Source organism: Calidris pugnax, unplaced genomic scaffold, assembly GCF_001431845.1.
Source record: "Calidris pugnax isolate Ruff unplaced genomic scaffold, ASM143184v1 scaffold103, whole genome shotgun sequence".
In the NCBI taxonomy this organism is placed as follows: Eukaryota; Metazoa; Chordata; class Aves; order Charadriiformes; family Scolopacidae; genus Calidris; species Calidris pugnax.
In genome coordinates, this window is record NW_015090990.1 from 21,017,175 (window position 1) to 21,272,166 (window position 254,992).

A 254,992-nucleotide genomic window follows, 5' to 3' on the forward strand; every position below is an offset into this window, starting at 1 on the left:
CTTGAGACCTGGAGCTTCATCCTTTTTGTTCATTCAGTCAAGACTCACTTTTCACCATAATCCTGGGGGTACTCTGTATAAAACAAAAATAGATGGTATTACTTTGCAGCTGTAAAATCAACAATTCTGTAGTCTCTTTCATATGGAGAATGTCTTTTGACGTTACTTCAAAATGTTAGCCTTCTGGCTCATCCCTTCACTACACAGATGTAAAACAAAAATATCTTTTTCTGCCATCCTAGGTGCACACATCCAAGGTGGATCTGTCTATGGTCTTTGCATATGTTTAAAGTTCACATAGAAAAGTATGTGCATGTACATGTTACTAAAATATTGAGTTGTACATTTATTCATGGCCATGCGCACTGCATTTCATTGGAGTTATTATTAAGGTGTCAAGTCTATCAGCAGCCAATCAGGTTTTGATTAAGAGCTGATGCACCCCTTGAAAAATAGGAATAGAAAGGTCTGCAAAGGGCAGGTTTTCCTTACAGAACAGCAGTGTGAAATAAAACATTTTTCCCAAGATTACTATTTGCCTTCTTAGGAAATGAAGATATGAAAGCTGCTGGGGTGCACTCCATACAAGGTGCATCCGTGGCAAAAATGGGATGTGTGTAGAGAGGTGAAGCAAGCTTATAATTGCTAGGCTATTAGCCTAGTAAAGATCCAACTGCCTTTTGGCTCTTGTGATTGACTTGTGGACGGGAGAGCAGAGGGCTGTGCTCTGGGTGTTTATCTGCAGTAACAAGCAGCAGAATTAGTCCTCTGCGTTGGCTGTAGTCCTGCTGTCCTGACAGCAGCTGGCACACACAGTGTAATCAATTTTGCATCTTTCACAACTTCTGGATTCAATTTAGAAAATAAATATGAAAATGATCCACATTTCCCCAAGAGATGAAGACTGAAATAAACTGTTATTATTAAGCAACTTGAATAATAAATAAGAGAAAATGCATTTGTTCAAATATAGCATAACTCTGTGCATGCCACTATTTACTCTGCATCTAATGCAGAGGTAGCCCGAATACTGTTTGTTCATCCTTCTCTTACTCTTCAATGCAGAAGGGCTTCCTCTAGGAGATCCTTTTGTCTGTTATTTCATTTTGTCTCTAAAGATGAAGGGTCCTTTTCAAATCGTAGAGTGGCTTAACTCATTGAGCTGTTCTGGCTGGGGTGCTCTATCTCTCTTAGTCTTGGTCCCTAATGATTTTGCAGTTTCAGGGGAAAGTAATTCTCTGATTTACGGGCATCTGGAGCCACTGCTTTTTGGTAGCCCTGAAGGGTAGACTGGGAAGAGGTATTTTCATCTCTCTGCCCTACCATTATCTTGTTATGCAGCAATATTTGCTACTTATAAATATCACAGGGAGACTGACAGCTACCACATCTTCCATCCCAGGCTTCTGTTCACTGTAAGGACTAATTCATAAGACCAGGCATGTATTTGGTGTATTGGCAGCCAGAGTAATCCAGTCTGTTAGCAGTTACATTTTCTACTGTGATACTGCCTCGATCCTGCTTCACGATGCCACGGCACTGCTGTGTTGGTTTTCAGTAGTACTGCACCCCTGGGACTGCCTGCCAGGGCTGAGCCTTGTCTCAGGCTGTTACCGTAAATTTTTATTCCAGGAAACATTGCTCTATGCTCTAGCTACTTCTTGTCAAGGTCATACATCTTATTTCCTACTTGAAGGTTTAAACAATAGCTCTAGTGTTGATCTGGGGGGAAGAACTACTGTAGCTGCTGTGCTGGCATTCAGATCTTGTCTGACTGCATTGTTGCTGGGTCTTTTTTAGTGCCCTTTTGTTGTCTGACCACATTATGTCCCATCTCACACCTGGTTGACATGATTTATTTTTTTTTGTTTTGTAGTAAAGCAAACCTTCAGTGACCGTAGTACAGAGACATCATTTATCTAAATAGAAATCACGAAATTCCATAACTCTTGTGTGGCTTTTTAAAAGACAACTATGCAGCCTGGCTTTATCAAATTAGCCTGCCTAGAACTGTGTTTTCACCCTGAGTCCTTTATGTAAAATAGATATTATTGATGCTTCATTTCTTGTGTGCAATACATGTAATGTGATATTCTGTTAATAAGATTTAGGTGATCTTTGTAGAATATTCCCTTTTATGTCCTTGAGCTTAATAAGGATTCTTCTCTGAAGTATCTAATGTGACAGAATGCTTAATTCAAGTGACTCATGCAGTTTGTGCCTCAGTTTCCCATATTGCTACCTTTTAAGTGTTAATAAATATAGGCTGTGCATCTATATTGTCCAATTACTGGTTCATTTACTCAATTCACTTAGATTGACACAGCAATGCCTGTGTCACAACAACAAATATTGATTCCCAAGTTAAAAAACTTTTTTTCAACTGTAGTCTGTAATGTTACATGTTTTCAAAATAGTCTGATCCGCTTTTAAGGCAGAGCCAAGACTTTATGCAGACTAACACAAGAAGACTTTTAGCAAGGTTTTTAAGTAATGCTTTTTGTCCCTGCTACCTCATTTGCACCCACAGGAGTAGTGTCATTGTCACAGCTCCAACAAAGAAGGAAATGCAAATCAATCGTTTTAAATTATTTCTGGCAATGCAAACATGCCAGGAAGTAATTGTGCCAGTTACAGCCTTTGCTGGAATGTCACCATAAGAGAAAGGACCAATAGTTTCTTGGTGGCACTTCAGAATACAAATACGCTTTCCCCTGTCCCAGTTACAAGCTTATGGAACAGTATTTTAAGTTACTTAAGTAATTGTTAACTCAGTTGCTAGGAGATGGAACGTGTTAGATCACACCAAAAAATCTCTTTAATGATATTCAAAGAGACTATGGAAAAAAACCTTACGAGTAAATTTTCATCAAGAGGACTGGCAGAGATTTAAGCCAGTTCCAGAGTGTATTGACCATCCGGTCAATGAAAAGCAACAGTTCCTGTTAAAGGGATGTTATGAAGATTCCAGAATAACCTGTATTAGTGTAGCAGACCTATTTACGTTGAGGAATTTGTTTTGGTTTTGGCTCAAATCAAAGTAAGCTTAAAACCTATTTTTCTGTGGAAGTTACTGCCTTTGTAAAAGGTTTTGTACTTAGTTGTAGACCAGAGGTAAAGGTACAGTTGCAACCAGTTGAACCTTTATTAGCTTTATGGTCCATGGGATTTCATCAGTTACAGTAAAGCATTTTATGGTAAATTCATAAAGGCCTCACTGACCTCAGTGAGAATGTGTTTCACATCCTGTCTTTAGAGTGTGTGTCCTCTTTGACGAGAGTGAAGAAGAATGATCAAATCCAAGACCAACTGTAGCGCATTGTTTTCTATGCTCTCCCTGTTAAACAAATAAAAACATTTTTTTGGTCTAAAGGACTGTTAATTTGGCACTACTTGAAGTCTAGAATTAATATTAATTATGTCGTGTAAATATAGGTAGCTCCACTGAAATCAGTTAAGTAATTGTGAAACAAATGTGAATTGAAGCCTTTATTTTGAATAAATATTAATCAGTGTTTACATTTCTTGAAATGTTGAATTAATATTAATTCTCAGACTTCTTCAAGAGGCATTATAAACCAATAAAATACAATGCTATTGTTGAATTGTATTTGAACCATGCTGTAAGGAATGGAAATGTACAAGATTCCTTGTATTTAGAAAATGTTTTTACATCAGTGTTTTTTAATTAGGATGTATATATTCCAGTGCTTATGGCTCCAAATTAGACTTCAGTGATTTCTAATGATAGAATAGTTCTGTCAAACACATGCTGAATTAGAATTGTTTGAATTAGTATTATTATAGGCTGTAAGGTTATAGATTCTAGCACTGTCAATCTATTCAATACATTCCTATACATTTTGAATCAAGCCTGAGTTTAGCTTTGGCTACCAAAATCCTTTTAAAAATCCATGATGACTTGCACAAATCCGTCATATATTAAGAAAACTACTATTGTTATTAGTTATTCTCACTGAACCCTGAATCTGAGATGATAAAAATGAAATTCACTCATATATTTCTCTCTCCAGAAATTCATGTATGCTTTCCATTTCAGTTGAAACTGAAATGTCACAAAGTTGGACACTGTTAAACTTAGAAATTCCAATAATTTGCTCTAGAATAAAATACATTTATGCAACTGGGATTATACTTCTGCAGAATACAATGCAGGTATTCTGCCTTGTTTTCAGGAACAGCATTAGGCTGTAATTGCTAAGCTTTCTTATTGCTTCACCAGCTTTTCCTTTTCAACATGGACAGATCTTTCAAGACTGGAAAAAGTAGTTTCTGTTCCTATGCATATTATTTATCTCGACTCCAAGCCTAAAGTGCAAGAAAAGAGTTTCCAATTACCTAAGTGGAAAATTTGACTATTCATAACTGCTATGAATAAGTGTAGCAACAGCTCTTTTTGTTTAGCACTCTGGTGGAGAAGTGTATAGAGTTATGATGTTGCTTTAGGTATAAAGTCTGCACTTTCACGATTTAAATAGGCTAGATAAAAACATTCAATTATGCACTGCATGTATGCACAGCATTAGTATGTTATTCTTGTTAGCCAGCACTGCGTAAATGAAATTGCTCCTTCAATCTAATATTTTGGTTTTATGGTTATTAATATCACCATTCACTGTGTGTTCCCTTAGCTATGATAATAGGAATACGACTGCTATGAAGAGGATACTATTCAAAATGCAATACCCTTAAGTCCCAGTAAAAATGCTCTTTACAGTAAGCAAAGAATAACAGTAATGGAAAACTGCTACAAGAGGTATTTAATTGTACAAAATACTCTTAACGGGGTTAAGGCTGTGTTCAGAACAAAGACAAAAGCTTCTTTTAGCTTGAGCTAGAGGGAGCAGGTAAGCAACCTGATACATAGCAGTCAGGGAGGAGGGAGAGAGCATATGCGTTTTGCTTATCTACTAGAAGGGCTAAAAATTGCAGGACCCTACTCAGACTGTCCATCTTGACACCTCCTCCCTCAGCGGTGCCAAGTCTGATCATGATGCTGCCTCGCTCCCAGGTTCTGATGTTTGCCTGTACTTTGAAAGGAGCCTTATCTCAGTTCTGCAGCTGATAGAACGCTCCTTGAAGTCATTGATCTGTTTCTTTTGAATTCAGTGGACACCAGATTGGGATCATAAAGAAAGAAGATTAAATAATTAAAAATAGTCTGATGATAAATGAGAATCCCCAGTCTCTGGATTATTGAGGGCTCGATGAATCAGTGGGCAAACTGCAATAGAACTCAGTGCATGTTATTTCTCTTCTCGCTTTCTGGTTGGAACCAGTTTATTACCTAGACATTCAGCTTTTGACATTATGAAATGTAGTCAGTTGACTACATTTGAAGGGAGGCTCAGATTTAATTTTTTTACTGGAGCCTGTCTTTGTGACCTGGATCAAGCATTTCAAATTTTGCTTCAGTTTTTCTGTCTGCAGAATAATGAAATACTTTGCTAGCATATTCTTCTTGTGGTTATCCTAGAAACTGTTGTAGGGCTGAAAGCCTGGACCCTTTTCTAAGTAACAGGGGGCCTACAGGGGTAGGCACTTGGTAGCTTTCATAAAGTGAGTGATCAGTCTAAACAGTCTGTTATTTCAGAGGAGAAAGCATCAGTGGAGAAACAGTAGTAGATAAAAAGAGAGAATACATCTGGTGCAAACTGAATTCCAAATGAAATGTTTTCCAATGAGGTTATTTTAGGTGCTTGGAAAAAAAATAAAAAAACGAAGTTTGCCACAGGTGCCAAAAGAATGAAAAACTCTGGACACAGACTCTGACTGATGTGATAAAAAAAAAAAAAATTATGAAACGTGTGTCTACAGAATTCATTAGCTTTAAATGTCTGCAGTGGCAAATTTCACACAGGCAACATTAAAAATAAATTGTAACTCAGCTCTGAAAGCCCTTAAAACTAAAAAGGAATTCTTTGATCTAAAAGACCATTTTTCCCTAAGCATGTAGGGAATGGCAAGCAACTGGGTGTCTCTTTGAAAGAAAAAAAAAAAAAGTTATTTTTTAAATTGCAAGTTAACAGGAGAAGGAAATTGACTGCCATGGACAAATGTGTACTTTCCAATGCATCATGTTATTTTTATCAGGTTTGCAGACTTTAATATACAACACGGCAGAAAGTTGAAAACTATTCCTCTCCTGAACATTCTGTTAGAGAAATTGATATCAGACTAAAAGCAGAACACTGGATTTTTGCCACAGTTACCATCTGAACATATTCTAAAATTGTTAACATGTATTTGATTTGGAATGCCTTTTTTTTTTTTTTTCTTTCTTTCCTCTCAGTATTTAATGTGGCTTTCCCTGATTTTGGCTGTTGCTTCAGATAATAGCTCTTAGCTTCTAAGCTGATTAAAAAAAAAAAAACAACTGTCCGTCATTTCCTTCACTTGGAGCTCTAATGTGGGACATAGTTTTTTGCCATAAAGCCATAGCATAGAATAAAGCTGTGACAGGAATTTGGAAGAATTTACATTTAACAACTGTAAACTAACACTGTAAAACTAAACTGCAAAATCTTCTCCTGGACTATAGCCAATTTATCCTGTGTTTTCTAGCTGAAGAGCTTGTATGACTTTATATTCTGTAGACCTGCATACATAAGATTTACAGTACTTTAGTCTGTTATATAGGTAATACTTTCCATTCATAAGTTATTGGCTAAAAGTGTTTGTTTTTCAAGGTTTACAAAAGCAAATAAGGAGAGGTTACTAATGCGTACTATGTGAAGTGTATTTGAATAAGACAAGGGAAAAAAGAATTAAATGTTTTCCAGCTGCAAACATGTTGTGAGGTCTTATATTCTTCACTTAATCTGACATGTTTATGTATGTACATACAACCTACCAAAAAATGGAAATATAGAATATGTGATACCATTAGGAAGAAACATTAATTAAAGCAAGTAAAATTGAAGGTATGTAACAGGAATTGTTCATGCCAGCAAACCAAAAATAAAACCAGACAATTCTTTAAAAAAAAAAAAGTCTTGGAAGCATAATGGTTTTGTCTGCTTTCATAACAGGGAATAAAGAAAACCTACGTTGACAAAAAATCAAATTATTTGGATAAATCTTGGTTATTAAGGGTCATTGGACACTTTCAACTGTGCCTCAAGGCGACAAAGGAAAGCATGATTCGTGTGTAAAAATATAACTCCATAAAATTTTTTTACAGAATCCTTTGCTCTAACCACCCATTTGAAAAAATGTGATATTCTCTGAAAAGGGGAAAAAATATGATTTACTTTATGGGGTTTTTTGATAGGGCTTTTATAAATGCATTAGTTAATAAATTATGATACGAGTTCTGAAGTCAGTTTTTGTACATTAAGATGTTACTGTATATGTGGCATATTTGAGAAAGGCACACAGAAATGGCTCAGAGGCTGAATTATGTGACCTGATATGGTACATCTTGGCATATATTTGAAGAAAAATATTTTACATGTCTATTTATTTAAAGAGAAATTATGGCTGTTCTTTGAGTTCTTAAGAGAAATCAAGCCTGAAAGCTTTTGGCTTTCAGTCTGTATCTCAAGTGGTCTTAATAAAGAGGAACAGTGAGTATGATAATTCTGTAAGAGAGCAATCTCCTGTGGCAATTTTCTGTTGAGTCACTTATGAGATATAATATTATCTCCACAGTCATGGGGGTGGGGATGAAAGAGAATTCCAACTGTTTACTATTTCCTGCCTTTTGAAAGCTCGATAATTATATTTTGAATACCTGAGATGGAGAATGGCAGTCCAGGGCTACTTCTGACAGCTAGACGTGGAGTCTACAGGCATTAACAGCTGACATTTTTTCCTTTGACATTCATTTTTAGGGCTAACATAAATCTTCCAAAATGCCAAATGCAATTAAAAATTTAATTCTGTTTATACTTGCTGTCTATGTTGAGTATGGGAGTAGTTGAGATTACTGGCAAAGGCTGGGGATATTTAAAGTGCCAAGAACAGCTGGTGAACACTGAAGAAAGTGGAAAAGGTTAACACTGGTGGTCTCAAAGGTCCACTAAGTATCAGAGGACTAGGGCCTGCTGCAGTGGGAGGAGGACTGGGTTCTGCTCTGTCAAAGAAGCAGATGGAGTCAGCAGGAGCATGTGTGAGTCGCGTGAATGGGAAGCTGTGGAGGAGTTTTCAGAATGTCCTGAACCCTTTCGACACTGTGTTGTTAATCCAGAAGCCAGTTTATCACTAGTTAAAGTGTATCTTAATAAAGAGAGCAGAAAAGAACCTGTACAGGACTACCAAGATGTTCACTTTTTGCTTAGTGACATGCCTTGCAAAAAAATTGTGTAGCAAGTTTGTTTATCTTTGGAAGTTCATGTCAGGGGTGAACAAAGTGAAATTCATTCAATTTTTTTGAGTCAAAGAGTAAGTATAAATAAGAAATCAGTAAACTGTATATACTAATGTTTGACTCGGCATTCGGAGGGAAACTCGGATAATAAATCCCATGGTGTGGGATACCAATAATATATTGGGATGGCTTAATTCAAAATTATCCTGGCACCAGTTTTTTTAACTATGTGTGTTTCTGTATCATGCAAGTAGTATTCCTTTAGAATACAAGTTGGATTAGTGTCTGCTATTCAGATTAATTATCATATTACCATGATTACTATTGGACTGACTTTCCATGGTATTTTCTCACTGAAAAATTTTAATAGTATAGCCGGATTTTAGTCCAGATCTACCAGTCACATTCTTGAACCTTTGAAGGAACGTGATAATAGCATTGTTCTGAAGTGGTTACAAGAAACGGACTGGTTCAATTATCTTTTAGAAGGACTAAAAACTAATTTAAACATATTCTTAGTAGAACAAGCAGAATTTTCAGAATTCCAAATTGCAGGTGTCTTTAAGTGTCAGTGCAAGGAAGGACAAATCCCCCTGCAAATGCCTGCCTTCCACACAGAATCCTAAACTGAGTCTTCACCATGTAGTGTCTTAGACACCTGGATCTGTCTCTAGCTCTGCAATTCAGTGGGGTAAGGCTGTGTAAGGTTATTTAGCGCTCTGGGTATTCTTATTGCTTGTCTTTTGCATTGAAAATTTGAAGGATTTGCCTCAGCTGCATATTCAGACCCCTGTCTGTCTACACTATGACCCAATTTCCCTGAAGTGGTCATGAAACACAAGCGGGTCTAGGTAGTCTGATCATTTTGCATCCCTTTACTTTGTTACAGATGTCAGAAATGACCAGGCAGGGATGCTCAGTCTCTTCCTGCATGATGGAAGACTTTTCAGACTTAAATGAAATTGCAACAGGACACAATCTTGTTCCTTTGCAAAGCATGCAGTGTAAGCTCACACTGTGCTGTTGGTTAGGTGAATGTGTATTCATCTTGGGTCTTCCCTGGCTTGCAAGGTGCATAAAATTTCTCTATGAATCATGGTTCAGAGTTTTCTCTATTTTGAAGCTTAATACTTGAGAAAAGGTACAAACTATTGGAAAGAGTTTCTGTTACTTCAAGTGAAAGCTATTAACTTGCATATGATTTACTAGGACCAAAGTGCAGTTAAGTAATAATGTATTTTAATGTGCATTATTACATGTCCAAATGCTTTTAGAACAAATACTATGGCTATCTTAATAAGAAACAATTGGTTTACCATGATGACTTCTTAATTATTAATATCAGGAATTTATTAAATGAATACTAAGGTTTTGAGATATCTGAGGAGTTTAGATATGTTCTTGTCATGTTATAGAGAACTTTGTATATGTACACCACTTCTCTGGCATCCATTGAAAGCTGAAATTTGAAGCCATCTGCAAAACCACTGTATTAGTTGTCAAACAATGATGAAGCAGAAACTACAATTTCAGTAGTCTATAAAGCTTTAAATGATAGTCTTCTGTTCAGTAATAAATGTTGACAGTGTTTTGTGATGCAAGTTAGTATGTCTAAAAAGAGATGAAGATACCCTCAAGGATGACCTTGCAAATACCTGTCATCTAGACGTAGATGAAACTGGAATTTTCCTCTTATTTATTGCTGGTATTTCCACACCCTACAAAAGTAATTTTCAGTTATTCAAAAGTCTTCAATGTATAGGTTGGGACTAGAATTTGATGTCAGATATGATTAAAGTCATAAACTTTCTACAAGTGGGAACCAGAAGAAGCAATTTTTGTTTTTAGAAAGTGTCATCTCTCTGAATTAGTGTGGCTTTTTTATGTGTAACCTGAAGGGCTGTGGAGAGGCAGGACTGAAAGGTGGGAGAGGATATTGTGTCATAAAAAACTGTGTGGTTCGGATACAAAGTTGTGTCTTAGCAGTGGCAGGTGATTTTTCAGGAAAAGGTTTTTTGCCCTGTTTTCTCATAGCTCCATACACATGACTATGCTAGTCTAGTCTGAAATTTTATTTCAGTCTAAGCACAGATGAATTTTAAACCCAATTTAAGCTACAGTTATTTCAGTCTAAGATTATTTGTTTTAAACAAAGACATTTAGCAAAAAAACCTTCTGTGTATTAAAACTGTAACACAACCAACCATCCACCTTATAAAAGAGATTTTTTTAAAGTATAAATTTAAGTCCAAATTATGAATTATTCTTAACTTTCTTAAACCTATACCAAAACACTGATGGAGTCATCAAATACTGAATTCCAAGAGAGGTATCTAACAATACCAGAAATCTAGTCTGGCATAAAAAAAGCTTGTAGTATACAAACAGTGATTTTATCATACCTATGATTTACCACAAACTGTTTTTGATGATGATGACTAACTTTCAAAGAAAGCAGCCTTGAATTCCTCCTTTAATGTGATTATACAATTAAATCTATCTCACAAATGTGTTGCCCTATAGATCACTTCCAACCTAGCAATAATATTTTTGCTTTCGTGGGAATAAATTAGGTGAAGTCTTAAGGCTTTTTCTATTCATTCATTCTTTCTTTCTGTCTTGGTTTTTATCATAAGATTTTGAATGAAAAAAAATGTCTATATGCCACTGTAGAAAATCCTCGAACTTCAAATATAAATACTGAACAATGTACAACTAAGCTAACCCTATGGTATCTTATTCAGTTTAGAGACTCTCTTAGATTTTCAGTAATATTTGTCTGCTATTTTTTCCTGTCTCTCCCCATAACATATTCATTTCTTAATACAGGACTGAAGTAAGCATCGTAAGGTACAGATGGCTGGTATATGACTAACAGTATTTAATAACACTTGTGAGAATGACAGAATGTTGACTGAAAATATTTCTGTGCACTGGAACTGCAGTGAAATTGCTGTGCAGAGAAAATTCCTGTTGAAAGGAAATGCTGCTCAAGGAAATAGAGTAACTTATTTCATTCATTAGGGTCACTAGGAAAATTAGCTACAGCTTTTCCTTCAGACTGATACAAACAACTACATTAAATGCAGAAGGGTGGTGACAGAACAAAGAAGTGATTTGAAATATTATTTCTGTGGAAGCCTGTGTCAATATTCTATGCAGGTGAAATGATCTGAGTGTCCCATGATGAATGCTTAGCTGTAATAAATACAATCAGTCTTTCACATCAGCCAGTCTTTTATGTATGTCTGCACATCTGTATCTTTCTTCCTGAGTCATTCCAATTCTTCTGAAAGTCAGCAAGGAAACTAAAATATCATACCCTGTTAACTGAACAATTCTAAATACAGGTGCTTGAACCTGACTGGTTAACTGCACACTCACACTTTTTCTCTCAGATCACTACCATTTTAATGCAGAACAGGAATCCACTCTTAAAGCTTTCTAAAACTCAGTATGTCAAAATGGAAGCTATAATGTCTCCAGAAGGTAACAGATGCACTATGGCCAGTGGCTACAGAAGCATTGCCACTTCCACTTAGCCTCCCTTGGCTCCCTCTTCTACACAATTGTACCTCAGCCCAGCAGAACTGTATTACAGCTCAGAGTGTTTAATAGTCCTAAGATCACACCAAAGTCAGTGTTTGAGTCTGTCCTGGTTTCCAATTCGCTGCTGGAATGAGGGAGCCACATGATTGCACTTGCAATGACAGTGCTGTGATATGTATGGGCATTTACTGCTCATCAGCATCAGGGATGAGGCCATCAGCCTCCCTCACAGGAGCCATCAAGCAGTCAGTTGATAGCAATAGCTTTCAGTGGTAATTGACCAAGGCTAGAACATAAGTCTTCCATCTCTAAACTAGCTTACTGATAAGTAGTCCTTAAAAAAGGCTGCTAAACTAGTCTCCCATTTTATTCTTTAAATAAAATTAAAATAAAAGTAATTCTTACCCAGGCCATATCAGTTTGGTTCTATGGATTTTATGTGTTCGTATCTGTTGCAAGTCATTACATATAATCTTTTTTCCTGCTTTCTTTATCTCAAAATCTGTTTTTTCTAGTTGGATGATATATAGAAAGGCTATAGATCTTTATTAAATATAAAATCCCACTTTAATGTCCTTCTCTTATATTGTTAGGTACAGATTGCATAGCCATGATTTGCTATATCAGAATTTATGGAAAAATGAAATATAGCCTCAAAAGCTATCTTCCTTAAATTGATGAAATGGCTTTCCAGTGAGAAACCATCACCTGCAAATGAAGATATAAAATAGAATCATAGAATCATAGAATTGTCTAGGTTGGAAGGGACCTTTCAGATCATCTAGTCCAACCATCATCCTAACACTGATAAAAACTATGTTTAAACCACGTCTCTAAGCATTATGTCTACCTGTCTTTTAAATACCTCCAGGGATGGTGCCTCAGCCACTTCCCTGGCCAGCCCATTCCAATGCTTAATAACCCTTTCAGTGTAAAGATTTTTCCTAATATCCCATCTGAACCTCCCCTGGTGCAACTTGAGGCCATTTCCTCTTGTCCTATTGCCTCTGTCTTGGGAGAAGAGACTGACCTCTGAACATGTTGTACTGGTGGTATAATGTAGTCAATTGCTAGTGTCTGTACGAAAGTTTTCAGAACATGCTCTGCGAATATTTTTTTTCATAGAAAGTTGGCGAAATTCCGCGATTAGTTTTCCTATTCTGTTGGAAGGTTATAAACTAGATGTGATCAGAATATTTCTTTATTTAAACACTTAAATCTAATTCAAAATCCATCCAGATTTAAGAGATCTCAGCCGGCTGACATTAAGGCATTTTAATGTCTAACAGATAAGAAGAGCAAACTTACCTAATGTCTGTCTTGATACACCCTATAGTGTACACCAAGCACCTGTAGAAGTGTTTAGATGGTGGCAGGTTTTGCATTAATGTAAAAAAATTGTGCAGCTAACATTGTGTTATCTAGGCAGCAGCAGCAAACAGTGCAAAAAGCTGCTTACGGAACAGGGAAGCACAGGGGTGTACTCTTTCCTGAATGTCTCCCCAGCATTCTACAAATCGGGTCATTCCCCACCCCCCCTCCAAAAAAAAAAAATTCTCTTTTTAAGTCCTAGGTAGATTTTACTTATATCAATATTTATTCTTATTTTCTAAAGCCACGTAGACTTCACAACATTTTGTAGCACAAGTTTCAAATTCTGTATATTTGCCTTATAAAAAAGTTACTTCTTTCCTTTATTTTAAATTTTGTAATTAAACATTTTATATTCTTTTAGGTTTTAATAACCCAGAAAAAGGTGAGCATTAGTTCTTACTTCTATGCTTTTTGTGTGCTAGTGTACAGTGAGTCTATTTTTTTGTTTTACACTCATGAAGTGTAATTTCATGAATGCAGAGTATCATTGATGACTAATAAGATATTACCTAACTAAGGATTAAGATTTGCACCTTTAACTTTCCTGCTATTAGGTACAGAAAATGACAATTGTGCTTTCAGCCTCAACAGCAGTTTAGGGTTGCCTGAAACAGATTGATTTACATAATAACCCTATGCATTTGGAAGCATTGATAACGTGGACTTTTATCTACTGGAAGCATTCACTTAGCATTTTCCTGCTTTCCCTCCAGCTAAACAAGAGTCAAGACAGTTTCACTTACTATTTTAACAGGACCAGCATTTTATCCACATCTGCTGCTGTGTAGTCCTTGATAGCACACTGACACAGATCACTTTTGTAGGATAATCGCAGTTCAAGTATAGAAGATGTCATTGCCCAAAAATTATTAAATTTTTTTATCTGAAATAGAAAATGACAAGTCAAAGATTTTGGTACATGAAATAGGACCGTCTGATACATGATAAACGTTTGCCATATATACTACATCCAATAGTGTGTCTGTAAGTAGGTACATATGAGCACTTTGGGGTCTGAATGATATGAGTAAGAAGCTGGTGTCAAGGCTTTCTGTTCTATATGTAATACAGAAAGCAAAACTTGGAGACAAGGAGCCACACAGCCTTTGGAAATGTAGAAAACGGATTTGATCCTGTGCAACTAAGCTACCTTTTTAGTTATTTTTATACTGCAGAAGTGAGACAGAAAAGAATCAATCAGGAATGTTTCATGTGATGGAAATATCAAACAGCACGGTACCCTATTTTTGCATGATTTCGCTTTCCTTGTTGTATTTGGTAATGAAGAGAAAAAAGTGGCTGAATCCACATCTTGGAGGCATTCTGTTAGCAAAGTTAGAAAAATTACTGTAATGAGTGCTATCGAAAGGATATGATGAGATGATGATATGCTAACATGTGCTACTGAGTTATCTGTCTAAAATAAAAGTGTCAGAAGGAAAACACACCTTAACCCATAATTCCCAAGATAATTTTGTTCACTGCAATTTATACTGCACGAGAAAACACAACAGAAACTTATAACGCAATGCACCCTTAACAGTTTTTGTATAATGCTTTTTTTTACAGATTGATTTTGTTTCAAAAGCATGTATTTTTTGAAATAAGTATGGTGAACAGAAATAAAGTATGAAAGACTTCAGGGATTCATAATGGGATATTGAATGAATATTTTAGTGCTGCTTCATAGATGTGGATGTTGTGCCCACTAGTAATGTTTCAATGTGATGTGACAGCTGTCTGGTTGCTTATGTGAATTCTCTTGCTGAAGAATTTAGCTTTACTTGTGTTTTTTATCTCCTGGATATGTCTTTGCCTGTGGGGTGCAGGTGGAGTGATTTTCTTTCTTGATCTCACATATTTAATAAGAAACAGAAAACCACCAACACTAGGGATTGGGAGACTTACTCAAAGTTGAGTTCTGTAAGTTGGTCTTTAGGACAGTCTTACAAAAATGGACAGTTTCATCTCTGATTCTCTTGGACTAAGGACTGAGTTCTGTCCAGGGCTTCACCTCAAAAAGAGCTCTTAAACTACTCAGCTACTGGGTAAAAACAGTAACTGGTGACACTCCTGATTCTGAAAACCAAACCTTGATTATTTTTTTTTCACCTAAAACAATTCAAAGAAAATAATTTCAAGCTCTGTCCGTTCTTTCTAATTATTATTCACTCTGTTACCTCTTCAGTTGGTTGGAGCACAGTCTTCTTTCTATTTGTTCTGAAAGATAAGTGTCCTCCTCCTTGAACTGTTCCATTGTTAGAAATGGAATTGTGTGGAATCAATTCTTTTTCAACTAATGAATTACAATCAGTTCCTGTCCTATGAACTGTAGAGTTATTTTACCTAGCAAAGCAATTTTTCAGCTGCATTTAGCTACCCTGAATTCAGTCAGAATAGAAAGTCATACTAGATATAGAAAGTCATACTACCAATTGGTGCCCAAGAGCTCTCTCTTAAGATTGGGTTTGAATACTCACTCCAAACCAGGCAATAGCTACTTAAGTTTCAGGTAAGTTACTGGATTTGGCACAGATGCTCAAGTTCCTTCAACAGACAGTAACCTGGCAACTCAAACTGAGATTCCTGAAATTGATAGTCAGTTTTGAAAGTATTCCTTCACTTTTCTTTGTACCAGTTTCCTCAGTGAAGAAGCAGCATTGAAACATGTACTAAAGTTCTGTGCCGGAGTCTGTTAGTAACTCTGTAAATCTTCTCTCAGGAAGTTACTTAGAATACTGGCCAGGTCACTTAAGGAAATGTTTTCAATCATGGAATTGACATCCATTTTTTTGGATAATGAGCTTAATAGGCACTTGGCATCTCTACTATTGTCTAGTCATAAAAGCATTTTATACTGTCACTGGTTTCAGTTCAATTTAGGATTGAACTGTTGCCATTTAGATTATATTATGACATTTACAGAATCAAAGCACACCCATTGAATGGTCCTCAACACCTCGATGAGCAGGACTCAGAATTAAATATTTGACTGTCATATAAATCTTGTTTCATCTATTCTGCTGGTGTGTGTGAGCCAGACAAGAAGCAACCCTTACAGAATTAATCAGAGTGAGTAATCTTTGAGCTCTTTGATGGAGAGGTTCTGAAGTTAGTATCAACATAACTGAATCAACTAAGTCAAATATTCCATTGATTTTAATGCTTATATGTATACCACTGCAAACTTAGACTTTGATTTGATTAGCTTTCTAACTAATCTGCCTACTAATCTATACATTTCCTGCCTGTCACTGTATTACATTAATATTTGTTATTGTTTTCTTCTCACATATAGGCTTCTAATATGGGGAGGTCACGTACTCCTGACCTTTCTGATTTACAGAACAATTTTTGAAGAGCTCGCAGAATTGTGTAGTTGCATTTTTATCTTCATCTGTCGATGCTTGAAAGCACCTAAAAAAGTAACTAAACTATGAAATAGTGCTGGCTGCTGCCAGGAATATGTGATGGGGACTTCAGAAGGACAGAGAGTGAACAGTGTCTCAGGATCAATGGTGTAATTTCAAATGAAGTCAGAATATTTCCCTCTTATTTTCATATCAGATCAATTACAGTGACATACTTCTGTCTGTTGATTGCAGTGAACACTGGTTCATCTTTTATTTAGCTACAAAATGAGGGGCATATTAAAAAAAAAACAAAAACAAACACAAAACACCAACATGAATTGGAAGCAGTACCCCAGTTAAATTGATGATTTACTTCAGACACTTAGAGGTATAATTGAGCCTTCCCTAGATGCAGACAATAGCAAGTTAAGTGTTAGCATTTTTCAACTGAATTTGTACTATTATGCCAATGGTTGATATGTATGGAGAGCTGCTTTTGTCATTATCACTGTTCTAATAGCCTTTAAGGGAGATAAACTGCTAAACAAACCTGGTATCAATAAACAGCCTGTAGGAATTTCTTCATTAACGTTGTTTCCTTTTTGGACAGCAGATATGTTATCGGTAGGAGTTTAAAATCCCATTTTATAAAGGTCTTGGTCTTACTCTGAAACTTTTTTAGAAAAAAAAAATCTTATTTCTCTGGCATTACTACTTTATGTGCTTTAGGATATGATTAAACTAATGCATCCAATTCATTTCACCTTAAATACCCCATTGTGTCGGATGCATAGAAGCAATGAACTGTGCTCTAGGCCACTTATAGGATTCTTTTTTCTGGAACATAGTCAAAGCTCTGACTTTTCTAAATAGCATAGAGTGTTCAGAGAGGTCTTTGGTGAATGTTTTAATATATTCATACAGTTCCTATTTTAAACATAGATGGTGTGTGTTCAGCAGGATAATGGTGAAGCGAGTAAGGAATAGTCACTATTCTGACCTTCACTGCTCCTGTTATGAGCAATTATTGTATTTTATGCTTTTATTGCTGGTTTTGCATATGTATCGTCCTTTGTACAAGCAAGCAAAATGTACTGTCATTTAGTAGAATAAAATTCCTGGTGCTTTTCTCTCTTGCTGTCCTTTAGAGATCAGCTGTGCTGAGACTTGGACTTCTTTTTTTTTGTATGTTGAGAGAGATGTTGTCTTTTTTTTGCTTTACAGATTTTGGAATTTTTCTGGATATTGCTTGAGCATACCAGGGAAGCTAGGTTTCTCTTTTTCCTCATGTATAATAAGTGTAGCTGAGAGTCAGGGTGGGAACTGTGAATGCATCTTAATTTTAATATTTAGTTATATAATGATTTAATTTTAAAAAATGACTAGAGAAACTCCTTAAATTTATCTCTTTTGAAAGATTTGTGAATAACTTGTGTGATATTTGGACTGTTAAAATAGGATTTTTGGGTGGCCTCATGAGATTGTGTCAAACGAAGTTTTATGTTGCGTTTGTTTGTGGTATTATCTCAGCCCTTGAAAATATAGAAACCTTTGCTTTCTTTTTAAGATTTTAAGTTTTGTTGTTTGTTTTATATTTCCAAGGCTGAATCTCTTTCTGCCTGGGATGGACAAAAAAAATAGGTCAGCCTTTTATTAATCTTCAATTTTGATCACTCTGATCTCATTTCACTTGATATCATTCTGCTTCTTTATTTTCCCCTATTTTACTTTTTCCTAACTTCATAAAGCAACAAAAACAAATTGACAACCATACTATTGTGTGATGGTGCTATACAGAAGGGACTTGTAGTTTTTTGGGATGTAACCAGCTTTTAATTCTCATCTTTTTAATTATAAGCTTGGGGCACTGACATATTGCATCATAAGCGGTCAAAATACCACTATAATATGGCTATCAATAATTGGAAAATACAGTGAATACATTTCTGAAGGATAAAAATCATAGCATAAAGGAAGTCAAATACATGCCTATCCTGAACGTGACTGCTTCTGGTTAACATAAACATACAACTACCATGCTTTTAACTGTTCTGAAAACAAAGGTTATGTAAAACACTTGAACTCTGTTAAATGCAATGATTCATCCTTGTTAGGGGTATGCTCATATACAACAAACACTGTATGTTGTTCTGACAAAATGGAGGAAAATTTATAACAATTACTCTGTCTTCTTAATGTCAGGAATCAAATATGTTTCTGCACAGTAAATCAAAGGATGATAGAGAAACTGATTGAAGTTGTGGTCTCACAAGTCAATGACAAAGTGCCATTCATTTTTAGAAGTCTAGGTATGTGGATGACAGGGTTTTGCCTCTCCCTCCAGCCAGAGATATGTGAATCTAGATTCTTGACTGGAAAGAATCTACAGCATGTAGATTCTCCCCATGTTTCCATAAAGTCTTTTCTTCAAGCACCTTGATGCCTTTGATCATTGTCATGCCTTACATTGATCAATGCAAGAAATATAAGGATAACAACGAGGAACACAGCAAGGGCAAAGATGATTTGCAGTTAATCTTGTACAGCAACAGAATGTTGAAATACATAAATGAATCCTGGCTTAATTTTAAAATAGTTTCAGGCTTCTCATCTTAAAAAAAAAAAAAAAAAAAATCTCTAATTCACTATTTATTTCTGTAAACCTTTTTTCTATATTGAGGAATTCCCCAGGCTAGGTCTGTTTTGTGAGCCCTTTCTTTCAGCTTAGCTGGATGTGTCTTGGTGGTGTTTCATTGAATGAGTCATTGATTCAATTAGGGTTAAAGCTAATTCCTCTTAGCTCCTGTTTTGCCCTTTCTGTTATAGTCTTCATGGGTTACTGCAGGAATACAGAGTGGCAATGCAGTTTGTGAACTGGAACCATAAAGAAAAATGAAAGAAACCTAACTTGAATTAACTTCTAAATAAACAAAACTCTTCAACAATTAAAATTACTTTAAAAATTTAGTACATTTTGGTTTGTGAAAATAGGTGGAAGCGCAAAATAAAGTAGATTCTCCTTCTTTAGAACTACATCAGTCCTTCTTGTATCTTTGTAATCACATTGTGTGGAAGCTATTGCATGTGTGAGGATAAATCCTTAGCTGCCGTGTCATCAGGTTCCCAGCACTGACATGGAATGGGGTTTGTGAGTACTAAGAACTGCATGTATAAAGTGCTGGTACTCCTGTGCCTATGCTGGAGGACTAACATAAACTTTTATGTGCTATATGTGGTATTACAATGAGAAAAATTACTGTTGATATTTTATGATTTCTGTCTATATGAGTCATGGTGGTATCTTGAAGAGGTTTTATTTTATCTTGTTTGAAATTTACTTACTGTGCAGGGAAGCCACACAAGCTTTTCCTCTCTATGTGCATTTCCTCATAAATTTCTATGAAATAGGAGAAAATATATCTAGATCTCTGCTAATACAGTAGTTTTGGGGTTTTGTGGGGTTTTGGTGTTTTTTTTTTTTATTGTGTTGTTGTTTTTTATTTTATTTCATTTTAATCTAAATAGCAGTGTGGGGAATAATAAAATATGAGATCTATCTTCAAATAGTTCTGGAGTCCCAGGTGACTGAAAATGAAAAAAAAAATGAGAAATTGGAAAGGGTCCATTTCTAAAGTTCTTAATACTGTGGTTAATATCTTATAACGATATTATATATGAATCTGTAGTTTTGAGAAAGATGTTAAAGTAATTTTTTCATAAGCTTTCCAATTCTTAAAGGATTTCACTCTAGACAAGACATTAACAACTGAAGGTCCCAGTCCAGAACCATAATCAAAACAAATCTGTTAACCAGGTTTTAGTTACACAGTAGTATGCAGTACTCAATCCTTGATGAAGCAATCAGAGGATTGTTAGTGTCAAGATGTGATTTGTGGCTTAAGGGAGTAATATCCCTAGGAAGACCTAATTTCTGTGGTTTTAAAATCAGAAGCAGAAACATAAATTAATGAGGAAGCATGCTTGGCTCATCCAGCTAACCTAAATTCCCAAAGGTGAAATCTCCCTGTAGAAGAAAGCTTAGAAACAAAAGAATCAACCAATTAGACTTGAATTGGTTAATTTGGAGAGGCTGATGAGCGTATCAATTTAGCTTTTAAACTGGCTAGGAAAAAGATGGATGCTTCTTGGTGCTAGCTGAGAGTTAGTGAAACGAAAAATGCAATGGTTATGCAAGTCCTACTAAAAAAGAAAGATCAGAAAAATCAAAAGGCTTTTGTCTACTGCAAGAAAGGGATGAGAATGAGAATCATACGCAAGCCTGCTCTTGGGGCCTGTTTGAGAGCTTGAGGTTTGAATGTGCCCTCTTGAATGAGAGGCCCATAAGTGGGGAAGGAGGCTGTATGAAAATATGAAAATAATAAACTCTTAAACTTGAAAATAAGAGAAATATGAAAGAGAAAGATTAAAAACTTCTTGCTTTATTTCTGTCATCTGCTTTCATTTCTGACTTGCCTTAGTGAAAAAGATGAGGAAGTACAATAGGAGAAGTAAAAAACACTAAGTCTTATTAATTTCCTCTCTTCAGAAACAAAGTAAAGAATGCTAGGTTGGGATTAGGTGGACTGAGTTAACAATTTGTATTGTTCGGTTGTTTTTGGCAATTGAGGCATCGCTTGGAAAAACCTATTCTCTCTTTTTATAAACATCAGTTCTGGAGTGAAGGAACCGTTTTTCCTTTGATACATTTGAATCAGACTTGTCATGTGGTCCCTAAGCATCATGGGAAATTTTAAATATTGGCTGTTATTTAAAAATAAAAAAATGAAGCTTAAATCAAGATCCTAAACCTGGACCCAATCAATCAAGAGCCCCCTGGACTCAAATGAAAGGATTTCACTATCTCCAGTAGTATCTGGATCAGATTTGGTTCTCACTGAAGAAATATAAAATCTCCCAGCCATATAATTTGCTCAGTTACCAGCGATTTATTTACCTGTTCTTAAGGTCAGTTGCGTTCAGACAGCCAGGTATTGTAAATATTCATGCTGGAATAAATTTGTGCGGGGTTATTTAGTCCAAATGGTCCTTGTAGTTGAAAAGGCTTTGGTAAATTTTTGGTAGGTACTGTAGAAAGAGATAGACTGTTCTAAATATTTGATTTATTTGGATTCTTGACCTTGCTGACTTTCTCTGTGGCTTGCATTGTCTTTGGGTATTGAAGTAAATATAACTGATTCTCCAAAGAGTTGTGCAATTTAGCTTTTGTCACCCATGAAAAAGGCACCAGCTGTTACTGGGATCCCGAGTTTCCCATCTCTGCTTTGGACTTGTCTTCTTCCAGCATAGTTATTAAACTTTGGGTATAGCGATAAAAACTTCTTTTTTTAAGTCAGTGACACTTTGCATAATGTTCTTATTTTGCAGTTTAAAAGACTATATAAAACTGCTAAATGGACAGTACATCAGAGCCTGTTAGAAGCTGTAAAGGAATGGCTACTTTTTTAGGCAAGATAATAGCAAGATTAGCATATTTATAAACACAAAACTTTAGTGGACAGGTTTTTGTCCTCAGTTATAGCCCTGGAATAACTTTATTCCTCTGTTATTAAAAACTGAAAAAAAAATTACTGAAATTCACAAATAGAGCAGACCTTACCTGCCTTAGGAAGCCTAATGTTCACTCTTAGAGTGACTGTTTCATAAAGCACATTCATGTTTCCATCCTAGGTTATTAAAAACAATGCCACTGAGGTATTCTTATGTGTCTCCTTTAAAATGTTTATAACTGTCACTGACTTCATAAAACCCAAAATACCCTGAAGGCTTGAAAGCCTATATTACTTTACCCACTTAGCACAATTTTTCATTAGCAAATTATTGCAGGTTAGAAATCTGTGCAGTTCTTTTGCATTTTTAAAAAGTTGGTCTAGAAAACATGTCATATATACTTATATGACTTAGTAAAGTTACTGAGATTACTTTATTCACTCATGTTCCAGAAATAGATTTTCAGGAAAGCAGTTACCGTTTATTGCTTTAATTAGCAACATAAGCAGAGATAATGAAATGATTCTCTCTTGTCAATTCCTAAATCTTTTCTATGGCTTTCATGAAAGAATAGATTTTGCTGAATCTTACTTGGGCAAACTTTTCAGAAAAACAGAAAAATTTGCAATGTTTTCATTCAGCGGGGGAAAAATCTGCACTTTGGGTGGGCAAAATAACTTGGTTAAATGGTAAAATTTTTAAATAAATGAGATTATTTCAATTTGTGATGCTTGATGGAAAAAACCCTTCCTTTTTATTGTTTTCAGTTAAATAAGTATTATGGACAGATAAAAGAAATCAGAGTAAAAAAGAAAAGAAAAAGTAAAGCCACTAAAGCCACTTCTCAAGTGCTTTCATTTCATAAAAAGAATGAGGAAATCACTAGGAGACTTACCCATGGATGCCCAGTGCTTATCAATGTCATTTCCATTGATCATGATAGCAAAGATATTGGCAGTTTCGTTACTTCCTGAAGTCAGTGGATATGGTCTTTCAGACTCGCAGGACCTGCTGGAAAATATTCATCCCCTTGAACCTTAACAGGACTCCTTCAAGCAAAACTGTTGTTATGGTTTATGCTGACAGTTTGCACAGTTTATCTCAGGTAGTAATTGATTCTTTATTCCCAATGAAGCATTAACCGTAGTGTGTGGATTCTCATGCTGACTGATAGATTGAAGCTGTAAAAAGGGAAAAAAAATAGCAAAAGGCTCCCCATCAGTCACCTCCTATCTGGATAGTAACCACCAGCTATCTGTTTTTTTTCCTAAGTTACCCATCTTAAATTCAATGAAAAAAACTCCAATGAAAATGAAAAAAAAAAAAGGCTAAATTTACCCTCTGTGTGTATGACTGCAGGAGAAAAATGATATTACAAACTAATGCATAGCTTTCAAATTTTTTGTGTCAATTTTTCAATATTTTTAAGAGCCTGCCAAAAGTTTGTTAACTCTCACTCACAATTTTTAATTCTATATACATGTGTGTATATATTTGTGTGTATCTTGCAGGTTTATAATCTAGAGATAGCAAATTGAAGACTTCACAGATGAAGTCTGAACTATTAACTAAATATGCAAGTATTAGATTACTTTGTTCTATGTAGTAGTTTACTTTACAGCAGTTAACAATAGTTGCTTGTTCCAATCTCCTTTTGTATTTTTCAATGTTGTGAAAAATGCTCTGGGACACTGAATATTTTATGACTCAAGTAATAAAAAGGGTAAACTGTGGTCAGCACATCTCTGTGGATGATGAATCTCAGCAGCAATTTAGCTTCTCCAATTTGGCTGTTTATACAAGTAAGGTGTTTATGCCCTATTTTGCTGCCTATTTGGGTAAGATTTGAGTCGTATGCTGTTGTACCAGCTTGTTATCCAGGCTTCTAAGCCCAAATCTTAGTCACTAGTAGCAATCTGAACTACTGTCAGGTAGAGCTTAAGAAATACCTTTCAGTGCTACTCTGTATTTTCTTCTTTAAAAATAAATTAAAAAATTCTTAAATTCCTCTGAGTTTCCTTAACAGAAGGGTAAAAAAATAGAGAAAAGGTTAAGTATTTCTTTGACAGCATAAAGGAGAATAAACTCAAACTCAGGGTTCTGGGAATAGATAGCAATTTTTTCACAAAAATGGCCAGTGAATCGGGTACTAATGTACCTGCAAACACTTATAAAACTGCTGTTAGTACCCAACTTTATCCTGTCACTTTGTCAGCATCACTCCTGTAGCAAGACAAAATATCTGCTGAAAGAATGATAATTTGGCAACTCCTCTTTTGCATTATCTCAGCAGATTACTGCCTTAAGGGACAGACTGCACAAAAAATCAGAATACTGCAATTTGATGTTGGACTATGAAAATTCAGGAGCATGAGAAGAGATTAAAAAGCTAAAAATGCAGCACTCTGAAGTCAGTGTACTCATAATATGCTTCCTATTTCTTACCAGAAATTGACTTAAAAATAAATTAACCTTATTTCAAACTCTATTTCTAATTATTAATTGCATTGAAAATCTTTCCAGATGGGTGGCTAAATGTGAATTCCCTGTTTGTTCATAATGAAGCTTTCATTTTGTCTCGTGTTTCCAAATCTAAGTACTAGTGATTTCCTGTCTCATTGAGAGGAAAATAGCCAGTAATCGATGTAACCGTGCTGTTTGGAAGTATTTTATTTAAAAGCAAAAAGAAAATATGAAACTAGAAAAAGGTAGCTTATCTTCTGTCAAAAATGTAAATGCAAGAGGAGAAGGAACAACATATATATACACGATTTGTTTCTATGTAAAATATGCATATATTACATATGCATAACGTAGCGAACTTGTGATTTCCATAGTTCTTTATAGAGAAAAAATATTGTCTGAAATGTCCTTTAAAATTCCAACTGCTTTTTTACTGAAAAGTGGAGTCCTGGAAAGTTTTTACTTAGCTAGATGTTTACTACTGCCATTATGATAATTTATTTTCACAGAAAAGGTAATTTGCATGACAAGTCATATGTGAAACTCATTCCTGTTTAGCTACTTCAAGCCAAAATGTAACAAATTAAAGTTCAAAAGGGAATAAAGGATAAAACAAATGTGTTCTCTGTTGAGGCTTATTAGAGTAACCTTATTACTCCAAGAAGGATAGAAAAAATAAAAATTATTTCATTTCTATTAGGAAAATTCCTTCAATTTCACCTGAGAAGCATGGTATTGGTTGTTCACCTCTGCATCGCTAGGCATCTAAACGCATTAAAGTAGTTTAAAAAATTTTACAATAGAAATTTAAGCTTTCACTAGACATACCTCATGATACGTTACAAATTATTCATTTTATTCTCCATGTGTTTTTCTGTACTTGCCAGATTTTTATCTCTTGTGATGGAAAAAAGGTCAATATTTTCAGTGAAATGTAGCAATAAAAAACATTCTTTACTATGCAAAGAGTTAAATCTCAAGTGGTTTTCTCATCAGCATAATGTATGTTTTCTACCCTACTGTTCTTTGGACGATGTAATGGCAACTCATAGAGGTGTAGTCTGCATGTGTGCTTTTATAATTTCTCCTGACAATAGAAGAGATTAAAGATATGTTTCAAATTTTCTCTAGTTTTAATCTAATTAGTCTCAAATGTAGGATTGAATATCTGCATTGTACAGACACAAACAAGCACAATTAAATTGCAGAGCTTAACCAGTTACCACCTGTCAGCTGAGCTACTCTAACTGAATATATGCATGTTTTTTTTTGAACCTTCATTGACTGAGTGTTCTTCAGCTCACCCTTTAAACAAGCTAAGCCTGTACAGTTACGAACCTCTGCTGTGTCTTACAAATGGCAATTTCCTATGCACTATCTGTGCTAGTCTACTCACACTGTTTCAGTGGATATGCTTTTTAAGACAGCTTTTGTAATGTACGGATTTGTTATGGAAAAAAAAAATAGTTCAAAGAGCAGTAGATAAGGTCTTAATTTCATAATAAAGTCTATTAACAGTTTTGCATTTTCTCATACCTCTCTTTTTCTAGTGTATTAATATAAAAAGCATTAAATGATCTTTTAAATGATCTTTTGGGCTGAATGAGCTATTTATTTACCTACTGCTATTCAGGTTTCTGTTGCCTATGGAATCTTCAGATTCCTTTCAGAAGCTTTCTGAAGTCAGAAAGCTTCCACTTTTGACTTCTCTTTCAGCAAAACAATAAGGATGAAAGGGCTGCATGATTCTACCAAAGTCTTCATGTTCAATACAATTCCCACCTGAACATCAGCCTGTGTCACTCACTTTTCAATATTGTTTATATTTTGGGATATTTTGCACTTTGTTATGATCAAAATCATCAGAAATTCAGGCTAAGAAAGACCCTGAGTATTGACTGCTGAAACCCATTGCTCACATTATTAATTACTGATCATTTGAGTGTCTCTTCCTCACTTAGTCGAAAGTCAAGCAATTTCGCTTAGAGAACTTTTGTTGGTGGCTTTGTGTGGGAATGCTGACACAGTGCCCACATAGTCCTGTTTGTCTCCACTGAGATGCTGAGCCTACTCCACACTTGCCCACTTCTCATTTTGCATTATCTATGGATACTTTTCTGTTCCAGCACAAAGTTGAGCTGATTGCTTCACCTTAGCTCTTCCTTCCCTCTGCTGCGTTGTCAAAAAGTGTTTTTAGCAAGCTTGTTTAACTTTGCACTAGGAGGAGTTGCATAGGCAATTGAAGAGGTTGCTTTTTTCTATCTTACAGTGTTAGTTGCCACTGACAGCTGAGATGCAGAACTAGACTTTGTTCAAAGTTCAATGTCAAAGGAGCAGGAGTCAGGAGGATCAAGGAAGAGCTCTGGATTGGAGCTAACATCAGTACAATTGCTCACCACAGAGTCTGTCAGGTAAAACATCTATTTTACGTGTGTCTGAGTTTAAGAGAACACTATTGTACAAATCAAGAGTAGTATGTAGGTTATCAATTATTAAGATAACAAGATAAGCATATTAAAACTGTAAACAGAAGAAATATCCATTATTTTGTAATGATGTTGTAATATTTTTTACATATGCTTTTTTTTTTTCTTACCAAAGCTGCCACATAAATCATTGAGTTTTGGAATAGGTAGTAAAATTGCTACTGAGGTCTATTGCATGGGTGCATGAATACTCATGGGCTCGATAACGCTTTTACAGAACTTGCTTTTCAACACAAGGAAAGAATTGACAGGAAGGTGGTTTTTTTACTTAACAAGGATTATTAATAGGATTTGATGTCTCTGATGGTGAATAGTGCAGATGTAAATTATTTATTTAGCTTATGACATTCGTTCTGAAATCAGAGAAATCCAGCCTGAGCCACATCAACTCAGACTCACATGTTCCCATCATATTTGTCATTTAATTATGTAGCTTTTTATTCAGCTTGTCAGCAACATTATTTATCTAAGCAAACCTCAAAGATCAGTATGTATGTTCTAGTATGCCTAAAGCTAAAGCATGGTGTGAGTTGAAAGTATCTGTTGACTTCTGTGAGCAGTAAAAACATATTCTGGTATTCAGCAAAGCATGTCACATCACCTTAGAGATGCAGGTTCTGTACTTTCATGATCTGATACCGATTTCTTCTGCCTTAACTTTCTTCAACTCTGTCTGCACCTAAGATCATATTTGGGAATTGTTAAAATATGTTAAAATATTAAGCCAGGTGCAGCTGGCACCTGGAACAGACACTGCGTGAAATGTATCGGAAAAGTATTAGACAGGTCAGAAAGTGAGAAAAGAATTTTATAGAAGCATAGAGTTGGTCTCTTACAGGCTAACAGGTGATGTTAAGTAGTGCTGTGTCTCTTTCAGTCCTTTAGTCCTTGTTTGGTTTTCAGTCATCCTTTATTTTCCGGTCTTTTTTCACCACACTCCACCCTGCTGATCCATTTAACCTTTTCCAGGCTTTTATTGTTGCTCTGTCAGTGTTGGTCTCTCTAGGATGACTAAGCCCTCCTTATCCTAGCACCTTGCATAACTTAATTGGAAGACTGATGCAGCAGCAGATGGGCAGAGTAAGTTCACATAAATTGCACAAAGTAATTACCTCATAGCTAGAAGTAGGAAATTGTTATCTGACAGTTATCAACTTGGACACTTCAAAGTAATGGTACAAAGCTTCTTCAGTGTGTTTTGCATAAGATAAAAGGATTATGTTTTGATTATATTAGCCTTTACTAACTGCGAGGAATTGCTTAGTTTTCTTCATTTTCAAACTGGTAAATCAGTGGAGTAATGCAAGTGTTTGCTTTTGGGGCAGGGATGGGAAAGCAAGGGAGATTACCCACAAAATCTTACTGGCTTCAGGTAACAACATCTCCCACCATTTATAAAAAACTTTGGTGCTGTTGTAGATGTGCAATGATATTTATATTTATTCAAAAGCAGTTCTGCTGTTATTGCTAAATGCCAGAAAGATTTGTAACATTTGGGACATGATAGTCAAACCGACCAATCAAACGTACGTAACAAGAAAAGGCAAGAGAACTGAGGTGTCTATAGTCTATTACAGGGAAATCTCAGTAAAGGTTTTGCAGGAATTCTGTATAGCTGAGAAGTCTTGAAACTTACAGCCAACTTTTCACAGATTTAAAAAGAATTGGTCTTGATAAGGCTTCTTGTGAGAATGTGATCTAGATTTACATGTGGGCAATTCAAAATTACAAAGGTGGGATATAGGATCCTCTTTTTTTCAGATTTTTTTATGTGATCCCATTATACTTAACAGGAATCTTGCTCTTGCGTGTAATAGAAGGAATTCACAATTGTGATGGAATTTGAGTCACATTCAAGCTTGTGGCTAATTTTAGTCTATATTTCAGGACCTCCCAGAGTTTTTGAGGGAAAAAAAAAAAGAGTGATATATAATTTTGGCTCTCTTAATGTTTCAGTTTGTGGAGGTTTTTTTACATTTCAGATGTGGATAGGCGTGTGTAGGCTGTACATAAAGAACTTCTGATGTAGAATGAGATATTTTAGTCCTTTGATACCAAGTCAGATGATCGACAAATTTGGAGCTACTTCCATGATCACAATAACAAGTCTAGAGGGAACAGTGAAACTATTTAAATTGCAGTGAGACTTTTAGAATATGTATGGTTTTTTCCATTGAGTATGAAAATCTCTGTTTTCTGTGTTTCATCTCATATTGGTCATTCTGTATACTGAACAGGATTTCTATTTCAACTTCTAGAGCCTAGGTTAAGAAGTACGCCACAGCTGTCCATAAATGATTTCATTTGGACTTGTATAGGTTTGGTTGCGAAGAATGGAATTTGCATTGGAAAGAACAGAAAAGTACTGAAGAGAACTGCCTACTTGGTTAGGTTTATTTACGCTGATCCCTTAGGAGGTTTCCTACTTTCTTAGCCAAATTCATTTTGTCAGAGGTCTATGCACTGACCCTATTCTGTCTTAAGTCTGGTTTAGAACTTCAGTGAGCTTTCCTCCAGGTTTATACTGTCTTTGCTTTGCTGACATAGAGCAATAGTCTAATCCAAATGTCTCACATAGTCTAAATCAAGGGTTCTTTTATCCTTGTTATTTTTCCAAGATCTAATGATTTTTCACATAAAATAGTTTCAAAACAAGTGTTGTTGTGTTTAAGAGATTAAGAACACAGACAAGGCAAGGCTTATCCTTTCCAGAATATGATTGATTGTATGCAGCTATGATTCTCTGACCACTCTGCAAAAGTAATTTGGAACGAAAAGTATCTGAGCAGTGTGTGTTTACTAACTTACTGCTTGTGTAGAGACTCCTAGGAAAATTCCTTTCACAGAAACAAGTATTACTTGAGTGAATGTAACTTGTAGTGTTCGTCGGCCCAAGAGAATGTCTATTATAAATAAAGGCTAAAAAACGTAATTTTGCTTTATTGTGAATAAATATCTTTTCATCCTTTTAAAATCTTTTATGTTAATGGAACACTTCAGAAAACTTGATGTAAAAAAGCTCCTCTCTGCATGTCGTGAGCACAACGTTTTAGTCTGAAAGAAATTTTGAAGGCAAAAGGAACTTAATCTAGATATTAGTAGAACAAGTTTGATTTTTTCTTTATTCCAAAGAAAGTTAAATAGTTTACGACCTGCAATCGGTTCATAATTTTTGAGATTTTGAAGTATCCTACTTCGCTTTGTAAAAAAAAAAAAACTTAAGCCTTTTAAAGTTGTCAGCTGAAAGACATGTCTAGGTCTCAAAATAAACTGATTAAACAAGATCATGTGATCTGTGGTTCTGTTTGACTAGACCTTGTGCATTGTGAACTTCAGGAAATAGATCTAGATTTTGTGGATCTATTTTATTTTGTTGTATAAGTATATGCTGTTTGACCAAAAGATTATAATCTGGTCTGAAAAAGCTTTCCCATTCTCATCCTGAGAATTTTTGTGGGAGATTCCATTACATCAGGTGTGCTGGGTTTGTAGACTGAGGCAAGAAGGTGGCATTGAGTGTTAAATGAGAGAGTGGCATAATGTGAGGGACACCTGAGAACAGCTGGATGAGTTTGAGGAAATAGCCAGTTGTGAGGTTTGCCACAAGCAGTGGGAGGAAAAGCATCCAGCTAAACAATAAAAGTCTAATAATGAAAGATATTTGCATACTACACTTACCTATTGCACAGTAAAGATGTAAAATGTTGTGTAATTGCTATGATTTATGAATGCATTCATATAATTTTGTAATAGCTCTAGTATTTTTTGGTAACTACCAATATATTTTTAAATGCATTGTTGGCAAAGCTGTTTTAGTCAACCAACTGCTTCTAAATTTATATAATTTTTGACTCATTATTTTAGCATGCACTTTAGAGTTTTCTGCATATAAAAAGCTTGTAATTTCTTTTAAATGGGACCCTGAGGAATTCAAGCCCAGTAATAAGATTATTTAATGGCTTACTGAGTTGCTAACACACACTGTTTTATAGCTAGCTTTTGAAAGTAGTACATGATTTGCCTTCTCCTTTGCATTACAGTTGTTTTCTTTTGTGGGACTCAAGGTTTAATAACCAGGGCTACGATCAGGATGTCTTCTGCCATCAGAAAATGGAAGTTCTTCAAGCAGGATAAAATGTTTAGTCTGCATAGACTAACTGGACTTGCTTTACACTGTTTTCTTGATGGAATCTAACAGATTTGAAATGTGCCATCTTTTTCTCAAGCCCAGCAGGTTTAGCTTGGCCTCATGTGCTGCTGTGGCAGCTGGAGAGTTTGCTCTGAATTTCCCAACAGCTTCATGACAAATTTGCTCTAATCAAAACTTTGGTCACAGCACAAAGGAAAGATCCAACTCTTTAGTAGCTTGTTTACCGCTGCATTAAAATTAAATAGAAGTAAATTTAATAACAAAATATTTTGAAATGAAGAAATTGAAGCAAAATAATATTTCTGTTTTCAACACTAGCAATATTGACATAAGTCTGATGAACACATTTGCCAGGTGTTTCTGGTAACTTTTGTTTTCATATTTATTTTTGGTAACTCTGGTAACTCATTTTTGTGACATTTTAAATCTTGTTTTTTCCTCTGTAATATTTACTGGAAAATGTGGCCTTGTATTTCTAATTTTAATATCATTCCTTACTCATCCTGTCGTAGAGAAGAACTCTCTCTTCCCTGACAGTTCTTCTGTCAGGGAGAATTTATACACACTTTCATTTTTCTCTTGAAAAATAGATTGATGTTGACTAAAACCAATTTACAAATTAATTCTTTGTTCTGTGATTTAGTTTTTTCTGGGGAGAAAGGATGGCAGTGAGTGAACAAAAGCTTACTATCTCATGTTGGATGGTTGGTTTTAAAGGGATCTTAACCTAGAGATTCAAAGGGAATCACGGTATGTGTAACTCTAAAAGGTACATTGGAATTAAGGTTTGGCTTTTAGCTTGACAATATACAATAGGCTTATCAGAATTGAATTCAGGGAAAAAATCCAGAAGCCTATGATCTCTCCTTCTAAATGTTTTAAATTATGAGCTCTATTTCTTTTTACATAAAGGTTGAATTAGGAAAATAATTGAGTATAGATGGAAAACTAGATTTTGACCATAAATCAAGGTTTTGGTTTTGTTGGTTTTTTTTTCTTTTTTGTTCCTCCCCCTCTGTTCAAGACACTGAATATTCAACTACATCTGGTACATGATGCTTTGATTGCTCACTTTCAAAATAGGTTAAAAAGAGTGTTGGGGACAATGCCATGTGAAATGTATTCCTAATTATTTGTGAAATGTAGAAACCATTAGAAAACTCAGCCTAACTTGGCAGCTAGCATGTTAGAGCAAAGGAACAATGCTAAGAAATATTTGAAGTATACATTCTCTTGTTTGAATATTTATTGTCTTAATTCTCAATCTGGTTCACAAAACCAAGGAAGGTTTTTGGGTTGATAGGCATGGCAGATGTAGGGAGATCTCTTCAGCAGCTGTACGCCATTATAAGTTGATAATTCTAGGCAGATTAGTCTAAAGGAACAAAAGGGCTATGAAGTGCTAATTACACTTAAGGGCACCTGCTCACACTCTCAAATAACTTCAGTATGGTCCCATTTATGCAATGACTCTGTTTCTATCATTTCAGTTGCTGCTATGCAAGTGTAGCAAAATAGTGTCAGATAATGTTTGATTGCTATTTAATGCTATCTGACATGATGTCACCTGACATGATCACCTTTAGGCAAATGAGAATTTTCACTGTTGCTCTTAGCTTCAAAATAAGAATTCATCTTGTGTATGTGTTGTCCCTGCCAACTTCCCTCTTTAATCTGAGTTAATAGTCCCTTCATATATAGCACAGTAACCATTCCCTTTCAGAGGCATTGAAGATATAGCCAAAAGTTAATGCATCTAAATTACCTAATAATAATTTTTCTGTGTATAAAATGACCTTACTGAAGTGGGATGAGTAACAAGCCTACTTTACATTGTAAGCTCAACCCCAATTGCTTGCATAGTGCCCAGCGGAGGGCATGCCACCTCAGGATAGGGTCAAAAGGGGCTGGTATCTGACCAGAGAAGGCTCCTTGGAGCTACCTGTCCAAGGATACAGAGGGGTTTGAAAGTCAGTGCCCCTCTGAGATTTCAGGTCCTCTCTAGTGTGAAGAAAACAGCCTCCACCTCCTGCAAGATAGCCTTACTTTGAAGGCTGATATCCTTTCTTCCAAAGAAGGAATTCTTGAACTTTTGAGGAGCTTTTGAAGAAGATGATATTGGAGGAAGAGCAGTACATTCAGAATTAAAACACTGTTCCAAAAGGGAGACCTGGGTCCTATGCCTGGTAGTGGTGGTCAAGCCAATACCTTTTGGCCTCTGGGGAGTGTGCTAACCACAAAGGTATAAGCGTTCTGCCTCGGTGCTGAGCTGGGATAAAGAAGGTGCTGTTTGCTCTCTTTATGCATTTATACCTTAGGAACACTTGTCCCATATATATTACTTTATAAATCGCTTGAAAAATAGGCTGAAGCTAGCCTGAAGGCACTTGGCAGAGCCTTAGCTTCATAATAAATTATTTTTAAGAAAAGATATGATATTGCAGTGATTTCAATAACTGTCAGTGAGGGGACAGCATTGTGACACAGAGCCTTTCAAACTCTTGAGAAAACTGCTTCACCCTACGGAAATACCGCTGTCGGGTTCCTGATGGCTTTCTGCACTGTGGAGGGATTTGCAGGCAGCTCTCTGGGGCTGAACACCTTTCCTGCCTCTGCTAGTGTGAGGAAAAGCTTTCCTTACTCACAGTTATCATGTTCAGATCAGCGTGATGATACTGGGAGCCTCTGGTACACGTGACTTCGCTAGTGTTCACTGATGAAATGGTGGAGAAAATGGTCAGCTTGCAGGTGGGCGGTCTCCAAGCACTCACTGCTCTCAGTTACTGGGATTGATTTGTCTAGGAAGACAAGAAACAGTATACAGAGCTTTCTTTGGAGCATTTTGATACTATTTTTGCAGCAGTCCTTCAACTCTTATGTATTTCAGGGTCAAGAACATTTAGGTTGTGGCTTTGTGGACAGAGGGCTCTTTGGCTTTTGTTTGTACAATGGTTATTATAAAATGAGGAAAAGCACTAGCCATTTTGGAGCTTCAGACTCACTTTATAAATGGAGCTGTGAATAATTAGAGGTTTATAAATGGTTTCTCAAGAAAAACAATTGTCAGAAGAATAATTGTAGGGAGGAGTGGTAGAATATTCAAGTGCACGTTTTTCATTTCTTTAGAAGTTATGATTAATAGACTTAGCCCACAGAATCTTTTAAATCTGTTCCTGGCCTGCAAAAAGCATGAAGCATCAGTGTTGTCTGAAGCTATTTGAATTATGAGAACTGAACTTTGCATTTTACAAGACAAATGAACTTTACTTTTAAAATTGATTTCAGTCTGATCTTGTTCTTATGTTTAGCCACTGACTGCAGTGTCAAGGAAATTGGATATAGTGTTTGCTTCTAGAGTGACACAATGAATTTAGTAGAATTAGGTAGAAATATGATTGGATGTTTCAGTATTATTCACAAACTTATAACTCCTGGTCTTTTTCTCCTCCTTTTTCCCCTTGATTGGTATCCTGAGCAGTTTCCGTTGACACTAGCCAGAAAGTTGATTTTCAATTGCCTCTTTTCCCCTTAATGATTTGCTATTGATAGATAAAAATGAAAGAACGATCTTTTTAACTTTTTTTTTATTTCTACCTCTTGCAGAAACACTCAATGGATTTGATTTAAACTCTGAAAAAAGTAGCTTTAGGCCAAAAATTTCTGTTCAACCATGAAGTATAGTTTATATAAAGTCAATATACAGTATAAGCTCACATACAAGCTGAGTAGGAACTTATTTCTCTTCATTAAAATCAAAATACTGTGTTTATAGTCTTATATTTGATTCAGAGACTTAATTTATTTCCTGGTGAAATTGCAGGGATGTGGCAACTATTTGCAATTTCTTATCCATCTCTGTAATATTCAGAGCTATATCAAAGTAATTAAAAATAAATATGTATCTTAGGCTCAAGTGCTGGTATGAATACCTGAGAGCACGCACCCATTCAAAGTGAAAAACAGGTGATTAAAAAATATTCTTTACACCAAATTACCGCTTATCTTGTACTAGTGTCAGTTTCAGAAATCTTATTATTTCTATAAACTTCAGTAAGTATGTGGAGCTACCAGAAAGTATTCATCACTTGCTCTGTACACAGATATTTTCCTCATCGCTCAGAAGAAAAACAGTTCCAATAACTGGTAGCCCTTTATTCTCAGCTGCAGAAAACCTAAAATATTGTAAGCTGGATACCTGATTGATATCCCTCTATAGTTTCTTGATTTTTGTGAAATAAACGTGCCCTTTGGGAAACGTGCTGTATGCTTAATGGATTTGGAAACCATTATGAATTGCAGCTTCTCTAAATGCATTCAGGTTAGAGTGGTCCCATATCCAGCTATTTCTAGTTGAAAGAGTTTACATAAATCTTTTCTCAGTTTTGGTTTCCAAGCATTGCCTCTTTATGTCATTCCCTCAAAGCCCATGTGAGTTAAGAATTCTGAAAAGAAAACAAATCATTAGAAATGGGTAAAAAACATAACTTCCACTCCCAAGCTCATAAATTATGTTCTTCCCCATCTCCCTCCAGGATCACTTCTCTTATAGGCCTGATTTTCTGTTTTCATTTTGGCTGTTTTATTCCTTGTGCTCTAGTTCGTGTGGTTTGCTGACCAAACTGACCCCCAAACCATTCTGAACGACATTGCCAACTCGCACAAAAATGCTGGGACCCAATTACCTCAAAGATCAGCACTTCTCCCTAGTTGGTGCAGAGCCCCCAGGGCTCAGCAGGCAAGTTCTCTGGCTGTGCAAACACAGTCAGGAAAAGGGGCAGGGAAAGTCAAGGAGAGGAGAAAACTGAGCCTCTGTCCTCGTCTGTGTCCAAGGAAAAACAAAACAGTTACTGACTTTGGTACTGCCCTACTGGTCACACCTCTTGTTCCCTTTACACCAAGTTTTCCAACAATTTCCCAAAACCCAAATGTTGGTCTTCCTGCATTATTTAGAGTCAACACGCTGCTCTTTTTAGCACAGCAGAATCAGAACCAGGTGTAATTTCTGGCTACCACAATACATACTTAGTCCCTAGAAAAAAACATATAGAAAATCATAAACTGGTAAAGGAAGTCTCTCTCCTGGCTCAGAGAGACATTCACAACTAAGACACTGTAACATTCTTCACTCTCTGCCCCCTTGTCCTGGTCCAGGGAAGCTGAGCCACTGCTTTCAATTTTTTCTGCTTTTTATTTACTTTTTTCCTACTTAAATATTTTGTTAATGCTTTGCAATGCTGGTTGAATTCTTCTCTATTCCCTAAGTTGTTTTGGTACACAGCTTGAAAACTACTGCTTACCCCAACTGTTTGCACGGTGGGAGCAGAGTATCTGCCCTGGGGCTAGCTGTGTTCATCTGTCATGGACCTCTGAGTTCATGAAAAGGAAAATGCCCTTGAACATAATCTATGTAGGGAACACCCACATCAAGAATAGGAAAGAAATCTGGAGGAAAACCAAAGCAATTTATCCTGGTGGTTACTGTTGTTTATGTCAAATACATGAGTCTATGAGCTGTTTAGTAGTGCCTGTTGTATGATGAACACGTATTCTAAGAGTTTCCTTTTCAGTGTCTTGCTCTTTGGAGCAGAAAACATTTATTTGTTCTCCCTGTAAAATAGTCTTATACAGTACATATGTAATGTATTACATCCAGTAATACATATTTTAAGTTTTTCTTTATATAGCATTCTTAATACAAATCAAAGACAGGTAAGACATCAGTAGATTAATTTTTATTTTTTTTTAATGGGAATTGTTCTGCTTCATAGTTTTTTTGATTTGGAGAAACTTAGAAATTGTAACTGATTCTTTTCCTGATGTATCTGAAGAAAGAATTTATTTTGAGGGGAGTGCTCTCAAGCTAGCAGCACCATATTCCCCACCACTTGAAAATGTTGACGGTGTTCTGCTATGAGGAAAATTAAGTGCAATTGCCCACTTTGAGGCTTAAGAAATACTACAAGTGAGATTTGACACCTACAGTGGCAGATGTATTTAGGATAGTACTTAGAACTTTGGATAAAAAGAAAAAAGGAAACCTATGATTTTATCAAGAGTTGGATAAAACTCCACTGAAGTCAACAAAATTTTTTCTATATAACTCACTGGGACAACAAGGTCAGGCCTTCACAGAAGCACTTCAATTTCTTGCATGCCAAGAAAAGCTCAGAGGGACCTTGTTCTGCTCAGTTAGACTTAACAGGTAATGACTAGCTTTCTTGTTTTGTAGCCAGATGTTTGCAGCAGGCATGTACTAGAGAAATTTAGTATTGTGGTGGGATATAAAAGTTGCTGTGTAGCACATGATCCATTCCAGTATGTCAGTGCTTTCCTTAATATGCATAGATATAATTGATAATCTGGTATTTTTGACATGGTAGGTTAGAGATCAAATATGTCTTCTGGCCTTGCAGAATATGCCCACAATAAAGTGAGGGAAACTACAGGGTCAGGGCCGTGGGGAGTCCTCTGTAGAGAAGTTGCTGAGAAACTGGTTTGTTAGCTAGGTGAGAGAAAGCAATGGACCAGCAAGTGCTAGAAGCAAAGTAAAAGCACTGCAGGCTATAGTACTAAAATGCTTCCTATTGCTTGAAAAGCACCTGTACCTACCTAATGCTCATGACATAAAATACTTGCAAGGATGGTTTTCTTAGAAAAGAAGACTTGATATTTGTATAGATAATTTAATACTGAGATCAGTTCTGACATCAGTTGGTGTTGGTTTTCCTCTCTTCATACAAGCAGTTTTCTTTTATCTATTGTTGAAAAGCAAAATGCTGGTTTGGGGGATTCAATTAATGTTGGCAGTAAAAGCTCACCATATGGCAAACTTGTCCACTGAATCACAGTTTTCATTCCCTGCTACAGTACTTATGACAGGTATTTTAAAAATTCAGTATTATGCTATTATTTTTTCTGGACAGCATTTTATTTTATTGTCTTTGTAGTTTAAAAGAAAAGCTGTGCTGTGGATTTGTCTTAAAATTAATGAAAAGTCTAATTTTTTGACAACACAGTAGTAGGAATTCTTCCACAAGCTGCAAAGCAGTCTCTGACCTTGCTCATTTCAGTACTAGTTAATGGTACTAGTTTTACAATTCTAAACTTAATGTGTAATAAGCAGCAAAGAACCGAGATGTTTATAAATAAGTAGATCTAAGACAACTGGTTCCTCAGTCTGGAAGAAAATGAGCATAGAAGACTCTTGAAAATTATCTATCCTTGAAGAACATATTTTTCACAGGAGGGAGTTTTTGTGCTCTAGAGACATAAAAGATATTTTAGAGCTTTTATTAGGAAAAAATCTTGCAATAAATAAGCCTTCTATGTATACTAAATTATTTCAAAACTGTTTACACATAAGTAAATCATTGTGGATGCACCACTTGTTTCAAATCTCCTTGATGGAAGTCTTGATATCTTGAGGCCTAAATTCCCTCTGTTTGCTGCAACTGTATCGTTCACAGGGAAGTCTAATGGTGACGAAAACCTAACATTTTATTTAAAGAAGCCAACATGCAGTCAACACAAAGAAGATGACAGAACCTTAACACGGCAGAGCAGCTTGCACTTCATTAGTAACATGCAGAGAAATATTCACTATAGTATGGGTCCTTAATTTAACAGAATAGTGTTCCCAGACATTAAGTTAAAAAGGAGTGCTTTATTGACTGTAAAGCTCAGTGTCTGTATCTTAAGAGTATAAATCTATGATTATTTTTTTATTTTTATATCACTTGTCTCTCTTTTTATCTTTATCACTTCTGAGATATTTATGGCTTTATGCATCCCTCTGAAATTAGGAATATATATTTAGAAAGTCTGTGCTAGGTTTGAAATGAAATATCAACACTTTATAGAAACTAGGAATAGGTACTTTATGTAAAAGTGAGAAATTCCAGGAAAAAAGCCTAAATGATTTGGTTCTAGATCATATCAAGACAGATGTCAAATATGGCAGTTAATCAAAACAAAAATGTCAGTAAAGCAGATACATGGATAGAACTTAAATCACAGTGGGCTCTCACATTTTCTCTCTGCCAGTTGGAAAACTGTCTTCTCTGATTCTCATTTCTTCTATACCTTCTTGTTTGGAAAAAAAAAAAAAGCCACTCTTCATTGAAATAATATAACTGAAAACAATATTTCAGTAAAGTCTTGGGACAATGGAACTGGATGGATTATACAAAATGGCAAATACAGGAAAGAGGAAGGAGCTGTAATTACTTACGTAAACTATGTTCAGGTCTGAGTCCTTGGCTGGTGATGTTATGACCTTGCCTTATATTGAAGTCTTTGAATATGCTTTCTGTAATTGGAAAAAACCCCATAACTTTAGAAAAAGCTACACTTTACAAATCATTATACACTATAGGGAGAAGAAAGCACAAAGCATAATCTGCTGTTATTCAATGTTTTTCAGTTAAACTTCCACTTACAGGGTTAACTCATCATTGCAGCCTGAATCCCTAAATTTATAATGTCTTTGGGGGTGGTGCAGAATTGGATGATAAACAGAATTCGGGGTGTTTCTTTTGGCAGCTGCCTATTTTCATCTTGAAATCTTTTCAAGTGAGTGTTTGATTGTTCTGCTTCTGATCTTGAATCTAAAGCCAAGTAATAGAGTAGTCATATATAAGATTTGCAATAGTTGTGTCCAAACATTTTTATATCAAGTAATATTCATGTTAATATTGTTCATTTATACATTGAGGCTTTATTAGGAGGTTTGTATGAATCAATTCTTGCTGAAGCATTTTTCAGATTAATGTTGAGGAGATGTGCATCTTATTTCAAAGATGAAATAGCAGAAACGAAATGATTACACAGAATAGAGGAAAGATGCAAAATTTTTTAAAGGCTGAAATGAAAACCTTTTGTTTCCACAGAAATATGATAGTGGTTAGACTACAGCAATCTAGAAAGCAAGTACTGTTGGACTATAAGAAACAAATGAAACTGGAAAAAACCACAGAATGTAGAACTGATAATGAAATAATTATGCAGAGTTTCAGTGTAAATTTAGCATACAAGAGTATCAGTCAAACGTTTAGCAGTGTAATGTGTGCTTAAACAGAAAAAAAAATGCAGACAGCAACACAATAATAAACCAACACACTGATCCATGTTATGCTTGTAAGCACTAATTAAATTGGTGTGAACAGCCTACTTGGGTATCATTATGTACTAAATCATGAATTTGTCTTGTTGAGATAACATGCTTTCTAGATACAACAGACTCTAAAAAAGGCTGTGATTCTTCTGTTGGGAGAAAATAAAATTCTCAAGGAGCCTCAGATTCAAACCACTATTCTTAATTGGTGAGTCTGAAACCAAATAGAAGTGAAAGACTATCATTGAATAATTAAAAGTTTACCTGGAAGTGTAAGGATAGAATTAATGAAGACAAATTATATTCCTTTGTTTTAGAAGCTACCTGGGCAGGAATGCTGTAGAATAAGGGATAGATAAAGGAATGAGATGAGTGGAGGTTATCTGAAATAACCAAGAGATTTCAGCACAGGTCTCAAAAGACAGTACCAACCTTTGTCCTCTGGATTAGCAGAAATTGACTAAACATTCGAAGCACCATGCTGGGTTTTAAATTCTCCAACCAAGAGAATCCACGGCCAACAGGGACTCTGAGCTCTTGGTTCCAACCTCCTAATTTGTGTAATTTAAAATAGGTATCTAAGTTGAATGATATGATTATCTAGTTATGTTTCTCCTTCTGTTTTGCCAGAATCTTCTTGAAACAATAGCTACTTCTCATTGAGTCAGGAATTTTATAATAATCTCAGGTTTGCATTTTTGTGTGTGATTTTCTTATGATTTTATGCAAGGATATATAAGTAGGTAGGAAATTATTTTTAATTTCCAAGTTTATTTTCTTTAAAGAAAGATCTGTATGAATTTTTGAGGAACTCTGCAGGACGGGAGTGTCAGTACGATTATGACATTGAAGCATGAGCTAACTTAAATAAAATGGAAGATAATTTTTTTTAAGTAGACTTGTGAAATTGGATTAGACTGATTTCCCTTTTTTGACTGGTGAAACACACCAATTTTATCAGAGAATGCAAATAGTAAGATAAGCTGCAGGAAAAGATTTACGTGATTAGCATGACTTCCTCAATTTAAAAGACAATGGTATGAACCACTTGTATGTCTCTTGTGATATCTCTCCTGATAAACTTCTGACAAGCACGACACAATGTGAGTGCCAATGTTGTATGTGAGCTGTTATGTACAACAGAGCTCCAAGAGCTCTACCTTAAACCACTCAGGAGTAGATTTGCTCATGTAAAAGTTAATGAAAATCATATGCATGGGGATTTGGGTATGACTTGGCAAAGGGTTATGCATCCATCCATCAGGGATCTTTAATAAAATTGTGATCAATTTCAGCGGAAATTAACAAAGCTAGAGGGTACACTTTTTTGCATTTCCTAGTTTTTCCTCAAGATTTGAAATGTGGCAGGGTAACATTGCTGAGAGAGCCTCTGAATGCATAGCTCCTGAAGTCTGAAGATTCTCCTAGAAAGCAAAAGGCGGAAATACAGACATACACAGCTCAGAGAATTTAATTTTGCATGTCCCCAGCCTGTAGTGAAATTAGGAAAGAATCAAAAGCAAAAACAAACAAAAAATCCCCCACAAAAAAAACTAAAAAAAATCTGGATGTAAAACTATACCGCAAAAATGTAAAGCTTTCATTCAACCATTATTGAGTAAAATACAGCCAAGAAAGAATTAGATATCCTTTTAATATGAGAATGTTAGAGGACAAACACCAGCCCTCAAAAAAATTTATTCTTTCCCAATAGAATAGACTGACTCATGCTTGTTTGAGCAGTATGGAAGTCATTAATCACTAACACCCTGTTAGGAAAGACGGTTTTACTGCCCAACTTAACACAAGGAAAATAAAGTGCCATGGTGGCAGAGGGCACTAATCTCTTCCTCAAGCACTAATTCCAAAACCACAAGACCAATTATTTTCACTAGGTACCAAAACTTTGGGGTTGATAATCCTTGTTATAGTCTATACTTAATACCTATGCAATAAATGCATTCATTTTTTTTCATGGTGGTGTTGCTCCTTAGCAAGATCCTGCAACTAAACAAAATTGAAAGTATATTTCTGCTGAAATTTAAGCCTAAATGTTTATTAAATTTTATCTGTCCTGCATTTGTTTAGTGTAAATCCTAGAGAAGCTTTAGAGATGTTTAAATAGAATTCCATCTTCCAGGCATTTTCCTATAAAATAGTGGTATGTATTCCTGCTGCTCTCTTGATGGTCTCATCTCGTGTGTATGGTTGGACTCGATGATCTCAAAGGTCCCTTCCAACCACAAAGATTCTGTGAATAGACATGGTTTAAAAAATACAAAAATCTTCCCAAAATGTCTGATAAAAGAGTATTTCAGTAGAACCATTGCCAAAAGCAGACACTAAGGCTATCAACTGTGAAATGAAAATTAGAAAGTCACTGGACATTGATTTGAATTAACTCATAATGACCTGGTTTATGTTTCTGGTCTCTGGAAAGATGATTAAAACATAAAAACAACTTTCTGTGAAGGACATCGGACTATTAATGAACTAGTCATCTGAACATGAGCAGTAAATGTCTTTTATGTCCCCTGAAAATAATTGTGAATGAATGATGATGAAAAGACTGGAAGAGTCTGCAAAGGGAATGCTTCAATTTCAGAGGGAAGCACAGTGGCATAACAAAATGAAAAAGCTTTTGCAGTTTTTAAAAGTGTAACAATTATAAACACAAGAGAGAAAGCAGCATATGGTATTGTGGATTATACGATCTTGGTGCTTCTGCAAACTAACTGAAGGTCAGGGTATAGGAGAAAAGCAAGGAAATTCAGTATTTTTCCATCTGAAGTGTCTTGGGTGCCCCATATAAACAGTTGTGTTGTCAGTGGAGCTCTAACAGTTTGTATGTACTGAAGATCTGTTTTGCAATTCTGCTTGGCAGAACATTATTCTTTGAAAATACATTGTAGGAAATGAAATGTAAACCTGAAAATGGTTCTGCACTCCTGGAAATACCCTCAAGATTTAAAAAGGAAGCTGATGTTTATTTATGGGCTGCCCCATTGCATTTCTTTAGTTTTATTATCTTTGCTTTTTTTTTTTTTTAGTTTAGTGAAAAAAAACCTACCTGAATGTAATCACAATTTAACTTCAAGGGTAAAATGTCTAAATTGGATTCCCTTTTTTCCATAGTATTCTAGCTTTCACATGATAATGAAGAAATGCAAATGCAACAGTAGAGAATTCAAATGTTGAAATAAATATATAATACTGATGATTTAGTTGGTTTCAGGGTTAGTTGCTTAGAAGCATTATCAGGTGTATTTGTAGGTTCTACTTGAGGTATATTATCCGATTTGTTCTTCAAAAGAATTCATGAAATCAGATTTCATATAGACCATATCTAAGTATTTTTGAAGTCCATAGGACTGCTTAATTCTGGGTTAATTTAGGGGATTTTAACGTAGTTTTTTTCAGGTTTTGGATAAAATCAGTACATTCCACACAAAAAAACCCCCACCCAAATTAAAAAAAAAATGCTAAAAAACCTGTTAAAAGGCTTTTTTTTTTTTTTTTTTTTTAAATCCATTCTATTGTGAAGAAAAGGTGTTAGAGGATCTGAGCTGTATTCTGTTGTAAAGACAAAAATAACAGCGTTTTTAAAAAGGGCAAACTTTGTTTTATAGGATTTTTGCATTTAGATATTTGGTATTGAATGTGCTGTTGCTAGGCAGGTCTTTATTTGAGAAAAGAAATGTTTGAAACTTATAGCCCCAAACTCTCTAATGACCCCTGCTAATTATAATATTGATTTAACACCTTTGTCGTTCTACTGTTGTTCTATTCATGAATTTTATGGTGGAAGCAAGTCTTCAGTGTAAATCTGCCCTTGACTGGCAGCCCTTCATCATTTATTCTTTGTGTCTGTTTATTGGAGCAGAATAAGAATATGAATAGTAAAGGACAGGAGTTCTAGCCGTTTTAGGATATGGTCTTGTCTATCCAATAGGCTGGAGTCAGGTAGGTTTGTTTAACACTTTATATAAACATCATATTAAAGGGACATCTTTTCAGTACGTGGGACCTGAAAATCCTTAGTTAGCAACAACAGCTGCATACTGCTGCTGCACATGCACCATACCCCTGAAGACCTTCTGAAAAATTGCATCTAGCTCACCCCTTCCTGGGATCATGGTGTCTTTGCAGGTCTAAATAATGTTTTGGGGTTTAGTTGTTATAAAAAGTACCAGGTTTAAAGTGACAGAGAACTTCAAATAGCAGGGAAGTTCTTATCTCCAACTTAATGAGGTCTTTGCACCCAATATGCTCTTTGCACTCAGAGGTAGAATGGAGGGGAATAGGCAATTCGTAAGTGAAGAGGTGGTACGTAACAAACATTCAAAATGTGCATTTCGAATGTTTTTATTGAGGGGATATTTCTCATGCTTTGCTTCTCTGGGTTCAGATTGTGGCTCAGGATGTCTAGCAGAGATTGACAAATTCAGTTTACAAAAGGTAGATGTGACTTAACCGTACCTAAACTCAGTTAGCCATCTTAAACTGCTGATGTGCATTAAATGAACTAAACTAGAAAGATTTTTGCATTGTTGTGGTGCTCTTATGTTTTCCACTGCATACCTCATCTGTGGATGTTGTCAGATTGATGAGCAAATAAATTATATGCAAGTAATTTTGATTTTTTTCTACCTAAATAGTACATAAAGTGTCTGTAGAGGCTAAGATATCTAAGACAGTGCTTTGTGAATATCTGTCCTAAGAATGAGAAAAGACTTTTGTTTTCCAAGTTTGTTTCTGTTGTGCAAACCTCCTGGAAAAGCACACTCCTCTCCAAATAAATGCAAAAATTACAAATATATACATTATCAATATTAGAAGATACATGAAAATATAAAAATTTATATTTGTGTACCAATACATAGTAAGGATGATTTTGTACAGTGGGGCATGAGATTCTCAGCATGCCACTCTAAAAATAAATTTTTTAAAAGTCCTATTGGAAAAAAAATTCTCAAAACACAGAAAATTCTTAAGGAGACCATACAAAAAGAAGAGTTTTGAAGGGAAATCTCCCTCTTGCCTACTGTGGCTTTTCAGGGCATTTCTCTTTCTACAGTTTTGTGCTCTGTTTAGCAACTTTTAAATTGCTTCCCAGATTACAGCAAACCTTTGAATCCTTTCGGAGTCCCTAGGAAGAATATCCCTGCCTCTCACTCTTCTCAAAATTTCTGGAATTAGCTTGTGCTGCTGTAGGGACCTTGAAGTTTGCTGTTAGGTGCTGCCTCCATGTAGTATTCTCAGGGATGGGCCTGACTGAGCTGAGCGCAGTAACTAGCAGGTACCCAGCCCAGTCTTGGACCGAAACAAAAAATGTAATGTACAACACAGGGAAAATAACACTGATATTCGGTAACCAAAGAGAAAATCTTTATAAAGTCATTATCGGTTTGGGCCACAATCTTCAGGTCAGAAATACTGTGGTATGACTTTAAATGACTTGGATGAAGTCAGCATTGATACACATGAAATACAGCATCCTGGAATCTTGTGGAATGTCTCTCATGGATTAATGCATGGAATATAATGTATTTCCATAGATTTCTGAGACATTCTATGAAATTAATTGCAAACTTCTCTGAAGAATAGAAGCTAAATGAAAATGTAGGGATATTGTGGAAAGGCTAAAAAGAACAATAAATTCCAGAAACTTTTATCACAGACTGCATATGGATGATATTTCCATATATAAGCATTACTGCAAAGTTCTGCAGAGTTTATCTAATCTGAGGCTCACTTGAACATTTGCTGGTTTTTGAGGCTTCTTTTAAAATACGTAAGATCTCAGAAATTATATCTTGCATTCAAGACGAGACAACGATGCATTTGTTTCTGATAAAATTCAAGGGAATTTTCTTGCTGACACAATCTCTGTACAGGTTCTGGCTGAAACTAACAAGTCAGTGGGAAAGATGGGCTGAACAGGTGCAGGGTATTTAAGAGCCGTGAGGAGGTAGGCAGGGGGCCTGCCAATGTTGCAGGCATTTTGCCTAGTTGATGTCTCGTTCTTAATAATGGCCAAAAAGCGTAGGAAGATTCTGATTTCTCAAAGTTGAAATTTGCAACAGTTGAAAGATCTATGCTGTATAATTCCCCACTTCTCTTTTTGTTGATCTCTTTCTCTCTTGAAAGATAATAGAATAGTAACAAGTTTAACTCTGTTTCTAATCATTTTTGCTTTCAGATGCTCATTTAGGAATACAAGATTGCAAAATAATAAGAAGCAAGTGCTATTGTAGATACATCTTTGATTGTTTGTATCTTATTTCCCATGATATTAACTCCTCAATAAAGGCACCTCTGTTTGCATCTCGAGTTAGGAAGTATTATTATGACAAAAATCTAAACAGGAGACAAAACCCTCACAACGTACGTTAGAGAGAAGTATCTAAGAAAGGTATATACAGGTTTCTGTATTAGTACAGTGACAGGGGTGGCAGGAGAGAGGAGGGAGGAAGCAGTATTGCACTTCGGTTTGAGTCAAGTAGAATTAACAGTTCCTAGGAGGTCACTGTGCAACATGATGGTCCTTTAAAGAACTTCGCAGAATCCTCCTGTATTTATTCATATGATATTTATTTATTTACTTGCTTGCAAAAGCTTCTTTAGGTAATCTCCTTGGATATTTATTTTAAAAACTTATGGGCAATATTTTCTTTGTTTACTTCTGCAGAGTTGCATATGAGTCACAAGCTTAATGTTAAAAATAGCAATAATAAGAAAAAAAACTCAACCTTTTGCCCTGCCATGCTGGTCAGTATGTTTTACTTGGGCAAAACTGGAATAAATTCTGAAGATCAGCTATGAAATGATAGCCTAGGACATAAAGGTCCTTGCAGTAAAACCTAAATTCAGTAAAATCTAAATTTTCCTCACAAAACTTTTCTTACTTGCAGAGCTGCTTACAGTGAAATATCTTGTGCCTTCTAACTGATTTTGTCTTGGGAATCTAATCAAGCAACGAACCCATTAAAGAGACCATCAGTTCAAACTGAAAAATGACCTTCTATGCAGAAGCTAAGGCTGGTTCAATTTTAATAAAAACTCCCTGTCACAGTCAAATAACTGCAAGATATTTGGAGGGAGCAAAATACAGGATTTCAGCCAGTAAAACAGTTGGCTGCAGCATCAGATGCAAGGTACTTCAGAATTTTTGGCCCCTCACAAGGGAAGGGGAGAAGCGCTACTTCAGTATGAAATAACAAAGATGTAATTTTGGAGAATGATTAGAACTGGTAATACTCCTGATCTGCTTAGTGGACTACTCCATTATTTAGATCATGATAAAAAGTAGAGTTTTCTCATTTTACATCCAGTAGATCCCTTGCCTCTACATCTTTATTCTCTTTCAAGTGGCAGGAGGTGCTGTTTGTCTTCCTTAAAGGAGACCTCAGCTACACAGCTCCTGCACAAGCATTCTTGTTTGGTAAAAGAGAATTTTTCTATTTAATGTAATAAAAGAAAACAATTCCTCTGGAAGATTAAGAAACACTTTTTTCATCTTAGCTTAGTGCAATGCACTGTCTTTATCCTGATGCAGGGAAAAAGGGGAGTTTTTCAGTCTGAAGGTATTATTTTTGCTACCACAGTGTGGAAAAAACGGTACACAACCATTTATGCTTATCTCTTGATAAATTCCTGTCCGTGTAAGTTGCTATTTTTTTTTCAGAAGTCAGGTTAAATGCATAGAATTTATGACAGGAGTTGTAAAAATGTAAATCACCAAATCAAAACTCCGTTGTTAGTGTTATAATTATTTTTATTATTTATTATCTTATCATTTTGTTTTATATTTTTTACTTATAATTATGATTATTTTAACAACTTCCTACTTAGCAAAGTTAATTTCTGCTGCCTTATATCTAAAGGAAAGACAGGCAACAAAGAAAGAAGATATATTACAATGTTGATTGCTGCAGTGGTTTGTTTTTCTGTTTGTTTGGGTTTTTTAATCACTGCAGTTCAGAGAAAACAGCTTCTAAGGGTTTCTTACAGCAACTTTAACGTAAGCAATGTTTTGCTACAAAGTGAAAAAAGTAAGATAAATCATGTTTGTAAAACTAGAAAATATTATTTAATAAAAGCAGCAATTTTTCTCAAAACAATTTTTGTTACTGAACCTGCCAAATGTACCCCAGAGTTGTTAACTGAGCACTGGATGTTTTATACCTCTCTATTCATTCAAAAATATGTCACCTGAATTATGATATTTTTTTTTTGTAATGGCTGATATGATAGCGTCATTCTTTTATTTTTGTTTTGCTATTATTTCAGGGAGTGCACCTTTTTTTTTTTTTTTTTCTAAAATAATTAAAATATTCAGTCAATAAACTGATTGGCAACTGTTATGAGTGACGCTTAGCAAATACGTGTAGTGAGAGCATAACATTGATAGTAACACATTGGGGAAGGGACCCCTAATGGAAATATTGCAACACTAAATGGAAAAATTACCATCCCAGAAAGGATATTAAGAAAAAAACAAGAAGTCTATAGAGAAATATATATCTGTCCAGAAAGCTGTATCTTAAAGGTGAGCAACTATCAGATTTAAGCAATAATTGTCTAAAAACAAACACAATTATATTTTAGGAGGGAAATCAAAAGTGATAAAAATGGTCTTGTAGTCATAAGATAAAATGGTGTCTTCATGCTTTGGTGATTAAGGATGAGATAGGAGCCGATCAAGATATTGCTCCTGAGCTAAAGGAACACATTGACTCAGTTTTCAAAAAGGGTGATAACAGGGAGCATGAGGATAGAGACAGGACAACTACTGGAAATGGAAATAACCATATCTGAAGAAAACGGAAATTAATTCAGTCATAATAGGGATGAAGGGGAGATAGACAATTTCCATTCTATGGAAATGAATTCTATGCAATGAAACTACTCTTTGAAAAAGTATATTAATAAATCTGTCAAACTGGGTGTAGTATTAGATAATGAGTAGCTAATGAATATACCAAGTTAGGAAACTATTGATCTGTTGTTTTAACTTATAAACTTCTAAGACTATAACAAATATTCCAAGAAAAAAATAAATGAAAGACTTTGAGGTAGGGGATAAAAAGAGGATTACTAAAGGCTGGTCATCCAAGACTACATTTATTGTAGATTGGATAGAAAAATAAAAATATGAAACTCATGCCAAGAAGGTTGACCTGCATTTTCCAGCTGAGATTGACTCTTACGCCTAATATCATCTGCATATAAATTTGTAGAAAAAATGTAATGACCTAAGTAATGCATTCTCCTTCAGGCAATTACTTCTATGTCTTATAAACTATTTTAGACTAAAAAAGAAATACGGAATTAATATACGTACACTTACATCTTATGTCTTGCAACTGTAGAACATAACTTAGTTCTACATTTTACCACTGTAAATGTTTAATTATTAAATTAATTATAATTTTTTTTTCAGGCCTAACATATTTTTCCTTAATCTCCACAGAGAAAACAGCAGTTCTGACAGCTGTCCTTGGGTAGAAATATCTGCAATTATTAATTGCTGTAATATGTATACGTTTTTGGATCCCCATATCAATTCAGAACATCTAAAAGAGAACTAGTTTGCTGGGGATTTTTAGAGCAAATGTATTACAAAACATACAAAAGCTATTTACTATTTTGTCAATAAAGGCAGTTTCACTTCCAAAGGGAGTGAACACTTCCAAATTAACACACGTGTAATACAGAATCAAGAGCAAGTCAGTCACAGCCCTTTAAAACTGACCGCAGCTAACTGTACTGAATGCAAAAGCTGACTTTGCTGTATGCAATATGTTTTAATAATGTATTTTTCCATTTGTTTCTCTCATTTTATGATTAAATCTCACGCTTATTCTGTGTAGGAGCTTTTCTTTTCTAGAGAAAGAGGAAAACAAGGGAATGCCCTTTTCCTGAATAAATTGCTGTTTTTATATACTCATAGCTTACAAACACTGATTTTCCTTTAGTTAGACGTTACAGCTTTGTAGTTCTAAACAGACTTTTGTCTGTTTTTCTCAGAATTCTATTTTTCTCAGAAATTAAGAATTTTCTATCTAGAACAAATTGAATGTTTTTTTAGCTGTCATCCTACACAATTCTTTGCTTATGGATTTTGAAACTGTCCAAGTTCTCTGACTTAAATGGTATTTTGACATATACGTTGTCATACTTTGACATATATCATATTAAATGTATGGAGAGTGCTATGTCTCCCACACATTAATACCTCCCTCAGGTTCTGAAGCAGACCTCATTCCAGAACTGTTCATTTAACCATATTTGCTTTGAGCTGTCGCTTATTTATCTAAGAGGCTTAAATATGTGCCACTGCAGTGAAATATTTTCAGTCGTCCTTAGAGTGCATCCGTCATTATAATCTGGCCTTCCAAAGATGTCTTATTTTATTTCTAATTATGCACAGTGGTGATACAGTTCAAAGACAACCTAAATCTTGAAACCATAAAACTTCTTCTGTGAGCATTTTGCTGCACAATGCAAAACGCGGATTGTGATGGGGACACCACTTGGCCATAGCAGATTAATGATATTCTATTATTGCTTTAGAACTAGCAATTTACTAAAAGGTGGGCTCAGAAGGCTATAACTCAGATACGGTAGAACTAAATATTTAATTCCAATGAATAGTTTATGCTAGCTGCAGAGCAGTGTTTGTCAAGTAGACTCATTGCAGAACAGAACTGCCAGACACTTCCAGTATATTCACAGATTTGTATTCATTTCAGCTTTCTACAAAATTTTTATTACCCTTCAGCACCTGCTGTTTTTCAAATAAAAATTTGTTAAGTAACTCATGTACTCCTAAACACCGTCTTTCTCTCTGTTCTTCCTCCTCCACAATTGCACGACTTCTCACTTTTTTTTTAATGTAATGTTTTATGTAATTTATAAGTTATGGATGTGATCTCACATGTGTGTTAGGGAGAGTCAAGCTGAAGTGGCTATAAAAAATTGTCGTTGCAGCTGTTTGTTTTCTTGTTGTTGGTATTTAATCTAGTGAAGCCTAATGTGAAAAAATCCACAAATTAAATTAAAAATATACGACAATAAGTGCTGTATCATCACTTTCTAGTTCAGAGAGGTACATAAATATTCAATCATCCGGTTTTGTTCCCTTTAAATTGCTATCATGCATTACTGTTTTATTAATGACTGCAGTTATTTAAATTTGAAAAGTCAGGTTCATGATTGATAGAAGGAATGGTAACCTCAAGAAAAAAATCAATATATGAACAAGATTATACAATCACAGTATACCAACATCCTGATGAAAATGAAATGGCAGATGGTAGTTGTGTTGATTAGCAGTGTTCACAAACCATGACTGCAGAATGTGTGTGAAAAGGATGAAGAAGCCATCCACAAGGCAGATGACCAAACAATTAAAAAATGTTTTGTGTGTTTCTTTCATTCTGAAAGAAACCCAATTTAACACTGGACTGATTTCTGCTGAACAGAGGGGGATCAAGTGAGAAACAGATTATCTTTTGTTCTGTAACATTTGTACACAGAGGGACGTCTAACCAGCATCACAAGGTTGTTGCAGTTATCTTGATGGAAAGTAGCGCTCTTAAGCCATGTATTCACTCAGTCCTTTACATAGGATTAGTATTCTCAGTGTCTGAACAGCAGAAGGGTATAAACATAGAATCATAGAATGGGACTTGAGAGATCACTGAGTTCCACCCCCCTGCCATGGGCAGGGACACCTCCCACTAGACCAGGTTGCTGAAAGCCCCATCCAGCCTGGTCTTGAACACCTCCAGGGATGGCATATCCGTGTAACTCCACAGATTTTAGGGAATCCAAGTATATTTCCATCAGGCTCATACAGAAATCATAAGATAAGCTCCTGAGTTTTCTGTTTATTTGCCACAGTCCTCATGGCAAAACCACTTTTAGTGGAAACTGTAGTGAAATAGCTCAAATACCTGTATTGTTTTTCTGCAAGCTATTAGAATGAGGAAAAATTATTAAATCTATAAATGTTAATACATGTAGTATTTATATTCTTTTTGAATAATATAATATGAAAATTGAACAAATCAGTAAATGCAGTTGCCTGTTCAACTAACACGGAAAGGTGAAGAGACGTAGCTGCCGCACTTGTCAGGAGCTATTAGCCTTTGCAGAGAGACTACGGCACCTATATAATTTGTTATGCATCTAGTTTTAAAAAAATAGGCTGAACAGATAAAGATTTATCTTCTTACTATGGGGAAAAATGGCTGCATTGTTCTTATATTTGTTTTGCTTGTTGCGTTTATTACAGTTGAATATAAAAAAGGCAATACGCTGAGGGCAGGGAGTGGGTTGTAAGTTCCCTAGTACACAGCATTCAAATTCATCCATGCCATAGACAGCATGTTAGGCTTTGTGTAGGCAGATTTTTTTTTTGGTTTGTGGCTTTATAGAATTAAAAGCTATTCCATTTTCTAATACTATTTAGACACAGCTTTCTGAGCTATATGCAAGCTTTAGTACGGGTACTCAAAAGAGACCGACTATACGGAATTGAAGTAGGAGAATCTGAGCTTGGTTTGTTACAAAATATTAAAGAAAAATAGCTCACTTAAGAACTCACATATTGTTATACTGGCTTTTTCCTGAATTTGTCATGGGTCAATAGCACATAAAGTCTTTGCTATCATACGCATGTTCCAAGCGTGACAACTTCGATCTAACAGGGTCGTATGTGGAATTATGAATCAGTCCCCAAACACCTTCAATTTAAAATGCTGAAGTCAACTTTCAATTTAAGCAATATACTAATTTTTTAGTAGTTAGAATTTGAAAAAAGAAATAACATGATACAGTCCAACAAGGTACTGTACATCCCAAATAGAAGTACATTAAAAAGAAAATGTGAATAAAGACAATGTGATGAATTGTTTAGATCCCTGAGTTCCATCCACAACTGTGTGGGTTAGGTGGCATTTTTTATTTTTTTTTTTTCTGATTCGGCTACTGATTCCTGTGGTGTAAAGTGTGAATTTAGTTACAGTTTTTCTCAAATGGATCAGCATGAATCACCAGCCGGACTAAATTAACACTTATAGCAGAAATGCTCCAATTATCTATTATGTGAGCTAAATATTTAATAATATTATCTGTCAGTAAAAGAATGGTGTATCCTTACAGTGAATTAGATGAAGAAAAATTAATGTATGGGATGTTGAATTACCAAGTACTTTCACAGATATAGCTTTGTTTCATAGCATCATATCTGAGCACACAGGGAAAACAATTACTTTTTAAGAAAGTATAAATAAATTGGTAAGTCGTAGTACATTGAGGATATCAGGTATATTAATTTGCTGGAATAAATGTCTATATGCTTATTTCCTTCCTTGTACCAGAATTATCAGTAAGTAACATCTTAATGTCCCTTTAAAAAGACACTGAGAAAAGGAAACTGATAATTCTTTTCTTAGAAGCAGATAAGAATTTCCAAGATTGTCAACAAAGGGATTTAATGATCTGATTCACTGGTCCTGTGCTTATACCAATTACAGGAAAAATGTCATGTGTTGAGCACCACTGAAAATCGGTCAATAAGCAACTAAGTTGTGAAAGCATTAAGCCTTACTTGGGCACTTTTTGTTTCAAATGTGTTCTTTGTGTTGTATATGTGAGAAAACATCAAAACCATGAAGTGGGAATGGTTATATGAAAGGCTGCAGATCTTAAATGTAGTACAACTCAGTTTAAACTTTTACTTTACCTTGCCTAATGAATATTAAAATATCACAGAATTTTTTTTTTTTAATCATGCCTTGTGGAGCTAGAATGCATCTTTTAACAAAAGAAAATCACTCTGACCTGTTTTGCTAATACAGTTTTGCTGTTTTCTTGCTATTGCTCAGCTATGAAAGCATCCAAACTACTTTAAGTTATTAATAAAGTTACTATCTTCCAGGCTTGGTAATAAAACCTGAGATATAGTGCACTTTTGGAAAGTATCACACAGGGTGGAGATTCTATAATAACTCTATAGTTATCCCCCACTAGGTGTTTTCCAGTTCTCCAAGGTATCGCATAATGAACAGGACGAGTGGAATGGACACATGCAGTCAGGTAGCACAAAAAGTGGCTCTTGGGAGCCACCTTTCAGGGAACAAATTTTGGTTTTGTTTTTTTTTAAGGTGCCAAATGATTGGTTTTCAAATAGTTTTGTTCCCGCCCACTCCCAGTTTGTCTAGGAATGTACTGGAGGTTTCCTATTTAGGGTAGGAGGATATCCCCCACAGTGTCCCTTTAGCTGTCACGTAGCATTTGACATGAAGGCACAGTTCAAGGTTTGCCTGAGATTCAAACTCTGAACAAACTGGAGCTGTTGTTTTTGCGCTGGGCTTGTATCTGACCCAGCTTTCTCTTCCTTGCTGAATTTATCTGATTGTTGTGTCGGAATGTGGCCATAATGTAGTTAGACTAATTGAAAAATTTGGACAATTAGTTTTGTTTACAGCACAGCAATACTGCGCCGTAAAAAGCAGAATCTTTCCTTTGGTATTGCACCGAGTTCCCAGCAAAGAGCACGATCTATGATTTTGTAGCAAGGTTGGATGTCTAAACAAAAGTGATGGACTGTATAGGCAATCCTTCCAAGGAATATCTCTTCTGCAGTCCAAAGTGGGCTGTAAGTACAGATTCAGACACTTTTATTCAGAAGAATTATTAGCTTGTTTCTTGAGTATAGCTATTTGTTTGGAATGTGACTGGACATACATTAAATGTGACACGTAGTAACATATGTGAGTTTTGTGTCCCTGCTGTTTTTTAACAGGCATGAGAGGCTCAGTTATGGGAGAGGTAGTAAAGTAAGAGCTGTGCATTATTCCATTCTGAGGCACTTCCGATTCAGTGCGATGACAAGAATGTTAAATTAAATTCTCCTCTCATTTTCAGCTTTCTAAACTGCTTGAGAAACCTCAGATATTGTTCAGAAAATTGGGATTCAGCAGATAAGGAACTAGTACAGCAGAGTAACGTGCCAGCAGTTCATTCAAAAATAAGGTTGGGACAGAGGGTTTTATTATTATTAAGGTATTTACCCGCAAGATTTTTCTTAGCTCCCAAAATTGCAGAAAAGGGGCTTATGTTTAAGTTCATCTATGAACAAAAAGGTCAGTTTTGTGTGCTTTATTTACAAATAGTCTCATCTCCCACTTGAAGTTTGGTGAATAATTCCCTTATTTTTTATTGTGCCCTCTTCATGTTTGTAAAAAAAGCTATGTGGATACACTGTGATTTATCTGGAAAACTGCATGGAATACAAACCCAGTATTCCGATTTGAAAGGATGCCTTTTAAACTAATGAGTATATTTGTGAATTAGCTCAGATTGACTTTACAGTATCTAGCACAGTTAACCACAGAATTTCCAAGAACTATATTGCACCAGTGTCACAAAGTGTAGTTGTACACAGGCATCTAAAATTTCCAAAACAGACACAAACTCTTCCATATGCTTTTGCCCTATAGCAAAAAAAACTTTCAACCTCGATTAAAAGCATGTGACTCCTACAACTTCTGGGAAACCTACTAACACGTATCTGGGAGAAAAATCTACTCTTTAAAACTAAAGAAAGAAGAAAAAATTGCAAAGTATTTTGAAAGCTTAAGTGCAGCAATATATCATCCAACTTGCCTGCACGGTCCTGTTTTGTGAGGAAAGTGAGAAAAAAATAGACCAATATAAACAGAAAGATTGGAATTCTCATCTATTTCATGCAGAAAGATTGTAGAATCATTTCCAAAAGTGATGTGGGCATAATCCTGTCTATCTTTTGCTGCCAAATAAACTGAGAGACTTACTTCAGTGAGAAATTTGCTTGCACACATCACAGGGCTAAATCTGCAATGTGCAGATTTAGCAACAGGGCTAAATGTGCAATCACATAATTTTAGAATAAATATCCGATTTTAATATTTATATATAGATGGTTAAAGTTATGTGTTTTTCAGAATTTATGCAAAATAAAATGGGGTATTTTTCTGATTAACTTTAAAGGTCAACAATGAAAATAATCACAAAGCTTATGGCATTAAAAAAAAATCAGTGTTTTTGCACAGGACTGGTGTTTTGGGGCTCAGAGGGACACACCAGCAGAGATTCTGGCATTCGTACTTGTGTATATGTTTTGTTGTTACTTTTAAAACCTATGCCTCCTCTGTACAACTATGTTTTCCAGTTTAGATACTTGCAGGCGAACAACTGTGAGAAACCAACATAACATAACATAAGACATAACAATAACAAAGGCTAAGACAATGCTTTTTGTTATCATAAACCATCTTTTTAAAATCATAAATTGTCTTTGTTATCATAAATGGTATTATATGCTTCAAATAGTGTGTTTTCTGTGCATAAGTATTTGCATATCTTATATAGGTCAAAAATGCAAATTATTTTTATTTTATCATTTTGTTTAAGTTTGAATTCATGTGCAAATCCTAATCTCAGAAACCTGTGTATGTGCTTAGGCCAGACTTGGACATGTACTCTCACTAGCTTCATGGGAAAAATTCAGTTTGAAAGTGAGAGCTGGCTCACACACCAGGCCTTGCCCTTCAGACAGACAGTGTGAACACAACCTTTTGTAACCTCCTGAAAAGGCTGTTTTCACAATCACAGGAAAGAATAAAGACAGCACATTGGAGTATTTTTGTTATATTTTTCTTGTCCAACTCCCACATTAGTCAACAGGAATTTTCCCTTGTGAATTGATTTTTTTTCACTTTTTTTTCCTTTTGGATTTGCTTTCTTAACTGTGTAAGTACTGCTTTCTGACTCTGGACATAGAAGATGTTTTATTTCTTGTTTTAACTCTGGTATCATTTTCGGATAACTGGAATGAATGCTATACATGCCTAGGTTAAACAAATACAGTTAAGGATATCACAGACGAATGCATTTTCAGAAATAATATAAATTGATTGGGAAAACAGTAGCTGTGTTGATACATGGGTAAATTTGCTGTATTCGTACTGTATTATTATAGCCACCAGTCTGTCTTGTTCCCTGCTCTTTCTGAGTATTTCTCAGGAGTCTGACCTATTCCAGTAATAGAAATTTGTCTGTTGTTGAGGAGTGTTTTGACGAGGAAAATGTGGGAGTTTTTATATGTTCTGTCAGCAGTTCAAACTAATGTCTCTTTGTAACAGAAGGAATTTAAATATTTAAAAGTTTTGCAGCTCTTATGTCAGAGAAGAATCAAGTTTCCCCCAAAATAGCACAGACTATAGGCAAACTTATAGAGTGAAACTGTGGCTGCCTTAAAACCAATAAGCCAAGCTGCAAAATGGAGAAGAATTGCATGGTTGCAGTGACGAGCCAGTTCAGTGCAGTGTTTCAGTGCCTGTAGGCACGTGTGCTGCAGGTGAAGCCAACTTCTCAAGGCTTTACTCAGGCTTCCAGATTTTTAATTCTATACCGCTTTTCCTAGAAGCCCAGGACAATGCGAACAGTTTGCACACACTAATCCATAAAAACACTAGTATAAAATACTTTTCTGAGCTGCCAAAATGACACATACATGTTTTCACCAGAATCTATGCCAGCTATGCTGTTGTTCTGGGCCTCTGCTGAAGAGCAGCTCCTGGTCTCCCTGACTGTGCCAAAAAAAGTGTTACCAAGTGCTTTATTTGCAGTGCTAGAATTTAATCTTTATGGTCTGTCAGCAGTATTGTTCAGTCTTGCTGTACACAACGTATGTTCCTTTTACAAAGCGTCTGTAAATGCTTTCCTACAGATTCTCATCCCCTGTTGTGAAAGCTGTCTTTCAGGTTTCTGATTATGTTACTTTTACATCTTTCATTAAAGTTGAGTGATTGCTGTAATCCATTTTTGTAATCTGGTGGGTTTTTGCTGGAGCCAAACCCCAGATTTTTCCTGTCTGCCCTCTTTGCAGATTGTTCTCCGGCTAGTATAATAATAGTCAATGTTTTTTCCCAGTTTTTTAAAAGGGCACACTTTAGCTTGGTACATCCATTCCGTTCTTATTTGTTTCTGTTTACACAAAATCAATTTTTTTTCTTTGTTCAGCTTTAAAATAGGCCTAGTCTACCTTGTTAGAGAAACTGCTTAAAGGTGAACTCAGGTTTCTGTATTAGTTCACCATATTCTGCCTGTATTATTTATTTCTCTATAGAGCCCCATGTGGTGTTGGTAAACACCATATTTTCTTTCCTCAATCTGTTTTGATGCCAGGCCCATTGCTGGAGTTATATTCAGTGGAATGACAAGGAAATGTTAGTTTCGCTTAAAGTTTTTTTCAGTTTCTCTCTCTCACCTTAAAGTCTGAACTGGTGTTGGGATCACCCTAACAAAAGACTGTTCTAGGAGTGCTGTTGCAGCTCTGTGTCCAAGCCATCAGCCAAGGTATTGCCTTAGGCCACTGCTGTGCTAATGTGGTTACCTGGCTTCATCTCGCATAGCTCATATGCAATTACTTGTGATTTACCTGTAATTCAACATGGAGCTGTACCTGCTGAAGTCACTACTCAGGCTTTGTGCCGCAGCATCAGCTTAAGGCTGGAAGGTGCATTTTAGGAACTTGTGAGGAAATAAGAGGTATATCTTATTACCGTAATAGAAAAAATGTTTTTTAAAAAAATTTTGGGCCACCAGTCCATTATGCTAGTCTCTGACTTTTTGTTAGTAATTGGGGAAATTTGTACTTGTCTGATTTTAGTGCACGTAATGCAGTCGTGATTCAGGGTATTGGTTCAATAGCATTATTCAAAATCGGAAACTTCAGAAAAGGCTAAAGAAATAAAGTGAAATGTAATTACTCTGCATCTAATCAGTTGTGCAGTTCTGTATAAACGGTACCAAAACAAAGAATGGAATGAGTATCTCCTTACCTATGGAGGGCATTCTGCAGACATCTGCAAAACAACCCAAGTATCAGCATGTAAAATTTGCAAAACCAGAAAGACAACAAATAGGGTGGAGGTATCATCCCACAAGTAAAATGAAAGATTACTGTAGTTATTTAAAAATATATCAAAATATTTAAATAAAATTATTTACTTTTGCCTTCATACATATTTTTTAATAACCATTTGTTTCTTGGCCTGTGTTCTCAGCTGGTGGTACTCTTTCTATTTTTACTTTGTTCTGCTTATAGTAACTGGGTTTGGGGGTGTGTGTATCTGGAGAGCTATTACGGGAGAATTGCTTTCCTTGGCATGAAAAAATCACAAGTTGACAGGAACGGCTCTCTTGCTTCTGCACAGAATATGATGCTGATGCAGGAGAAGAGGTTCTTGAATTTCAACAATTTCTAGGGAGATTTTTAACTCTTCTTAAGAGGTCAGCACTAACTACCAGAGTCTGAACTACTCTGTGGAGAATGGAAAAGTGACGTATTGGTTTTTCAGTCCTCCTGTCCCCTGCCAAGGGCTCTTTGGCAGAATCCGAGGAAAAGATGCCCTCTTAATTTTCTTGGATCACAGTGCAGTCATTCTTTAGGGATGGCATCTTCAGGCTTATCCATTGTTATAAACTTTGAACATGTGGCTATTGTTATTTATGGTTGATGTTTCTTACGACTTTTACACAGATTATTATTGCCTAATTATAATATTTGCAGTTCAGTGCTCTCAAAAAATGGGTGCGGAGTTAAAAATGAATTTATGTACCTTAGTGAATCTCTCAGCTGTTTTAAAATTTCAGGTTTTTCTTTTGTTTTTATAAACAGCTGTTTGAGTTGAAATGAGAATATCTGAAGAAAAATAAAGCCAGTACATGACAGACTTTTATCATAAAGCTTTCAGAGTCCAGCTGGCTGAGACAGGACACAAAAGCAATTTCCCTCTTGGGAGACTGAAACTTAATTCATAAGGGCTATGCTGACTGTAGTTCTGCTTCTTTATGAGCTGGTCCTCATCAATCACAATGTTAGCAATCCAAGCTGTGCATGTAGTATATTAACCTATTTTCAATCCTCTTTCACTAATCTTTTACCATGCTATCTAAATGCATAAAATGGGTATTAAGTAACATATATTATAATTCTCAAGCTGAATCCTTACACATATGTGAATATATCCAAAGTAAAACTAACTTCTTAGTTATGTCCTGAATAAAGATGCTGATGTGTTAAATCATACTTCTGACACCATGCCAGAAAATACATTATTTTTGAAAAGAATTAGAGAACAAGTTTGTTTCCATTTCCTACACCATAACACAGGAAGAGACAGCTAGCATCTCCCTTTTGAGAGCACTGTCTGATTGCATTGGCATCTGAGCACACCAGATGTCCTTTTGGATACCCAGTGGCAATAAAAGGGAGATACTCACCTACTTTGAAATACAAAAAGTGAAAAATAGGTCTCCCAAGTAGACAGTTTCAGTGTCTTTGAAAATATTTCTGTATATCACAGACCTTTGAAATTTTTTTGTGTCTTTTGGTATAAGAGACCCCTTAGGGTGGTTCGTCCAAAAGACTTCTACCACCTCTCCTGCCAGTGAAATATGATTTAAGATGAAGATAAATTATTACAATAGCATTTGAAGCCAAGCTGCTTCTCTCTTTCATGGAAAGCCTTCCTATTCATCAAGTATGCAACTGTGTATGCAGTGCTATAAACAACTTTAGCAGAATTATCTGCCTAGAACTAGATATAACTCTAAGCTATTCTGTGAAGTAGATTTAAGACTCAAAAGTATATATAAGCCAGTCAGACATCGAAATGGCAAAACTGTACATGGGCCTGAGCTATATGGATCTCCTAATGTCTCCTGAAGCTGCCATTTCACATTGGATCTGTATTTTTTAAAGTTGCAGGAGCCTTAAATTGGAGATTACTTTCAGCTCCTTGCAAGCCTCTCTTTCACTGTGTGACTCAGATTTTACTTGTCTCTCTCCCTTACTTGCACAGATTAATCTCTGACAAAAAGACTGAAAAACATGAGAAACTTTCCCTTTTCTTCTAGTAAACATGACAAAATTCCTCTCCTACCAAGAACGGCTGAGATTACCTGAAACTTGAAGGAGCTTTACCCTTCCTCAGTACAGCACCACTGTTGGGAGCTGCTGAAGGAAATGGTATTCTTTACAAACTGCAAACCTCTTTTCCCATTATCACAGACAGCAAAGCTTGGCTTACAGAAATGAGCTGTGACATGAGGTAACCTCAGCAATGAATTACTGGAAGTTTTTTTCATCAATGAATTTCTGTAAGTTTTCCTTTATGTATTGCATGGACAAGGTCATGCCTGTAGAGGGATGAATAAGCAGAAATACAGTGGAACAGCACCCACGGATTTAAATTAAAATTTAAATTAATTTAATCCATACTACCAAGATGGATTAGTCCGGATAGCATATGCACTTTTTTTTTTTTTTTTTTAGTAACAGAAGGATGAGAAGGTGAATAGGAAACTCCTCTTACTTTCCTTTCAGATTCAAAAAGCAAGGCACAAAATGAAACTAGATAACGGTAGATCCAAAACAAATGAAGTTTGGTGGTCCTTAACAAGATGGGCCCACACTGTTCAGGTCATCCCAGGTCATTAGCCTGCAGAAGCCCATCTTTTTTTTGGAAATACTGTTGAGCTATTGGGACTCCTCATCTAGTATGCCTGTTCTTCTCTGTGACAATCTTCAAAGAAAATTTCATTATAAATTATAAGCCCCTTTGTGGCTTAAAACCTGATGTCAAAGGCACACTTTCTTCCTATTTTTGTTTTCAAAGTATAATTTTATATGAGGTTGATCAATTCCAGTTTCTAAGTAACTGACACTTAATTTCTTTTGTGTCTTCTGCACAAGGACCAATAGAGCGTTCAGCGCTGATAAATGTACTGCTTTGGACATAGGGTGTTCTGAAATTTTGAGCTATATGCAGTATTTTAGACAGCTTGATTTTTAATAACCACATTCTGCACAGGAGAGATGTGTAGTTGATTTTGAAATAATCCATTTTAAAGGAAAAGATGATATAGCTGCAAAGAAGGAAATTGTAGAATGCATGGAAGTAATCATAATTTCATTGATTTGGTAAGTTCTTTGAAGGAAGGGAAGGTATTCTGTGGGTTTTTTATATTTTAGTTAGAATAATAAGAGAGACCAAGATCCATCCTTTCTCTTGAGTCTTCTGCCAGGTGTTGAGTATTGTGGTACCAGTCAAGTTAACCCTTTCCCAGATAGCCAATGACAGCCTTTTGTCTGTGTGTGCATTCATTCTTTCTGAGTTATTGAAGTGGACATCTGGGAGCAGTGAGTCAGAATTTGCTTGAACTGCAGAGTTGGCAGCTCTCGTAAGAGATTATCTGTAAGTGTCCCGGAAGCTAAGGTATTTGAAAAATGTTCAAATTAGGGAGGTATCAATGCTCCCAAAAGACATCTGCCCTAGTAGTACCCAAACATGTAATGGTTCCTATTCAGAAAGGTACTACCTGACTCCACAAAAATCTACTGTGTAGTAGCATGGCTGTAGTAGTAGTGCCGCTGCCAAACATCTTAAGTGAACACTATGAACAATGTGTCTTAGGTGTGCTATACAGCTTGTGTAATTAAACTGTGAAGGCCCAGGTGTATTCATGGAAGAAAAACGTGCATCAAAAGGTGCTGACTGTAAAGACACCAACTCTGACTGAGAATGAACCAAAGTTTTTTGAAGGCAGGAAATGTATTTTGATGCCTCTGGTATCAAAAATGTCATTGATGATATCATAGATGGTGTCATGGTTTTGGCTGGGGTGGGGTTGGCTTTCTTGCTAGCAGCTGGTGTAGTGCTATGTTTTGGATTTGGCATGAGAACAGTGTTAGTGGTGCACTAATGTTTTCGGTTGCTGCTAAGTAGTAAAAGCCTCCTCTGCTCCTCACACCACCCTGCCAATGAGTAATCTGGGAATGCATGAAAAGTTGCGAGGAGAGACAAGGAAGACGAAGGAAGGGGGGGGATGTTTGGAGTTACAGAATTTTGTCTTCCCAAGTAGCCTTTACACATGATGGAGCCCTGCTCTTCTGGAGATGGCTGAACACGCGCCTGCTGATGGGAAGCAGTGAACTAATTCCTTGTTTTGCTTTGCTTGCATGCATGGCTTTTGCTTTATTTATTAAACTCTTTATCTCAACCCACGAGTTCTCTCACTTTTACTGTTCTGTTTCTCTTCCTCATCCTGCCACAGGGGGGGAAAGCATCAAGCGGCTGCATGATCCTAGTTGCTGGCTGGGTTAAAACCATGACAGATGGGTATCATATCACAGATGAATACTATTCCAAAAAGCACATTAAATACTTTACTGTAGTAGGACTGAGTTTTGTTTTTCATTTTCCTACTTTTCATTATAAATGAAGAATTTTACATGACAGGTTTTTATATCACATTATCATGTCTGTGGCAGGTAGTGATCTCACTTGTGCAACTCACTACACAAGCGGTGGACTCAAGTCCATTCTTCACCAGTCTAATCTGACTTGTGTTTTGTGATAAAGTCATACTCACTTTCTCTGCTATATATTCTTAATGTGAAAGTTTCATCTCCTTGATAGGTGGCTTTTTATCACATTTTTTTCTAAAATCTGCTGTGTAGAGTGATACAGTTTGATCACAATTTTATCACTGCTTATGTCAGTGAAGACTATTTTCGTTGATAAGCCTTCTTCAAACAGAGCAAGACCTCTAATCTTATTTGCTAATGCAGTGTTTCATACACACCATCAGTTAAATGTCTTTTTTTCCAGTTATCCATGAGCTATCAAATATATATGCATAGATGCTCCTCCAAAGCTTGAATCACACTCGTTCAAAATCCTCACTGTTCCATAAACATTTAGCAGGGATAGGTGAATTTGCAGCAAGTCTTTAAAACAATCCTTTGCTTTTATTAATTCATAATATGATTATTTTTTTGTCACCAATCTTTGTTTAGTTGTTGTCCTCTCACCCAAATTTTAGGTATATTTCATAATGTTTAAGGTAAAAGTAAATGAAAAGAAAGCATAATTAAGCATGGCAAATGTTACACATTCAGCAGAGAAATGAAGGTAGGAAATTTTACAGCAGAAGAAATTTTACATAGAACAAGTGTAAATAACATGTGTAGACTAATACCCAGCAGTTTTTGATATGGTAAACTGTATTGTAGTATTTGTATCACAACTTAAAAACCTAAGAGACTTTCTATATAATGCTTTCCAGATAGTATTCCAAATACCAATAAAGAGTTTGGAAAGCTAAGTAAGTTTAAAGACAATGTTAATGAAGTAGTTATTGAGCACAGAACTGATAGCTGATACCTGCTGTTGAAAGGAGTATTTTTAGTCAAGATCAGTGTTTTCTGTTTTGTAGTCTCCTACAAAAATAAGGAGCTAAAATGATCAAATAGAGGAGGAGACCATACGTTTAGTTCAACTACAGGAGGTTCCATGATCTTTTTTATGGAGAGACAGTGTAAGTTATACCTAACCAAATTTAAAAGGGATCCAGCAAATCCTGGAAATACAGAGATTAGTTTATTGTGTGTATGAGTGCATGATTTGGAAGTTGAATATAGACCTTAGAATCACTTAGTAGTTGTACATGCAATTGTAAAGCAATAGAAAAAATTATGCTAAGGTCCAGAGCTAAATGTCCTTTTCAAGAGTCACCTAACATTTAAAGTTCTATACCCTCGATTGAAACAACAAGACGGTTATCATCCCACCGGATTAATGTCTTTGGCAGGTACCTTCACATCAGAGTCACTGTTGAAGTAGGCCAAAAAAAAGTGAACTTCTGCCTTGTTCTGTAGTGATTGAGATTTTGCTTGATCTTCATGCAAAATAAAGAAAAAAAGTAGTAGATCTTAAACTTGATGCCAATGATGCTGATATAAAATTTAAATTATTCAGATTCAGACCTTGGCTACCACACATTTTCTATGTGATTTTAGGCAAGATGTTTAACTCTATAATATAACTAAACTAATCCTCATAGTTCTGTCTCACTGACTTCAATGGATTTTGGATCAGAAGAATATCGTCAGCTGGTCTACTTTAGAGCAGCTTCACTCTAATAAAAACAGTCTTCATCATGTGAGCAGATGGCTGGTTTTGTGTTAGTTACCCTGCACTGGGGCAATGATAAAAATACATCCCTTGCTTTGAAGAGGCAGTAAAATCCAGCAACGTATAAATGCATCTGAAAATAGGAGAGTCTACGTGCATTCACCTTTCCTTTTCCTTTTTTCTTCTTTGGATGCAAATTTGAGAATATGTCTGTGAGAAATTATCCATTAAAGTTGCTTTCTAATATTTTACGGCAGAATTCTAATTTAAAAAATCTTTCCTAAATGAAAGTGCTCTTTTCTTACACCTCTGGTGATGTGGAAATTGGAGTTGGTTTATGTGCTTTCTCATCCCTTCAGCATTTTAGTTACACAAGAGCTAATTTGTGTGGAAATGAGAGAATTGATATTCTAGCCAGCTCATTAGGTGCAATTAAAAGAAAACTATCCCTCAGGGTCAATGAAAACCACTACCGGAGAAATAATCATTCATGTTAGAGGGCTCTCTTCTCTTAAGTATAGTAATGTTGTATTGGCCTGTATTCTTCATACACTTCTTGTAGTTCTATTCGAAACAACACACAATGAAAGAACACTCACTTTCTTGAAAATCTGAATCTAGCTTTCTGTCCTTTCTTTTTAATAGGACCTGTCTACCACAGAGCGGAAGCCTACACTTAAAAAGTTTATTTTCAAGTGTCACTTAAGTAGCTTTGTAATTCAACATGTTTTATATTTTACTTTTAGTGTGAGTTTCTATGATAGAGAACAGAACATTAGAGAGTATAGTATAATGGCTGGATGAAGTTAATGTCTGTGTATACTTACACTGAAATGGAAAATTCTGTAGTATAGATAGTATTACAAAATATCTAATGTAATGATGCTTAAAGTCATTTATCTGAAATGATTCCTCAAAATAAAACTATGCTGAGATTAATTCTTTTGAGACCTGTAGCTCTCTTGCCTATCTTCAAGCCCAGGAGAATTTTGAAGCAGGCAAAGTACAGAGGAAGAGCTATGTATTTCTGGGTATGCAGATAGATCTACTTCATCCATCCCTGAAGCTCTGACGTGTGCCACAAAAGCCTATTTATTTCTTGTTTTTTATGAGTTATTTAAAAACAGAACAAACTTATTTTCATCATTATATTGAATATAGGCTTGTTTCTTATGTTACGCTATCAAGTGTTTTGTCCAGTTTCTATTAAATGGGCTGCAGCCATTTCCTCAGAGAGAGTATTTAGAATTTAGCAGACCTTACTGTTAGTAAAACATCCTAAATATTTTGTTTGGTCTGTTTCACCCTACTGCTTCTAAACTTGTCCTCTTAGGTCTTTGTCAGTGATGTCTATTGCTCTTTGGAAAAAGACATTTTTTGTCCTTTTTGGTTTTTTTAATCATAAAGCGCATGCTTCTATCTTAAAATTCTTCCTTCCTTCATGTTGGAATCCAGCATTCCACAGAAGAATGACAGGTAACTTTACATAACTGAAAATAATTGCTGTGATATGTTAAATACTGAAGTATAATTACTATCTGAAAGCTACAAAACCCCTACTTGATCACTTGCTTCTTTGCAACAAAAGACCTACTCTTTCCAGAACAGCCAGATGACTTAATTTGGTGAATAATAAAGAAAAACATTTGTAAATGACAGATTTCTTTTTTTTCCCTATTGATCAAAGTTGCAATTACTGGAGCAATTAACTTTTGATCTCCATTAGAGTGCAAGTGAAACCAACAAAAGTTAAAAATTACATGGTGTTATTTTATTTGCAATGAAATGGACTAGTAGTAGCTGCCAAAAAGAATTGTGCTCTGTTACACATACAGAAATTATTCTGTCCTTTAGAAATGTATGGATGACAAGCACAGAAAATAGTAACATAATAGCATGAGAGGGGATACTATTTCTGGTGTTCATCTATTAAAACTGAACCGATTGGTCTTCAGATGATGAAGTTTTTATTCAGGTAAATCAGTTAACAGAATTTTACACAACTTGTGTATTGTCAAATTTGACATCAGTTTGCATTAATCAGTATCACTGTGCAAAAGCTAAGCTAAAGGATGAATATTTTATAAGGCCAAATATGTATTGTACACATGTGCTACATAAGTTTACAATAGATTTATCTAGATAAGTAGCTGTAAAGGAGCAGCATATTTAAAACCAGAATCTTTTACCCTATGTTATCATAGACAAAGTTATTTAAATTTAATATCCAAGTTATGCTAGGGGGCATGAGGTTTAGTTTCATTGGCTCAAGCTGTCACAGATTTTCTCCTAAATCTAACCTTGGGGTATCCTAGAAACACTCAAGAAATGAGAAAAAACTCTGCATGCTCAGGGTAAATACGAATTATGTTCATTTGCCTTTTGTTGCCATCAAAAATAGAAATTCCTTTTTTCGACTTGTTGAATATATAGCCCTCTAGAGTAATATACTAATATAGCCCACTGTAGGATCTTTTAGGCTCCTGAATCGTCTCATTCTGGCAGCAAATAAAGTTTTAAATAATCTTATCCTAATTCTTTGCTTAAATCTAGACACATTTCCATATTCCTGGTCTTACGGTAAGGCATTTCTAAATTATTCTTGCTCTCCTCATTAAAAATTTCTGCTAATTTGCGGTTACCATTTAACTATAGATAATTCATATTCATTTGTTCTTGTGCCAGCGATGTCCATTAGCATAAGTATCTTAAATAGCTCTAATTCAGGGATTTTCAGAATGAGGAAGAAATAACAGCAGAATGCCTCATTCTGCCTCTTACATTGTAATTGATAGACAAAGAGCCACAATATTAACAACCTTTCCTCGTGACATGATATCCAACAGGACTGTCTGTTATTGTTAACCTATGCATTAAAATGTTAAACTTCAGCTAATAGGATGCAAAAAAAAAAAAAAAAGCTAAATGTAATTTTTTGTTTTAAGAGCTAGGAAAATAGTTTTTGAGCCAAACATCTTTTATTGCCTCCCAGCACCTGGGGAAATTTCCTAGTTAAAGTACATGGAAATATAAATTTCTGTCTGATTATCACATATAACTTACTTAGAAATACAATGTTGGGAACATCTCTGATACATTGATCACTGTTTGTACACCTTATCTATAACTCCAGTGAATCTCATAGTGAAATTAACAAAAGTTTAGCACCTCATTATAAGGTTATATATAAAGGTCAAGATAGGAAGTGAGGATGGTGATATTAAAATTAAAGTAGAGAATGTATTTACATAGACAAAATAATTATTGAGACTGGAATGTGGTAGTGCATGCTGGATCACTGAACTGGTTTACCTTTTGAAGTGTTTTTCTAAAATTCCATTATTTTAATTTTTTTTAACCACGTTCAGTCCACATCACAGACACAAGCTCATTATTTTGGCCCAATAAGACATTAGTCAGAAACAAGAACAGGTGACCGAGACAAATGAGAGGGGGAACTGAATTCACTAAATTTATTTTTGTTCTCTGAAGTAAAATTATTACAGTACTAGAATGTAAGTTGGAGGCTTTATAGCTTGAGAACTCAGACTCTATCACATTAGGAGACCTTGTAGTCTTAAACAGATAAGAATGAGAAAGAGGGAAAAAGATGGGTTAAAAGCAGCAATAAAAGTGAAAGCAATTCAGCCACAATCATTCAATAAACTAGTGGCAAAACGGGGGATATAAGTCTCACAACCACTAATGAGCCATTCATTAAACGAAACTGTGTTTCAATTTATTTGTTTTAAATAAAACTCAAACCTGAGCTATTTGTTGCTGTCAAACGTGCCCATGTTAATTTCCAACATTATTTTGGTTGAATTGCCTCAGCTTTATCTCTAAGTAGTTTATGAAATGAATACTGTGCTTCCCAAATAGAAATACTCAAATAAACTAAAATACACATTCCTTGAGCTACTGCTGTTGGTAAATAAAGGGATTGGAGGGAAGGGGGGAGAATTAAATACTGTATAAGGTCTTTGAATTGAAATTACTCCATAATTGCTTAAATCTTTCTTGAGACATTTACTTCTATGAAAGAAATCGCTAGATACCTAAATACTGAGAAATGGTTTCAATACAAGAAAACAAACTTTAAAAATAATTATTATGTTTTAGTAACCAGGATGCTTAACTGTAAAATTTCTTACTATATACTTGATTAACCATTTTGCCATCTATATATCTGTTCCTGTACTGCTAAGCATTGTATATTATAGTAAAACAACAATGAAAAACAAACAGGAGAATAATAGTAGTAAGGAGATGATGTATTTATATGGGATTCTGTATATTTTCTTTCTGTGATACTTTGTGCCTATCTACTATTATGTACTATCAGGATTAGCACTATTAACATTTTATGAAGTCTTCAGTTCTCAAGAGATTAATGAACAAATATCTAGGGAAAATGCTGAAACAGACCAAGGGAAATTAATCTGGAAAGTAATGCTGAAGAGATAGCGTATTTCTTCAACAGTGTTTTGATTTGCTGTGTTATTGCTAGTTAAAGAATTCTACCGCTTTTATGTAATGATAGGTCAATGGGAGAACAGGTTTATTAATTGAGGCATAAAAGATCAGGGCAAGAAAAAAAAGGTAACATATTTGGTTTTTTTGTGACTTCCAAGTGACTGTTTCAGTAGTAACTACTTTTTCCTCTCATAGTCTGAAAAGGTTTCACAAAGATAAATCATATTAATCTTTATATAACCTTTCCATGCATCCACTCCTTAACTGATGCTGTGGCATAACATTGAATAATATGAATTTTTTGGTGACGTGAAGGGACTGTAGCTATGGATAAAGCACTGCCAAAATGTTTCATGTGAACCTGGTATTTGTCTTTGTGTGGAATAATTGTATGTTGAATAAACGCAGTTACAGGGCAAATAATGGTCTATAAATGAATGATTTTCTGACAATTTCAAAATGAAAAAGGTAGAAAATTTAGTGACTTGAGAGAGGAGTTGTTTGTGCATGCTCCCAGTTTTCAACAATGTGGTTTTTGTCAAAGTAAAGTTGTTGTCCTAAAGACACTCATTAAATACTGATAGATAATTTAGAAGAACTCTGGCTTGAACTGATTTTGTGAAACATGGATACTTGAGAAGAAACTCTGAAAAAGGAGAAAGTTCATGTTTTGGATTTTTCTTCTCATGCAGTAGTATCACTTGTGGCCTGTTAAAATACACTCTGCGTGGCAATAAATATTTGGTTAACCTGATTTTTTCTCCGCATTGATCTAAAAATGTGTATAATTTTAATCTGTCTGGCTACTTCTACTTAGTATGAAGTAAGGTCTCATTTGAATTTTGAATCAGTTCACAAGAAGTCAATCTGCTTTTACTATCTGTCCCATAAGAATAACACACTGAAGTTTTTATCTTTTCTACTATTCATTATGAATAGCAAATTTAGAAACAAGTGGTTCTTTATTATTTATAATTACTATAAATATTATTTGTGTACCAGAGATTCACTGTGTAGGACATAATTTTATTTTATTTCTTTCTTGCCCTTACTTTGGTTATATTTTTGTCCTCTTATCAAAACAGTTCAATTGTAAGTGGAGAAGAGTCCCAGATATTGCAAGCCCTGTTGTAAGAGAACTTGCTGTGCTATAATATAGTAGTACTTGACCTTCCTATACATAGCACAAGTTGGGAGCAAAGCGATAGCAAGAACCACAAATTATTGGCCTTTCTCCTTTTTTTTTTTTGTTTCTTTTTTATTAATTCATCAATCTCCATAAAGAGAAATGTTCTGTTAGTGCTGTATTAAGGTCAAATTACTTAAAAGCAGAGACTCTCTAGTTTGAATCACTGTTTTGTTTCTGTTTTGAATTAGTCTTTGCCAAGAAAGATAGGGAATAGGTGGTTATGTCAATGGAAAACACTAATATACTACAATAGAATACAGTACTTTTGTTCCTCAGTTCCTGTGCCAGGATCAGTGATTGCTGATACTGTCAAGAAGCCTATGAAAATATTTGCCCTGGAAAGAGGTTAAGAGTGAGAAAATATTAATGTGAATTTTAGGCAGGGAAGAAGCTACAGAAATAACAAAAATGAAGACTTAATAGAACAGAAGCATTGTCTTATGAATTATTCCGTTTCTGTAGCTTACTTCCACAAACCTTTGTCTTGGTTTCATCTGGGATAGAGTTAATTTTCTTCCTAGTAGCTGCTGTGTTTTGGATTAAGTATGAGAATAATGTTGCTAACACATATTGTTTCAGTTGTTGCTGGGTAACGCTTGAGTTAAGTCAAGGATTTTTTCAGCTTCCCACAGAAGCTGGGAGGGAGCACAGAAAGCACAAGCTGGCCAAAGGAACGGCATAGATGTCATGCTCAGTATATAAATGGGGGTTTGCTGGGGGGCAGGACTCCACGATTATTGCTCAGGGATGGGTTGGGTAATTGGTTATTGGGTGCCAAGCAATTGTATTGCATCACTTTCATCACTTTTTTTTTTTTTTAAAGTATTATTTTACCATTATTGCTATTATAATTTTCTCTTCCATTACTGCCCTATTAAAAACTATCTTTATCTCAACCCATGAGGTGGGTTGGTTTTTTTTCGTTTTCCTCACTCTTTTCCTTATCCAGGGGTACGGGTGAGTGGGTGGGGGTGTGGTGGGAGGGAGTAAACAGCTTCATGGTCCTAGTTGCCAGCTGGGGTTAGTCCACGACAACCTTAACTTAATAACATGCCATTCTTCTCTTCCCCCCTGCCCTCAATTTTAGTTCCATTATAGAACACAGATGTATGGTCTAAGAAACACGTAGAAAATTCATACATAGATATATTTCCTTCCTTATTTGGCCTGACTCTCATGTAATGCTTTTTATCACGCTGTATTAAGGTCAAATTACTTAAAAGCAGAGACTCTCTAGTTTGAATCACTGTTTTGTTTCTGTTTTGAATTAGTCTTTGCCAAGAAAGATAGGGAATAGGTGGTTATGTCAATGGAAAACACTAATATACTACAATAGAATACAGTACTTTTGTTCCTCAGTTCCTGTGCCAGGATCAGTGATTGCTGATACTGTCAAGAAGCCTATGAAAATATTTGCCCTGGAAAGAGGTTAAGAGTGAGAAAATATTAATGTGAATTTTAGGCAGGGAAGAAGCTACAGAAATAACAAAAATGAAGACTTAATAGAACAGAAGCATTGTCTTATGAATTATTCCGTTTCTGTAGCTTACTTCCACAAACCTTTGTCTTGGTTTCATCTGGGATAGAGTTAATTTTCTTCCTAGTAGCTGCTGTGTTTTGGATTAAGTATGAGAATAATGTTGCTAACACATATTGTTTCAGTTGTTGCTGGGTAACGCTTGAGTTAAGTCAAGGATTTTTTCAGCTTCCCACAGAAGCTGGGAGGGAGCACAGAAAGCACAAGCTGGCCAAAGGAACGGCATAGATGTCATGCTCAGTATATAAATGGGGGTTTGCTGGGGGGCAGGACTCCACGATTATTGCTCAGGGATGGGTTGGGTAATTGGTTATTGGGTGCCAAGCAATTGTATTGCATCACTTTCATCACTTTTTTTTTTTTTTAAAGTATTATTTTACCATTATTGCTATTATAATTTTCTCTTCCATTACTGCCCTATTAAAAACTATCTTTATCTCAACCCATGAGGTGGGTTGGTTTTTTTTCGTTTTCCTCACTCTTTTCCTTATCCAGGGGTACGGGTGAGTGGGTGGGGGTGTGGTGGGAGGGAGTAAACAGCTTCATGGTCCTAGTTGCCAGCTGGGGTTAGTCCACGACAACCTTAACTTAATAACATGCCATTCTTCTCTTCCCCCCTGCCCTCAATTTTAGTTCCATTATAGAACACAGATGTATGGTCTAAGAAACACGTAGAAAATTCATACATAGATATATTTCCTTCCTTATTTGGCCTGACTCTCATGTAATGCTTTTTATCACTCTTTTTTACTCTTTCCACTTTTTGCTCCATATTACTATGGTCCCTTCTAGGTGTATATATGCTGGATAAAATTTAATAAACAATACAGTATTTTGTGTTTATTAAAAGCATTTAAATCAGTACATGATTAATTGAAATTCTCAATGCTATGAACGGTACAAAAAATATTCATTAACATGCACTACTATTAACAGCAGCATGTTTGCCTTCTAAACCCTAATATAAATCCCTTGACAAAAGGCAGAATTTCAGCAACAGTGATAGTATCTCTTGTAAGTTTAGAGATAAAATAGGTAATGTACTGCAGTCTAGGCAGAATTTAGTTTGTACCAGATAAGCTATTTTTCACGAAGTTGATCTAGCCATTTGTCCTAGTTTCAAATGATTTACTTCAAATGTCTATCAGTAAAAAACAATCACTTTCAACAATGAGTTTCTCACACAGCATTTTCCCCACCAAATAAATCCAAAGCCATATTAATTTGTACTTATTATTGTACACTTTTCTGTTAATGTCAGAAAGTTAGTTAAGTATTTTAAGTTTTGCTAGCATTATGGTATATGAAAAGTGGTTCAAAAAATGTAATCTAACAGACTATAATTTCATCTTTAATTAAAACTCTATAGAAGATACTTTTTTTCGGTAGTATACTGATGCACAATCTATTATGCAAATGCTCTTAAGAAGTATCATCATCAGGTGCTCTTAGTTCCAGATGATTTCAAAGGGTCTTACATGAAACCAACAAACATCTGAAAATCACCTCTTACTAGCCAGCAGAACAAAAGGGATTGCTGAATTGGCATGGGCTATGTTGGAAATGAATAGATCATTCGCCTTGCACTTTTCTTGACTTAATGGACACCTCAAGACAAAAGATAAATCTTGTCTTTACTCCGTTAGCTAGGCTTTAATTTCTTACAAAGGATAGTCTGAAGCAGTTTCTTTACTGTATATACACCCTATGTGTTCACATGGGGTATGTAATATTAACTAATCTGCAATAACTGCGGTAATTAGTTGCTTGACCTCCTACAGGCGGTTTAAACTGGCAGAGTTACTGAGTATCAGAGATTGCATAATGGCAGGCAGTGCCTTCTCTGTGGGGGTGATTTCAGTAAGAACTGATAAGGACAAGATAGCTGATGGGATGAACCCTTAAAAGGTGGTCTCATTCAATCTGAGCATAACTAATTAAGTAAAGCAAAATTGAAGGGCAAAAATTGAGGTCTATGTTAATGAAGCAATTGTTTATCTCAAGCACTTGTGCTATGAAAAACTGATTTCTGGGGAGATTATTTGGTAGATAATTCTGTAACAACTATAATTTTATCCTTTATATAACTAGTCTAAATATAGCAGAGACTAATCATGACTAAATGGCTATCAATAGCTCCTGTTAAATGAATTGGGCAAGAATGAGTACCGTGAAAATTGTGTGGTTCTCCCCCTCCACCTTCATCATAGACAGAGGAGTTCTATTCCTTAAGACTGCTGATCTATCATTTTTAGTATCATTTTCATTGCTGTTTCAAAACATAATACGAAAATAGAGAGTTCTATCTCTTCCCTCTTGTAGGTTGTATTTATCACAAAATTAGATGGCATTGTTTCTATAGCATGTACTATGTAATTTGATAATAATATTAACTCATGTTTCCCACAGTGAAATGAAGGGATGCACAAGCATTCGCTTCTAACGGAGTGAATTCTCAGAGTGAAAGCAGTAATATTCAAACATGCTGAGAAGGAAGATGAAAGAGATCATTTGTATTTATTATTCTTCATGTGTAATCAATCAAAACTTGCAAAGGCAGCGAAAGTTGCTACCTTGGTGTCAGTTTCATGTAATTGGGAAATGCTTGGTGAGTGAAGAAAGATACAAACATTCCCCATTATACTGTAATCAAACTGTTGTGATGGTGAGCTCTACACAAATGGAAGAGGATAAATAGATCAAAAATGTGTTTTATCCCGGACTTTTTCCATGTGGCATTATTAGTATTCAATTAGTAAATAGCCCTTTCATTTTAATACTAGCAGAATTCTTTTACCTTTGTTTCCACAATAGTTTTTCTAGAAAGATATTAACATTAAGCATATTTAAACATTATGAAGCTACATAGATTTTCAGCTTTGGAAAAATGTGTGTGCTGCTTGAGTTTAGTGGGTTTTTATACAGTTTGTCACTGTCTTAATATATAAGGGAAACAGAACCGTTACGCTCCAGCTCAAAATGCTGGAGGCTAATGCATACAACTTTGCTGTCTCTATAGACTGCCTAGGGATTCATTATACAGCGTGCAAGATACCCACTAGTTCTTAAGAAGTAGATGTGAACATGTTAAGAATAAGGGAATCAAACATGCAACTGGAGAAATGGAAGAGCTGGCAACTCCCTTGCTACTGCAGAGGTCATTACAAGTCTTCCATGCATTTCCTTGTACTCTATTAGATGTGCAAAAAAATGAACAGGAGGCTTCTGCTAGGTGTAAACCCAGGTTGCTAATATCATTTTCAGTAAACAGTTGCCCAGAGTGAAAATACTTACATTATGCCCCTGGCTTACTGACCTATGGCGGTGTGGCTGCCTGTCATGGTTTCGGCTGGGATAGAGCTGACTTTTTTGCTGGCAGCTGGTGTGGTGCTGTGTTTTGGATTTGGGATGGGAGTGGGGGTGATGATTATTGCTAAGCAGTCGAGGCCTTTTCTGCTCCTCATACTGCCCCGCCAGTGAGTAGGCTGCACAAAAAGTTGGGAGCTGATACAGCCAGGGCAGCTGATCCCAACTGACCAAAGGGTTATTCCATACCATATAATGTCATGCTCAGTATATAAAGCTGGGGGAAGAAAAAGAAATGGAGGGGACATTTGGAGTTATGGCATTTTATCTTCCCAAGTAACCGTAATGCATGATGGAGTCCTGCTTTCCTGGAGATGGCTGAACACCTGCCTGCCCATGGGAAGCAGTGAATGAATTCCCTGGTTTGCTTTTTCTGATTCTTCTCCCCATCCCAGTGCAGGGGGAAAGTGAGTGAGTGGCAGCATGATCCTAATTGCTGGTTGGGGTTAAACCACGACACCGCCCTTTACACTCTTGCTCCTCAAAGTCTGTGATTCTTCAAGGGCTCACAAATACCATCAGGAAAAGGGAGTGAACACACCCTGAGTAAGATTATCTAAAGAAAATAAATGAATAAGGCTTTAGACCTCAAATGTGTACTTTGCATAGACAAAAATAACATGGATTTTTCTGTTTATTCAGATGTTCAGACAGTATTTAGTACTGGGACTAACATGAATTGATGAATTTTGCCATGTTCTTCACAGCTTGAGTTATGGGAGGTGACACGGCTGAGAGTTACACTTTTTTTTATGTGGCATAGAAGCTTTATGAAGAATGGCATAATATATTTCAGTCACATCTCTATAATACGATTGTAAACAAATTTTCGTTAAGAATATATTCCCTGTGAGGAAAATCTGTATAGACTCCATCAGGGGAGGGTTACTGATTATTGCTAGAGCTGAAATAGAGTAGCAAATATGTTAAATAAATCAGGAATCCATTATACCTGCTTTTTGGTATCCTGTACAGCTTTTTGCCTTGGTATGATTGCTCCACCGCTGCCAACAGGGTCAAGACCTACCTGGGCTCCTTGAGACATGTTGTGCTGCAGCCGGGATGACCATCCATCCCATCCTGTGAGCTGGAGCCTCCCGCTGCGGGGAGGTCTGAGGAGCAGGCTGCACCCTCCCTGCGGAGCCTCCCGCTGCGGGGAGGTCACTCCTGCCCTGGCCTTTCAGAGGCATGGACAGAGGTCTGAGGAGCAGGCTGCACCCTCCCTGTAGTCAGGGCTAGGGCCCCAGCTCTTTGGGTGGTCTTTTGCCACTGTGATTCACTGCCTGGCTGTTGAGAATCATTCCTGTTGCTCTGGGGGAAGGCAGAACTCACTGACCCCCTCCACCTGGTCACTGACCTGCCTATAAGGAGGGTCCAGGTCTTTGCAGCTTCCTGCCTGACTGGCAGCCTGCTTGGTGTTAGCACCCCTTAAATCTGGTCAAAGGAGCCTTTTCTGCCCTCTGGGACTAGGGTTGCCCTGTGAATTAGGGACTGTCCTGTGCCCTGGGGTCCCGACACACTAATGCTGAGCCAGTGCAGAGCAAGCCCCCTGTAAGCAGAGCTGAAACATCTTCTGCCCCTGCTTTTCCAACTCAGCTGAACGTGCCCAGAGCACCAGACTTAACGCCACCTTGAATTCTGCAGCCACAGCTCTCATCAAGGCAGCTGGGCAGCTTCCCCCCATGGAGGTTAGGTCATTATAAGCAGTGGCTAGTGAGTTAAGCAAAGGGATCCCAGTTCCAGAGTATTTTGGAGTGGCTGGGAGGACATTACCTTTATTACCTTGATCCAGGCAACATCACTGCAGACACGTCTCAAGCTTCTGCTCTCCCTGCCTCCAGTCTTTGGGCTAGTAGAAGTGATGACCCTGTAAGGAAGGTGAGAGTTTTATGGGGATTGTTCATATTACTGAGATTTCACACTGCTTACAGGGTAGGCAATGGGTTCTAGGGAGCCCAGTGTCCCCCTCCAGTGAGGACAGTGACATTCACCCTCCTTACAGGGTTGTCACTCTCCCCAGGCAGCACCAGGAGCAAAAAAGCAAAGGACCAAAATCAGGCCAAGACCCCAGCCCTGATTACAGGGGGGTCACCTGGCTTAAAGGCAGGCAGGTCATCAATGGGGCCAGTCACACTCTTATGTGACTTGTGCCCTGATTATGGGCTGGTCCCCATGCCCTGAGTGCCATTCTCTTTTCTTCTTACTTTGGCTCTGCTCTCTTACATTTTTTCTTTCAGTCTCAGCCTTATATTTTTTTCTTGTTCTGTAAGGATACAAAATAATTTAAAAATTTTAAGTTGGAAGCTTAAGGCTTACTTTCTAAATTTTTTAGAAATTACTGCTTTTGTGAGTATAATTCAAAATTCTTGTTCCCAGCTGGTCTGAAAAGTCTGATGAGATTATTTTCTTTCCTTGATGCAGCATTTTTTTTTTCTAAACTGCCGTTGATTCAGCTCTAATATATTTTACCTAACACCTAGAGATAGAACTGTCAATAGTCAAGAAAGCTGCTTTGGCATTTCCTACTGAAAGCTTCATCCCATCTCTTGCTTTGTACACTTAACCAGCTTTGACCTGTCCCCTCACATACTAACGTGTTTTCTTTCCCCTTTCCAGCAAAGATTTCCCTCAGCTTTTTGTTCCTACTCATACTGTTTTTTCTTCAAGGGCTCCCTGTTCCACACTACCCCTTCACCATAGAGGATTCATTAGATTTCTCATATAATTCTTCAGACCTTCTTGCCTGGTGAATCAGCTGGTATACTCTTTGTATCAATTATGTACTAGCTGTCACCCAAATGCTTTTGCAGTCCTCAGATAATTCAGTATTTCCTGCCTTAACACAGTAGTGTCGTCTCAGTTCCTCCTGCTCAAAACATTCTGCTGGCTGCAGAGGTACCTCAGGGATTCCTGCTCAAACTCTTCTGCTCTCCCTGCTCAGAAAACTCAGGGGTTCTTGCCAAAACTCTTCAGCTCTCCTCACAGACATATGTCAGGGCTTCACCCAAGCTATTCTGCTGTCCTTGTTGAGATAAATCACAGCTTCCCAACCAAACATTTCTGCTGTCCTTTCAGAGGTACCTCAGGGCTCCTCACTGAATCTCTTTTGCTTTCCTCAGTGCTTCATGCCAAACCTCTCTGCAGTCCAGCTGAGGTACCGCAATGATTCTTTCTCAAACTCTTCTGCTATTCCTGCTGAGATACCTCAGCTCTTCCCAGCAAAACACTAGAACTGCTTTCATCAAACCACCGTTTCCTGTGGATCTGTACACACTCGGGCATCACAGTGTTTCCTGCTGCTGGTGGTGTAGCCCTGGGTGGCAACAAAGAACCATGCAGACGCTCACTCACCCCCACCACTGCTGTGGGTTTGGGGGGGAGAATTGAAGAAAAAGGCAAAACGTGTGGGTTGAGGTAAAGGCAGTTTAACAGAACAGCAAAGGAAAGAGGAAAACAACAACAATAATACTGATCAAGGAATTCACAAAACACGCTCATCCCAAGCTTCCTGTGGCTATGTACTGGGCACACTTTCACATAGTACCAAATACCTGTTTGGCCAGTTTGGGTCAGCCAACCTTTGGCTGTGTCCTGAGACACAAACCCCCAGCTCCTTGTGAAAATTGCCCCTATTCCTGCTGGAACCAGGGCACCTACCTAGACACAGGACTTGTCCTTGCAAAAGCACCTCTGCTCTCCTTCAGGACTTCCCAAACAGCCCTTTCTGTTATCCTTGTTGAGGTACCTCAGTGCTTCTGTCTCGAACCCCTCTGCTCGTCTTGCTGAGGTAATCAAAGACTTCCCGCTCCAACTGCTCTGCTCGTCTTGCTGAGGGAATCGAAGACTTCCCGCTCAAACTGCTCTGCTCGTCTTGCTGAGGGAATCGAAGACTTCCCGCTCAAACTGCTCTGCTCGTCTTGCTGAGGGAATCGAAGACTTCCCGCTCAAACTGCTCTGCTCGTCTTGCTGAGGGAATCGAAGACTTCCCGCTCAAACTGCTCTGCTCGTCTTGCTGAGGGAATCGAAGACTTCCCGCTCAAACTGCTCTGCTCGTCTTGCTGAGGGAATCGAAGACTTCCCGCTCAAACTGCTCTGCTCGTCTTGCTGAGGGAATCGAAGACTTCCCGCTCAAACTGCTCTGCTCGTCTTGCTGAGGGAATCGAAGACTTCCCGCTCAAACTGCTCTGCTCGTCTTGCTGAGGGAATCGAAGACTTCCCGCTCAAACTGCTCTGCTCGTCTTGCTGAGGGAATCGAAGACTTCCCGCTCAAACTGCTCTGCTCTCCTTGCTGAGGTAATTTCCTACCAAAACATGGAGGAATTGTCCCTGCAATAGTATCTCCCAGCTTCCCACCCAAGCCTTTCTGCTGAGGTACCTCAGGACTTCCCGCTCAAAATCCTCTTCACTTTACTCAGGTACCTGCTGAAACTGGCTAAATCAATATACTGCCCTGGAGGATAGTAGAGAAATCTCATTTAGTTTCTTCTTGTTTTCTTCAGTTTTTCATCAAAATGAGCATTATGCTTCTACTTTGATTTTCAGGCACACGTGCAAAGCTGTTCACTTGATTATTTAAATATGGGAGATTTCTCCAGAGTCAAGATTCTGGCGAGATAATTACTAAACAGCAATTCACTCCAAAGCAAGCCAACACACACGAGTGCAGAGCCTTACAATATTATCAGCACAACTGCAGTTTTATCATTATTATCATTATTTTATTGCTGACCAACAGAAAAAAAAAAAAAAGAAAAAAGAGGTTCTAGGGATTATTCCCTCCTTGGTGTGACTTAAGGTCAGATTGTTAGGTGTTATTGAGCCAGTTTTCAACTTTCAGTTATCTGACCCAGCTTTCCTGAAAGTACAATCTCCACTCACTTGTCAGTGTATGTTTTGTTTTCCTAGACTAAAAATATTTTTATTTGTGAACATGGAAACAAAACCCTTGCTCAGAACCAAAGAATTCATGGATGTTATCTTGTTTGCAGATTGGACAAGAGGATGTGGGGTGAAAGCAGAGGAAGAAGTGGACAAATCAATTGTCTCCCTCTTGTCACCTCAAATATTTTGGAGATAATCCTGAATGGTCAGGAGAAAGAATCAAGGCCAGGGGCAGTGATAAAAATGGAGGAAACAGAAAGTGCTATCAGGAGTTCGAATATGTAGTTCAAGAACTGGCTGAAATTCATTCTACTGAATGATATTTAACTACCTCTGGAATACTCCTCCACTGAACTGCTTCTAAGTGGATCTGGCCTGTAACACAGAGCACTTATAGAACGTGCTTTGAACATTATAAACAACCATAACACATTGTGAGAATACCACCTATGTAGTCGAACCAGACTGACTACAACTATTAAAATAATGAGATGTTATTAGAGCTCTAAGATAGGTATGAAATCCAATCATCAGAGTACTTGTGTAATTAACATTTCAGTTATTCATCAGCTGTTTGAGTGCTATAGTCCACTAAATGGTATCACCTGAAATGTATTTGCAAGAAGCAGCTTGCCCTTGTGGCAGGGTCAGGCTCAGGCTGCTGTGATGATTGCTATGTTGGTATTCATGTCAGGTGAACTAATTATGGCTCACAGAAACTCAGAAGAAAACAATAACATGAAATCAAACTGAGCCACATAAAGTCCAATGTAACTGTTGTTGCATATTTCCTTCTGTGTAAAGTACACCTTCCCAGAGGTGTCAAAACATCTAGCAGTCTTATTCTGTTATTGAAGACCTTGATTCTTGTAAAAATAAGCCTTAATCCTGTGAGAAAGGGACCTCTGTCTTACCCTTTTTTTGCATATTCCATTATTTGGTGCCTTCAATTTGAAGATCATTACAGGCTACACGTAAGCCAGTACTTCTGTGACTGTGTGGGCTTTGACTATTGACCTGTGGTCATTCTTTGCTAGTTTTCAGCCCCCTCAGAGGGAGACGCTTCCAGCCTCTGGAGGAAGATCTGTGTGATCAGCCTCCTTGCACCAGGCTGCACAGGTGCATCCAGTATATCTCTTAATGCTTTCTGCTTCCCTTCTCTCTTGCCAGCTTCAAGTCAGTCACAACGGTTCGCCTGACTCTCCTGTGTTCGTGCTTGCTTCTGTACAATTTTTGGGGTTTTTTTATTGCTTTGTCTATGTTGCTCAGCAAGCAATTTGGTCTATATTGTTCCAGACAACAAGCCTAGTTCGCCCAGAGGGGCCTTGAGTCTGAGAAGCTGGACTAAAGCACGCGGCATCGCGATTAGGAACCTGCACTGCCACCAGCAGCAAAGGGTAAGCTATGCAATGTGCTTGAAAAGAAGGGTGCCTTTTTTAGCATGTTCAATTTAACAGTCAGGGATCCTTTTAAATTCAGGGTAGTCTGAGGGAGGTCTGGTGCCTGGGGCAGCTCTGGGGGCAGGCAGTAATGGGCTGGGGGGCTCATACCCCACTCGTTGCGAAAAGCCTTTCGGTGGCCCCAAAAGGGGGTGCTTTCAGAAAGGCTGCATTTAACTTCAGAAATGAAGGTTTGTTTTATGCTTTCTCTGAGGTTTTGCGTTTTGGTGGGGTTTTCTTTTGTTTCCCTTTTAAATTCAGCTTTAAAACGTGGGTTGCTTTAAGTTCAGTAGTCTGCCTTTCAGATTAATACAATGCTATGGAATCATAGAATTGTCTAGGTTGGAAGGGACCTTTAAGATTATCTAGTCCAACCATCAATCTAACTCTGATTAAAAAAAACCTAAAAACAAAAAAACCCATACAAACAGATATCTCCCATTACTAAACTATAGAATCATAGAATGGTTTGGGTTGGAAGGGACCTTAAAGATCATTGAGTTCCAACCCCCCTGCCATGGGCAGGGTCACCTCCCACTAGACCAGGCTGCTGAAAGCCCCATCCAGCCTGGCCTTGAACACCTTCAGGGATGGGGCTTCCACAACTATATGGATGTCTCTAAGCACTATGTTAACCTGTCTTTTGAAAACCTCCAGGGATGGTTCCCCAACCACTTCCCTGGGCAGCCCATTCCAGTGCTTAATAACACTTCCAGTGTAAAAATTTTTCCTAATATCCAATCTGAACCTCCCCTGAACAAACAGCGCCAAATAATGAGTGATTTACCAATATTGTGATCGACCTTTTACTACATGTGTAGAAAAAGTAGTGGTTTACTCATACATTTGAAGCTGTCTAAAAAAAGTTGGTTTTGCTATTACATTATAGATGTTTTTTGGAAGAGCAGTCCTGCCCATTCCCCAACACATGCTGGTGGAGGAGTGTCTGAAATGCTGGAACAGTCACAGCTGACAGGCAGATGGAAACTCCAGGAACTGCATGTGCCATGCTCGTTTTCAGGTCAGGTTTGCATGAAAATGGGGGTTTTCTGAAACGTTGGAAATGTTAGGGTCAACTTAAAGTGCCTTTCTCTTTGGCAGACTTTGTTAGCTGTGCTCAGTGACTTAACTGATGGGGTTAGTAAGTACACAAGTTTTTAAATAATTTGGAGATGTAGTGTGTGCTGCATCCTGACAGCAGAGAGAGCAGAATTGTGTATGGTTGGGAACAAGTTATTAATGAAGTGATTACAGAAACAATGTCTGTGTTCTGCTTTGTACCTCATGAAAGCTATTAGCTTCTTTGTGGCAGGAGGGGAAGGAAAGGGATGTTTTCATTAGTCAGTGTAAACAGTAGCTGCCAGCACCACAAAGTGCTTTTTGGATATTGGAACTAGAACATGTGTATTGCAGGAGAGATAAAGGATGATAAAGGTCAAACAGGTCTGCTCTGTCCCTCGCTAGATATCATCACAGTGTGTTACGAATAAATTAGAGTAGCAGCATCTGTTTGCCATGTATGTAAACTGCTAAAAACCTCCTTGAAGATAAGAAAAAAATGCTTGTGATTTCACTGGGTCTGCTTTGTCCAGGTATTGATATTGTGAATTAGAAAAAATATCAAAGGGAACAAAAACTCACATGAACATTTGAAAAGTTTTAAATATGCTGTCAGGAGCATTTCTGGTATATAAATTCTGTATCCACAAACACAAAGCTACAACAGAGTCTGACCTCAGTCTGAGTTAATGGGAAATGATAAAACAAAGCAAGATTTCAGCTACACCATCTGATAGAACATAAGAGGCAATTATATTCCCTACCTAGTTCTGGAATGACTAGATGCTAATGGTAAATGCATTTGACAGAACTGTGCACTGGATATGGTTAATCATTAGAATGGAACAGGGGGTTATTAGTTTCCAAGGCTGGTAGTAAAAACATTGATAGAATATTGACCAGGCAGTGTGTTTAAGGCTTTTCTTTCCTGTGGCACTAGTGGGTCCCAAGGCAGCCAATGAAAGTCCCTTTCCCTCCAGGCTAGCCTCTGAAAGTCACTGCTTCTAAACTTTTTCTTGTGCTTTGTGGTTACTGAAGATCAAATGACAGACTGATGGAAACACTCCTAGGAGCTTCCTCCAAATGATATGATGGAATTAGATAATGACACTTAATAGATATCTGATGGATTCTGCTGGACAGAACTGCTAAAGGGTAAATGTCACACAGTGATTTGTTCCTTTGTCTTTCCCTATCTCTCTAGGAATAGAATAGGTTGCATAAACAGTATTTATCTCTTCACCTACTGTAAAAATTACATACAAATTGATGAACATTGATTTCATTGCTTCTGAACAACCCTGAGTATATGGACTAATCCATTATTTTGCTCTCCCTTTATGGAATCTTATTCAGTCGTGACTCTAAGGCTTTGCAAATTTAGGTATGGCTTGTTTTCTCCAAAATAGTACGCATGGCTGACCAAAATATGGTATTTGTAGAGTAGAAAGAAAAGAAAGTATGATTTCTCAACAGCTGTTATCAGGCTAAATTTTTCTTTTGCTCAGATTTCGTTTCCTTTTTGTATTGGTCAACTTTTCAAGGCTTTTCAGAGAAAGGGTCCAAGAGCAGTCAGAAGAATTACTTATTTACCAACAGTATCAGGAGTAACTTTATTCAAGAGAAATAGCTATGTTGCAGTTGGAGAGCAGAATTTTATGTGTACTTTAAGATATTGGCATGATAATTGATATGGTTATTTCAACTATAATCTTTCTTGTACTTGTGTACTGTACTGCTTTGCTATTAGCAGATATGACTGTGGTCTTTAAATTGGCTTCAGAAGAGACTTCAAACTTCAGTCTGAGATTAGCACATTAGAAAGAATTAAAATCTCCGAAGTTGTATCTGAATACACTCAATTTTTACATTGGTACACTCAATTTTTACATTTGGTAAAATAATTTAGTAATGAAAAGTATCATTTTTGTTCTGTAATTACTTAGTAGAATGGTTCGACTTTGCAGAGGATTAATTTTCAAGCAGTCTGTCTTGGAAACGTGGCCTGTTTCTGCTTACAGTCACTTTGATAGTCCTCTACCTAAGTAATGAGCTTTCAACTCCAAAATACCTAGTCTTTACATGTGTCACTTTCTAACATTATGTTATTCATGATATGTATAAAGCTGAACTTTGGGGAAAAAAAAAAAAAGTGGCACATCATTTATATCTCTTACTTCATATACTTTGTTAATATATACGCAGTGGTTCTGTCATGGTTTGAGAGCTGTTTGTGATTGCTGATACAGATTTCGTGATTGAACAGCTGATGTCTATATATAGCATATGTGTAGGTAGGGTGGCAGGAGGATTGATGAAAGGAATATGATTTATGTTTTTTATTGCTGATCACAGTCATGCAGGAACTCTTTAGGATGGAGATATGCAGAAGAGTTAGATGACAGTTTCAGGATATTTCTGAAAGCAATAAGGGAAAAAAGCCCACCAGCATAGTCACAGTGCTAGAGGGAAAAGGAAGGTGGGAAAGGTGTGTTTCCTGTTCATTTTCAGCTGCAATTACACTTAAAACATGGGTGTTTTATTTGTTTTTCAGTGTTTTTTAAAGGATTTTATAGTGGCAGATGAGGCCTTGCATGGTTGAGAACTAGGTGTTAGTTAAATATAAATGGAAATTAAGACACACTGTTAAGTAAGGAAACTGAAAGTGAAGCTACTGTTGCAGTGGAGCAAGTGTAGAAACTCACTGTCACCAAAGAGGGAGAGGCCCTACTCCTTTGTTTCCTCACACATCTACTTGGATATGTAATCAACTCCCCTTTCTCTGGCATATTTGTTGATTCCTTTACTATTAGTGACTTGAGTGAAAAGCACAGGAGGGTGCAGGAGAAGGGTGGCTATGATGGCTGGAAACAAAAGAAGGAAGAAAGGTAGGCTGGGAGAGAATAGGACATCCATCTTTTGGAGGTAAAGGGCTTTGGGATTGTAACACACATTTTAGCTGTAAAATGCAACATTCCCTGAGGAAAATATGCATCTAGTCAAGGGTAAGAGCTTCAGCTTTAAAGCAGATCCAAAGGGAAAGGGGTAACCCTCATTGAGGCTTGTATCCTTTCTATGAGGATCCAAGAATAAAAAATGGTTCCCAGTACCAATATGTAATTGGTCCTAAGAAGTTTTGAAACCCTGTGTCCAGAGAGCTGTGTCCTTGACTTGTTCTTTCACAATACAAACTAACCAAGACTTAAACTCCAGATTCTGACCTATGTGTAGCATACAGTAAGAATAATAACTTACCTCAATTCTCTTCAGTACTAAACAGCTTCAGGAGACATTAAAAAAGAAAGTAATGAATGAAAGTAATGAATGAAATAACCTATCTGAGCTGTCTACAGTGAGAATGTGACAAATGAGAACACTAGTTCTTTTATAATTGGAAAAACAGTGAGATTAGATAGTCTCAACCTCAGTGCTGGCGGCTCAAATCTGGTTGTACTTACTTTCTTGTTTCCCCTCAACTTCTTAGATGAATGGCTACATATGTGCCACATGTTCTTTTTTCTCACCCTAAATATATAGGGAAGTAAAAATAGTGTCATGGTGTCAAAGACAAGTAGGATATACAGAGTGGACCAAATGAGAACTAGTCACTCGTGTAAGATGTGATGTTTGGAAGCGGAGTCAAGTCAGGAAAGGAAAAATTTATAAACAGGGAATTAAATGAGACAAGACATTAACTTAGCCTCCTCTAGGTCTCTCAAGTTGTGTTTATAGACCCTCAAGGTGTATAGCTATGCTAGTTTACCACAAACATTTTAATGCTTAATGATTGTCTTGGCTATTTATATAGTTCACGTAACCAAATCGGCTTTTTTGCAGATATTAAGCAGGGCCAATTTTTGCATTTGACTTTTTAGGGTGTATTTGGAACATGTAGTGTTAGTTCAGAGTTGGCTTATGTGCTAAACTGATAAAACAGGTTATTGAACCAAGTTTCCAACCTATCACAGAATTGTAGAATGTTTGAGTTGGAAGGGTCCTTAAAGATCATTGAGTTCCAACCCCCCTGCCGTGGGCAGGGACACCTCCCACTAGAGCAGGTTGCTCAAAGCCCCATCCAGCCTGGTTTTGAACACAACTTCCCTGGGCAACCTGTTCCAGTGTCTCACCACCCTCATTGTAAAGAATTTCTTCTTAAGAGCTAATCTGAAGCTCCCCTCTTTCAGTTTAAAAGCATTACCCCTCGTCCTATCACTACACTCCTGATAAAGAGTCCCTCCCCATCTCTCCTGTAGGCCCCCTTTAGGTACTGGATGGCTGCTATAAGGTCTCCCTGCAGCCTTCTCTTCCCCAGGCTCAATGACCCCAACTCTCTCTGCCTGTCCTCATTGCAGAGGTGCTCCAGCCCTTTCATCATCTTTGTGCCCTCCTATACAAATTAACATTTATTTTCATTAATTTCCACTCATATCAAAGGAACCAGACTGATTTATGCCAAAGTTAGTCACATTTTTATACAGTTGGTTTATATGGATGGCAATATAAATCAGTTTTAGGCTCACCTCTAGGTTCATAGAAGTGTGTCAAAGAGCAGACAGTCATTAGTGGACTTTATTTACTACTTAACCATTTCTTCTTTTTCTTAAGTGATTTCCTTTTGTCAAAGGAAATTACTGAGTTGTCCATCCTGTGCAGGTTTTCAACTTTTTTTCAGTATGATGCCCTTGCCAAATTTAGTGACGTGTGTTTATATTTTCTGAAGGGCTGAAGATAATGTTCTTTCGTGTTTAGAGCAAGAGCCTGCATTAGCTCTGAAGCCACTGCATGGTCTCTATAGAATTTGTATTCCATTTTAAACCCATCTTTGTATGCTGCCTTACTGCATCTTAATTGTATTACATTGTATTTAAACTTCAAAATTAGCTACAAGGAAGAGGTTAATATCTGGAAGATGGCGGGTAAAAAAAAAAAAGAAACCATGAGTGAAAGGGTGGTGTACCTCTTTGTGAGGAACTCCATTGTAAAGAGTCTTCCTTTTTGTGTGAATTATACTTCCCATGCAATCTACTATTTTTCTGAAAGTAGCTTAACTGCAATTAAAAGAAAGCCAGTATAAATAAATGTCAGTTACCATGTAAACTTCCTGTTCTTTTTGTAACAATGTATCGATCATACACTAACTTCTTTCTCCCTCCTTTCTTGTTGAAGGGTAAATGTAGCTTTCTGTGTTTCATTTCTTGAGTTTTATGATGCAATGAGAAAAAGCCCCTCTAAGCATGGCAGTTTATGTTGCAAGAGGAGGGAGAAGCAATTTCATGTTCTGCATGTTTTGATTTTTGTTATTTAGCTACTCCTCAAATGGATGGAGCTGGATACAGGGACTAAGGGGTCCCTTCCCCTTTGTATTCTATGTTGTTCAGTTGTTTTACATGATATGCATAAAATTTAGTTCACAAACATTACAAGCATTTAATTATTTATACACATTTTTGCTGACACAATTTTTTGTGTGACTTATTTATCTTTAAAAAAATTATAGAACTACTAAAAGTTGTTTACTTTCTCACTGTAACTTGTTTTCTTAAGTTTCATAATTTCAAAAGGCTGAATAGAGCTTGGAAATGAAGTGTAAAGTGTTAGCATTGCAGGAAATGGCTCAAGCTATGACTTTTACCATAAAGTATGTTCAAAATTGAAAACACTTCAGAGTTTTTCTATAAATAATGGCTAATGTGGAATTATTATGTATTTTTTGAAACCAGAAAGTACGGATTCATCTGGTGTTGATTATCATGTTACCACATGTTAATTATGCCTGGCAAAGATTTCGTTCTTTTCCATTATATGTTTGTGTAGTACCTAGTTAGTTCTGCTTCATTTCAGTAAACTGGGCTGGTGCCCAGAGAGCTATTATTAGCAGCTACATTGTCATAATTTATACCAAATGGTGAAATTTATGATTATCAGGATGAAATGTGCAACCTAAAAGCAAAGTTCTTGGGGAAACATGTTTATGTTTCTTTTTCTTTGTAGTTATGCCATATTCATGACAGCTACATTTTCACAGTTTATATTATTGGGTATTTCCAACAATTTAAAAATATACTTATATTTTGCAACTTCAGTCTTGGGAACAGTCTTGGCTATAAGACATGCCCAGATGAGAAAATCTAAAGTAAAAAGTACCTGAGGAAAACACAAATAATGAACTTTAATTTGTTTTCTGATTCAGCACTGTTTCCCTGAAGTAAATCTGCACAGCCAGGAAGGGCTATCTCTCTTCATGGGTAGCTTTACTACAGAATTACTTTTGATTATCACTTTTTAAAAGAAACAATTGTATTTCAGCACCACCTATAGGTATTTAAAGGAAATATATTGAGGTATGTGGCAGGATTAGCAAATGGATTCTGTATTTATGGAAAATTAAACTATTTGTGACAATTGCACAGCTGCTGCTACAAATATTTTGAGTTTTCAGTCTTGGGTCAAAAATTGTTATAATGTGCTCTGTTTTATTGAAGAAATATTTAGTATGAAACTGAATGATCAGAGAGAATGACAGAAACCTGTTGTTGCAGTTTTCAAATAGAGTTTTTTGCCACTTTTTGTGTAAAGAAGGCTTTTCATAGAGTAAAATTCCCTCTTTATTAATAGATGGATAGTCTATACTTTAAGTATGTTTCTACTGATTTAAAAAAACAGAATTGGTGTTGACCTTAAATTTACACAAACATGGCTGAGGGTTTTACATACCTAGTACAATTTTGATCTAGTCTCTCATTTATATGGAATGATTCAAATGTTGGCACTGAGGCAAGAGTGCTAAATTTCCTGGCTTTTTAAATGAGCAAGATATGACAAATCAGGTCATCTAGGTCTCTCTACCAAAGGTTACAGATGCATGAGTTTCTGAGTAGAAAATGTACTAAAACGCTAGTGCCAACAGAATTTAATTTTAATAATTTCTGCAGTACCTGGAATTTACATATAGTTTAAACAAGGTGGTTTTTTGGTTTTCTGGGTGGGGTTTTTTTGTTTGTTGGTTGTTTTTTTTTTTAAGATCGTAAGTCAGACCATCTCAGATAAGCCATACAAAATGTATACCGAAGCCTGAAGCCTTAAAATACATTACTAGGTTTAAGGTAAAAACTATCCAACTGGATTAAATTTTTTTTTTTCCTGGAATGAAGCATACCTGGCTGGGGGACAGAGGGACAACATTTTGTGCTTTGCTTGAGTGAATTTTTAGGAACTAATCTGTGCTGTGGTTTAAATATTGCTGCATAGTATATGCTGTACAGGCTGGCTCTTTGGAGTCATTGTCGCTGTAAATTGACTCTAGCGCTGGATTTACTTCAGGATAAGAGAACTTATTAGAGGGTCTCCTATCACTACCTAGGTTTTTCAGGCTAGAAATTCCACTAGTTAATCCAGGCATCACTGCTGCACTACCACAGTCCAAATACACCCTAAATATGTGAGATTTACAATGTATGTCGAATATAACTCTGTAATGTCTCCTGGACATCATTCAGAAAACCTGTACTCCAGCCCAATTAAGACAGTTCCTTGTCTACCCTGTTGTCCACCTAATGTAAGTAGTGTCACACAGAATACGATGGAAAGGTACTGTCAATCTGTTTGTGGACGTAAGGCCCAAAAGGGTGGGGTTTTTTGCTTTATTATGTCAAGAGTGCAAGGAAATAATAAATGAAGGGCAAGTAGTTCTCCCTATATGCAGAGAGTACTTATTTCATGGGCTGTAATTTTATTTTTTGTTTTATAAAGCAGAAGGTTCTTGCTGTGTATGTACAGTTTATCTGTATAACTGGCTAATAACAGTTCTCTGTTTAAGATCTCTTGACAAGATTTTATTTTATATTGTCTTTAAAAGTCTTTCTATTTTTCTAGTCCATCTCAAGCAAGAAAGTGAAAAGATAAATTAGTTTATCTTCTTTTTTAAGATAATATTAAAATTTTAACCTGAATATGATCTCCATCAAAGAAATTTAAACCATGTTTGATTTTGTTTTTTAAGTTTGCTACTAAAAAAGCTTAAGGTTTAAGGTGAAATGGCATTCACCTTTTGGGAATTGCTTTTTACCCAGAAAAAGACACTAGTGATGTGTTCCTCCTTTCACCCAGAAAAATCCAGTGTAACAAGATGTAGGATATAAATGAGTAAACCAGATAAGCAGCGACTAGAACTCGGGGTAGTAAGCGATGCAACTCGAGTGACATAAAGACATTTTATTTCCTAAAGGAGTCTGGTCAAACAATCACATCAAAAAGCAGATTTTTTTGTATGAGGGTGGGGTGGAAGGGGATATATGAAGAATGAACAATATTCTGTGTGATTGTGATCAGGCATGTGTTGTATATCATATGTTATTTTATAAGCTGCCTGTTTTCTCACTTATTGGCATCCCAGTCGAGGACACCACTCAGCATACAAAAAAAAAAGAGGCAGTTGTTGGATCACTAGTACATTTTAATTTTAGTCTTTGGTAGAGGGGTAAAAGTTCTTTTTATTTAAGTTGGAAACAACTTTATGGAAAAGGCCCTGTGGGTTATAATTTGTGATTGCAAACTATTTCAAATATGAGCTAATTTATACAGGTAAATAGATGCAGCAGTATTCATGTCCAGCTCTCCAAAGAAATCAACCTTCCTGAAAGTCCATTTCTCTGTGCAGCCTGCAGAACATTTCTCTATCCAAAAAATAAGCAAAGAGATCATATTTGGCTTTCATTGTAGCAGATACAAATACCTCAATGAAGTTTGGCAAAGTCTGTTTGTCTTGCTATTTTTATTTGTGCCAGGCAAAAAACTGGTTTGAAATCATCTGTTTACCCATGGAGCAGGTTTCAGCATAAACAAAAGCAGAGGCTTTGGGTAGCTGTTATACAGTAGTACTTCTTTTATGATCAGTTGACTATTTCATAGCCCTAGAAACAAAGCAATGCCAGGTGCAGTCGTTTATTTCTGTGCTATGTGGTTCCAAGCTGTGTGGAATCTAAGTTCGGACACTTAATATGTTTCTCTAAATATTTTATGGGTGATGGGGAATCCTTGCTTTTTAAATCTGCCAGGCTTACATAGAAAAGCAGCTTCTCTGGAGTGGAGAGCGCAACTAGAGTGTGTCTGCCTTCTGTGAGAGTGAACCTCTCAGAAAAAGAGAAGATGGCAAAGGAATTTAGAATTGGAAAGGATATTTTTCAGTAGCCTTCTTCAAGGGGATGGAGGGGGAGATAGGTCGTCTTAATGCTGAGTGCTTGAACTGGTTTCCTTTCTCCAGTGTCTGAATGTTTTAATCCGCCTCTAGCTGCACCAAGTAGGGAAGAAAACGGTAGAAATTTATAAAATGACACCATTTTTCTACTGGAGTAAACTGGCAGAGAGCTTCTGTTAGTGCAATCTTTTTCTGTCAATTAACTGTTCAAAGGCTTTGTGTATTATTAACAGGCTTGTTCACTTTTCATGGTAAAATTCTCGACTGCTAATGTGCCCTTAGACTCTGACCTGCAATGAGCTCTGCACCGACGACCACTGCACCCACACAAATGCTTATGGGTTCTCCAGGGTGAGATTGTCAGATGAAACAAGTTGCAAAAAACCCAGATAGATAGGATTATCTCATAATTACCTTCAAGAATCAAGTTATGTGAATAAACAACAGGTTATCTTCATGCATGTTGCTGATTTTAAAGGACGTCTGTTGCTTCCACCTAAGAAAGCTACGTTTCAATAGGTTGCCTCTTCATTTGTGGATTGCAGTGCTGTATTATAATAATTGATTATTTTTTTTAAACGTGTTATTGTGCTTTGAAAATACTTAGTATGCAATCAAGGTTCCAAAACCTGCTAGAATTTTCTGATTTTGTTTGTAGCTTTGGTAAAACAAATTTCCTGAGAAGTCTAAAGTGTTCCTTAAAGCCCTCAAGAAATAACACGTGATGAATATATTTGTGTTTACATCAAGGTTTGAAACAGTATGAGCCAATCCCACCAGCAGTAATTCTGCTTTGTGAAGCCGTGGGCTTTGTGTGCAAATAAGGGAGAAGGAAATAGCACTTGAGGCAAAACACTGATGACAAGTTGTTCTAAGAAGACGTTATCAAAAAAATAAGATGAAAAGACACAAAATTATTTTAGATCGTAATGATGAAAGAATGCGGTGAAATTAATGAAAATACAGTGCAAACAATGTAAATTGAAGGCATGCATTGCACAGTTCACTGACTGCCAATCAGAGAGGACACAAGAGGGCAGTCAATAAGATTAAACAAGATTCAGCTGAAAGAAGAGATCAGAAAGATAAATTCATTCAGTTTGGATTGAAGAGGAGTAACAAAGAGCTGTAGCAAGAGCGTATTCAATGAGTGGGATTTTAGAGAAGGTCACTAGAGGATTTTCATTTACTGTTTCATGTTGGAGAGGGATGTAAATACAACCTCAGAGATGAAAGGACAGCAAACAAATTTTATTTGAAAGTAAAATAAGGTTATAAAAGTTATCAAGGTTATTAAGAGCAACCTTTCCTCTATTTTTTTTTTTTTTTTTGGCTCAGAGGCAGAGCAATGTATTGATGAGGATCTGTTCTGTGTCAGGTGAAGGTGTTCCATACAGCTGCTGCATTTCAGGCAGAGATACCAGTGAGGAGGCAGGGATTTTGGTTCTCTTGACCTAGACGTGTATCAGGAAAGGGAGGTCTGTAGCACAGCTGGCTATAAAATGGGCAGAAGCAGTAGCAGGGTCAGCTTTAGAAATAGCTTTAGAAATGTTCCCGGCGTTGTCTTCTCCAGCAGGAGCATTTCCGACCACATCAGGGCTGTGGGGATTGTGTGAAGGGAAAAGGTACAGGAAAGCATTATGCAAATGTAGGGTGTGGCGGCAGAAACTGCCAGCTTGAGCTGAAGTGCAAGAAATTGATGCTGCGAGCCCTCAGGTTGTGTAAGGCAGCCATCATCGGCCCCGTTTTTTGGGTCCCCGCTTAGGGACCCCCTGCCCCGCGACTCGCAGCCCCAGCGGGGAGTCCGCGGCAACCAATCAGGCGGCGGAGGGGGCGTGGCCAGGCGCCGCGCGGGGATTTAAAGGCGGTTGGAGCGGCCGTTGGGTCGGTTGGCGGCGCGTGGCCATGGCGAGGGGGCGGCACGCGCGCCGCGCGGGGATTTAAAGGCGGTTGGAGCGGCCGTTGGGTCGGTTGGCGGCGCGTGGCCATGGCGAGGGGGCGGCACGCGAGGGGTGGCACGCGAGGGGTGAGTGTGAGGGGAGGCGCGTGAGGGGTGAGTGTGAGGGGAGGCACGCGGGTGAGGGCGGGCAGGGCCAGGCTGAGCAGAAAGAAAACGCCCAGGGATGGTCTCCGCTAGGTCTGCAGCCACAGTCAAAAGGAATAAAGCCACCCAAACTGACCCACCGCAGAAACGTGCAGCTGTTCCAGGTGCAAAGGTTGGGAAAAACCTTTTTCCCCTTTGGGATAGGGTATTAGAACAAGAGTTAGAAAGGCTTATTGACAAGGCTTTAAACTAGAATTGAAGTGTGAAGGGGATAAAACCTGGCCCGCTAGTAATGAGCCTGGGGGTAAAGGGTCAAGAATGGCAACTACAGAAGGGTCTGAGCACAGTCAGGTGGGAGTTAGGGCTCATTCCCTCAAAAAAAATAGCAGGATAATTAGCCCAGCTGAAGTGCATCTACATGAATGCATGCAGCACGGGCAACAAACAGGAGCAGCTGGAGGCAATTGTACAGCAGGAAAACTACGATACAGAAACGTGGTGGGAAGATTTCACACAACTGGAGTGCTACGATTGATGGCTACCAACTTTTCAGAAGGGATAGGCAAGGAAGGAGAGGTTGTGGGGTGGCCCTCTATGTTAGGGACAGATTTGAAGGCCTAGAAGTTAACAATGTGAATGTCAGTGTTGAGTGTTTATGTGTAAGAAGCAAGGGGAAGGCCAGTAAGGCAGACATCATGGTGGGATTTTATTACAGACCCCTCAACCAGGATGCCCAGGGAGGTTGTGGAGTCCCCTTCTCTGGAGATCTTCAAGACCCTCCTGGATGCCGTCCTGAGTGATGTGCTCTGGGCAACCCTGCTTTAGCAGGGGAGTTGGACTAGGTGATTTCTATTGAGCACAGTCAGGTGGGAGTTAGGGCTCATTCCCTCAAAAAAAATAGCAGGATAATTAGCCCAGCTGAAGTGCATCTACATGAATGCATGCAGCACGGGCAACAAACAGGAGCAGCTGGAGGCAATTGTACAGCAGGAAAACTACGATACAGAAACGTGGTGGGAAGATTTCACACAACTGGAGTGCTACGATTGATGGCTACCAACTTTTCAGAAGGGATAGGCAAGGAAGGAGAGGTTGTGGGGTGGCCCTCTATGTTAGGGACAGATTTGAAGGCCTAGAAGTTAACAATGTGAATGTCAGTGTTGAGTGTTTATGTGTAAGAAGCAAGGGGAAGGCCAGTAAGGCAGACATCATGGTGGGATTTTATTACAGACCCCTCAACCAGGATGCCCAGGGAGGTTGTGGAGTCCCCTTCTCTGGAGATTTTCAAGACCCTCCTGGATGCCGTCCTGAGTGATGTGCTCTGGGCAACCCTGCTTTAGCAGGGGAGTTGGACTAGGTGATTTCTATAGGTCCCTTCCACCTCTGACAATTCTGTGATTCCATGAAATCAAAGTAAGAATGTTTACAAAACATAGCATCAGTATCTTGTAATATAGCAGTCTTATACCTTCAGATACGTACTGGAAAATATGTAAACAGTATGGAGTTTTAATTATTATAGCTTTCCTTTTCTGTGGTTCTATGGAACTGCACCGAAGTTAAAGTTGCAAAAGGCATTAATATATTTCTGTCTTTTCTTTCCGGAATTGCTCAATGACTCTTTTAATCTTTTATTCCAGTCCAGGTAAAATGCCTGTCAATAACTTAGTGAGTCTGTTTTATTGTTTGGGATGTCAGCTGCATCTTGCCCATTAATAGCTGGAGATAATTCACTCTGTACTGAACTGAATTGGTCCAAAATCCCTAGTTTAAGCTGTATTGGTTTTTGAGCAGTTGACTTCTGGGGCATTTTTACTTTAGGATGTATAGAAAATGCAGAAAAATTACATAGTCAGAACATTATTTGTAGCTAGTGTGTTTGTCTGGCACTCGTGGTTTTGGTAGATTGATTTGAAGAATGATTAGGCTTTCGATAGCAATAGTAGTGCTACTCATAATACTTTACAATGGTAACTTTAATTATTAGCTGGTCATTGGTTGGGGAGGAATGGAGCAAATAAAGATGAAATCATTTGTATTCTAATAACAATCAAAATTATGCTGTCTTTGTCTACCTGTAATAGCTTCAGAAGGCATTTCTGATAGCTGACTTCATAACAAGACTACCTTTTGTGGAACTGAGTGTAGTATATTCTTTTCAGAAATAAGGTGCATGTGGGGAGGATAATCAGCTACCAAATGTGTTTGTGAAAGTACTTTGGATACTCCTTGTGATCTTAAGTCTCTAAATCAAGATTAGATATCTATTTCAAAAATATCGTATGGCCAGTAATTGAATTTAGTAACAGAATTAACAAAATTCTGTGCTCAGAAGTATATAAAAGGACAAATTAGATGGTGAAAATGGTTGTGGGTTTTGTGTTTTTTTCGTCTTTTTATAATCTATTAGTTGATAAAGCAACCCTTGGAGAATGGAAGAGAAAATAAAAGCTGCAGTGCATGTTTCAATTGCAAAGCAGAGGAAGTATGCTCTTCAGAATTTCAGCATGTCAGTTTTTTTGAGTATACAGCAGAACAGAAGAATTCATAAAACCATTTTAACAGTGGGAGGGCATAGGAGTCTCCTTGGCTCAAAGCCCATAACCAGGGCTTAATCTGTGAAGTGCATACTTTACTGGGGTTTTAGAGCTCAATCTTGCTTTCACTTCAGTAGGTGGGTAAAATCTGACTAGCTTTCTTGGTGCAAAGCCAGTTTTTCAGTCGTGTCACTCAGAAAGTGATGGGACTGAAGAATAGCTGAGTTGCTCTAGATAGACCTAACTGCTTGTGGCTATAGGTGCCTAGCCTTTCAGCAGAAAATATTCATGCGCTTCTTGCTTCTGTAATATTTTTTCATCTCTATATTTTGGTTATTTTCTTATACCAGGATAGTGAAACCAGACAATACAGTAGTATTACACACCAGGTTATATACATATCTGCCTCCAGCAAATCAACTGACCTCAACAATGATGGGAGGTTTTTAAGTATGTGATTGACACACTCTTAAGAGTGTGTCAATCCTTCCATAAGAAGGAAAAATAAAGCACAAGGGAGGAAACACCCTTATATCATTTTCCCCCCAGTACCTTACCATTTTAAATCATGACAATTGGTGTTGGTATTTTTTTATTTATTGATGTCATCCACTTGCTTTAAATAACTTCTGGGCTCCTGCAGCATTTTTTATGTTTGAATAGCAGAGGTGTGTGCTGTTCTGAGTCTTTCACTTTCTCTGCTGATACTGTTGAATTGCCAGTGTGGGATAAGATGATTTGAAGCAAAAGCCAAAGTGTGGTACAGCTGATAATATGAGAGAAGAAAATACAGAGAGTCAGTGTGAAGCTGGGGCTATTATTTGTATTCCCTTTTTCCTGTTTTTTCATGTTGGAAACCTGTTCCTTCAGGTTTATTCTTTCAGCCTATGCTAGTGGATTTTGCTCAATTCTGTAAAGTTGTAAGAAAAGAAATGTGGTAATCTGCTTTAATTTCAAGCCTTCAGTGCTCTTGTTATGACATACTTAGAGGTCGCTTTCTGGTATTAGGACTGCCTTTCCTTTCTTTCAGACTGTAAGTGGTGGGTGAGGCATTTTCTCTGGGTAATGAGCATCTCAGCTGGAGCTACTAGCCTCAGGGGTTAAAATTATGACTTTTGTTGTCAAAATTTAAATAATTTTTACTTTCCTTTTGATACTTATGTCACTTTACACCATTGCCAAGTTATGAGAGGTATTTAAATAAAGTAGAATCTTCCTGCTACTTTCTCTGGGCAAAACCAGAAAGAAATAACTGCAAAATAACTTCTAAAGAAATAACTTCTAAAGTTTTTTTCTGTTATTTTTTTACTTAAGAAATAGTGTTTCCATAGAAATAGCATATAGTAAACTATATTATTGTGAAGGAATGTGATATTCTGTTAAAGTTTACAGTAGAATTGAAAGAAATAAATATTTAGAACTCAAAGGGATACTCTGTAACATTTCATCTCTAATGTATTTATGAATCCTATGTGGAAATCCACATCATGTGGAAATGATACAAATAATTGCTTGTGTGTTTGTATGTTAGAAGGCAGAAGCCTTGTGCAAATGCACTTTTCAAAATGGACATGTAACATTTGATCTGCATTTTAATCCTTGGCTGGTTTTCTGGAATTGATGGACTTCTCCCCACAGTAAGATGCTATTCAGTCTCTCTCGGTGAGACTGAAATTAAAGAAATTGATTAGTGGTTTTCAATTTCCTTCAACACTATCTTCAGCACATGAACTGGCCACTTCAATACTGAAATATAGAAGTATATGGGGCCAGGCATTAAATCTTGCATTAAAATTCCAGCTTTCATTCTTGACCTTGTAATTTCTTTTGTTATAAATTAGCATTAGTATATAATTTCTAACATAATTTAGGTAAATCAAATGCTGAAATTACTTGAGATGATCAATGATCTGTGGCCAAAAAAAGGCCATTTAAAAAAATTTGGCCCCAATTAGCTGATAGTTTATTGCTTTTCCAAGTATCAAAGTTTTTTTATAAGTAATTCAAGCTTTGCATTTTGCTCTGGAGTTAATTTCAAAGTCCAGTGACACTGTAGGTAAAGCCTGAAGTTAGCAGCATGGGTTGCATTTTAATAAGAAAATTACATTCCAGACACACAAATTGAAACACAGGTTAAAACTCTGCAAGCTGGAACTTTTCTGCTGAACTCTATGAAATAATAATGATAAAAGGGAAGCTACTCAAAAAGTTTATTCCATGGCTGTAAGCTGGAAGAAATTTTCTTTGTTTCTGACATACTTTGTGTTTTCTGAAGAACTACCTTTATTCCAGTTCCAAATATTCCAGGTTTAATTACAGACGCGTTGTTATCTGTAAGTCTTATAAATGCTGTATTTGCACAGACTGTTGTGTGTGTTTGTTTCAGTGACTTCTTGGCAGTTTAATGAAAAATTATTTACTCGATAGTTAGAATTGCCATAGTCAAATGTAAAAATAACTTAAAACTCACCTCAAAGAGAGTCCAGCTACTGTTGTGCAAGTGTTTTCTTATTCCATAGGTTTAAATTTTACTTTTAAACTATAATTAAATGATACTGTTGCTACTCCATTGTCATTGCATCTTATGAAGTGTTGGTGTTACTTGCTGTTAAGCTATAGTTAAACTAGTTAAACATACTGTATTATCTATTCTGAAATTACTTCTATAACAAAGTTTCAATTTCCACTGTTGCCAATTCAAGCATGTGACCTGTTTAAGTGTATTATACATTTTATTAGAAGTGTGGGGAGGATAAACTAATATTAGCAGACTTTCCATCTCTGTAGCTTTAATGTGAGCAAAAGAGAGAAAGGTTTGTTCTAGTCAAGTGCTAGTAGTAGTAGTAGAAAAATAGTAGAAAGATTTGTTCTAGTCAAGTGTTGTACTCGGAAATAAAGGGAATTATCAGAACTATAGAAGGAATTGACCCTTTTAATATAATGAATAAGATTGATGCCAGATGATATGAGGAAACATAACTGGAGAACTTCATGTTTTGTGGTAAGTGATATCTAGGTATAACGACTGTTTCTACAGCATTATGTAACAGGTATTTGTTTCTACAGATACTTTCTATGCTACTGTTATTTTGTTGTCCTTTATTTTTTTTCTTTGGACAAAAATCTCTGCTGTAAATTTCACTATTTGGTCTTGTGTCAGGAAGCCTGGTTTAGAAAGGTGTTGAAGAGACAGTGGAGAAAGGAAGAAACATAAAAATATGTAAGCCATCAAGTTATGCCATTAAAAACTGAAAGAAGAATTAGCAGCCCTTGCTTGCTTGTTGTGGGTTTTGGTGTGTGTGTGTTGTTTTTTTTCTTTCTAACAGATGAATACAAATGTCTGACAGCTAAAATGCTGGCTGAGGACACAGTGGCAATGGGGAGTTAAATAGTCCCTCCAGCACCAAGAATAAAAAGGATAAGATTATTCACCAGCAAGAACTTTTGACACTTTTTGAACTGAAGCCAGAAATCCTCCATTTCCTCAAAGTCTCTAGTGCCTAGTTAAGAACAGATGTTGCTGTGGGTGGAGTAGAAAAGGTCCCGCTGGGAAGCCTGTGCAGGATCAGACGTATGTTACAAACCTTATACTGTAGTCTAAGACTGAAGAGAAGGAATGTTGGAGCCTTGGCCAGGAAGTAGTTTGTTCTGCTCCTGATTTGATGTCTTAGCATTGAGACCTGAAAAATGGTAGTTGAGTTGTAGAACTCATCAAGACTCTTGGCCTTCTAGGAGCCATGGAAATATTTAAGGTACCACACTTTTTATATGTAAGCTTGAACACTCATGGTCAGCAGGATTTGTCAGTATCTTCCCTTTTCTTAGACAATGGCAAGCAATTGTGTTTGTTTATTCATTGTTTGATGATCACTGGGACTCATTATCTGTAATTAAATGCCTAGCAATTAAAACGTACTTCTCTCTGATCATAAAAGTGTGTAAGTTGGTTCTCAGCCAATAAAGCTCCTACAACGCTGATTCGAGGAATTTGCTCTCATCAGTGGTGACAAGAAACAATCAGTGAGACTTTGCTTAATAAATGTTATGTTTATTGAAATGCACAGTATCCTCTACTCAAATTGTGTAAAGGATCCAGCAAAGAGTTAAAGAAAATTACCTTTTAGCTTGGTTGTGTGTCAAGAATGTGGTTCTTCATAACTAGCCAGCAATGTGAACACATTGTTCAAAACATCCTTTGTAAAAATAACCAGTTAGGGAACGTGGGCCTAGTTCTCTGCTTTGCATTGCTGAAATTGAACGTTTATTTGTATAGCTCTGTGGAGTTTGTAGAAATGAACATATTATTCCTATGAAATAGAAAATTTCCTAAAGGTCTGCTGCAGTTTCCCAGGACTGTGTCATTATGAGCCTCCTTTACCCTTAGCTTGGGAGTTGTGGGGCACAAAAGTTACTTAAATCCTTGGGCATCAGACTGCTCTTTCTCATTAAGTGTGCAGAAAGCAGTGCACGTGCTCACCCTCTGCACAGTGACAGAGTTGACTTGCTTTGCTTAAGACTAGCTGCATTTACATCACATTTTGTCTGTGAATAAAACTGCTTATTAATGGCTTCAATTTGCATATTACAAGCTGATTGAAAGCCTGTGGTACAATTATTACTTTAAAATCCTGTTCATGCAAAGCAGGGCTATTCTGTGCTTTCAGTGTCAGATAACGCTGGAGGGTTAACTTAATTCCTCACTGGTTAGACTTTATACTTACCCTGATATCAATGGTAATTTTCTCTTCCAATTTTCTCTCTCTAATTTATTTTGTCTTATAAAACCTTATATTGTATTACCAGCTAGGAAAGCTTTTTCTATAGATTGTTAAATAACTGTATCTTGCTGAAGTTAATCTTAATTAGTTCTGGGTATTCAAAAGTACTGAATTGATACATAGTTTCTAAAACCCCTTGTATTATCCTTGGTAGCATGGAACACTTAAAGAGTTCATTTTGAAAATAAGCAACACGAATAAATCAAAATGGATTCTAATTTAATGATATACTTCATCTGCTGCTTCTGAAGATATACTGCTGCATAACTGCTTTTCTTTTTCAATTACGTTATTTATTTCTTCCTTTTTCTATGATTGTCTGAAAAGGTCTGTCTTTTGTGGAATTTTACTCAGTGTAACTGATTAAGACCTGATTTACCCCCAACCACGGAATTTGGGTGGTTGTAATTCAGACTCAAGAAACCTGAACAAATAAACAAACCAACCCAGTCAAAAATTACAGTGACCAGGCAGGGGGAGGGCGAGGAGTTGTCAATCAGAGAATCTTAGACCTCGATCAACTCTTTTTACTTTTCAAAAGTGAGTTGATCATAATATGAATATAGGCATAAATTGATCTTCTTATTGTAGAAAATAGAGTGAAATCTTTTATATGCTGCTTATCCTAAGAAAATACGTTATGTCAAACAAAGGGCTTTTTTTTTTTTTTTTTTTTTTTTTGCATGCTGCAGCCATGGACAAACACCACCGGTTTGGAACTTGTTTTAAACGTATTGGCAGAAAATCATAGGTTTTTATGAGCAATTTACTAGTGATTTCTCTTTCTATGGCCTCTTTCCTTTGGACGCTCAGCACTAACCCAATTCAAAGGTCCTTTTCCCAGTCAAACCAGAGCACATCAGGTTCCTTTCTGTCTAGTGGGGAGTTACTCAAGTAAATATAATAGTTACTGGGGCATTTTTAATATACTCAATCATAAAAGTCCCTTTCCAAGAGTCTTTTCAGCCTTTCAAAAAAAAAAAAAAAAATTTTTTTTAAAAAAAAGGGTTTTTTTTTTTTTTTTTTTTTGCTTTGCATGCTGCAGCCATGGACAAACACGGCACCTCTCATAAAATAGATTCTTCCTTTCAGGTATTTATTTACTATTCTTGTAGATCTAAAACTATGGGCAGGAACAGTTAGCAAAAGTAATTCTGCTAAGAAGAAAGGTGTTTCTCTTTTTTTTTTATCAGAACAATAAATCCTCTTTGTCAGCCGTGAAATGTACAAGCAAATAGAGTAGCGACCTTTGGATTGATCCTGCAAAACACAAATGGGTTATATCTCCATTAGCTGCAGGATTCATTTAGAATTTTCTTTTTGATGTCTTCGATTTAAATGACCCAAATGCAATCTTACAAGAAGAATTTACCTAAATGTGTACTGCAGACAAAACCTTTTATTCACTGCTGTTAGACTAAAAAATGATCATTTATTCTTTGTGAAGTAGTTTTAGTGATTGAACAGTAAGGTAATGGATTATAGCAGTGAACTAGAAAAATAGATCTAGAACATACTAAGCGGTAGAATTCCTTCTCCTTGAGTTAATTCTGCAACTGGTTCCAGGGTTGGAAAATCTGTAAAACTAATTCAATAATTTTCTCTAAATATTATGTCAGAAATATGGAATCATCTTCATTTCTCTTCTGCTTTTGAATTACTGTAAAGATTTGCTGATAAGTTCTCAAAAATATAGAAGCTAGAGCCTTGTAAGGAGGACCTGTATTTCCAGAATTTTTCATTTTCCTAAATGATTTCTATTCCCTAAACTGAGTTTTCTGGAAGGTGTGTTGTTCTGGATGGACGACTCTTGGTGACAACTGTTCTTAGTACTGGAAAAAAATAGGAAGAACAAGTTTTAAGGAAGCAATATCTCAGCATTCTAACTGAACATGACCTTTAAAAGTTATGACCTCCACTAGCATGGATCACTAAATACTGGCTTTTCACGCATAAACTTGCACATAAAGCTCATGGAAAATGATCCTGCAAAAAGTGCTTTGCAGAATGGAAATTATGTTCATGCAGAAGGCCCCTTTTGGTGGAAGAACTGGCGGATATTCTATATATGGCATTTTTGTTTGTACTTTTAAAAGTTATGAATTATAATTTGGGGTGATTTCATAGTCACGATATCATGCATGTTGCCTATGGCAGATTCCAAAGATAAAATATATGTAGTCAGAAGCATTTGTTAAGATTGGAGACTGCTCTGTGTAGAAAGCATTAACTATGTTGCAAAGAGTTTAATAATAATGTAGAGGTAAGGGAGATTAATTTATATAATTTTCTGTTGACAATGACCAAATGAGTAACCATTTTATTTCCAGAGATACAGAAGTTCCTCTAGAAAGCTTTTTAAAGCAGTCAATGTATTTTTGAGTGCTCCAGAATTCTTAGTAGAGCATATCTTTGAGTTATTTACTAATGAGGTTTAGTGAGATACCAAATCATCAAGTTTTAATTTTAGTTCTGTTTTGGTTATGTTTTCAAAGTCTTGAAGATCATACCAATGGCTTAATTAAAACATAGTTCCTTATCAGGTTATATTTCTTGTGTAATTCCAGAAAAAAATGATTGTGCTGTAAATACTGGCCAGACATTCTGCATACGTTGGACTTTGGGATTAATAAGAACCACCACATCTACAAAGAAGTTGTACCTTGTAGGTTTCTATATGGTCCGGTTTACTGAAACACCCCAGTAATTTGATTAATATGTTTAATTCCAAGATGGTATAGGATAAGCAGATGAAAAAAATTAAAATATTGAGCAAATACTTTGCATGTTAATAATCTGCATAACATACTAACCATGTACTGACACTGCCCAGCCCTTAGGAAATTCACCCCACCCTCTAGTGGCTGATCTGCTTTTCTGAGCAAGGCACTTTAAAATCTGCCAGAGCCAAACATCTCCAGAGATTTGCCAGAAGATGTTGGAGTATCTCTATGACTGGGAGGTGGTAAATATTCAATGTTCCATAAACTCAGCTAATTTTGGGGGAAGAGAGGTCATCTCACAAGTGGCTACTGTAATACTGGAGTACTAGTGTAGTTCTTTCACGTTATGTATACTTTACAAAAATGTACTCAGTGGAGCCATGGCTTAGTACTACACATACAGAATATTTGCTGTGTCACTTAGAGGTGGACAAACTTTTAAAGTAAACCTGAAAAAAAAACACCACAGTTTGGGGGTTGGTAGGCTCTTTTGAATCTTTTGGAAAACCAAAGTACATGTACACAAAATCTGCATATATCAGTCAGTGAGTAAACAAATCACAAAACCTATCTTCATCCAGTAATAAGTTCCACTGTTTAACCTTAGACATGTATATTCTAGTAGAGCAGGGACTTTTTACCTAGTGATAAAGCCACACTGAGCAGACTGCCTGTTTTCAAGTCCATTTTGAAATGAAAGGTCAATTGGTTCTTTCTAGAAACTTTGCAGGCATTTGCATAAAGCATAAAGGTCCATCTGCCAGCTAGGAGGAAGGCTCCAGGCTCTTTTTACAGCCATGCTTATTATTACAAAGCTGGAGTTACTTTCTTTGATTTCAAAGACACAAAGAGTTGGTTGGTATGCAACAATGAAAGAAGAAATACCCTTTTCCCACTTTAACGGTACTAAAAGCTACTATCTAAGTCACAAATGCTCCAGCAAAATCATTAGCAATTGATCAAATTAGATACTGTGAAGTTTCATTCTTTTTACCAAAGAGCAGTAATCAATCACTAAAGAAACTGTTTTCATTGTTTGGTGTTTTAAGCACATGCCCCTTGATATGCCTTATGCCCAGGCAAAGTATTTACTCAGTAGATCACTTAATTATTCAGTGCCCCCTTAATTCCATAAGCATGAAGAACTGGTAGCCCATTATTTACACAGATACTTGGTTTAATATTTTTTTTGCTGTCCATTGTGAGCAAACGATGGATAGTTCAGAATGAAATTTTGATAAGAAAAGTGTATATTCTCTGTAAAAATCAAAGGGCGTTCATTTGATGATGTGAATCAACTCAGTTTAGTGAAAAGCAATTTAGTTTCAGAAAAAATGCTGTTTACTGAGGGGGGACCTAGTTTAGCGTGACTATTTTTATTTCCAAAAATACTTACAAAACCTCCCTAGGGATTAATCTTTAAACAATTGTGTCTTTTGCTTTGGGCAATTGTAACTTCTTTTGGAGGGTTGTTTTTTTTCCCTTCTGCTTTCCAGCTGGCCTGTCCACCTGCTTAGAGTTTATATCCAAAAAGCACAGTTCAAAAACCAGTAAGATTTTTCTCTTTTAAATGGAACAAAGCAATCATAATAATGCCGGTGTTCTTAATTCTTTCTGAAATTTTGACATAATCTAAAAAAAAATAAAAATAAACCACATCCTTATCAATAGCACTAATTGAACTAATGGTCTTTGTGCTAAGAAACAAAATAGTACAGTAAAGATGCCTAGGTTGAAAATGATTAACTAAATGATTATATGTTTTTGTGTATGTGTTAAAAAGTTGTGTTTTTTTTTCTCACAAAAACCTGATTACTCTGAAGAATACTCTGATTTTTTTTCTTGTCAAATTTGACCTCATCTTCCATTCCCTGCACCACACTAACAGAAAAGAAGAAAACCCTTGGATTTTAAAAATGCTTTTGTCTCTATAACACTATTTTACATCTTTGGAACAAGTCCTGAAAAACTTCATTTTCTTTTTCTTGCTTTTCAGTGTATGAATAATTCTAACCCTATTCTGGGTCGGTAACCTGTTCAAGCCTCTTTTATTAACAAAGCATCCACACTTGTAACTACTTTTGTCAGTTCAGCAGTAAGGAAACAAAAATAACAGAAATGTTTGTCATTTGTCACACTTCCGATTAAATGATCACACTTCGCAGAGCTGATATGTGAAATGGTAGAGCAGCACCATTACAAGATTTCTGAACTTACATGCAAATAGAGATCACCTCGTTCCCTTCTGCAGCATACAAAAGGATAGAAGTTATTTCTTTAAAGCATAACTCAACTATTTATGTCAATTTAATCTGCAAAATCAACCTAAAGAGCTTCTGAGAGTGATTCACTCAAAACTTGCAGTTTTTCTCTCCTGACCGCATAGGAAATACACTGCATACTATTATAGCTCAATCCTCACAATACTTCATATGGTACAGACCTGTGACACCTTTCAAAGTACAGAATGATACTGCAATCTCCACAGTGTCCCAGAGGAGAGTGTGTTGAATTCTTCACAGTATTCAATGTCTTGCAACAATGCTCTTCCAAATGTTTACCTGGCATGTGTAGTGTATACAGGAACCCAGAAGCACAGAACTGCTTGTACAGAAGTGGGCATTTAACAAGAATAGATAGTTAGCACAAGTTATTCAGGCTTGAAAGAATTCACATTTTGTCTCTGATAGGCCCTTTTATTTTTGAATGAACATTAACCCAACCATACATATTCAAACATTTATGTGCAAGAGAATCATAATATAAAACACATGTACTAGTGGACTGCTGTATTTCTGCACAGCAGATCAAGGTTGTATCTCAGTTCATAAAGACAGTTGTATTATAACACAGACAATCTCTCATTGCTGGAAGTGATAACCTTTACTTTGCAGCAAAAAATGGTGCCAGTTAGCTTACAATTTCACACTTTATTTCACAACTTATTTTGTTGCTTTTCTCAATTGACTTGCTCAGCTATTCATTATGCTTCCTTAGTTGGCATTCCCTTTGCTGAACTGACCTGCTGAGACAAGTGCCAGTCTTCCAGACTTAGTTGATGTGCCCCATTAAGTTTAATTTTACCAGGAAGAGTCTGGTTGTGGTGCAAATGGTGGCTAAGAAAGATTAACTTGAGATACTCTGCTTTGAAGATCACACAGAGTGGCTGGTCATTTTAGCCCAGTTTGGATTCTGACCCATCTGCACAATGGACAAGTTTTTACTTCGCAACTATTTTTTGTGAAATGAAACGGGAAGAAACAACAGAATTAACAGAGCTGCCTTAAGCAAAGTTGGTATTCAGAATGTGTCTCTCTGAATATATGGCTTTTCTCTTAATTTTCATTCCTAGCTGAAATCTATGCACGTCACTGTATTCCAGAATTTCAGGCAGGGGAGAAGGAGGGAATTATATAATAAAATCTTAGCTTTCCATCAAAAAAATCTGAAATTGGAAATCTTTCAATCAACCTAGTAGTAACGTACTCTCTTTTGCAAATAGCTTCCCAGTTAGCTGCTTATTCTACTTAAATAATTACAGTATTTGTTGTATAAGTGATTTTATTTGTTTATTTTTATATTATTACAAAATATTTGAAGGGAAAAATAATTTGAGCAAATCTTATGTGAACTTGTAGATATGATGAAAAGCTACCATAAACAGGCATCTTGCACCTATATGTCATCTATTTCAGCAATAAAATTTAAAAAAAAGGAATGGGGGAAAAAAGTCTGTTGGGGGGACTATTTAAATATCTTTAATTAAATATGATCCAACAGAGCACTCTGGTGACTGTAAGAAACCTTTGTTCAGCTTACATTTAGTTATCAAGAGGAAACTCTTTCAGTGTTTGAACTATTGCAAGTAGTTTGTATCAGAAGCTTCCTTGAAACACAGGTGTAAGCAATTGCAACTTGTTGGTATGACAATTTTTCTGTGAAATAAATTTATGACTTCCATTAAAATAGTTATCCAGTGCATTAGAGGAAGGCGTGTGTATTATAGTGTCTTGGCTCTGGGCAGGTTTTGTTACCCTGTAGTGTAAGGAAGCAAAAAATATCACCCTTACTATCCCACACACTATAAAGAAATCAAATAAGCTGTCAGGCTTCTGCCAGAATCTAGAGGAGATTTATATGGTGCTGGAAAGAGATTGCAGAGGATCAAAGGAAATATAGAGTAATTCTTAATCTTTTACCAGCAGCACACGAGCTTTATGAAAAATCCTCCTCCTCCACTTGTTTTCTTATTAAAATGGACTAATTCTGGGAAGGTGGAGAGAGACTTCAACCCTTGATCAGGTTTACAATGATGTTTAATGAAAAAGATGCATTATTAAAAAGCTTCACAAAATCAGCATCATAGGGAAATCTCATCTGTAAAAGCATGCCTCTGCTATATTTGATTCAGAGAAGCATCCAAAAGTGTGATGGTGGGGTTTCTTTTTATGTTGTCATTCACAGTGATTATGAAAAATCTGTTTATATGATCAGAACATTGCAGTGGGAGATTCTTGCCATTTAAAAAATTGCCACTCAACAAACTAGGATTTTACAGAAATTAAATTTAGATTTTTCCATAGAAGCCACATAATGTAAATACATTTTTTGTGAGTATTCTGAACAATTGTATTGGATTATGCTGGACTAAGGACATATTCAGTCCCCATGAAGCACCTATAAATGATGTCTTTTCTCATGAGCGAAACAGGATCATTACATTCTTGTCAGTCTTCCAGAGATTGCACTCTCAGTTTCCGATCTGACTTGTCCGCTGGTAGTGCTATAGGTAAATATTTCACATGAGCTCTAATTAATTAAGTTCTATTAAAGAACTATTCTGGATGCAGTTTCAATTGATTTATTCATCCATTTACTGACCAGACCAAGCTGTCTGAACTTGCTAGATGGGATAAGAATACAGCAGTGAGCACAATTTTCTATAGCAACCTGCTCTGTGTTTTTCTCCTTTTAAAAATACTTCCTTATTCCAGTGTTATTACTTATGTGTTTAGAGTTAGGCATGCACTTAAATTATTTTGGCTGGTCAGCATCCCAGATGTTTACTCTTCATTTTGAAAAGATTATGTCCAAACGGAAAACCCTTGTGAAAGGCATTATGTTCCATTTCCTATCTCCTGAGACCAGCAGTCTTGTGAAGGATCTGTTTTGGTTTTTCATTTTGTGTTTGTGCCATGAAACTGTTGCACATAAGATATTTTGAATCTAGCATACTAGTTGAAGTCATCTTGCTACTAAAGAAAGGAACAAATGGTATCACCAGTGGATAGTTTGATGTATAGCAGTCATTTAAAGTAACTCTTGCCTGATGAGTTTGGAGGGGGTCTCCCACATAGAGCAGTCTCACAGGACCTGTGACATGCAACTTGTTAGTATTGCTTCATGAGTTTCAGTATTACAGCATACAAAACACTCTGTTCGGCATAGTGTTCTCTTGACTGATTAGCTTTGAAACAATATGATACTGGACTTTGAACATGCTGTGGTTTTTACAGTTCAAATCCAGTACTCACCCGTTTCTTGAAGTATAGACTGATATTTAGACTTTCTAATTGTGTCTAATCTGCTTGTTATTCATCGCTTATTCTCTATTACTGGAAAAAATAGTAATAATACTGGAAGAATAAGATATATTTTTTTCTCACTGCTATACAGCATGGGCTTTGCTGAAGATGGATTAGTGTTCTGTCATCCAGGAAAGAAACATGAATTGTACCCAGCTTCTTGGAGAGCAGAAACCTGACAAAGAGCAGACAATTGTTCTGTATCTTGTAGGAGTTATGAAGGGTGTGTAAATAATTGTCCTTCATTCTTTCATAAGCATGTGTACTGCAATAACCATCACAGCAACTGGCTGGTTTTAGTTGTCTAATGACTCATCATGAGAACTCTTTAAGAGCTTATTGAGCTTAGAGGTGTTGTCTTAGATACTACATAGCAGCTGAAGGCAGCCAAAGCTTGTGTGACATTTCACACTTTTGCTCTCTCTGTATCTCCTAGAGAAGTCTCATCCTCTCCAAATAAACACATGGCCGGCTGCAAGCCAGTGAGCTGGTGAGGAAGCAGCTAGCCCCAGGGAGTGCAGGTCTTGATCAGAGTAGTTGTTGGTAATGCTTTGTTTTCTTTTTAGCAGCCCAGTAGGGTTGGGAAACAGGTTTCCTCCTTATGTGCTTGGATCGCCTTCCAATGTCTGGTTTAGACATTAGCAGTCAGCAGGTAATAGAACAGAAATGACAACTGGGGCAAGGATGCTGAGAGCCACTCTTGGCAAGAGGATATGGCACAGTGTTGAGGTGGGGTGAACAGAAGGAAGCAGGTCTGACACTGCAGCAGCAGGGGCTGAGGAGTGGATACAGGGTTTGGCATGTCTGCCAGTAAATGCTTCATTCATACTAGCCGCTCAGACTTCCAAAACTGGCAATGGATGGTGGTGTCCTCAGTTGCCATCTCCTTCACTTACTCATTCTCTCAAAATACTTTTCTGAAAGCATATTGTGAAAGTCCTGTTGTTGTTCCTTATGTCATGGTTTGATCTCCTGTACCTTCTTTATTTATTCCCCAGCCATAACATAGAGGAGGATTCAACCTGTGAAAAGCTGGCATATTAAAAATAGAAAGTGGCACTAAAACTGACCTGGGTTCTGTTTGTAGGAGCCTCTATAAGTACTGTCTCCCACTCAAATTCACCGTAGAGAAAATAACTTTCACTTCTATTCATAACTTGTCAAGACAAAGGAAGTACAGATATACTCACAGCTTTCTGAGAAATCAGTAGAAAGACCAATAAATAGGAATTTCTGCCTGTTTTGTGGTTGACTATCTAAGATCAAATTCTGTTTTGTCTTGTTTCATTTAATGAGAGCTGGAAACAGTTAAATAATACTGTGATAGTATATTTCTAATTGATAACTTTGGTGCTGATGTAATAAATTTCAAGGTGTTTTAGAAAATCCCCTGAAAGAAGTAAGACTTTGTAAGCTACTTATGCACATGCTCAGGTTATTCTATTTTTAAAATTAGGAGCATGTAGATTGGCGTTTCTCTTGCTGTTTAGTTTTCCCTCAGGTTTTTTAAAGTAAAGGGTAGGTGTTTTATTTTTGCAATAGTTAAGCCCTTAAATTTAATGCTTATATGAACCTACCAAGAAAATTATTATGGAATGTTTTTTGAAATCTTATGTTGATATTATATGTGCATACATATACATAAATATGTATATAATTCTGGTACTGGTGTGTATATATATGTGTGTAGATATAAATTCTGTAGTACCAGAATTATGTACACTGTGTATATATTAAAATATATTCAGAAATAAAGCTCTTATCAGAGCAGCAGAAACAAAGAAAGGGCACATTTTAAAATTAAAATAGAAACAGAGTTTTAAAATTTAAATGAAAAGCCACTGGTAGTGTAGTCTCCCCTGAAAGCATAAATTGTCCTGAACAATTCTAAATACTGAACCTATAATAAAAGTCACGCTGACTTCAACCTGAGCAGGAATGCAACCCTTTAATAACAATGAAGGAATAAAATACATACGTATTTTATTTATTGCTGCCTGTTTCCACATAAAATAACTGAGCTCTTAGTGCTGCAAGAGCGACACCCAGTGACTAAACCAGTTACTTCTAGACTTGATCTGCATTTGGAATGTACCTTAAAGGACATGGAAGGAAGGGAGGCTTATTTACTAAGATCCATAGTGAAGCCCTGGACTCATTGAGAGGATAAACAGACACTGCATAAGAATGCAAAACACGATAAATAGCTAATCTAAAAAAATTATATAAATGTTCAATTAGCCTATATCTGTTCAAGAATTAGACATTCGCTGAGCCAAGTGAGAAATAAATTATTTAAAACAAGTGCATTGTCCAGTGAGGCAGTTTTTTAAACAAAACTATGTAGCATTTCATGACCTTTTTTATTATTTAACAATAACAACAGAAATAAGTAGGTAATGCTTATATTATATTTTGTCTCAGATATCATCTACCTCAGATCTAAATGTGGCTGTATAATGGAAAGTTCTTTCAATTTTTATCCAACTAATGAAATATAAAGACCAAAAAGGATTAAGAAACCTTCCTTGTGTGGAGAAAGTGACAAAATGCTTACCGTTCTTTTCCATAAGAAGTCCCTTATTCTTTTTTGGTTGAAGTCAGTGCAAGTTTTATAATGAAATTCAAACCTCATAAAGTTTTTGGTTACATGAGGTGCATCTGGTACTGATCTGACCCCCTACTTCCTCAGTTATCCAATAGTTTTGAAATCTCCACGTTATTCAAAACGTTACATGATATGTTCTGTACTCTCTGATTATTGTAATCGTACTGAAGACATAGCTTATCTCTGGGCTTTTCAAAAAGCTAGAAATAGGAACTAATTCTTTAGGATTCCAACTTCAAAGCATGCTCCAAGTTGCCCTCTTTTTTACTGTTAAGAAATGGATGAATGAAGAAATAATTATATGAGTAAGCTCATAAGCAAAAAGACATGCACAGCAAAACTGATTAAAAGAATTGGAATGAAAACAAGAAATGTGAGAATTTATCACATCTGTCCTTTGGCAAGAGGCAACAGTTTGACTAGTGATTCCAGGAAAAGAACAAAATTTTAAGTTTTAGTCACAGTTGCATTACTTCTTCCTGCTTGCTTTAAACAGTTTTCAAATTGAGGACAGAAACAAAGCCTATGTTTTCAGTTTTCTCATTGTACTATCTCAGTATTCTGCCATCTGGCAACAACAGTCACCTTCTCTGTTCATTCTAATTTCAGTCTTTAGAAAACACGTGAGATAGCCATGGTTTTTATGCAAGAACAGGAAGTTACTGGAAAGAAGAACAATAAGGGGGAAAAGAGGCGTGTATTATAGAGGCAGGTTTTCAAGGGCCAGCTGCTGGGTTTTGATCTTCCTTTCACTGGAGAAGATCCTTCACTTTCACTTCATTTCATGTATTTTTAGGTAGATTTTAGATACGAAAGGCTATAAAGACCACAATAAAAATAATGCAACAGATATAAAACAGTAATAGAGCCATTTGCAAAACTCTTATTAAAAGGAACTTATCTTAAGTTCTTCTTTTAGAACCTGGTTGGGGTTTTGAAGTTTTATGTCATCAACATGTACATGACCTCAGCTGGAAAACAGTCATATACTTCAGTGGTCTCAAAAAGATCAGCTAATTTGAAGATAATGTAATGCTTAAGTACAAAACTTATATTAATAGCGCAAATGGGGAACCTGTGATCGGTAGCTGTCTCCTCCTGTAGGTGTTTGCTGTGGTGTGCCATTGTACATGGGAAGCTGCAACTTTCGGTGCTTTCAGGAATACTGCAAGAGCAACAACCTTCCACTGTGTTAGATGATTAGTGTCTGCACTGAGGAAAAGGCCCTTGGGTGCTTTTGCCCTGTATGGTGACAGAGACTACTGCATCTTAGCTGACTTTAAACTCACGGGGGCAAGTCAACTATGCTGGTGGTAGTTTTCCTGTAAACTTGTGATCCAGATCCTTATGAAGATTTGGAAATAACCATACATTTTCATCCAAATCAAGCACCAAGTAGAAGTAATTAAGTTATGATTTAATTTTTTGAAGGCAGGAGACAGGAACCTCTTGTGTTTATGAAAATTTTTACAGAACTAAGCAGTGGAAAAATGAACTGGCATCACTAGGGGGCAACAAAACATCACAAACATCTATGTTGTTAAAGTCCAAGCAATGTCACAACCACACTGAGAGAGGCGTTTGTGTTAAGCCCTGAAGAACAGCTTGTGTAAGCAAATGCTTTTCTGTTTTTCCAACTGTGTTGCATAGTAAATCTTGCTTCAGGGATGATAGAGCTAAAAAAGGAATTTTATATGCACACGCAAAACTTCTCATAGTTTTCTGCTGCTTTATCTCTGTTCTTGTACAGTAAAACAGTAACAAGACTGGACACGAGCATCATTTTCATTTGTGAATACCTTGTATTTAGCACTATGGTTCAGTATAACATTCTGCTAAAGCCCATCCACTTTGTACAAATGAAAATGCACAGTATAGGAGAATTTTAATTTGAAGTTCACTGTCTTTCTCTCCATCCCTTTCAGTATCAGCATGACCACCAACCAAAACAGAGGACAGACATTCCAGAAGACAGCGATGCTGCCCCAGTCCCTCTGAATTAGGTTAGTTATTAGCCATTTTCTTCCTTTTTCCTGATGTCTTGCTGGCACTACCAATGCCCATTGTAAAACCAGTAACAGTTTGCCTCACTGCAGTGGGAACATAGCCATGTTAGTACCATGGCAGAAGATGAAAAAGAAAGGTGTAGTATCTGACCGAATGTCACAGCTGTGAGTCAGGAAAGAGTGAGCCATTTTTCACCTGTGTGTTGTAAGTATTTTAAAAATCCTAAGACTTTTACTATTAGAATTGTTACCCTTGCATACCTTCTGTAGGCCAGTAGTCTGCTGACCAGTGTCACAGATGTCACCTACCTGGACTTATGCAAAGTGTTTGACACTGTCCCACATGATATCCCGGTCTCTAAATTGGAAAGGCATGGATTTGATGGATTTTTTGACAGAAATGCTGTATAAACTGTACTCAAGTCAAATTCCTTTATGGAAGTTCTCAGCAATATGAATGATCTGGAATGCATGTAGTAGCACTGGTCTTGTCTGCGATCATTCAGACCTTCCTGCTGGGTCTTTTCTGCCATTTTCCAGTCTATGATGTTCTCAGGATGTAATCGCTGAGTAAAGCTATTCTGACTATAGAGGAAAAACCATGTAAATAGTCTCTGGACTTCCCTTTGACTGTCAAACCTGAGTAATTTCAGAATAGGCCAGCAGAAAGAGGCTTTTAAGGGGGGCTGGAATATTAGGCTTGCACTGCCCAAGCTGCATTCTAGAGTAATCTGTGAGAAACAAGCAGAATATGGTAGGTAGCCTGTTGATATATGTACTGTAAATTATCTTTTCTCACACTGATTCAATAATGTGTACGGTTCCTATTATGCATAACTGGCCAGAGCTTGACTCTGTGGGTTGACCTCAGAAGTCATGTGAAATGGTGATCTTCCGAATTGTAGTCTTTGTATTGGCAATTGATTAATGTAGTATATGCTGTAAATAAACATGAAGAGAGAACATAATGATAATGTCACATAAAAATTTCCTCAGTAAGTATTCTTGGGTTCTTCAGAAAAGCAACAAAGCTTAGGTGATCTCTTGAGCAGAAGCTAGGTTGATGAATTTTGTGATTTACAAGTTTTACTTTTTGAGAGGTTTCAAGCCTCCCATAGGACCTTAGAAAAATGATTTTTACTGACTAGTTTTAGAGCTAAGAAATTCCATCTTGCTCATCTTGAAAGCCCCTTCTAAAAAAGAAAGAAAAATGTTTTTTAGAATTGTAGGGACTTTTTCCACTGTGGATCTTCAACTATTGACAACTGTCTTAAGCTATCAGCAGGATTCAGGGCAATCCAGAGGTTAGTGTGATTGTTTAGGCCAGGTCATAGATGAATGGAATCCTTTGATGTCACTAGAGGTTCAAAACAGTTTTGTTTCTATCTCCAAAGTCTGATTCCAGTTTCAACTGGAATAGTTACAATGCAAATGAGTCCAGAGACCCTCCTCATAACTAATTTAGGAGGACTGCACATGGGAACTGGAGAGACATTAACAGACTAGAAAGCAAAAATATTCTTCTTAAAATGAAATACTGTTTCCTTTGAATTTTTCTTTTGGATATGTGGTTTTTATGCACATGGTGGTATGTCCATGAAGATGGAGGTCTCATCCTGCTTTATTTATTTACCAAAGATTTCATAATCTAACTTTTAATCAAAATAAGGGGTTTCATTCTCTTATATGTTCACTAAAGTGTACGTTTCTTTATATGTGATTCTCAATTTATTTGACTATAAGAAGATAAATATGTTTTAAAACTGTAGCATTTTCTTGGTTTTCACCTCTGTGTGGACTGTTTCTTTCAGAGTTACTTTATTAATTTGTACACTAAATCTGAGTTACTTGAGTGAGATTTTGTAGGAAAAGAAGGAATTATGCTACAGTTTATGACATAAACTTTGAAAATTCTTTTTTTTTTTTTTTGCATATTGATCTAATAAATAAATAAATTTATCATTAAAACCAAAAAAAGCCCACTTGAAGCTTTGACCAGGTTGAGTCCGTAGGTTAGGAATATATTTGCATGGACAGGTAAATTCAAACCATTCAGCATCTGATATGACTAAAAATAAACCAAGTCCTCCACAATACCCTGTAGAGCTGAGCAAGTTTGAAACTATCTCTGTCCATCCGCATGGACCTGTTGGAGCGAATCCACAGGAGGACCACGAAGATGATGAGAGGGCTGGAACACCTCTTCTGTGTTCAGCCTGGAAAAGAGAAAGCTCCAGGGAGACCTCAGAGCAGCCTTCCAGTACCTAAAGGGGGCCTGCAGGAGAGATGGGAAGGAACTCTATCAGGGAGTGGAGCGATAGGAGGTGTAATGGTTTTAAACTGAGAGAGGGGAGATTTAGATTAGACATCAGGAAGAATTTTTTTACTGTGAGGGTAGCAGTTGCCCAGAGAAGTTGTAGATGCCCCATCCCTGCAAGTGTTCAAGGCCAGGCTGGATGGGGCTTTGAGCAACCTGGTCTAGCGGGAGGTGTCCCTGCCCATGGCAGGGGGTTTGGAACTCGATGATCTTTAAGGTCCCTTCCAACCTGAACCATTCTATGATTCTAAGAAAACCAAAATGAAGAAGTATGTCATTTTTTGGAAATCTGTTTGGTTTTGTTTCTGTTGTAAATGTACAGACTGAGATTCTTTAAATTGTGGTGTCATTTTACTACATCTGTTTTGGGCTGTCTTATTTGTGACCCTTGGGGAGATTCAGGGATAGCACTGCTAGAAACTAATTCTTAACACATAAGCACCCAACACATGTTTTTTCAGAGGTCACACAAATGACAGAGTGACCATTTCCATTTAGCCAACTTGTGAGCTGGGTTGCTCCTTAACTTTATCTGAGCTAGGAGTTGGTAATTAGTAACTGTATGGTAGAATCCCACCCCCAGTATTTAAAGTGCCCCTTTACTTGTGTGTGCTTCTAGTCCATTTCAGGACGGTTAATCCATTTGATTTTTGACCCAGTTAATGGTCAGTAGACTCAGCTGACTACTGACTTTGCCCTGAAAAGTGTTGCAGACATTTTGACAGTCAGGAACAACAGACAAGGATCTCTAAGAAGCTGCCAGGAGCACTTCTGTTTGTGTTAGAGACAGTTAACATGTTAACTGACTATGAAAAACTTCCAATCTGTTTGAGGACAATGATGAACAGATGAATATCAATCTTCAATGAAAGTGATTTAACTCATCTGTTTGTCTTTTCCCTGAAATAATTGCAATTATTTGCAACTGTGCAAGTTACTGTTCTTCAGCTGTTACTTCTGTCAGTTGCTGTTTAGTTCATTATCTATGAATTAATTATCTAATTCTCGTCCTGTCTGTCCAGGACTAGGATTCTGGTTGTTTGCCTCTACATCCACAAGTTACAAGGTCTCAGTGTCACAACCAGAGTCCCTGTCCCTGTTTTCATGTTTTCAGCCAATTACTCTTAATGATGCTTAATTTTAGCTTTACTGCATACAAACGTGATTTGTAAATAGATAGTGTGTGCTAGCTGAAGGCGGAACAGCCTTTGTAGTACAGCTCCAGATAGATACTGTGATGAATGCAGCCCGGATCTAGAGTGAAGAGCATGGCTTTGTTTAAAAACAAATAAACAAAACCCAACAGTTAACTACGACATATCTTTGTTAAATAGGCAGTAAATATGGCAACCTCATGAGCCATATCAAAGCCTGCAAGGTACAATGAATAAAATATCCTACAGACCGTCTCTCATTCTTTAAAAGTGCATTTCACTTCAGCTAGTGTTGTTTAGAACACAGTTGCTCTAAACTGCAGGCAGATCTGAAAACTTTAAACAGGAAGCGTCCCTGCTGCTGCGGATCCCTGACTTCTACCCAGAGTGAACCCATGTGCTCTACAAAAAGCAAGAACAACGAGTAGCTGATTAATCCACAGGCAGGACCCTGCTCAGGGAAGATCAGGTTGCAATCCTGCCTTTGTAGCTTTACACCACACCCCTTCAACGTGAATTAGTAGGGGAGGATCATACTCAGCAGTGCTTTAGGAATTCTTTCTTTCTTCAAGAGCTGTTGCTAGGAGTTTGGTGAGTACTTTGTAACAGACTTTCAGTTTTACGTGAGAGATTTGTCTTCTTTAGCTGGCAGAAAGGAGTATCTACTGTTATTTTTTCTTTAGAATGTGGTAGATGCAGTAATCAGATGTTTAGATTCAAATTCAGTGATCAGAGCTGTGAAAAGGGACTCTTTTATCTCTTTAAATTTGAAACAATGAATATACTTTTCTGATTACTAATACAACTCATCTTTGGTTGTCAGAATGTCAGACTAAGGTATTTAGAGCTCCAAGACAGTTATCTGAAAGAAAGCCATTGTGAAGGTGATTATGTTAATTTTGATTAATAGCTAGAGTTTGGAAAAAAGCTCTTTTTTTTTTTTTTTTTAAACAATTTCTCCACTATGGTAGCTCCAAGGGAGGCTTGATTCAGGCAGAATTGTCTGCCAGACTACTTCAAATCCTTCTAAGGCTTGTAACATTTGAAGCAATTAATATTTTGAGAAGTACAAAAACAATTTAGGGGAAACAAATTAAATTGATGCTACTATAAGCCAATTTCACTCTCAAGAAACTAAAAACACTTCAACAATGAGGCTTACAATGGTGGCAATGTAACAAACACTGCCACCACCACCCCCCCCCCTTCAAAAACCCAAAATATTACTAGTGATTTTTGTAATATTTTACTTGGAAGTATTGACATAAACTTAATTTTCAGTAACTAGTGAAAAAACATAACTCTAACCTGTATTTAAAAAAAAAAAAGGAAGCTAAAGTTTAAATAAGTGTGTTTTAGAAAATTGAAATCCAATTTAAATGAAGCAAAGGGATGTAACAATGGGAAACGTGGAGTTGGGAGAACAGTAACAATTTGGATGGGGGGAGTATGTGAAAGGTCAATGTGCGTCAGTACTCTAGAAATTAGTCATCAAAGTACTTCATGGAAAACATGTAAAGATATAAGCCTTCCTTCCTGAATGTGTTATGGGCAGACGCAGAGACAGGAAGTCCAGCTGTCAGTATAGATATGAACAGCAAAGGCTTGCTTCAGGAATTGCTAGGCACCTCCTCGGGAAAAATTGTCTGCCTTTTCCCTTTGTAATCTTCTGCTCATTCTTTAATTCTACTAGGAGAGAGTAATGCACACAAAGAAAAGGAGGTAAATATCAATTGATTAAAACACATTCTGCTCTGGCCTTTTCTCCTGTCAAATATGTCCCACATAAAAATGTTCATGAAAAGGTAGTCATGTGGGCAATTGCTTGATAAATCCATTTCTTTGAAATTTTTATAACTTCTATGCTGGAAAGTCTCCAAGTGAGACTTTAAATTGACCTTCGGTAATCTTTATGTTTATCCTTACATTGCTCATTGCGTAGTTTGCAATCTGGCGATTTAATGCATTTCAGCTGTTCAGTGTAGTTATATGACCTTTAAAGTGCATTCAGCCTTTTAGTGCAGCATTCGGATTACTAATGAAAACTCTATTGTAACTCATCTAACTAATCTTCTAAATGCAGAATAACTGTAAGTTAAAGTTTATGGTCTTCTTGACTCAGGACAGATTATTGGCATTGAATTGATCTATCTCTAATCTCATCAGAGAGTTAATTTTGAAAATCTAATGGTAAAAACTTAAAAAATTGTTGGTAACTATTTTAAGGTTTAGTGTCAGATCTAAAGTGCAATGAGGGAGAGCGTACAAAAAGTTCCTGTCAAAGAGGAAGTTTTAAGATTGGGGGAAAAGTAGTCCAAGATAATAGTGTCCTAGGAAACAAAGCAAAGGTGTAAAAGAACAAGCTTCCTTACAAGCTTTTAGAGAACATGTCCAGAACCTATAGCGAGTTTGAAATCTCGCCTCTAACTAGACCAGACACTCAGTTAGAGAAGGAGAGTTACTGGATTCCAGATCTATCTTCAAGAACTATTTATATATTTCTCCAATAAACCTTCCAAGTTAAGTGCATAAACAGGAGCAGATACATTTAGATTGTCTGCTCTCCAGTACAGGGCTACTAATAGCCTTTATGCTATTCTTTTGCCTCTGTACGTATTGAGTTACTATTAGTGCAGAGAGCACAGATTGGTTTAACAGATCTATCAATGAGATTAGGATCTCCTGGAAACATGAATATTAATTATCATCTGAAAAAAATGAGACATTGACAGTCTTTCACATTCTGCAAAGCTGTTTTAGCACCTATGTTTACTTTAAACAGGTGATTCTGGGAATAAATCTCTTCTACATTTTAAAATAAAGTTGTATCTGCTTGAAGTGCGTTGTAACTACCACGATTTTGTTGGTGTGTGTTCAGTATGTTCTGTGAATGTCTGCCAGAGGGAATCAGAGCATGTGCACGGGAACAAGAAAACAAATTTTAAAATACAAAAATTGAACATCAGTAGAGTCTAGGACCCTCAAGAATTAAGTAACTCTTGTATCTCACGATTTTGGAGCAAAATGTTTAAAACGTAATTCCAGTATTTTCTATTGCTCTTTGTTTAGGCTACATTCTGAACAGTGATATTTTTTTTCTAAGAATTAGGAGAAGCTGACAGTTTCTAAAGAAACCAAATCTGGGAAGATGCTTTGGTAGGGAATGAAGATGGGGTCTTCATATCTAAAGCTCTTCTTCACACTGAAAGCAAAGAGAACTGTCTTAAAAAACAGGGACAAATTACCTACTTCTATGTGTTTCTTTTATGAAACTTGTTTTACTTTACAATAGGGAAGAAGTTCCCCTGGGGACAGAATGAAGCAAAACCATATGGAGAGATGTATAATTCTTTTCCTCCCATAGTTATTTCACAGCAAAATAGACTTATTTTTAGTCCTCTTAATTTTGTCTCATAACCTCATTCTTCAGTTTCCTTAATTATTTCCTGTTGATACAGCTGTTCATTTTCCATCTTCAGTATTGTTGTCGTTTTCTCTGATGTGTGCCATTCATAAGTGAGTATACCTCTGAAGTTAACTGGTTAACTTGTTTTACTGTTTAGTAAAAAAATAAACAATGCATTTGATTGGGATGTGATCTGGACCCAAGAAAGTTCAACCTTTTTCTAGAAAATAGAGCATTCCAAAAAAACTGATTTTAAACCAATTATATTGATGGTTGCAATTGCAGCCAGTGAATTAAAAACGCAAGTATTATATGAAGGAAATATTTAGCTGGTGCAGTTTTTATGAACTTCACAGAAAGGCCTGCAGAAGTATATTAGCATTTTCTGTAAACATTTTCTATTTTGGCTGAGAGGCAATCCTTTTCCTTGATGTTCTTACAATCTCTAACATAATGAGGTTCTGGGCAATGATTTATGTTTTCATCAGTCAGAGAAAAGAAAGATGAGGCTGAAGTTTCCTGTTCCCCAAGACTCATCTGATGAATGCTCTAGGTTCAGAATAAGCAATACTACCTGTACTGTACTATGGGGGGAGACGAAGGGAATATGACCCTTTCTTTTCTGTGGCAGTGGTTTTGTATATTGGTTTTAAGTATTTGCAGGATGATAATCTGAGGCAGTCTGAATCCGGGGGTATTCCCAGTAATGACAATGACAGGATTTCTAACCTGTGTGAGGATCCAAAGCTCATGTATTGCAGTAGAAATTTTTGTGGTGTCTCCAGCTGGGAAGATAGATGGGGTGAGCTAATCTTGCCTGACAAACCAGGAAACCTGTATTTTGATCTTTGGTATGTGTACAAAATGTGATGTATGTGATGATGAGGTTACAGAAGGTTAACAGTCAGATATGGTCAAAATCAGTCATGAGAGGCATCAGGTGGCAGGTAGTTTGCTGCACTTTCAGTAACTGGCAGTTTCACTTTAGTGAAATTGAGTAGTTGTGTTTCTCTAGTGTGTACAATGTGATATTACACACAACTGGGTTGTTACCAAATATACAGCACTGAAATTACTCTCTCCATCAGAAAAGAAGGTTGTGGTAAGTTAACTGACCTCTAAATAAACATGATTATTTATCAATAAGTACAGCTGAGATTTGAAAACATGCATTTCAGTCCAAATTGCTAGGAAAAAAAGCCAGGCTAGAGGCTTTATAATGCTAATGTTGGGACTATCATGCTGTGTTTTTAAAACCATAACTAATATTGCTGCTTTTCTGTTTCAGTACTGGCTTTTGTGCTCTAACAGTAGTAGTATTAGGATGCTGAAGGCATTCCCTGTTTGAAAATAGAATTATGAGACCTATATTTTTGCTACAAACAGGTAATTTCTGTCCAAGTAGTATAGGTTTGACTGTGATGGGTTAAATGTTTTGGTTTTTAAGATTTATGAAATTTAGTAACCTAGTAATCTGGTTTAGTCCCTGTTTAAAAATATTTTGGAAGGAGCAAAAGACTATTTCCTTTCCCCATTGAAAGCTATGTCACAATGAAAACAGGCTGTGTATGTGGAGTAGAGATTTACCTCAGATTGGGATGTAGCATGTTGGATAGGTGTAGCTGCCACATCTAAATAAATAACTGGCTTAGTTCTTTATTTCTGTTTGAATCAGTCGTCTATGAGGTGGAAACGGAAGTCAAAATAATGTTCTCAGTATGTCCTTTATGATAAGCTCATAATGTTGGATCCTGTGCCGTGTGTTTTATTTGGATTTTTGGATTTAATAGAAACAGCTACAAAATCATTAGTTATTCTCCATAAGGTGTCCTTAGTAGTTATATGATTTGATTTAGTCAAATCCGGTGTTTCTGTGAAAAGTGCAGCTATTTTAAAAAAACATTTTTAATTTCAGAGTTTATGATTCACCTGGAGTGTTGTATCAGGTGCTCTGCATTGCCTGATCAGGGAGTTAGGAAAATGACTTGCAGGCTTCTATTGCCAAAACATATTCTCACCATCTTTCTGCCTCCCATAATATATCCAGTTCCCAGCTCTTGGGTGATGGATATCATGGATATGAGGCCCCAACAGAGCCGAGTAAGGAGGAGAACTCAATGGAGGATGAAATTAGGGTCTGGAGCCGTGTCAGAAGAGAAACTGAGTGGAGACAGAATGGCAAAAGTACCCAGTGCTAGGTGTGAGCTGACTAGGAGAAGGGAATAAATAGTTCCTGGAGATAAGTTGGGAATATGAAAACCAGTTTTAAAGCACAAGTGAAAGGAGTTGACAAAAGAAAGTGAAAAGACAAGAGAGGTCTATAGTTATGTGAAAAAGGAAGGGTATTCTTGTGGTAGGCATATTCATTTTGGTGGTTTTTTTCAACTTAAAACATAACAAGGTTTTCTTTCAACTCATTTATCAGTTATGTTTGCACAGCAGCATTTGCAGTCTTACTAAAAACAGAACCAAAATGGGAGTTTAAATCCGAAACAGTGACATTAAGTAATAAAACTTTTCACATAAAAGCTAATGAAGACCTTTGCTTTTCTGAATTTTCACTTTACTTTCCAATTTTCACTTCAATTCCCAGTTTTCTGTTAGGAATTTAAGAGGCTGGAATATTGCGGCAGCCAGTCATAACATGATGGAATTTTGAAGTTCTTGGAGGAATCTGACAGAGTCTCTGGTCTCAGGACTGAAACAGTTAGGGCTGCTACTGTACGGCACAGGAGGGAGATAAGTTAGGGGCGAGGGTTTTAATAGCTCGTGCTTTCAATCAGTAATGTTTGTGTACTGATGATCCACAGTAAACTGCCTCCCTTCTTATTGAGTTATTGTGACACTGTAAGGCAAAAGTCAGTTTGCATGACAGACCAGCACTGACTTATAAAGCTAGTGTATGTATCCTCATTCTTTGTTTAATTTACACCAGAGCAGAGGTGATAGAATTCATACTTACTCCAGAGGAAATGAGAAAACATGATGCTTCAAACAGCTGCAAAATAGCAAATGTAATAATATACGTTTAAAAGGAACTTGCTGACTGACAGCTGGGAGACAATGCTACAGGTACGTCCAGTAACACCTCTGTCATACAACTCCTAGTAGGTAGCACAAGATATCTTAGGGCAAATACAATGCCTCTGAAGTATAATGAACTGAAAATTGTCGGCTTTTATATCAGAGGTGCTATAATCCTGTCTAATTAGACCTTTTTATCTTTAATTTCAGGCTGTGCTAAATTCAACCCCTGACTATGCATGTCCTGTCTACTGCTATTCATTCCTCTATTTACTTATATCCGTTGCCTTTTTTTTTTGTTTTGTTTGTGTGTGCTTCCATTTCCTGGGCTGTCACTGTGAATGAGTCACTTTTACAGTCATTACAATGTCACTTTATGCCATTTTCTAAAGCTGTCTGGTTTTGGCTACTACTGGAAATGCTAGCTTTTTTTTTTGTTTGTTTTTCCAGTTAGAGATAAATACCATGCTGAAGAAATGTTTGCTCTTAAACATTATGGTAACTATAGAAATTGGTGTTGAAAAGACTGCTAAGTAAAAGAAATAAATAATTAATACACAGATATATATACAACACACACACACAAAAGATCTGACTCCAGAGTCTGTAGACTGCATAGAGAACACATCAAGTTTTATACTTGTCTGTCTTTAGCAAAAAAAAAAATTCTTGAGAATTTTCTTGTATTTCTGTCTTTAGGTGCCAGGATAAAAAGGCCTAGTTATAAGACCAGGTAATAACGATCTATTACTGGGAACTTCCTTGATTGCTTGTGGTCTGCTTTGTCAACCTATATTCCAGCTTGAAGGAACCTGATGGCATTATTCACAAATAAAAGCATTTCATTAAACTAGTAAATAAATCAGTGCCAATTATTACCCATAGATCTTTCATCTCCTCTCTCAAGTAACTTAGATGTTGTCTGTTACAGATATAAAAATGTCTCGTTCAAAAGGTAGGTAGTTTGGGAGCGGTAGAGAGCCAGTTCCTAAGGAAATGTCTTAGGAATTTATGAAATTTGCGTTAATGACACTTTGATGTAGAGAAAAGCCAGTATTAAAGCTGGACTGACTCCTGGCTGTCCTAAATTAGAACCCTTCTGGAGTAAGGGGCTGTATTTACTCACATAGATTTTCAGAATTTGGCCCAAATAATCACACCATTTAACGTGAATTATTTAAACTCAAAACATTTCCTATTTTCTCCATGGCAGACAGTCCTTCACAGATGTGTGCATTTGAATATTTTACTGAGCCAGATGTCACAGATGAAGTATTTTGAATTATGCATTCCATATAAATACAATATAAAAAATAAAGAGAATGCATTAAAAAAGGAAATAAAATCAGTAAGAGGCTTACAGCTTTAAAGTTGTTCTTGGACAGCTGAAGATTAAATAAAAAAACTTGGACTTTTCCAATGGTTTGGGATTTTTAATTGAAAAAGCAGTGCCAAGTTCACTTTGATCTTGGATTTCAGTCTTCCTGTAGGAATTATAAGAAATAATGATGCTACAGATGGATTTAAGCATTTCAGTACTAAAACCTTCACCCGCTTCATCCCACCTCCATCCATACCTGACCCAGTGTTCTGAGAATACATGGCCTTGGGGGGAGGTTAGCAAGAAGATAAAGGAGATTGTGTTTGGTCAGGAGACAGTAAGGCAGATGTGCAGTTACACAGTGTAAGTTTTTGCCCTTCGGAAATTGCCCAAGTGTCAGTAAGCCCTACTTATGACAAGATTCTCTTTTCAGGGAGATGTAGGGAGTGAAAGAATAAAAATACTGTACCCTGGTAAGATATTTGTCCTCTGTACAAATGCACTGATTTATGCTCATAATCACACAGTGACAATTATATATGGTAGCTCTTGATATAAAAAATTCTATTTTCAAATGAAAAAGAGAAACTTACTGAGGATTTCCATTTCTGGCTGATTGTTTCCTATATTTTTCTTCTACTTGGGAACAGGCTTTGGGGAATATTGGATGACTGAGTAAAAATGGATTACTAAATTTTGTATTCTAAATCTATACTCTACAGGCTTCTGAAAGAAGGAACCAAAACCTCAGCTTGAGTGTCCCAAAGGCAAATTCAAATAGAGTTTTCCTGAACTAGGGAGAGTTTTTTTCTTTCATGTTTGGAAAAACTCAAATGTAGAATATGAAAGCTAAGGGGCACACTTGGAATTAATCCATGGGCAAAATAGATAATTTGCAAGTTCCTCTCTGAATGGTCACAACTGTGCTAATGATTACAAATTAAAACTTCTAAGGAAAACAATGTTCTCAGAAAATTACTCTTTCCTGTGTATTTTCAAAGACTAAAATGGAAAGTGTATTTTGTAATTTTTCAATTCTATGAACTCACAGGAGCCAAGCAAAGTATGAAAGTTATTACTATCTATCTAAGTATCAAAACTGAGTATTTGATGATATTTCTGGTTTTATTCAGCTTAGACAATGTCACACTATCACCACATTTATTTACATTATAATGCTAAGTACTTCGTCTTGTGCAGTTGTTTGAATTTTTTTACTTATTATTTCTTAGTTGTGGATTGATTTGAATTTTAGTTAATGTCAACCTAGCATCATTGAGACTCAAACGTCTCAAATCATAATGACAATCCTGCACAACTCTTGTACAGAGTATTTTGTTCCTCTTGTAAAGCATGACTGGAGGGGTGAATGAAAAGATTTGCTCTAACTGTTTCTCTAACCTTTGGATAAAGAAAGTAAAATTCTTCCAAGGCCACGTACCAGAAAACTTTGCGTGGAAGAAACTCTGGTATTAGGCCAAATGTGTTATAAGAGTTAGTCTGTTTCTGGAAATGATAGAATGGACTATGAAAGCTGAAAAGAAACATTGTTGCCTCTATTCACTTTGTGCAGAAATATAGTCAATAGAACTCCTTTTTAAGATGTGTTCTTAGTTTATTTTGGATTTATGTTATAATCTTACATGGTATTATTTTGATATGTTAAAAGTTTTGCTTATTACACACGTGATTTATTTCTATCGTCTGAAGTCTAGGACACTATTTTTGCCAGGTTCTCTATAAAGAGATCTATTTCTGTGGATCTTTTGGCATTCAGCTTTCACAGAAGGTGATTAAATTCAGGGCAAACTTCCTGAAGTTGTGACAGTAGTATCAAGGTTGGCCATTGCCCTGGGTCTGGAACAGTTTGCTTTCAATTTAAGTTATAGTATGTACTGTTCTCAGAAAAAACTGGAGAGGCAATATCTGTTTTTTGATTGATTGGAAAACTGAAAATTACCTGAATAATGACAAGAAATGCTGAGAATATCCCAGAGAGAGAGCAGGCTACTGCTTATGTCAAGTGCTGTAACTCAGAAGCATTCAGAGGATAGCAATGAGCATTTCGATAAAGACTCTTCCTTCCCTTTAATGGTGAAATATTTTTAAAAGTCAGTGATGAGACAACATTGGGACAACATCTGGGAGGAATATGGCATTAGAGAATGGAAATAATTAACTAGCACATAATTATCACATATAAACAAGAAACTTCCAAATGGACAAAAAAATTAAGGCAAAAAAGAGCAGATGGGGTACACAAATAAATGTAGACAGTAGCTTTAATGAATGTAAATAAGTCTAAATTTCTGGCATGTTAGAGTGAACTGATGACTTATAACACAGTGCCATGGGATTTTTCCCTGTGTTTTTACTATATTGGAGGGTTATCCTGCAATCAGTCGAGCAGCCTTTAAGTAGTTTCTCCAGTAAAGACGTTGGGGAAAAAATATTTCCATTATGGTTTCATTATGGATTATTCACTCTGAATGGAGCAAACAGATCACTAGAAATTTGTTGCTGGGAAAGGGGAAAAATAATACCTTTGTTTATTTAGATTAAGTTTTAATATGTAAAAAAGAATAGGAAGGCACAACTGGAGTTCTAGTTAGAAACATGAATAAGGACCCTACTTCTGTTTCTGTGAAAAATACCTGAAAATGAGTGATTCTAGCTCTTAAATGTTTTCCCAGTTTTCATACTGTTTCAGAATTTCTAAAAAGTTGGCTTCTATTCCAAGAGTAGTTATTACATTCCTAGCAGAAAGTAAAAATTTCTGAGTTTGTTCATAGAAGTAGGAAATAATATTTGAGGAAACCCATGATTAGCAGCACAAAATGAGATCTGAATTATTTTGCCGAACTTTATCTGGGTAAAGGATTTTATATGTCAATGGAGAAATTAAGCTTAAAAATCTAGCATCCTTTTGTTTATTTTGGTAGGAAAGCATTATGATAAAAAGTTTACATCATCATCTTTTCCAGGTAAAATAGAAATTCCTTTGATCTCAAAATTCCGTTCATTTACAAAAAAAAATAAGGAATGAAGACATTTCTCAGTGTTTATCACTACAATATGGAGTGAACCCTTCTAAAGGGAATTTTCAATTTTAAAAATTGTCCAAGTAATTAGTGCTATTCATGATCTGGTCTGTAATTTCACCAACTTACTTTTAAGAACACTTCTTTTTTACTACTCATGCTGCAAGTTAGGAAAACAGTATGCAGGAAAGAAAAATTCATAAATTGTCAAGGGAGAATGGAAGATTCTGGCTCTGATTTGGTGTGGAAGATATAACTGCAACTTCTGGCTCTGGCACAGCGTTTGTGGCAAATTGCTTAATCTCTCTTTGTGCAGATTTCACCTTTCTGAGACATCATTGCTTGTTAGTGTTTTCCTAGATACTATAGCTAAGATTCATTTATAACTTCATAGACAATGATATATCACTTGGAGGAAAATTTGATCTGTTAAAGATTTGATCTGTTAAAGATGACTTCTATTGATGTCACCTGCTGCTTCAGCCACATCATCTCTTTAGCCTTCCTGCTGTAAAGCTGTATCCCAAGCACAGTGACAGGTCATCTCATCTCCTCCCACAGACCCACCTGCCCTCACTGTTTAGCTGATGCAGATGTGCTATCTGCACAGGCATGTAAACAACAGTGCTAAAAACAAAACAGGGTCTGAAGGCTAGGAACTACCTAGTCATTAGCTCTTTATTTTCTATTAAGTTAATATTAATTAGCCAAAGTTTAGTATCATACTTTAAGAAAAGAGGATATCTATAGGGAATCTGTTGGTAGATAAATGAGATATCTAGCCTGTTCTCCAATTAGAATTCAAACATCCTTAAGAAGCTTGTAGTTAGTTGGAAAATATATATTTCTAAAAAAGTTTAAGCAGAAGTTTTCCAGAGGTCCTCTGATACGTGCCTGCATAACCTCATCTTTGGCAACGTGAATGTGCCAGCTGCCATGGTATTTTCTGTGTGTGAATGAATATGATTGCACTGATCCTATGTGAAAAATAATAGCTCTGCACTGAAGTGAGGTATTTGATATTAAAGGGATCTACAAGATACAAAATATTTCTTAAAGCATTGAAGCCCGTGGTGCACAAAGTTCACTGACTGCTGCGAATTGCAGCCTACACAAAAGTCCAGGAGCTTGGTAACTACACATCGATCAAATATTTGTTAAAAATAAAATCCTGTGTTTGTGGCAATGAATCCAGGGTAAAGTAAAAAACTAAAACAATGTAAAACTTATTTGGAAAGATTTGTCATGCCAGCTAACTATACATAGTGTAAAACTGATCAGGACGTAAAATGTAACACGCTGTACTTTTAATATCATTATATATTGTGGGACGTTAATTCAATTGGAACTTAAAATAAAAATAATAGCAATGCCTCTAATCTGTACTGGAGATAGGGTAGGAGATTTGCAGGCAGCTGAGCACAACTGTAAATCTTGTCTTGTTTTTCATTGTGCTTACAATATAATTATACTAACATAACTCACATTATTTCCAAAGCTCCCAGTTGTATATCTACCCATATAGCTATGTACTACCCTGCTACTGACTTTTGCAGAGCACTCAAGAAATTTAATTGAAGTGTATCTTGTCATTTATATGTTATACAGGAAAGATGAAAGGAAGAAAGAAGGGATGTTGCTCACCTTTAACCTTTATCTTGCTGTTTGTCTGTGTCACTGGGCATGCAACTACTGATTTGGATTACGGCGAAGAGGAGGATGTTCTGGGTAAGAGGTTACAAAAATTACACATAAAATCATCTCTAATAACAAAACTCACATGTTAAAATGCACCTTAGATATAATGCTGTACTTGAAAATCTTTATGGGAAACTTTTGAAAGTGGAACTAAGATAAAAATGCACTGGTTTCTAACTAACAGGGAGGTGCTCAGAATTTTGCATTCTGCTATAAAGGCTTCTGTTTCCCATGCTTTTTAGAACTGCTAATCCTAATCCAAAATTGTGTTAGATATCAAGATTATTCCCTTAAAGCTCTACTTTAGGACACATGTAAAAGTTCAGTGTTTAGGGAAAAGGACATACAGCTGGTAAATGCAAGTTTTATCTCCCCATGTGAATGGAGCAGATACATGATGAATAACACTGTAGACTGATGTTACTCTGTCCTGCACACAGCTCTCTTGAGTGACAATTTGCAAAGTTTGGTCTGAAGTTGGTGCAATTACAGACCTAGTTGTTCTTCTGGGCCTTGAAGAAGCTCTTTGTGTAGGCCCAAGCAATTTGAGATCGCTGGATAAATAAAAACTCACCAGTTAGAAAGAGATTTTTATTAAGAAAAATAATGTCAATAGTGTGACTGTTGGAAATGGGGAGGTTCTCAACTTCTTACCATTGTAAAATCAATTGTTTACTTTCACTTCATTGAAATTAAGCAACATGGATCAAACTTCTATACTGGATATCATTATGAAAGCTATTTTAATTTCCTCCCAAACAATTTTGAGAAAGCAGATGAGGGAAAAATACACTTTTTGGGCTTTACTAAAATATTCTTCTTTCCTTTGAGAAAATGAGTTAAAATCGTGTTATCTTTCTTAAGCTGCAGAGAACCATGCAGTGGATACTACAGGCCTGATTTTGCAGCCTAACTGGGAATGCAGCTAAGGGGAGCTTTTTTTTTTTTTTTTTTATGATGACACTCTACTAAATCTGCCTATGTCTTGTCCAGTTTCCCTCCAGATTATTTCCTTCTATAAGTATTTTGTGGCACTGTTCTTTGAGACAAAAATATTAATTCTGCACAATCACGGCTGTACGACAAATGAAGCTCGTGCTTTAGGACCATGTCACAATTAGTCACTACAATTTAAGATATGCTCTGTTCCGCATTAAGCATATGCTTAGCATGATTGTGTAGTCAAGACTGTTTCATACAGAATAAATTTATTTCTCTTTAACCTTGAGGTACGTGAATGCCCTTCTTGTTTGAGGGCAAAGTCACCTTTATCTTTGTTCTACCCTGCAACTCTCAGTTTTATAAAAATCCTTAGCCTAACCTTGCAGTTTATAAAGGTCAAATTGTCTTGCTTGTTAAAATAACACACTTCAACAGAACAAGAAATCTGCTGGATTATTATCTTTCCTCTATTGGCTTACTTTGTTTATAAAAGGCAATAAGAAAATAATCTCATGGAAATTGAATTGTCTTTTATTGGTTATTATTTTATCACTGATTATTTTACAACCAGTCATTTAAGATTATACAATCAGTAACTGATGTAGTATGAGGAACAAGTCTGAACTTTTGGGATTGTATTCCACAGTAAAAAACAAACAAATGTGATGCTACGAAATTAAACTAGGACCCTGTTATTGTGACTACTGAAGACTCAGTTGCAGTGTTTACAAAAGGAAATTTTAAAGTACTCTGTTTCTAAAACATTGTTAGACTGTTGGTAATTAACATTATATTTGTGGTTTCTTAAGAAAGAAATCAGTGAATTTAACTGTCAAAATTTTGTAGGCTGCAATTTCACTGATAGCATTTATTTTCTGAGTTAGGTAGTTATAAAACATTGACATATTTTACCCTAGAATTCAATGAATTTCAAGTATTAAAGGCTAAAATGAGTTGTGTGCATCCATTATTCATAATGTCATACTTTTGGATCACATTTGGTACAAGTGCTTTGTGAATCTGAGAGGGTTTTTTGGTTTATTAGTATTTAATTTACAGTAATAATTAAGGTTGCAAGTCAAGTTCAGCGGGATAAAAAGGATTATTAATTTGTTCTGATCTGGTAAAATCTGTCATTTTTCCACCAATAAATAAGGGTGATAACAAAAATAAAAGCGATAAAAATAATTAGTTTACATATATTGTTCAGTAATAATACCTTGTGTGGTTGGGAGCACTTCAGTTGATATTCCAAAGCCTGAAGAAAATGACTCACAAGTTGAATGTGCTTTTTATTGATATGTGAAAGTTTATCAAGAATAAATGTAATTGCTTACAGAAAGGGTAGGAAACACATGGGTAGGAAGGGCACTGAACAGTGTGTGGGTGGGAAGCTGTCAAACTGACAAAGATGGAGAGAGAAGAAACAGCTATGCGTTAGTGACAAGGTGCTTAGTATTGATATCACTTATCAAAGAGAGACATTTACAAGAAAGTCTGGAAAGATGACAGCCTATGTTTATAATTAAGAATAACCACAGAAACTCATATAAGATTGAGAACCCATAACCTAAACAAAAAACCCAGAAAGTAGTTTACGTAAAAAGTCAAAAATATTCCTAAGTTTTATTTTCCTAATTTAATTTATATACTTCTGTTCTGAAAAGCAACTATGCAATAATACAGCCACATCTTGAGTTGCAAAAGTTGCCATGTGAATGACAATAAAAGTGAGAATGGCTTTGCTGTGTAGGAACAGTCTTGGCCAGCATCCTGTTACTGACAGTTGCCAAAAGTAGGGAGACTGAAGGAATGGAGGAAGAAGGTAGAGACATAAAATGTCTGCACTAAACTTGTGCTCATTGTGAGCCATTTCATCAGCATTATTTTGCGTTTACCAGAAACTATGGAGTGGAAAGATTGTTAAGACAGAGAAGAGGACACTTGGTGCCTCCTGTTATGAAAACCTACGTAGTTGATGTAACGAAGTTATAACATTAAGAATTCAATGACCAGGGGAGAAGGAGAGGAGAGGAAGTTTTGCTTTGCTTATTTTGTTTTCAGTATGTGAAGTAATCACTTTTGTGTGACAGTGGGAATCAGCTGTAGCCATTGCTTAATGTATTTCTAGCAAAACAAACGCAATTTTCTTGCTCTAGGGTAGTCCAATAATTCTATGGATTTTCTAAGTTTATTTGAATGAGATCCATAAATTGGATGAGTAATAAGCATCCAACAGGGCCTGATCCAATCTGGAAGATTAAGCTAATTTTCTTTTTAAAATGACAAATGCAACATGCTATATGTACAAAGGAGAATCAATGCATTCATAAATACAAGGCAGAAAATAACTGTTGAAGCACATATGTAACAAGGTTATTTTTTCTGGAGAGTAAGTGGAAGCTGTAGAGCATTACAAAAATAATGGAATGTTTTCATAAAAAAAGGTAAATAATTCTGTGATATATTAAGAAAAAAATAGAGTGGAATAATTATTCCACTCTATTTGGCACCAGTAATGGTTCAGGTAGAATATTATGTTCAGCTCTGGACATCACACTTTAACAGTAATCCAGACAACTAAGAAAAGATCCAAAGGAGAGTTGTAAGAAGGTTAGAAAGCAAAGCCAATAAAAAGATTGGAAGAAGGGCATTTATTTAGTGCAGAGATAATTAAGAGGAGACAAAAGCCTCTGAAAGAAAGATTGGAAGATTTTAAATTATTCTGTCTATGCACTGAAGGAAACATGAAATAAATATGTAATAAAGAATATTTAGGCTATATATTACAAGAAAGGCCTGTCTTGCAAGAAGGCTAGTGAAAACCCGGAACTTGGCTGCATCAGGTTGCTGGGAATTTTACCTTACTGGTGTTTTTTAAGAACAATTTTGACATCTGTCAGAAAAGGTCTCAAGGTATTTATTCCATAGAAATATGCCAAAACTTGAATGAGAAACTCCATTACAATTCCTTCCAGTTTTAACTTCCCATGTTTCTATTGAAGAACGTTCACTGACCTTCCTGACAGACGTCTTCCCCAAATGTCATATCCTGTGGTCTTCACACAGGACCTAAAAAGTAGTAGGAACAATTTGTTCCAGTGTTTGAGAGCAGAGGAGGAGGCCTTATACTAAGAATTAGTTTTCTCAAGGTATATTTCCCATGTAAAATGAATACAGGCAGATTTGTAACCATGCAGATCTACTGGACAAACACTCAAGCTTGCCTTCTCATCTGCTGCTCTCATCTGAGAAGGAAAACTAATTTTATATCAACTGTGTGAGTTAAGTGTTCCCAGGTGTAAAATAATGGGGAAGAATTCTTTCACTGTTCCCAGACACAAATATGACTCAGTTCCCACAAATTCCTTTGAGACTTCTTTCTACAGAGTCACTTGGTTATTGTTCAAAGTTGGAGGCTTTGGCTCTTGGGGGTTTCTCAGGCTACAGAATTTAGTCAAAGTATGGCAACTTGCTAGTATTCCTATGAAAATAAATGTCTGATGGCCAAAAAATATGACACACATTCATTATATGTTTGCAGCAGATGTCAGTACATCTGCCAGTGTTAACAGTGTCACTGTCACTGCAGGGGAAAAGCCTTAGGAGGTAAACAAAACAAAGATTTAGTTTTGTGAGTTTGATGGGAAATAGGCTAGGAGTTAAGACCAGAAAGTTCCTAAGGTAAACTGGACTAAACCATCGTGTAGTTTTGCAACTGTAGTTGCAGACTATTTCTGTTTTGATAGCTTACAGCATTGGTTTTGCATAATATAGCAAGCAAAACGACTGACATAACCCCCTGTCTGAAATTCCAGTAGTTAGGAAACCTAGTAGTTTTCACAACCTCTTTTAGTCTGAACTGGGTCACTGACATGGGTCATGTAGGCGATCTCATTTCTCATGTGCCAAGAAAATAACATGTTTATAAACCAGCTTCCAGCCCTCACCCCAACCACATTTGAGTTGGATTGGTTTCTGTGGAGTTCTGAATGTTTGATTTTACCATTTCGGGAGTTATTCCAAAAGTTACTGAAAACCTTGATGTTTGATGGCATTTTTCCCCTATTACTGAGTGGGGGAATTCTGAAGTTTCATTTTGCAATGCAATAGCCTCTGAACTTTTCAAGTTGAGATTTTTTAAGTCACTTCCAAAGCAATTCCAGGTCTTTTAGAGAACTTCAGACCTTTGGGATCCAACTTGAAATCTCTTGTGACTTCTAAATCCTAATTCTTCATGGACTCAGGAACACCCAGAAAAGGAAACTGGGAAGAAACAAAATTTAGAAATGTGTTTGGCAAGCTGAGCTCCACAGGAAGGTTACTGAATCTAATGCCTCTCAAAAATGTTTCTTTTAATTAATTTTCATTTCCTATTAGAAAATCTTCAATATTGTTTTCAAATCTATTTTCCTAAATTCAAAATCTGTAAATAAAATTTCCCTAATGAACAGACAGTCACAAACTATTTTAGAGACTGAATATTTAATGAGAATTTTGAAATTAGTCTTCTTAATCTGCATTTTAACATCAAATTGTCCATTTTTGGAAGATCTAATTGTGTGCTACAATTTCTGTATTGATGGTAATAGTGTAATAAAGGTTGTTAATTTTTCAAGGATTTAAATGCTTTGAGTTAAAAGATTTTAACTCATTGAAAACTGTTTCTTTCCTGTAGGTTAAATAGTTAAAAAGGGCTCAAATGCAACAAAATTAGTAAACTTCCATTGACCTCAGTATTTATGAGGATTTATCTCAGCTGTGCATTTCATGTAGTCATTATATATGGCCAATTTTATATGTTAAAATTAGACATCAACAGACCATTAAGTAGAAGTTATAAAAATTTCCTTTTTTTCCATGTCATAAAGCCTGATTTTTGTGGATTCTTTTAATTAAACTGGAAACTTAATCTAGTTAGTAGTAGGAAGCTCTGTAATTATCATGTAAACTCATCTCCTCATCCTTTTTTCTCCTGTTTCCCGCAAAGAGCACTGACAGATACTTTTGCATATATATGTTAAGAGGCATCAGTGTTCCAATTATTTCTGGGAGAATGAATGAAAAATGTCAGGTCTGTTTTTCTGACTGCTATTGCAAGCACACGAGCTCTGTAAAGCTCTCAAAATCCTCGAGGGTAAAATAATTCATTGGAAAAGCAAAACAGGAAAAGGTATTAAACTGTGTACTGATAAGGGAACAGTATCACAAACTGGATCGTCAGTCAAGAATTCCATATAGATGTAGACAGTGTGAAACTTTGATAGTACTCTTCACGATACACATGAGATTTTTTACAAAACATGCCCTGACCTAGTAACATATATTGAAAGACATAGAAATGGCACGATTGGAAAAGATACAGTTTCTTTTCAACTTAACTTCCTAGTTGTGTACTTCTTAGCTCTTGAAAGCTCTAATGCAAGAACAGTGAGATCAAGGAAAATTAGACGTTATGAGACCTTTCAATTGTACTGGGTGGGTTTATGTAGCAGTAATGTGTGCTCTGATAGGGAAATGGTGCCCTCTGCAGGGCTGTCTTGCTTAGTTCATCCCACGCTGTTGGCTATGAGGTGCCTTTATGAGCTGTGTTCTCTATTAAAAGTCTATGGTAGAGCACAGAGGGAATCCTCGGTCTGCCTTTTGTGCAGGGGTAGTCACTGTGTCTTTGGGAGCTGCTAGGATTTTCTCAATGTACTGCTTGTTCAGAATTGTTCACCTAGCTCCTGTGAATAAGCCATTATCTATAGCTATTTCGAGATTTATGACAAGGAGTAAAAATTTAAAATATGAGCTGTTTTGGTTGAAAGTTGAAACTATGCATTTGGTTTGATTGAATGGAATTCACATTCCAATAGAGATGATAATTTTCTTTTTACATCTGTTCAGTGTATTCAGAGGTTTACAACCAGATGTTATTCAGTACCTCTCTAGTAGAAGATGCAAGCAATCTCATTTTGAAGTTATGCTGTGCTGTCAGTAAAGCAAAATAACTAATTAGTTATTGTTACTTATTAGTTCTACTTCTCTTCTTTATTACAGGGGCTGCTTTTCCACCACTGAAGCTAGGACATTCAGTCTGTGCCATGAAAGCAGATGAAGGTCCATGCAAAGCAATCCACATGCGTTATTACTTCAATATTCAAAGCCGTGAGTGCGAAATGTTTGAATATGGTGGATGCCATGGCAATGAGAACAACTTCATAACACTGGAAGAATGTCAGCAGAAGTGTGCGGTAACAGGTCAGTACCCATTCCCTTAACATCCTACCAGTTCCTCATTTGCATCTGTTAATTCTCACCCACGAACTGTATGAATTTTGGAAGTAGAGGTCCTCTTCAGTTCTTATTAATAGTGTATGTGATGCATGTAATTATGTTCCCAAGTATTATACTATGTTGTAGTTATCTTAATTATTTTACATTGTGCAAGCAAACATTCAGGATTTGGAAAGATAAGCGTGACATTTTGGTGGACTTGCGCCAATGCAAGAAAGCCTATTTTCTAGCTCAAGCCCTGTTTTGAATGAGTTCTTAAAGTGAAGTTGATTTTGAGTCTGGGCTAAGCTGGTGGACAGCAGAGGTGCCCTTTATTACTTTCAGAGTATCTAACCCAATTTTTGATCCCAGGTTTCTCCTTTACTGAGAAGCTGATACAAGGTGTCCAAAAGTTTGGACACCTGCTATGATTCAACATAATTAGAACTGTAGTAGTAAATAATTCTCTTTAAAAATTGCAGTTTGTCATAAAAGATCCATTTTCTTAAAACCTCATCAATTAATTGTTAGAAAGAGGAAAATGAGATCCAAAATATGATACACAGCAAAATATACAGAATGTGCCTTGTGAATGCTGGTTTTGCTATTAAAAATTATCCTCATCATTAACTAAGGTTTTCAGCCTTGTGAAAGTAACCAACTCTTGTTCCTCACGGGAGTGTATGAAAATTAGAAGATTCTTAAAATTGGAAGCTAATGCCAGTAGAGATAGAAATTTGATAAGTTTGTATTTTTAGACTTCATATTTTTTACTGATCTTGCTTTCATGGGTATTAGACAGAACCTGTCTGGCTGTGTACACAGGAAGTGATAATGAGGGAGGTAAGGACAGGGGTAACGGGACAGAGACGGATGGATGACAAATTAGAAATAGAAATAAAATTCTAGAATAAAGAGCTTCTCAAAGGTGTGTGAAAACTCAGGGAGTATACCAGCTATGTGTGCTTTTTTTCCCAAGTGAATTCATGTATTGGATGTTCATTTATTTAGACTTTGAAGTAAGATAGAGGGATTCATATTCAATAGGAGGTACTTCTCAGTCACGTGTGCCTTCCCCAGTAGCAAAATATGTTGTTGTTACTGAGTTCAGCATAGCGATGCTGGGCAATCCCACAGTCAAGAACATTTTACAGGTTATTCTGAGTGTAGGCAACACAATTGGATGAAAATTGTTAATCTCTCCTGCCTATTGGGTGCCCAGTACCTGGGCACCCTACTGTTACCCAGATCTTGGTAGGTGTCACTTTGTTTGCCCTGTTTTCATAATTTATTCTAACCCTTGGAATTTCCATAAAACTGCAACTATGCCAATGTGATATAGGCACTGAGTTGATTTGCAGAATAGAAATTTGTACCTTTAAGAATTAGCATAGATCCCTTTAAAGCACAGCAAAATTATATATGTTACCAAAAATGCTTCCAGAAATTTCAGATGAGAAAATTGATGTCAGAAGCTTCTTTTGGGGTTTTCTGACCCAAACAGAATATATAAAAATATATATATATATAAAATTATATATATAAGACAAGCTTATTTATAATATCGTGCTTTATCTGTAATTGTAAACATCTCTGTTAGCCAACTCCCTTTCAGAATTCACATCTGATGTGCATGTTACCCTAAGTAATATCTTAATGTTTGTTAGTTATAATGCTTCTAATCCTCAGAATCTGCAAGCATTACCTGATCATACCAATAGCCAGGTATTGCAAATAAGCAATTTATTATCTTCCCGTTTACTGACAGAAAAAGAAAGGTGGCAATGTAACAGAAAAGTAAGTGAAGTCCATAGACTGTGTTATAATCAGAGCAAGAAGTACACCTCAGGGTGTCTGGCATTTACTTGACTCGTAGGTGTAATCTCTTCTGTCTGTATGAACTATATAGTCTTGATACTATACTATATAATATTAATACCTACTTACACTTTCACATGCTTGATCAACTTTTTCAAGTAGTTACAGGTGTTTAAAATGAAAGGAAAAATTACTAATAAGATTTGCAAAGTTGTCTATTTCCTACTATTCAGCTATCCATATAGGTAGCTGATGTTTCCTTGCAGATGTGTCTATGTAATAGAAGAATTTGTTTGAATACAAACCAACACACCAGCAACACGTGTCATTATCCAGCATAGGCTTTGTGAATTTCTCAAGTCTGTAATTCAGTTCTTTGACTCAGACTTTTGTCCCTCTGTAACCAGTCCAGACACAGCAAGGGAAAGAATAAGTGAGTATATATGTTTGTTATATGTTTCTAGTATGACAATTTCCAATGATCTTTACGATTTACAGAGTAAAGCAGGGCTCCTTCTTAGCTACACAAAGTGAGCCAGAATATTGTAGCTGAGTGGAACAAGACCTCAATGGGACTGTATGTATGAATAATAGCAAAATTAAATCTAATGTGTTCTACATGAACACAAAGTTTCACTGGTGAGAAAGTATCAGAAGGAGCTAACAGAGGAAATCCCACCCTTCCTAACAGGTATCCCTGGTCTTGATCCCTTTGATCTTTACTGTGAGGAGACTGCGTGCATTTTATTTACTCACTAAATACTAAGCCAAGGCATTATTTACCATTCACACCTATTTTCCATTCTTCTGGTGCCACCATGTGTTTCTGTTATTGTACCTGGCACTATCGATAATTCACTCAAAAGAAAAGAAAAAATAAACACAAACATGAACCTTAAATTTTAGGTTGAAAGATTTCAGTTATTCTTCTCATCAGTTATGTTTTGCTTTCAAACAATTGCGTGCTTATAAAACTATCAGGATGGAAAAAACACTACGAAACTTCACTAACAACCTGTCAAAATGAAAATGATCAGATCACTCCATTCTTTAAGTGAACAGCAGTTCAGTGCATTTTACTTTAAGGATTAATTAGAAACTTATCTTTTGATGGCTTCTGGCAAGATCCACTAATGAGCATCAGAGACTGGATGTGGTCCAGGGAAGAAGTGGCAAGAATCAGTCACAGTCTCACTCTGTCTTTAGAAGCTAATGATATTAAAATGTAGGGTAAATGTAGTGCTAATGATATTAAAATAAGGTATATCTTGAAACTACATTCCATTGAGGAAAAATGACATGGAAATCCTAATTCCTTATATAACATAATCTAGCATTTGAAGTCAAAAAAAAGAGGTGACATATAGAAAAGCATCTTCCTGAATATAAACATCTTGGCCTAAATGCAAGCACACATAAAGTCAATGAAACTCTGTCCTACTTGGATCTGAAACGAGTCTTAAGCCAACTCTTACTGAACTGGCTGAGAAAGGAAAGAACCCGTGCACCAGCTATTCCATATCTTTTTATGTTGAAGTCTCAGATACTACTAGAAGTGCAAATTACTGTTTTGGTGCTCATGCATCTGTGTTTGTTTCTTTAGAAGTCAGTTAGGATAAAAGCTGTTCACAATATTGTTCTTTCTCCAGACTATGCTATCTGTGTCTTGGCTTCTTCATACCTGAGTAAAAAACATTGATACAAAAGTAAGATAGAATTAAAGTAATATCTTTTTAGATCTCCATAGGAAACTACTGGATAGGAGCAGATGACAGTTCTTGGCAGAAAATCATTATAGAGGAATGGAAGTTCAGAGCTGTGCTTAACCAGTATACAAAAATAACATCTTGTTCCTTTTCTAACTCCCATTATTTTGTTCTACAAATTGTTCTATCAAAAAGTCTAGCTGTTCATCCTGCTTGGGAACTGAACCCTACAATATTTAAGGAGAGCAAATAGTTTGTGCTGGTTATAGCACAAGTTATAATCAGTAACATGTTTCAGATTTCCTGTATCAAGGCCTGCGTGACAATTCCAATATCTCTATATCTGGGTCATTTTCTCCATCCAGAATATGCCAATTTTAGTGCTTGTTAGTAGAGAAGATAAGGATGTAGTGCTTGAGGCTAAAAAGGCAGGAGGTGGTCTTGCTTCCAACTTGGGCTGAAAGGTGTAAAAGACTTAGATTTAGCATTTGCTGATCATCACCCCTGTAAAGGTTTATGGCTAAAGCAGCTGATGTCTTTCCTCTGCTTAACCCAGCCTGGGCAGGTTTTTGAGTGTTAATTAATATTATTTTGTATGGTTATCCAGAAGATGTATTTTTATCAGAATTGAATGATGATATTTTTGCAAGCTTTCAAGACAAATGTTAAGGAGTTAAAAAGTATTCAAATGGTGGCATTAATATTTTGCATAGTAATTGTCTGTTTATCTGAAAAATTCCCTTTCTAGACTTGAAATTCCTTCTTTGTCATATGGCTTTCATGAGTCATAAGTTTGTATCATGGATTTAACCAACTATTTTTTTCCTATGGACAATCAGCTTAAAAGTTTCTTTCCATACTTATTAAATTTTCAGCAGAGAAATTAATGAAACTGAACTCCAGACAATGCATACATAAAAGTTTAATAAATGAACATTGACGCTGTCATTCTAAGAGAACAGCTTTCCTTAAAAGCCATTTTCTTCACTTCAACAGTGTTTTGTTTAGAAAATTGTGATGAATCTGTTTCGAGTTATGGCTCCACGGAGTTTAACGAATACAATCTTTCAAGATAAAAAATGGGAAGTTATTTTTCTTGATCAGCATTCGGTGCCAGAAAGACCTGGGATCTAGGATGTGCAGATAGCTCTTATTTTTTTGTCACAAGACTGGCTTTTAATACTTTACTAAGTATCCGGGTTTGGGTTTCAGCTGGATCCACAGCATTTTTGCCATGCTTGGAGCAGGGTTGTTTGCAAGACTCCAGCTGCCGGTATCTCATCCAAAACATGAGTGATCCAAGAATCTGCAAGTGTTGAATCTTCTATGAGGAGCTGGAGAAATATAGACTCATTACTTCTGTATTCTCTGAATGAATAACAGCAGATAAAATGGTTTGATGGCATACACAGTGTGCTGTTGACCATCAGCCATAAAACAAAGTCAACTAATAAGTTAACCCACTTTTGCCAACGTAATTCAGTAAGAAAAAAAATATATAATTCAGTAGGTTCTGTTTGTTAAATCTGTCTCTGTCTGTGTAGTCTTGCAGTCCATGGTTATATCCATCTTAATTAATGTTTCCCGTATGTATTACTGCAAGAAGATCACTACTTAGTAACTGTAATCAGACTGAAAAGACAGTATGAGTGATAGAAAAATGCTTAAAAACAATAAATCTAAGAGATAGTCAGGCAATTATCACTATGAAGAATGTGAAGGCCATGATTGTTAAAAATAAGCTAAAGGGCGGTTATGTGATATATATACAAATTCAAAAGAAATAATGTAAATAGCCAAAGTGTCTGATTTTCCAATATTAAGCACAAATACAAGAAGAAATGAGCCAGCGTCAGTAAATTGCCAGAATCCTTAAATCAGAGCAACTTCTTCAAATTTTTGAATGAATAAGCAATCGAAGACAGAAATGAGTAATTCCCAGAACTGACTCAAGTCAGTACAAGAGAGTTGAGAGTGTCCAACTACAGGCTGGCCACTCCAAGGCTCTGTAAGACAGTGTTCAGATTCAAGATGCCTAGTTCTGACTCAAGTGTCCTAGAAATCAGCTATATTTTTTGTTTCTTGTGCCCAATACTCACCACTTCAGGGAAGAAAAAAACTACTTTTAAGAGGAGTTTGCCTATATGCTCCATTGTTTACTGGATATGAACAGAATCACAAATGTTATCACTAGCATAAAGTCCCTAATATTCAAGGCAATTAATATATGTCTTAGGCTACTTAAGCTTCTAATGTGGGAAGATACCCACTGATAAAAGGCTCTGGACATGACAGCAATTCTGGAATCTATTATTTACACAGCAGATCTACTCAGAAATACAGTTTGTTTACAAAGAAGAAAGTAACTCAGCTGTGGATTTGACTTTTTGACTGAAACCAGAAGCAAAAAGACACTGTTGACATGGTAGTAAGATTAAAATATTCTAGGCCTGTATAAACTTACAAGAAATTCTTCCTGTTCTGTGCCAGAAAAGCAGAGATCATATGCCAAAGTATGATTGCTGATTTTGGCCTGAGTGAAATTAGTGAAATGGCCTGATGTGAGTGCCCATGGTTTGGGTCATGCATTTAAATGCTGAAGGCACAGCGTCCTATTAGTAGGAAGCACTGGAAAGATGTTCAAACAAATGATATGTCACTCTTTTAAGTGCATGTCATATCTTTAAACAAGATCTTTTTAAGGATGCCAGCTGCATTGTCCCAGAGATGGGAGGAAAATCTATCATGACAGGATTTCTACCCGATAAACTTACTTCAAATATATAACACAGGCCATGTTTCCAGAAGAAAAAGCAATAGCTGTGGTAAGATTACAGCATGCAGGGGCAGTACAGCTAATGCTAAAAGCTTATTAGTCATCAGCAGTGCTTCTTAAAATAGGAGCCATGAAAGGTGTATCACTATATAAAGGATAGTTAGAAACACTTGCTCTGGAATATGAGTGGAGAATAAACTGCTAAGATTCCTTTCAGTTTTGGACTGTGAAGAGATTTTTATAAATAATAGCGGTGGGGGACCTTATTAAAATGACAATTTACATATTACAATTTGTCATATCCTTCTGCTGCTGAACTGCTACTCTTGGCATGTACTGTAGGAAACTGGTATCTTCTTGAAGTGGGGCTGTGGTAGCTAAGTAAGATGGCAGAGTCAGGCAAATGTATTGCTTTATTACAGTGTGCTCAACTGCCTGACAGAGCAAAAATGTAAGATAAAATTGTGTTTGCTTTCCAGCAGACAACTTTGAGCAAAGCATGAGCTGTACCACTTTATCCCTTCTCTCAGATGCAAAAAGTCAGTAGGCAAAGGAGAATTTTAGAGAAACTGGCATTTTATAATGCGATTAAGAAAAGCACAAATACAAAACAAGAATTATGAAGCAATGCAATTAAGATGAATTAGGTGAAGTCCAGAAGCTACTGTTTCATATTCCTTGAAAATATCTCTATAATAGAAAATACATACGCTATATTTCACCACTTGTGATGGTGAAAAATTTTCGGCCTTGTTTACACATTGGCTGAGTCAGTCTACCCTTGGATTCCTTTGTAGTTTTATGATTAGGCAGTCTCCTAGAAGGGAAAGAAGGCTTGTTTTCAATCACTGAAGGGAATGTAGGGTTGAATTCAGATATCCAGCTTCTTAAGAAGTTCAATAAAACCCAGGCTTCTCCATTAAAAATAACAATACCAACTTCATCACTGCTGATCAGGCACTAAAAAAGCAGCGCAAACAAGTTTGTCGTCTATACTACCCTAAAGATGGTTGGAGATACTTGGATGAATGGGCTTTAATATCATAAACAGCATAATGAACACTTTACTCAGACACTAGATAACAGATCAAAGGGAATTGGATAGCATGAGGGAGGTCTTTATTGCTAACTAGATCAGCTCTGAAGGTACTAGACAGTATCAGTAGCTACAGCAGTTGGTTTAAGTAAGTCTGCTAATCACTCCTTTTTGAGGAGTAAGATTACATAATACAGGATTCTCATTCCAGTAACATGAAGAGGAATTTCTCTGTTCAATTCGATATTGGCATAATTTCATTGCAGTGCTTTCCGTATCCTCAAGTTTCCAATACAGCAGGTCTTCTCATACAAAGGAAAAGATACTCCAGTCCTCCAGAGCAAGCTTTTGTGTTGCTGCTCTATTAAAGAGAAGAAAGAAGAGGAAGCCATGCTGTATTCTTCCTCCTCAGTGCTCATAGTCACTGCTAAGCACCCTGGTATCACAGGTGAGACTTAACAAGTCTGCTTTTGCTAAATACTTGTCTTTTTATTTCTATTGCAGAATTGCCTCGGAAGATGATGTTAGCAAAAATTAAGAAAGGTAATTATGTTTACATAATAACCTAAGACTCTTATACAACAATAAAGGATTTAGCTTCCTTTGATAAATTCTTTATGTATTGTTCCAAGCTATCTCCTAATAAAAACAAGAATGTCAGTCTCAAGTAAATTCTTATTCCTAATCTTCTTCCTCTTCCAAAGACTTTGAGGGCAGATGTGGTCACTGAAGATTGTAGCTGCAATCTCTTCTCCCCAAAATAAGCACATCATGACACTTTCTTTCTCTTTCTTCAATAAAGAGAAAAGAATGACTCTGCAGAGATACAAGCGCTATATAATTAGCCATTATTTGAAACTCTTATTTTGTGTTTTGAAACTAATCTAAATGCTTCCTCCACTGTTAGCAAAAATAGGAAAAAACCCCACTCTGAAACAGAACTTTTCAAGCATTGCATGTGTAGGAAATAACAGAAGTTAGGGCAGATCCCCTAATTACTCATTAAGCAAGAGGGTAAGTTTTCTGCTCCTGAAGGAGCAGACTGTTTACAGAAATTTAAATGCCTGATACCCAGACTTCTTAAATAGCACTGCTTAAGCAGTGAGAATCACTTGTCTGAAACACTGTTGGTCTATTGAGGTAACCTATGTTCCTAACAAGGGTATTTAAGTTTGATGCTTGCAGTGGAGCTGGTGAAGACCTATTCCACCCCACCACCTCATTCCACATTAGAGACTTATCTGGATTGGGCCCAGTGCTGGTAGCCAGAGTTCCCCAAGTACAGATGAGTAAATTTCATCACAAGTCAGTTCCTCTTTCTCTGTTTACCCTCCTTCCCTTATCCCTTGCTTCCTTCCACTTGCTTCCTCTTGAATTGGTGTGCATTTAATTCCTCACAGAAATACCAATATTTGCACATAAATTTTGTCATAGATTAATTAAATCATTTATCTTTGCAGAATGGTATTCTTGAATATTTTCATACTGAGATGATAGTTTTCTTTTCCTGTTGTTTGCTGTCTTTTCCATTATTAATGCATTAAAAAAAAAAAAATTGTGGTTCTATGCTATGGAAGTTACTGAAGTTGATTTTCCACAGATGCTGCAGACATTTGGCACTAATTCCTTTAAGGTCTGACCCCAGTTCCCTGCTTTTAATGACAAACCAGAACATATCTTGTTAAATTCATGTCATGGCTATTATCAACGTCATTATGTGTTTACTATTGTTTCAAGTAATGTAGTCTTGAATATTGAGTCTCTGGAGAAAGACATGACATTTAGAAGTGTAATACTAGTTTGTATAGTTGGGATTATATTTCCTTCATGACCTCTTTCTTCAAAAGTGGCTATAAAAGTTGCCTGTGAGCTCAACTTATTTGGACATAATTTCCTTTTTCTGCAAGAACCGTTTTAATGTAAGGATTTTCTAAATGAAGAGCAGCTGTTCTTAAGAATCGAGTCATAATCCTGTTGTCTACGTACCCTTATTATTATCTGCCTTAATTTCTCAATTAATATCTACCCAATAATCTTTTCTGTTATGTCACAATATTATGCAATGCTTGATGGAAGAATTACTTCTATAGCTCCTATTGTCTGTGAACTCTTAATAGACAGAATAGGTACTACTCTGGCAGATTCTTGCCTGATACCTATATACATAACTGTCTCATTTCCATGCACAGCTGAAAGCATATCATATGCTGTGTCCGCCCCTTTCATATTTGTTGGTCTATGTGAACTTAGTTTTGTAAATCTGTGAACATCAATAGGTGCTGCATTTGAATAGTAAGAAATGTGATATATCTCAACTTTAGAAAACATTTACTTAATGGCAGAGAATGCAATTTGTAGTGAAAAATCAAAATTTTTGACTTTTAAGCAGGAGTGCTTAAAATAGTTGATTCTATTTATGCAAGAACATTTTAATGGTTTTAATTTTACATTTTGCTGTTCATGAAGCTTTATAACAATTTAAAAACAAGATATTGACAATTATTTCTTGAAAAAAGCACCAATTATGAGCTATTATAATGTTTTATATAAATATATGCTGTGCATCAATTTATTTTAATAATATTCTTGTTCTAGAATTTTCTTTTAATAGATACTTGGCTAAAATAGACATAATAGGATTAACTTCCTTACAACTCCATAATCTACTCCAAAAATGTTAGGGACTTCAGCTTAATTTTTCTACAGTGATTTTCATTAAAATGGCAGCCCTGTTTTAGTCTCAATATTCTATTATGTTTCACAGGTGAGAAAGGCCTTTATATGTCACATGTGATATGATTGTCTCATATTATGGCTAAATACACTTTTCTCTGCAACTCAGCTCGCTCAAGAATCATATTTCAAAGTATCTAGCAAGAATTTGAGAATACTTCCACATGTATTTCATTATACTCTCCATTATTTTTTTTTAAGAATATTATTTTAAGAGAAAATTGAATATGGTGAGAAATTGACATTTGGGGATTATTGTATGGCTATGTGTTTATCTTCTCTGCCAGAAGTCGTGTATCATGCCTTGATATTCAGCCAAATCACACAGTATTAATTTGTTAATTTTTCTTGGTTGATATTGTAGTTACTGATTGCAAACTAGGAACTGGGATTGAAAAATGATAGTTTGAACAGCTGCTCTGTCTCCCAGTTTCCTGTATCCTTTTATAGCAGTAGACTGTCCCAGACAAAATGCATTGTTAGATATTTTTTCTGTTCTTCTTTAAAAACTATTTCCTTCTTCCTTCTATTTTAACGTTGCTCTCTGTATATTTCACACTATCATTGACTGAAATGAATACATAAATGACAAGAATGTGTACTTAGATTCAAATGATCCAGCTGAGATTCAAGTCTTGCTTTAATTTAGAGTAAAAACTCATTTTACTCTTAGAGCTTCAGTGTAGGAGGACACTTAAAGGATCATTAGTCCTTGATTTCTAAGATATAATTTACTGGCTACTTGAAAAGAGGAAAAAAAGCAATAAATATGTCTCTATAATGCTCCAGTTTAATACTGCAGCGTTATATATAGAACAAAACCACTGCAATAAAGCAGCAGCTATTTTACAGTTAGTCTTTAGTCCAAAGTTGCAGGTTTATTTTATAAACTTCCCCCAGTTCTATTATTGTCTTGGAATGTGTGTTGATTGTTTTTTTTTTCCTTCCCCCACCCTGTTCATCATTTACCATTGTTTGTAGAAAAGCCCAGCTTCTGCTTTCATGAGAAAGACCCTGGAATCTGCCGAGGCTATTTTTCCAGGTATTTCTATAACAAAGAGACAAAGATATGTGAAGTATTCAAGTATGGTGGGTGCCTAGGAAACCAGAACAACTTCAAGAATTTGGAAGAATGCCAGGCTACCTGCCAAGGCAACTGTAAGTTGTTGTCCTCATTATTCTTAATGTTATTGTATAAATTATGTTGTGTTATAAGGTATCTTGCATGGAAAAAAGGCAACTTAGGGCACCCTTAGGTGGAAATAATTTAGATCTGAAATTAACATTAATTATATTTTAAATAAAAATACAAAAAAGGAAAATATAAACTAAAAAAAACGGTCTGTACTATTAATTTTAATTAATATTACAGGACTCCTACTTTTTTACTTTTCTCATGTGACTTAGTTTCCTGCATATGTGTTAATTCTACAACTCCCTGCAAAATATATATTAATCCTGTCTGTGTAAGAAAGAACACTATATTAATTTTCAGAAATCTACATACTATTTAATATATCTAAGTTGAAACAAATAGCGTGTGATACAGAATTTGAAACAGAATGTTAGAAGCAATAGAGACAGATGAAGTAATTAAAATAACATGAAGTTCAACTGAAGAGGGGCTTTGGTCCACAATGAGTACTGTTTCCTGTCCATACCTTACGTTAGAGCATCACATTTCCCCATTTAACTTGCCATTAGGGGGAAGATTTTATAAACACGATTTCTAGGGTGGAAAGTTGGGGTAATTTGGTTTGAAATGTATTATAAAAATATCGGTACCTATATTGAAGAAGGCAGAGAGTTTACAGTAATAGAGGCTATAATGACAGGGGATGAAGAAATGGACCTATTCTGCTTACAGCCACATAATTCTTTTTCTGATATCTAAAATCTGCCAGCTGCTTGGCTTTATAATGGCATAATATGTTAATATATATTTTGTAACCTGTAAATCTGAATATGCTTTTTTCAAACAAAGTCTTGTAATGAAAAGAGATGCCAATATAGGAATTTCTGGTTTTACTGTTTCCTTGTTGTGCATTGCTAGCTTCCCACTAAGGAATCATGGAAACCTGTCCCTTGTTTCTGAATGATTTGGCTGTGCAGCTTGTGCTATGAAACAGCCATTCAGACTGACCACAGATCATTCATCCACTTTCTCATCCTGCTAGTTCCTATGAATTGTTCTATATCAGAATATAGTAACCTTCATAACTACTCTGCTCTTCACAAAGTGTTTACTTCTATTCATAGGACTAATACTTGTTCCCAGCCAGAGCCTCCAGACCCTTTTGTCTTGCTTGGGGTGGGCCTTTTTCCAGAACTGTTTCATAATCGGTCATTTTGGCAAGGGGAACTTGAGCTTATTCATATTTAGAAAAGACAAGACCCACTATGGTTCCTTTTTTAAAGATAAAATAAAATAAAATAAAATAAAATAAAATAAAATAAAATAAAATAAAATAAAAATACAGAGTCATGTACTCTTCTCCTACCTTTGCTGAAGCATTTCTTCCCAGACTCTGATTCCACTTTTATCTTATGGATTAGAAGTTGTAGATTTCTTTTTTTTCCTGACTTTAATCTGAAATAACACCTTCATGTAAATTTGTATGAATACCCAAAAAGGAAAGAGAGCATTAGGGGCCATTGCCATCATTTAAATAGATCAGAGTTTTTACCTGAGTGATATGAATCATTGATACCAATTGTTTTTCGTTTTTCTTTTAGCAAATTTATTGCCAGTTGTTCCAGCTAAAACTGGGAACAGTAGTTCCCTAGAGAAAGAACCCAACCAATTTCCTGGGATTTTTGGTAAGAATTTGCTTTTGCAAAAAAACCAAAAAAAGTTAGGCATTTTTAATGCAGACACTCCTTGGCTTGTCCACTCATTTTCCTGGTTATTTGAAGGCATATATATTAGTTGCAGTGAATTTAATAACATTAAAGTTATTTTCATAGCCATTTTGTCGTCAGTAATACATATTTTGAAAAAGGCTTACAATTACAGAGGTTAGAATGTCTGGTAGTAATATTAAAGTAACCTTACCAAACCATGATTGATTTAAATCTTACATTGGTAAAATTAAGGAAGAAAAAGGAATCCATCCCAAAGTTGCCTCGGCACATTAGTTCCCTATGCCTTTGGGACTTAAAGAAATACTGCCTTTCAGTGGTATTAATATTGGCATAGAGCAAGGCAGATGGGTATCAATCATAGCTTATTTTCAGAGCTTTGTTCTGTCTAGATGACCCCTCATTTACTGTTTCACTTCTTTTTCCTTTTAGTCAATTCGCTGCCAACTGCTCAAAATGAGAAGTCCAGCAATCTGAACAGTAGTTCCCCAAAGGAGGAGCGCAACCAGTTTCCCATTTTTTTTGGTAAGATTTTTCAGTTCTTAGCTCTCGGTCTTTCATATGCACTCGGGATTGCTATTCTATTTCCAGCCATTTTACGACATATCTGAGACTAAAGAGTGGGCTTATATCTGTTAAATGTGATAAGCAGAGAAAATCAAAGAAAGAAATATATTGCCACTTACAGATCTTCAATAAGTATCAGAAAGTGGCAGACTGACCACATCTTGTACTCTTCTGAAAGTGTGTGCTTCCTGAAGGTCTGATAAATACAAAAATATAAGGATTAAAAGCAGTGATGCAGAGTTCTTTTAGTCAAAATTAATATTTTTGTGGGGATCTAATTAGCAGCTGATTTAAAGCTCTTTGTACCTGTTAAAAAAGGACCATATTTGGATTTTGGAATATGGCACAATATATTTATCATAATACTTTTTTTATTTCCACTAAGGCTATATTAAACTCAGTTTTTGGTCTGAGTATAATCAAAGTGAGTGTGAATTAATTTTGTGTCTGCTTTAAGGTATTTTTGCATTATGTATTATAATGCAGATGAAAATCTGGACCTTTGCTGTAGAGGGCCAGATTTTAACAGTTTCTACAGCTGGAGGCTGTCAGCTATAGATTGCTGGTACTTGCTCACACTGTAAAGGGAGATTGAATTTGAGGCATGTCATTTTTATGATCCACAGTTATGCAAGAGGAAACAAGAAACAGTTGGAAAAAGCCTGAGCATTCTTACCAAGCATTTTTGTTGGTTTTTTGCATTTACACATACTTATACTTTTGGGGACTGAGTGATGACTTACGAATTCATTAAGGCTTTTGTGTTTAATATGATCTGTAAGAATGGGCATGTAGAATAACATTCCTATACTCTTTGCTTAGAATTATATGTCTAATAAAGCTTGAATGTGTGTTGTATTCTATTTTTTTTGCCTGCACTATGATCCACATGCACTGTTGAGTTGAGGTAAGTTTCTGTGATAGCTGGATTGTTTGTTTACCACACACAAAGCATCAATGCACTCCTTTATTAAAATGATTGAATATAAAACAGTAAGGCTTTTGGCAACTTTTTTCACTGGAAAATATTTGAGTGACTTAAGGCCTGGAAGTAAGTCTAGGGACATAAGGGTGTACATGTTTCCTAAAGGTTTTTACTCATAATAAGAATCTCCAAATCTCCAAAGCAGCTCATCTGTACAAGCAAAGGGGCAAGATTCATTATGTTTTCTCAGAGGAAACTGAAGGATTCTTGATTGTTTCAGCAATATTGAATTTTCTGGTAGAGCAGATTTTGGAAGAGAGAGGTGGGGGTAAGAGAAAGAGAAGACTCAAAAGTTGGTGGAAGAAAGTTTGCCACATAGAGCCACCTGCTGCCATTCTGTTTGTATCTTTCAGGCTGCTGGGATGGGCTAAAATCTTGTGCTTTGTGCAATCCCACTAATGGGGGGAAGAAAAAAACCAGCTGATTTCTCCACAGAGATGTGGAGAGTATAGCTGCCATTCTTGCTGTTGCTAGAGGTAGAGGTGTAAACTGAAGTTGCAAGGTAGAGCCATCTCACACAAAGATGTACTGTGACTCCCCTTGGCCCTCAGCGAGGGACAAGAATCTGGCTGTGCACATATGAAGTCAGGATGGAGTGGCTGATACCTATCTTCTCTAGGACAAGCAAAGTAGCTGGTCTGCCACTGTAACATCTATTTTGGGTGTATATTGGTGTGGTTATGTATCTTCATTGTTTTTTAAAATACATGACCACCACTAAAAAACAATTTTTCAAACAATTGTCTCTTATGGAATACCTTACCTCACAATTGAAATGCTATTTCATCTTGATTTCAAGAAAAAATACATATTATTGGTGGTATGTATAACTCTGCAATGATATCAGATTAATAGATTTCCAACAAAGTTCTTGATTTTCAGAAAATTAAACTCTTCTATTGGCAAACAAAACAAACTTTTTTCTTCATATAAACATGAGACTTCTGACGCTATCTCAACAATGAACTTTCTGCAGAGCATGAAGATTGTTCTTGTCTTACTCTGCTGCAAGAACTAAAATAACTTTTATTCTGGGAAAGTTAAGAGATAGTGAAGGCAAGAATCAAGCCTTTCATTTTTAGACTATATGAAGTGATCTATGTTAGGGAATTATGAGTGCTATACTCTACATTCACTAAGTGGGGTGCAGGATCAAAAGTCAGCTTTCAACTCAGCAAATACGGAATGACACACAGAAAGAGTTCCTGTTATTACTTCTCAAAGTCAGGGCCATATCTTTTGCTGATATAAATTGACACAGTTCTGTTCACTAAAATGGATCTGCACCAATTTATACCTATAGAGTACTGTCAAGTGCGGATGACTCATTATTTTTGTAGTAGCTTGTCTACGTGAAGATTCTTTTATTTTCTCTTTGCTGCAACTAGAAATGAGATACTAAAGTCTGCATATATCAAAGATCTGGCAATAAATCTGAAGCTTCGTCAATGTCACCCACCGGTGTCTAGCAGAAGAGAATGCAGGAAGCATTTTTCTCATCCAGCTCACCAAGATCGTTCCAAACTTCTTTTGTACTGTGATCAATTAACAGTTCATTGTCACACAACCCAAGATAAGCTTGAGGGAATAATGGTTATTGTTGCAATGCAGGATTGGGAATTTTTTTTATTTAAACATGAGTCAATGTTCGGAGAGAGGATATGCATGTTTCAGAGATTCTGAAGTATGACCATGTCATCTGTTCACGCTACAGAGGGGGGTGTCTGGGTTTTGAGAAAAGGCTGTATTATAAGAATTATTTCTTAAACCATACACGTTTAAAGATTGTTTAGGTAGCAGTGAAGGGTAAGATACAATAGTATTTTTATAGGTAAGAATGATAGCCGTTTTAATCGACTCTTTGTTCCATATAATTAGTTTAGATATTTTTTCAGAAACTAAATATCAAATATTGCAGTTTTTGGTCTTACTCTCTCATCAAAAAAAAATCAGTCCAAACATTTGCATCATCAAGAAAAAGAAGTAACAGAAAGATAAGCAAACAGGAAGACCTATGCTGTGTTTTGTTTTTGTAAAGCCTGAAACCCATTTGAGAGGCTCCTGCAGAACTAGTGGCCAGACTTCCAGTTCCCAAGCTCCACTGGAGATGGGTTCCAAGGTCTCATTTCCTTCAAAAGTTTCTGATGGAATTGCCTCGTTTCTGAGGAACAGGAATTTCTATTTCATTGTATCAGCATTTTCCAGAAGAAAATTTTACACCTGGAAATGTTTGACAAACTCAGCTTGGAAACTTTCATTTGTCCTTTGCCTGTATGAGTTGTAAATTCTTTTTTTCCATACCTGTTTGTGACTTGAATTATGTTACATATATTTAGCAAATAATATACATAGCGAATCCAAGTTTGTGAGCTTGCTATTGGACATTTAAAACCTGTTAAAATCACATATTTTGGAGAAATAGAATGGCGTGAAGATGGAGTCTTAAGGTCTGTTGCTGTAAAAGTAAATAGCCAGTTGATTTCTGTAGAAATTGCATCAAAGGCCATAGGATGGGCCATGTAGTTGCATGTATAAAAAACAGTTAGAAAGTGTTTAATGACATTTATTAAATTTTGGGGTTGATGTGATCTACTTGATGTTAATGTGTGTTAAGTTACGTAATGTAATGAGTATTCCTACTTGCACTGTGAAAAAAATAATTGCTAAAATGTAATCTAAATTGAGAAAAAGGTAGAGTTAAAACCAGCATTTCTATCTCAAGTAGCCTCTCAATAAAGTTGATATCTGTAATTCATAGAACTGTAATGACTAAATTAGGTGGAAATACTTCTGATAGTTGGACTTGTATTACTTTTTTTTTTACTGTTTTCAGTGTGTACATTTTCCTCTCTGTGTAGTTTTGTGGGTTGTGAGATTTGCTTCTTTCTTTTTCTTTTTTCCTTCATAGAAAAAGCAGGAGATAAAACATTACAACAACTTAGAAAAATGAGGCTGTAAAACTAAAACGGTTGAGAGAAAAACTCATGAACAGGCATAATATCTAAACTTACTGTAACATCATATACAGCTTAAGTACAGTGTCAGAAGCTGGGGCTGAATGGAGAAGAATTACCTGGATGTAATGCTCCCAGTGTGACTGTGTTAACATTCTGGCTCACAGGCTTATAGATTGTTCTGCCAATACATATGTTGGGCTGGGTGTGACCAGTACCTATTTTATGTTTACAGTATCTTAAAGTTAACAGGTCTTTTAGTGATCAGTGTATTAAAATACATTCATAATTTTTATGATTCTCAGCATACAGGAAATTATGATGTCATTTTATTGTAATATACTGTTTTGTTGCAAAAAAAAGAAGGCTGTTATATGGCAAAATTAAGATGTTTTCTTCATAGGCTGGTTGTTTCTGTGACTAATGAATATGCAGATATTTTGAAGATGAACAGGAATAGTGTTTGGTATGTGGGGCATTTATGTTGCAATGATCTAGACAAACAACATAATTTTTAGAAAGAGTTCAAGTGGGATTCTGAATAGCATTTGGATGCCACTCTGCAAGTTGCATTATAGGCAGTCCTTATTCACCAGTTACCACTGGCTCCGTGGCTCCCCTAAAGCTTACAGTCATTGTGAGAACTCCTTCATGAGAGGGCTCTGGAGTCTCTCTGAAAAATTCTACATACCAGATAAGTAAGTTACATTACAAAGTATATATTTAAATTCTGTTATATAATTAACAAACCTCTGCTGTTTGGCCCTTTCATCACTGGCAAGTCTTTCCACTTTATCTGAAATAATCAGGTCAAAGTAGGTATGCTTTTATTTTAATGTTGCTGAACATATGCTTTGAAAGCTAACACCTTCTCCAGCTAGAGTGAGATGAAATTAGCTCTAGGCACAAGAGTTCTCAGAGCAGTACCAAAAGCATCACGTTAGTTAATTAACTACCATCTTCACTATAAATAAAACTGTAGTTTTAATATAAATTTTATCACATTGTGAGCTCATACTCTGGGTCGAGAGTGAACTTTACTCTTACAATAATTCCACAGTTATGGAAACAAGTAGGGCTCATTTTATAACCTGCAACTAACTTAATCTATCTTGGAAAAAACAACTCATGACTCAGTTTTTGCATTTCAGGATTGTTTTTGAATAGTATGATGTTGCTAACACAGCTTTGAATACATTACTATTTTAATTTTGCTGTCTTAGCTTTCCATAAATCATCATTCTGGTTTTTTCCACAGCAATTTTTTATACTTTTTTCACCTTGACAGCTTTGCAGATGAACCTTTTTCAGCAGGTGTAATATGTGTAAGATAAGTAAGATGTATCATGTTCATTTTGGGCATTTTCTTGTCAGCCTCTTGAATTGCCCAAGTTAATTCATAACATCTTGCTTTCAGCAACTCATCTGCTTCCTGCTTTTGTGACAACAGGATGTCTTCAGCTCTGTTGTAACCAAATTATCCCCTAAAATTTTTATTTCACTTTGTAACTTCAAGAAGCTACCTGACTAGCTTCATGTTTCCATTTGTGCATTCAGATGTTAGCTATCTCAATTCTGCTACCTTTTGAAGGAAAAGAGTGCTCCTTTGGGTCCTTCATGACTGATGATAAAATGGCTTCCATTCAGTTTCTTGTGTCCTCTGCAGCAATTGTGTTAGTTCTGATTTTGTATGAGTCACTCCAGGGTGATAGATGATGGAGTTTCTCCAGGGTTGGCAATTCTGGCATGGATTTGCTTCTTGAACTTGCTCCAGAGTCCAGGTACTTCGGACACCTCAGATTCATCTTCCAGTGTTTCAGTTCTCAAACTCTCACTTGCAACAACACTGAAGAAACAAACCATCAACCTACTCCTTGGAATGGTAAAAACCTAACAGCAGCACTAAAGCACCAGCATCTCGGTCACTTTGTGCACTTATTCTTCACATCTGATCCTTTGTTATTCTGCAACTTACAAGTTGTTTCTTAATAATTGCTCTGTGTTTTTCAATAGACCAACTTCTATTACTTAGGTCAACCTTTACATATTCATATGCCAAACCCTATATTAAGGTATTGAATCTTACATTGGAACTGCTGGGTACTTTACCTTCTATTTGATTTCAGAATGTCTAGCAGTACTTAGGAAAATTCACTTAATTATCATAAATTTTTGTAAAGTTTTAAAAGCTGTCCAAGTTTAATTTATTTAATTTCACTTCCTACAAATACTGCACTCGAAACTTCTCTAATTGAAGACTATCTCCTATCACAGAAATGGAAATTTTATGACTAAATATATAGGAAACAGACCTTGTTTTTAGGTAAGCTTTTGCTGGCTTAAATCATAAAAAGACAGATGTTTATGTAAAGTACTCTGGATTTTCAGGAGGGCAGAACTAAATTTTGCCACTAAATTTCATATAAATTCTATATAGATTGTGAGCTTCAAATCTCATATATAACATCAATGTAACAGAAGACTTGTAAACTGCAGTGTTGTCTCTAATGCGTTTTTCTTGGTCTTTCTAGAACCACCCCCTATCCCTTCTTTCTGCATGACCCCTATGGACAGAGGACTTTGTAGAGCCAAAGAGTTAAGATTTTTCTACAACTACTCCACTGGAAGATGTCACCCATTTAGTTACAGTGGCTGCGGTGGGAATGAAAATAATTTTACCTCCAGGAAGTCATGTTTGAGGATCTGCAAGAAAGGTATGGGAAGTGATACTGCCACAGATTATCATCAGAGGTAAATATTTTGCAGACTGAAACATTCGTGCAACTTTTGGTAGTCAGTATTGTCCTGATAAAATGCAATAGTTGAAAGTCTTAGAAAAACTGAAAATGGAAATCAGAAGAGAGGCAGAGCTAGAGACAGAAAGATGGACAGTAAAATACAGTGTTCAAGAACAGCAATAAGACAACTTGGCATTGGTCAGTCATATGGAGACTTTAGGTAAGACCATGTTTTTCTTTCTTTTTTTTTTAAGAATATTTCTTGAAAACAAGACTTGTCTCTTATTTCTGATAATCTTGGATGTGTTAGTCATACAGCACCTAATCTTTCTTCATTTTATCTTTAGGATTCAATAAAAAAAAAGGTGAGAGAAGATTAATAAAAATCAAGAAGAAAAGAAAGAAACAGCCAGTAAAGTCTCTGGGCGAGGAAATCATCCCTGAAAAAATACAGCTTTGATTTTTATGGAAATGTGAAGTAAACTACTATTCACCTGTGAATGAAAACCTTCAGTGTACACCCTTTAAATATATTTACTGTACTGATTATTTTGATTACATATTATTAAGCTGCTTATATTTTTATTATGTATTCCTCATTCATGTTAATAAACATTACCTTTCACTTGGATAAAGGCTGTTAAATTGTAGTTTGATTGTATATAATTGTCAGAGCTGAAACAGGACAGAACAGGCTGTGTGGGTGTATAACTTAAAGACTTAAAGACTTAAAAAGTAGACAAGATTCAAATTTACTTTACCCCATTATTCTTTTTTGAAATCTGTTTTTGTGCTAAAGAAAGCATAATGCTTGTCAAACACTAATCACTTTTTCCATCATAGATTAAAAGATAGGTCTATTGGTATAAAGAGGAAAAAGACACTGGGTTTGTTTTAATCAGGTATTTTAGGTTATGCAAGCTAAATTTAACTCCATCAAAGTGCATATAATTACACTATTGTAAAATGAATGTGAGATCACGATTAACTCACCAAAAACCATTAAAAGAGTGTTGTAAATGTGTGAAGCAATTTGACAGATGTCTGTGAAGATTTAAAAATATATTTAATTTTTATCCTTGCTACTGGACTAGACTCATGGCTAGCAAGTTAATAATTTCCAGAAATATGTATTAAATTTTTACAAAAAAAAGAAGAAATTCCTTTCATAGAAATAAGTAAAGTTGCTTTAGAAATAACACTATGCTTACTCTCCAGTTGACTTTGAGGGTTTTTTCCGTTGGGTTTTCATGGTGTTTTTTTAAGACTGAGATGGAACAGTGCTACAGTTCCTGCCCTTCTCCAAGGCACATCTCTGTTTTTGGGTAAATATTTTATAATGGGAATTTTTTTAAAGTTAAAAAAAAAAGGAAAATTAGTTGGTTTTCTGTTAAGTTTTTTAGAAGTACCTTGTTGCCTGTGAAACAAAAGATAGCAAGATATATTTGAAACTCTTCCCTGTTGTCTTTGATTTTATGAATCTTTTTTGTTATGTATCACATGTTTTCTCTTTATGGCTAAAACTACTGAGGGCAGTTACATTGCAGTTTGTGAGAGGTGGTGTGGAAATAAGTAGCTGAAATACACGAGGGGCTCACACACTACAGCAAGGACAAGGACAGCAATGACAGAATAATAAGTGATCTGTTGGACTAAGCTACCTTTGCCTGTGCATTTTGAATCGCATGTGTGATTTCAGAAATCTTAAGTTCTATATGCATGATGAACTTCAGACTAACTCCACAAAGAGGGTAAGCTTTACTGCTGAGAATGAAAGCATTTATACATTCTAATTATCTGAATGAGGGGGTAAGTAAAAGTCACAGATTTTTATACAGAATTTCTACCCAAATCTCTGTTCTGGTGCCTAAGTCCTTTTATGACTTTTAATCTAAGATCTATTACATCTGATTTGAAAAATGCTTATGAAACTGAAACGCACAACAAAATATTTGAACAACCGGCTCTAGTGGGAGGTGTCCCTGCCCATGGCAGGGGGGTTGGAACTCGATGATCTTTAGGGTCCCTTCCAACTCTAACCATTCTATGATTTATGTAGAGTCTTGTCATCTAAAATATATGAACCCCACGGATTTACAATACAATAACTGTGTAAATCAGACAAGTGCATTTCTGACAGGAAAACCTATAAACTCCAACTTTCTGCTGAAAACTAGTAATGTCACTTTTCTACACAGAATTAATTTGGTGTGTAGTTGCCTGCCAGTTTCAGTTCCAGTTTGATATCTTTGCATTCTGCTTCATCATTTGTATCTACTCTCCAGGTATCGTCTGTACTCCACGTACAAGGAGTCAAGTCTGTAAATGTGAGCTGTGCTGCACAGGAGCAGAGCAGTAGGTCAAATACTTGGACCAGCTGGAATTTGTCATTGCAGACAAGTGGAGAGCCCACGGTTTAAGCTGTTCCCAGGCCATTCCACTTGTAGCACAGAAACTGCCTCAGAACAGTAGCAGACCTGACCTCCAAAAGCAGAGTTGCTTTAGGCACACCAGGTGTGGGAAAGGCAGGACTTAGCAATGGGCTGAACACCCCACTGATGCCACAGTTACCCTGCTGCTACACCGACACTGGCTTGTGTCTGCCTGGCTGGGAATGCAGGTGAGTGCACAGGTGTCTGCACCTTTTCTTGTATGAACTTTATGGTGAAGGCAGTAAAAATATCTGATATTCCATTCTTAGCCATAATAATTTCCCACGGATTGCCAGTGTTAAAAGTTAAGTCATTGCTAGATTGTGGGATATACCTCAGAGTGGAGAAAGAGCTGAGGTAGAATCATAGGATTGTCTAGGTTGGAAGGGACCTTTCAAATCATCTAGTCCAACCATCACGAAACCACGTTTCTAAGCTCTATGTCTACCCGTCTTTTAAACACCCCCAGGGATGGTGCCTCAACCACTCCCCTGGGCAGCCTATTCCAATGCTTAGTAACCCTTTCAGTGTAAAAATCTTTCCTAATATCTGACCCTTCCCTAGTGCAACTTGAGGCCATTTCCTCTTGTCCTGTTGCCTGTGACTTGGGAGGAGAGACCGACCCCCATGTTTCCACAACCTCCTTTCAGGGAGTTGTAGAGAGTGATAAGGTCTCCCCTCAGCCTCCTTTTCTCCAGACTGAACAATCCCAGCTCCCTCAGCCTCTCCTGTTAGGACTTGTGCTCCAGACCCTTCACCAGCTTTGATGCCCTTCTCTGGACCCACTCCAGCACCTCAGGTATGTGCAACTTGGCTTCTCCAGTAGCTCAGTGACTCAGTAAGGATATTCTGAGCCTGTAGTTTCATATTAAAGCAAAACAGGAATTGTCAAGTGCTGGGTGAGTAACCTGTTTGCAACAGCCACCTTCTGTCACTGACACATAGGCAGTACTATCCTATACTATCCTACAAAGAAATGTGGTATTCTGAGCATGATTCTGAGGTATTTGACCATGATTCACGTTAAACAAAAACATCTCTTAAAGCCTTCATGTAAAAGAGAATGAAGCTAACTCTGTCAGCAGGAGGGCCACATTCAGATAACTCCAGTTTTTGTATGAATCTGCATTATTAGTAGTGGTGCTTTTTTAAGGAGAGATTTTGCTCAGTGTCAAGCCCAAGTAAAGGTGATGGGGACAGAGCTATTCCTGAGGCTGTATCCTCTGCCCAGCTGTAAGTGCAGCTGTAAACCTGGTGGTGTTTTCAGTTGTGACGGGACTTTGACCAGAACCTTGCAGGGATTAGGAGGAAGGGCAAGGTTCCATGGTGTTTCTTAATGCCCAAGGTGTTTCTTAAAGCAGTCCCACTAAGAACAATAACAAGGATTTGTAAACTCTAAGATTTATTAGATCATAAGCTAGAATGATGAACTTTCTAAAACAGAATATTCTGAATGAGACAACAGATATAAAAGATAGATAGGAAATAAATAAATGCATTTGTACACAGATTGCCTTGTGATCCCTGTGTCATTTCACAGCATTATCTCTCCGTCAGGCTCTCTCTTGGTCCAGTGACTTGTCCCTGGCTGTCTGGATTCAACACCAACAAAATGCACTCTGGAATTCTAGGAAAAATTGTCCTCTCTTTCCCTGGAGAAACCTGGCTGTGTGGCTGCTCCCCATGCTTCTAAGTTACCTGCTTCCTGAGCTCTCCTGCAAACTAACAGTGTCTCCTCATGGACTGTGCAGTCTTCTCTCCTTCCAGCACTGCTGTAGCTAGGACAGGACTAACAGGTACTCCCCCATACTCTCCCACCCCCTACTTCCATTATGCTAAAGAAACTTCTCACACGTTCCTTTTGTAGTAACACTGATTAAACAAGTGATCCATTGATGGATCTCTTATGCTGTTGTTGAGACAGACTTTATAGTTAGAGCATCTCAACAGTACCTGTATTTCAGCTGACTAAGAAAACATTACCAAGTGATTCATCTTTTAGGCTTGTGACTTAGTGCAATGAGAATGAAGACTGGAATGTTATAGACTGTATAAAACCTGATCTGATTATAATCAGAGATTCAAATTTAAATCTCTGAGAGTCCATGCTCATCTTGGTGTGTGTGCTACGTTTGGCCACCATACCAGTTATCCAGCTGTCTTCCTGTCTTCTTTTCATATAGCTCTACTATGCATTAAAAATTAGTTTTTCCCATAAAAAGTCCAAGCTGCAGTGTGATCTGATCTTCATCAACTCCACAAATAGTTTCATTTGTGCCCTTCTCCTTCATTCACTTCTTTTCATTCCTGTATCTTCAGTACCTGCAGAACAAGCAAATGCAAGAGTAAGAAAAAAGATCTGTGCACTTCTCAAAGATAACTAAATTCTGAACACAGGAGGGGGAAGAGTTGAGCCACCACACGGGGAAATGGTAGAGAATCAGGTGGCAGAACTGTGAAGAAGTGAGAAAACAAAGCTATGCTAAGGTGTTGCAATGACTGTACATTTCCAATGGACTAGAGTCCTTTCATCCAGTCACTTCATTCCAGAATCTGCTCTGGTTGCTTTGGAGGAAAGTGTGCAGGGTGCTGGTAACCAACAAGCTGAAGCAATTTTACAGAGGTTTGATGAGCTTCCACGTATCATCTGTCCTGTAATAACTTGGTATTTGTCCTTTGTCCATACAGATGATGAAGCAAAGTGTCTTTGAGAATTAAATTCTTTTTATTCCTTCTCTTTTTCTCACATTCTTACTGTTATGCCCTCCTTTTTCTGCTTTTTATTTACTTTTCCCTTCCTCTCTTTTTTTTTTTTTTCCAGTACATTTAGAATCATAGAATGGTTAGAGTTGGAAGGGAACTTAAAGACCATGGAGTTCCAATACCTTCCATTAGACCAGGTAGCTCTAAGCCCCATCCAGCTTGGTCTTCAACACTTCCAGGGATGGGGCAGCCCTTTGAGAGATGGGGTTTTGAACCAGCGTTTCTCCCTCCATCTACTGTTTCAAAGCTGATCGATTTACTTGCATTTTGAGAAAGCCTCCACCTTTCCAGCTTCTAGTTTTCAAACACATTGATGCAGACGTAAGGATTATGTTCCATAACTGGTCGCTTCTGGTGGTATCTTTTAGTGACGTGGTTTAGTGATGTGTGTGTTTCTGTCAGAGTTAGGTTGATGGTTGGACTAGATGATCTTAAAGGTCCCTTCCAACCTGGACTATTCTATGATTCTATGACCAGCTTCAAGGAAAGGGGGATGCGGTATCCACTAACCCGGCCCCATTGCTCGCCAGGGGGCAGCACCGCGCCGCGCAGTGCTCCGTGGGGCGGCGCCCCCGAGCGGCGGTCCCTGGGGCGGGGGCGCCGCCGGGGGCGACCGGTCGCCAAGGCAACCTGTATTGGGGTAATTTACGCGGTTTTCAGGCGGGGGAAGGGGTAACTGAAGTAAGGGTGGGAGCCTTCTGCGTCTTTGAAGCGTAAATTGCACCAGCTGAGATATCGCAATGTCACTGGAGAATAGGAGTAGGAAAGTTCTAATGATAGATAAATAAGTAGAATATAAGACTTTTGAACTAAATATATATAAAATATATATATATATAAAAAAATTTATATATATATAAAAAATATATATAAAAAAACCCAAGTACCCCACAACTCCACTGAATTTGACATGCCAAATCAAACATGGCCCATGTAATAAATCTGTGCAGCTAATTCAGACACCTGTCTTGAATGTGTCTGCTTGGCTGGAATAGAGGGATTATTTTCTAGATTACAGTGTGTAACGTACCGTTTTATAATCTATAGCCTAGACCTAATGGGTGTAATGCAACCAGGCTTACTTTGTATGAAATTCCACTACCTAAGGTGACACCGTTTATTTCGGAGAAGTTAATTTCCCTCGCTGTTCAGAATCAGAGCTAATCCCTGGCTTATATCTGTTTACATTGCCTAGAAGTTTAGAGTGCCAGTTCTTAGTTCTTCACTGATTATAAAACTCAAACATTCTGTTGATGTAAGATCCTAGAAGCACCAACACTTGCATGTGCCAAATGAGTATTAAAGTCATATGCCTGCTCTTTTAGTGACCTTAGAGTGTGATTTCACAATTCATATTATCCAGTGGCCGTATGGATTTAAAGTATTCCTGCTCCTCTCTTCCCTCTGTCTATTTTCCCTGACCCTGGCTGGGGGTTGGGGTTGAGTTGGGTTTTTGTATTTAGTTTTTGGTTTCCTGCTGTTTTCATTTTTGAGGAAAAGATTTTCAGATTAATTCCTTCATCCAGTTCACAGCATGTTCTACAAATGTTTCTGCTGGTAAAAAGAGAGCATGAGAAACAAGTAGTGAGAAGCAAGCAGAATGCTTTATCTTGTTTCATGAGGAATTTAAATGGTTGACTTTGATGAGCACTTAGAAAACCATGATGTTTGGGAGGTCCTTATGGCCTTACATAAGGAGTACTGGTGTAACAGGTGTTAATAGTATTTGAGCTTAATGCTCCACAAACTCCACCTGTGTTCACCGTGGTACTCCCCTGTGCACACAGCAACTGTGTATTGATTTGGAGAGATTCTGTCTATAACACAGGTATCAACTGTACAAAAAACGAGTGATAAATGCTCTCAAAGAAACATTTTTAGGTCCTGCCACAAAATTCTTTGAAGCTAGTAGAAGGGCTGCTGCTGATTTTGTTTTGTCTTCAGTGATGGCAGTTTTCAAACCAGGTAGCTCATACTTGTGCTTTCAAATCACTGGTGTTTAAGACAATACAGCCTGGAGTTCTGTGCAGCAGCAGTAATACTCCTGCTGCCTTTTTTTCTACCCCTTGATATGTCAAAGACTTACTTGCTTAAAAGCAGAGGTTTTTTTCTTGGGTATAAAACGAAGAAGCACTGTAAATTATGCACTTGCTTGAATTTGAAAATTTGATTCTGAGCTTTAATGCAGTTTTACGTTTGAGGAATAAAAGCATTTCTCTGCAGGGCGTTTCAGCACTTAGTGCAGGGGCTGCGCTCTGTCCCGTGCTGTATCTGGCAGAGGTGGGGCAGGTCAGTCCCGTTAAGGAGGAATGCAGCTATTGTGTGTTATTTGTCTCCCCATCAAGGTCCAAACTGATTTAATTCTCTAGGTCTGGTTGGAGGACACATCTCACTGGCTCCACGCGTGACAAGATCAGACCCGCGGTCTCCTTCTTTCCACGAGAGCGGGTGAGTGTTTCCCGGCTCGTTCCGGAGCGTTGGCTTTCACCCGGGGCTGCAGCCGACCCCGGGGGCAAGGTGCGGGGCAGCCGGTCCCCGGGCCCCTGGGGGAGCCCACGGCCACCGGCGGGACGCGGGCAGCTCCCGCCGGGAAGCATCGGGGGGAGCCCGGCTTCCCCGGGACACGCCGTTTGGGAAAGAAAAGTAACTTCAGGCCGGCTGCGGGCGGGGTCGGGGTGATGTCACAGGAAGCTCTGATGTTTCGCTGCTGCCGCCGCTCCCCGCTCTCACACTCCCGCACCGTCTGACAGCCCGCAGCACCGCTTCGCCCGGCGGCGGGGGCTCCTCTCCTCTCCCCCTGCGGCCACCGGGCTCGGGAACTGGATTATACCCAGCAGCAGGATCGGGCTCTCCTAGGTCTCTTGTTTGGCCGGAGAGGGAGGGAAGGAAACGTCGCCTTTCTCCCTCGCTGAAAAGGGAAATCACACCGATTTATTCTCGCAAAAACTCGGCGGGGTGAGTACCGATCAAACCAGTCTCGTTGTTTTACCTAAGAGCAATATTTTTTGCGCCATCTGAATGTATTTATGGTTACGCGCGTGTGCACGCTCTTACACTAACCTCAGCATGTGATATGTAATCTGCAGGGAGAAAAGGGGTATGAGGAAAAGCTTCGTTTATTTTTAGTGAGCTGAGCTGATTTTATAATTCGTGTTGTTATAATATATCCTTGAGGAAGTAATCAAGGATAAATAGGTAGAAAGGGAGATAAAATACCCTAATCAGCACTTAAAGGATTCTGTCTAAACCCTCTAATATTAGCTAACCAAATTTCTGTCTTTGCATCTGGAGAGAATTAGAGGCTCATTGGTTTGAAAAGGGTCCTTAAGACTAATTCAATACAACTGGGCTCTTTCAAGAGAGACTGAATTAGGTGATAAAGCAGTGTAGATTTTCTTACTGAATATTCCTTTAATCTTACTGATGTTATTGTACCAGAAAGAGGTCATACTTGAGTTATTTCATAATTAGGTTTTGTGTTGTAATTACACAACTAAAAAGATAAAGCTTGTGTTTTGTTTAGACTTTCTGTTTGTTTGAGAAAAAGTTAGCTCGAGTTTGAAGCTTGTACACGCGCCGGGGTGTTACTGTCTGAGATGTTTCCCACAAACACCCGTCTGATTTATGAAAGGTGATCGTCCGCTATTTCAGTTCCTGGAGAAGCTATTGAACAGTGGAAAGGGTGTGATTCTGTGCCATCCAGTATCAGTCAAGTGACAGTTAAGACTCTTGCCACTTCTTTAGCTTTCCAAAACAGATGCCATATCCTCTATTTTACAAATACAGTTGCATTACTGAGATTGCTACATCTAGTCGTTTGCTTGTGTGTGTAAACAATGGATCTGTAGAATCCGGAAAAGAAGTCCTGTTTCTGAAGGGTAGTTAAGAAATAGTACAGGCTATAAATCACACGTGGATTTGATCTATGATGATTCATTTAGTCATACATACATTTTATAGGGGCTGAGATTGAAATAGTAATAATTAAATTAGCTGAGGTTGTGGGGTTTTTTGCTCTTTACCATAATAAACCTATGCCAGATACCTTGGGGCTGGATTTTGCTGCTCTTACAATTGTGCCAGTGCAGAGTCTTTCCAGTCATATTGTGCGTCCTGGGGACCTTGTCATTCATTTGCAGTAATAATGCATATACCAGTTTAAACCTATTCAGATCAGTGATGTGCTAAAACCTATTATTGCGCTCTGAGATTCTTTCAATGGATTGAAAGGAAACGTGATAGACGTGGATCAATGTGGATTCAGATTTGGTCTTATGTCTTTTCTTTCAAATACACATGCTGTGATACTGTGTGACGTTCTCATTTAAAAATAATGAAATGTATTTTCACAGTATTTACTTTTGTAGTCTGCTTATACTCTCATTGACTTCACTGCATATAGGAGCAATTCTGAAGTCTTTATCTGACTGAAAATCTTCAGCACAAAAAGCACTTAGTGGTACTAGATCAAACAAGGTGACACTTCAGATAAAAAGTGTTCATGTTGTTGTAATGGTCAGTGCAGTACAAACAACCCTCTTTAGAAACATTTCAGCTAAATGATTTGGATTCCTATTTTATGCTCTTCTCAAGTAACTGGTCTAGGTCGTGGTGGGACTGCCCACATAGGAAGTGTCAGGCATATATGTGTTCACAGGTTTGATGCCAGAATCTGCATTATTTGCAGATGAAGCAAAGACAGTGGCAGGATAGCTATGTAGAACAGTGTGACTGCACTTTGTAGTGGACAGAAGTAAGTACCTGAATATATAACATACATTGCATGTTCAATAATTGCATTACGAATATCCTGTCACATTCAAATGTTACCGTACTCTGAATTCCTGATCAGCTGGAGTCTTGCTCTGCATTAAGAAATGTAGTGTTTGTCCCTTTGAATAGCTTTTTCCTGATACAACACAACTGTTGAAATCCTGTTCCACTGAGAGTCAGTGGGAATTTTTCCACTGACTGTCAAAGGGCAGGATATTCCTAAATGGGAGCATTTTTCTGTTGAAGGCATTAGACATACATCACCCATCCAGTCACCTACGTTCTGCAGGCTGTTGGCAGCTGGTTTTTGATAACTTCTAATTTTTTAAAAATTGAATTCAAGTTGAAAAACACAAATCTGCATGTCTCGTTGTTGGTGACTCATGTCTTACCTGGCCTACTCTGGGAATGCGGTATTGTTCTGTGGGCTGTCTGGGTATTACAGTCCAGATTGAGACTAGAATACAATTAAGAACAAAACTGAGGGAAGAAAGCACAATAATACATTTCTTTTGCTACCAATATAATTACTAACTTAAGTCAATATTCTGTGCATTCAAGTTAATCAGCTGCTTCCAATAAGGTCCCTAGCATGCGCAAAAGCTGGGTAGGATTGGGCCCACAAGAGCCCATGAGATCATAGAGATGAAAGATTCAGACCAGTCCACAGTCATTTGGAAGAAACTATTGTTATCAATATGTTTTTAATATAACATGTACACAGTAATATTTAAAAAGTATACACCTAGGCTCTTCTGTAGTAAACACTGAACATAAGCTATTTATGAAAGCAGTTGAACTAATTTCTCCAGTGAGAAGTCTAAATCTACTGTTAGGAAAACAAAATAGAAGTTCTCTTCAAGAAGTTTTTCCCATCTGTTCCCAATGTGTTTACAGTGTTGTTGATCTGCTAGCAAAATTCCTTCTTTGCTTCTGATGAGCTGTCATTCCTATAGAGCAGATACACTATATTGGCATTACCTTAGTGTTACAGCCACCTCTGTTCAAAAAGCACGCGTAGCTATGTCATTGGGTTTTAGATTTAGTAGTTTCATTGGTTAAGCTTTACGCTAATTGTAGACAGTCTCTTAGTTGTTCATGTAGTTGTTCTGTTACTGGGAAATATTTTGGTGTAGCAAATCATTAGAGCTCTGGAATTAACTATATCCTTGATACCACAGTGTCAAGGAAGGAATGAATACTTATATTAGCAAACCAGATGTGAGTTAACAAGCAAATAACTTTTAAGCAGTAAAATAAATCTAGAAGGGTGTTTGTATATGTGTTTATGTGTATTAGACATACAATAATATATATAATATATTATTTCTATGTAAAGACATACAATATAGGTGAGTCTGTATTATACTGACTTTTATTATTTCAAATGTTTCAACTAAAGAGACAACACAATCATTTTTAAAGAGACTTTCAAAGTAAATTAGTCTTAAACCTCATCCTTTGTTGAAAAAACCCTAAGTCATGACTGTTAATATTTTAAATTTAATACATTTGAACATTGTTTCCTTTTAATATTTAAAAGAAAAAGGAGAAGGCTTTCAATGGATGTTCACAACCCATTTTTTTTCTTGTTTGTACTCACATTGGCAATTCTGACTTTTTCAGTGTAATATGCTTGCACAAAGAGCAGCAGAAATTAGCCTGTTGCTTACCTGTTATCTTAATGGAGAAATCCACGGCCAGTGCAGTACAATAGATCATGTTCTTATTAAATTTGTATCCATTAGAGAATTTGTTTTCATCAATACTTTTTGTCCTATTTTAGAAACTAGCCAAAGCTGAAAGGCTAAACTTTCACATTTTCAAAGTTTTGTTTTCACAGTTCTCTCATGCATATCTGTCTTAGTCTCCCATGCTTGTTTATACTGTTTACATTTTCCCAGCAAAGTCATTCTTTTTCTGCCCTCGTTCTGTGCAAACACTTTCAATCATTGCTGCAGCATATGCTGTCCAAAAAATCAGAAGTGATTTATTTAGAGTTGCTTTTCCTTGGGAAGATGCATTTGAAATGCACTTAACTGAATGTAATGCATTAAAAAAAGACTTTCCATGAGAGAAACAATGTACTCACTTCAAGAAAGAAAACAGATTCTCAGCTAGTATAAATTTGAATGTGTCTCTGGAGCTGTTACCTTTCAATGTAGCATAGATGTCACCCAAGACTTTTCTGACAGTTTTGGCCACTATTAAGCTGTAGCTAACCACTAAGGTACTAATTGAATTTTAGAAAATAAACCAATGTTGTATTTCTGGATTTATGCCTGGATCACGCAGGCCTTATTTAAAAAATATCCCAAACAAAATTAGTGACAGTTTTGTTTTGATGAAGCCCGTACCAGTCTGACTTCCTATATAAAAGCAGGGACAAGCAAAATACAGTGATTAGGGATTTTTTAAATTATGTTCAAAGCAGCTACCTCGAACTACCCCAATACTGTCAGCTGTGTTTAGGCTGAATATCTTTGTAGTTCCAAAAACTATATCATATTTTCAACATATTCTTTGATAATTCTGAGCTTGAAAACTGCACAACCATGAGGCTTGTATGGATATAGTGTCGCTCTTTCTTTTTATTGCCATTTAGCTTTTCCTCTCATTTCCCTCCACCCCCGCCCCCATTACAATGGTAAAATCTTGGAAATTAATTTTAATAATATTTGTGTTATTTTAATGCTGGCAATGTTGGTAGAATTTCATTAAAGTAAAAGATGTGCTGAGGACGTATTTATTATACCAAAACTCATTTTTTTTAGGGTTTTAAAATATTTTTCATATAAATATTATCAGAAGTGAATATACTTTGTCTCCCAATATTGTGCTCCATAATCCTTCCTAGATAGAAATTTAAAAATATCTATTTCAGAAATTAATAAGAGCTTTAAACATCATACTTCTTTCCTCTATGGTTGTATCTATGTATTTATTTACTGCCCTAAATGGAGAAAAAAATATGATACTGTACAACCCTTTATTACTAAAAGGGCACATTTTTTGCGATCATTGTTCTGAAATGTTCTGTACAATGGGGATATCTGCCCTTTTGTTTCTGTTAGTGAAATCCAGCAGGTGTCACTCTGGGGATTAAATAAGGAGTATTTCACAAACAGAGATAGGTTTGCTTGGGAGATGAGATAAAAAAATTTAGAAATGTTTATTCTAGTACTTTTTTTATTATTTTTTTTTTTGGCCATGCATGCCATTTTAATTTTTAAATTTCTTTTTTCTAATTATGTGATTTAATGGGTGTATTCATCTTCCTGTGTATCCCCTTGAATGTGAAAAATGACACAGTCGTTAGTATTGGACTATACAGTTAGGAGTTTTACTCACAGGTGTCAATTTTGAAACTTAAAGACCTGAGAATCAGTTGAGTATTGCCTTCTGATATTAAAAATGTTTTTATCATCCCTGGGAACCAAAATTACTCTATTTGTCAACAGAGATTGTAGTTGCCCAAGTAATGTGTTTTCAGTTATGACGAATTCAAGGAGATGATTTGCAGTAGGGTGCTGCAAGTGAAGATATTATTGAAACAGTCTACATGTTGTTTTCTGTTTGAATTAGCTAAAATTGATGTTAGGTTGCTCATTGTCCAAAGCTTCACAGTAAAAATATTTGGAGAAGAGAATCTTTTCCAAGTTTGCAGCAAATTGCTGTCAATAAAGTCAATACGGTGCACTTTGGGGAAAAAAAGAAAAAGTTTTGTTTATTCTGCGGAGTGTTTCTTTAGGGAATGGTATAACAAAGTGTTTGTTGCATTCTGGTGGAGTTTTGCATCATGTGTAAGTGTAGAACTTCATATTCTGTGGATTGCATATTGTGTTGAATTGGAGCATAATTGTTAAAAACTTGTGGGTTTCCAGAGGGTATCCTTGTTTATTTCCCGTACTGTGGTAACGCCACCTTCTGCTGAAACAAATACCTCAGTAGGCAGCTTTGGAAGACAATCCACAAATACAAGTCTCTTTTCAGGTAGAAATACGTCGGTTTTTATAAACAGATGCATACATATGTGTATTTTTATATATGCATAAATGTGTATACTTATTTTTTTACATGTGTATAGATGTATTTTACATATTTATTTTTAAAAAAATATCTTGTTATAGAACTCATAACCTCAGGCCACTTTAAACAATCCAGTTTCCTTTCTCTCACTTCTTTCTCCTGTCTAAGCCCCCATCCTGTTCCGTTTTTTATTCTATTCAACTTCCTTTCCTGTGATGACTCTGAATGAGTCACTTTGCCAGGCATTAAGAATGTGGCTTGACAATATTTCCAAAAGCTTATCCTACACTGGCCCATGCAGATGAAATTAACCTCTGCCTTATCCTTCCTCTCAAAGAGAAATGTCTGTCTTCACACGTCTAGTTTCTTGGAAGGGGGGGGAGGTGTGAGAACCCTTTCCATAAATGACTATATATTGAAATTCATAGTCATCTTCCTTGAAGAGGAACAACAGATGTGTGTACCGTAACAGAGTATCAAGATCGGGAACCTTTTTAAAATTGATTTAGTATTTACTCACAAAAAAGTTAGTTTAAACAAGTTCAGGAAAGCCAAAATTAAGGCTCTTTCCTGAGTGCTATTCAAGTACTTTCTGCATGGCCACTGTTCTGCATTCATTTTTTATGAAATGTGTTGTTTATTGCATCATAATACATTGAAAGCCACCAGGATTGTGCTTTTTTTCTATGTAGCTAGCAGCAATCGGAAAAAGCACATGCTTAACACTAAGTGGACACTTAAACACTGAACGAAGTTGTAGCTTTTCTTGTGGTTATGTGCATGCCAATGTAGTGTGGGTTTGGGGTATTTTTTTATTTTCTTTTCCTTTTTTTCCCCTCCCTGTTTCAGAAGGAGTGGGTAAAGAGGGATTTAAAAAAATATATCTTTCTAATCTCTTAATTGTGTGAGTGCATCAGGAAATAAAAGTCTGCTGCAAATAAACAGGGAAAACTACAGTCCTAGAGAACAGTAACTTTGGAAACCATTATGGAAATTAGAGTAAGAACTCCAGTCAAGATAAACTCTGCTATTTCATTGTTCTCCTTACCCCACAGAGCTGGGTAATCTCATACTACATCAGTTTTCACTAAGGGAGATCTGAAAGGTTATATCCCTTCTATAATTTTCTGTCTGTTATGTCATAAGTGTGATTAACATTGACAAAAATTACACACACCAGTGAGGAAAGTAGAAATAGAAAATTTGTTCATTTTTATTTGCTGTCACAATATAGGTTTTATATAAAACACAAGTAATGGTTGTAATTGGAAGATCAAACAATTCTGTTTGGAGTACAATCATTGAGTGTTCATTTATATTAATTTAAAATTATGTTTAGTTTCTCATACTGGAAATGGTTAATTTCTGACTAAAGGTGGTGATATGAACAGTCTTCAAATCTTGACAACGTCAGTCTTAGATTGATTACGGAAGTCATAGCACAGTCCTACAAGAGCCTTATGTCCCCCCACCCGACATGCTGGATGTGCTTTCTCAGCATTTCCAGAGTTCCTAGGAAACAAGGTAGGAAAAACATCATTCAGATGTTTTTAACCTTTTAGCATGAACCACTGGAGTGGCTGCTGGGCCTAGGTCTTTTTTCTTTTTTCTTCCTCCCCCAATTATTTCAGAAGAGATTGTACAACTAGTGTTTCTTCTCTGGAGAAGATCTCTCTTCTAAAAAATATGCATGCAATTCACGGGTAGAATTCAGCCAATATAGTTTAACTGGGCACTTTTTATTTAGAGCTACAGAGAGAAAATAGTCTGCTGACATGCTAAGCTTTTCCTAGAGTCACATTACAGCCCGGTGAAGGACATGGCAGTAATTCAGGGTTTGTTGGAAGGATGGCAAAATGCTTGCACCATCTTTGCAGGGGCACTGGGGCACCAGAGCATGTCAATCTATACTGCCATCCATAAGATTATGTGTATGCAGTTAGGGTGAAGTCAGCACCAAAAGAGCCCAGATTCAAAGCAGATTTTAGGGACCAGTTGCAATAAGCTTTTTAAGTCAGATTAGACAAAGAGAGAAAAGATACTGTTGAAACATAGACTGTTTAATGAAGACAGACTGGCATGATAGACAGTTATTTGTGATAACTCAGCTTCCAGCCAAACCAAAGTGTTCAAAAGCAGCATTATACCATGCAGGAATGTGGGACTTCTTAAGCCAGAGGTTTGTTTTGGGTTTTTTAGATTTTATTTTTACAATTTCTTTAGCCCTTCTGCTTCCTAGATTTCCAAGCTTTTATGTTTTTAAACATTTACAACTTTTAAACAGGATAGTTGTGCAACTCCTTCCTTGAGCACTAAGTAACAGTAAAATGATGAAGTTTGGTAGCAAGGAAGAAAGGAAAAGAAAGTGATGGAAGGAATGACAAATGCACAAAGAAAAAAAAAAATGTAATCTGAACCTCCAAATGTACTTCCCATAGGAAAATAAACTGTGAACAAATCAGTAAATGGAATGATGTTGCCTTTAGCATAACCTTCTAATTGCAGAGACAAGGCTGAATCGGGTATCCTGTGGTCAGTCAAAAACCATTTCTTTACATATTTTGCCTCTTGGATAAACTGAAAGATTCCTTTAGATGGTAAGAAATCTGTATTTGGAGTTATGTGTATGACATGAATTCACAGTAGGGCTGCTAAATTAGTTGTCTATTCAGTATTTTAATTTGGCAACAAAAGCAGATGCTGGGTTTCTGTACATGATGTAGTTAAGATGCTTCTTTAAGTAACTGTGGTGATAAGTTAGCTCATTGTTTCTCGTACAGAGTGAAGGTGAAACATCCAGTTGTCACATGTGGAAGGTGCTTATCACCACATCTCCTTTTCTTATCTATGTAAGGGAAGGATTCTTTCTATTGCTGCCACTCTCTGCTAAATTTAAATTTACTGGCTTCGTGATCTCTCAGAAATTAAAACTCTGACTTTCCTTTTTCATTCCCGTTCTTCTTGTCATTTGTTGCCCTTCATAGGTAAAATGTTTCTCCTGTCTTCTCAGTGTTTAAAAATCCTTCTAGCATTTATAGGTGAATTTATTTGTCTTATTCAAGTTATGGAAAGATGTAGGATTGTTTTGTAAGGCTCCACATCCAATTAATAGGACACCCAAAACTTCTCTCAGCGTGCCAGGGTCTTTTTCTCACCTCTGTTATGGCCGTGATTTGTGCACGTGCAATCCCACATTACATTGGGTCCTTTGCTTCCATGCATCCGCTATTAAAAAAAATTGCTGAATGAGAGTAATAGAGAGGAACAATGGGCTATTACAGGATGTTCAAGACAGGGTCATTACAGTATATTTTCTTGTGCAATCTTGTTATGAACAAGCTTCACATTTACCAGCTTGCTTCATTTGTCAGCACCCTATTATTAGTGTTGTAAGGCTACGAACTGCCCATTTTCTATCAAAGTTCAATTTGATGAAATACAAATTTTATAATTGCTCAGCGGAAATATGATTTTCAATATTTATAATAAATTTATATATTTTGTAAGTATTCAGTATTTATTTTTCATCATCGGTAATGAGAAAAAGTGCCAGGAAATTTTTCACTATCAAACTGCAAATTAGCTCCAGTGTACTTAGCAAAATAAAATCATAGATGCTTATGAGGGACTGTTGAATTTGAAAGTCTAGCTAGATAATTTAAAAAAAATATTTTGCTTTTGAAGTTTGAAAAGAAAACAGCTTATTTGCATCACTGCTTTTTGTCATACAGAGTATTTTTTCCATAATTGCCAGCACTTGGAGTCCAAAGGGTCAGTTTGATGTAAAAGGTGAAGATACGAAACAGGACCTAGTTGGTCTTTGAAGCAACTGTGGACTATTGCTGTCGTGTGTGATTAAATTTAACAATTCTCTAGCTGAAAGACACCCACTAGTTGGTCAAGTTGCAAATATTCATGAAGGTTTCCAGCTAATGTGAAATAAGGAGTTCAAGAGAGAGGGTTCAGCCAAATTTGGGAAGACATGAATTTGGGATTGGGATCAAGGGATTAGTGGAATAGACTAGAAACCACTCCACAGGGATTTGGGATGCTGATGAAAACTGCGTATGTTTTCAGCATTGTATGAAGACCTCAATCTTTAATCAAGACACGTAATTTTCTTAGATGTGAAAATGGTCTTGTTTGTGTTCTTGGATTAAACACAGCCTCATTTGGAATACTGGGCTATATTTGTGTAATAGAGTCTAAGGAATGGAAAACTAAGGGTACTCCAGGTCAGTATTGAGGTTAGCAGAACTCTGAGGGGGAAGTCTGGCAGCGGAATATCCTAGAGCATGTCTCAGTGCTGCCTTCTTTTGCATGCAAGGACAAAGTGGGGTGGAGGAATCTGCCACTACAGCAATATACATGTGAGTCTGGTTCTTGCAGAATATGAAACACATTAACTGACATGAAGTGTCAGTGGATGAGATTTGAATTAATGCTACTCATCAAAAGCTTTTCCAAACTGTACAGCTTTTGTCCAGTTTGACGAATGGTTCATTGGAACTGTTAGAGACCAACTGTTTTTCTTCAACTCTCTGACTCCATCTGGCTTTGGAGTCTTCAATCAGACAATCTCCTTGAAGTCCCTAGTAGTATATTTACACAGTTCCACATACAGCACGAAGCAAGGGCAAGGGTTTGCAAAACCAGCAACAATTTAAAGGGAGTTATAAATGAGGGGGGGAAAAAAAGCTAGTGACCAGCAAGAAAATATTGGGAAGAAAGTATTGTTGGAGAAAATGTCTTTTGTCTGCTGGGACCACACTACTACTACTACTACTACTACTACTACTACTACTACTACTACTACTACTTTTGAAAAGTGGGAGATAGAGGCTGCTCAATAATTATTTACCATGCCTAATGTTATTTGTATCCGTTTAACAACGAATATTCATATATCACTTGGTATAGGAAGTGGAGTGCACACTGCTTCCTGTAAAAATAATGCAACTAATTAGTGCCAATCAACAATATTTCTTCCATATTAACTACAGCACAATAATTAATGTGTTTCCCCTAAAATACCACATGATTTTGTGTGCATGTATGTAAGCAGTTTTTTTTAAACTGAAAAGGCTCCAAGAAATGTATCTGAATTTCCAGTTGTAACTTTTTAAAGCAAATACTTAAATGCTTACAGCATTGAACATGTCAAAAGGATTACATGTGATGATTTTTGACATCATCTGGGTTTTCTTAAAGGGTGAGCATTTGAAAGAGCACTAGGCTTCTTGGGCGTATGTCATGCCAGGAAAGGGACCACAAATGTGGTTAAAAATTATTTTTTGGGATTCCAATGGGGTAACCTGCAACTGATTGCTGAAAATCTTTCCCTTGACTCTCTCAAGAGAGAGATTGTAAGCATACTCTAGTAGAAAACAAATTAGTTCCAGTCCCATAGAGGGGATGAACTCAGCTTGTCACAGGCAGACAGTTGTTTCCTGACATTGGGCACTGGTTAACAACTTCCAGTGTTTGAAGATGTCATGGGTCGTATGGATTCTGTGTGTTTGTGGTCCTTTGGGCTTAACAGGAAGGTCACCAAGTTATCAAGCAACTGCTGTCTGTTTGAAGAGATTCAGCTGCCTTTCCTGCCTCGCTGTTTGAGAACCTCAACTTTCAAAGAGAAAACAGTGCTGCTCCTGTGAATTTGCCAGTATCTAGACCTTGTTTTCCAGCTAAAAACAGACTCAAAAAAAAAAAGAAGTGTAATTCTTTTCGTTCTCATTTCCTTTGTGTTCCATCTGATCCTATTGACTCTCTTTTCATCTAGCATAATCTCTGTGGAGCAACCAAATATATCTTCATTTCTTTTTCCATGCTCTGAGAGTCTTGGACTGCTGCCTTTCCAAAGTTGTCTGTATCCCCAAATCTTTAGAAGTATTCTTGCTTCCCTGCAACCCTCTGGAAGAACTTACTGTGCTTTCCACATATAACCCGAAAATATATGTTGCAATAAAGCATTGACTGATCCTCACCAAACCTATCTGGATAATACAAAGGGTAGTTGAGCCAGAAACTTTCCCTCAGTAGACCTTTTGACTTACTTTATCCTGATTGCACGAGAGCACAGCTATCAGAAGACCTGTTCCTAACTTGCATCTCTTTCAAAGTGCAAGATATACCTGTGAAAAATGTAGTTATGTGATCATTTGCACAAATGTAATTACCTCTATTTTTGTAGCCAGCATTAAGGGATCCCTAACACAAAATCAGATTTGTCAGGGTGGTTTTTTTTCTTCCCAAACATAGCAAGCATATTATCATAGTTACCATTGGAAGATTCCTTTTCACAGTCTTTCAATGAATTAACTATTTTCCTTGTTTTGTGTAAGGAAGGTAACCTTTGTAACATCCTGTTTTATTTACCAGCCATATCTGTAAGCTGCAGGAATCCTGTGTGTGAAGTCACAACACAGTGCTGAAGAAACACAGAAATCCTTGACCTTTATTAAAAAACCATTAATAACAAATTGAATAAAGTTGTGGCTCCTGTCAGGTGTTTGTTTTAAATAGCATCAGCAAATACTTTTTTTAACTGGAAAAGGGTGAAGTGATTCAAATGAAATCAGAGTCCTCTTGTGTCTTCCCCAAAATTCAGGCTGTGCCATGTTGTGCTTTGGTGTGGAATGGGGAAAGAGAATTTTATTCTGATCACTCTCTCTTTAAAGTTCACATGTCTCTGCAGTTCCTAATCTTTTGCTGGAGTTGGAATCAAAGCACCAAAAAAAAAAAAAAAAAAGGGAAAAAGGCTGCCTTTGCATTATTTCTGGCAGGCTTATGACCTGGGAGTATCTAAAATATCATCAGAAAGCCTGTTCTCACAAGATTCCTGTCCAAATTTCCAGACCAACAAATCTGGAACATTATCCAACAAAGTGTAGAAACTTGTACTATCACAAAATTACAGGAAAGTTTGTGGCTGAGGTTTTTTTTTGTTTTGACTAGTTTCGTAGAGGGTTTTTTTTTGGGGGGGGTAGTGTTTGGGGTTGGGGTATTTTTGGTTGTAGTTCTTCCTTTGTCACTTTTTATATAAAGATTTTTCGATAATTTTAGCTCTTTTCTATTCTTTCATGCTTGTCTTCTCAGCTGTGTAAGAACTTCCTTTGTCTCCTTCGCTTGTTATTTTTTTAAATTCAGATTGATCATTCTCCATTCTCTTAGAAATAAGTGTCATTTTTTATTAACAAGTCTGTTAAAGTGGAAGGTAATGTGAATTTTGCAGAATGAACTACAGAACCTGTTCATACTAATTTTCTAATTATGACTGTATTGCTACTGAATATTAACCCAAGTTAGTAGGTGGATATTTTTTAAGAAAATGTGTTTTCTGTGCTTAGTTTCAGGTGGATTTAATGATGAGTTTGCATGCTATTGGTATATCACATTCTCCTTACTACCAAATCTTTGTTAGATGTAAATGTTTAATGGTTTTAGACACAGTTGACTACTTTGTTCAAATATTACTCTAGAAGTACAATACATGCAAAAATAATTCTGGAAAAGCTCTGTATTAAAGCGGTGGTCGCAATAAGCAAACATCTTGTTTGCTAGACAGTATAGATGATGCAGCAGTCACTGCTGTTGCTCTGTAAGTATTCATCAGTAATTAATTCTATTGCTTGAAAGAGAACACTCAGAGACCATGTTATCATTCTAGCATAGTCCTGCCAAGCAGCTGGTGCTGTTTCTTGTTTTTGGTTTTGGTTTTTTTTTCTCAGGGAAGTAGGATTGAGCTCACTGGAAATGTTTCTCGTCTTTCGCTGATATAAGTCAGTAAACATAATCATTGAAAGAAAAACAGATTTGACATACATTACCTATATGGACAAATATATATTATGCAGTGGTGACTCCTATCTATAGTTTCTTGATTCTGTAATAGGTAAACTAATAAGATACGTGTGTTTTAAATTTTATTTATGACATCAGCATCCATATTCTCCTAAAATACAGTTTGCTCACATAAGCTTAAATTCATGTGTCTTTTAGGAGGAAAAGCTCTTTATCTGTGTGTTTTCCTTGATAAAATGTACTTCTCTAGCACCTACGTATTGTTGCAGCTACTCTGAGGAAATATTTGTATATAGGAATAATGTTCGTAAGATTCCTGTATTAGGTGAGAGACTTATGAAAATATATTCAGTGTGAATAAGGAGGGGAAAATCCATCTCTTGGTAGACTTTGTGTTTTTTTCACTGAACAGACCTGTGCTAGCATCTTTGTATCACTCTCAATTCAGCAAACATTAATGAGTTTAGTTTCAAAATTGTACTTGTTAAATAATTATTGTGCCTGTGTGCATTCTTTTAATAATATGGAGGGACTTGCTTGCACTTGGAAGAACATTAAGTGTACAGAAGGCTACATGGCTTATCCAGCTGTGCTGCTACTTATTTGATGAACTGAGTTTGTTCATCAGTTCCCAATCCTTGGGCTTCAGCCCCCGCACCTTCCTACCCCTTCTAGTATAAATTTGTACAGAATTTTTCTGTCCACTCGATGTGCAGATATGCTGCAGTAAAAACAGCATAATAGAAACCATGTGCCTCCAAAATAAGTCAGACTTGCTACTAATAGCCTGTTCTCAAGTCTGAGATGGTTTAGGTATATGCTTATATTTGCTGATAAACCCAATTTTGTTTTTCTTTGCTCTGAATTTGTGATTTGGCTCCTGGCTATTTCACCTAACTGATTAAGTAGCTTAGTTTTTACAAATTTTAAGTGACTATCAGATAAATTCTATAACACAAGGACCAGAAATTTTCTGGCTTACCAGTTTCAAGGTGTGGATGGTCTCTACATAATCAAGCCATATATTTGTACCGTATCCTATATATATATATATTTGTGTGTTGCAGCCGTAGCTGCAGCTTGAGAAATGTTGTAAAGCTGACAAACACGCCGAATCTCCAGTAAACTAAAGAAAATGTGCAAGTTTGTTTACACATACTGTGACTGAGCTCTCTTTTTTCCCACCGTCACCTCTCCTCCAATCCTGATGATTTTTTTTCTTAAGTTTTTAAAAATTTGGCTTCACAACAAATTGCTCATAAGACCAATTAATGTTGTTGTGGAAACAGATGTTTTTGATTTGTTAGCAGTGACGTGTTGTTTTCAGGGTTCAGAATATCACAGGGATATTACATTTTTGTAATGCAACACATGCTTTTTATTTACTTTAGAATACTTAATGCTGTTTCACAGGTATTATTGAACTGGAACCTTTACACTCAAAATGGAGGATTTCCCATCTTGAATCAGATTTAGACCAGTGAGCTTTAGTATCCTCCTTTGACTTCTGTCTGTACCATGTGCACGGTGCTTCCTGAAATGAAAAAAATGTAGGCATCACCTTAAGAAACTGAATTTATTTTTGCAATGCTTTGCATAAAGGAAATACAATTTCTCTTTGATGGTCTTGGGAGCTTACTTATTACTCTGAAACTCAACATATTTTTATCTAACTACAAATTTAGCTAACAAAAATAGTATAATATTATCCAGATTTTTAAAAAAGACACTGACTGAAAGCAGTTGAATGAAAGATCTTTAGTGTTTATGCAAGATATATGCTGGACTATAAAAAGTAACACAGTATTTTTATAATTATCAGCCATTAATTGTGTTGACTTCCTTCTCCTCCCAGAATTAGCACAGAAAGGAAGACATGCTTGTGTTTTGTTTAAAGCCTTGATCAACAACAGCTCCCTAACTTTCTTTTTTACTTTTCTAAAGTTTACTTACTCATAAATGGTGTTTGTCATAGTGACAAAATCCTTAATTGCCAGCAAAACAGTGCACTTGTTAAGACTACAACTTCAGTTCTCCATGAACGGTAATGAAATGTGTGTCCAAAGACCATTTGAGCATCTAGCATTACTGAGGACAGGATTAGTTCTCACCAACTACTCTTATCTTGCTCCTTCCTCCATCAACATGAGAAGAGGTTTAATAATGTCAGCATGAAACATTCTGCATTTTAATAATTTTGGCCACCTTCAAAATGGTAGTTACATTGCAATGACTGTTCTCTCTCATGATGGCATAAGGGCCAGCAGAGTATGGGGAAGAGTGAAAGAAATACAATCACAGTCGCTATAATGAAGATGTCTTTCAGGGAAGAGTCACAATAAGACCCAAACTTCTCCTGGGCCAAAAAAGCTGACAAGCCACAGAAGCACTTAAGGGGAGTAACACTGAAGAAATGACATTGAGCAGTGGATTCCCAATGTCTAATCAAGTTGCAAGGAGAGAGGTAGCACAAGGAGAATGATGCGTGAAGACTCACAATTGTAGTTGAGTTAACAAGTCTGTCACTGCAGTTAAATCAAAAGACCTCAATCAAAATTAACTGTCAGATGTACCAAGAAGTAACAGGACTTACAAAAAGATTTTCACAGTTCTAAACATCTCTTAGCTCTAACAGTTGCATGGGAGATGAATTGTGTTGAGCGTTAAGTCTTGCCTTTAGAAATTGTGGATTTTTGCAACTTAAGCAGTTCTGCTTTCTTACTTCCATGGCTTTTAGTGCAAACAAGAAATCATGTGCAAATAGCACTGAAAGTTATTGAAGCATTGCATCCTTTGGACATAAATGCAGCTAATGCTACAAAAGTGTGCCTCTGAAGAAAAAAATTCTGAAATCCATAGCTCAGATAATAGTTTTCTACAGTAATTCCTTGTTTATCCCGATGGAATATGGTAGATACAGCTAGGAGAAGGAATGCTAACAAACCTTAGGATGTAGCAGCAAGTACGTCATAACAACTTTTGCCAAGAAACTAATCCAATCTCACAGTGATCAGCTCCACCTATGTCACAGTCCTGCAGGAGACAAAGATTGTTGCTTAGAGAAACACATTTGAGATATTTTATGGTAGAAAAGAGTGGAGATAAATACGTTTTCAATGAGATTTTAATATAAACCAGGTGGCGTGGCTTGCTCTTTTTTTTTTTTTTTTTTTGCCTTGAAGCCTAGAACAGGTTATCATAAAAAAAAAAATCCATATTATGTTGCTCAAATGTGAAATACAAATGATGGGAAAGTGAAGTATGGAATAGACTTTTCACAACCTAATTTTTTGTCCCCAAGAAGTCCATTAGAATCACACAGTGGAGCTTTCAAAGCTGACTACCTGAATATATTGAGAAATGTAAAGTAACTCAAAGTCATAGTTTGATTCTTACAGAGTAGGAATCTATTACTGAGAGAGTAGCATCTTTTATGAAGAAAATACTTTTTATAGTTAAAATAAAATTATATGAAGGCTTCATAAGCACACAGTGCGGTAATGAGTGATGTTCATAACACAATTCACACAGTTTTGGCTGTTGGAAGCTGTATTGTTAGGCTGCTGGCTGGGACTCAGGATGTCCCTTACTGCTTTCAAACAAATCTCTTGGGCCCTTAATTTCCAGCTGAACAGTCACCCAAGGTCCATGGAAGAGACCTTGGGCAAAACTTAGACCTAATACAGCAATGCGGATGCTTTTTTCCTTCTTTTTTTCCCCCTTTTTTCTTTTTTTTTCCTTTTTTTTTTCCCTTTCAAATGCTAGATACATCTGATTCTTTCTGCCCTTATGTGGTGAAAATGGTTTATCTGAGAGGACTTGCAAACTGTACAAGGGACTACCTAGATTTACAGCCTTTTAATTTCAGCAAAGTATGGCACTTCTTGAATATATATTTCATCATCAAATACTGTCTCAACAAAGATATATTTCTTTTGAGCTCTTTTGGGAGGTACAGAAGGGTGCTGGTGTACTGCTTTTACAAGATTATACCTTCAGAGCTGCCATTTTAGGACTGTTTGGCAAAGCCCAGCAGTGTCAATTACAATCCCAGAAGCAAGCTCAACAGATAATGATACTTAAGTAAAAATAATCTTTGGCGTGAAAGGATACCACCCTTCCCTCCACCTCCACTCTGTACTCCAGGATCATTTGAATCTTTTGGTCACTTAAACTCTGGGAGGAGCCGTTTCCTGCAAAAATGGGTCCATGTTTTTGCATTTGTCTGTGTTTCTGGTATACATTTTTTTTAAAAAAAGCCTATGTAAACAGGACAAATTAAAGACAGCCTATAGTACTCATCTGCCCTACTGACTGTAATAGATTACAGTTGCTGGAAAACTGCATAAGTTGCATTTACAACGTTTCTCCAGCTGTCTTCTGGATTCCGACATCGATGCCTTGCTAATGTTTCAGCTCTTTGTTGGGCTCTCACCCAAAATTTTGATAGAGCTCTTCTGGCCTTTATTGGGGTTTATCTGAAAATTTTACTTACCAATTGCCCATTTCTTTGCAATCTTTGGAGGTGGTCCAGTTAAATGTGACCCTCTTTTCTCATGGCATTTGAGTTGTTTGATTCTGTTCTGGGCATGTCATGATTTAGTGACTTTAGTCAAACTGCTGGGAAACTCAAAACATAAACACGCTGTGTATTTTTTTATTCTTCATCAAATTTTCATTTTGGGTTTGGTATGTTTTCTTTTGTTCTTCCTGCTTCTTCAGCTAAGCTGGTTCTAGGGGAGCCATTAATAAGGGAAGGATTTGTAGTGGTACATGGGATTACCCAGGACAGAGGCAGCTGCCTGGGAAGGCCACTGGCCCTGCGGCTGCCTCCATGCAGGATGCCCCAGAGGCACTGGGGCCAGGTTTGGCAAATGTCTCTGATACCCTCAGGGCATCTCAAAGGCCACTAGGAGCCTATGTGTGGGCAAGTGAACTTAGCCTTTGGTCCTGATCTCTCTCATTACCTGTACGTGTGAGGAATAGCATTGGCAGGATGTGGGATCTATGTTTCTAGTTACATCCGTGTGTTTGCAAATTGCAACCATGGTATAAATGGAGTTAATGCTAGGGACTAATTATCCTGCTAGCAGTTGGCAGAAAACAAACAGAATGAGAGACTGTGGTTTTATTTCGACTGCTTTGGAACTTTCTGCAGTATTCATATGTGTTGTTCACCTTTTGCTGTTGTAAAAAATCACTTAAAAATGAAAGCATTATCATGATTAGCTAGGCAGGTCCATTTCCCTGCACCAGCACGTGTTGTAAATGTCCCCAGGGTATTTTTTGGACAGTAAAATTGTTAATGGTGCTGGTACTTGAAAAGCTATAATTAGCTTCTGAAGTTAACACCCTTTCAGTTCTATTGTTTTGTTTTGAGTGCAGAGATTTGAGAAATCCTTGGTGTATTGCGACCACTATGAATAAATTTCCCGACTAAAAAGACTGTGGAGTTGTTCAGAAGCACTGTTAGTCTGACAGAGTGCTTCGGAATCTAAAGACTGGAATCTTATGTCTGCAGCTTTTTAAAATTGATATTCAGCAATGATAATTATAAGATACTAGTTTTTAAATCTTCTGTGGTATAATATGAGTATCTAGCTCTTACATATATGTAAGTTGTAGTCTACTTTACCTTGTAATATTTTTCACATTTTTAATCTACAAATATGTTCTCTTTCAAGTAAGAATAATTTTCCTATGGTTCCTGTCCTTTCCTAACATTCTTGTCCTCTGGCACATGTTTAATAGGTCAGATTATTTACTCACTGTAGTTCGTTCTGGCACTATAATTATATAATTTCTAATATTAATAATGAGACCATGAGTTTGGCTGCTGTCACCAGGTGATCATTTTAAAAACCAAAAAGTATTTAAAACCTAATGTATTCTGGATGGGTTTATTTTACCTGGGGTGCTGCAGAGGTCCATCCAGGTTTCTCATCGGTCACAATGGCTTGATTGAGAGCTGTGATTCTTTTGGGATCATATGTCTAGGAATAGATTTCTAGTACTTCTTAGGGCTTTGTGGGAGAAATGTAGGAATCACGGAAATCGATGTGACTGATTGCCAGATTGTTGCACGTTTGTTAACGTCTGCATACTGCAGGTGACTGTTACTTTGTGGAAAGTAACACCAGTGACCACTTTCCTATAAAGTAGGTAGTCTTGAGTATCAGTTTGAAAATTGCAACCAGTACACAATGTGAAGGAATATTTGTTTGGTTATTGGGGCAATTGGTTATTGGGGCAAATTGTGTGAGTCATGATTAAGATGGCTGAAAAAAATGTCATTTCACAATGCTATCATGTGCAATTCGGTCGGTAGGGTGAGTGCTTAGAATGGGTAGTAAGAGATTAGAAATATTATATTTTCCTGAGTTTTCATTTGTCTGGGTTTTCTCTTACTTAGCCCAAGAACTTTTACTCTTCTTGTGCAGTCCCTTTGATGACAGCCTCTGCAGAAATAGATGGTAAATCCATCATAAATTGTAGGGTATTTAAACCTCAGAAGTGACATAACATGCAGTGTGCTGATGGGCAAGTCACTTAAATTCTGTCTAGGATTTTTTCTCACACATCAGGGGTTTTATTCCTTTTATCCTTGAAAATTTATCTGCAGGTATTTGTAGGCCTCTCAGAAACTGTAAATCAAAGTAGACTGATTCTAAATACTGCACTTCTTCCTGGTATTCTGTCCTACAGAGAATGAAAATTATATCTGTATTAGCAGTTAAAAACCACTTAGATTCTCAGGACTTTCTATCAGGCATTAAGCTGGTAAAAATACCTCTCACATTAGTTATGTCCTTAAAAGCCAGATATTGCTTAAGAATTCCTTCACAAAACCCCTACTGAAAATAGCAGCTGACTCTCAACTCTTAGTTTCGGGATCAATATTTTTAATTATCTTAGTGCTATCTTCCCTTTTTTTCTTTCTTCTTACACTGAAGGGATTTTTTAATTTGGTTTTAGAACTGAACCCGTTTTCTTGAAGTGTAATCATTCTGGGTTTGGTAGCACTATATAGTTTCAGTAGCTGATTTGGCTCCCACATTTGGATTAGTCTGAATTTCCCATCAGTTTGGTAGTCTGATTGTGAACAGATGTTTTAGGGTCATCCTTCTTGTAATGTCTGACCCTCAGAGAAGACCAGCCAAGTGGGGTTCAGAGTTCAGATCTCTGGGTGATGACCACTTCAGATTTGAAATTCTCTGTTCCTTAAAAACACTCGTCAAAGGTTTATTTCCCTTCTCCATGGCCTTGTAAAGTGGTGCAGTGAGACAGCCTGAGGATCAATAATAACTTCAAAGTTAAAAGTTGTGTGATAGAAACAACATGGAACAAATTTACTTATTCTGGTGGTTGCAAGTGAGGCTTACTGATATCTCAACATCTTACGGAATTCATGTCTGGGAGACATGTCTTTTAAAATAGGACAAACCAAATATAGCTAAAGTTGTCAGTGTGACTCTTGACCAGGGTCTGAACCTAATCCATTTTATGCTTTACTTAGTCAAAGCAATAAGTATTTTGCTTTCTACTCTATAAAATGTTTATATGATATCCAGATTAATTAATGCCATCATTAAAATGCCACTAGTTTTGGAATGATGTGCAACAACTGTTTAGCAATGCATAGTCAGTAAAGATTTGGGATGTTGCAAAAGGAAGCCAAGAATAAAGATGATTTTATTATTTTTGTGCACTGTCCTTATCATTTAGCAGTTCTAAAATATTCTAGTGTAGTAATTGTTTTCTAATACTCTCCTGAGTAAGAGAAATATATTTACTGGGTGGGGGGAAGAACCAACCAGGTTTTATTCCTGCAAATTTTTATTTCTTTTGAGAAACCTGGAGATGTTACAGCAATAAGAAGTTAACACATGGAATGTCACATATTTTTTGTGTGGTGTAGACCTGTGGAAATAGCCAAGAATTTTTATTTCTATAAAATTCCTTACAGGGTCAGTGTACCTGTTATGGAATTAATTTACCAGCAAGACTTGCATCCAGTTAAGAATTAGTACAGAAATTTTATGTCTGCTCTTGGCCCAGTTGTGTATCTCACCAATAAAGCACTTATTAGTTGTTTTGGTTGGGGAGGGGCAGAGATAGCTGTTCTTGCAGCTTTCAGAAGAGAACAGAGTTCTCTCTCCACTATATATGCTGATTAATTCGGAATACCACGTTCATTACCTCCTGTGTTTCAGCAAATACCCGTGTCTATCAACAGCAAAAGGAAGCCAATGCAGGAGAAACCTGAATTTCAGCAAAGGAAGCTTGGCATAAGCTACCTTGATAGAAATAAATGCATGAGGTTTATTGTTTGTTTGTTTCTGAACGGTTCCCTCACAGGGAGTCAGTTGGGTGATGTTGTTTCCGTTGGCTCCAGCAATGTCAAGGCCATTGATGATGAAAGTTTTGTACTGTTTTTCCTCATCGCTTGGAAAATTGTTTCTCCCCTCCTTCCCCCCCCCTCTCCCCCGGCAACCAAATCCCTGCCAAGCAAGCAGCTGTGAACAGAAAAATTTCTCAGCAAGATGAATCTGAAGTTTTGCATGCTCTGTGGAACAGGATACACAAATACAGCTTTGAGAGGATAACAGTTGAGGGGTACAAGTCCAGACTCTCTGAATAACATGCATGTGTATGAAATGGATGAGCTTTTTAATGTGTCTTATTAAGTTAAAAGATGCAGGAAAGAATTGAAAAATGAATGCAAAGTTTATTTTTCATAGTGACTTTTGGTACCTTAGCCTTAGGTAAGTAATGCCTGAAAGTTTGATCTCCAAGCTTTGCTATTAAAAGCAGTTAGCAGAACTAGTGAAAGTGAGTACTGCAGTTGTAGAATTACAAACTCAATTGAATATGTTTTAATTTAATTTTGGTAAACATTATCCTTATCAAAGCTTCCCATCAAAGTCCATGCATTTTGTTTCCGCCAGGGATTTTTTTCATGGAGGAATGTGAAATCAATATGAGAATTCTGTGGGGTTTTTTCTCCAGGAAAATAAATGCAGGATGTGAGTGTGCAGAAAATATGGGCGCCTATATTAAAGCCACCTAATATTTTCCATGCTTGCAGTGGAAATTTTCAGTTGCTTGCAAATTTGACAAGCTTTAAGTGAGATTTTCCATTACATGTTTCTGCCTTTATATTATTATTATTATTACATTTGGAGGGGAGATAATGTGCTTAAATGTGTAAATGACATATAAATAACATTTATATGCAATTTATGACCAGAAGAGCTGTGCTTGATTCCCGTTCCTCTGCTGTAGCTATAGTGCTTGTAATGTTTTGTTACATTTGGTCTGTAATATTTCATTTTCATGAAGTACCTTGTCCAAGTGAGACTCAAGTTTATCAAGGCAGTGATTTTTGTGTCCAATTTATGTAAGCTTTTTTAATGTTCATAGTTAATATTGTATTTTGGTTTGCGTTCAGGTAAGTCAGGGTGAAATACTGCTAAAGGATATGGAAAAGTCTGTTTGTAATTAAAGGAACACTAATTGGACTTTAGGGACTCTGTGTAAGATACACTAGTCTTTCCCACGGCCACACCCTGAGCATATGATCTTTAACTGAATTCATGGAAACATTCACACTGCTTCCTACAGATTGCAGCTGGCACTGTCTGTAAAATCTCTGCTTCACAAAGAGCAGAGGATTTTATGTGATAATGTGCAATGATACATTTCATTCTGCTTTAGTGTTACTATACAGTTATGTGAAACAGATGGAAAGCACTGTAAAAAGACAGTAAAATGCAATGCAATTATGCAATAATATCAAAATCCTAGTAATGGTCCTTGCAGTTCTCGTTCAGAGGAGGTGAAATAGTGCCATACTTGACCATCAAATATGCATGTGGCTTACAGATTGCATGCCAGCTAAATTGTTAGATGACCCACCAACTGCTTTTGTTATTTCAAACTTTTAACATCTTTCCCAGTAACATCATCCCTGCAAGTAGAATTTTTCAATGGCACAGAATCACTTTTCTATTAACAGCATGAAAATGTAATAGGTTGTCAACTGAAATATAAGGCCAATTAGATCCGGGCCCATCCAGTTCACCACTCAGTTTTCAACAGTTGCTAATCTCTGGCATTTCAAAGAAAGAACTAAGACTTTGCAAGAGACAATGGATGGACAGTCATCAGTGCCTATTGGGGGGATTGTAAGTTGCACAAGGAAAATTTGAGACTCCCATTTGTACTAGTGCCAGTCATTTTGTGTTCTCCATGTGCACTTTCAAATCAGAATGAGGAATGCATAGGATAAATATCTTAAGAGAGGTTAGCGTAGTCATTTGGTAGCAGTTTGATTCCTGTTCAAAGGAACTCACTTCTCATTTTGGTAAGCTGGTTAATTTTGGCAAGCTGGTAATTAATTTTTAAACTGACAGCAACTCTAGCGGAGTTTCTTCACTCCTGGATGCTTCAGTCTGTCTCAAAGTTATGCTTATGTCAATGTTGCTTTGAGTGTGGTAGGATGTGGATGAAGCTGAAGGGAATTCCCATTTAGAAGACTTTAAAACACTGATGGATGATATTTTCCTCATTTTGTAAACACTAATGTTAACTCAGATTGATGGAAAATGATGATAATGTAAAATATCATTGGCTGTACCTGTATCTTGGTACATGTCTTCACCTGAAAGAGGTGTAGGTAGAGGATGGAAAAACCTTTTATCAGTCTGCCTACTTTATGGCTACCTTAAGATGGTTTCTGCAGCTAGTCTGTGAGGAGAAAGAGAGTTTTATATAAAAAGAAAAGCTCTGGTTATAAATGTAAAGACAAAAGCTTTGACATTATTGTAGCCTTAGTCTGTCCTTTGAGTATGTGCATCCATTCTTTTCTGTCATTAGAAGTCATTCACAAGCCTTTTCTCTTCTTCACTGTACTGGGTAGAGGCCCTTGGGAGCAAAGACCCATGTCTGTGTATCTCAAGAAAATATGCTTCTACAGGTATGCAGCTGGGAATTGTTATTCAATGCTATAGGCTTTAAAAAGCATAGAGAAGGTAACTTACTTCCATACTGTTGAGATTAACTACTTCTGGTTTTTAACTTTCTTCACAAACTCCTTTATGGCTAGCACACTCTGTGTGAGCCCAATTTAAAAGATTTGCTGCTAAAATACCATTTTAGGAATATAACAGATGAAAAAACATGGGAAACATGGGAAATATCTGTAGCTAATTAAAAAGGAAAGGAGACAAGCTTCAGACCACTAGAATTTAAAAGGCTGAGTTTGGCTGCTGCTTGTTCTTGGCGTTTGCTACAGGATGGATTAGTAGTTTTGATAATTTAGCACAGTATAACTTGTAATTTCTAATATTCAAAGGGTGAAATATTCCAGATCTTGGACTTTTGACTTCTGGCATGTGAAATTTTAAATTCAAGAGGAAATGTTCTGAACTATTGTGACTTAGGTTGACCTGGTAAAGGCTTTGAAGTAGCTGGTGGTTTGTTTTGTTTTGAATAAGTAAAACAAGCTGAATTTTTCTAAAGCTGCCTTAAATTTACCTGAACTTTTTTGGAGTAGTCAATGCATCAGAAATATCCCATGAGAGGAAATGTTGATATTTGGCATAACTTCCATCTGAAATTTCATTCTCAGTCAGACCAAAATTATTGCTGGTGAAAAGAAAAAAAAAAAAGTAAAGTAAAAGAAAGAAATCCAACACAAAATCAGAAGACCGTAGTGCCTCTGACATTTCCAAGGAGAGTTTAGCTATATTTGGTTCATCAGTTCTGTTCAAGTCATTGACCAGTGGTGAACCCAAAGTTAGGACACCGGTTCTGATGCAGTGGCTGCAGCAGCACTGTGTTTATGCTGGCATAAGCAGTTCCCTTTCCTGGCCACCTGCTCCCTCCCCATCCTGCTCTGAGCTGCTGCTGTGCCATGATCCACCTAAAAATATAATTATATATAGATATATGTATATAAATATATATAATTATATAATATATAATAATGAACAATAATTTCAGGAAATTAATATTTTAAAGCTTTATTAAAATGTAAATTTAACTGAATTAGAGCATATTTGTGTATATTTGTGTGTAAATATTCACATTTCTAAGTATGAATCTAGAAGAAACTGATGTAAAAGAATCATAGTTTCATAAAATCAAGTTTTGTAGAATAGGCTTAACTGCTGAACTGGATCGGGGCCAGTGAGAAAAAGCTTGAGTGGGAAGCTCTGAAAAAAATAAAAGCCCTGATGGATTTTGGTTAACTCATTCTCCCATTCCCATTGCCTTGTTCTGACCTTGAGAAAAGTCTTTGAACTGTAGAAATACTATTCTTGTAAAATTAGCATGTGTCAATGAAGAAGTAAAAAACAAACAAAAAAAAAACTTTTAAAACTCAGCTAGCTGAGAAAGTGACTTCATGCTGTAAACATTTTCACAAAGAAACCTTTGGATCTCTTTTGGGTCATTACTTGGTAAACACCATCAGGATCATTTAAATAAAAGCACTGATTGAAAGGGGTACACAGAGCAGCAGTTCACTCTGCAGTCTGGAAGAAGCAGTGTCTGGGAAAAGAAAACTTCAGACATCTGAGCAAGGGTTTTTATACAAGTCTTAGGGTCTACTTAATGAATTCATTAATTCATACTGCCATTGTTTCAATTCAGAACAGTAATAATTTTGTTTGGAGGTGGAGACATCTTCTTTGGAGGAATATAGCATATTTTTCACATATATTATAGAATCATATAACAGCTCAAGTTGCAAGTGACCAATAAGGATCATCAAGTTCAACTCTTTGCTCCTTACATGACTACCTAAAACTAAATCATAGGACTAAGAGCATCGTCTGTATAGAATTGTATCTAGATATCTGCACTCCTTTTTGTTTTGCAGGTTACACTCTTGTTATTAGTATCAGCAAGTGTGTGCTGAGGAAAGCAAGATGGAAAACATTTTTGTTTTCTCTAAATTGGACATGTGGTTAAGGTCCTCTGTTCTCTCCTGTAGAGTCACAGCAAAGAAGTTACTGTCCTCCCTCAGCTAAGGGCTGCCCCTACACCCTTCAGTGTTTCCTGAAGGTCTCTCCTAAAATTTTCAAGGCATTAGCTGTTTTTAATATGCATCGGGAATGAAGCAATAGAATTTGGGCTCAGGCTGGAAAATTCAGTAGCTCCAGTGGCATACTTGCAATGCTTTGCTATACTGTGTAATTGGGTTTGAGGTCACATCAGTAACACATCCTTATGAATTTTGGCCCAGGGTTTGGCCCAAGAAGTTTTGCTGCATGTGTCTGTGAATGCCTTGCTCTAGTGTAAAGTACAGAATTTTTTTACGTTGAACATATGAGGAATACAGATTAGCAAAGGGTAATGAGGCAGTAAGAGATACCTAATAAGAATGTGGAAGCTCTGCAACTTTTTCATAAAGTCCATGGAAAAGAGGGAATGTCACGGGCAATGTAGTTTAAATCACATGTTGATTGGAACATCGTTGCCACAGCATAGAAGTTGCTTCAGGGGAAGAGAGAAGATATAGTTTGGGTTAGGACTATGAGGTGAAAAGGGTTAAGCTTGTAAAGTAAGCATAACTGCTTACAGAATGATAGTCAAATAAAACTCACAGAAAAATCTGGAGGCATTAATAATTATAAAGTGTTGGAAATCACAGTTTCATCTCTGAGAATAAGCTGTGTCAGTCTGTTGGTAAAGATCTGCTTTTCCAGAATCTCAGTTGCCTTCATTTAACAGCTAGTTCCTCAAGAGGGAAGTAGTTTGGGTGTTAATATCACTGTATAAGACAGTGATAAGTGATAAGACAGTGTAAAAATACTATAAAATGTAAGTAATGGGGGAAACATTATTTGTATTTTGACAAAATATGTAAAGTGTGTTACTGGGGATGTGATTTATGCGACGAAGGTTGTTTTGTTAGCTGCCAGTTCGTGCTCTCTCATTTCAAGTTAGAAATAAGCAAGTTGTACTGTGCTGTGCTGTCAGACTCTGATAGAGGTTTTTGTTCAGGGTATAAAAAAAATCAGTACTTTGGTCAGAAAATACTATAACCAAGAAAACACTAAGAAATTATTTTGGAAGTGTGGAGTATTGTATCTCTTACTTATTGTAAACAATTTACATTTCCTTCGATTTTTTTAACATTCTTATGATGCATTCATTGGGCACCGTTAGATATTCTGCTGAATTGTAACTCTAATGCTAATTGAGTCCTTGTCTGTCTTCCACATGCAATTGCAGCATTTGCTACTGCTGCCTTCATATGTTCTTAAGCCAGTGGAAAGTTCATCATATTTGAGAAGGAGGGATAGAGTAGTCATAATTTATAGGAAAGACATTGAAAGCACAGGGGCCAAGAGAAGACCTGTCTATGTAAAAGCAAGGACGAAGTACTCTACCAGTGCAAAGCCTGTTTTAGAGATCCAAAATTGGTGTCATGGACAAAGACGCAAAGCATCTTAGCTCTGCAGAGGAGTAATGTTGCCCAAGAGCAGAAATTGCAGAATATTCCAGAGGAAGAACCTTGTGGAGGTTTTCTCCTCCAAACCTTCATTCAGAGGGTTTTGTTGTGGTGGGATTGTAGGGGTTTGTTGGTTGGTTGGTTGGTTTTTTAACTGGACCTCCATAGCTTGTGTTTCTTCTTGGGATAATTCACAATATCATCCAAACCTGTGAACTAAACAGAAGAAGAAAAGTGTTACAAAAAAGTGAGGGTTTCCTTCTCCCCAGGAAAAACTACCACCACCATCACTCAAGGCTAGTTTCTTATGATTTTAGGCATTGTTAGAACTGGCCAAGAGTGTTGTCAATTACTGCTAGTGATTTCTGTTGGATGCAGGAGGCAAAACTTAGCTGAACGGTAGCCAAAAGCTATTAATGGGAAATAAGTACACAGAAGTAATTCAATCTGTGTAATCTTATCTACAGATGGTCCTGCAATCTCTGCAAGGCCTCTGGCAAGCAACTGGAGTGATGTGAAAACAAAAACAAAAAAGTCTGCATGCAAATAGAATTAAAGATGTGAAACATCTTTGTGAACTAGCTCTAGTTTTCTACTTGCAATAAGCCTGAGACCTCAAGACATGCATAGCATGTGGCCCAAGAAATGAACAGTGAGTCCTTTCTCATACTGAGCTGAACTACCACCTAATGCATGATGTTGTTACAAAATACTAGAACAGTAAAATAGAGGTATGCCTCTCTGATTTTTCTTTATTTATTCTTACCCTCAAGAAGTGAGTAAATGCCCTTGTGCCACAGCAGCTCTCTAGGAAAAACTTCTGGAAAGAAAAGTAGAAGGAAGAAGGAATGTTTTAATCTGGCACTTTTTAAATAATGTCTCCATGCGTGTGAGCAATGCTGTGGGTTCAGAGAATGAGATGTCTGAAGAAACTCATCTTGTTTATAAACTTTGGATTTATTTCCTATAGTACTTTCCATGATGGTTATATGAATATTGCAAATCTTTTTGTAATTACTAATTCACTTGTGGAGGACTTCATGCGCCCTATAAGTCTTCATTCTGCAGTGCAAGAAAGGATCTCAATGTACCTCTCTGGAAGCAACTAGATTTCTCAGAAAAGATCTTTGCAGTGTTCTATCTCTATGATGCTTCTCACTAACAGTTGGTGGTACATACAGCAGTCTATCATAGTACTCCTATTGAGTTCAAAACAGTATTAGGAGCATTTATTTTTTTTTTTAGTGTTGTTCTGCTTTTTCTGACATATGCCCCATCTGATTTGAAGAGAGGTCACGCTGGGGATTTGAAAGAATAACTGCAGTGAGGATGGGAACGGCTTCTTAAAGCAGTTCCATTAGCATCACCATTGAGTTGGAGTGGTGTTTTAAACCAGTATAGTAAGTTAAATTTTGTTTATTGGAAAGTCCAGTAACATATGGATCTAGCATGTTTGGGTAATGTGCTAATTCAATCAAGTGTTTATAAATTAAGAATATATTTGAAAAAAACCCAAGCCCTGTCACTAACTGAATGAAGAGAATAGTGCAGTGAAATCCATTTGAAGCTGTGAAGAGTTTATGTTTCTGTACTGTAAAACTTGTCTCATGGCAGATCAAACTCTTTTGATCTCCTGTCTCACATGTTTTAGGAATCTGCAGCTGCTGATGCCTGGGCAGTGAGTAGGGAATTCTAGTGTTGTGAAACTATGTTACCCAGAATTTGTCTCATAACTATTGTTTTTGAACCTTCTTAATCCCATATTATTAAGAGGATGGAGTAATTCCCACACATACAGCTGTGGGCTGTTGTGTGATACCATCAGAGCAGATGGGCCCAAATCCCAGCAGAAGTGGTCCCTTCAGAAATGAGGGCATTGCATCTGATTAGGAAGATTTCCAAATTGCCTTGCATTGCTTTCTAAGAGAAGTGTGGAGGTTTTGTAGTCCACTTGTAGGACTACATTAATCTGGTGTATATTAATGTTTGGCTGGTACTGCCCACTTGCAAAGCCTTTTTAGTGAGGTGAGAATCTGCCCCTCAATGGGCAGAATATTTCCCACAAAGTTTATGTGAGAGGAGATGTAAGTGGATCTGTAGTTCCATGTGAGACTACTGGCTTTTTTAACAGTGTACTAAAGCAATTCAAATTAGGGATGCTTGAAAAGGGTTGGGCATTTTCCAGCTTGTACTTTTGCTTGTGTCTTGGGCCGAAACAACCAAACATAGCCTGGGGTTTGAAATGCTTTGAGTTGTATGCCTGCCTCTAAAAAAAGCAGAAATAACAGAATAGCGTGTATAGCTAATTTTGAAAGATATCACAACGAAACAAAACCAGGGAGTACCAGAATAAAAACAAGAGGGTTTAGTTTTTGGCAAGAATATATCCATTCTGACTCCCAATTTCAGTCTGTGAGGGAGGGTATATTTGCATATGTTTAACTTCAGTGTTGCAAGATTATAACACACTGCAGGATAAGTGTTTTACACTAAAAATATTTTGGGGATTTGGGTGTTGGTTTTTTTTGTTTTCTTGGCCAAATCAAAGATTACCAATTAGTGAAAAATGTTTGTGCATGTGTATGAATGTACACACAATGACATAAGTAGGCCCTCCTTTCACAGTCCTACAGACTTGCGTTCTGACTTAAAATCAAACTTAAGTAGAAGGTAGAAACTGCTTAAAGTAGAAGCTGCCTGTGGTTTTTCTTTTGTACAAAACGTGGTGGTCAGCTGATTAAAGTTCAAAAAATTATTTTTCTTGCTGACTACTTTTTTAACCCTTTTGCTGTATCATTGAAATGGGAAGTGTCTGGAGCTCAGCAACGATGACATTTATTCTTAGGAGGACGGGACAAGATTAAAAGTAGAAACAGCTGATTAGGCAGGATGGCTCTGTAGAGAAAGCAGGAGGAAGAGAAATGTGAACATCTGCTAAAGCTATAGCAGTGATTATTTTGGCTAAGTTCAGCTTGCAGTTCCTTTTGAATTCTTCTTCAGTAGATGTCAGCGCTATCAGTGACAAACACGATACAGGCTTTTGGAGTATCATTAATTTGGGTAATGAAGAATGTAATAAAGAGGAAAAACAGGCAATTAATTTTTTTTTTTTTTCAGTTTTCCCCGTGTTCAGTATAACATGCACTAAAAATAAAAAAGAAGTTTTGACGATCTGATTTGCTTTTGCAATTCCCTATTCTTTTCCCACTGATGTTCCCTTTTACTGGGAAAATACTTAAGACAGAACTGTTAATTGTAGTGCTGTGTCCACTGACTTACAGTTTCATTCAGTACCTTCCATGTAGATCACAGTCCTGCTGGCTTTACTGTCACAGTGTGTAGTCAGGGAATTCTGTCTAAGGTTCCACCATCTTTTTCCTTCAAGCTAATGTGTAATACACTCAAATCAATCTCAGTCCTCTCTTCCCACAGTAGAATTGTCAAAGATGTTTAATAGCAGAACAAAAACTTGGGAAGCATTATTAAAGAAACCTAAGAATTATTGATTTATTTTCTGTGTGCATCAAATACCTCCCAGCTCTGAGAGGGAGAGAACTTTCTGAGAATTATATTTGTTTTGCATCTCATCAGAACAGATGATTAATAGATTAATAAAAGCAGCTGATTTTCTCAGCAGTACTGGCTCAATCAACGGATTGTGTTGCCGTCCATTCTTAAGGAAGTTTTTAATATTCTTGTGAAATTTCATGTCCAAACTAACTGGAATTAATGTTGAGTGAATGAATTCATGTAGTAATGAAAGAAATGCTTTACTGAAGTCCAAAAAGGCATCTGAATGACCTTCATCCTGCATTTTGTAATTACGTCCAAAAGTAGTGATGTTTAGAAAAAAATATTAATTTTTTTTTTTAATATATATATAGAGAGAGAGAGAAATTTTTGGCAGTTAGCAACTGTGAGAAATGAGTGGAAAGCGTAAAGTGAATTATAGACTTGACTTAATCTTTTATCTCCTGGGAAGAATTAAAAATTTAGCACTGGGTACTGAAATAGTTGATAGGAAATGTCTACAAAACCCCTAGATATGAAAACATTTGAACCATTAAAAGAACTGAGCTGAGGGGTGGCTTTTGATAATGTGAAACAGAAATAATCATGGACTGTGAATCAAAGCAGATAAATTCTGCCTTTATTTATATGATATTGTATCTTTTAGGTAAAGAAAAATAAGCAAAGCTAAGTGAGAGCAATATTTGAATATGCCTTTTAAATTTGCATCCAACATTTGTTTTAGCAAAAAAGATTTTTTGAACTATTATAGAGAAAATTGTTTTGAACTCTTGTATACATATATAGAAAAACACACACTAAAATATGGTAAATCAATCATGCTTCGCTTGATTGATCATATGCACATTGTTTTTAGCTTTTAACCCTATGCAGGTGTGCTTTGGCATACTTTGGAGAGAGAAGATTACATGCAAATAGTTAATTAGAAGACCAGTAATTTTTTTCCTTTCATAGGTAACGAAGCACAACTATAAATGACTGAAGACTTGTAACAGGTTTGAATTAATCTCCCTTGCCCTCAATTATCATGCAGAATTGAAATCATATTGCCTCTTTGCTAATTGAGACATCTCCATTTATATTTGGGTTCCAGTCAATCTTTAGTCACTATACATAGATATTTAGATTTTTCTTTAGTTAACAGGTAGTGATTTCTACAATTATCTGTTCACTGCAGTTCTCGTCACACATGGATTTTCCAGAGGAGTATTATCTCAAACTGAGAATATATTTCATGTATGCTAATTGATCTTCCTGTTAGTGTTTTAAGAGCCTGCAGAACAGCATATTTGAATTTCAGTGTCTCACTGAATTACCTGTGCAATTTCCAGTAATCAGTGCTAGAGGATTGCATGCCAGTGGTAAAAATAGAGGGAAGATTACTGGTACAGTTTTAGTCTGGGTTAGACAGGCACAACAGTCACTGATTTTCCAACACATTTCTTGTATTTGCATCAAGCTATACAATAAATAGCAGTGATATCATATTTTGTAGTCAGTATATCCTACATAATGTTGTTCATTATATTACAGTTGTGTTAAGAGGAGCTGGTCTCAGTGTAAAAGCAGAAAAGAAGTAGATATATAATGCTTGCTTTTTGTTAATGACAGAGTTTTTTTTTTAAATATGAGCTTCTTGTAAAATTACCTCTGCTTGCCAATGTACTATCAGTTGTTTGTCATCCACCAGTCTCTTGTAGAACGTGACTGCAGAATAAGAAAAACTTCCAAAGACAAGAGCAAGTGTGATCCAAGGTAGAACGTGGCTTGGGTCAGGAGGCAGGTCTGTGTGTAAGTGCTCACCTTCCAACAGTCCTGTTGAGTTGGTGGTAGTGGAATCTTTGAGACAGGTAGATGAGGGACCTTTAGGGTAGGTGAGTTTTGTATCTTAAGTAGCAGTATTATTTCTAATGAATTTTGTACATATGAGCTTAATACTTAGATGTGGTCCCCTGCTAATAGCTTTGTTAATGCTGCTACAGCAAGATACTTATATTTTGAAAGGTAGTTTTGTTGTAAAAGCAGAGAGGTCTTTTGCTACCATACAAGCAGAAGAGAAGCTCTTATCTCAGTTCCAGGTTCAGCTTTGTGGTCTTCTCAGAATACTTGAGGACACAGTGAAATATTGCATGGGAAATCTCTTACACATTTCCCTTTCTTTCAGAGGAGTTGTCATAGCAGTGTTATGCTTAATAGTTAGTCTAGGTGTTTAATAAATTATTTTGTATATTGTATGTTTTAGGTGCATTTTACACTTCAAGAATCAATTCCAAGAATAGTTTGCACTGTAAGACGATGATAGCGATTTTGAGTAGTTTTGTTTTTGTCAAACTACAGATACAGTAACTAGTTTACAGCTACTGCAGATACAGAAAATAGTCTACTGCTCACAATTAATTCTTGCATTGCCATTGTCATCCTTGCAAAGCTGTAACTTCAAGATAAAGTGGCTACTTCCTGGATCAGTTCTTCCAGAAATGAAAAAATCAAAGATCAGTGTGTGCGAAGAGAACAGAAAATAACTGTGTTCGTGTTTGTGGACATCTAAGTCTACTTTAGAGTAAACTGAACTGTAGTTTGCTATGGTTGCCCAAAGGCAGAGATGTCAAAGAGTCAACTCATATCTTAGGGCTTATTGCTACATATCTGTTAGAGTTGATACCACCTACCTGCCTGAGATAAACCCTCTGCAGAACTGGTGTTAGTTGAGGCAAGGAGGCAGCAGCGCAGGAAAAACGCTGCTGCTGGAATTCACTGCTGGCGAATTGAAAGCATTTTTTTCACATCATATTGTACATCTCCATGTATAACACATGACATCACTATGTGTGAATTTAAAAATGAAGGGATCTCCAACGATTTGTTTTAATTCAGAAAGAAAATACTAAGTCCTTCATCAGTTCTGGCTTTCATGAATTACTAAATTTCCTCCTACTTTTTTTCCATTTCAGTTTGACTCCGCTCAACTACCATATAAAATCCACTGCACCGGATATAAAAATGACAAAAATCTGGATCACGTTTTTGCTGTCCTTCCTATCAGTTATTATGGTGAGTCTTATGAATTTTTTAAATCACTTCCAGTTTTAACAAGTATGTACAGAATACCATATAAATTATTAATATGGAAATGCAGAAACAGCTAATCCCGTGCTCAAATGTAGTTTCTGCACAGCAGGATCTTTATCTACCTTCTGTTCTCCTTTTAATTCCTGTGGTAAAGGAACAGAAATAGTATTTTATCTCTGCTGAACCCAGCATATCCCTTGCTAGCAGAGAACTTTACAGTAAGAGTTGGCAAGTGACATATAAGCATTACTGTCCAGACCCCAGGAAGAGTGGAGGATACATCTAACTTGGATTCAGATAACATCCTTAGAACGTTTAATTTAACCCCTTCTATGACAGTGGTACAGTATTTCAATCTGCAGCTTCGTTTTTCCATGAGGTTTAGTAGCTTGCCATAAAAATACTTAACTACTTGAAAAAATGCACTTTAAAGGTTCAGGTTTTGATCAAGATCCACTTTCTTAGTTGTTTTTTTTTTTTAATGATTTTTAATAATTATAAAAGTGGATGTCATGCCTTTCAATATCTTTTTCAATTCTGCGGGTTGATTTTATGGTTCTCAAGACTGTAGAGAAACCAAATAGCTCTTAAGAAGCTGAAAGCTTCAATCCTACAGTATATGGAAAGTCTCTTTTCATAAAGAATCATTTTTGGGCCTGATTCAAATGCCTTTTAGACTGATGTAACTTCAGTATATTTTACTGGATTTTGCAAAAGCTGTTTATATGCTTCTGATCATCTCAGTGTTTTCTATGCATTTTTCCATAATTATTTACAAATCTTGCAGATTGCTACTCCCCCATGCCCATTCAGGACATATATAGTAAGATTCAGTAGTAAGAAGAATTGCTAAATTAACCAGAAAACCCCAAAATCATATAGTCACTAATAAGATTTGAAGTTCATTTTCCTTCAGTAAAATAGTATTTCAAATATAATATTTAAAAATACTGAAGTTTAAGAAGTTTATATTGAAGTCTGTAGATGACTTGCTAAAAAATATATCTTTTTTCTCTTAGTTTTTTGTCAGTGCTATACCATCTGAAGGGCATCAGAATATGACAGAGGACTTCACTCAGCTGAGTGTTACACGGAATAAAATTATGACAGCACAGTATGAATGCTACCAGAAAATTATGCAAGATCCTATTCATAGGAAAGAAGGTAAAGACTATTTTCTTACAAGGTTTTACAAAGGCAAATGTTGAACAGATATCTGTTAGTTCAGGATCCTTCAGTTATATTAATTTCTTGTCTTGGCAGCAATCATTTTTCAGGCTGTAACTGTATTTATAGAATGTTTTAGAAATCACTTGGATTCATGAAGATAAAGTAATGTTATATTACCTGCCCATAGCACCACTTCTTATATAACACAAAGCTTTCATTTCTCATGAGATAATATAATGTTAATTTAAATAGATATCCAGATTTAAAAAAATTATGACTGATTCATCTCACTGCTTTATTTCATTTTGTGCTCTTATAGTACCTGTCTTCCTGGTCACATCTGCCTTGAAAAACTGAAAGTATATTGTTACACATAATTTCCCTGCTCTGAGGGTTGTGTTAGTGCCATTAATGCCTTTTCTGATAACTCAGAGCTAACCTTAGTAACTCTCCCTGTTACTGTATTCACAGTTTCTGACTTTATAACTTCTGGAAATATTGACTTGATTGTGAGGCAAGGATAGGTAATTGTATTCTTTTACAATGAGTTTTTTCTTCTTCTGAAATGATTCTTTGGAGGAACTGAATGTCTGGAGGTCAGAAATGGATACGAGTATGACAGGTTAAGCTTATGTCCCACCTGGGGCATCACAGCTTCATAAGGACATTGTCCTTCATAAGGACAAATTGGAAAATCTTCAGATGAGTAACAATTACATGATGTTTGAAACATGCAGCCTTTGAGACAGCAGGGGGGAAGCACTACCAAGTTTTAAAAAGAAATTGAAGGAAGATATTAAAACACCTTCAAAATTGTAGAGAGGGTCAGTAATTCTGTGTGCCTTTTGGAAGAGGATTTGTATATGAAAACCCAGCTCATGCCTAAGGGGCAATTACTTTAAATGTTAAAATTTGTGTGAGTGCAATGAGGCTTTGAAACTGGCTCTTGGGGGACACTGTGGGTTCTCTGTCCCTGGAGCACTTAGAGAAGTGTCTGTCCACAATAACTGCCTCAGGCTCAGCTCTGCCTGAGGCAGAGGAGCCATGGCTGCCTCCCAGCCAGGCTTTCTGATGGAATGCCACTGTGTTTTCAGTTAACTGGTAAACACATGTATAAGCTTGGTACACATCCAAAATGTAAATAAATTCAGTAAAATGGTCTTTGCAAGCATTAAGCTTCTTGTTAATGTGTATTATTTGGTCAAAATTGATTTAGTTTGTTTTTTCTATGGTGCTTTAGATCTGAGGTTCGTAAATCCTGCATGTAGATTGTTTCAAGGTGAATGATGATGGATTTTAAAATGTCTTAAAAGAAATTTACATCTAGGAAACTATTTCTATGAAGTGGAGTTTGAATTAACTATTGAGAAATCTTCTGTTTCTATTTTATTTTTTTCTCATTGCTGTGAGAAACTTACCTTATGCAGTCTTACATCTTACTTTTGAAAGACTGTTATGAGAGAAAGGTTGTTATTTTATTGTCAAGTGTCTACTTGTTTACAGGTCCTTACTGTAACAGGACATGGGATGGCTGGTTGTGCTGGAGTGATGTTGCTGCTGGAACTGTGTCAGTACAGCGTTGTCCTGACTACTTTCAGGATTTCAACCCATCAGGTAAGTGTGCACAAGCTTCTACATCAACATTTTTCTTAATAAAATGAAATTTTGGGTGCTTGATGCCTCCTGTTTGCCCCACTCAAGTCTCCCTAATGCTCCAGAATTTCAGTAACTCCAAACCCATTATTTGCATTTTATCTTTATCACATAAAACTTATTTGCTTTTCTGAAATATGTCCTTGAGGGATTATGTAGATTAGGAAATAGAAATTGAAGTTAGATCACAGTTTTTTCCTCTTAGAGATGAGCTTTCCTCTCTGACAGACAAGCAGAAATATGACTTATCTTTTACCTCAGTTTAGCAGTTGAAGTTGACAAGTTTCTCCCACAAGTGAATCTTTCCCTGTTTCTGTAGGCTAAGCTTTGCATCTGTGAGCATGTGGAAAATGTCATAGACTTCCACTCTTGTCTCTTTCTGCTGCATTTGGTATTTCCCAGGGTCCTTTCATGCCACTTTCTATTTGATAGTAGAAATCATTACATGATCCCAGAAATTTTCCAGTTTGATTCTTGAGCAGTTTCTCTATCGATGTTTTGCTGCCTGTCTAATCCTAATTTACAGTGGTAGGATGTCAGATCTCAGTTTAGATCTTGGATGATAAACAAGCCATTTAAATATTCTTGTCACTTCATCTGGTCATTCTCTAGGAGTTATTTTGATATATTTTGATACTTAGTGGATTGGAGGAGGGAAATCTATTTGTTTGCTTAAGAAAAACATGCTATCAGTTGCCCTTGCCAAGAAAAAGAGATGGCCTTTAGTTTCTTAGAATTCATAGTAACAAGCAATGTCTCTCTGGTCATATTAATAAAGCTGTCATTTGTTTCTCAATCTTTCTTCATTAAATACTGCACATCAGGAAGTAGGACTTCAGTGCTGACTTGTGTTTTTCTTTTTCTTTTTCTTTTTTTTTCTTTCCATCTACTTTGACTGTAGAAAAAGTTACGAAGATCTGTGATACAAGTGGGAATTGGTTTAGACACCCAGAAAGCAACAGGACATGGACAAACTACACACAGTGTAACATCTATACGCATGAAAAAGTGAAGGTAGGAAAGCAATAAATGCATGTTACCAGTGTCAAGAAACTGATCTGAAAAATTTCTCAAGTTTCAAAACATGAATGGCAGCAGAGTTGATGCAACATCAAAGTGCAGAAAGAAGAAATCGTGTTGAATAAAAAGGAGGAATTGTGCAAAACAGAGCCAAAGAACTCCAGCCCACTTGCTTTGTCTTTTACAGATGGTTTCAACTGGTGGAATAATATGGTCATATTTTTGTTTATGGGTATTTTAAATGTGTAGGTACTAGTACTTGTCTGCATCATCCACAGTCATCTACTGGTAAGCAAAGTGAATGCCTTATAAGAGCAGACCTTTACATTTTTCTCTGTAATTTTCAAGTAGGGTCCAAGTTCAGCAGAACTGCAGGAGGTTTGCACATCTCTGGAAGACGTGCTGAGTGCTTGGGTTTATCCAATTAACTCATAGTGACAGATTTTTGGCAGGTGTACGACCAGATTTTTACTTGGGATGAATCCATCTTCAGGGCAGCTTATGTAGAGTTCAGATGTTTGGGGTTAGTTCTTTTTTTCCCTAGTGTGAAAAGCAGAGAAAATCTTTTTTTATTTTACAAAAGTGTAGGCAAGCTGTAGTTGAGTGGATTCACCACAGGATCTTTGGACACCAAAGGGAAGTAAATGAAGAGAAGGGTTAGGGTTTGATTTTCCTTGTGGTTCCTTTCCTGTGGGTGTCTTGTATCTGACCTCCCAAGTGCCATTTTTTTCGGTTTCTGAGAGATTAAGCTGCTCATATGAATGGAAAACTTATACTTTGAGTTTATTTAAGTGAAATTTTGCAAACATCCAAAATTACCTCAGGCCAAGCAGCAAAGTGCTTCGAGAAAGTTGTTTTCTATAGATCAAAGGTAGACTCTATGCGTGCACATACCCTTGTGGGTATATGTATAGATGGTATTTTTATAGACTTCAGTTTGTCTTGAAGATGCCCATCCATCGACAGATTTAGAAAAATAAAAATAAAATTTAAAAAAATCTGGTGAACCTCCAAATGGCTCTCATTCTGAGATATTCTGTGATATGTGAGGATATAATGGGAAAAATTGTATATTTTACCCCCACCCCTGTCCCCAACTGTATATCCACTGATATCCTTTATGTTTATGAAACATTCAGTGACGGGAAGAAGCAGTAAACTGAAACTGCAAATGCCCAAGAACTAGGAATATAAAATACAGGTCAGGATAGACTGTAAATCAATTTGGACTTTATGGAAAAGAAATCAATAATAGCAGATTGTGTCAAGAATACTGACATCTAGTAGAGATCCTAACTGCCTGCACCGGTGCTGTCAAGAGTGCTTTAGGGTATTTACCTAGAAACCATATTGAGAAAAGGTGGTAATCAAATAATGAGACATTGAATACACAAATAGCAGTTTAATTCTACTAGCAGAGATGCTATAATTCATCTATTCTTTCTATTATTTGGCTGGAAACTGAGAAAATATTATTCAGACAGGAGCAACCCATGCAGGTCCTTCTTTATGAATAATGAGCTAGTTTCCCTCAGGCTGTTTTGCCTGTATATTTCAACTCTGTCATGCAGCAGAAGCTGTTGTTTAAGTGGAATAATAGCTCCAAAGAAAGCCTTACTGCTTGCCATGGTTCTTTGTGGTGTTATATTAAAAAGCATTATCTTTTCCCTTTGCTCGGAAGGCGAGTTAGATAATGCACAATAAATGTGACTGTTATCCATTGTTCAGTTCTTATTGTTCCTGCCCTCATCAGCAGTCCCTGCTGTACCACTGTTTCGTGCCAGTTCTAAATTGTGCGGAAATCTTCTCAATCCTTAACGTGCACCGTTACCTAAATTGGCCACTGACTGAGGTGGTGCTATGGGGTATGGGCCTGTCACAGAACGGCTGTCATTACATATATGTAACCAAGCTTTGGTGTTTCAGAGGTAACCATTGTTTTTTCTCACTTCCACATTTTTATAAGAAATTCACTTAGCCCTATTGCATTACTTTTTTTTATTTATTTATTTTTTAAAAAATGATCTCATTTTAAAAATTAATGACAATCTGAAAAAATATTTCCAGAGCCAATCTATGTAGCAAGCTGCAGTTAGTCTGTCTAAGATTGGAATAATGAGTTCAGAGGATACGTACAGCTTGGAGTACATGAGCATTTGTACGTATGCTCTAATTCTTCCTATAGAATCCATATAGTTGTGCTTTATTCTGATAGTGTAAGGCTCAGCCTAAATATTTTCATTTCATTATGTGCAAAATAATAATCTTACATGTAATGCAACGAGAAATTTTGTGAGGCAGATACCATGACTGAAAGCAGGGGTTTCTTACTGGTGGAATTTAATTTTTTATTAATTCAATGAGTTAATGATAACATGTACATATTCCAAATATTAATTTACTAGTTCCTTATTTTTGCCTTTTGTATCTACCCAGCTTTTCTTAGTTCTATATTTTGAATGTGGGCTTATTTAACAAGCCTCTTTTGCCTTCACTATTTTTGAGCCATTGTTAATTTTTTTCATGCACTTCCTTAAATGCTGAATGAAAACTAAATTTCCAATGTCATAATCACAGCTTCCTTTGAAGGAAGTGTATTTAAATGGTAAGAAAAAACTTCTGTGAGCAAAAAAATACATAAATTCAAATGAGATGCATATGTTTTACCTAAGAGTTGTCTTAATAGATGAATCAAGCCTCAGACAGGAATGCAGTCCGTGCAGTAGCATAAATAGCCAAATGTATGTAAATACTCAGAAAAAACATAGCAGTAAATATTAGAAATCTAATGTTTCAACTGATAAGAGGTAAGTTCTAGTGGTTATACCGATGAATCTATTGTGTGTCCTACAGAAAGAGATTTTAGTAAGATGTGATTTGCAGGTTTCTAAACTTGACTCATCATTATCTCTAATGTTTTTATTTTCTTAATCCTTTCTTAATTTTCTTAATTTTATATGCAGAAGAGATGTATAAGTTTGTGCTTTATCAACAATAGTTCTGTATATATTACAAGTGCTTGGTTTTGTTCTTGTATTGCAGACTGCTCTGAATTTGTATTACTTGGCCATCATCGGACATGGTCTTTCAATTGCATCACTTCTGATTTCTCTTGGCATATTCTTTTACTTTAAGTAAGTATATTTAAAATCCTTTACCAAATATTAATGTTTGCAACAATCCCAGTTCCAAAACTTTGAAACACCATCCATCCCAACAAAATTATATGGAGTAAGAAGGTGAAGAAAGTCAGTATATAGGTTTGGCATTGAACATTATATTGTAATAAAATTTTAGGTTTCTTTTCTGAGAAATCTAAAATCCCAAATCTGAAAGCTGTAGAATATATTGAAAATAAGAAATGGAAAAATTTTTGTTTGGCTGGTTGTTTTGGTTTTTTTTTTGTTTGTGGTGTTTGGTGAGGTTTTTTTTAATAATAAGTTACAATATGGATATGTCAAGCATCAGCCAAAGTAAAGAGCAAATGGAAACCAAAGCACTGATGACATACAATAGGTGCAGTAACGTTCAAAGTAGGTAGCCACAAAATATGATAAACTGTAAAGAAAGTAAGTCTAAAAGCTACAGCAGGAATGAGAATAATAAAAATAATCCTGTGTTCTTACTCACTGTATCACATCTATGACAGTTATGTCATATCCACTAACTCATTATGTTACCTTCTTGTAAGAAAGTTTGAGCAGTGTATTGCCACTGTCATAACACCTTGTCAAATAATGCACAGGTCTTTTAAAATTAGTCTACTTACTTTTGGGAACTTTTCTTTCCTGTGAAAAACTATTTGTTAGTTGAGTTGATGAGGCTTAGTAGAAAGGTGAAACCAGGAGTGTTGCCACATGAGCAGAGCTGAGAGAGACAAGTTGTTATCTCTGCCAAATGCTGCACTGCAAAGTGTGGGCTTTCCTTGTTAACTTGCACTAGTTTAATAATTTCTGCATTGTTTTTCATTGGATAATATAGGTCTGCTATCTGTTTCTTAATACTATACCCCACTGTCTCACTCTATCGTGGTTTTTTCTTGTCATTTAAACACGAGTAGCACGTACAGCAGCAAAGTGCAATTTTGCTTTCCTCATGTTCTTGACTTTGATTACGTTGGAGTAGCAGATATCTGATAAAAAATTATCCATTTTCCGTCACATATGGCTGAATATAGTGTTTCCAATGTAGATATGCATTATTTCGCCAGGTTCTGGGACAACATTTCCACAAATCCCCAATAAACCAGTGTGTTTCAACTTTGTAGCCTCTCTTTGTGAAATCCAATGTTCAAGATGACTTTTCACCTTTTTTCTGACTTCTTTTCATGAGGACAAACCATAACATTTGGAGGGTTTTTAATCAATTTATTTGCATATGGCCTGTAAAAACAATGCTTACCATTTCCAAATTCAGTTTCCCTCCACAAAAGCAACATTAAAAATGACTCTGAGTCCTTATAAGAAGCTTGATTTTCCATAAAATAAAGCTATACTGTTCCTATGAATGTCACAAAAAGTTTAGCAGTCCAGCTAATGTGATAGGAAAAATGCTTTGACGTAGACTTTTCAGGAGGAGACAAAAATATATGGGTTACAATATGATTTTAAAAGTTCAGAAACAGTAAAACATGATTTTTTTTGTACTGTAATATGAAAACCAAGCCAATTTCATCTTGGCTTGTGGCACTTACTGCAAAAGCAGGTGATCTGCTTTGCTACCATTATAACTATGTCATGTTTGTCTAACCCTCTAGGGATTTCTTTTTCTCCCTCTGGTAGAAGGATCATCTCTCCTCAGAGAACCACATGGAATTAATCCAGACCCACAAACCACAATTTCTAGACTGTGGTTATGGTGGGATATAAAAGGAAATTACAAAACTTAAAGGAAGCTAAAGAAAGTCCTCTACAAGCTGTTCTCCTGGGATGTAAAGTTCCTCTAAAGTATTTTTAGAACCAGAGGGGTATTTAAGGATCTAAATTAATACCAGGATGTATTATGTATCGGCTGAAGCTTGTATAATTATTCATAGCTTTAACAGGTGGACCTTATTTTTTTGCTATTGTGCAGGGGTGCCTTTGAGTTTGTTGTGTTTCCAAAGAATTTATTCTGTTCGTCAATTGATAGTTTCCAGACAACATTTGCTGGATTGCTGACCATTAGAATATCTCATAGTTTGAGAAGAAAGGTGGTACTTCTCTACATTGGAAAAATGATGGTGTTTTTCAAATATCTGCAACTTTTCAGGATTAAATTTATTTTTGCATTTTATTTTTTCATTTGAAATTCTTTTTTTTCTTCAGAAAATTGTCTCATTGGAAGTACTTGTCCAGTTTTTGTTCTCCAAGTGGATTGGAGTTCTTGGTTTAATAGCATAAAATGGGCAATTAACTTGGAACTCTGATCTTCCTCTCTGAAAATTCATTTATGACACATAAAAGTAACTTCTGCAGTGGCTCTGCTTCCTTGTTTTATTATATACTCTAAATCATACGTGTGTTTATTATAAATCCTCTGTTAAAATAGTGGTTTTCATAAAGAAAAGGCAAGAGATATCTCAAAAGAACAGTGAATTCAGAGAAAGAGGAGCTATAATTTGAAAGATGTCACTCCCACCCCCAAACAAAAAGTAAAACCAACAAAAAAACCCACCATCTGAAATAAAAAAGTGGTTGATCAAGCACAAGCAAGGGTAATTCTCCTTAAGTGCATACGTAGACCTCGCTGGTTGAATTTTGCAGTATTTGAATACCTTAAAAAATTAGATCTCAAATACACCTGGGTGCTTTTAAAGTGTTACTTTTTTCTTTTGGAGAAAAATTGGTGAAATGAATTATTCCCTAATGCCCAAGATACCCAGGAGTCAAAATAAGAAGGGAAATAGGTAATGTAGCAGGAGGTCTGTTTTTATTTTGCTGCACAGGGTTTAATCCAGGGATAGGTCATTCAAATGTTCTTAGATCATAATTATGAGAATTAAGTGATTAAAGGATATTATGTCATTAAGAAAAACAGTCAGAAAAGGAATATAGGAAGGGTAACAGAAGAGGGAGGGTGGGGAGGCTTAGGAAAAAAACATTTTATTACCCAAAAACAGTCTTCGTTTTTAAATGTCATCAGTCTTGCTTTCTTGTTTCTTGTCTGGTGATCCTCTCAATCCTTTTAGACATGGGTGGAGGTGGGTGTGGATGGGTGTGTTTGAATATTCAACAGGAACAGCTGCTGGATGACCCTGAGAGATGGCCCCGTTAGCTGTACGTGCTTTTCCTTGCCTGTGCATTGAGTCTTAACAATAAGCAGACAGAATTCCAGAGTTCTTCAGGACTTGTTTACACAAAGCACTGAACTGGAATCTAGTATTGCCTCTCTTTTCATATATAAACTATATAGGGGAAAAAATATTCCAAGAACATAAGAATGGCATATTATGATAATCAAAGCTTTATGTGTTTGGGGCATTAAAATGAAAGCCAAAATTAAAAAAAAAAAAGCCCTAATGGAATATAATTTATCATTTAATTCATATCCAAAGCTGTGTTCTGTATTTTAGTCACTTTTTTTCTTTTCTATTTTCTTTGGGCAAATAACACCTGGCAACCAGAGGTTCATGTAGTTCCTTGTGTTGCATGGCAGCACTGGGTTCTAGAGGGGTTTCCTTCCCCCGTATTTAGTGACGTGAGGCTTAGAATGTCTCAGGGCTCCAGGGCTTACCTTGCAGAAACTCTGTCTGCCGGATTCATGGTATTGCACTGTGAGTATCTGAACGTGTTAACTCACTCCGTGGGTCTGTGGGGTGCTTCGTACACTCATCTTCTGATAGTTCCAAAGAAGGCAGCCAAGAATTGAAGTCTCCCCTATAGCCTGTTTTGACTGTCTCTCTTGTTCAGTGTGGTTGTATTTCTGTTGTTTCATCTGTCACGTTCTCAACAGATTTCAGCATACTCCTCCAGCTTTGGTGACTATTCCATATCTGCATTTCTTTATTAAAATAGAAAGTTCTTCTCCTTCCTGCCCTCCCAAATTACCAATAAATCACTGGTGTCCATACTTTATCTCTTTTCTATTTTTCCAGGCATGCTATTTGAAAAGGCTGGAAACCTTGATTTTTATTTTTTTTTTTCCCCTGTGTGACAATTAAGACATGTCCCCTGCTGACCTTATCAATGTATTTCTGATTTCTCTAACAGTGAAAAGTAGTTGCATGTAAGTGATAGATTTTCCTCCTCCATTTAGTCATTTCATTTTGTCAATCAACTGCTCTCCATCTTGCTGGCTAATCATTAAACAGAGGCAAATGCTTCAGCAGATGCTTTCTCCAAAGTAACCAAAGAGCGTTTCCTAAAAGTGCCCACAGTACCACAGTCATTTATCGCTTCTCTTTGCGTGTGGGAGATGTTTCTCTGAGTAACACTCACCCTGCAGAAGTGGCTGTGTTCCTGACTGCTGGCACTGGCCTGCTGTGTGACTCTGATCCACTCAGTTTGCTCAAAAGTGCTGGGCACCCCCTACCATAAATCTGAAAGGATCATTTTTACCTAGCCTTATCAACTGATCCTCTACTTTCATAACAAAATGGGTGTTACTTTCTTTTTGAACATTAAGCTTTAATAACCCAGTGATCTGAATCTATATCTGTATAGGCTTTCTATCTTCTTTTGTGTTTGTCTGTAAAGCTGAATTTCTTTGGAAAAACTTGAAGGAAAAGCACTCCTGCTTCTTGGAATGATAGTAAGTTAGACCTGTGTTCTCCAGGATGGCAGATAAACAGAAATTTGCTGTGACTGTGTTCAACTTTGGGTATTATTTAATATTACTGAACACGGTGGTTTTTTTAAAAAGCAAGCTACTCAAAACATGTTTTTGTCTTTCATTTTAATGCCATATTGAAAGAAAACCTTGAAAATCAACACAATTAAATGCAGTTATATATTGCATTTTATAATTGTATTCTATATACTTGGTTATATACAAAAGTCAAGATAAAATTTGCATTATTTTACTTATTTGGGTATTTCTCTAGCTATACTATTAAGGAAGAAAAAGGACAAGAATGTAAGTAAAAGTGAATTAACCTCAAAATATCTTGACAGGTGTAGGTAAATAGAAATGTAGGGTGAGAGATTCTTCAAGCTCAGCTATGATAATTATTTGGGAAATTCTTCAGGAACAAAAAAATGTATAAATGTATAAATGTTATATTATTGCTGTTCAAATAATTTTAGATAGCCAATGCAAAGCGAGTCCTTCATGGAAAACATATTTGAACTGAACGTGCTTGCTTTGCCTCCTTGTTGTCTGAAAAGTTGAGATTAAGGAAAGGTGTTACCTTTCACATCATTCTATTAAATTTGGACTGGAGCTGAAGAAAGCGTTGATGTAAGACTTCTTAATAAAATAAAGAACTCTAGTATTTCAAAATTTCAGAGTTGTCCCCAAGTACGCACAGTTGTCCCCCCGTGTATTCATTTGTTCTTGTTTCTCTTTTCTAGGAGCTTGAGTTGCCAGAGGATTACCCTGCATAAAAATCTATTTTTCTCTTTTGTTTGCAACTCTGTTGTAACAATAATTTCACTGACTGCAGTTGCCAACAATCAGGAGTTAGTTGCAACTAATCCAGTAAGTAAAAGTATATTTGGCAGCCTTGTTGATTTGTATGTGACAAACATGAGTAACAAAGAAGAGATAAATGAAACATGAATGCTTGATGAAATGCTGTATGTAGCAAGGTTAAAATGTTCAGTGATGATGTATCCGTGTTACGTAGTTCAACAGATGTCTGACAATGATTTGGGAATTTCACATTTGAGGTTTCGAAATACTAAAAACAGTTTTAGAGACAGAGCATACTGAACTGCTCTTCTGAATTTGTACAAATCGCTTTTGCACTGAAACAACTGCAAGAAAGTAGCCTGTTCTAGATGATGTCAGTGAGGTTATGATAGTTGAATTCACCAAGAAAAGGCAGAGAAAAAACAACTTTTGAGTGTATTTTGGATGCTAGCTGCTTTCCTTTGGCTTTAATTTTGCCATCTACAGTTGAAATGAGAATTAATATTTTTGTGAAGGAAGATAAAGCTGACCCTTATATTCCAAAAGTAAAAAGCAAAGTAAAAAAGCTGCCCATTATGGTCTGATTTCTCGCTCATTTCCTGATAATACTGGGGTAAGTGTGAATCAGTAGCCTCTCCCAAAAGGCTAGGAGTTATAGCAACAGAAGGGCCTGAAAATGAAATACATAAACAAACAAATCCCTAACTATGGCTTTGTTTTTATTTAGACCTGGACAATAAATTTAAATTCTGTGAAAGTTAGGGCAAGACTCCAGAAGCTAAATCAAGTAAAAAGATAAATATGCAATTGACTATTGTTCATTTTTCACAACCTCACATTTATTAAGTTAAGTGACATTTAATAAAATAAGTTACTTTTTAACATTCTGGTTGAAAAATATCTTTTGAATGAAGTTAAATGCAAATATATGCCAACAAGCGAGCATCGTTCCAGAACCTACTGTGCAAGTTCTCAACTGGCCCTAAGTGCAGTTATGATTATGTTAAAATCGGAAGTATTGTAAGCATTTTAAAAACATAATTTTTTCTTTGGAGTAGTTGTATGTTGCGATTGGTAAAATTGAGAGGGGATTACCCTCATCAAGATACATTTTCTTGTGCTGTTACCATCAGATAATTTAAAGATTCCCTATTGATTGGAATGGCCATATGTGACAACATTTGTGACAAGGGAAAATATCATTACAGCTTCCTGCCATCATGCTTGAGGATCTCAAGGTCCTCATGTTTGAATAAAAAAAATACAGACTCGATTACCAACTTTTTTGTCACCATTGTAATCCCATGAAAATTCTATTAAAATATATATATATGTGTAATTGTAGTGAAAAGCAGAAAAAACATTAACATTTGACTCAAGCAGTATTTTTTTTGATTTTGCAACTAAAGCTCTGAGATATTTGCAGCTTAAAAATTAATATTGTACTCTGCTTTTTTCTGCAGGTTAGTTGCAAAGTGTCACAGTTCATCTATCTGTACCTGATGGGTTGCAACTACTTTTGGATGCTGTGTGAAGGCATTTACCTGCATACTCTCATTGTGGTGGCTGTTTTCGCTGAGAAACAACACTTGATGTGGTATTACCTTCTTGGCTGGGGTATGCAATTTCACGCTCACTATTTTTAGGCTAGTGCAATCTCTCACTCCTTTTCATGAGGATTTGAACATCTGTCCCTTTGCTTCGCTGAGCTGGTAGCTTTGAACACCGATGACACACCCCTCCTCTTTGTCTGTAGTGTTTTAACAGGCTCAGAAATGTTAATGTAGGAAGTTGTATGTACCTCTATCTTTGCTGAAAGAGAGATTGTGCATTTCTGGAGTCAGGAAGGGACTCCTCCTTTGTATAGAGAAAATAGTCTGCTGTTATAAAAAAAAAAGACATTAAGAAGTAATTATTCATTGTTCCTCATCTCGAAGATGTTTATTCAGGAATGAATGTTTGTTTTCAGAGAGGTCTCGCCATGTCTAGGGTGGAGGGTCAGAACTGAGTTAGAGATGGCCAAGGATTTATTTTTCCAGCAGTTCCATTTGACCTGTATTGTTCACTAAGCAAATACAGAATGGCTGTAGCTGAAGAGCTCAAGTAATATCAGTATCAAAACTAACAAGCCAAACCTGCTCATTTCAGATAATGCACAACAGCTTATTCACAAAGTGCAAGTGAGGGCTTTCTCCTCAGCTTCAGTGCGTTGGCACAGTCAGCTGTAATGTGACTTGGTGCTTGGGTCACAGGGCCCCTACCTGTCCCACTGCAGACACAGCTGAGATGTGTTTGAAAGACCAGAGGTACTCAGCCGTTTCTGAAAATTAGGTACCACCAAGGTGTCAAGAACCCCAGATAACCACTTTATTTATTCTTTTCAAATTTTGAATGCGGCCTGATTTCCAGAATCTGTTTTCAGGTGACCTTGTTTTCTGAATGTTTAGCAAGTATCAATGAGGACATAATCAACATTGATAATCATACTGTTAAAGCTATGGCCATATATACAATTGCCTTTTAAATATTACTTACCTATTTAGCGTTATTGCAGATTGCAGTCTGAAAAACAGCTCTGTTAATGAGGATTGATCTTTGCATTCTAAAATGTTATAATTTGATTTGCCTTTTCTTTCTGTGTGTTGGCATGAATTTTGCTGGCAAGGCAGTGGGAATAAGGTTTCATAACACCCCTCAGAAAGAAATCTGAGAAAATAGAAATGCAATTGGTCCCTTATATCCTATTTGCTCTGCAGGTATATAGTTTGGATGATGTGAAAATTAAAAGATTTTTATCTTTTAATCTGTAAAAGATTCCTGCAAGAGGTGCAAGTTTACTTAGTTATTTTCCAGGTTTCTATATGAAGAAAATATTGTTTTTTCTTCACAGGTTTTCCACTGATCCCTGCCTGCATACATGCCGTTGCTAGAACTTTATATTATAATGACAAGTAAGTAGCATCTCAACTTGCTGTGCAAAATTGTTACACTTTCTTTAAGGAAAAAAAAAAAAGGAACACAACAGATAATAAGATGCCAAATGTTTTTTTTTCTTTCCCTGTTTGTTTTCTCCAGTTGTTGGATCAGCTCTGATACTCATCTGCTGTACATCATCCATGGTCCTATTTGTGCTGCTCTGCTGGTAGGCATTTTTCAGATAATAATTTGTTATTCTTATGTGATTTCTGGCTGTTCTTCATGGGCTTACAAAGTGTTTAAGAGCCTAAAGATAACATTTAGAGTTCACTGTCGTTTGCAGGACTCTCATTTAACCCGGTAGGTGCCTTAGACACACAAGGTACGCAAGTTTTGGCCTTAGTAAGGACCCCTGGTCCTTTGAGAAACTTGGGTTTTGCAATGTTGATTATCATCCCAGTTAAATGCTAGTGACAAAGAAGGACTAAATATTACCAGGAGTACTGGAGGGCCATGTCCAAATCCTTCCTTTAGCTGCCAGGTTGACTCTGCGACAAGCATCATTGTGTCACTGCACTAATATGGCCAAAGAGCAACAGGACCAGAGCTCACTGAGATTCAGAAAGAGGTCTCTCCAATGTCAGGACTTGCTGTGAGTGGGAATGTGGGACAGAGAGAAACTAGAGCAGGCCCTTGGGAGAGAACCAGTTGGAAATAGTTCTGCCAGTATCTGTGACCGCCCCTGCTCTGATACTAATCTAGCAATGTGTGCTTTGGCCACCAGGGTATTGCAACTCCTCTGCTTCCTTAGTCCTCATGAACTCTTAGAGTGCTGGGTTCTGTCTCACACTCCAAGTTAATGCCAGCCCTAGTACACAAATGTTTGCTACTGAAGACATTAAATTGTAGGTAACTCACTCAAGACTCCGCAGTATAAAAATCAGTGTTGTACTTCAGTTATTCTATGAAATTCAGTCAATAGATTAGTGCTAAACAGAAATAGGTGCATAATAAAAGAAAACACTAATACATACCTACTTAAACAACTGTCTACATAATTAATATCTTGAAAGCATAATGCAGATAATGCTGCAATGTAAAGGCATTCTGTATATCACCTGATTTAGCTGCTCACTATACAGTCATCTCTTTTATTGTAGCACAGACTTCAAGCTGATCTGGCAAAGATACTGTACACATCTGTTGACTTTTCTTATGGCTTTTTAGTCCATGCAAGGAAATTCATTAAGGATGAAAACATTAATTAATTTTTTGGTAAAAATTTCAGTTTCTGACCTACATGAACTTCCTCTTCTGTTAAATTGTTAATGAATATTTGCAGAGGGCATTCTGTGCATTGAGAATTCTCTCTGAAAACCATTGCATAAATCCTGTGGTTCTGGTAACTACCGTTTTCATTCACAGAGAAATTAGCTGGTGAACTTATATTTTGAAGATTGTGTTGACACCATGACACACCTGAGGTCCTCTGCAAGGGAAGCCAGAGCAAACCCCATGAAATTATTGAGGTCCCTGGCTCTTGGGGTGTGAATTATTACTTATCAGCCCTTGTCATGTTAGGTCTGCCATAAATGTTCATGTAAAGACACTTTAACTAGTACTCTAATATTCAAACTTACAATGGATTCTAAATCCTTTCCATTTTTCTTCTAATTTACACAGAAGGTGAAAACCTGTTTTCACAGAAAGGTATAGGATTTTTTTGCTCACTTCAGTGGTGCTGTGTTTCACCCAGAAACTGTCCGCTACTCTGCATTGCCTTGTTCGTATTTCCTTTATTTAGGTGTCTCTTCACAGATATATCAGTTAGGTAAAGCTCTTTAGAGCTGAGATATAATTTATATTAGTCAGAGCTTGCTTAAATAACAACAGGAAAATTTACGTAAAAATTACAAAACTGTACCATCTCCCATTAAGTGACCTCACTTTAGGATGCAAGATCATTTTCTCCTTCCCAGCAGTGGCCTCCACAAAGCCACACTGAAAACAATGGCAAGACTCCTACTGGTTTCAGTTGTACTGGGTCTGTCAAGTCTTCTTTCCACTCAAGCCAACATTAAGAATGTCCTCTGATTTTATTGGAAACGTAATCATCACCTCTGTGGGGTTGGTTTAGGCAGAAACTGTGTCCACGCTCTTTGCAATTTACACCTCTGTATACCTTTGATATTTCTATATTTTCCATGAATGAAGGGGCTTCTCTTGCATTTTTCTTGCATCATTGCAATCTGTAAACTTACTTGAAAACCATGTAGGAATAACAAAGATTAAACACAACTGTGCATCTTGTCTGTGATGTAAAAATACCTTAAAGGAGTTGCTTTCCTTTCTGGTAAGAAAAAATGTAATGTCAATTCAAGCTAGGGATAAAGACATTAGATGAAATGCATGTGTTTAGGCTGTGTGAACAGAACCCTCATTTGCTTAAGCAGCTTGCTTGCCAGATACAATTTTCACACTTTACTAAGCATGACCTGCTTTAGTAGACATTTAAGCAACAATATTAAACTGCAAATTAGACAACAAGGGAGAAGACACTGTTTCTACTTGCAGGAAAAAGATCTCAAAGAACTTAAGGAGAATGGTCAAGTGGGTGCCGGGGAGAACTGGCAGAAGCCAATGGGAATTTAAGTCTTGTCTATCACTGAAAATCCTACAATTACATAAAGTTAACAATAATGCTGCTTCTACGGCCCCTGCTATTGCATAACTGTGGTCAGATCCCTGCCAAAGAAACGGGAAATGGGAGCAGACACAGGTTGCATTTAGATTGGAATTGCCTTCAGTTGACCGTTTAATTACAACTGTTGGCCTAAGCAATCACAATTAAAGAAATAGTGTGGGAATGAAACACTAGAGGGTGATGTTAGTTTTTACACTAGACAAATACTGATCAAAATAGAGGAGGGGGGGAAAAAGCAACGGGTTTGAACTTTAGTGAAAGCAGCAGTGATTTCAGTGTAGGTTTTAGATGTGCCAGTGCACCAGTGATTTATTTTGCATTGGTGCCACTGAAAGAGTAAGTCCCTGTGCGACCTGCTCTAGGTGGACTTGCTTTGGCAGGGGGGTTGGACTAGGTGATTTCTGGAGGTCCCTTCCAGCCCCATGTGATTCTGTGATTTAAGTATGCCATTATTTATATAACTAATACAGGGATGTTTATTTTGCCCTATAATAATGTTATGTGTTAATGTTGTAGATTGATGGCCCCTTATAGATGCAAATGCTTTTAGTAGAACTAAGTTTACTCAGTGAAGGAAGTTCGGCTGCTCCAGGCTTTGTCACTGACCTATTGAATGACTTTAAGCTGGATTTAGTACAAGACTTAGGAGTTTAGAAGTTGAATGCTTAGCATTCATATTCCCAGCCTTGGGAATGTCTGCAGGCCACGTATAACACTTGTCTGTGTGAGCACGTACACGTGTTCTGCCCAGGCAAGCCAGGCTCCAGCAGGCTGAGATCTAAAGCTGCACAGCCAGATTAAAAGCCATGCAATGGCTGCCAGCTACTATCTAAGAATCTCTGAGTTTCTTGAGCTGAGAATGGTCTATTTTCATCATCCTCAGGAGGAATTGAAACTGAATTTAAACCTACGTGCTAATAAGGATTACCATACTGCTTAGCACAAACTCAACGCGGAGAGAAGCAGAAATATGAGGGACTCAAGGACAGTTTAGTTCAAGCCCTGCAGCACCTATTGACTTAGCAGCTCAGTTAAGTTCACTGTTAAGCTGCTCTTAGGGCAGAATCTAAATTCTATTAAGTATAGGTGCCAATATTTCTTTTTATCTAGGATTGCCTTCTCTGTCTTTGGTTGCATTTTTGTTCCTTTGCCTGGTTTGCTGCTTTTCAGGACCCCGTGGAGCTGCCAGTATTTTACTATGTGTTCATCCTGCAGCTTGCACATCGGGACTCCTTTGAGGCTTTACAAACCATCAGAGTCCATTTGATGATAACGTATGCGAGTAGTTCCACTGGCCTACTTTTGCTTAAATGTAAAAATCTACTCACTACCTTGCTAAAGTCAAGACCTGTTTTCATCACTGTAAGAATTCAGTTCACCCTGCTCTCACTGTATTTGCAACAGAAGAGATACACAGCAAAAATTGGCACTGCATACTTCTGCTGACACTCGTACTCTTCTCTGCTTCTGCTTTGCCTCGTGCATCCTTTCTGTTTGCCCTAATTTCTGTTTGCCCTAATACCTGTTTGCAAGTTCTGCGTGTGCTTATTTTTTTATGCCTTTTTTTTTGTTTTGGTGGGTAGGTGGAACAATTAGAAAAATTCTGTGCATTTCAGCATGGTGTAAATGAAATAGTTTGCTGGGTGGTATTATACTCCTGGCCGCTGCAACTTTCTTTGCTTAGCATTCAAAGACAGTATTACAGGAATTGGCCACGCTACCAAAACAGGAGAGGGCTGAAAACTCTGTGTTTGAGACGTGTGGATTATGAACTAGTAGATTTGAGAAGGATTAAATTTAGAAATGGAGGAAGGACTTATTGTCTATGTGTACTATAGGAAGTTGGATGAGGATCGTGGGCTGCATAAAATCTAAATAAATCCCTTGAGAAAGAATCAGAAGACCTTGGTTGCTTAAACAAAGCTTAAAGGTAGCTGGAGACTTCCAGGAGAAATTCATGCAGTAGTTTCCTATGTAAAACCATTTCCTGTTAAGATGATTTAAATAGCATGTAAGTAGAATATAAATAACATCGCGTATCTGTCGTGGGCCTTGTTGCTATAACAATATGCAGCTGTTTATCGTGAAAACCTAAACTGACATGAAAGAATTCTGCCAGGGTTGTGGAGGACATGGTGACACACATGGTCTGAAATGGCTGCCCCGTTTGCACTTGTCCTACAGCACGACAGAGGCCTCTTCCTAGACCAGGAGCTCCTTGGTGTTTTTAGAAGGGAGTTGTCTGTCTGTCTGTCTGTCTGTCCGCTGGTTTCTTCCCCCACTCCCCCCTTCTGTCTCTAGGCAGTTGTTGACAAGGACAGACAGTTGTCTGAAAGAAGAGATAGGACCAGACTCCATGTCTCCCCCTTCCATAGTGGATGCCCCAAGCAGCATTGTCCGGCCTCTGTGCCCCTGGGCAAGGCGGGGGGACTGGCTGAGCTCTCAGGGTCTCCTCTAGCTCTAGTTTCTATCAGGGGCTGCTGTTACTGCACAACGAGTGAAAATACAGTGTAACCATCCCTAACATCGCTGCTGCTCCGCTCACTCATCCTTAGGCTGTTGGGTATCTCTGTGTGTGTGTGTGTGTGCGTGCATTAGTTTTGTGGTTGCTTACAACAAGTGCTCACAAGCTGAAAGATGCAGTCTGCATAGTTCTGATTTTGGTTTGGGACTATTTTATTATTTTTTATTATTAAACTGAATGAACAGATATACACCGCATTTTTTTTTCCTCTATAAATTTGTCAAATTTATATCTAAAAAATAAAAAAGTAGCTTTTTGAAGAACCATATTTAAATACGAAGATGGAAGAGGATCATCCTCTTTCTTGACCAACCTAAAAAGACTTCATCATTTAAAAAAACCCAAACAAATCATTCCCCTGTGTAGTGTTACTGTGCTAGCAGAGGGAAAGGTGCGTGGATTGTTAACACTGGAAGACCAACAGTTACCCGGATGGATACTTGCTTAGTAAGTTAGAGGAATGGATGTGGATAACAGATGTTAGAGCCCAGTCTTGGTAACTTAAAGGTGTTTTCAAAAAGTTTTAACTCATGTTTATTGTACAATCACAATGCTGTCCATGTAGTATGAGTTTTCTTAAGTTTCTGGCTTCTAGTATCAGAAAACAGCATGTGGGAATATTTTTCAGATGATCTTCAGTGTCATTTTCTTTTCTGACAGGTGAATCTTTTCTTCCTGCTAAATATTGTTCGTGTTCTCATAACCAAGCTGAAGGACACCCACAAGGCAGAATCCAACCTGTACATGAAAGCGGTCAGGGCTACCCTGATTCTTGTTCCACTCCTTGGCATTGAATTTGTCCTGTTTCCATGGCGACCAGAAGGCCGGATCGCCGAGGAAGTGTATGACTATGTGATGCACATCCTTATGCACTACCAGGTAGGAAGCATGAAACACTTTTTGCTCACTTGAGCTAGATAGCAGTTGGCATGTGAAGTAAATAAAAGAGAAATGATCGTGTTATTTTAATTTTTAAAGACCTTGATGCAATATTCTTGTAAATGACTTTCTCATTATGCTGAATTTTCATTTCTTAAAGGAAAGAAACATCACGGTAGATAGCTGTGCCAATCATTTTCAGTAATTTATTTTTAAAAAAAAATCACTAAGTCTAGATTTGTAATACTTTTTGTGGTTTTTTTTTTTGCTATCTACATCTGAATTTTATCAGGAACCTTTAATTACTTCAAACCTGGAAAAATCCGTATGCATGTGAAATAAAGTAGAATCATTTTATTTTACAGGGTCTACTGGTGGCTACAATCTTCTGCTTCTTCAACGGAGAGGTAGAGTAACAGTTTTTAATATATTTTTTTAATATATTTGTAATAATTACAGTGTCAGAGATCAAAGTGATAGAAAGGCTAAAAAACATAGAGAAAAAATTGTTAATATTGCTCTTTCTTGCCAATGCCTCCCCTTCCCCATCAGCCCCCCAAAACCCAACAAATGAACAAAACCACCCCACCAAAACAGAAATTGGTACTTTTCCAACACTTTTGGCAGAGGAGCAATTACATCCTACACTTATTCCTACGCATCTGTTTGTTCTACATGTAGTGCAGTTGCAGTATATGGCTGTAAGCAGATGTGTGGGAGTCACCAGATGTTTTCATGTGACTGAACCTTTTCTTTTATCAGATGTTAACAAGTTGTATCAGTGTGCTTTATAGAATATTATTGGACAGTAATATTTACTTACAGGTCAATATTTGGCTAATACTAGAATTTACTCGTGCAGATCTCCTTTCCTTCTCTTCCTAAGTCCGCAGTTGATTGAATTGCAATAAAACTTCCGTGGGGTTTCAAGGTTTATTTTTATTTCCCCCAGAAATGTTTGAGTCTCAATGGTTTCGGTTTTTTGTTTGTTTGGGGTTTTTTTGCCAAGGAAGCAGAAAAGATGGAAAGAGGCTTTCTCTCAGTTTAGTGGTCACAGGGCGGCAGCTTTGATCTGGTTTTAATGTAAAGTAGATCCAGGTTCACGTCCCCACTTATATATTTGACTCAAAGCAGAACACATCATTAACCATTCTGAATCTGATTTGATCACTTGCCCGTTTTCAGCATTGATCTTTCACACAATCTTTCCCTTCTAAATTTTATAGTTCCGAATGCCTTCTAAAAACAGATATTTAGAAAAAATCAGAGAATTTGTTCTGCTCCAGTGCAAAATGCGGGCGAGGGAACCCTTGAAATCTCTGCAGTTCCTGTGAAACAACATTGTCCACTTCTCAGTTCTGCCTTTTTCTTCCTTGTGGATCTTCTGAGGCTCCTTTATTCCTTGAACAAATTGAAACCCTGATTTTAAAATTTATGATTTGGGTTCAGTGCTTCAATGACCACTATTCACTGGGTTTTTTTGTTATTACACCTTGTTCAAGAAGGGTTTTAGTGCTTTATAAACAAGTGTATTAGTAAGGAAATCCATGGGGAGGATGACAGTATAGTTAGAAAAAAAAAGTGTTTCCTTTGTCTACTCAAAGATTCTGCTTGTGGCGTGTGAGCCTGCAGGCACACGGGTGTTCTGTTGCCATGATATTCTCTTTCTGCCATAACAATGCCTGAACAAAGCCTGCAACGGGGGCTGAGCTGGTGTGTACAAGATGCTTCTTCATCATCACCTGTCACAGCAACACCTCATTACAGGCTGTACCAAACGAGAGGCATCAGAGAGCAGTGTTAGTGCTTGTCTGCAGTAAGTCTGTGGTTTAAAGGTGAATACTGATACTGGAATCAACACTTGGAGTGACAATGGGGCAAAGATTGTCCAGTGCAGTATTAGCAATTAAAAATGCTAAAAGCACTGATTTCTTTCTTTCTACCTCTTAGAATTTCCCAACTGCTATTGTACCTTTTAAAGTTTTCTATACCAAGTACCAGGAGCCAAACCCTGTTCAAGTGACAGCTTGCAGGTCACCTCTGGCCAAAAAGTGAATAAAAGTCATCTGCTAGCAGAGAGCTCTACTGAAAAGAAACTAAGAAATGTCAGAAAAATAGCTGGTTGGCCCTACTGACTGTAGCCAAGGAACATCTCCAAACTTCTTGAGCAGCACAGCCAGGGATGGTCTGTCAAATCCAGTTCTAACATGTGCTCTAAACCTCCTGCAGACAAGGGCATACGTTCAAAGTCTTTATCTTCTGTGTCGAGGCTTCCCTAAGGACACTCACATGCTTATGTCCCAACATCCCACAGAGTAGGATGCTTCTTGAGGACCTCATCATGTTTTCCAGTTTGAGTTGGCTTAGAGCAGCCTTTGAGGTGACATAGGCTGCCATCAGAGGAAAAGCTTGTCTCAGATCTCTGATAAGTCAGTAGAAAGCTTCCTCTTGAGCTATTAATAACAGGTGGTGATAATACCATATGCTATCCACGGCAGGTTTGTGGGGTTGGTGGTTTTTTCTTTCCTTGCACTGTCTATAGAAATGTTGAAGTAAAGATTATAGTCCCAGGTTTGCAGGATTATAGGATCCCTTTAATTACTAGGCAAGGTTGGGTTGTTTGGTTGGGTTGTTTTTTCTCCTTGTTGGCTACTGAGCTGTTTAATTACTGAGCTACTAGTACGTTTAAGAGCTGATTGGAAGGAGCCCTTTGTGAAGGCTCATTAAAAAGAGCCATTACTAACTACTAAGGTGAGAAAGAGAGAATCTTTCATTTCTGGAACTATTAATGACTGAGAAATTAGACTTACCACATCACTTTCTTTCATTAAATGCATTGCTTACTATCCTTTCTTATAGCAAAGTAACGACGCGATACCCCTTCTGAGCTGACTTTACAGCTCTGTGCAACTGCTTAAAGCTGAGGGAAGAGTTCTGTTTTCACTTCATGGTTAAACATGCATCTTGTTAAACGGTGTATAATTAGTGGTAAAATCAGTTGTCTCATTGATTATTTTTTTTTCCCCATCTACTTCTACAAATGGTTGATTTGAAAGTTTAGCGAAGACTGAAAGAGAGTACTAATAAAGGAAGGGCTGTAACACCCTGTAAGAACAGACGTGTAGTGGGGCAGAGGTGAAGTACCAACTCAGCAGTAACAGAGAGGCTTTGGGAAGAGGCCAGAAATCCATGGCTTAGTTAGAAACGCAGCGAGAGAGCGCGATGGGCACCGGGGCGGGCATCGAGGAAACGGTGGCTGCCTGTACAGGAAGCACTATTCATAGCAACTTGGTACCGGCCAGGGAGCAAGCTAAGCTGGCTCTTTCCTCCCTAGAAGCAGCCTGAAGCCACCTGTCTTGCAGGGATACTGATGGTTCTCTTGAGCTATGAGGACTGATATCCCTTAGAATTGGTTTATAAATGTTATTAACAATGGAAAATAAGATGAACAAACAAGCGTTACTGAAGCAACCGGGAGGAAATGTGGGAGAGGACCCGAGTGTGTAAGGCTTCTTTGCAAATTGGCATTTCTAGTTGATTTCCCAGCTCTGCTGATAGATGTCTTTGACCTTGGTTAAACCATTTAGTTGCAGATACTGAAGTTTCCCCATCTCTTGCCTGTTGTCTGTCTTGTCTAAACTGAAAATTGCTCAATATGTAATTTTTTGAGCTTGTGTCTACAATGAAACACTAATTTTATTAAGGTAATTGATCATGGGAGGGAGAACAAATGGAACATGACTTAGTGATGTGCACAGATTGATTTTCCTTCTCGGAAAAGATGGAATTTTGAATATGCCCTTTCTCTTGGCTTTATGAGGGATTACAGCAAATGGAAACAACCTGTGCAAAAATTTAGGGCTATATAGTGCTATGCAATGCAAGTTAATTAATCAAAAACTCCTGTGATGAAACAAGAACTCTCCATTTAGACTCAGAAGAAATACAGACTTCTGATATGCAGTAACAGCACAAGTATTAAGACACTTGACTTCTTTTCAGTGTTTGTATATTTGTGTTTAGATGTTTTGAGTGGATTAGAGTGGTTTTATGAACAGTAAAAGTGCATCTTCTTTGCCTTAAGATACTAATTTCTTATGCTACTCAGTTGATATTTCTTTCCTTACCCTTTTACATTTTCTTTGTAAGGATTTTGAGAGATATGAAGTCCTCCTTTAAACAGAATAGTCTGATACCAAACTGCAGGAAGTCTAAAAATTGCATCTCTTTTCTTCTATTTATTTTTATTTTTCATAATTAAAGCCAGAGTAAAATTAGACAAAAGAAGCCATTGTTTTAGGGAAATGTAAAGCAAACAGAAAAGAAACACTGAAAACATATGGAAAATCCTAAAAATGTTTACCCACAATATCAATATTTATCTGGGGGAATCAGTGTTTAGTTCTTATGTGTGTAACAAGGTGAAATGAAGGTCATGCTTGTGAATGAGGCCTGTGACTTGGGGGGCAGAGCTGGATAAATGTGTGTCCGTGTCCCCCCAGCAGCTCTTCAACATCATGGCCGTGCCCATCAATGCGGGAAGACTTTGTGTACCAAGTTTGGCTGTAAGGGCAATTAAATATTCATGATCTGTGGGCACGTTTTTTAATACTAAAAAAAAATCTCTTAAAAAAGCAACAACAATAGCTATTACCATTCGTAGCATTCCTCACTTGGCACCTTCACTGAAAAACTAATTCCATGTGAATTTCATGAATGTGACAGTTCATCAATCCAATATGCACAGGTGTTTAACCACATGGCAGCAGAGGAAGGAAAGAGAAACATAACATCCTTTCAGTGGAGACGTGTAAACAAGCTGGGGCCTTCAGCTGTTTTATCAGCTTTATTTTTAACCCTGGTAGAAATACAGAGTTCAGGAAATTGTCCTTCTAGTCACTTGGTTAAGGTATGGTCAGGAATTAAGAAAGGCTTTTTTCTGGCAGAACCATAGCAAATGTAAATTATGGTTTGTTGAGAGTTTACGAATTTACAGCTGCTGAGGATGTGGCTTTTGGAATGGAAGGGTGAGTAGGAATGACCTTTTTCACCTGTAAATCTGACCTGTCCCCACTGGACTTCAGTCCACAGGGGAGAAAGCAGAAAATTATCTTCCTGCTCCTCCTCCTGTAATCTGTGATTTTCCTGAGCAACTAGTACACTACAATTGTAAAATGTAATTATTTTGCACTAAATTTGTCAAAGAATAATGCCTTTTTAAATTGTAAACCTTTCAGAACACGTCATGTGATGGATCACATATAGGTACCCCCATTTCCCAGGATTATTCAGCCTTAGTACTTAACTTGCTTAGACGCATTTCTTATGGCACTCATTTACCAAAGAATGAAATCCAGCGATACCTTTCTCAATGTTTTATGTGCATTTCTTTTTTCTCTTTTTTTCCCCGGGCACAGGTCTATTTTTTTTCTCTTTTTTTCCCCGGGCACAGGTCCAAGCTGTTTTGCGAAGACACTGGAATCAGTACAAAATCCAGTTTGAGCACAGCTTCAGCCACTCGGACGCTATGCGCACCGCTTCCTACACCGTCTCCTCCATCAGCGACGTTCAAGGCTACAGCTACAACCACGACTGCACCAGCGAACATTTAAATGGGAAGGGCTACCATGACATGGAGAGCGTTGTTTTAAAAACAGAAAAGCTGTACGGGTGACTGCCAGAGCCTGGGCAGGTGCCGTGTGCTCACCCTTCCAGCTCATGAACTCCAAGTCCCATTTAATGACTTCACGGCCAGAAGATTTTACGTGACTCGGGATACGTTTTTCTCCTGAATGATGCAAACTAAACCAACAGGTTTGTCGTATGTATGTATATATATGGATATATACATATGTTTGTGTTTCTGTGTATCTATATAGTATGGACATCTGTACATATATATCTCTATATATGTATGTGCATTTATATGAGGATACAAACTTTGCCTCTTCAGTTTCTACTGTGTAGACAAAGTTGGCAATTTTTTGTACAAAGGGAATCAATGAAGGATTTCTTATTTTCGTGGAAGTTTGTATAAGACTGTGTTGTGTTGAAGCCACTTCATTTGCCTATAGAATCTTAGAGTGTAAATACCATACTGTAGTGTCTTAATTCAACCTCAAACAGAACAAAAGCAAATGGTTACAGTAGGTGCAATAATCACAATAGATTGTCCAGGTTAATTTTGTGTCCAGCAATTGACTGTCAGAAAAGCCCAACAGGTAGTCTGAGGTAACTGACTCAAAGATAGTGATGGTTTGGTTTGGCCAGTTTGTTTTTTTCCACTAATTTAAATCAAGCATATAGACACTAGCGCAAGTCTGAGACCCTACTGAGGTCTGTACTGCAATGTATTTTATGGCAAGCTTTGAGCAATTTTATTTAAAATGTTTTTGCATATTCAGGAGTGTCTCTTTCTCCTCAAGTTTATGGAAGATTCTTATTGGTTCTTACTGGTTTAACACGTTAACATCAATGAGGCCTTATTGCCAGAAAGAAAATTAGTAACCTCAATAACTGTAAATCCTTGCAGCCACTAATACATCATTGAAGCTGATGGGATTTCACTGTGTGCTTAGGGAATTTACTCAACTAGGAAAAGATCATGTACAGAATTTGTTGTTGTCATTTTGTTGTTTTATTTTAGGTATTTCCCTGGCCATATGCTTAATAATTTATTCCTTCATTCTTGGGGCAAAGTTTTGATTAATTTTGTGGCTTTTTTTGGTCTGAGGAAAGCATGCAAGACTAAACACAGCGCAAGTGACATATTACCTTTAAAGTCAGTGTATGAGATTCAGACTAATCAGCAAACTAAGGTTAGTAATTTTAATTATTTGGAAAATTCAATATAAAGTTTGTCTTATAAAGGTTCAAAACATTACGGATTGAAAATATTAATATTATTTTGGAGTGCTTGATACTGAATCTCCATCTTAGTTAATTAGCTTAGAACAGTAATTTATAAACTGTTTCTTTGGTGAAATAAAGAACAAAGGTCTCCCTGAAAATGAGGAGGTGGTCAGGAAGGTCTTGGGAAAATGTGTCTTTATAGCAATCTATGTTCTTGTAAATCTTTATGCTTTAAAGAAACAGTAGGTTTTTTAAGTGAAATGATAAAAATGCTCAAGAATGAGGGCATGGTATGATATCAAGTAAATTGAGAAAAGTCTTATTAAAAATCATAAAAGTAGAAAAAGCTTTTATTGGTTTATTTTGAAGATAAGCCTCCTTCAAGTGGGGATAAACCAAAACAAAGGAGAGGAAAGTAAATGCTGGAGTTGATAGACTATCAATCACGCTAATTAATGTGTATCTGGTGCATGTAAGCCAGTCAAAAAAATGACAGTTCTTTCTGAGACCACTTCGATTTCAGTTTTAAATACTTCATTTTGTATATGAACAACTTGATTTTGACATTTATACGTTTTTGTCAGTAGGCTTTCTGTAAGCTTCATTAGCATCTAGTTAATTTGCTATCACAGTGTTTATTGGTTTGTGACTCATAAGGCTTTAAATGCTTTATATTTAGAAGGAAAACATTAGGACGATGTGGTAAGTTCACGCCACTTGCACCTTTCCGTAGTTTTTTTACAGTTCTTATGTCTGGAATTTGAATTTAGAATGTGTTTTATTAATGATTTAGTTTCATAGCATAGAATCTCAGCTAGGATGCACAACTAAGGTTTTTGTTCTTTTGCGAGGCTGTCTGGTTGATCGATGCCAATGTTCTGAGAATCGGTTGGATCCTGTACTTTGGAGCAGTGTGAAATCTGGTGATCAGATGTCACCAGCTCTTAAATTGTAAGAATACAGAAACAGTATCTGCTACAACATGATTAGAGGTTACTTACAACTCTGCTTGCTGCTCTATGTAGTGTTACTTAAAATCTGTGCAATGTTCTGGAAATAGAAAAATATTAGTGGTGCAGAAAATCCCTGCTCTGGTGTAGCAGCTTTAAATTTGGGGACCAGATCATCAACTGGTATAAACCTGCCTTGAGTTCCATTTTCAGAATCAATGGGTACCAGCTGAGAAGCAAAGCCCAGGCAGACATCTGTCCATTTAAAAGGGAAGTCTTTTATGACATATTATCAGACAATTATTTCAATGGTACCTGGTGGGTTGTTATAATTAAAACATATGTGATGGTTTAGAGTGTGATACAGTATTAGATTTTGAATTAAGCTTCCTTCTCAGCTAGGCAGGTCAAATTTAATAGCCTATAAATGTTTATCATTTAATTTAAAGTACAAGTTGCTATTTGCTCCCTGTCCTCTGTTAGAGAAACCTATAATGGTAATTTAGGAGGGAAAATTGTTTTTCCACAGAAACTTTCCTAATTCTAGGTGGACAATCACAGCTTGCTTCTAGGAACACATCTATCTTCACTTTGGAAAAGAGACCCACATCCAGCTGGATGTGCAAGAAAAGGTTTGTGGAGGATTACATGCCATAGAAGAGCTACATTTCCCCCCACCTCATAAGGTTAACTAACCTATTGCCTTTTTTGCATTGGAAAATGCAAATTTCCTATTTTGTCTTCCTACCTCACCTTTTTCAGTTCCTACACAAACAAGAGAAGGATCTGCTGCTTAAAATGTTTTTCTGTCACAATGAAATTAAAATCAAATCCTTACTCTGATTTCTCATGGCTTATTTTCTACTTTACAGAATGTTGTAGTCCTTATCTGTATTCTTTGGGATGGAAGTAAACTGTTTTGGTGGGGCTGTGAGATTCCTTTAAACATGCAAACAGTTATCTGTTATTATTTGCTCTTTTTTTGTTGTTGTTATTTAGTGAGGATTTATTGTATTGATCTACAGGGGCTACAGGAATACTTGTCTTATATTTGGTATCTGTAATACCAGCATGTTACTATTTTATGAGAGGGAATGTCTATTTTTAATGCTACTGTCTTCAATTAATGAAACGTTCCATTGCAGGGTCCCCTCAGTTATTTGTTTGTTTGTTTAATGTTAGCATTTATGCTATGTATTTTTTTAATTGTGATGATCTACTCGAGTATTTGGCTGTAGAAATGCTGCGACACATACTCCTTTTCATGTCATGAAACATTTGGTCTGGAGACCAGGCAACATTCAAGTATTGTACTATGTAAATAAGATTAATAGAAGCTATAGCATTGTATTTATTGCTTACATTAAGAATGAAATGGAGAAAATGTGAAGTTATTTTTGGTTGTGCTTTATTTTCACTTTGTTCATAAGAATCATCATGCATTTCAATTGCTGAAAGAAGTATTCTGTTTATGATCAATAAAATATTTCTACATTAATTAAGATCTCTTGTGCTGTAATATGGAAATAACAAAGCTGATCTAAAGTAGGCTTTTAGAGATGTCTTAACTGTGTCTTAATTAAATATTAACCCAGGGAGAAATTAATTACATAGACTTACTAACAATTACTCAGTTTTTAAGTGTTTGTTTATTTAATACTTACATTTTGAATGCATGGTAGAGTGTTGCATTTCTGGAAGAAGCTTGCGTAGATGACTTCATGTAAGATGGCTGCAGTTAAATTATTTACTCAAAAGCTTCTTATGCCTTTTTATTAAAAAAGTTACAAATACTTACTTATGTTACGTATGTAAGCCAAGTCTTCTGTTCCCTCATGAGCTGGCAGCAGAGTAGAGAATTAAGTAAATGTATCTATCTTTCTCATTCCATCAGTCGAGGTGGAGTTCCTCTCAACATGGTGTTCAGCCAAAGAGACTGATCTGGGCAAAACATGTTTTATTCTGTAAGAGGAGCAAGAAACAAAGCGTTAGAAAAAATGAGTGAGATTTCCCCTGCTCCACCCCTCCAGCAGAACCCGTGGTGTCTGCACAAAAGCTATGACTGACAGGTACGTTTACAGTCTGTAGAATTGAGTCTGCTCTTTGAAATCTCCAGCCTGTCTGACCTTTGAGAGATGCCAACCTGCGTGTCAGCGCTGAACTTTTGAAACACAGGAAATTTAGGCATCTATTTTCAAGTGCAACCTGCAGGAATTCTGTTTAACTTGCTCAGTCATCCAAAACTGGGACAGTGTGCTTTTTGAATGCTTTTGTGCAAATCCCATGGAATTTAGAGCTAGATTGCTTACTTGCTTCCAGAGTGAAACATATTGCTTCAATATTTTTTTTATTAACTCATTTGAGTGGGTTTCTAGCACAGCTGCTAAAACAAATCTGGCAAAACAGCTTTAGAATAACCTATAACCTGTCTGCATTGTTTCTAATTTCAGACTGCTTCTCCTAGGCTTGATGTCGGGGTGAACTGAAGGTACGGGTCATGGCAAACTCCTCTCCTTCAGCAGACTCCTGTTAAAAGGCATCCAGGAAATCAGCATCTAGAGTTGTTCAAAGTGCTAGGTAAACAAACAAACAAGGTTCTTTGCCATTAGCTAATAGCCTTAAAAAGCAGTTAATGCTTCACTTAGCCTGAATTTCCTCATTTCAGAGATTTGATTTACAATGAGCACATATGATGACGCTATTTATAGTTTCTTTGTGATACAATATTAAAAGTTAAGATAGCACAAAAAACTTAAACTGGGGGCAAAAAACCCCCAAGCTACCATTATTTCAGAGATGTGCTTTACAAATGAGCACATATGATGACACTATTTATAGTTTCCTTGTGATACAAGATTAAAAGTTAAGATAGCACAAAAAACTTCAACTGGGGGCAAAAAACCCCCAAGCTACCACTTGGTGATTTATTTGCTATTGCTATGGAAGGCCTTGCTACAGTAAGAGTTACCATGGCCTTATTTCCAAATGGGAGGTAATATAACCCAGAACAGACAGAAATAGGGCTAGAAATCTTATTTCAACTGATAATTACATTTCAGTTCTGATAAGCTGTGATACAATAGCTGTAACTGGAATAAGCTATGACTGAGTAGTTAAATTATTTTTTATACACTTCTAACTTGCATAAATCACTTTAGTATATATTATATACTGAAACAGCAAATAACTGCTGGTAATTACGCTGCACTTTTTATCCTTTTTTTTTTTTTAAATATTAAGCTTTTCATATTCTTTACACATAGTGGTAAGAATTAATATCTCATTGTCCATGTGAAAAAGCTGAAACTTAAACTTAAGTGGTTTAACCAGTGAGAACGTTGGATGTAGCCTGTGTCCAACTGATGGATTAAAGCTGTGCTCAGCGCACAGTACTATGGAGGACCTCAGTTAATTGGCAGCTCTGAAAGAAAAAAAGAAAAAAAAGCTACTTTTTTATATTTTCTTATATTTACATGAAAGTATGAGAGTTAATAAGTACTCAAACAGAAGAATAAATAATTATGTTATTAACATTTAAAAAAACCCAAAGACTACAGCGCTTAAGGGCTTTAGGGAGTGGTGGTTTCAGGAGACAAAGAATGTAATAGAAAGGAGAACAAATGGAGCTGTAACCACTCTAGAAGACAGCAGAGCAGAGATCACTCCTTAATTTTGAAGGGCAGATACATACAAACTAGAGAACGGTGACTGACTTTAAAAAAAAAAAAGCTTAAAGTAATATGTAAACTCATTTAGGGAGTAATTATCCCTAAATTATCTCTACCACCTTTAGCATAGCCCTTTTTATTTATTGGCAAGCTAAAGAACACAATTTTTAAAAATCTTACCTTTTTTTTTAACAAAAGGAAGAATAAAAGCTGCGCTTCTGTTTGCTTCAAGTGAGACAATCCTTTTGAGGTTGGATGTCAGGAAAGGATGCGTGGTGGTGGTTCAGGGTGGAGAAGGAAGAGGAAGAAATCATTGTCCTTGGGGGTTTAAAACAACTTCACTCTGAAATCTCATTTCAGCTAAAGCATATATGCAATCCTGAGCTAAAGAAATGTACTCAAGAAAAAAAATAAGACTGCCTAATTAAGCCAAGCACCATTTGAATACACAGAGATTTTAATAATGTGTCTTAATACTACTCTGTGTGTGTGATACTCATATTTAAAGTGTGATAATGTGCAATGAACAAATGCACAATCTCCCAACTCCTATTCCTGACTTTTGAGTAGGAGCCTGTAATTCCAGGGTTTGTTTCCTCTAATTCCTCTAATTTACATCTATTAGACCAGCTAAGAACATGTCTTACTGCTTTCTACCAAAACCTAAAGATACAATTTACTGCTCCTCTGTGATACAGATACTCTGTATCTGCATATACAGAGTTCAAACTGTTACATCCAACAATTACTTTATCCTTTTATATAAGTAAAGCAAATCCCTCAAATCCAAATATTACCACCTTATGCCCAGCAGTAGAAAAGTAGCACAAATGATACGCACAGTAGCATTTGCAATTGGAGTCACATATACCTAAAAGCATGTAAACATAGGATTTTGCTCTTGAAAGAAAAATAAAACATAGCATCCTAACCTCTTGCTTGTTATAGTCCAGATATTAGTAATAATAATAAATGTTGATACACTTCAGATCCATCCTGAACTGACTACAAAATTACTTGAACAAATGCAAAGTCATTAGGAAACCCAATCTGTTTCTTTCTCCAGGAAGTTAATATTTGTTTTCCTATTTCTCAGTTAGTATAATCTATTCTTGTGCTCTTCTGAAAATTGAAATTTCAGCTCTGGGTTATTTATTAACAGCAGAGACAAATTTTTAAAGGGTAATTTTCCCTACAGAAAAATCACACCTTGGACAATTTGAAGCACCTACTGCTATAAAACTTTTATTTTTCTGAAAAAAATCTTTGTTCAAAATTCAGAGATTCAGAGGAAATGTTCTTAAAGCACAAGTAGCCCTGTAATATTTAGACCTGCCAACAAATACACTAAAAAATAAAACAAACCAAAATAAACCACCCCAAACTAACCAATTTCATATCACCTCTTGCTACAGAATACTATTCAATTATGATAAACATTCCACTCTCTACAAGATAAGAAAATTACTTCCTTAGAAAAACATTCCAAGTGCTCTATTAGAGTATCTTGCATCATCTTGTCACAGCAGTCACCATCAAAGTAAAAGTTCTAATCCAAAGTTTTAGCTTTTATGGTTATCTGATTCTAGAAAAAAATATGTGCAGAGAAAATACAAAATTCACTTTGAACTAGTAGATCAACTACATACCAGAGTGAATAATTTTCGTTGTTAATGCTAAGTCTTCAAACTCACCTACTGCACACTGAAGGTAAATAAACAGAATTAAAGCAACAGAAGTAAATTAAAACTCTAATGAAGAGGAGGAAGCCTCTTTGCAGGTAGTGCTGGACTACTGTCCCATGCCGGAACAATGGGTACAGAGATGAGGAGCCCTTGGGGAACAGCAGGGTAAGTCTTACCTCAAAATAGCAATAACACACAAAATGCATGTAACTAGATAAGCAAACACGGGCCTGGACACACACAAAAAAACTTAGAAAAAAACAACTAACCTTTTCCAAATCTCACAGAAAAGCCTGAGTAACATCTATTTTTATGTATGTTACTCCTATAAATAATGAACAAAGCTAAAGCTTTTTCCCTGTCACTTCATCCTTACAGACTGCCATCCTCTTTTTGCAGGAGCCTGTCTCTAAACTGTACCAAGAGCCTGAAGGGAAGTTCAGAGCTAGGAGTTTTGTTACTGTAAACACAATGATAAACATGATAAAAATATTGCTGGGTATATTTGATTTAAAGTAAAGAGCAAAAACAAAGCAGAATGCACTGTTTTGTGTCTATTTTTATAAATGTCCCACAGCAAGGTTTAACCTTTTACCTTTCATAGCAGCTACTTGTAGACTTAGACAAACTTTGCCCCCTAAGTTCCACTGGACATAAGACCTTAAGCATCAGTGAAGAACTAGGAACACAAATGCATAATCACATTTTAGTTAGCTAACCTTGAAAGTGAGCCAAATACATACATCTAACAGAGAGCTGGAGAGCACATTTGGCAGGATCTGTGGCCATATATTGCACAGAATGGTGTCCATACACCAAGCTCTGTTACTCACAAAGGACTCCAGGAGCTGTCTTCAAGCACTGGCTCCTTCCCTCACATTTCAGGCAGATGAGGACAGTAGGAGTTTCCCTGTTGAAGGGTCTTTTTCAATATTCTGTGGGCAGATCGTCACCATGGATACCTCACACTCTGCAAAAAGAACAAAATTCACAGCAGGAGATCTCCGACTTAGATGACTCGAATAATAATAATAATAATAATAATAATAAAGTTGTATTACTTTTCTGTGATCCTGCCTTGTTTTTCATATTTGCAAAAAGCATCTCAGTTTAACAGAATTGTGATAGGCTTTATGAAGATGATGCAATGAACTACAAGAGTTTAGAAAGTTAGAGTATCATTTCCTCCAAAATTTTCATAACAAATACCTGTTATAAATGACCCAAATGGTCCTTTCCAGTCCAGGTCTGTATTTGCTCTGAGGTACGGAAAATGTTTCTCTTTCTTTTTTGACAGTAGCTATTTTTCAACTTCATCTAAAGCTAACCACCTCTTTTTTTTTTTTTTCCCCCCACAGGGACTTGTTTATAAGAGTCAGGAGTGCTGTAATTAGCCTGCTCTAGCTGTAATTAAAAAGCTGATTAGAATGATCTGTAATTGAAATAGAAGAAATTCTTAATGAAGCAAGTTGAATCAGGAAGTTTTCACAGAAATAAGAAAAATATTGAAAGCAAAAATGGAAAGTTATTAACACCAGAATTCTGGAAATGTGTTTTTGTTGCATGCAGTAACAGCACAACATACAGGTACATTATTTCACTATATAGTAGGAAAAGATTTTTTTTTTAAGTCATGTAATGTTTTTCTTTTTTAGAAGAGCTCTCAAAGTGGAAAAATACAATTTTTATGTAAGTTTCAGCAAAATATTTTGAGTTTTACTCCTCACTCTCCTTCTTACCTCCTCAGACCTCGGTACTTCATTGGCATTGACATGATTTTTTTTTCCAAATAAAATCCTCCCCCTATTTCTTAGTATTCACCAAAGACCAGCACCCAGTGGGTACCCACATCCCTACAAGATACCTTCCCTTCCACCAGCTATCTGTGAAGGTTTTGGGAACTGGAGGTAATGCTGCTCCAGCCCAGCATCTCCAGCTGGCAGGAGGAGCGCAGCGGGCCAGTCACTAGCACTCGCTGGCTTCCTGTTTGAGTTGAGGTACACTTGGCACAGGAGCGAAGGAAACGAAGCCTCAGAGAGTCTTGAACTCACACCCATTTCCTCAGTGAAGTTGTTCTGGCACTGGGGAATACCTGGCACTGCGCCTCCCTGCAAGGAAGAATGCACTGAGCTGGTTTCTGGCTGTGCTCTCCTCCCTGCGCTGCGGAATCTCTGGCCCTCTCCTCAATCACTCCCCGTTTATGCCTTTTTAATGCTGTTGAAATAACTGAAGGGAGAAGGAATCCCCATCAGTTTCTACATGCAGAGGCAGCTGCAAGTTGAAAGCCAGACAAATCTAAGAATTCCTCATATTTCTAATCCAGCAGAAGAATAAAATAAATAAAGCATAAAATTACTAAGCACACACAGACAGTATGAACACCCTGCGAGCCACTGGCAATACCGCAACTACACAGACACTATTAGCATGCAAAGCTATAGAGCAGTGTTACTTAAAAAAATAATAAATAAAAAAAATATTTGTACAGGTATGGACTGCTAGGGATTTAAGATCTCCAAAAAGAATCTGCCTTCTATCATTGCAAAAGAAGTGTACTTCAGAATAAAGAAAAACTGCTTAGCCCTCTACTTACAGACGTTCGCTCCTCACTGTCCAGGCAGACACACACTGATGAGAGGAAAAGTGAAAAGGGAGCCTGAGGCTTCTTCCATCAGCACCAGCGGGCAGGGCCTGTATGGTTAAGAGAAAGGACAGGGCAGCAACTTCACACATTCTTCTCTTTTCCTTCCTGGCTCGTTCCTTTATTCACAACATAATATCATCTGGCTTTAACTGCAGTGGTGCTACATGATGAGCTCCTTAGCCCTCCAGCTCAGTTCCCTACAATGGGTGCCAAGGTAAAGAAGTCAGTCCTATTTCTGTTAAAGCAGTATTTACAGTTGAAGGTATTAACTGTGGAGTCTAAATACTCTCTCTTGTTTCTAGACTAGATAAGGAAGTTCCCATAGACTTAAGTAAAGCAGTTTAAATAAGATGTCTAGACCAACCTAACTCTCTAGAGTTGAGCACAATATTTTTAAAGGTTGAAAATTCTTTTTTAACAATGTCTCCTTTGTTTGCAGCTGAAAACAACAATACATGAATGTAGTGAGTAGGACTAGTCTAGCAATGGTTCATTCTCTACTGTTACTAAGTAAATTGTACAGAGCTAGCACAGATTTGGATTAAATAAATGTGAATGTACTTGCTTCCACCTAACTCTTCAATCAGTACTGCCATCACATTCACAAATCAGCAGCATCTATATGGTCTACCCATGGAACATACGTTGGGAATGTTCCATTCACCAACTTCTTAACAACCACTATGAGACCACAGATTTCAACTAATGCACTTGATTGCGTTTGATCAGCTGACCCTACAGCCCCTGTGCTCATCACAGCTTTCCTATAGGTTCTGCACTATCTTCATTTCAAGCCCTTTACATTTCTTTGAAAGCCTCTGAAAGATTATTACCACCTACGGGCAGGAAAACATCAGATTTTTAAACTGACAATAGAGGTATGTCCTCTAATTAAGGGCATGGTAGTTGTCTGTCTGTGCCTGCTGATGGACAGGCTGTGTGTTCAGCAAGATACACTTAAAGAATCACAGCTTTCTTCCAGTCACAAATAAGTGAGATTTACTGGAGAACGTGAGTTACTACAAAGGGAGAGAATATGTTCCCAAGTACATTAAATTGTGTAATGAAAAATCAAATTAACACTGCTTTCAGATAACACTGACACCCAAATTTTTACCTTTTTGAGGCCTATTGCATTATGTTTCCAGGCCCACAAGGAATGGGAAGATGTTATGTGTTAACATCACTATCAGTGATCTGGCTTCAGGGTGCAACTGAAAAGAAAGAGGGGTACCTGGCAAAAATGTGTTCCACTGCTGCTAAAATCAGTGGTTTTACCACTAATGCCTCATTGCAATCATCTTCAGGGTACTGCACTGAATCTCCTTTTATGGACCCAATGTGATTGAACAATCCAGATAATGCACTGCTCTTTTATAATTACAGGTCCACGATCACACTTGATTGCGTAAGAGGGATGTTTAAATTTAAAGGAGAATCCTGGCAGATATTACTATATCATCTGTACACACTATTTTTCAAACAATGCAGGTCAAGAGCTATACTAAAGGTACATGAAATATGCTCCAGAATGTTCTTTTAAATGTAGAGAAAGGCCAAACGGACCTTTTCTGATCTACACTATTGCCTTTCAGTACAAATAGCTGTTTAAAAATTGAGAACACGAGATCCCCTCCGTAACAAGTAGATGGTGTGAGCAGCATGTTCTCATTTCAGTGATGACAGAAAGTGCAACTCAGCAAAAAAGAGCTTGCTTCTCCCACTTGCTTTGAACTTCTCATTTTATTTTTGCAAGCTTTCTTCATCATCTGTAAATACTTAAGCATGGCCACGTGATACGGAATTACAATATTATATCCCCTCCAACTATGTGTCATTAAAATTATCCTGCTTTGCCTTGAGATTCAAAGTCAATTCATTTGCAGATTAGTTTAACTGCCTCTGAAGCCTGCAATCACAAGAAGATGTGAGCCCCAGACCTACTGAAGCCTGCAATGGGAGTGCACTAGAGGGGCAGAGCTCCAAAAAGCCGTAGGCAGGACTTGAACTCTCAAAGCAAAATACTTATAATAAGATCCATTTTTACCTGTCAGTTCAGTGAAGGTCTGTGACCACCCAGCCATCCTGACAGTAAACTAGTTCAGGTGTCCTCCTCAGCTGACACTGTCTGGTGCTGGATTCTCCTCTTATTCTTTCCTGTGAGCCACAGAGGAACAACTGCAAGAGAAGAGTGCCATGAGGATACTTTCAACTCTCATGAGAATTTGAACAGGGCCAAACATATTCTGGTCCTCTTTTGTTTAAATATTTATTTATTTTATTTAGTTTATTCTGAGTCTATCTTGGCTCTGTTCTAAGAGCCAGACTGTTCTATTCAGCATTTAATGTCTTTCTTTTAAAATATTTTTTTTTAAAACCACTACAGTACCCATCAGCAAGCCCTTCATACACTGGCAGTTTACCACAATATCTAGTCCAGACTAGTTATTCCGGAACTCCCCTTGTGGACACTGTTCTGTTCCTCCAGAATAAAAGAGGACTGCATGTTTTCAGTCTTGATTTTCTTTATTCATCTTGGAACAAAATGTTTTAACCATAAATATTTTTTCTGGAATATCTACTCTGGCAAATTTCCAAGCACAGTCCTCCCAGCAGTAGCTAATGGGGAAGAAAAACATAAGGCTCTCCGAGACTCCAGGGCATATTTTGGATCTATAAATCAGCATCCCCTACATGAGGTCCTTGAAGAATCTTTGTTTAATAATTCTGTGCTAAAAATTATTGTTCTTGTACAGTTGCCACATGACTCCATATCTAGTATGGAGAACCATTCAACAAATAGTCAGGATAGTAAAATGTACTGTACTGGCTTATTGGTTTTTTCTGGACACACAAAAAAAGTTAAGATACCTGGGTTTGCTGAAAGACACAATGAAAAAATATAGTTTATATTTAAGCCTTCAAGAACTGTGTCACTCAAAATCTTGTGTGTGGATGTACGTGCATTTTATAAATGCAGAGAAATTGCAACCAGTGTTTGCAACAGTATTAAAGCAGGCTGTATACTGAAGCCAATTCCCCAGTAACATTGGCTTTATTCCTCTGTAACTCTTCTGAACTTAATATGCTTCAGCATATCTGACATCAGAATCTTCACCCAAGAGGCAGCCTACTTGGAGACAAGGAAACAAACCCATTCTTTTCTCAGTTTAGGTCATACTCACTCAATGTGATTTTCTGTAACAGCAGCTGAATATGTTAATCAACAAGCTTGAAATCAGCAAAAAGCTCTAAGCAATCAAATTTGATGACATTTTTCAAGAGTACCTTGCCCGTGCAAGCTTCTGGTACATAATGCTTTGTCGTTTGCCAGGCTACAGCCAAATGAGAGAAATCTGTCATCTAAAAAGTCTGGCAGAAATACACCAGAACTGCACTCTTTGGTAGAAATCGGTGCCCTTCGTACGGAACAGGATGCAGAATTGCTGCTGGGGTCTCCATCAGAGGTGGTTTGAATGATCAGGTTCTAAATTGAATAAAACAAATGTCACAGATTAAACTCCATTTCCATCACACCAGAATAAAAATAGTAACTAAACTCCCCTGTAAAAAAATAACCTGTCCAATTTTTTAAAAAAGTTATGTACTGCATGACAGTTTCCAAATATTGAGGAAATAGTGAAGGAAAGAATTGTTTACTTCTAAACAAATTGAAATTATTCACCAATAAATTATTTTTCCAGGAGAGAAGGTCATTATTTTTAAGAGACTATGATAAAATATAGAACACAAAATCAAAATATGGAGCACTCATTAAAAAATACACAACACAAAAATTCTGAAATGCTACAGTTTCCCCATATTTCCTTCTCTCTGTTCTTTTGTCATTGTAGCCAACACACCTTGGGTTTATTTTTCCCTGACATTTTCCTTTTGTCAACATGTGATGTTGTCTCAGACTCAGTAGATTAAAGCTATTCTCGTCACAGACGCTTTAATTGCCGGTGCAGATCCCTGATTTTAAATCCCTGATTGCAGAGTAGGTCTGTCTTATAAATAATACAGTCCTATCTACAGTTCAGACTGCTCTAAATGCAAACTGCTGCTTTCCTACCGGCTGTTTTCTTCAGGCTCTAGAGCCATCTTTTAAAGGCTTTGGATAGTTTGGTTTTCTTGACTCCAAACCCACTATTTAAGCTTCGTGATGAGTCTGTACCAGCAGCATTGAATGAACTCTAAAGAATTACGCCTCAGCAGTTTATGATGCTACTTGCTGCCCCAGCTGCCTGTCCCAGTTGACTGTCCCCCGACAACACTGGCCTCTCAGCAGGGAAACCATATTTTCAGTGTTTCCACACTATTCCATTTACACACTGGATATATCAAGGCAGATCTACTGTGTCAGTTAACCCACTTCTACTGGGTATCCTGTTCCATTTCAGCTGAAAAACAGCTAATGCCTAGTTGATAGTTTTGTCGTGTATTTTAGCGTTATGCAATACACAGACTTGCAATTAGCAGGTTACTTATTCGTATCTAATTTCTGGTTTTAAGGAAGATACATACACCCTCAAAGGCTTTAAAAAAACACCTCGCCAATTTATCTGATAAATCTGATAAGAGTTAACATATATAATGGCAGTATGTAATACCTTTCAAGAGACAATAGCAAACTGTCTTAACATCTTGAATAACAACATTTTGGAGTTTCTCGCCTTGAGCAATAGTTTGAGATTTTATGAAAATATCTTTAGTATAGTATTCATATTTTAGGCAAAATAAGACAACTGTGGGTTTGCTTTGTGTTTTCTGATATCACTCAAAGCAAACAGATGCTTTGGGCTTTATCCTTTTAGCCAGAGCACTCAAAGTCTTAAAGCATTTCATGTTTATATTCAATTTCCAAATCATGCTTTTGTATTTAAAACACTCCTCTGTCTACTCTTGGAAAGGAGAAAAAATTGCCAGGATAATTTTTGCAATGGAATTTTTTCTTTTCAGACAGTTTCAAAAAACATGGCCCTTCCACGATTCCAGACTTTTTTTCCCAGCCCAACCCAATTAGATTACAAATATTTTTCTTTATCTGATCACAACAGCATTAAGATTTGTTAGTCTCTGTGATGTACAAGCTGCAAAACTCCAGCTTTGCTTACGGCAGGACCGTGCCAGTACTCTTACTCTCCTTGGAAAGGTCTCCAAACAGCTGAAGTTTACACTTGTTGTCCCAGTAACATAACTGCTCGGACTAGACGCTGGGACCTGGGTCCAGCTCCCATCCCATGGCAAAGCAGCCGTGTCATTCTGCTGACTCACGCAGCTCGGTTCGGCAAAAAGGTCTCCCTGAAGGCAGCCTTCCAAAGCAATGGACACACTCTGGCAGAGGAGGCAGGCAGGACGCCTGTTTTGATCTACTTATAAATCTTGGTGCATTCACCTCTTTTCCAAGATGACTATATCCAGTATCATAAATCACGTTATCGTTTAGCTATAGGCTGACATTCCTGTTTCTTTCCAATGTCGTTCTGAGCCTCTGTGTTGATCTCGTTTCCTCTTTCAGGTTTCTAACTAAATCCCTATACCATTACATTTGCCTTGTGTTCAGCAACATCTCTGAAGTGCTGAGAAGCAGTAAATTGCAGCCTGTCCAAAAGCCCACAGTTTTGTATTTTGCTGGTTTCTTTAAATTAGTACATAAAAGTACCAGCTGTTGAAAAAAGTGACAGAGCTTTCTTTCATATTATTTTTTAAAGAAGTTAAAGTTTTCCCTTTCTTACATATTTGAGTCTTTTCATACAACATTGTCCTTTGGATGTCCTACAACAAAGTACCTATAATTGCTTCTCTTTATTTCTCCCCAAAATGATAAAACACCCAACTATCAACACAGGAGTACCAGGCTCTGCTTACACTTTTCTTCGTGTTACCTGCAGAATGGGTATAAGAGTACTTAAAAAACCTTGCTGACCACACATGGAGAACATATTGGAGAGGCTACTGAATCACAAAAAACACCATATGGTTCCTATACTTCAAAGCAACATTAAAAAAACCAAGTTCTTTCCAACTCCATCAATATATGATAAGTTTATCTGTCGCACTATTCGTAGAGGTTAGGCAATGATGAAAGTGGAGTGAAGATGACCGGTCTACCAAAATGAAAATGAATTTGACACTGGGTTTTTTTTCAACCCATAGTATAGATAATTACTTTTTGTGAATTTATGTATGTGAAGTAAAGAACGTAAAAACAGGAAAAAAAATTATCCATAGACATCAGAAGCTTTCTCCAAGCTAGATTTCCTCTTAAGAAAGAGACTTCTGCTGCCTGTCATGTATTTTTCTGAATTTACACTTATATGGCTGTTTTCCTTCTCACTGACAGCAAGACTGTGTGAACTTTGAACAGTGACTTTGAATTGCTCTGACCGTTTTCCAATTTTTATCATTATTTCCATTCTTTAAAATGTATTAGCAGCAATCTTTAGAGGACACATTGAAATTTCAGTAATCCAAATTCAATATTTGATAAAAAGCAACAGCAGCTTTGGGGCAATATGGTCCCCAAGCTAGAGATTTTCTGGTTTCTTGTCTCAAGACAATCAGAAACAAAGGGTACAAGATCCAGGGGCTGACCAAACAGTCAACTGAGCTACTTTGCCTGGAAATAGTACCACTGCCTATAATGGAATGATATAGTTTAGGTGCTCTTAGAATTGTTCATTCTTTCCCCTGCCTCCCTCATGATAGATAAACCTTCTAGGGTTACTGATGATATGAAGCTGCAAATAAATATTTTTCTTACTCTGAGTTCCTATGCATTTTGTTGGAAGAGTAAGAAAAAGAAGTATTTGATAACTGAATCATTGTGCTTCCTTACTGAAGTCACTTCCTGATAAGCAGCCAAACTAATTTTCTAAAATAAATGAGAAAGAGAGCTTGAATAACCGAGTCATCTTGCCTGGTCACAATCTGTGCAGTATTATTCTGGCTAAGAAAACCTATGTCATTACTTTACTCCTAAAAATATGTACAAGCCAACTAAAAACTTTATGAATTTCTTGTAGGATTCAGATTTCTATATTCAAAAAGGTAAAACCATTTAGAGCAAACCACTGTCAAAGATATTACCAGCACCTTCAACCTTAACCTTTGTATTTTCCTCCCTAAAGTGAAGTCCTGCTCGGGTTTGGCAGGTAATAAAATATGATTTCATAAAATATGTTTAAAATACATGTACATATATTTACCAACCCCAAACTCCCACAACTTCCATCTGAAACTCACAATTAAATAAGGATAAGACTATTCCCATAGAATTTAAAGAGTAGGTTAAATGATGAAATGTGTAGAATAAAAGGCTAACTAGTGCTGAATGTTTGTAGGACTTCTCAATATACCTGAAATCGAAGGGAACATACAAACTCCAAACAGCTTAAAAAGCTTTTTGGAAGTTCTGTTAAAGCCATTCCTGATGTTTTTTTGGAAGTAGTTCCCATCCTCAAACTTCTTTCATGTTCTGCCATCATGTCAGTGAAGCTTTGTAGTCATGTTTTGGCTTCTATAAGAAACCAAGCTAGAGGAAGGAACTTTCTTTTTTTCACTTTTATAGTAACTACTTTTTCAATGTTATGGTCTTAATTCAGAACATTTGGTTGCATTTGAAAAATGCTCATTGAATTTAGAGCAATTACAGGCTTGAAAACCTTCTCAAAAGTTCTGCTGACTAGAAAGCATTCTGTTTCTGCATATTAGAGTACCTAGCAACACAAATAGCATTGATAAACAATCTAATGCTTAAAAGCTATCAATCCTTTATGGGAACACTCTTAAATTAGTTTAAAATCTTCTGCGTTACTGGAGATGATAGAGTCTCAAGTGGAAGTAATAAGATTTATATATGTCCTTTACCAAATCTACCACCCTCTTGGCCTTCTCACTCCTCTGTGGGAAGTAGTTCCTACTGAAGAAAGGCATAATAGCCTTTCTATGCATATCTCAGTCACTTTGGTGCAAAGTCTGAGCCTGGCCACATGGTTTTAACTACTTTAAACTTACCTTTCTTGAGCAAGTGATCAGGCTTTGAAATGAAGTCCTTAAAGAGCGTCCACATGAGCAGAATGCTCCACAGAGGGGCTGCAATAACAGCAATAGCTTTCCAGGCAGGTGTGTAGTTGAGACAGCACATCGTCACACCATTGCTCAGCGCATTTCATTGCTGCGTTCTAAAATGTTGGAAATCCTCACCCTGTAAATGCAGGGCTTTATCAGTGAAAACACAAACGTTACAGGAACCTGTCCACAGCACCAAACACAGTGATCAGACTGCAGTGAAGACAACTACAGGTCATTGGTAACCCAAGCCCTCAAGTGTTTACGACTCAAGCAAATGGTAAAATAACAGTTTTTATAGAAAATTATTGCCTAGTAAACAAGTGTTTCTCTGAACTAACAAAGTGCTGGTTCACTGGCACCAAAATTTTGAGGCAGAAAACTATTTTTAACTCTAAAATATTCCTGCTATTTGGTATAAGGGACCTGATATCAAATTGTGCATGGAAACAAGCACATATACTGAGTTTGGTACTGGAAACGGAACTGGGAAAGAGGTGGCAGTATCCAGATTCAAATTTGTTAAGCCCTATCCTAAAATATCACTTACTTTTGATGATTACTTTAAAGCAGCAAATCTGTGTTTCCAACTTCCACGTGGTGTATACACTGAGCCTGAGAAGTTCTGGAAGCAGAAGACACTGGATATAGAAGCATCTCCACTGTTGGCACTAATTTCAGGTTATTCCCAGCTGACCTGTACTGAATGTGTCTCGGTGCTTATGGTGAGAGCCTGTGGACAACAGGAGGAACAGCATCAGTGGAGTTCGAGAGACATACGATGAGCATGTTAGGTTGCTGCAAAATAATAAAACATATTTCAGAAAACATAAAGTAATGAACAAAACCACTGATAGATTTTATGTATCAATCCCTATAGAAAATATTTCCTCCCTAACCAGATTGGAAAGCAGTAATGATTTCACTGTGTGTGAAACAGCGTGGCATTGCCAGTTATGAACCAGGATGTAAAAAAACTAACAGTGAATGCCAAAAACCTGCATTAACGGCATCCAAGATGCATAGGGAATTCTAGAACATCAACAATTAAAACATTCTGCAACTAAGTTCACCCTTTAAAGTAGAGGAGCACGTACCATTACTTCCCAGCAAACTGATCATTCTTACTTTCTCAGCGAAGTGCCAGACCATACTAAGACACCTTCACAAACCCTATGAATTTAATTGTTCTAGACTTCAAAACAGACTTAAAGAGATAAAAAAAGCGGGTTCTTTATTTCAAATTTTGAATGATTTTTCAGTTCAGCTGAAAGTACAGGGTGCAGATTTGTGTTTATAGAACATAATTTAACCTATGATATCATTAATAGTCTAGCATACCACTCTGTTAAATGTGGCCAAGGAACAAACCCAACAAGTATACAAACACCCAGTGGCAATTTTCAACATAACACCTACCTGCTGTATCTGAATTACGCTGAGACTATTTCTAGAGATTATTATACACGTGTGCCGGACTGAAACAATAATCACAAGGCAATACTGTGCAATAAGTAGTAATTAGTGAGAATTTCTTCTGTTCTCTCCTCCCTCCTTTCCTTTACCCTCTTGCTTCCTAGGGCAAAAGTTCACAAACATAGGACTGTCCCATCTGTGTGCAAGATGACTGTTCCCACTTAGGCTCTCAGCAACTTCAGTTTACAAATATTTGGCTGCAGTAAGAGATGATGTTCTTTTTATTGTTAGAGGGTTTTTTCACCCAGAATGAACTCTGACACAAAACTGTTACTAGCTCCACCTCAATAGTGATAATCAGTGCTTAAATGAGCAGACTATTATTTGTTATTACCATTTATTTGTATTCTGTAATATTCAAAACTCCATAAAGGATCAGGACTATATGCTGTACGAATCTGGAGAGACAATGCCTTTCCAGTGGAGAGTGTATAGTTTTATCAGAAAACAAACAAGCAAACAAAAAAAAAAACCCACCCAAAAGAAAGAAAGAAACAAAACACAGACACACACAAAAAACCCACAAAAAAAAAAACCAACACAAAACCCACAACTGAAACTAAATGGAAAAAACAATTAGGAACATCAGAGAATTCAAGTTAATGGCAATTAGTTGACAACTTGCATCAGGATGAAAGCCCGGGTATGTTAGCCAGGTATAGTGAAAGAGGTTGAAAAGCAAGAAGTGAGAAGAAAGACACGTCTGACTGATGGTCATAGGAAATGAACTTACTGGCAATATTCTGCACAAATTGAGCTAGGGTGGGTAGGGCAGCCAGAGTAATCTGTCAGTAGGTTTGTGTAGAGAGAGCCTCGCAAAGCCTAGAAACCAACAGAGCAGTACAAAATAACAGCACAGTGCAATAATGAATTACTTTAACTAGAGAGGCACAAAATACTCATCACAATTAGAATGGTAAACCCCAGACACACACAAAAAACCCACAAAAAAAAAAACCAACACAAAACCCACAACTGAAACTAAATGGAAAAAACAATTAGGAACATCAGAAAATTCAAGTTAATGGCAATTAGTTGACAACTTGCATCAGGATGAAAGCCCGGGTATGTTAGCCAGGTATAGTGAAAGAGGTTGAAAAGCAAGAAGTGAGAAGAAAGACACGTCTGACTGATGGTCATAGGAAATGAACTTACTGGCAATATTCTGCACAAATTGAGCTAGGGTGGGTAGGGCAGCCAGAGTAATCTGTCAGTAGGTTTGTGTAGAGAGAGCCTCGCAAAGCCTAGAAACCAACAGAGCAGTACAAAATAACAGCACAGTGCAATAATGAATTACTTTAACTAGAGAGGCACAAAATACTCATCACAATTAGAATGGTAAACCCTCAATTATTGAACTTGATAATAGAACATGTTAACGTGAGGATATTTAAGAATATATATTGTTAATTTCTTCTCTACTTAGTTGAAACATCATTTGGTGCAGAAATTATCACAGTGTTTATAAATACCAGGATATGAATCACACCAAAAGAGCTTCTTTGTATACAATGTTAGTGCAAAAATAGGTTGCTTTGAAATGTTCAGGAAAGTGTCTTTAAAAGCTTTGGATCAAATTTACTGATCAGCTGATCTTACCAGCTGACATGTTGTGAAAGGCCAGAGTCTGTGCCTTTACATGAACCTTGTTATATTCGCATGTTGATCCCAAAGGATTTGATTCTAAATATATGTAGCGCTCAGTATGTCATAAGAGATCCAAAATAAGCATGGAATATTTCTGTCAAAGAATGACAAGGAACTGTACACATAATTCCGAGCACCAGGATCAAAACTGTGTCCCCTGTTGTAACCTTGTTGTAGTTAGAACTACTGAACAGTCACAGGCTCTCAGTGGCTTTATGGGAAACTCACCGAGTCATCCAATGTAAAAATAGAGCTTTATATAGTGCCATAAAAAACTCTTAGTTCATTTTTTGGCAAGAGGCAGTAGAGTTTGCCAAACAGACTTTTTAGCAACTGAATTCTAGATTTTTAAAGACAAAATTTTAAAGACCCAATTTTTTCCAAGACATATGTCTAATTTACCAAGTCAAACTGAATTTCATTTGCTATCCTACTTAAGAAGGTAAATATAATTTTATCTGATACCATTTATGTCTTTGAAAATTTAACCTGGAACATTTTGATATGATAATGTAATTCTGCTCTATCAGTCAATACCTGTATTTCAGAAAGCACCAAAACCAAGCTTGGTTTCTGTTTAGTCAGGGCATCTGAGATTGATCTTCTATCATCTGGCAATTCCCAAGTAAGTTTTCAGAATTCATTTAGAAATGTGCTTGATGTCAAATACTAAACAAACTGGAAACGGGCTGAAGAGATAAACAGACGCCAGTAAAGCTGTGAAAAAAAAAAAGTGATTTAAAAACTATTATTTCATTATTTACTTCAAAGGCAGAATTGTTTCATTAAGAACATGTACTTCTCAAACTTTGCAATTTAACTCTGGGACTCATTTCTCTTCTCGAAACCATTTTTATTTTGTTCAAACTTTGCCTATGTGCTGAAGATGAAATTTGTAACACCTCAAGATCTTTTTCCAGGAACCAGATGGCACATGTTTTTGGAATTTCCAAGTTGTCTGAAATATCACTCCTAGGAAAAAGAGATTCTTTCCCTGATTCTCCCGAGTATTCTCCTGCTTTTACTAAGCAATAAATTCCCCTGATGAAATAAATTTTTTACCAATAACAATGAAAGAAGAATTTATAATCTTAATTGATAACTGATCCAATGAATAAAAAACAAGTCCATTGTTACGCAAAAAAGAAATACAGGACCTCATGCAGTGTTACCAAGGCATGTCATATATTATTACATGTGTTCATTTGCTGTTTAATTAGGTACCTTAGATGTCGAGAGAATAGGACACAGATGAGTAATCTGGCTGTCAGAGCAGCTGATGAAAATGCCTTCAAATGATGAAAGGAAGAAAAGATGGGATTTGTTTGGAACATAATGCTGGATGGTTAAAGCTGATCTCATGCTCTGACAGCGGAGACAGGAGTTGTGCTCTGAAATACACAAAAAAACCCCAAATGTACAATGGGTTATTTCTTGTTTATATTTCTCTGTTTATGTTACCCATTGTCAGACATATTGATAGACCAGAATGAGAAAACTGCTAACAACATTATCTCCAAAAATTGGAGGATTAATCACTGATTATGGTTTTAAATGATAAGCACAACAATTTCCTTTTGAATCATTCATCAAAAAGATCAGGAATTCTATGAGGAAGAAAAATTATACCGGTTCAACTTCTGTAATTTTTCACTTTTTATTAAATAAGTCATTTACATTCCTTTTTATTTTTCCATATTATGAGATCATTTCCAAAGCTTAAAATAACTTGGCAGCTCTACAAACATTTTTCTGTTTTCTTAACATTTCCTTGTTTACTTATTACATGCATTAGGATTTTGAACAGTAGTTTCCCGGCATATTAGTAAAAGCTTGCAGTGTTCTTTAAAGGGAAGATAAGGGAGCTCTCTAGTCACACAGAGCGCATGCCCAACGGCTCAATTTTGGAACTCTTTATTGAGCACATCCTTGAAATGATTAATCCTATTGACACCAGCAACAAAACTATTTGCTAAAGTCATCGCTTACTAGTGTGGAAAAGATTATAAAATTGGGTCCAAAATACTGAACATCACAAAATGTGAACTACTACTAGTATAACAGTAAAAGATCAAATTCAGTCAAATTAAGGCTCATCCATCCTATTATTTATATAGTTATTGAACCTTCATATTTATGAAATATTGCCAATACATGCTTTAAAAAGTGCCATTGCTTTTTAAAAATACAGATGTCTTCAGTTAGTTCAATTATTCATCTTCTTTTTTTCTTTTTGATTTACAATTCATTTATTTTTTAATATTTTTTCTCTACAATCCTGATGTTTACAGCAACTGCTATAGCAGGTTCATAATAGAACTTCAGTAAAGCAACTCAAATACATAAACCATTTTCTCTAATGAAGTCTCTGACTATATCTGATCAAGGATGACCCAATTTCTTTAGCAACAAACCCCTGCTTCTTTTTGCTATAATTTATAACACCTTGATTACATCTCAAGGTATCTTCCACTTGTAACAAATGCACAGAGCTCTCAGAATATTATCCCTTAAGTAGTTGTAAATTTTACTCATTGACACTGTCCCACTTACAAAAGTCATGAAAAGAGTTTCCATAATATATGAATACTTCTATTTCATAACAGAAGAGAGAGCAGACCCTAGGATCTCCAATAAACGTGTTGTAAGCTGCTCTATATATTTCAGTCAAAACACTTCACCTCTCTGCTCAGTGCAAGATGTTTTGGGAGTGACAGGACTTTATGATGCCATCGCTTGGAACAGCCAAAACTCACTGGTTGTGCTTTAATTTATAAAACTAAAATTAGGAGTGCTTGGAAGCTAGCCATAATTTATGGAAATTACCAAAACTTTTACAGGTGGTTTGCATCAGTGTAGCTCCATTGCAGTTACCTGGTTTGCATCAGATTAAGAATTTAATCATAAAAACACCAATGTATTGCAATTTAATCTTTATTAATATAAAATAGCACTTACCTGTCTGGTTTGATTTCTTCAGTTCTTTAGCTTTCATAGCAGCAGCTCAGTATTCCATTGCATGAGTTGTCTATATCCCAGGAGACTTCTTCATAACATCTTTAAGAAAAGTTAGAATTTCAAAATTACTGCAAAAGTCATATGAATTCTTATGCTGCTGCTAAAACCAAGATAATTGTTAAAAAAAAAAAAAAAAAAAAGGCGATACAAAGAAGATCAAAATAACTACAATACTAATGTTCTTTCTGCATGTTTGCTTTCTCTTATGGTAAAAAAATATTTTACCATAAATGCTCAAGATGTATTTTGTAACTCTCATAAAGTTTAAGGGATAAAAAAAAAAAAAAAAAAGAGAAGAAGAAAAAGGAAAAGAAAGGGAGAATGTTAAAAAGTCCAAGGTGACTCCTGCTGCTCGTGTTAGGTAGTAATATGTACAGAAGAGGTGAATATAACTTGGAACAACAGATATGAACCCTGAAGTTTTGAACACCACTGCCACACATATAGTACTTAAAGAAATGAATACAGAATTCATGAGTTCTCCTATTGCCACTCCAAAAAGTTGAAAGAACAACAGGAATAACAGAACTACCCTGATTTTTTTAATGGCATACGAAGTAATTTTAAGTATCGTAATTTAGGGGTTCTCTCTCTGAGGTGCTGTGAAAAGGCCCGATTTTTTAAGAGGGCTTAGGATTTATTTCAGAATTTTATGATACTTTGGGGCAGACACCGATTGTTGGTGCTTGTACTATATTCAGCACAGCACACTCACAAATTGGCTGAGGACTATGCGTTCAGTCATATGGAAATGTAAAATAATAATAGGTTTCAGGTTGGATATGCTACAAGGAAGGCACGCAGGGTAATCAATTGTTAAAATATCAACTTCAGTAAAAACACAGTTTTGGCATCTACAGGAGTAGACTATGGTTAGAACCTCCTTGGATTGTGAAAAGGGAAAAAAACCCCACCTACCATTTTATCAATACCAGCAATCTTCTCTGGAGAGATTTGAAACTTGGTGGGTGCCTCTTAAATTCTTCTGGAATTCAGCACATCTTTCCACCTCCTTGGAAATGTCTAACATTTTGGCTGTATTTTTTAGTGAAATCTCAGACTGAGGCAGTGATCTAAAAAAGAAAGTAAATAAATAAATCTCCAAAAATCAGAGTTTTATGAAGTTGAAAGCACCAGAAAATGTATTCTTATAAGAAGAGTTATCAGGAAACTTTAATATTGAGTGGTTCTATCTACCCTTCCTATACTGCAAGTTTATCTATGCTTCAATCTTACAATGAATAGTATGTCCTATTTATAAGAAAATAATTTTTTAAGGCTTAACTAGAACCACAAAAAAAGCTATAGTAGAAAATCTATTTTTAATAAAAGAAACAAAGCAGCTAGACTGGAGTCATAGGTTGAATGAAAAAGAAAAAAAATGCAAAGGAGACATAAAAATTTTCACAGTCATTTTGTCTGCTCGAGAGAGTAATATTCAAGGAATAAATGGGAAAAAAAAAGTATAGCTGCAAAGGTCTTTACTATCTTTTACCATTTTCAGGTCATGTAAATAAACACTAGGTTTTCGTGAATAATCCTGAGCAATGAAAATAACTATTATTGAAGAGAGAAACCCTCTTAGAGAAAGAGCTGGTGGGATAGCCGAGATATTTGACTTACACAGCAACTTCATCAAAATTCAGCTACTGCAAATAGGTTTCTAATATGGTCTAACTTCTATATAGTATGCATGCACGAGGGACTGCCAAATACCCTTTACACCTGTTCTTCAAAGAAATATCCCACATCCTCCCTCTCCAGTGCATGAGGACAAACTGCCCAGTACATCAAGGACTCAAGCTTTAACAACTTGATTGTCTTCTCCCTCCTGTCAGCTGGTTGAGAACCTTGTTCCACTGTTTTTTTATTGTTGTTCCACAACCAAGTGTCCAACTAAACACTGAGTGAAAGTTCTGCTGTTACAGAAGACTCTCCCTCTCTCAATGCCAATCAACATCATTAAGGACAGCCAAATGTACGCTTCAAGTGTTTTTTTTTCATCCCATTACCATTAAATAACACACAAAAATCTCTATCCTCCTTATTATCATCATGGTGTAAGTAAAACCTTTGCAATCATATTTAAAATCCATTTTAATGTTCAAAGTTGTATCCACCTGCCTATGCACATTCAATGTTCAGCCAGTGGTGCTTGGCTGACAACAGCCGATGAACCAAATTCCTAAGAAAAAACAGAACATTCAAAAACAGATTTAAGTATAGATGGCTGTGATATGAGCTTCAACATATCCCAGTACGTTGAAAAATAAGTTTAATAACCATAGTCTTGATACTTTTGGACATGAAGCTAATGCCTGACTTGTTCAATGCTATTTGTTTAGATTTGGGTTTTTTTTTCTTAAAGACACAAAGAACTAATCAACTAGGAATGCCATTCCAATAGAGTATTAAACACTGCATTATTTGCATTAGACAGATATGGTAATACAAAGCCTAACTAGAAGCCGGGTTTACTCAAAAAGAGTTATTTTACACCAATAAACTATAAACATGTCTTATTACCTAAAAAACAACAACAAAAAAACCCAACTAGAAACATTTGCGGGGG

General features: G+C 36.7%; 2 protein-coding genes across 7 annotated transcripts; both read left to right on the forward strand.

Annotated features, from left to right (window-relative positions):
• The first annotated feature begins 114,701 nt into the window (after positions 1-114,701).
• TFPI (tissue factor pathway inhibitor) lies at positions 114,702-158,759 on the forward strand. 5 transcript variants are annotated; one of them, XM_014954747.1, is made up of 9 exons: positions 114,702-114,785; positions 130,660-130,779; positions 137,734-137,934; positions 145,790-145,828; positions 149,000-149,176; positions 150,755-150,838; positions 151,313-151,405; positions 157,918-158,100; positions 158,472-158,759. In XM_014954747.1, exons 2-9 carry the CDS (start codon positions 130,665-130,667, stop codon positions 158,582-158,584), a joined length of 1,005 nt encoding a protein of 334 aa, XP_014810233.1. In that variant the 5' UTR covers positions 114,702-114,785; positions 130,660-130,664; the 3' UTR covers positions 158,585-158,759. The 5 variants fall into 5 exon arrangements, with proteins under 5 accessions (XP_014810233.1, XP_014810235.1, XP_014810231.1 ...); XM_014954745.1 differs by lacking the exon at positions 114,702-114,785 and adding an exon at positions 118,641-118,850; XM_014954748.1 differs by lacking the exon at positions 114,702-114,785 and adding an exon at positions 119,872-119,981.
• Positions 158,760-160,256: 1,497 nt separating this feature from the next.
• CALCRL (calcitonin receptor like receptor) lies at positions 160,257-231,603 on the forward strand. 2 transcript variants are annotated; one of them, XM_014954634.1, is made up of 14 exons: positions 160,257-160,744; positions 165,689-165,767; positions 200,871-200,970; positions 202,008-202,152; positions 203,662-203,772; positions 204,713-204,825; positions 207,874-207,965; positions 213,324-213,450; positions 214,848-215,001; positions 216,275-216,335; positions 216,460-216,526; positions 222,189-222,407; positions 222,773-222,814; positions 227,860-231,603. In XM_014954634.1, the coding sequence occupies exons 3-14, from the start codon at positions 200,920-200,922 to the stop codon at positions 228,079-228,081; spliced, it is 1,404 nt and encodes a 467-aa protein (XP_014810120.1). In that variant the 5' UTR covers positions 160,257-160,744; positions 165,689-165,767; positions 200,871-200,919; the 3' UTR covers positions 228,082-231,603. The 2 variants fall into 2 exon arrangements, with proteins under 2 accessions (XP_014810120.1, XP_014810121.1); XM_014954635.1 differs by lacking the exons at positions 160,257-160,744; positions 165,689-165,767 and adding an exon at positions 166,024-166,274.
• Positions 231,604-254,992: the final 23,389 nt, after the last annotated feature.

Excerpts from the sequence above, each read along its gene's own strand:
- TFPI (XM_014954747.1), top strand. The coding sequence starts at position 130,665 with ATGAAAGGAAGAAAGAAGGGATGTTGCTCACCTTTAACCTTTATCTTG. Across the intron at positions 137,935-145,789 it reads GCAGAAGTGTGCGGTAACAG|AATTGCCTCGGAAGATGATG; the intron begins GTCAGTACCCAT and ends TTTCTATTGCAG. Across the intron at positions 158,101-158,471 it reads TTTGAGGATCTGCAAGAAAG|GATTCAATAAAAAAAAAGGT; the intron begins GTATGGGAAGTG and ends TTTTATCTTTAG.
- CALCRL (XM_014954634.1), top strand. The coding sequence starts at position 200,920 with ATGACAAAAATCTGGATCACGTTTTTGCTGTCCTTCCTATCAGTTATT. Across the intron at positions 203,773-204,712 it reads TCAGGATTTCAACCCATCAG|AAAAAGTTACGAAGATCTGT; the intron begins GTAAGTGTGCAC and ends CTTTGACTGTAG. Across the intron at positions 204,826-207,873 it reads ATACGCATGAAAAAGTGAAG|ACTGCTCTGAATTTGTATTA; the intron begins GTAGGAAAGCAA and ends CTTGTATTGCAG.